The sequence below is a fragment of the Papilio machaon genome, chromosome 13, assembly GCF_912999745.1.
Source record: "Papilio machaon chromosome 13, ilPapMach1.1, whole genome shotgun sequence".
NCBI lineage: Eukaryota > Metazoa > Arthropoda > Insecta > Lepidoptera > Papilionidae > Papilio > Papilio machaon.
In genome coordinates this window covers 936,630-1,164,940 of record NC_059998.1, presented here as the reverse complement: position 1 = coordinate 1,164,940, position 228,311 = coordinate 936,630, and the positions used below count along the sequence as shown (strand labels likewise).

At 34.1% G+C, this 228,311-nt stretch overlaps 11 protein-coding genes and 1 long non-coding RNA gene across 26 annotated transcripts; 6 read left to right on the top strand and 6 right to left on the bottom strand.

Annotated features, from left to right (window-relative positions):
* Positions 1 to 429: 429 nt before the first annotated feature.
* Positions 430 to 14,697, bottom strand: LOC106712249 (palmitoyltransferase ZDHHC8). The gene is made up of 9 exons (XM_045680467.1): positions 14,518 to 14,697; positions 13,538 to 13,656; positions 10,220 to 10,377; positions 9,730 to 9,899; positions 9,267 to 9,461; positions 8,579 to 8,759; positions 6,702 to 6,895; positions 6,034 to 6,186; positions 430 to 1,492 (listed from the first exon to the last, which is right to left on the bottom strand). Exons 1-9 carry the CDS (start codon positions 14,607 to 14,609, stop codon positions 1,042 to 1,044), a joined length of 1,713 nt encoding a protein of 570 aa, XP_045536423.1. The 5' UTR covers positions 14,610 to 14,697; the 3' UTR covers positions 430 to 1,041.
* A 1,562-nt stretch (positions 14,698 to 16,259) lies between these two features.
* LOC106712170 (SWI/SNF-related matrix-associated actin-dependent regulator of chromatin subfamily A containing DEAD/H box 1 homolog) lies at positions 16,260 to 28,208 on the top strand. The gene is made up of 15 exons (XM_045680523.1): positions 16,260 to 16,540; positions 17,501 to 17,703; positions 17,916 to 18,226; positions 18,409 to 18,577; positions 19,108 to 19,292; positions 19,742 to 19,935; positions 20,448 to 20,583; positions 21,359 to 21,494; positions 21,826 to 21,963; positions 22,339 to 22,584; positions 24,303 to 24,530; positions 24,630 to 24,841; positions 25,157 to 25,312; positions 25,597 to 25,727; positions 27,572 to 28,208. The coding sequence occupies exons 1-15, from the start codon at positions 16,420 to 16,422 to the stop codon at positions 27,646 to 27,648; spliced, it is 2,643 nt and encodes an 880-aa protein (XP_045536479.1). The 5' UTR covers positions 16,260 to 16,419; the 3' UTR covers positions 27,649 to 28,208.
* Positions 28,209 to 31,201: 2,993 nt separating this feature from the next.
* LOC123721570 lies at positions 31,202 to 38,140 on the top strand. The gene is made up of 3 exons (XR_006756263.1): positions 31,202 to 31,378; positions 36,244 to 36,317; positions 38,011 to 38,140. It is a non-coding gene; the product is annotated as an uncharacterized LOC123721570 (long non-coding RNA).
* Positions 38,141 to 38,544: 404 nt separating this feature from the next.
* LOC106712362 lies at positions 38,545 to 51,773 on the top strand. 5 transcript variants are annotated; one of them, XM_014504893.2, is made up of 8 exons: positions 38,545 to 38,875; positions 41,160 to 41,241; positions 42,808 to 42,973; positions 48,509 to 48,665; positions 49,199 to 49,454; positions 49,865 to 50,055; positions 50,722 to 50,919; positions 51,345 to 51,773. In XM_014504893.2, the coding sequence occupies exons 1-8, from the start codon at positions 38,750 to 38,752 to the stop codon at positions 51,564 to 51,566; spliced, it is 1,398 nt and encodes a 465-aa protein (XP_014360379.2). In that variant the 5' UTR covers positions 38,545 to 38,749; the 3' UTR covers positions 51,567 to 51,773. The 5 variants fall into 5 exon arrangements, with proteins under 5 accessions (XP_014360379.2, XP_014360371.2, XP_014360394.2 ...); XM_014504885.2 differs by having other exon boundaries at positions 42,796 to 42,973; XM_014504908.2 differs by lacking the exons at positions 38,545 to 38,875; positions 41,160 to 41,241 and adding an exon at positions 41,700 to 41,950 and having other exon boundaries at positions 42,796 to 42,973.
* Positions 51,774 to 54,795: 3,022 nt separating this feature from the next.
* Positions 54,796 to 114,820, top strand: LOC106719288 (formin-like protein). Its single transcript, XM_045680485.1, has 17 exons — positions 54,796 to 55,137; positions 100,488 to 100,658; positions 104,651 to 104,730; positions 104,844 to 104,983; positions 105,224 to 105,456; positions 105,587 to 105,835; positions 106,172 to 106,315; positions 106,428 to 106,544; positions 106,611 to 106,739; positions 106,815 to 106,926; positions 107,011 to 107,363; positions 107,868 to 108,090; positions 108,294 to 108,866; positions 109,407 to 109,582; positions 110,210 to 110,311; positions 110,412 to 110,516; positions 114,117 to 114,820. Exons 1-17 carry the CDS (start codon positions 54,943 to 54,945, stop codon positions 114,327 to 114,329), a joined length of 3,315 nt encoding a protein of 1,104 aa, XP_045536441.1. The 5' UTR covers positions 54,796 to 54,942; the 3' UTR covers positions 114,330 to 114,820.
* A 9,334-nt stretch (positions 114,821 to 124,154) lies between these two features.
* LOC106719307 (GATOR complex protein NPRL2) lies at positions 124,155 to 139,105 on the bottom strand. Its single transcript, XM_014513618.2, has 8 exons — positions 138,680 to 139,105; positions 138,272 to 138,428; positions 137,825 to 137,951; positions 130,983 to 131,119; positions 125,305 to 125,448; positions 125,074 to 125,158; positions 124,730 to 124,899; positions 124,155 to 124,552 (listed from the first exon to the last, which is right to left on the bottom strand). Exons 1-8 carry the CDS (start codon positions 138,877 to 138,879, stop codon positions 124,370 to 124,372), a joined length of 1,203 nt encoding a protein of 400 aa, XP_014369104.1. The 5' UTR covers positions 138,880 to 139,105; the 3' UTR covers positions 124,155 to 124,369.
* Positions 139,106 to 140,900: 1,795 nt separating this feature from the next.
* LOC106719315 (phosphopantothenoylcysteine decarboxylase) lies at positions 140,901 to 141,920 on the top strand. Its single transcript, XM_014513629.2, has 3 exons — positions 140,901 to 141,136; positions 141,217 to 141,420; positions 141,583 to 141,920. The coding sequence occupies exons 1-3, from the start codon at positions 141,017 to 141,019 to the stop codon at positions 141,856 to 141,858; spliced, it is 600 nt and encodes a 199-aa protein (XP_014369115.2). The 5' UTR covers positions 140,901 to 141,016; the 3' UTR covers positions 141,859 to 141,920.
* A 5,682-nt stretch (positions 141,921 to 147,602) lies between these two features.
* LOC106719338 lies at positions 147,603 to 157,991 on the bottom strand. 4 transcript variants are annotated; one of them, XM_014513666.2, is made up of 8 exons: positions 157,319 to 157,991; positions 154,531 to 154,862; positions 153,423 to 154,271; positions 151,349 to 151,711; positions 150,836 to 150,943; positions 149,544 to 149,630; positions 148,357 to 148,593; positions 147,603 to 147,754 (listed from the first exon to the last, which is right to left on the bottom strand). In XM_014513666.2, the coding sequence occupies exons 1-8, from the start codon at positions 157,575 to 157,577 to the stop codon at positions 147,713 to 147,715; spliced, it is 2,277 nt and encodes a 758-aa protein (XP_014369152.2). In that variant the 5' UTR covers positions 157,578 to 157,991; the 3' UTR covers positions 147,603 to 147,712. The 4 variants fall into 4 exon arrangements, with proteins under 4 accessions (XP_014369152.2, XP_014369153.2, XP_014369154.2 ...); XM_014513667.2 differs by having other exon boundaries at positions 150,836 to 150,940; XM_014513668.2 differs by lacking the exon at positions 150,836 to 150,943 and having other exon boundaries at positions 147,604 to 147,754.
* Positions 157,992 to 158,428: 437 nt separating this feature from the next.
* Positions 158,429 to 169,116, top strand: LOC106719328 (cyclin-dependent kinase 12). Of its 5 annotated transcripts, none has more exons than XM_045680474.1 (18): positions 158,429 to 158,741; positions 159,051 to 159,188; positions 159,462 to 159,867; positions 160,196 to 160,353; positions 160,738 to 160,864; positions 162,115 to 162,231; positions 162,539 to 162,659; positions 162,778 to 162,909; positions 163,022 to 163,225; positions 163,656 to 163,859; positions 163,970 to 164,087; positions 164,204 to 164,322; positions 165,026 to 165,145; positions 165,691 to 165,918; positions 166,498 to 166,694; positions 167,222 to 167,426; positions 167,980 to 168,248; positions 168,377 to 169,116. In XM_045680474.1, exons 2-18 carry the CDS (start codon positions 159,101 to 159,103, stop codon positions 168,633 to 168,635), a joined length of 3,072 nt encoding a protein of 1,023 aa, XP_045536430.1. In that variant the 5' UTR covers positions 158,429 to 158,741; positions 159,051 to 159,100; the 3' UTR covers positions 168,636 to 169,116. The 5 variants fall into 5 exon arrangements, with proteins under 5 accessions (XP_045536430.1, XP_045536429.1, XP_045536428.1 ...); XM_045680473.1 differs by having other exon boundaries at positions 159,459 to 159,867; XM_045680472.1 differs by having other exon boundaries at positions 159,051 to 159,224.
* A 6,061-nt stretch (positions 169,117 to 175,177) lies between these two features.
* Positions 175,178 to 216,894, bottom strand: LOC106719329 (unconventional myosin IC). Of its 3 annotated transcripts, XM_014513650.2 has the most exons (20): positions 216,681 to 216,894; positions 185,007 to 185,160; positions 184,483 to 184,598; positions 183,251 to 183,321; positions 182,571 to 182,962; positions 182,051 to 182,263; positions 180,797 to 181,059; positions 180,506 to 180,675; positions 180,265 to 180,419; positions 179,713 to 179,853; positions 179,399 to 179,540; positions 178,850 to 178,967; positions 178,656 to 178,769; positions 178,325 to 178,566; positions 177,593 to 177,862; positions 177,380 to 177,507; positions 176,515 to 176,733; positions 176,170 to 176,270; positions 175,528 to 175,630; positions 175,178 to 175,212 (listed from the first exon to the last, which is right to left on the bottom strand). In XM_014513650.2, exons 1-20 carry the CDS (start codon positions 216,782 to 216,784, stop codon positions 175,198 to 175,200), a joined length of 3,231 nt encoding a protein of 1,076 aa, XP_014369136.2. In that variant the 5' UTR covers positions 216,785 to 216,894; the 3' UTR covers positions 175,178 to 175,197. The 3 variants fall into 3 exon arrangements, with proteins under 3 accessions (XP_014369136.2, XP_014369138.2, XP_014369137.2); XM_014513652.2 differs by lacking the exons at positions 175,178 to 175,212; positions 175,528 to 175,630; positions 176,170 to 176,270; positions 176,515 to 176,733; positions 216,681 to 216,894 and adding an exon at positions 209,702 to 209,824 and having other exon boundaries at positions 177,293 to 177,507; XM_014513651.2 differs by lacking the exons at positions 175,178 to 175,212; positions 175,528 to 175,630; positions 176,170 to 176,270; positions 176,515 to 176,733; positions 216,681 to 216,894 and adding an exon at positions 186,169 to 186,280 and having other exon boundaries at positions 177,293 to 177,507.
* A 1,299-nt stretch (positions 216,895 to 218,193) lies between these two features.
* LOC106719314 (glycine-rich RNA-binding protein RZ1B) lies at positions 218,194 to 223,108 on the bottom strand. Of its 2 annotated transcripts, none has more exons than XM_014513627.2 (5): positions 222,889 to 223,108; positions 220,242 to 220,987; positions 219,465 to 219,593; positions 219,158 to 219,343; positions 218,194 to 218,619 (listed from the first exon to the last, which is right to left on the bottom strand). In XM_014513627.2, exons 1-5 carry the CDS (start codon positions 222,907 to 222,909, stop codon positions 218,424 to 218,426), a joined length of 1,278 nt encoding a protein of 425 aa, XP_014369113.2. In that variant the 5' UTR covers positions 222,910 to 223,108; the 3' UTR covers positions 218,194 to 218,423. The 2 variants fall into 2 exon arrangements, with proteins under 2 accessions (XP_014369113.2, XP_014369114.2); XM_014513628.2 differs by having other exon boundaries at positions 219,465 to 219,587.
* A 2,235-nt stretch (positions 223,109 to 225,343) lies between these two features.
* LOC106719289 (sugar transporter ERD6-like 9) lies at positions 225,344 to 227,702 on the bottom strand. Its single transcript, XM_045680669.1, has 5 exons — positions 227,625 to 227,702; positions 227,103 to 227,241; positions 225,975 to 226,611; positions 225,526 to 225,683; positions 225,344 to 225,459 (listed from the first exon to the last, which is right to left on the bottom strand). Exons 1-5 carry the CDS (start codon positions 227,700 to 227,702, stop codon positions 225,344 to 225,346), a joined length of 1,128 nt encoding a protein of 375 aa, XP_045536625.1.
* Positions 227,703 to 228,311: the final 609 nt, after the last annotated feature.

The following is a 228,311-nucleotide window of genomic DNA, read 5'->3' as shown; positions in this document are numbered from 1 at the left end:
TTCTATAGACAAACTTAATGTTCTTATTTTCACAATAACAAAATCAAATTGATGCCATAAAAAATGTCAAATTAATGTCAAAATTTATATCTATTTAGTCAACAATAATATAATAAATGCTTTTTGGTGATTAGGGACTTAAATGCTTTATAGATAAATGAAATCTTTGTCAAAAGAGAAATTATATGGAATTAGGGACTTTGTAAACAATTTAGGAACTGAAATGCAATCAATTTTTAATCTACCCTCCATCTACTGAATATTTGGCACTTTGTCATTGGTTTAATGTTTTTCTACTTCTTCACTTTTTTACATAGTAGTAATAGTATTTCCAAAGTGTTTTTTTTATAATTATCAAAAAGTAGACAAACAAGTATGATGTTACTAATTTTATTCAAATATGTAGGTATCATATTATGTCTTTTTTTGAGATATATTCAAAATGTTCACCCTATACACGTATGCGATGTAACAAGAAGTAGAAAAAACATACCAAAGCAACCTCTGCACTTGCAGTCAAATTCCAGCTAAAAGAAAATTGAGGCATTTTCACCAGTCAATTCCGCGATAACATAGTCCGACGCATTCTTAACACTCTTATATATTTAACTCATTCAACATCTTTGAGGTGCTATTATATACTTACATTATACTTGTTAGTTGAGACATCTTGTCCTTAGTCAAAGACTATAAGCATTTCAAAACATTAAATTTTACATATGTAGAGATGTATTTTAAACAAATCCTATGCTACAAGGAAACCTTCAAGTTTTATATAAATAAAAATGCTTATACTCACGCACTCTGATCGTTAACACGCATTCACAACAAACTGCGGTGATTATATTTACAGTCGAATCCACAAAGTATCAACGAATACGTATTTACTCACAAATATACATACATATAAAAGTTTTAATTACTCGTATTGAACACTAATAACACATTAAGGATGTCATCACTCTCGCATTCGAGTCGTTCATAGTTTCTAATCCACCGACGGCGGCGGCGACTCGGGGTTGTGCGTTGTGAACGCCGTCCTCAGACGGAGATCTCGTAGTTGCAGTCGTAAACGGAGGCGCGGTCGGGCGGCTCCGCGGGCGGCGCGCGCTCCAGCTGGTCCTGCACTTCAAGCGCACGCACGAACGACAGAGGCCGCGCGGGCCGTGGGGGGTGAGGGTGCGCGGGCGCAGCGGGGGTGCGCCGCCTGGCCAGCGGCGAGGGGTGCGGCGGGTGCGCGGGGTGCGGCGGGTGCACGGGGTGCGGCGGGACGTGCGCGGGATGCGCGGGGTGCGCGGGGTGCTGCGGGCGCTCGGCCCACGTGTAGCCGCGCTGCGGCGAGGCGGCCAGCTCGCGGATGTCGTCGGCAGTGGGGCGATGCGCGGGCGGCTCGGCGCGCAGCAGCTCGCCCTCGGAGAGGAAGCGGCGCTGCGGGGAGCCGCGGGGCGCGAAGTCTGCGCGCCGCGGCTGGGTCGGCGTGCCCGGGTTGGACCTGTGCGCGGCGCTCACGTCAGGGGTTTAAACGCGCGAGCTCGTCCGAGCGCGGGCTGCCGTTATCGTACGGCCTACGGACAGAAGGAGACGGGAGCTGCGGGCGCGACGCCGCTGCAGCGTTCAGAACGCGCCCACCTTTACCGATTGTAAATTCGCCTACCGATTGTTACGCGGTGTTAGGTGACTGTTGTGTCGGTCACTTTGTCCAGCTAGAGTCGTTAATGCCAACACTTTAAACATGAAGCTAACAGCTATAACCAAATCTAAACATGAAACAAATACAACTATGTCGAGAAAAGTGTCTGTAGAATTATTAAGGGAGCCCAAAAAAGCTTCTAGATCCTAGCTTTACAATTAAACTAGCTACTGAAAGCAAAGATCCGTACTATATAGATATCGGTCATGAAATGCCGCAGCGAGCAGTGGGCGGCAGCAGTGGCGGTTCTGAACGCGGGACGGGCGCGGCCGCAGTAGCGGGGTACATGCAACGCTACATGCTCATTGCAATACAACACACATACATTATCATACACTATACTACTTCAAACTCATACAACCTATATCCTGATGAACACATCTAATATTATTATTCCTACTCATTTAAAATACAAAATATACATATTTATTAGTACTAAATTCCATAAATACAATTCAAATAAAGTAACAATTTACATAAATATTTACATAAATGTCTATTGAAAATAAATTATAAATAAAACATATTCATACTAAACTAAAACAATTTTTTATTAAAACCAGGTCTAGGGTTTTCAGAGAGTTTTGCCTATCCATAAATTATATAGGAATCCAAAAGCTCACTTTTGTAAATATAATTCGATTAGCTTCAACTCTATACAAATAATGTCTATAACAATTCTCAATATAATATATAAAGATTTTCACATATTTAAATTTCAAATCAGTCGTCGCTAAAGATACTATTATGAAGGTTTATATGCTGTTAAAATATTTATGCATTTAATATGACTATTATATACAAAGTGTTCCAAAATGGAAATAAAGCAGTGATTTTTTCATTATATAATATATAATACATTAATGCTATGTAAAATCTAGTACATAAAATTCATATAACTAAAAAAAAAAAAATTTTAAAATTAATTTTGCAACTAAAAATATTAGAATAAACATAAATACTGCGTTGTATTTACTTTGTTATAAGAAAAATAATTGTTAATTTTTTTCTTCCTGCAAAATAATACCACTACTTCAAGCAGTTCAAAAGACACACGACAAAAAATATTAGTAGTGGATTTTTTTTTAATACATTAACTTTTATTTTGTTTTCAATGTCTAAACTTGGATTGTTATTTGTGTAAAACACTCCTGTAAAGTAAACTAGATGGTTTCAAAAAAAAAATCCTGAACTAGAATAAAATATATATATGATAGCATAGCAGAGACACACACAAACAAACATATCGTAGTTACCGTCGACACGTGGGCTGTATGCGTTAGGTCCACCTGCCGCGAGCCGAGTGCCGCGTGCAGTGAGCGGGTAAACTTTCACTTTATAACATCCCATCTCCCAGTAACAATCACCACAAATATAAGTATTGCAAATACAAATCATAATAGACGGATGGATGGATGGATGGATTTTTTTTATGTGAAAAGGTAGCAAACGGTCACCTGAATTTGCCGAAATAGTGAAGCGAACGTTGCCCATAGACATCCGCAAATGCAGATGCGTTGCCTACCTTTAATCAACGGAGAAGGGGACGCACAGAAAGAGGATATTTCCCCTACCTCTGCATCCTCTCCTGCGCTAAATCCACCTCCCCTTCCCATCCTATCCTTTCCTTATAAGAAAAGGGGTGGGAAGGGAATTAGGACTAAAATTAGGCTTTTTGGATGTTTGTTTAAAGGTGTAAACTTCTGTGTCGGGTCATCTAATCTTTATGAAATTTGGCATATATGTAGATCATAGTCTGTAACATATAGGCTACTTTTTATGTTTTTTTTTAATTCCGCGCAGACGGAGTCACGGTCGATAGCTAGTTTATATACTCTACTATACAGTCGAAGCGTCGCTTGGAGCGAGAAAGCTATACAAGCGTGACTCATTGAGTCAAAACGAACGAACTCCAGAAGCGAGAAATTCGGGATTAGAGATATCTCTATAAATGAGAAAAATATCGTGGTACTTTGGACTCTCGCTTATCTAAGTTTGATTTTAAGCAACAAGATCTTAATGAATATAGTATTATTAGGCTTATTTAATAATTACTTTTGGAGATTCTTAGATATTAAATGATGTAGTTGGCAATACTTATACTGATGGTTGAATTACTGCATCCAAAGTCGGTCAGAATTGTTAGAATACCGAAAATGGAAAATATTAAGTAAAGGCTTAAAATATACTGAAGCTGATTAATGTTTCTGTATAGATATAGATCTTTCATAATATGATAATGATAGTCCGACATAGAATGCAGTTTGAATATATGTATATTAAGTATTGAAGTGTTAGAAAATAACAAAAAAAGTTAAAATGTGATACATTTTTGCCTAATAAAAACTTAAATTCCAATAGTTATCATTGTTCAAACACCTCAAAGTAATAAAGTTTGTTCACACATTTTCAAGGTCATTCCATTCGTATAATCTGTATTTTTTTTTTATCTATCTTTACATTATGTATATTCTAATTAAAAAAAATGAGTAATTATAATTTATAACAAATCTATCTAAACAATTTTTTCCTTTATAAGACTGTAACCACAGACTTATTAAAACAGACATGTTTTTTCATCAATTTAAACACACAAATTTTCCAAAATAAATCCATAGACAAGAAATGACATTTTCTGTCAATGTATAAATATAATTAATCATTTTCATTGAATTAGAAAGAGACATAAGTATTTATTCATTTGTATATTTTCAGGCAATTCTTTGTGAATTATAGAAAATATATATATTTTTATATCAAAAGGTGGCAAACGAGCAAACGGTCACTTGGATTCGCAGAAATAGCGAGACAACCGTTGCCTATAGACATCCAGATGTAGATGCATTGCCTACCTTTAATCGACAGAGGAAGGGACGCAAAGAAAGAGGACATTTCTTCTTCCTATGCGTCCCCTCTTCAACTTCCCATTCTTTCCTAATAAGAAAAGGGTGTGAAGGGAAATAAGACTAAAATAAGGCCATGGAAATTATAACCATGAAAAGTGAACAAACCCTTATAAAAAAAACCCGTAATCATTTTTTTATTTGTAAATATAACAAGATAAACTTACAAAATATATTTTTTTAATTTTTCACTATAATTTCAAATGAGTATGGATTTTGTATCAATTATTATAATCGATATATCGAGTCGAGTTATATCTATTATATGATTAAAATGACTGTTATATACCCAAATAAAAAAAAATCCACAAGACATATGAGGCAAACTATTATACATGCAAATAAAAAACTAACATATATTAACATATATATAAGCAATGCAGTAGTGGATAGGAGTCATGTTATTATGAGGTAGGAATAGACCACAATGTATATATATAAATACCTATAAATAATATTCTTCTATGTACACCAATATTTCCAATGTCTTCCAGTAACATAAGCATATCAATGGCTTCTACGAATAAGGGCTAATGTGCAAATTGACAATTTTACAGGAGAGACTCTTAAAGTTTCAACCAGAAAAGCCGCGTAGGTTATTTTACTTTAGTAAAAAAAAAAAAATTGTAAATGTGTATTTATGTTTAAGTGCATGTTTTTAACTAAATTAATAGGTAACTTTTGACATAAAAAAGTAAAAATTATCAATTTGTTACTTTGGCCCTTATACATAGGACCCATCGATGTTGTGTAAAATTTTGATTGTAAGAATGGTTTGAACACTGTACGATACAAGTTCAAATGGATAATGCACATTGAACGAATGCTGACAACAAATTTGACAACACAAAAGAGTAAATTTCTTATCCTACTAATATTATAAATGCGAATGTTTAGATGGATGGATGTTTGAAGATATCTCCGTAACGGTTCAATACATTTTGATGAAATTTGACATAGATGTAGAACATATTTTGGAAGAACACCTAGGCTGACAGAGTCGCCGGCACCAGCTAGTCTCTAAATAAATTCAATTAAAATAATTTTGTTCGAAAATTTAATTTTAATGTCAATACTTCATTTACATTGTTTTTTTATGGTTCATACACTTTTTTATCTGTGGTCATAAATATATCATCAATAAACCAATTAATGTTAAATCCAATTATCTTTAGAATATCACCAATGTCCACCTTCTTGATACTTTATATATAGTCAAACAAGGATATCTGAACCTGTGAGAGGCGCTGCTATCGCAATTTATTCTGTCAGAATATATATAAAACCTACTTGGACATATTTTGACATATGTTGTAACATTTTTTGACATTAACAAAGGGGCGCTAGTGTGCTGTAATTTAGTTTTATTTATTGAATTCAGCATTCGTTCAAGTGTATGTAGCGAGATGTGTGATGTAGAGCAGTAGTATAAAGGTATACCTTCGAACAGGGCTGCTGACTGCGAGGGGTGTGGGCACACCGAGCGCCTTGATGCGCTGCTGCATAGTGGGCGAGGGTCGCGCACCATTCGCGCCCGTCTCGTACCGCATCGGCTCCATCACCACCCGATAGCCCGACGTCGTCGTCCCGTGACTGAAAATTTTACCACTAATCACTCACTTAAATGAACAATAAACTGCACTAAAACTTTAATTAATCGCTAAAAGAGATCCTAAAGGTAGATTTTTCATACTGAGACAACAGTCTATCTCATAGACAACCAAGGGTGAAAACAAAAGAAGGAACAAGACGAAGATTCATCAGATTGAGTCTCGAAAGTCCCATGTTCTCTTCCCTATCCTCTTCTCTTACAAAAGGATCGATTATTTATGATGCCTATTTGTTTGATTCCAAAGTAAAAATTAATATAAAACAAAATTATTTAGTTCATCGCAAATTTTACTAACATTATAAATGCGAATGTTTGTACGTATATATGGACTGATGTTTTTAGAAGATATCTGCAAAACTGCTCAACGGATCTCGACAAAATTTGACATACATTAGAACATAGTCTGAAAGAACATATAGGCTTCTAATTAAGTTTTTTAAATCCACGCGGACATATTCACCAGCGATCGTTATATGAAAATAAATAAGGTATATACCCAGTGTTCCTGGGTAGTGGACTGAGGCGTGGGTAGTGGTGAGGGCGTGGTTGTCTTTCGGGCGGCGGGAACAGATTAGCGGCTGAACCACGGCGCTGCAATGGCGGCGGCGTCGGCTCGCAATCCGCACTCTGCGACGCTCCCGGACCCTCCAGTTCACCCTCGTGCTCGTGCTCCTCGCGTCCAGGCGACAGCTTCACAATACCACATACATTACGTGCACCGTACAACATCACCGCAACCAATCATGAACAAACACAGCAATGGATGTTGTTACACTTCGTGACCGCTTGAAGTTGGCATTGTAGTGTGTTCGGTACTAGTTCAAGTGTTGACAACAAACAAAGAAAGCAATGGAAATGTTTAATTGTGGCTCTTAATTTTTTTTTTGTTTTATTCGAAGATATTTCTTATCGAATAAATTATATTTGGCTTTTATCCTTTTTATAGTCTCTTATGCTTCTGATCTGTTACTATATTCTGTATATGTATGCTTGAAACAAAACTATTTAATTACTAATTTGAGAATAAATGAAATAATAATAAATTTGTCAGAGATAAATTCAGTATAAACTATAAGTTATTAGGTTTATTAAAATTGTCACTAAAACACAATATAGAAACCCGTAGAAGTGGCAAAAGCTAAAAGTTAATGTTTTATTTAATTCAAATGTAAAATGTTAGACAAAACTAAACTATACTATAACATAGAGAAGTAACAAAATACGAGTAAAGCTGCAAAATAGTGTTTTATATCATCATCAAATCAACTCAAATTTATACAAATGTTAGTTTAAGACATTACAAATGTATGGCAAATCAGAAATATTTCACATAAGTTATACAAATTAGCATTTGATTTATCACAGAAATATTCTGTCCGAATATACCAATGCAAATGCTCTTTTTTTATTTTTAAATTAATTAAGAAAATTAATATTTTCTAATATCTTTTTCCTCAATAATTATTATCTCTAATTTAAATTTAGAATGTTATTTTTTTTATTTCATGTGAAATATTTACCGTCATTTTTAAAAATGGAAAATTATTAATTAATTTATTATCTAGTCTAATATTTTTACCTCCACCTATGTATTTAACATTAAATATAACATTAGAGAGCCAGACATATTCATGTCTTCAATTCACATAATAATAAAAATATTTCAAGTGTCCGTGCAAAAATATAACTTATGCTGTGAATTGAAGGTATGTTATTGTTTGCTCTACAAGCATGATAACTAAATGATTCCTCTATAGATACAGATTTATGTCTTCAAGCAATTTTGAACTCTAATGAAGCTGTGTATTTGTTTGAAACTAATCTAATGATAGTTAAAACAAAGATTTAAGAAAGTTTATTTATAAAACACTGAGATAATTTTTTCATTTATGTTAAGAAAAAATTTATGAAACCTTACTATTTTTTAGTAGTTTGAGGTAAACTGAACATTTAATTGCTAAAGCTGAAGAGGTTTCTGACATAAAGTAAAAAACTAATAGTCATTTCGTAAAAAAAAATATATTGAATAATAATCATAAAAATTGAAATTTGAAAAATTTTGGATAAATTTTCACAACATTAAGATACAGAGAAATAGTTAGTAAAATAAATAAATATTTATAAACGAAGGCAAGGTCATTGCACTGAGCGAATATCACAAGAATACTCCAAAATATAGTTACTACTAACTATATTACGTTAATTATCATTACTCATAATAAAGATTCAAGTAAAGTTTGATCATTATGAATACGAATATAACTAGAAATAAAAACTATGACATACAAAATTTTCAATCATAACTAAATGGTCCTTCGAGCAGGATCCGCTCAGCGCAATTTTAGTGCGCGTTAGCAAGCGTCTGGCTCTCACCTTGTTGTAATGTGCGTGCGCGCCGACGGCCCGGTGCGCACTGCCGTTGTCCGCCGTGTACGTCTTTACCTGATGCGTGTCGGTCGCTATTGTCGAGATAGCGGACGCTGATTGGCCCACGATACCAGGATCGCGACGCTTCTTGCCGCCCTTGTAGATATACTTCGATGGGCGGACCAGACTGGAATTATTACAAATTGAAATTAAACAACTTATTAGTACTTGTTTAATATTAAAGCAGGTAGTGGCAGTGAATAAATAAGAGTAACTTATTATAATAATTGTTTAATATGGCACCATTACATCGTTACAAAGGTTACAAAGTCACACAACAGTCCGCCATAATTAAGAAAAAGGAAGAGGAACATAGATTAAAAAAATATCAAAGATTGTTAATATTGTTCATCAACATTTAATATGTGATAGATATAATTAATGTAAAGAAATTATATTCCAGTAAAGGACAATAAATTTGTCTGGGTCTAACCGGTATTTTTTACTGGACCAGGCCTAGGCCCACCAGCGACTGTAGTGCCTCTAATGATGATGATGTTGAACTATTGTTTTATTCACACATTTTTCTCCAAAAAAACAACTTCTTTTACCTTCTCATCTCACTTTTATCTTTAATCGTAAATGTTTTACCAAATATAAGATATTTTTCTGTAACATGTATGGTTGGAATTACCTAGGATATTGTGGTCCGAACTGCGCATAACAACAGTTGTACCAGCAGCCCTTGGAGAAAGGGTTGTAGCCGCCGGTGAACTTGCCTGTCACCTGTTCGTTGGTGGTACGACCACGTGACACCAGCACCATGTGGAACCCCGTCAAACCGAAGATGGGAATAGCTAACAGAACTATTATACCCATTATCACCATACTGATAACATGCAGTTAAGTTATAATTACATCAAAATATATTCCAATTTAAGACAGAATTCCTAAAATAAAACTCCTTAATTTATGTCACTTATTTAAAATTTTCATAGCTATATATTTTAAAATAACTAACAAATAGAAAGCAAATTATTCATCTTTTATGTGTAGAGAATTTAATTTTTAACTTAACTTTAGTACCAACTAATGTTTCTTACAAATATACTACTTACGATATAATGCATTTTAAAGAGATTTAAAAAAAAGGATACGAGACGATAGGCTCAACCTGCGTGAGGTTCTTGTTATACATAACGAAGTACAGGCTGAAGCCGAATATGCTGAGCATATGTATCGAGAGCGAGATTAGAAAGAAAAAGAAGAATCGATAATTCCGTCGACCGATGCAGTTGTTCACCCACGGACAATGGTGATCGAATGTCTGGAACAATATCCATTCATTACTTTAAACATTCAGTGTCTACTCGCCTGGCCACTGACTAGCGAATCTACTAATAATACAAAAAAATCGTTAAGCCTTTTAGGCTCATAATTTTAAACTCTGTTTCCACTAAATTTATACCTTGTATTCCTTAACTAATACAAGAGTAACGTTCCTCTTCTGTTTTTTCGGATTTCAACGGGTAATTTATAAGCTGAAAGACATAACCTGTGATGTTAACAGAAGATAGTACATAATATAAGCTAAGCAAATGCCTATTCGCCCTACGATGTAATGAATTCAATAGTAATATAGCCGACCTCTATGCAGTGGTTGCAGACGGAGCAATGAGAACACCGCGGCGGGCGGTAGAACTTGCAGGTGACGCACCACTTCATGCGCACTGTGATGCCGTTTATCTCCACGCTGCGGTACAGAGGCGCACGGAAGTCATCCTCGCGGTCCTCGTCAGGTGGAGCTGCCGCAATACAATACGACCACATTGTGAATTAACTTATCAATTACAGTTCATTAGAATACAATACAACGAAGGACCTTTTCGGGATGTTTTGTTAAGTGCTGACAATATGTATTACAAAGAAAACTTTAATATTGAACTTATCGAATGTACTTTATAAAGTACAGTGACATATAAAAGTCGATTTCAAAGTCTACATCAGATATCGACATAAGTGATCGACTGTACCACGTTGAGTTAAAACGACTCAATTAATATCCCATATTTACGGTGAAATAAAAAAAACTTTAACTTCGCCTTAACAAGGTTAAAAGTATACTCTATAAAAAAATATATTATTAATAGTATAAAAAACGGAGAACGTAAAACAAAGATGCACATTACTATTATTATGTTTTAAGATAGTGTAAATTTGAATTGGTAACCTTCAAGTTCACATGTCGGTAGCCTTGCCACTGAACTGTGTCACCACTTGAATGTAATAGCATTAACATTAAGTTGATTAAGCAAAGGACGCTAAATGTCAACATAATCAACAATAGTAATTCAAACTATAATATGTATCTTTTATTGTCCTTATAACATTGTCTATATTAAAGTGTTTGACAATCTACAATTCTCTTTTACTTTGTATCTTTTGTACACACCCAATATCTGATTTTGGAATATTTGTTTGTGACTAACTCATTTCACTTTATAAGTAAAAAATCAAAGCCATCACAAACTAGTGCTGTAAGATGTTACATAAATAAAAAAATTAAATGAGTAAAAAAAATCTTACTATTAAAACACCAATTATTTTAACTAGGGACAAGAAAAAAATAAAAGAACTAGCCATTATTCTTGTGTGTCAGTTTGTAAATGAACTTAGTTCAATACTAGTTGCCGCCCGCGACTCCGTCCGGCAGAATTAAAAAAAAAGTAGTAAGTAGCCTATGTGTTCTTCCAAACTATGATCTACATCTATGACAATTTTCATCGAGATATGTTTAGCCGTTCCGGAGATACCTTCAAACAAACATCCATCCATCCATCCAAACAATCCACTATTTACCTAGGGTCTAGACTAATTACAAATGAGTACCATTCACAATCAATCAATGACATATACATATTAAAATGTATGCTAAACACAAAACATAATATACATGGTGTTGCAATTTATCACAGTCTATTATCATTCAGCAAATATATCAGCTTTATCTTGTATATTTTTGGTAATACTTGATAGGGATTAATGAGAATGTATATATAAATATATTTATCTACAAATTTGTTTTCATATGTTTATATCATTATATCTTGTATCAGGATAAGAAGTAAGTTGTTTTGTATCATAAAAACTAAATATAAAGGAACAAGAATCATTTCTGATTAGATTCAGATATACTCAAATACCAATGAATATAAATTAAAAAATATACGTACATAGTTGCTGTCACCCGCTACTTAAAAATTAAAACGCTATGCGTTCTTGCAGACTAAGTTCTACATCTAATGTCATCAATATTCTTTGTACCGTTTCAGAGATACCTTCTAAAAAACATTAATCCATCTAAACTTTCGTATTTATAATATTAGTGATTTAAAGAATCAACATCTTCTTCTTACTGGTACTAACCAAAGATATATATTTTTATCTATTTATATCTATTCTATCTATTTACTCTACTCTTCTATATACTCTATTTACTTTACTATATTCTATTTTATCTACATATTTAGATATATAACAATAGTTGTCAAATGTTTTGGTGGGTCAGAACATCGTACGAGTCGCTGTGCAAAACACAATGTTAGGTACAGCGGGAGTTAAGGCATATTGGTAGCGCACAGCGCGAAGATGAGCTTAAACCATCAAGGCATTTGAAAAGACGTACACCCAACTAAAGATGAAAAGCGAGAGGTGACGTGATAGAAACAGACAAAGAGAGTTTATTTTCATATAAAAAATATACAGCTCACAATAGGAATAGCCGGAACAAAAAAACACAATGATCATTCATTAAGGAGCTATTAGCACTAACCAGTCTAAGCATTAGTATTAGTAATTAACTGTATTAATGCTTTTTTATTTCTCAAACTGTACAAAATGGTATCCAATTAGAGAAATGTTCATAACAAATTAAGTTATTGACAATGTTGGTACAGTCAGTGTCATAATTTAATAGACATTAATAAATTTTGCTACTTTAACCAAAGAGATTCAAATAGAGTGGACATTATAAGCAATTTTCTTTATTATTCAAAGCATAATTGCACATAATTGTCACTAATACTGTCACAAGTATCAATCTCAGTAACCAAAAGTTTACCAACATAACTCTACTAATAAGTTTTGTATAGTGTATAGTTTGTAATGTCCTGTCTATTGATATATGTATGTAATGTCTACATTTCACAGATTAAATGCCACTATAAATTTTCACATAAAGTAATGTCAAAGCGAGTTGGTATAACCAATGTAAGGATTATAACAAGTTTATCAATTATATTTAACACATTTAAATATAAAATTTCCATATAAATAGTTATGCTTATATAATTAAGCACTTTGGTAAATAAATAAGTATATATGCAATAGAGTAATTGATTATTTGCAATACAAAGTCTATAGTCTTTGTTTTTCCTGGAATGTCTATAAAAGATTTAATAGAATGGCATCAGGACTTAAAAACCACAAGATTCATTTGCATATATTATTCACTGCGTTCACCAATATGTCTACTGCACAACCAAGATATATCTACAGATATATAAGAACTTTAGTATTATACCAGAATTACGATTACAACTTATAATTATCATTATTACAAACAGGATTTCCAATGTCAAATAACATCATAGTTCAACCTCCAAAGGTCTAACAATGAGTTTCATTGCTAATTAAGTATTACTCTATTTTATAAGCTTCATTCTAAAACAATCATTTTACTAATAACATAAATACAAATGTTTGGATGGATGGATGGATGCATGGTTGTTTGTTTGAAGGTATCTCCAGAATGGTGCATTGGATCTTAATGAAATTTGGCGTAGATATAGATCATAGTCTAAAAGAACACATACATTACTTATCATGATTGTTTTAATTCCGCGCAGACGGAGTCGCAGGTGACAGCTAATATTATTATAATAATATGTTAATGGTATAACAGACCTTTTGGTATCACCCCCGGGTCCATGAAAGTGGCCAGTGTAAAATTGGCCAAAACAAAAAAGGTTATGACACCTTGGTATGCAGGTACCCATGGGTGTCGGTGGAGATAATACTGGCATCTGTAATACAAATTAAAAACAAAACATCATATTTCTGTTGACTTTACATGATTACATTAAATAATAAATTCTAAAGCTAAATTCTTTTTTTTATCTCAACCCATAATATTGTTTCTTGGTATTAATATTAAATTTTTAAGGATAACAAATATATAAATTTAATTGGTAATGGAGCTTTTATAGAATGTATAAAAATTAAATATCATGACTAATCATGGGTTTCTGAGACCAAAATCTACGTTAAAACATATTGTTATGTCTGTTTTGTCAAAGATCCTTTTCCTTATCATCAAGGCTCTATGGGAATGTTTGTTTATTGAATATAGAATATTTACAATATTGATTTAGGTCAGTTACAATAGCAGAATTTTAAATTATCAATACCATTGATGACCACAATAACTTTTAGACTTTTTAATGATTAAAAGTAGGAATTTACTTTAATATATTACTTCACCTTCTTGTTTTGATGTTGATTATTCATGACTTTGTGCTTTTAATGTTGAATTACTCTTGCTATCAAAAAAAATATTTATATATTCTTGTTCATTCTTATGCTGACAATTAGCTTTGTTTATATCAATTTGGTCACCGACAACACAAATACGGCTACAGCAAAGAAATGTATTGAACGAGAATTTTAAGCAGCTAAATGTAAATAAATGTCTTGCTTTGGAATGACTCGTCAATGGCAGCGCAGAGGGCGCAACAAAGGTACACAATGAGGTGAAAAAACCGTTTGCTATAGCAAATAGGGCAAAGGTAAAAATAGGATATTAATAGAAACAATTCTATAATCTTATGTGAAAGTTGCCAACCCTATGTGTAAATTCGTATTCAATCGACATGTTGTATACTTACGGAAAATAAAAAAACAGAGAAGTCGTTCCCAAAAGCAGTGTCCAGGCGAATGTCGCGGGGATATATCTGGTCTTGAGGTCGCATTTGGGCATATTGTGTCAATTTTTATTCTCTAAAAGCAAATTATCTCGATTTTATTCGCCACAGACCAACATGGCCGCGCCTATTAGTATGACAGACAGAAACTGTGTGGCAACAATAATGACTTTGACAGATTCTAATTATACTTTTTCGTTTTTTTACCTATAGGCAACATTGTGAAAAACCTATACATACAGCATACACCTACATTTATTACATTTATTTAATGAGACCTAAAAAAATATAAGGATTATAGCGCGATATTTTAATATTGTAAAACAATAATTTTAGTCTCCACATTAACTGCTCTAGTGAGTAATCGTTAACACCTGGTAGTCCACAGAACCATAGCCATAGTGCATCAGTAACTTAGCTGATCAACATCTCCCCTTTCCCCAGCACCAACATCCGCTACCTCTTGGCAATGTAACTTTGTTGTTTTTTTACGTTATAGATACTGACACCTTGATCCCCATCAGGTGCGGTGAATAAAGACTTAAAAGATAAGTATAGTTAGATAAAATAAAATTAATAAATATATAAATAAACAGTGGTACAATACCACGACCTCATAGAAGACAAGCGTGCGGTGAAAGTAATCCCGCGTTGCATCTAATGGGTGTGTGTTTCGGAAGCCTAATTTTAGTTCTCTTTCCTTCCTTATAACATGGGAACAGAAAGTTTATTTGATGAAAGAAAGGAAATATTTCCTTTCTGTGCATCTCATGCTCTGTCGATTCAAGGTAGACTACGCAACTGCAATTGCGGATCTAAGGGCAGCGGTCGCTTCGCTCTTTCGGCGAATACAGGTCGTTTGCTCGTTTGCCACCTAATAATAAAAAATGTATATAAATACAAAAACAACGATTCATTTATGTGCGTGATCTGTGTAACTTTTGCTAGCAACATCGACTGCAGCTGTTTGCTGAAGTGACAAGTCAAGTTGCAAAAGCATGCTTCAGCTTCAGCCTGTCACATCCTGCTGTTCAAGACAGAATGAATAGAGGTATTTTTTCTGTCTACGTTACGAGTATACATTCCTTTTTTATTTTGAAATTTGTTATATTGTAAAATGTAAGACGATTTCCAAATAATATCATCAAGGTTTAAGAACACACCTAAAAATAGCGAAATAATATGAGTTTAACTAATTTTTCTAATTTATAGTTACAATTTTTTTTATCTCATGTTCATTTTAGACAATGTTTTACAGTTAAAAAACATTAGTGATTTTAGTATCTGAATTTAAGAGTTCGTTAGTATTCTTTCTAAATTATTAGTTTTTGAGAGAGTTGTATTTTAAAAGAGTTACTTGGAAATAGTCGATGTTGTTTATTAGTTTGGAGAAATATCCGTTATACTAATAATAAAATATTGTTATCCCTATTTAACACTTTCACAATATTTCAATTTTATATGACTGCATACGAGTAAGACTAATAAGCGTTTAAGTCTTTAAAGTTATTTATATGTAAAGGTGATAAAATAACATTAAATTACATTAAAATTGTACTCAAGTAAAAAAAAAAGGAATATAATGCCTTAAAAATGTTTAAATTCAAATTTTGCTTAATAGCTTAAGTAGAATTAAGTACGATTAAAGTATCTTTCATTGGTTGTAGCTTCAAATGTCATTTTTATTCGATTGTCATTGGTTCAATTTTGCCTTGCAGTCTCGCGGATAAAAATGGCCGCTCTGTTGTCTTCATGCTTGTATTTGATGATATGACACTACATTATCGTAAGTTTTTTGTCGTAATCAGCAAAAGCTAGAAGAAACTCTGTCTTATATCTTGTATTGACTTAAAAATAGAAGTCGAAATGTCTGAAAGTACTAGCCCTAGTGTGTTAAGTTATCTAAGACAGTATAGGTTTCAAAGGAAACCTAACGCTCCAGGGTCTAGCGGTACAGTGACCATAGCAGGACCATCATCAAACTCTCGTGAGTAATTATATTTTGTCAGTAATAAAAACATTAGTTGCGGGATTTTTGTGCTATTACGCTGTCACGATTATTGGCCACGTTTTTAACACGCTTCGAGGTTTTATTTTTTTCTAACGTGTAGTAATAAATACTGAAAATTGTCTTAATTTTGAGGCGTTTTAATCGTAACGTGATCGTATTATTGCCTATCAATGTAGTATTTTCAATCTCAATAAAAGTTATGGGAACGTAGTAAACCACGTGAAATTCGGAAGAAACTTAGTAGAACTTTACGTTTCATGATTTCCAATTGAAAAATGACTTAAAACATGAATCAGCTCCGCAATAAACAGAAATAAAATTCAGTTAGATAAAAACGGCTTTTTATTTCTATGGCTTAACTACTATCTATTTCTAGTATTTTTACTTTAGAATAAGTGATACATCAAGACATCATAGATCATATAAAATTGTAATTTTTATTTTAAATTTGTGTCTATTTCTGTTATACTACAGCGTTCTTCACATAATTATGAAACTATTTACTCATCTTAACTCCTTTTTGCCAACACTGCAATCTAACTATTGATGTTAAAGTGTCTTATTTTCCCAATTTTTTATTTTCATTATTAACATATCAATTCATCATATAAGTCAAATATTGTCTCTTTCTGAATTTCATAATGTCTTATAGATTGGATTTGGTCTTATTCAATTGTAATATAATAGTTGGTTAACAATCGTGTAATATTACACAATAAAAATTCACTCTGAAAATGCTGCAAGCTTTTCTTCCTATAAAAAAGAAATATGCTCTTATTTGAAAGATCTTCTTGGCTATCTTTTAGTAAGGGATAAAAATTGTGCAAAAGTAATATAAAAAAATATGTGAAGTCAAAATATACAGTCTACCAGACAATACAATATACATAAAAAGCACAAGTAAATAAAAGTTTAAGGTTAATTATATTTTTTCAGAATCACTTATAAGAATGCCAGCTCCTGTGGCCAATAGGAATGGGCCAATTGTTTACAAACGTATAAGGATCCTGGACTCAGATTCTGATGACTCCGCATCACCAGCTAAAAAGCCTGCCACCAGTCAAGTGGAGCTCACCACAGCTGTTAAGGAGAGGAGGTTTAGGAATATGCTGGAAATGTTTCCGGAGATAAGTCCCATGGTAGGTTAAATATAAATATTTAGATTTGAAATTAAAAGGCAATCAATTAGTTTAAATATCAAAGTGATCTAAAATAAATACACAATTTAAAAAAAATATGTAGAACAAAGAATCCAAATAGTTGTCTGTCTTATATTCAAGTTTCTTCAATATAGTATTATCTATACTTTGAAAAGAAAGAATTTTATTTATACTTGTTTTATATTCCTCAGTTAATAAAGAATACATTAGTGAAAAAAGGCTGGAATGAAGAACGTACAAGAGATGAGCTGTTAAAATATGATCCAGAAACTGATGACAAGGGCACATCATCCAATTTTATAAGTCCACGGCCGAGTTTTTCTGGCAGTATATCTCGACCAAATGGTAATATGGGTATTGTGAGAGTGACTAGTGGTGGACCCATTACCATAGTTAAGAAAGCACTGGCTTCTAAAGGCGGGAGAGCCAGGCGAGGCAGTAGTGGCAGTGAGGATGAAGACTATGGAGTCAGGAAAGGGAAGGACGACAAAGTATATGACAGGTAAACAAATATAATGCACAATTTTTCCTATTGCATATTCGTAACTGGCTATAATACTGCTTCACAATAAAGACTAGACAAAAGTGACACTTGTTAATATTAGTAATTAATAATAATCAAAATTAAACTTTTGGAGATAGAACTCCATCTATTTTGTTAATTTTAAAAACAAATCATTTTAGCGATGACTCTGACAATGAAGTGACGGATGACTTAGTGGGTGACAAACGTAAAGTGTTTGAATTCCTGAACACGAGTAACATGAATGAGCTGTCATTGTTGAGCGGCTGTTCACAGAAGAAAGCTGAAGCTATTATAGGATTAAGGCCATTCAAAGGATGGTTAGATATGGTAAGATATGATTGTTTTAGAATTCCATACTCTGAATTGTTAGTCCCTAAATGTACAATAATATGGGAAAACTTCTAATCTAATGCTAATCTATCTATAACTATGCCTTTTCCCAATTATTTGGGGTTGGCCTTCCTTGTCCTAATTCTCCAGACAGCACGATTCCAGGAGTCTTGTTCGTCAAGGTGAATTTCTTTTAGATCCTTTTGGATCCTCGTCAGTCAAATGGTCGATGGTCTTCCGCGATTTCGCGTCGTCGTGGGCAAGTTTAAGGCCAGCTTGCCCATGTCATCTTTGGGTCGTCTCTGAACATGACCATAGCAACGCAAACGTCTCTCTTTTAATTTTTCAGAAACGAGAGCTACTTTAAAACTTCCTCTTACATATTCGTTTCTTATCTTATCCATTAGGGTGACACCCGCTGACCAGCGTAACTAATCTAATGCTAATATACATCTGTAATTTATGTAAGATTTAAGAGTATTTTTGAACCAGCAAGAGTGATCACAAATTATCTATCACAATTTCAGGTAGAAAAATTCAATAGTAACAAATTACTGAGTACAGAGTTATTAAATTCCACTCAAGAATTATTAAGTACTAGAAATAATATCCAACGCCTTATGAAGAAGTGTGTGGGCTTGGCGCAGCAACTGGAGGCTGCGGTGGCTGCTGGGGCCGGAAGACTCAAGCAACCTAGTATTTTGGACCCTAGGTATAGAATTTTACCTTTTACACTTTTGTCCATCTTAAATACCAAATAAAGCTTTTTTTTTTGTTTTTATGCTTATGTATTTTAATAGTATATTAGCAGATAATAAATATTAGTCTCATCCATCACTATCGAGGTGGTAAAGAATAACAGTACCACTGAAGTATATGGGGATCAGTAACTACAGCGACAAGAGCGTAAAGTTTTATATTCACAATGTTTTCTTACTCATTTTTATTTTTGGTGTATTTTTAGAAGTAATTTTGAATTATTTAGTTTATATTATATTTAATTTTATGAAATTCCTCTCGTGTTCTCATGATCTAATTTCTGAAACAAATTTCTTTGGTATTTTAATATTTTTGTAGGAGTGTTTAAAATTTTCAAAAAGGATTTTGAACTTGTTCTAAAGTAATTATTAATTTATCAACTAAATTAAACTAATATTTCAGTTTAAAACTGGCTCCATACCAGTTGGTGGGTCTGAACTGGTTAGCGGTACTTCACAAGCAAGGCGTGTCTGGTATACTTGCGGATGAGATGGGACTGGGCAAGACTGTGCAGGTGATAGCGTTCCTCGCACATCTCAAGGAGACTGGTCAAGCGCGCGGTACACATTTAATTGTGGTACCAGCATCTACATTAGGTTAGTTATAATTTTATATTGATCTTTTTGAAATAATTTACACTTATAAATAATCATATTAGTTTGTCCCTATATGTGTTCCTTAACGATTGGATAGATTTTTATGAACCTTGATTTTTTATAAGGCAACATTTGGCTTGCATTATGAAATTGTTTGGATGATTAAGTTGGAGGCCTAATTTTAGTCCTCTTTCCTTTCCTACCCTTTTCTTATTAGATAAGGATGGGAAGGGATGAGGTTTGATGGAGGAGGAGATGCATAGGAAGGTTAAATATTATCTTTTTGTGCGTCTCCTCCTTCGTTGTTTGGTGGTAGGCAACGCATCTGCAATTGTGAATGTCTATGGGCAGCGGTCGCTTCGCCATTTCGGCGAATTCATGTGGCCGCTTGCTCGTTTGCCACCTTGTAATATTAAAAAAAAGTTTTATTGTCTCTGTTACGTAAGAGTGGGGTGATAATTTTTCTCATACAAGTATTTAAGAAATGGTAATAGTAAGGTGAACATTTGTAGACAATTGGAGTGGAGAGCTGGCTCGCTGGTGTCCGTCATTGCGCGTCAGCAAATACTATGGCAACCCTGAGGAGCGCCGTCAGATGCGTGTCGAGTACGCACGGGGACTGGATAACATTGACGTTGTACTTACCACGTAAGTTTTAACAGCAATTTTCAGATTTATTTAGAACTAGCTGTTGCCGACGACTCTGTCTGCGCGGAATTAAAAAAAAACGTAATAAGTGGCCTATGTGTTCTTCCAATCTATGTTCTACATCTGTGCCAAATTTCATAAAGATCTGTTTCGCCGTTCTGGAGATACATTCCATCCATCTAAACATTCGCATTTATAATATTAGTGAGATTTATTTTGAGATTTTATCAATAATTTCAAACATCTTATGATGTTTGCTACTAATGTAATTAAATAAATTATTAATTCCTATAACACTTTAAATATGTACATTTTACATAGTTATACTTAGTTTCACCTAATCCGATATTTGTTATCAAATCTTGCAAATTAATTTTGATCCGGTTCCTGATTACTAAATGAGCTGATATTTTACATACATGTGTATATTAAAGTGCTGATCTGGAATGTTCCATTGATCCATTGCCCAATGAAAAGATACAACCTTATGAGTTCTTGTTTGAATTTATTTTGATAAATAATTTTTCAATGAATTATTAACCGAGGCAGGCTGAAAACCAGCTCCACAAGGCTATGCCTTGCGGTACACGCTGAGCCTGCCATTGTTGTCATATTTATTTTTCTGTTACTAATGCCTAAAATATTGTATTCCTTATGATGACACTAAAGAAGTTTTGTTTTTATTTTATTTTAACAAGAGTATAATCAAAGCTTGTTTTTAATTTTTTTTCTATAAAGTTTTCTATCTTTTCTATATTTATTTAACAATTTCTAGATATACAATGGTGAGCAGTTGTCCTGAAGAGCGAAAGATGTTTAGAATCACATCGATGCATTATGTCATATACGACGAAGCTCATATGTTAAAGAATATGTCTACGCAAAGATATGACAATTTATTAAGAATTAAGGTAAGATAACTTAACCGGACAGGACCGAAATCACATATAATGTCAGAAGTTTGCGTTTGAAGGAAAACATCGTGATGCAAACTGCACATATCGGTGAAGAAATTCAAAGATATGTGTCAAGTCAACTTGCAATGGGCCGGATAGTTGACTATGGCCTATTCATCCCTGACTTGTGTAGGCTCTAAGCCGCTTGGTGGAGACATGCTACATAGTTGTTAATAAATAAAAAAAATCACATGTCATCATCATCACCAACAGACTATTTCTGCCCACTGCTGGGCATAGACCTTAACACATATGTGTCATAATATAATATGTTTTATGCTTGCAGTCCAAGCACCGTTTGCTGCTGACGGGCACACCGCTGCAGAACAATCTTCTGGAGCTGATGTCACTGCTGTGCTTCGTCATGCCGCATATGTTCTCTGGCAAGACTGATGACCTCAAGAGCTTGTTCCAGAAGAATGCGGTAAGTTTGTTTTATTATTTCCTCTGCCACTTTGATTAAACACATATATAAAATATATTTTAGTTTTTAATCCATCTTAATATCTATGAAAAAATGGTAATAATTACGTCTTGATGTCTGATGATGAACTCAAAAACGGCTAAATCGATTTGACTGAAAATTGGTGAGCTTAGAACCAGGAAACGGACATAGGATAATTTTTACCCCGTTTTCTATTTTTTTTATTCCGCGCTGACGGAGTCGCGGGTAAAATCTTATATAAAAAGATTTTTATCTCATTTGTTCAAAGATAAAGTGGAATTACAACATGTTTTTATACTAGTGTAAACCCACAATTATGTAAGAAATGCAATAAATATTTTTTATTAATTACAGAAAGTGAAAACAGCAAAGAAAACGAATGGAACAACTAATCCAGAAGATGATGTGCCTGCATTCGAAGAGAGTCAGATAACGCAGGCTAAGAGGATAATGAAGCCGTTTGTGCTGCGCAGACTGAAGAGAGATGTGTTGCAGGATCTTCCCAAGAAGACCAACCACACGGAGCTCTGTCCCCTGTCCGGCAGGCAGGAGATGCTATATAAGAATCTCATCGCTGCATTCTCTGCTAAGGATGGCACTGTGAGTATCTTTATAATTTTTCATGTAATGTAGATGTTTAAAACTTAGTTAAAATAGTTACGAGATCTCCTTAAGTTCTTAACTGAGCCTTTTTGTTGAAAAGAATGGCTTGTTTGCTTTACTTACATTTTTTTGACATGTAATTTACGGATTTATTCTTATGTAGTTATTTTGTTTCAATTAAAATACAAAAGAAGTGTAAAAAGACAAATATAGTATTAAAGATATGTTCAGAGCTGGGCATTAACTCGTTAATCCGTTAATCGTTAATTAACGAAGTTAACATTTTGATTAACTGATTAACTTTTAAGTTAACTTCAAAAAGTGTTAACGCTTTTGTTAACTTCCGTTAAACTCAACTTCCCTTAATAAAAGTCCGTTAATCGTTAAATTTGGAGAAATTTGAAACTTGGAGACGTGGTGTCATTTTGTTTAAATTACGCGCCACGCCACACTCGTAAGTTCAGCTATGGTGAACGAACGAATTAATAATTGATATATGTGAAGTTCGCGTGCAAGTGTGATGCATCAGAGCGTCCGGGAAAGACGTGACCAACATAAAAAGAAGGTTCGAAATAGTATATTTCATTACGAGTATATAAAAGCAAGAGTATGTAATAGCCCACATTCCGAACGCTCTTCGTCCCTGCAATACGCCACTTTTTGAGCCACTGTATTAAAACACTTTTTACTCGTGCTTTTTCTTTAGCTTTTCCAAACTCGTGCGTTCTCTTTCCCAACTGTCAAAATAATGTCATTAAAAAGAAAAAAACAACCAAGAAGTTTTTACAAAAAAAAATCATTGAAGTTTTTATGATTCATGCAAATATTTCTAAAAAAGAAGCTGCTAATTTGTTACAATATCAGATTTAATGATTTGATTCAATGAATTAGGTTAGGTGTCATTTTATTTAATCTCATTAAATTTCATTTTCATTTCATATTAATAAAAATAATCTACTGAAGACTTGGCCGTTTGGGCATAGTTCCCTTTGCCTACCCAGAATGGGTGAAGAAAACAAAAAAAATCTCTGTTTGTATTCTTTTACGGTTACCGCCATTTTTGAAACATTTTAGTTAGTTGAGTTTATTGTGTTTTTATTATTCTTTTAAATTGTTTCATTTTTCGCAACTATATTAAAAATAGTTGCTTAGTACACGTGCGGAACTGTCATTACAACTTATTCCAACTGTCAACCCTCACCTTCGGCTGCGCCTCGGCTCGGGTAGACATTTGTCGGAACTCTTTGCAATGACAGGCTTTCCGCACTCGTAATGAAATATACTACAATGCATTCATACTTGTCTCTAATACTAATGTGTTATAGAATGTATAGTCAAATTACTATTTGAAAAAGTGTCGCCACAATAAGTGTGAAATTAGTATGTACAATTTTGGTATGGTTAACTGTTAACGATTAACTTTAACTTGCGTTAAATTTTCGAAAATTTAACGCCTTAACGATTAACGAAGTTAATTTTTTAATTAACGTATTAACGATTAACGAAGTTAACTTTTCGATTAACTGTGCCCACCTGTGGATATGTTTCTGTCTTCAATTCGGTATTAGCTTAGAAAAAAAAATAGTATTCCATAATTATAGTCTAGTAACTCGTCAGCAGATCCTTTGCTACTCCAAATGTCCATAATCAGTTCTTAATACTTGTTTTCCGTCTTGTCTTATAAAAAAAATTGTTCAATATTGTTTAAATTATAGATCCATGCAACCACAGAGCAGAGTGGTCTATCAATGATGATGGATATGCGTAAGCTGGCTAATCATCCGCTGTTGCTGCGCTACCACTACACTGAGCCAGTGCTTAGGAAGATCGCAGCTCGCCTCGTCAGGGAACATGGCTACAAAGAGAAGAACGAACAGTATGCCTATGAAGACCTGCTTTGTATGTCAGACTTTCAGATACATCAGTTAACCTTGCTATACCCTGTAAGTATTTTACTAAGATTATATAAAAAAAAAACAATGTTTAAGTAATTGATTGAATATTTAGAGATATTGAATGTCGTTTTTTTAAATCTTTTTTAGAGTATAAGATCTCACTCTGTCCCTGACCATCTTATCTTGGACTCTGGCAAGTTTCAAAAGTTGGACGAAATGTTGCCGCGGCTGCAGGCGGAGGGTCATCGCGTGCTGGTGTTCAGCCAGTTCACTATGATGCTGGACATCCTGGAACCCTACCTCAAGCTGCGTCGATACCGGTATTTGCGACTAGATGGCAGCACCGCTGTCACTGATAGGTACTATTATAAAATTCAGATTTAGTAGTAAGTTTGAATGGCACTGTATTTTTATTAAATACATTGTAATTTACTTTTGATTATCCTCATCTATAAAAGGTTATTTTTATGTAATACTAGCTTTTACCCGCGACTCCGTCCGCGCGGAATAAAAAAAATAGAAAACGGGGTAAAAATTATCCTATGTCCGTTTCCTGGTTCTAAGCTACCTGCCCACCAATTTTTAGTCAAATCGATTCAGCTGTTCTTGAGTTATAAATAGTGTAACTAACACGACTTTCTTTTATATATATAGATTATTTTTGTACTTTATAGACAAGAGTTAATAGACCAGTACAACGCTGAGGATATCTTCGTGTTCCTGTTGTCGACGCGCGCAGGAGGGCTGGGCATCAATCTCACAGCTGCGGATACAGTCATCATACACGACATCGACTTCAACCCATACAACGACAAGCAGGCGGAGGACAGGTAACAAGTCACACATTAGCATGCAACCTGGAGAAAGATTCCATTTATCTTATATAATAAAGATATCATCAATAATAAAGATTTTCATTTCATTTCATTTTCATTTCAGTTTCATTTCATTTCATTTTTATTTCATTTTCATTTCATTTTCATTTTCATTTCATTTTCTTTTCATTTCTATTTCATTTGTTTTACATATGTAGAATTACATCGAATAAAATAAAAAGAATTGAAAAAAGACAATAAACCATATTTTTAAATCTTTTTTCTGTTGTTTATTTCAGATGTCATAGGATGGGTCAAACGAGGCCCGTCACGATATACAGGTTGCTGAGCTCCGGTACTATAGAGGAAGGAATATATCAAGTGGCGCAGGAGAAGTTAAACTTGGAGAAACACGTTACAGGCGCTGACGGTACGAGAAAAAAATCAATCAAATTTCATATCACTTTGAACTCTTGAATTTCTAATCGTTATTTAAAATAACAGTATCTAAATTTAACAGTGGTAGCACAGGTGGGCACAGTTAATCGAAAAGTTAACTTCGTTAATCGTTAATTCGTTAATTAAAAAATTAACTTCGTTAATCGTTAAAGCGTTAAATTCTCGAAATTTTAACGCAAGTTAAAGTTAATCGTTAACAGTTAACCATACCAAAATTATACATACTAATTTTACACTTATGTGGCGACACTTGTTTAAAATAGTAATTTGACTACATATTCTATAACACATTAGTATTAGAGACAAGTATGAATGCATTATAGTATATTTCATTACGAGTGCGGAAAGCCTGTCATCGCAAAGAGTTCTGACAAATGTCTACAAGTTGACAGTTGGAACAAGTTGTAATGACAGTTTCTCACGTGTACTAAACAACTATTTTTGATACCGTTGCGAAAAATGAAGCAATTTAATAGAATAATAAAAACACAATAAACTCAACTAACCAAAATGTTTGGAAAATGGCGCCAACCGTAAAAGAATACAAACTGAGATTTTTTTTCTTTTCTTCACCCATTCTGGGTAGGCAAAGGGAACTATGCCCAAACAACCAAGTCTTCAGTAGATTATTATTATTGATATGAAATGAAAATTAAATTTAATGAGATGAAATAAAATGAAACCTAACCTAATTCATTGAATGAAATCATTAAATTTGATATTGTAACAAATTAGGAGCTTCTTTTTAGAAATATTTGCATGAATCATAAAAACTTCAATGATTTTTTTTTTGTAAAAACTTCGTGGTTGGTTTTTCTTTATAGCAAACATTATTTTGACAGTTGTGAAAGAGAACGCACGAGTTTGAAAAAGCTAAAGAAAAAGCACGAGTAAAAAAAGTTTTTTAATACAGTTTCACAAAAAGTGGCGTATTGCAGGGACGAAAAGCGTTCGGAATGTGGGCTATTACATACTCGTGCTTTTATATACTCGTAATGAAATATACTATTTCGAACTTTCTTTTCATTTTGTCCTGTTGGTCCCGTCTTTCCCGGGACGCTCTGATACATCACACTTGCACGCGAACTTCACATGTATCAATTATCATCTCGTTCGTTCACCATTCGAGTAGCTGACAGTCGCCCAACATAGCTGAACTTACGAGCGTGGCGTGGTGCGTAATTTAAACAAAATGACAGCACGTCTCCAAGTTTCAAATTTCTCCAAATTTAACGATTAACGGACTTTTATTAACGGAAGTTGAGTTTAACGGAAGTTAACAAAAGCGTTAACACTTTTTGAAGTTAACTTAAAAGTTAATCCGTTAAGCAAAATGTTAACTTCGTTAATTAACGATTAACGGATTAACGAGTTAATGCCCAGCTCTGAGTGGTAGACGCCGGCAACAACATCAGTTGCACGAATTGGTCGGCTCGCCCGGTGAAATACCACGACCACACAGAAGATAGGCGTGAAGTGGAAGTAATTCCAAGTACAGTCTGATAAGTGTGGTGCCGGAGGCCTAATTTTAGTCCTCTTCCCCTTCCCACCCTTTTCTTGAAAGGATGGGAAGGAGAGGTGGATTTGATGGAGGAGGAGATGCATATGAAGGTTAAATATTCTCTTTTTGCGCGTCTCCTCCTTCGTCGATTGAGGATAGGCAACGCATCTGCAATTGCGACTGTCTATGGACAGCGGACGCTTCGCCATTTCGGCGAATTCATGTGGCCGCTTGCTTGTTTGCCACCTTGTAATATAAAAAAAAATCTACACTAAGCGACTGACTTAGCTTTACGCAATGAAAATATTTTTCAGAAAACGATGCGGCGGAACAGAAGAATGTGGTGCGACTCTTGTCAGTCGCGCTCGGCCTCACTTCACCCAACAAATGATTGTTGGCCAAACTTGATGCTGACGTCATCGTCATCGATTAATACACCAATGAACAAAACTTGCAAAAATGTGACCAACATACAAAAGTGGCCAAATATAGTTATAATGTGGCCAATATTTGCACAAATGTTACTAACATTTGTTTAAATGTGACCAACATTTGTATAACTGTTGCAAATGTTTGCCCAAATGTTGAAGTACTCGGTAGTGACCAATGTTTGCCCAATAGTGACTTGTGCAATTAAAATATACAGTGCATTTGTGATGATTATGTGAAACCGGACGCAGTGTTCACGTAAGTGATATTTGTCTCACCTTTTGTCCAACTATGGGTTTCGACTGAGGTGACACTTGTTGACATATGTTGTCTCCGTTTATTGAAAGATAATGTAAGAGATGACAATATGTAATACAAATCTCACTGCAGTCAAACACATTTGGTACAACTTGTTAGTGTTATTAAATATAATTGTATATTTGTGTTAATTTTAAGATACAGTAAAACTGATGTGTGAAATCAAATTTGATATATTTAATTAGATGAGTTGTATAGAATTAGAAACAGCTTTGCATCTTTGTAAATACGAAAAATATTTTCAGGTCAATTCATTTGGAAAGATAATACAATAGAAAAATAGCTTAGAGTAATTTCATTTTCATACAAAATATAGTGATATGAAAAGTGTTACTAACAAATACCTATATATATGTAGGTAGAAATTGTTAGTTTCCAGTATAGTTGTTTTCAAATATCTAGGCTGTGTAGTGCCCTTCTACATTCTGCCACTACCCAACATACCAAATATTATGTTCTGCGCAATTTGTGCGAAGTTAAGATTTATCAAGATATCTGAAAACATTTATAGGTACCATCAACTTACTTGCCTCCTTCTTCTGTAACAATGTATTAAACGTAAACTGGCTTAGATCAATAATTTATTTTTAATTTATTAAAAACTGATTCCTAACTACCTCATTTCAGTATTTATAAAAAACCAGTTTTCGTTTTGAAATGTCTCCTTGATAGTAAATACTAAATTAAATTAACAGAATTTGTATAAAATTAGTATTGTTTTAAATCTATACAACTCAAATGTAATAAATGCAGGATAGAAAAATTTGTTAACACATTCAGTGTTCTATTTGCCTCAAATTCACTTTAATACGAAAAATTGTGACATGCAATGTGTTAATTGTGTAATTTAAATGTATCAGGAAAAAATGAAAAATGTATAAAAATTAATGTTTAAAGTTATCAAAGTTGCACTTTTGTTTGATAATAAAGTTATTTTTTCACTTAAATTCCTCATAGATTAAGTAATTATAAGAACTTAATTACTCAGCCCAACGTTTAGGGTATATAATATGCAGGTCTTGGCTTCAATCTTATACTGTTTTGATGAAAAAATTTTTCTGTGCTTCAAGCATAATTAATTCAGTACATATTTATTATTACTATTAATATAAAGTAAGAACCTTTTTTATTATCGCTTCTCGATCAAATTTTATCCATAGATTATGAATGCCGTGACGTTTATTAATTACATATTGTTTTTCTTTGCCAGAAAATAGAAACAAAGTGTCAGGTTAGTCGAAAAAAAAGGGTAAATTTTTCCAAAGTAACCTTAAGACATTTGTACACAAGGCGATAGAAAATTTAGAAACTTATTTTCTGTCGTTCCAACTAACGCGATATTGTCATAGAGGTTTATACACAGGCACGCGTTGTCAACATTTCTGTCAACGTCAAAGGCAATCGCAGGCTGTATGGCTTAGTTCCTTTGCCTGCTCTCGTGAGCGAATAGTAAAAACAACAAAGCCAATCGCTCGATCATCTGCGATTTTCAAGATGGCGGAGCAAATCTATAACAGCTGACGTAGCTATACCTGTACTGATTGAATAGATGATTCGCGTTTAGGTTTCCTTTTCTAAAAACATAGTTAAAAGAAATTTGTGAAAAAAAAATATTTTGAACGTACTCTATTGTGACGCTATATACGATATTTAAACCATATAAGAGATTGTACAAACCAGATCTATGTATTTTGTATTAAAAGTTGACTAAATAAATATCACCAAAGTGACAAAGCTGAAAGTGATTTTAATAATTATTAGTTCATTTTGTATTAAGTTATTTATTTTTTTATTGTGCTCGTTTTAAGTAGTTAATTTGGATGTTTGTTTTCGTTTAGAAACATTCCGTTGTGGGATTATTTTGAAATTTTAATTTTAAGTAGACATGCATTTAAGTCAAATAAAACGTTGTAAATATAAGAAAAAACATTTAATTTTATACATAAATAAAAAAAATATCATTTTTTAACCATTACAGGTGATTTCTAGAAAAATAAAAGTTGAAAAATAATCAAATACGTATGTCACATATAAAAATATCCGATTACCGATTTTCATCTAAGCTGAATGAAAGAGCCAGTCACTTGCAAAATTATAAATTTGTCCCGTTTTGTAGGTTCGCTAGTCGGAGTGACTGTGGCGCGAGATATAATAAAAATAAAAAGGTAATGTATTAACTAAATGTAACATACAATCAACCCGCCAGTGTGGTCGACTATACCCTACTGACCCCTAACTTATGGTAGGCTCTGAACCTCTCAGTGGAGACATCTACAACTTGACAACGACGAATTGTATGTATGTATGTATATTGAAGTACTAACCGTGCTCTAAAACAGGAGACCCGAGTCCGATTACGCAACGAAACAGAGATGAATGTCCGTAAAACCATCATTTTATTTATACTAAATGTATTTATTTTTCTATAGTTTATAATCTACCGACGTCTCAGTTCCAATATTGACCTCGGTTTTCCCAGTGCAAGTGGAAAGGAGATGGTTAGACGGTTCTAAACAATATGAAGACATAATGAGATAACAATTTGATTTGTTTTAATGCCTAAGCAATGGTATACATGCACGAAAAACGTGGTGATAATTGCACTTTCAGTAGTGTTTATTCGACTATTTAGAACTAATTGTATCCCTTGATAAAGTATAAATTTAATAAAAATTTACCTAAGAACTGAAAGTGTTAGTGTAGTTATCCCAAATGTAATGCAATTAACACAATCTATGAAGCGTATATTATGAAGACAGCGGCAGCGAGCTCTCGCCGCGTGGAAAGCGAGCACCGTGCAGTGCGCTACGTCGATGTAGAGCAAACATTGATTCATACATTCAATGGAGCGAGACGTTTTCCAACTGCTGTTGTGCCGCAGCCCGCCGCGCCGCTCCTCGCACCTCGCTACACTGTTTTACACAACCAATGTACAATTTGCAAATGTTGAAACAAAAATTCGACATTAATAATGGTTGTATTTTATAGACATTACTCATGTCTAGTCGCGTAGTAAAAAATAAAAACACAAGAACCGTGCAGTGAAACAGAAAATTTAAACATCGTTTGTATGTTTCAATGCGGGATAAGAAGCAGTGCTATTCTTTCAAGTATAGAATCGAGCGTTGGTTTACATGTGCCAATATTGGTTCAGACAGTTCATGCTGCTGAAGACACGGTGCTCCGAGTGTGTCTACGCTGAGGACGGTCGGCGCGCGTGTGTGCGCGCGCGCAGCGTCAGTCGGCACACCGCCCGGGCGGGCGCCACACGACCGGACTCTGCGCTAGCGAAAGGCGACGCGATCAATATAATTTCAGTGAAATATACCGCGGATACGCCAACCAACGTTTTGGAAACGCCAGCGCACGATCTGGTGAGTAAAGATAGTTTATAACGCCACTACATCAAGAAACGCTCATGATATTCCGTAAGCCGCTTCTATATATAGTGCGCACATATTTTCGGCCGCTGCATCGAGGGAGAGGTTATGCGTTTAACGCGTTTCCCTCGACTAGTTACAATTTTTCACGACGGATCCACTTTTGTACTAAAATGATTTACGTGGCGTAGTTTCAGCAGTATTGTTGCAGGAAAAATGACCGAATGAACGAAACGAAAGTAAGACCGGGAGCGGGTTTTATTCGGACGCGCCTACACAACTAACGCGGATCTCTATTGACTAATTGCTTCGAGGCTGTACAAAATAGAATTTGTTATCTGTAGAGACGGTTTCAGACTTCACCTAGACGTCTATTGTGGCCTAAATACTTCAGCGTCTTAGCATTTACATTACATATGTACGGATATAAATTCTTTAAGCAGCGCTAAAAAGAAAATCCATTTACGCACGTGTATACGACTTCCAAGACATCTATTTTTGCATTTCTACTATTTCTACAATAATGATTGAAAACATTTTGTTAAAGAATAATGTGTAACGCAACACAATCATGTTGCTATTATAACAAAATCTATTACGTATATTATCCAAAATTCAAAAGACACTGTGAAGACGCAAATCTTTTATGCAGCAATTGGTCATTAATCTTACTTCTTGCTAATCTTGCTTCTTTCTTACTGGATGGATGGATGTTTGTTCGAAGGTATCTCTTGAACGGCTCAACGGATCTTGATGAAATTTGACACAGATGTAGAACATAGTCTGGAAGAACACATAGGCTACTTATTAAGTTTTTTTTATAATCCGAGCTGACGAAGAGACAGCTAGTTTTCTATAATTAAGCCTCACTTATCGTATTTTACGAGGTGAATGCGATTTTTACGGGATTATCGTAAAATAATATCCTTAGTTTTAGGAATCGTACTTTGATCGACGAGTTGCAAGCTGTTCATAGTTACAAATAATGCATAACAGTTAAATAGTTTTTTCAAGTCATAATTAACCCATCATAAACACATCATTCGTTCCGCGAGTTGATTTTAAACAAATTATAATAGTTTATAGACAAACGATCTCTCATTTTATTACGCGTTTACATTATGCTTGCTTTACCACTAATGTTACGTTTGAAGGAACTTTTATTTGTAAAGGTAACGTAATTGTCAAGAAGCAATGTTGGTTTTGTTGGGCAACGAGTGCTACCTAACGAATGGATACGGGCCATTGAGTAAGGTCACTAACCCTTTAAACTGAGCCCGCGAACGCCAGACAGAGTTACAGCAATCGCGTGTTGTGAATCTGTGCTGAATTACCTGCCCGCGCTGCCCGCCATTACGTTTTATAATGTCTATAAAATATGTTTTTCGTCAAATAATTACTATTGTTTTCTGATTTTTTGTTGAATTTGACATTGTTTTGATTATTTAAACGTGTTACTAACCAGCAAAAATAAAATACAATCTTATAACCTTGTACCCATACAACAGCAGTGCTTACATGTATGCCACATACAAAACAATAATTCGATTTTTGCTACTCTTTAGATAAATCCTACCACTTTAACAATGAGGCAGGTCAGAATCCTAACTTAGTATGGTTGAAATATCAAGGACTATTTTAACTGGTTTTCAGGGTTAGCTTATTTCTAGTTAACGTATTTGAATGTTATCGGAGGCCTATTGTAATGTCATGTGATAGGTACTTTAATTAGAATAAATGTTGACTCAAATCAGACAGGTTTATACCTTTTCTGTTTCTCAGAGCGAAGTTAAGAACTTGTAGAGAAGACATGAACTTATAGCTTTAAAAAAGAGACTTTTCACCTTGTTTCCTAACCAGCCTCCTGATGTTAATACTGTTTTCTCTTAATAAATTCAACAATTATAAACATGTTAGTTAAAATTATGTTTTATAACAATGGATAGAGACACAATAACACATTAGAAAGTAGCGGCCTGTCCCAGGAAACTTGCTTACCGCTACATTTGAACAAACATAATATTGAAGCTACTAGAAATGTTTTGGTAGATTTATCATAACTAGGTTATTTGCAACTTCTTGTTCTACCGAAATCAACAGCCGTATTCTCGCTTGTTACCTTCTACTATAAAAAGAAACGTATGTTTTGTAATATGTATAAAAATATGAAATCGAAACTAAATTAGTCATCGGTTCAACCATTCAGTTCTTTAATTATTTATTATTTTAAAATTAATATTGTAGCGATTGTTTATCCTGTTAGTCAGGATATAATCCATTACTGTCTTTGGTTTAACAGCTACACTAAGTTGAAGCTAACACGCGCAATGGATAGTTAAATATAATAATTTACATAACAATCTAACGCGCGGGCGTTCGTGTTGGCGGCAAAAAAGGCGCGAAATGCGACGGCCATGACAACAATGCAATACACCTGTGGACTTGCATGCGGTATTGACCAAGCTAAAGACATATTTATTGAAGTACAACAGATCATATCGACGCCCCCACCGAATAACCCCGTAATAGGAAAAATCAAATTTTTCAGGAGATGCAAAAAACCGTATTTAATAACTTCATCAATAATTATTGAATAAACAATTGAACAAGAATCTTTTAGATACCAAAACAAAGCTAATTTTTTACCTAATTAATTTCTTAATTTTTTTAATAACTAATTTCATTCCTGTATTCCGGACGTATTCTATGCTATGAAGGAAAAATGATAATACCAGAAATAAAAATAAATCTGTTTCAATAATGACTTTTTATCTCCGTAATTAACATTAAGAAAAATATAAAAAAAAATCACGTGTAATAGGACCTTTCGATGCCGAATTCGACGGAAAAGTAAGAACCCGGTAAGAGTGCATTACAGGATTATTCGATGGGGGCGTTGATATGTCAATCTCTGAACTCAGGAAACTTCCTTGATATTTTACAAAAAGTTAGTAAACTAAAAGAAAACTGATTTTAAAGCACTAAGATGAAAAGGGTCACTAATTTATTTTATTACTATTGTCGTATTTCGAAAAACGATCTTAACGGTATTGTTTTCTTCACTTCAGTTAGAGTATATTTAAAATTGTTCTTCACCTATAAAATGTTATCAAAAATTATTTAAGTTATGTAATACAGAAAGGAGTATTTTATCCGAACAAAGCATCGCATCATTATCACATGACAGAGCTTCTGCTAATAAATTGCACACGACAACAATCTATGCAAATTATGCTTTTTGATTAATGCATTAAAAAGGCTTAGCAAAAAGGTATGTAATTGATAGAGGATTTTTTTGCAGCAGCAAATGATATTTAAATTCTTGTCGGTTTCATTTGAATAGTAAAAAATTTCCATAAATAAATATCTCTATCATAAACAAACATTATTTAAAATCTACAGAAGAACAACATCCTGTCACGAACGTACTTATTTCAATCGAATATTGTATTTAAAATCGAAATTATAATAAAAAAAAACAAAGACATAAGGCTCGTGCGCGACGACCTAGAACCTCAGACTCCATGTGTACACAGATGCAAACTGTGCTAAAACCTGCCACACAGAAATCTACTTTATTCTAATGAATAAAAGTTGAAATTTACTTGTAGTATTAGAAGTTTATGTTACGATATGTGCCGAATTGCGCAAGCGACGGTCGGCGGTGTAAACACGGTGATGTCAGCGGGTGACTCGCGCCTCATTTTATCCGGCGTGTCGAGATCCGATCGGCGATGCGGTTCATGGTTCAGTGCAATAGGTGTGTTCGTTCCGTCCTTAAAATTTGACTTTAGGGAGTGTTAATCTAAGCACTAAAGTGTGCCTCGGGGTTTTGAATAATATATATGCCATAACATAGACACAACTAAACAACAGTTAGGCGAATCGTAAGTATAAAAATATCCCATTGTTGTGAAAAACAAAAGGCCGACAACGACGACAAAGCACCGCACTTTGCATAACATAATAAGAACTGATTTTATAGTAGTTAACTATTTTTTTTTCAAAATTAAATAAATTGAAGACACAAAAATATTGAACTTCTACTTTAGCGTTACTGAAAGTGTGTTTATTACGTATCTATAAAAAGTTAGGTTGCGAACTAAACGAGCGACGCGAAAAAGGACTTACAAATAAATCTGCTTTTGATATTCTAGGGCCAAGAAAAGTCAAACCTAAAAATCCAATATGGTTCCGTAGCCAAAACAAATTTGAGAACTGCTGTTCTAAGTAAATAAAATGTCTCGGACTTTACAATCACTTGATACAATCCTTCATTATTTAACAAAAACGAATAATGGAATAACGGAAAATTTAAAATAAGTTATTGAAAAGCAGAGATCTCATTTCATGCGACAACTGAATGCTCGTACTAGCTGTTGCGGCTCTCGCGTGCATCCACAGACTACCGTTATACTGAAGTAGACAAAGCAACATTGTTACACTTTAAAGATAATCCAATATGGAAATAGATTTGATTTTTCATTGTAAATCAACAAATTTAAAGTTGTCTGACTTTATTCTGTTCCGACTAGACTGTTCTGAATAATTCATATCACCATATTTGAGTTAAGATTGATAGCAGCTCATGGAATGGGTTTGGATTAAAACGTAATGTAAATTAAACTAAATGTGTGGACAGAATAACCGTTCGTGCGGAAATATTTTTATTAAAATCTTGGATCAGTCTTTACGACAATTAGTATCCATTCAATCCGAAAACAGAAAGTATCCGAACAAAAGAATCTCTCGAAAAAGTTTAATAATTTGGTTCCTTTGATGTACATATACAACTAAAATAAACTTGGTATATTTTATAGTTGGTTTGATCGTGTTTTAATATAAATAAATGTCCACAGTGAATCAAATACGAGCAAAGTGAACGAGTACCGAGTGCAGACCACGACGACGGCCGGCGCACAACGAGCGAGCGGTGAGTCATCATCATCACTACATACCACTGCCACAACACGACGCGCCTATCTGTATGCCATTGAATAACTGTGAAATTCGACACATTACAAACGGACTAGACGCTTAAACTGTCAGCAAATTAGATACTGGATCATAGACTTTTGACTTGTGACGACACTATCCTAATCTTTTTTTCCAACTTCATACCGCATCACTAACTGAATTCGACATTTCAGTCCACACTATAAAGTAAACTAAACTGTAAACTTGCGAAGTTCTTAATCATTGGATTGTATCCATCCAGTCCTATGAAAAGCGGATATTTTTTTGCTATTTCCATCGAACCTAGATACACAGTCTGGGATAAGATACAATGCATTTCTGCTGACAAATTCTTGAACTTCGCACCTAACAACGTTATTAATAGATTCACGCTGTGACACTGAGAGCACACCCGGTCATAACTAGGGTTGTCCCCTTCTTAGATTCGTCTGAACTCTCCGCGTTTTCATGGAGCATATTCGAGTTTAAAACATCGATGTCTTTGTAATTTTTCCTGGCGTCAACCAAAGAGTTCACAGTTCATTTTTCTTTGTGCTGCGCTTATCGCTGCCAGTGTCCGCGTCAAGTGAATGTTGTCAGCCCTAATCATACTTTATAAAGGCGTGCCGTTGAATTAAATGCACCGCTGTCCGTTGACTCTACAAGAACTTTACATTAGTGCCACTAATATAGCTTCTGGGAATCAACTCTTGCAGCTAAATCTAGCCTGGATTTAGACAAATTTACCTGAGCAGTTGAACCATAACAGACTCCGTCAAAATTCGCTAACAACCTCGATTTTAGTTTTATTATCACGCACAACTTCCATAGTATCCATCTGTGTTGTATTTATTCTTCTAACTTGTACGAATTTTTACCACGGCTAAAACAATGAACTATGTAATAGGTCAAGAGCTATATGAAATTTAGTTCATGAACTTTATAGCTAAGAAATTCCGTTTGACAAATGCACTGGTTTTATGACAACTAGTAAATGATTTAATGAACGAATAAGCATAATAAATAAAATGTATCCGCGAATGTAATATCAAATATCCAGGGATAATATAGCAGTTTTTACATTGATTTACGTAACTGACTTATGAACTTTCTGTTTATATGTTACACAGTACATTAACTTTAAACCTGTATTGACGGCTTCACTTGTTTCATTTTTTATTCCAATGCAATGATATCGCGAACCGGTTTAAGAGTAATGCTGGGTTCGCAACACAAACGCATGACCTTGGACGCCTGAAAAACGTATAACAATAGTTGGTTGGTAAAGAAATTTTCCTATGTAAATGTTTTAACTTAATTCAATGAATTTAATGATTGTTTTTGTAATTTAATAATTGAACTCGGTTGATGAATTTATTGACTCAAATAAACAATTAATATAGAAGTAAACAGACATCAATATTATAGATTAAGTTTTCAGTTTAAATAGTGCCAAAGATTGCAACATGTGGTGATTGAAATGATATTATTATAAAATCAATCGGTGCTTAAGACTGTCTGTATTTATATTAATCTGAATAAATCATCTATTTTAATAAAGTAGCACCGACAATTACAGAAATCCGACTGACCGACTGATAAATTTTCCCGCGCATGTATACGTTCCATTATAAATGTATATTGAATCTTAATAAATATTTTTGTTACAGATTAGAGTTCCGAGAACTCTCCGAATACGAATCGAGTCTGGCGCCGAAGAAGCCGCTGCTTCTTTGCCCCTCGAAATATTGTTAATAATCGCTCTGTGACTGTCAGGCACCAAAAAAACCTGCACCGCTCTTAATAAGTCGTATTAAAAAAAACGAAAAAAAAACTCGAAAAAAAGTCGTCCAGAAATCCCTCTATCAGTGGCCACGACAGATGGGGTTTCCTTGTTTTAAGATTTATATATGCATATATAAATTGGAGTGTTGATCTCTAATTTTACGTCACAATAAATATAATTGTGATTTACTTTTTTATTTTAATATTAAAGCTTCGGATCAATATAGCGCACGCTTTAGAACGTGTATGTTGCCCGCTTTAAACACTTTTTAATTTAATTTGTAAATATAAATGAAAATATTTAACAAAAACATATTGACATTGTTTAAACGTAACTGTAATACTAGTCATTCATCTAGTGTGTATTTATTTTATTAATAATCTTTCATAATTCATAGAATAAATTATTATAATAAATTATATTATATAAAACGAGCCTTGTAGAAAAATAATCATTGTAAATTACTAAAAATTATTAACTGAGCGCGTATCAACCAAAGTAAAAGTGAAAGCGTTAAAGAACGCATTGTCCGTGCGTCATCTGTCAAAAAAGGCGCGAACAGTTAGAAAAGGCGGGAACTGTCAAAGATTTAAAAAGCTAGAGCGACAATAGTGTTAGTGAAAATGCAAGCCCAAATGGGAGAGCTGCAGCGTAGCTACAGGATGCAGGACTTCACGTCACCCGGCGTCATCATGCGCGAGCGCAGCTTCATACGCCCGCAATCACATCACAATATGCATCACAACCAGGTAATTACTTAATATTTATTTTAGTATTAAGTACAAGGAAACATGTTCAATTAGAATAACTCTACAAATGGTAGAGTAGATATAAGAGTACATAAAATTTATAGTCAAACTTTACGTGTGTGTTGAACTGTATATATACGTAAAAGTAAAAGTATTATAGTTTTATATAAACTGAACAGCATAAAATTTGGCTCCTTGTTAACTTTGATAATTAAATTAAATCGAGACACAAAAACTTAAATCTCAAAGAATTAAAGTTAGGTCTCTTATTAAAATGCGTTTTGACATTACAACAAGCATGTAGGAGGTGTTATGCGCAATATTACGCCTACGTTAATATCTAATAAAACTTGATTACCTTAATGTTGTCCTTAATCTAAATCAACATTAGAAAAATATAATTTCTCAAGTATAGGATGATATATCAAATTGATAATAGTAAGCTAGGCTCTACCATTTCGGGTGATTCTACCCTTTCCTTTAAACGAGGTTTAGGCTAAGCGCCATCTGCGTCCGGCCACCTCAAGCCCGGTGAAACTGTAAATGCCTCTTCAAGGCAAACAGTGACTACTCAGTCACAAAAAAAATACCCTTTCCTCTAAATAAATATTCTCGCATTTGCAAGTTGTTACTTAAACTGTAGTAATAAATCATGCAGATATTACATTTAATGTAATTTTATCATTTGTATATGAACCGAATAATTATATTATTGTTACAGCATACGACACTATATACGACACTACATTATAAGTTGACAAGTTATTCTACTAAGGCAAAAGTTACGTCATAAAATAGTGGGCGTTTTATTCTAAGTCGTTTGTTTCAATGTCATAAGAAGCAACATAACCTTTCGCAGTAACCGCAAGAAACTGTTTAATTATATGCATTAGAATTATATACTTACAAGCTGTCGCCCGCGACTCTATCTGCGTGGAATTAAAAAAAACTTAATTAGTACCATACGTTTTCTTCTAGACTATCCATGCAGGCGTACAAGAGATATACCTTCAAACAAACGTCCATCCATATATCCCAACATTCGCGTTTATAATATTAGTAAGATGTCAAAATGAATGACAATGTATGTTTGTAGTGCATCGACAATACAACAGTAACTTAGTTAAAAATGTATTGAACCAAGTCAGAACTAGATAAAATCATCTATGAACGAAAGTAATACTGCAATGTTTACCTACGTAATGCATTAACACGTTCCCTGCGCTATCATTTTCAAAGAACTTTCAGCTGGTGCTTTGGAGACCTAAAAGATCTCAAAACTAACCTACCCTTTGGTGCGTTTGAGACCTAATCAGTCACCTTAAGATACAGTTTTGAAAATAATTTATATCTTCCAAAAAACCAATGACATATATTTCGAAGTTTTTGTGGGTGAATTATTTATTTATTAATTAGGAAGCAAATATCTATATTTGTCTTGCTCGTACTTAAAGAACTTTACACGTGAGACTATCCCGCAAGGAGTGAAACAACACGCGATCTGATAGATCTCGTAATGCAACGAACGTGTTAAATTGAATATAATACTCAGTTATGAGTAAGATCTTCTTCAGCATTATATTAGGCGATGAGTCTGACAACAGTCATCTTGTATAACGTCCGTCCGCGAAAATAAACCGTGATAATTCCTCAAATTGAATCATTCTTAGAAAACTACGCGATAAACGCTGCAAAAATATGACGTTCAAATTGTGGGCGCCATCACTGTTTGATCAGTGCAACATCATTTGGTAACTATAATCTTACGAATGTTTCTTCTTACTAATATTATAAATCTGAATATTTAAATGGATGGATGGATGTTTATTTGAAGGTATCTCCAGAACGGCTCAACGGGTATTGATGAAAGTTGACACAGAGGTAGAACAAAGTCTAGAAGAACACATAGGTTACTTATTACGTTTTCTTAATTCCGCGCGAACGGAGTGGCAGGCGATAGCTAGTAAGACATAATCTGAGTCATTTTTGTATTATTATTTCTGAAATCTTAAATTTGATTCTTTAAACACTTCGATGAACATACATTGTTGGACATAGCTCATAATTTCCTGAAAATTTTAATGTACATAATTATGTGCAGATTTTCTGATCCTGTTCTTATCCCATTCACACACACACGCAAATCACAAAGCCATAATGTGAATATTATGAAGACACAATGTTTGTAAAACAATTACTTTCAATAAAACGATAGGAAGTATGTTAATAACAAACGGTTTCATTACACTTATATTAATATAAACTTACAATTGTCTTGTTACAGTTTCCGAATAATGGGAAACGGCGCAGCATGATCCTGACCAATGCAAAGGGAAAGCCTACTCTTGAAATCTACAGACCCCCCGGTTAGTCACTTATTGGAGTACTATAACCTTACTAGCGAATGTTACATTAATATCCTATATCCTAAAATTCCTTACATTAATTGCTAAAACTACTAAAATAATTTTTAAAAGTTTTAACACGTAACCTAAAAAAATTAAACTTTTGACAAAGAATATAATAGAAACTTTTTAATGCTTTTAAATGATATCAAAATAGGCAAAAGCAACTCGTGAAAATCGTACTGGATTCAAAGGGAATTGAGAGCATTAAATTTAACCTTAAATCTTTTTTAAATATGACATCAATTTATGATTAAATAAAATGTAAAATAAAATTTAATGAAAATAAGCCGATGAATGAATTTTAGTTTTAGAAATTATATATTTTTTTTACTTTTCGCCGTGAAATATGTCCGTGGGTTGTATTTGCTGGCAACCATCGCCAAATAAAATTGGCGCCAAAATTAAAAATAAACAAAACATCAAATTTGGAACGCGCCGCCGACAGTCCGATGTTTGTGTCAGTGCTGCGCGAATGTGGACGCTTCTGTTTGTTTTGATGTGTACGAGAAATAAGAAATGTCGAGGTGTATAGTGAAACAGTCGCTGGCACAGCCGTTGGCACAGCCTCTGTCGGAGTTGGCAGTGCCCCCTGCGGCGCCCTCCGTCTCCCCCGTAACGGTTCCCGCCGCCGCTGTTTCCGCGGATGTTCCTCATGTCGTCACTGAAAGTTCAGGTTTTTTGGTCTTCTTTGTTTCTGACTTAGGTAGCTTTAGTATTATAATTATAATGTACTCGTTCATTCAAAACTTTAAGACATCGTATCGAATATAAATGTCGTTTATAACTAATTTTTAAAGGTTGCCATACTGTTTTTGTAAAAAAGTAAATGAGAAAAAGTGTAAATTATAAGACATTGTAGATATATCATTGTGTTATTATTTATTTTATGATTTACAGTAGAAATTAAAAATAATATAGAAATGAACACGTGAAACTACTAAACCGCTTGCGAAGCGTTACAATTAATTAGCCAGTAGACTCACTGTAAATCTTTATGAAAGTTTGTGCATTTGACCGAATCGCAGCGCTACGGTGCTCTGCCGGGCTCCGGCGGCTTTTACCTTTTTGATAGGATTTCTTTTATTTAAACAATTTTGATTGAAACATCTTTACAGAAAGAACTGAAAATAATCAATTAAAATCAATAAATTCTAACAATAGGACGTCTATAATTTAGTATCGTAACAATTTAATCCATACAATTGTAGGTATAAGACTAAAAAAAATTCTGTTGACATATTTAAATATATTTAGCAAAAATTTTGATAATTCAATATTGACGTGTATTTATTTATTTATGTATCTACTTTATTTTACCTAACATTTAAACAATCTTAGTTCTAAGTCGCTGTTGAACTTGTAATCTTTCAAACACTTTTCAAATCTATAAAATACAATTATATCTTCGCACTCATTAGCAATCTTTTCCCTGGTACACTCCTTTCATTGCTCACACGCCCACAACCCTCTGTCCTATCACCTCTTCTCTTGACGACCACCGTTGACCGCCAGGCGTCCGCACAGACGGCGTGGCGGCGACTGCAGCTGGTACGACAGCGGGCACTATGCCTGGTACCACGGCCGGTACGACCAGCTCTGGTACGACGGGCACTACAACCACGCCCACCAACAAGCTGAATGTTCACGCGAAGGAGTTTACTATGGCCAAGCCTGTTGACCTGCATAATAGGTGAGTTGAAGTCATCTTATTATATAGGACTAATGAATAGATTGGAGTGATATCATTCAGCGGCTAAAATAACGCAAAGTAAGCATTGTGTCTATAGGGTTTAACAAGTAGATTAATAATTTGTATTAGACATTTACCACGTCTTAGACATTGCCAACATCGTCTGAAAAATAAGCCATAGCTAATATCGACTTACAAGTCTTAATATGACTTACAGAAATGTCACACATTATCGTTTATAGGTGGGCCATTTGACACTTCATCAAAATCCAACAACGTAACCTTGTGAAGGCGGGCATAAAATATGAATTATTTTTTTTTTGAAGTTAGAATTGCACTATTGCTAACCTTTTTTCAAATTCAGATTACATATAGATTGTAATTATGTCACTAACTTTGTTACAATGTTGCATACAGATTCACAGGAACAAAAGAAAAAATCTAACGAAAAACATGGATATTTCATAACTGACTATATTTAAAGTCCGAATTGATTTTAAGCAGATCTCATTATGAAGCTAAAATTGACAGATATCATATGTGGCATATTTACTTGTCTCAACTATAGTTACGTTCTTAACAGCCTGATAATTTTCATTTATTTATTTTCTGTTGGATTAAAAAGGTGTTGTGAATTGATCAAGAGCCTATAGTAAGTATATAAGTAAACAACCGTTGTATACTTCAACACAAACACGGTGTAGGAGGTTTTGAAACTACGCAGATCTTCGTAGTTCGACAAAACTGTATCAGAGTATGATTTCATTACGCAGTAAAGTATATTTTAGTATAGTGTTTGTGAGCTCAATGAGGGAAGTACGGCTTGTGGCTTTTGTTTATTTTTAGACACATTCATGAGTGCCGGCAACTTTTCTTTACCTCTCGTAGGTGATGAATGAATTGTTTTTCAGGTTAACTTTGGTTAACTTATCCATTGTACGTCACTGTTCTATAATGCATTTTATTACCTAGGCAGTATGCAATTTGTCTATATCTGTTCTACTACTACATCTACTTTAATAGATTCCAATATTATCAAATATAAAAATTAGACTTGAACGCATACAATATTATTCTTCTGAGATGTAGACATACATATTTGAAAACTGATTCGCTTACAAAGACTGCTTTTGTTCTTTCCAAAATAAACAAAACATCTTGTGAATAACAACCAAAATTAACTTTTAGCGACGTTCCGCGTTTCGTTTACGAGCTGCTTTTCACGATTGACCTTGCGATGCAGATTGTATTAGATGCGGGGGGCTGCGGCGCTGGCCCGCTGGCACGCCACCAATGCAGACTGAACGGAGAATTGCCGAGACGTCATGTGTAGTGTAATTTGTATGATTGTTATCATTTAGTCGCCGGGTGTGGTGACGCGAGCACGCCCAACTTGCGCCGAAAGCGGCCTCTTATTCGCGCCACGGCTGCCATTGCTGCGCACGCGCATTACGCGCACGCGCTTCGATACGCGCGCTCCCGAACCGAAACCCGGCCGATGTCAAGACGAACGCGATCGAACGAAGCGAAAGTTGTACCTTATGACCGAGTGCGACTGCAATCATACATTTTCTCCATGCAATGCTTTTTGTGTAGAGAACTACGTGTAGCTTAATTACTTGGCTCGCAACGAATTCTATTTATAAAATGTTGATGCTATGAGCTGAAACGGAACGTAAATACAACAGATTGCCAAGTTTGTAGAGGGATTTTCTAAACGTATGCTGCGATACAGTTTGATGCCGGCTTTACAGTAAACAGTGCTGTATCTAAATACAAGATAAACATTGTTAATTATTACGACGTGGTTCTTGTGAAGACTCTGTGTCGTAGTTGATGAATGCAGTGGTTTATTTGTAAGGATGGTTCGAGGAAGATTCTCCACTTCTGATGTGTGAGTAAATAGAATATGATTAACACAAGGATTAATTTTTTTATCGTGTTTCGTTTTGGGCGGGACCTTAGTTACATATTAAGCAGTTTCCGTCACTATGAATGGAAACATAGTATTTGATGGGTCACTTCCTTTGCATAATAATGTATTATTTACCGACTAGTTAACTATCTATATATATAAAAGAAAGTTGTGTTAGTTACACCATTTATAACTCAAGAACGGCTAAATCGATTTGACTGAAAATTGGTGGGCAGGTAGCTTAGAACCAGGAATAGGACATAGGATAATTTTTACCCCGTTTTCTATTTTTTTTATTTATTCCGCGCGGACGGAGTCGCGGGAAAAAGCTAGTTTTAATTAAATACTTTGTCGTCATTAATATTTTTGGTTGCAATAAAGCGGGATAGCTAATCGTCCATGAACTATTACGAATTTAAACTTATGAACATACTAACTGTCGCCCGCGACTCCGTCCGTGCGGAATTAAAAAAAAATTTCATTAGTAGCCTATGAGTTCTTCCAGACTTCATTTCAGCAAGATCCGTAGAGCTCTTCTGGTGATACCTTCAAACATCCATCCATCCAAACATTTGCATTTATAATATTAGTAAAATAGATTTGAAATCCAATCTGATAAAATCTTAAAGTATACACCATATTTGTTATAAATAATTTTAGGTCACTGTTTTACTTTGTAATTTAAAACCACTTCAATCAATTACTACGTTTTGATGGCGTGGTAACTGATCCTTGGGTTATAAAATACTACAATCTTAATTACAGATCAAATGCGCGGTATTTATCTAACTAGTTACTTTAATAACTTCACAATCTATAACTTATAGAACAAACGTACATAACTATAAATAACAATATTGTGATTGTGATTTTAGCTTATTTTCCTAAGAGGCACGAAAGTCCATCTCTTTGATATGCTCTTTATGTTTTCAGATATACTGTCAATGTTTATTTGATGCAAGGACCGTGCATTTTTGAAGTAATTTTTCTAAAATTCTCAAATGAGATCTACAGCAATGTAACAATCATAGAAACATCAGAAAGCATTCTTATTGCAGATGTAGTCTTAAACAAATTCAAGGGCCTTACGAGTCTTCAAATATAATTCTGATTTCCGGAGGTTTTCATATTAAATCAATCAGATTATGCTTTTCGTGTACAAAATTGCAGAGAAAAGTTTTTTTTACCATATTTGCGAAAAAAAATTCTTCTCGTAAAGGTAATATTAACATTAAGTAGCTCAAACGGCGGTCCTTGAACCTTCGCAGCACTTTACTCATCCACTGAATGAACCATTATGTTTCTGGAGGAAGTCTTCAATTTCTCTTATCGTATACTTGCCGTCTTGGCGTCATACCCTGGAATTTAGCTTAAAGAATTATTAGCACCGACTTTTTTAAGAGGTCCTAATCCCCAGTATCATATGTAGTATTAGTCTTATTAAACCTTTATTCTTCATCTTGAAATGCCTAGAGGTCAGCTATAATTTTGGCTATTTGTGATTTCGAAATTACAGCGTGGAATAGAGATTGTGTATCTAGTTTTGGTACAAACTATTACTGATTTATGTTTTCTAGCCAATATATTAGGTTTCTTCCTTGTATCTGCCCCTGTATTATAACTTTGAACAGTTCATTCCTCTATAGCAGAATATTCCTGACTTAGTAGATCCAATAATCGTAGTACTGGCCAGTTTCCGCAGTAGTCTGCAGTGAGTCAGAATTGTTACGTGGACGCCGCACCACGCGTCAGTAATACGAACACTTCGTATGTATTGGGTTTCTCATGCTACATGGTCCTTGAACAAGTCTCCCCGCACCTCTGCAAACTGCGCGTGCGCGTGATTATATATAGTTTTAATGATTGATAGACACTATCATTTTATGTTATTCATTTCCTTGTAGCAAGTTTAAAAGTACTTTTTAGAACATTTCCGATCGATTCCGTTCAACGCTGACGCCAATCGGCCTACTGAACAATCAGCCCAACAATCAAAATTATTTCAAACATAAGATCGCATCGTAAATTGGTAGAGAAAAAACTTTTGTGTAAAGATTTAATTTACTTATTACAATTATGGCCGATGACAAGTTGAGCAACTCCCTTAATTTAGAACCTTAAATTCACATAAATAAACGATTTAAAAAAAACTGTAGTTTTAACGATAATGCCTTTCTAGTCTGAGATTAACGTAATTGTAATATTATAAGATTTTAAAGTCATTAACCTAAACCACAAGATGTAATATATTGGTCTTAATACATTGCTTTAATTTTCTGAATATAAATAAATAGATTAACTACATTGATACAATTTTAGCTTTGCTATAACTTTAAGTACAAAATATTGAGTCATCGGCGTCAGCAATTGTCTTTTAAAATGAAGGTCACTTCGTTTGGAATTGATAAAGACCATTGACTTCGTTGTCGCCCATCATGATGTAATTTACCGATTTATAGCAAATCCTCTCCGTAAAGTTATCATGATTGAAACATGTTTATTTAGGTTTTGAATAAATTTTTAAATGAAGTTTTCTTACATTTTATTGCGTCGCTAATTTTAAATTTGTTTTAATTTAATAGTCACAATTCTGATTATATTTTATTTAGTGTTCCTGAACGCATTAACATATTCGGGTCACGGTGAACATTCGAAAGTTGGGTCAAGGAATAAAGTTCAAAAATAAAATGGAAAGTATGTATATGTCAATTTTATTCGTATCTCAAAATAAGCAAGACCACAAATCAAAGTTGATTATCCTTATTTAACCTTTCTCTGTGATGTATGTTGTGGACAAAGGCAGAGGGCCGGCGGCAGGACATGACCACTTGCCCCCGTTCCTGGCCCACGTCACATAGCGACACGTCGGCCTCACTAGCCAATAAATGTGCATAACACCCCACACAACAATTATTACTTGCAAACAGATCATTGTTATGATTGCATAAGATAAGGCTCCATAACATGTATGATACGTGTTTTAATGTAGTTGAAGTGGATTTAAGATTATAAAATGTGTACAGATTTTCATTTTGGTATATGAAAATCTGTAAATTGTTCTCGTTGATTAACATTTACATAAAATTTAAGTGTTTCCTTTAGTATGTCACCGACCAATTTGCAATTTCGCAACATAAACCTGATAAACGAGTATTTAAATTACATACTGATATTATTTCAATTGCATCCGATTCGCTACTTATAATTTAAATGAGGATCGAAAACAATTGACCAATGCAAGTATAATTCATCATTGAAGTGACGCTTCCGATAGATCGAGCGCTGAATTCGATTGCCGCACGAACCACCATGCCCAAATGTGGACGAACAATATGTGAGCGGCATAAGACAATGTCTTGTCAAACTTTATATGTGTGTGTTTAAAGGATAAAGGAAAGGATTTCGATTTTTTACTGACGTCACCGATCTATAATACATAATAGCATAACCTTTGTTGTGTGCGGTCCGACTTATGCAAAATATATCAGTAAAGAAAACGGACTAGTTTAATCAGGTGTTTGATTGCCGTAAGCGCTAATTACTTACTCTTAATTACTATGTGTAAAAGACATCGTATTTTGTAATGTAACAATGTTACAATGTGTCTATGTTGTTTGCAGGTCAGCGATGAGTGTGGGCTACGCGGGCGTGGGCGTGGGGCTCCAGCACTCGCGGTCAGCGGTGCTGCATGCACAAGTACCCCCGCACTACCGACCCGTGTTGCCGTCGCATGGGCTGCTCAACACTACGTCCAGCGGCAATGTGCCACACGCCACGGTCTGTATGAACACTACACAACACAATAAACACAACACGCACAGCAAATCACACGCGTAACACCATCACAGTAACACATAACACCAACGTAACCGTCGATGCAATTTCTTGCGGTATATGTCGTCGTGGTTCATACGCATGTTTTTATGTATGTGACTGACGCAATACAGCATCTTGAGTCCAATAAATCTTTAATTTATATTAAACTGCCTAAACATGATCTTTGATCGTTGGAATACAAATTGTGTGTTAATATTTCCATTATTGGATATATTTTATAATCTGAAAATCTGTATCCACTTCGGCATTGTCATGTGAACAATGAAATAATGAAAAGCATGTTTTGTTTACAAATGAAAATGCAAAATTCTTGAAACTTTTAGCTTTACATTAGTACTTAAATATAGAATTTTGTTTTGATACAACAAAATTTATTTGTTTTGATCTCTACTTAAATGTTACAAATGATGTAATGTTGTTTTAGAATCTAAGCTATATGTTTTGTTACAAGTTTGACATGTGGACGTGTGCAGGTGGGTCCTCGCGTACACTTCAAGCTGCAGCCGCAGCAGCTGGACAAGAAGAAGTCTCCGCCGTCGTCGTTGAGCAACGGTAACGGCAAGAGCGTGCGGCCGCAGTCGTTCACTCCGGGCCTGAAGCGCTCCAAGTCTCTGACGTCGGCCGACACGTTGGCCAGCGGCATGGCGGCGCTCGGCCTGGCCGCTGACGCCGGGGACCTCGGCACCTTCCCCCCGGACATACAGGAGTGCATCGACAAGGCGCTCGATGGTCAGACAACCTCATTTATATTGTACAACTTTTCAGAATATACTCGTTTACAGTATTACCAAAAAAAAAAACTTTTTTTGTATTCTGGTTCTGGTCTTTTCGATATGCAGTGTGAGATGATTTGAGGACAGTCCGCTAAATCCGCTAACGTACTAATAAATGTTATTCTATGCATATTATTAATAAAATTTGAGTATGTTGATAACGAAAAACTAATTTTTAGAAATTTTGTCTATATGTCTGTCCATAACTCTGCATTTGTTCCGGGTAACTTCAGAAAGGCTTGGATCGATTTTGACAGAACTTTGAAGGGAGAGCTACTCTTTATTTTTATTTTTTAAACTTTGCACCGACGAAGTGGCGGGTGACCGCTAGTACACAATGTTTAATGTCGGCGGTGTCGTGGTCAGATCCGAACTCAGTGGCGGCGCGCACTCTGATGGAGGCGGTGGGTCACCTGGTGTCGCGCGCGGTGGAGTCCCCGCGGTACGCGCTGCCCGCCGCCCGCCGCTGCATCGCCGTCGTCGAGCGCGAGCACACCGAGACCTTCCTCGAGTCCCTGCTCAACACCTGCCAGCAGTGCTACCACGACCGCGACAAGGTAACAGACACCCTTACACATACACATACCCCACACCCACCCTCATTAAAGTTTTGTATATTTACGCTATCGGCAATCTTAGTCTTTGTCTAAATTAGCCTTGTTCTTTAAACCTGGACAAGTCACCACATCATTGATTAGGGCCTTATCATTAAAAGCGTAGTGTTTCAAATACATTTTAGTTTAAATATACGTCAACCATTTTATATCGTGACTCTAGCGCCCGGCGCGGATTTTTGACGATTTGATTTGAGAAATGCGTTCTTTACAAAAACAATAAATTAAATTATTAAATTAAATCAACAAATTTAAATTAAATTTCTTGATCCCACAGTCAAATTATTTTATATAATTTTGTGGGACATAGTTCTATTTTAGGTTTTTTTTATTGTATTGTAAATAAATAAATAAATAAATAAATAATATAAATAATAATGAAAAACGCTTACAGAAAGCAATGTGGTGATAAATATTTACGGTAAAACAAATCACTTTGGCGTCAACAATATCAATCAGCGGCGGTCAAAGGGTTAAAACAGTTTCTAACAGTATTTTTTGGAGTACTACAGTATGTTCGCCTTTTACTGGACCAATGTCAGATCTGATACATTAATTGTTGGTGTATAAACGAATGAATACAATGAGAGGCATCTGCGTGTGTTGCAGCTGCTGGGCGCGGTGGTGGGGGGAGGGCGGCCACGTCTCATGGCCTTCCTGTCGTTCCTGCTGGAGATGTACTGCCAGCTGCGGCGGCGCGCCATACACCGGCGCGGCGCCAGCGCACAGCCCGGCCAGGTGCTGCTCACGCTCATCTGCAAGTGCTGCGAGGACTGCATCCGCCAGCCCGTGCCCTCGCCCAGCGATGTTAGTGACAACACACGATACTGTTATACTTTGCTTTCATCTGACTTCAATAAAAGAATCTGAACTTTTGAAAATAATAGTAGAGTAGTGCAATATTTTATTTCCTTTCTTTAACAAATAAGTAAAGACAATTTTAATCCGCTCTTTATTGTAAACTAGCTTTTACCCCCGATTCCGTCCGCGCGGAATAAAAAAAAAATGCACAAGATAAAAAAGTTTTTCAATCAAAGTTAATCAATTTTTAGCTAATTCAGTTCGACCGATCTTTAGTTATAAATAGTGTAACTAACACAACTTTCTTTTATATATATAGATTTTTCATCGATTTGATAAAGCAAAAGTTATTAGTGATGATTTATCCCTAGTTTATTAGGAACCGCATATTATTTGGTTTCGATTCTAATCAGTGCTTATGGTGTTTTCAGACGGAGAACTTGTTCTTTGTGCTGACATACATCGGCCGAGATCTGGAGTCTCAGCTGCCGGGTGACCTGGAGCGGCTGCTGACGGCGGTGCGCGACGCCTTCCTCAACACTGCCGCCGCGCCCTGCATCCGCCGCACCCTGCTGCAGCTCATCGAGCTGCACGCCTCGCGCTGGCAGCTGCCTGGCTGCGCCGTGCTCTACTACTACCCCTCCTCCAAGTAGACCTCCTAATACAACGAACCCCCCCACATGGTAAGCTCCTCATAGTAAGTCCCCTATGGTAAGCCCCTCACAGTAAACCCCCTATGGTAAGCCACTCATAGTAAGCCCCCCGTGTTAAGTCCCTCTTTATTCTTTTCCACGACTATCTGTCCCGACATCTGCAATTTATAAGATAGACGTCTATGGCTTGTTGTGGTCATTTGTGTATATTTCACGTGACCACTTTCTCTAGACCTCGTCTAACTTTTAAAAGAATTGAATATTCAAAATTTTAGTTTCAGGATTGATTTAAATAATAAACGATAAATTTATGAATGTTATTTGTAGTGACAACATTAATATTTTATTTTGATGTAAAATAATGTTAGTCTGTAAAATTGAATAGATCATGTACAATATGATTGTTCATTGAAATGTTGTATGAAATACATATCTAACTGCTAGCAGTAATACATTTTGTATATGGAAATATTTGAAATTAAAAATAATTTCAAATCATCACAATTTTTAAAGAACTGTATAAGTTAAAAAAAGCAAGAGTCATAAAATCTTTTAAGAAAATTTAGGTCCAAATCTATTAAAATAATTTGTACAGTGAGTGTTGCATGTTGTAAAAATTACTAAATGAAATTATTGACCACTATGGTAATGTAAAATATTTTTATTCTGGCAACATTCGCAACTTTGACATAATACAACGTTTTTGATCATGTTTAAGTGATTTAAAACTAAACATTTTACGTTGTTCTTAACTAATCCATGAATAATATTAGTAAGTTAAGTTTCTATTAAATCTGAGCAGATCATTTGGTGCATGTTAAGAAAATAATTTCAACCATACAAATATATTATGAAATTGTTTTCATCAAAATAGAAATTGCTGTAAATTAAATACCGCTATAGTTAAAGTTTCTGAACTTTTTTATACTTTTCTAGAGGTTTCGAGGATGATAGTTGATGCGCGTTTAGGTTATGTTAATTTAGTTTACAAAGGTTACAAGCATTTCTTTTCAGTTTTTGTTCTGTTGTGATGTCGGTAGTGTCTAGTTGATATGTCGTTAATAAGTAAGGACGTATTAAGAAACTTGGTAAAATAAACTCATTTAGAGTGCCTTTATGAAGTACATTTTTCATTTGAAGCGTTGAAGCTAGCCTGTAATTGTGTGACTACAATTTATAATTAACACGTTTATTGGATGTAGTTAATTATAGCTGCAAAGTTAAAGCAAAATATCAGAACTAGTGCATGATCATTGTTTGACACACTGATTTCTATGGATGGATAGGTTATTTGCAAAAGGTCTTGCAATTCTTGTATATTAGTTCGTATCCTCACCACCGCTATCAACCGCAACCGATAGAGCCAAAATGACCAAAATGAAATAGGCACAAAATACTACTATACATAGCCGGTCCATGTATAGATGTCAGTGATTTTAATTCGGACTCAATGAAAGCTTGTTTTGTAGCTTGTTAGTAGGCAGCCAGTTAGAGAAGTACTATAATGAAAATGTATTTAATTTTATCTAGTATAAGGTGCGTTATTGTAGTTTTACGAGCGGATTTTTGCCTCGAAAGTATTAAACGGTACGTGTAAAATAAGTAGCTGTGGACAAATCAACGATGTACATTACTGTACGATCTTCGCATAGTACTTGGTGCATTGTATCCTTTGTCGGTTCTAACTTAGTCTTTTCTCATCACGGTAGCATAGGGCTAACACTTAGTCTTTAGCTTTCCCATTTTGGGGAATTTTTATCTCAAACGCTTAATACTTTGCTTTTTATATATTTTTGCAAATGGCAACATTCGTTTTGCGGCAAAATTCTATAGATTAATAAAATTTTACTTTTGTAAGATGAAATTAAAACATGTTATTAGTTATCAAATATTGTCTATTTTTAGTTTTAAGTTTTGTTCAGAGATTCTTACATAAAAATATTTATATGAATGTAATGATTGACTGATTCGTATGCAGTAATATGTCGTCTTTTGCTTGTGATATTTTAAGTTAGGTTTTTAGTTTCTGATTTTCTCTGTCCCAACCAAAGACTGTTTTGATGTGGAGAATTCATTTACTTAAATGATTAACAAAACAATTCTATAGTTGTTGAAGCCGGACCAAATTGTTTCTAATATTTCTCTGCTCACTCCACGGACAGAGCTGCGTATGGTTAAGAAATTTTCATTAACCTAGTTGTAGAATGTTGTGTGATCAATATAATATGAAATAATAAAGCTATATATTTAAGAAATTGTAGACGTATGTAAAAAAAAAATATTTAAAAGACCATAAGCTTTTCGTTATTTCACTTTGATAGCTGTATAAGGTTATGGTATGTTTGTAAAAAAAGTTAAAAAAAAAAAACAAAAAAAAACGGTGCTAACACGAGTATTGGTGTATTGTATTATTCCTTTAAATGCCACGGGCAATAACATGTTCTTGTTACCGCTGTATTTCTCTACCTACACATAAAGCCAATAATAAATAAATTGTATGCATAATAGTGTTTTATTTATCTCGCCCTTTATTCTCTATCATTCCATTTTATCAGATTTTATTGTGCTAACCGTGGGTTTCTGAGACCGAAACCCAAGGGAAAAGACCTAAATTCCTATAGACGTAGCAATTATGGCTCCCGTGTGCCAAGGTTTATGACAGATACTTTGTTAGTAATAGGAAATGTGGAAAAACATAACTTTTAATCTGACCAAATAATATTTCACGTAGAATAACGTCCGTAACCCAAAAGAGCGAGCAGAGATTACGGATTTCCGTCTGGCTTAATCCTGGCACATCGTTCTCCTCTTCGTTGGTTTCAGTAATCCTTTGTCTTTTGTTAGTACTCATTTTCAAATATCTAGCTAGCTATTAACTTCGCGCGAGTCGCTGCGCAAAAAATAATTTTATAGGTGTAGTGTAGCGGAGCGTTTCGGGTGCGGGGGAAGAGACTGCACAGCGTGCAGATGTCCTTTGCTGCCAACATATATGAAAAGAATAAATTATTATATAAAATAAATAATTAAATTAAATATATTAAATTATTATTGTGTTTTATCACTAATTATTTTCTAAACTAGATTTTTTTAACTATGATATTCATATTTATTTTTATGATGTTTCCGAACGACATCATTTTGATTGGCTCGCATGAAGCTGTCAGTTCGCTGTCAGGTTTAAATCCAGAATGCAGCAAATGGCGCTCTCGCAAACTTCACTTCTGTACGAGCCTTCGCGGTCGTGTCTTGTCTCGCTTGCGCGTTTTTCCTTCCGTTCGTTTACATTTTTCGGTTTGAGTTAAGCTTGTTCCGCCTAATGTGACTTTTTGTAAATGAAACTGTGATTTTGTGATGCCCTGTGATATAAAATGACCTGATGGAGTACGTGTTTGGTGGTTGTTTAAGTGATCAGTGTAAAATGGGTTTAATTACTTCGAGGGAGCCGACAATGCTGGACGGACCAGTTGCGTCTACGAAGAGTAACCATGTACGGCAGCCATCAACAAGGAACCGTACAAAACCTCCCATGCCCGACCGTGATGAGCTGGAGAACCGCTTCATTAAAGTTCTGGTGAGTGAACAATTACCGCCGGCATTTTTGTTTACAAACACTGCAATTTTTGTTTACGGTTTTCACTTATTTTGAGAGGAGTAACGCCCATTGACTTTAAAATGTTGTTAAAGCTTAAATTATTTTTTTTAACGCAATGAAATAAATGGAAAAGTAAAGAAATGTTTTGCAGTAATAAATGAATCATTTTCTACCATATTTTTTCTTCGTAAAGTCGATAATAGGCGCTGTAACAAAGGATATCTGGTTCGAAATTTTTGGTTGGATATCATAGGGTGGGGTAAAAAAAGTACATCTTTACGATTAGAATGGAAATTCGTAACTGAGATACATATAAAATTTAATTCTAAATAAATAAAAAACTAGTAAAAATGCTTTAATCTATGAATAGGTTCGAAAAAAGTTTTGTGAAATAAACCTGATAAACTACAATATCCACATTGTGTTTTTTCATATTTATTGTTTTATTAATCATCCAAATTGACATTATCACATCAAATTTGACATGACATGGTTATGCATCCCTTTCCTATTGCAACATACTTCCTAGTTATCAGACTTCTATGTAAGTAGCAATGTTCTTGCACATTTCATTGATAAGAGAAACAAATGTTTCATATCCTGTTATACTATCTATTCATATGTGCTGCCCGATTGTGTGAGCTGTTTCTCAATTTTAAATTATGACAGGAAGATATTGCATTTCTTGGTAACTGTCTTGTAATTCTTTCAGACTATGTTCAACATCCATGCTAAATTTCATTGAGAGCCCTTCTAACAAACATCTATTCATCCATCCATACATTTAAACTTTTGCAATTATAATATTAGTAAGATATGTCAGTATTGTTATTAAAAATAACAATATGTTTTAGGACACAGGCAGGATTCAAATACTATATTTGGATATTTTCTCCAGGCATTCTGACATACTGTATAAATAAAGTCTATATAAGAAAAGTTATTGAAGAAAACAAGTTACATTGATGCAAATTATTCAGGTATATAATGCTAAATTTTGTTGATTTAAAAAGGTTTGTCCTATGGATTAGTAAGCAAACTTCTTGGTTTCTATTGTTGAAACACTATAAATTACATTTACATCTCTAATTTGCTATCAAAAAGCTGATAAACATATTCAACTAGTTTTTGACAAACAAATAATGTTAAATACAACTTTATTATACTAAGTGCTTAATAACATGTAATACAATTTAACATGAAAATTTAAAGTAACTTGTACCCAAATGCTACTGTATAATGAATAATGAGGTAGTAATTGCTGATAACATTGTGTAGTGGCTATTTTTAAAATATTATGTTATTGTTCACTTTGTGTTCTTTTAAGCTATTACAAAGTATAATGAGAAAATAATATCTGAAATTTGTATATTGTTCTGTTATGTAAAAAAAATCTATATATATAAAAGAAAGTTGTGTTAGCTACACTCGGTCGAACTGATTACACTGAAAATTAATGGGGAGGTATCTAAGTACTAGGAGACAGACATAGCAACTTTTTTATCTTGTGTGTATTTTTTTTATTCCGCGCAGACGAAGTCGCGGGTAAAAGCTAGTATATATATAATATTTACACTAATCAAAACATATTAGTCATAACAATAACTACTTTTTTAGACGTGTGTTTCTCATCAGATAAATTATTAAAATGTAAATTTATTCAAAGATGTTTGGTTTTATAATATACTAGTTATCACTCACTGTATTCGCGTGGAATTAAAAAAAGCTTTATTAATAGCCTTTGTTCTTGACTACGTTCTACATCTATGTCAAAATTCATCAAGATCTGTTGAACCATTCTGGTGATACCTTAAAACAAACAGATCCATCCATCCATCTAAACATTCGCATTTATAATATTAGTAAGATTTATATGACTCAGTAATCAGACTATTTTATAGACACTGTTTATGTTTACTTCAATTCTAAGATTCAAGTTGTAATGAGTCATGTTTATTTGCTTGTTTATATTGTCTACATCTATAAAAATGTCGATAATTACTCATAATGGCGCCGTAACATCCATATATAGTGTGAATAATTGTGCAACATTTTTTTTATTGTTTACACCACCAGTGTTTGATAATTACTATTGGATTTTCTTTTATGTTATTAGCATCTTTGATATTTATGTGCAGTGAAATTAAATATGTTTCAAAATTAAAACTAAACTTTTCAACAATAAAATATGTAAAAGTATCAAAATTAAATAACAAAAATATATAGTCTTATTAGATTATCATTCAGAACCTTTCATATCAATTAATTTTTATATTTTCTGTTTCCGTATTATTAATGTTTTGTCATTTATTATGTTTACTACATATTATTAACTGTCGCCCGCGACTCCGTCAATGCGGAGTTAAAAACAAACTTAATTAGTAGCCTATGTGTTCTTCCAGATTATGTTCTACATCTGTGCCAAATTTCATTAAGATCCGTTGACCCGTTTTGGAGATACTTTCAAACAAACATCCATCCATCCATCTAAACCTAGGGATTCCCAAAGGGGTCGATATCGACCTCCTGGGGTCGATATTGAACTTAAAGCATTGCTAATTCTCACTCAGTCTTCTTCTATTGAACTAAGTCAGAATGAATAATAATAATAATTGATCTTAAGTAGGTAATTTTGCCATGGGGGTCTGTGGTAACAGTTTATTTTGGAAAAGGGGGTCACTTGTTTAAAATAGTTTGGGGATCCCTGATCTAAACATTCACATTTATAATATTAGTAAGATATGCCTCCATACAAAATCATGACATAGTGATAATTTAAGGATATAAGACCACATACCAACAGATAAAATACCCACACAATCCTCTTCTGATAGTGAATAATTTTTAAACATGATAGTGATGCTAATGTGGACAGTGTTTGCGACACCAGAGGAAATGCAGCATTACCCCATGTTATGCATATTTTACTACAGTACAGTCTTTACTTATTATATAAAAAAAATAAGTTTATTGTTTTTCCCCTCATGGCAGGGGACTTGTGTGCAAACTAGCGTAATATCCCTGTGTGATGACTCACGTCCCAGGTAAATTATCATAAAATAATGTTCAGTCTTTTTCTTGTATTATACAAAGTATCTTATTACCATAAATAGTCTATCAAAATTTTCCTCCTAAGCAATACTTATGAATACATAACAAATACGTAAGTGTTTAAATTAAACATGGGTTATAGTTGGGAAAACAGGAAAACTGACATCTCGTCAAGGTCGTGGGTTTAATGAGTAAATTGCTGTGTGCGACCGTCCGTGCGTCACCGCCCAGCGATCCGGCCTCTTGCGATAGGGTCAATATAGGGTCCTTGACTCAAATAAATAAATTTGGACAATTATTTAACGAGTAGCTAAAAACGAGAGAGACATCGGCCCATGCAACGTACAGAATTACATCTTTCATGAGCCCTCTTAATACATCTATATATATAAAAGAAAGTCGTGTTAGTTACACTATTTATAACTCAAGAACGGCTGAATCGATTTGACTGAAAATTGGTGGGCAGGTAGCTAAGAACCAGGAAACGGACATAGGATAATTTTTACCCCGTTTTCTATTTTTTTTTTTATTATTCCGCGCGGACGGAGTCGCGGGAAAAAGCTAGTATAATATGTTTTCGTTGGATATTTGACTTTATTAATATGCCCAAGCCGTCCGCGCGGAATAAAAAATAGAAAACGGGGTAGAAATTATCCTATGTCCTATTCCTGGTTCTAAGCTACGTGCCCACCAATTTTCAGTCAAATCGATTCAGCCGTTCTTGAGTTATAAATGGTGTAACTAACACAACTTTCTTTTATATATATAGATAGATTTACCTAGTAAAATTAAAAACATTCAAGCTTGAATAAATACATAAATCTTAGAAGAATTACCTTCTAGTTAAGTGATAAAAGTTAGTCATTCGTTTTTACATTCTTTATGTAAACTCAAAGTGTAAAGTCATGTACGGTGTATACCATACAAAAATTGTGTTACCAAGTTATTTAGCTTCCCCTTCGGTGCGAGACACTCGCGCTTCAAACTTCGTTACATTATCATAAATGACTGTTATTTTATACGAAACTTAGGTACAGTTACAACCAGTAAAGCTATTATAAAGTATAGTCGGTTAAAAAGTATTAAAAAATTTTATGTAGTGAAAAGAATCTGTTCTGCAAATTATTGTCCTGTATTATTAGATCTTATAGAAATGCTAGTAGCTATTTTGTTTTGTTACATTTTTGTGGTGTAAATTGATAATATTGTTTTCGAAATTGCTATTTCTGTGGTCCTCCTTGAGCTTAAAAATATTTTTTTTTTTTACTATAATTTATTTTCTCCCAATCCATCTTTTTACAAGCTTCGTGTTTTTTTACAGATTTACTGCAGAATCTAATGATTATGTCGTATTTTGTAAGGGACTCTGGATAATAGCTTGGTTATGCAGCTCTACAGGTACAGCAGTCTGGCCACTTCCCACTGCGACTGCATCAGGCCTATTTAATTTCCCGTAATATTGCGCCACGCGTTGCTCCACAGGTTTTATATTAATCTCGAGACTAGTATGACACGATAGGGTGACCAAGTTATCACCCAGATGTAAGAAACTTTTCGATGAAAAATGCAAGACTGAAAACTTTTCTACCATAATAATAAGGATTCCTTCTTTACGATCGTATAATCCTTTAGAGATCTTATTAAGTTAAAAAAAAAATCAGGTTCTAAAAACTATGTCAAGTGATTTTTTCATTTATTCACTTAATTTGTGTTAATTCTAAAAAAATATGGAGACAGGGACGTACGCCATTAAATTTAGATTTTTTGGCTGATTATTAACTGCTTAAGTGACTAGATGCAAGATCAAAGTAAAAATTTCTGATAATAAAACTTTTATGGACCGTCTTTGACTGTGGGCGATGTGTGTACACCGTGTGGTCGCAGAGCACCCACTGGCCGCGGCTGCATTCCTCCACACCTATGCGGCTCGAATGCGCCGCGACCGATCGATCGCACGAGTCGCCCCCGCCGGCCTGCTATCAACAATCTATTTTATTTTATATTATAACATCATGATTACAAACATAGTGCACGTAGTAAAGAATTCAGCAGTGGTAAACTTGAAGAGTCAAAAGGTTCTTTAAACATGATCAGGATCTTGTAAGCAGTCTGTCGGGAAGTAAAACAAACTGCAGTCGCAGTACATCGCAGTAACTTGAATCAAAATCAAATGAACGCTTCTGCTCTAAATTCTTTCTGATTGCTATTCCGGTGATAACTTAAACGATAAAAGATTTTGGAAATAATTATTATTTGTACTTTTCACCTATTGTCTTGACAAGTTTTGACAATTTTACAAGCGATATCGGTAATTAAATGTGTCGAAACTAAAAGCTAAATTATAAAAAAGGTATTTTCAATCATCTACACTTTATACTCGTATGTAACGCTATTGTTGACAAAAAAAGCGACCGTTACAAGTTATTGAACGGTAATAGACATTACAAGATCTAGTTAGCGATAGTCACACAGCTGATTGGTTTAAGTACGCTGTGAGCCGTGTGTGCTAAAGTGCCGTTCCGTTACTGCTTTTTGTGTAATTTGTAACTTTTTGCTCGGATACGAGGCATGCCTTTTAAGTTTTGTCGTTTGAAGAAAAAAACACAACTAGAATCTTATAGTACTTTTTATTGTTTTAAAAGGTATTCACCACGTAGCTTAATACACTTTTCCATTCGCTGAATCCAGTTATTATAACATTTATTCCACTCTAAAGTGGGGGTGTTGAAAATGGCTCACTTGAAAGCGTCGACTGCTTCTTCACCGGGCTGGAACCTTTGACCACGAAGACTTTTCTTAATTTTAGGAAATGTAAAGAAATCGTTAGGGCTTAGGTCAGGATTGTATGGAGGATGGTCAAGAATTTCTACTTTTTCCTGCTTCAAATACTCAATCGTTTGACGAGCGCTGTGTGAGCTTGCGTTGTCGTGGTGCAGGATAATGCGTCGCTTTTTTAGATTTTCGCATTTCGGCGATGACTTGTGGTAAACAAACTATGGTATACCACTCTGCATTTACCGTTCTACGATCTTCAAGTGCAATAGTCGCAACATGGCCTTTTTTTCCAACGAAGGTGGCCCACCATCTTCTTTAAAGTGCTTCGCGAACGAACAACTTTAGTCGGCTTTGGCTTGTCTTGAAAGACCCAGATTGTAGATTGTTGTTTGGAATCAGGATCGTAGGCATAGATCCAAGATTCGTCACCACTGATGATGTCGTAGACGTGGTTTGACTCTCCTCGGTCCAACCTTTGCAGAGTTTTCTTACACCATCTGATGCGGGCCGCCATGTGATCGTCTGAAAGCAGATGCGGTATCCAACGGCAAACTAGCTTTCTGACACCAAGCGCTTGATGCAAGATCTTCTGAATGGTTGTCCCTGAGATGCCTTATAGAACCTCTATCTTTCGATACGTCACATGTCGATATTCGAGAATTAGTTGTCTCACAGCAATGATGTTATCTTCGGTGAAGTCGGATTTTGGACGTCCTTCGCGAGATTTTTCACTAAGACTAGTATGTCCACGCTGGAATTCTAAATACCAGCGTTCGACAGTCCGCAGACATGGGGCTTCATCACTGAACACAGATGTTAGCTCTTCAAAACACTGAAGCCGTGTCAGGCGTCTTTTAAAGTTGTAGAAAATTATTGCACGAAACGTTTCCTTAGAAAGATTCATTTTCATAAGTTACCTGGCAGATTCAAATCGACGCTGTGACTAAACAATAGCATTAATCTTAATACTTTCAACTGTTTTAAGATTCAAAATGTAAACACACTCGAATATAAAACAGTTCAAAATTCAAAATTGCCGGGAAATATTGAAACGACAGAACTTAAAAGGCATGCCTTGTACGTCACGTAAAAGTATTTTAATGAGAGTTTTATTGATAAGTACAAAGTATTTGTTTTGATTTAGAGGAATCCTTTTGATCAAAACCTTTTTGTATACCTTTTATGAGTTTCTAAGCTGTTTTCTAAGGAACATAATAATTACTTCTGCACTAGAGATAATCGGGAGATAGGTCTATAAAGTTTCTATGAAATATTAGCTGTCTCTAGCGACTCCGTCCGTGCAGCATTAAAATATAAAATTTTTAGCTTATGTGTTCTAGGCAATGTTCTACATCTATTTAAAATTTCATCGTGATCCATGCAGCCGTTTTGAAGATACCTTTTAACAAACATTCATCCATACAAACATTCAAATTTATAATATTAGTATGATTTTATCATTAATGTTACTTCATGCTAACGCAATAGATTTCTTCCGTTGTATGTGCGTGCATTGAACATTAGAGTGGGCGAAGTATACTTCTTTAATTATTGACTATCAGCCACAAGGCTATTTGTAATTGACCAGTTTTTGTGCAGGAAATATGCAAATTAATTAAAATATAGATTGTTTATACCATTTACTGTTTAGTACTACCTAATGTTACGCGTTGGTTGTATAAATTTGATTATTTTATTTGTAAGGAATAAATCAGCGCAAATGATACACGATAATAAGTAAATGCCTATTAGAAGTATAACGAAAAAGAATACATCTTTTTTTTATACTAGTGTACAGCGACCATCGACTATTTATTCTCCCTTTATCATCCTGGGATGAGGGGGTGGCTGAAAACCAGCTCGACACTGTATCCTGACCGGTGTTGGCAAAGCTGAGCCACCCACTTTTGCCTTGACTGAATATTGTAAATCTTTGTGTTTTAAAATTTTGTTAATTTCAATGGCAATAAAAAGTTTATTGGAAGGAAGTTCCTTATCGCGCGTTGTGAAAGGGGGCTAGACGGAAAAAATTCTTACGAAAAGTTGTCACGACACTTTTTGCTATAGTAAGTATGTTAACGACGAATGAGCGCTACTTCACCATGGCAACGACGTGACAATATATAACGAAAATTCATAGAAATAAAATGTACTTCTTGTGAAGACTTCAGTTTTTTATTCATAGAATAAACATTGGTTCCTTCACTAATTAATCGAAAGGAACTTCGTTCCATCCGGGTGTCCCTTGACACCTCTCAAGTTTTTTTATTATTATTATCTTTAACCTTCTCTTTGAACATTTATAAATAGTAAAACATTTTGTATTCCTAAAAATAGATTATAAATGCTACAAACGTGATATTTATATGGCGCAGAAGTTCCGTATTAATGCTCCTGGTGACAGTTAATTAGCGGATTAGTTCAGACTGGTTGCTCAGTAAGTATAAGTAATTTACTAGTCAGGTAGACATTGTTAATGTGGCGTAAGAAATCGCCGTGTAATTGAGAATCTTGTCGCTTGAAATTTATTTCTTCTAATTAATGTTGGTAGGCATAGCGGCATTTTAGTGTTGTCTCGTTATAAAATATTGTAAACTTCTTTCAATACTATTGCAATTTTTTTCTACCTATACTAAAGTGTGTTAACAAATGTCAAAGAACTTTGTTGCTAAAATTTCTAGCCAATGAATTTACTGTTTTTTTACTGTTGGTGCTTTTTATATACTTTATAACATCACCCATAAAATTACTGAATAAAAAAGCATCTATTTTTGCCGTATAAAGTAACAAATGGATAAATTACATTTACAATGTTCTTTGTACGTCTTGGAAAAAATGACACTAGACTGTGAAGATTTTCCCACAGCAATTAAGTAGTGAATCTGATCTGAGTAGAACGGTAAGTAACACTGGCCGGAGTCAGTCGGCGTGACGGCCTGGGTCGTGCGAAGGTTATGTTCTAGGCCATTCTTAATATCCTACATAATTGCACACTGCTTACGGAAACATTAATATGCTATATTCAACGAAGACGAGCAAGGCTGTTCTTATAGTGAAAGGAATTTGGATAGCCTTCTTGAATGGTTTAGGTAATCAAAGAAATATCAATTCGCCATCTCTTTGTTGTAGTTTTATGATTGCTAAATCATCATCATCATCTCCTTGACCTTGTCCCACTTACGTAGGGTTGGTGCACCAGATTTCCGTCCGTTCCGTCATCTCCATTGTCACCCCCTTCTTGATCATGTCACCTTTCACGCAATCCATCCATCTTTACCTAGGCCTACCTCTACCGTTGTTTTATGATTGCTAAATATTTATACCTAATTTCACGTTGATTACAGTCTTTTTACAGACTATTAAAAAGTAAAAAAAACCTTAGAAGTGTGAAGTATTAGAATTGTTTACACAATCGCATTGAATACTTCAAAATAACAGTATTGTCATGGCAAGTATCACTATGTCAATTTCTGTAACATCGACATTGTCCGATGAAATTTGTAGACGATGTTAAATCTCCATTAGTCTACAATCACTTTGTAATTGCATTAAATTCACATTTCCCACAAGACGGCTTTCAGCGTACCATGCAAAATAATATTATTATAGACCTCGATCAGTTCCCGCTACCATGTGTTATTGATGAGCTCTTGATGCGTCCACACGGTTACCGACAAGCGGAAATGCATTTGCTTTTTCCTTTCATCTTGACCGACAATACGTCTTTGATGTTTGTACTTTGCGAGCAATCATTCTAGATGTATGAATGTAACAGTAAGTTTTAAAGTTAATTTCCAATCGAATCACTTGTATAAAACATATTCGTAACCTTCTTAATCTTAAAAAAAAAGAAAGATAACAATTTGTTTTAATACAAGTATTTTTGGTAGTGGAATTTCACGGTTACACTTTATTATGGTGACTTCTAAAGAATCTCTGTTATTTGAAAAAAAAATCGTTACGCAGTATTATGCAGCGTAAATATAATAAATTAAGTTGCTTTTGATGGTAATCGAGAAGCGTGACGGTGAGAAATGTTGTCCGTGTTGATCAAAAGCGATGTGATCCGCTTTGATGGAGGAATTACGAAGAGCGACCGATTACATGCATTGTAGTTACGCAAACTACGAAATATAATTGTCTATTAAAATATTATTACATGTCGGTAGATGAATGGATTATTGAGATGTTTTACCGTTGACAAAAAAAGTCAACGGTATAGTTTAAAAAAAATGAGGAGGTAAACATGTTTGTCTCTGACAGTACTTGTAAGTAACATTATTTCCGAGTACTATGTCATAGAATTTTATTTAACTATAAGTCGTCATCGTTAAAACACAAGCTGTTACATTGTACACAATTTTATTTCTTAATTAATATTATGTGCAATTTAACATTGATAGAATTTTCATTTCGAATGTACATCCATCACAAACAACATAAATAAGCGGTAATAATGTGTACATATGTACACGGTGTCATGACGTTAAAAGTTTTTTATACCGTACAATAAGTTGTTCGTTTAAGACGGGTCGTTGACTTGTCCGCATGTTCGGATATGATTAGGGGGACCCAGATGACCGTATGATTTGGTTACGGCTGATTGGGGCCCCTTTGATTGGTTATGTACGTAACGGGTTCGATTTTAGGCTGATTGTTATTGTGTTTGTTAAAGTGATTTGCGGCAAAGGTCTAATGCTAGTTGAACATTGTTCAATTTAACTACGTAGATGTTTTGTATGTTTACTTATGTAAGCGTTATCTAATAAAACAAACTTACCTAAGTAAATGTGGTATCACTTAAAGATTTTTTGTTTTGTTTGCGTAAAGAAAATTGGGAAAGTTGTATAATTTATAATGTCATTTCTTTACTAACTTGACTGATAATAACGAATTATTTTATCTTTTCAAGTATTTAGCATCTTAAACAATCGTCAAATCTTTATGATAAGATATGCTCAATAACTTTGTTAGAAAAAGTTAAAAGTCAAAGGCATTAGTCATTGTTAAAAAGTAGTTAGCTTATGCAATAATAGCACAGCATTTTCCCCGTGAAAGTTGAACCGACAACGTGGTTATGGGTAGTTAGGCGGAAGGGCGCAGGGGAAGGGCGCAGGGGAAGGGGCTGTTAGCAGTCACGACTTTTCATGCTTCGTGCATAATTGTGTCATTTTTTTGCACTAAATGTCACCTAAATTTCTTAGCGAGTTATAAATGTCTTGGGTGTAATTTCACTAGCGGATGAATACAATAACAAAACCCTAACAGTTACATACGTCTGTGGGATTGACACAAATCGATATTTACATAATATCAGACTATATTGACTTGGCAGGAATTTTAATAGCCAATCAGTAATTCTTGCAAGTTTCTTTAAGATTTTCAAGCGCCATCTACCATACCGCATTTAGTTTGTAATATACCAAACAAAAGTAGTCCGTACACAGTTTGTTGTCTATTTTGATCCGTACTAAGCAGCAGCGCACAATGAGCCGCTACACGATTACAGGACCAGCTGACTGACGGAATGACGTCACCCGCACATGTGCTGCCCATGCCCAGCCCCGATACAATCTTAAGACCTTTACACACTATCGAACTGACCGAGGGCATAAATATAACCTGGATATTTCTTGACATAAATAAATTAATACACATTTGACATAAAATTTAACACTTGGACATTGAAACTAAAACCGACAGACATTATACTAGAAGTATCGCTAAAAGAATGAGAGGAGACTTCTCGGAAAAGTTTTAGTTAGAGGTAATCAGTGTGTCGTCACCTTTACTGCTGCTTCCTCCCATTCTTGCATCGCGGCGTGCGTTATGCAGTCAAACTCCAAAGCTCAAAGCATTCCCAGCGAACAAGCCCGCTTGTTATCTTGTATTCACAACGCGTTCCAATGCTTTTTCAACTTCTATATTCTCATCGTGTTTCAGATTGCGATCGCGCTATTAATCCTTGGGTTATTTTGCAAAGAAAAAAAAAGAGCAATTTACAATCTGGTTACATAAAACTTTTTTTTAAAAATAAATATAGTGATATTTTAGCTTGTTTGAAAAAGTTTAGTCGTGAAAGTTTTCTATTTTTTTTCTTGTTAAGTAAAGCTCCACCTAAATAAAATTAATACGAGTCGAATTTATATTACGATAAGTATATATTTCAGGATCCATACCTTATATATTTAACCCATAAATTTAATAAGTTTCAGCTTAAACTATTTTCAAATATGTAAAATCGATACTTAAATTTAAGAACAACATGCAAGTACATTTGTTACATGTAAAAAGGATAAAAATATGTCAGCATTTGTTGAACACTTGTGAGTGCAAGTGGCGGGTAGGGATTCATGATCGACTTTCTTGCACGTCCTCGAAAGTAGAGTAGGTACATACACTGCTGGCATTTGTACTCTCGTCGCCAAGTTGCTGTAAATGGACATCGTGACCACTGCCACCGCTGACGCTCCTTATATGGACGATTGCAAAAAACAGACGTCCTTCGTACGCGTTGGTAAACATACGAAACTCGATTCAAAAGCTTTAATTGATCAATTTAAATACTTTATTTCTGGACTTACAACATAATACCGTGAGTTTTCATTACCAAAAGAAAAAAAAAAAGTTTTTTTTCATAGAGAGTGAGAGGAAATTTAGATATTGATAATTGTGTCTTTTAAACGTCATTATTATTCTGTCTGTATGTCATTTTATTGTGATCGAGAGACGCCGAAAATTTAAAAATCCTAAGATCTTTGCTTACTTCTTTTTGACGTGTTTCAACTCTCTTTGTAAACAAAATGTATGTATGTAATTTAAAGAGCTTATCAGCGATCTCGACCGTACATGGCTTCAGTAATTGTAAACAATAGCCGCAGGCGGTCTGTCCGAGATCTAAAGCTATTTATCACAAGTAAAAGCTTGCAGCATGTTGTTATTAGAATTATAGTTACACTAGCCGTCTCCCGCGACTCCGTCTGCGCGGCATTAAAAAACGTAATAAGTAGCCACCGACGCTCACGACGACTTCTTACAGTTAGGGAAAACATCGCGATGCAACCTGCACATATCAGAGAAGAAATTCAAAGATATGTGTGAAGTCAACCAACCCGCTCTATAGCCTAGTCACCCCTAACTTGGAGTAGGCTCCGAGCTCCTCAGTGGTGACGTATAGTCAGCTGATGATGAATGAATTATGAATACATTATTATTACGTTTTATTTATTTACGCTAATCTCAGTAGTCTAGGATTTGTTTTAAGCGTATAATTTCCATATAATTATGATTTAATTTATATGTATCATTTCAAAGCAGCTAGGGTGACCCATCGTGTCATTATAATGCTGTGACACGCCATTGTAAAACAGAAATGTGTTTATACAAAGTCCGTATGTTCAGTCTTATGTGATATGAATGTATATTTATTAGTGATGCAACGGAAGTGTCTTAGCGGAACCAGAAACGGAAACAGATGTCAAAAATAAATTTTAGCAGAAACGGAAACGGAAGCGGATGCGGAAACAGAAGTGTAAATAATATGAAAAAAAACATATTTACAAATATTTTTTCTTTTGGTAAAAACAGTTTGTATTCGTTTTTAATTTATTAAGGCATTTGATATCGGTGTCCTTTAGCCTTCAATGTATGTATTTTTACTGTGCTGCAATAAGTTAAAATACGTGTTGATAAACGGAGGCTTTTAAATATTAAAACCATTTTACAAATATATTTCTTTATTAATATAACATTCACTGCTGACCACTCGGATCCGAGTGGATCTATTAGTAGCGGCGCCTCCCCCTCGGATCCGAGCGAGGGGCCCGTTCACTTTGTAGTAGTAGTAAGCCGCCGGCGTTTGAAGCGAAACGAAAAAGAGTATTAGTTTCATTCTTACAGTGTTATAGTGATTAGTACCACGTTCGTACGGAGGCAAACATACAAATATCTTGTATCACATGAAGCTAAGTCTGAACTTTGTTATGTATGTATATTTTTTAAATATATGTATGTCCTGTATGTGTGTGTATGTATTGGTGTGTGTGTATACGTGTGTGTGTATGAAATGTTACAAGATCTTGAACCATGAAGATAAAAGCTTGTTTTGATTAGTATCCTTACATGTTTTACTCAATATTCTGGAATTTGATGAAAAACTTGACTTTGTCAAAATCTTGTAACATATTAGTACACAGAAATGGGATCGTGGAACAAATATCTACATATTAGTGAACTAAACCATTGCCATCCCTAGCGCTCAAAATGATGGTCCCTAGTGCTCAAATGCAATAAAGGTGTTTTTTTTATTTAAATAATTATAATAACATTATTAATTTATCTATATGTTCAAACATTCCCAGATACTAAAATAAAAATTCACCATAAAAAGTTTTGGCTCCCAGCTGTTACCTTTTTTATTTTGTAAACAGTGAATGTGTTAAGTATCAAATACCGCAAATCTACATTAGAAAAAGATATAATATAATTATTAGGCGTCGGTGGCTCGTGGCACTTGACTTGCAATCTGCAGGGGCTGGGTTCGAATCCCGCCATGTACCAATGTGTTTTTCGATTTACATATGTACATTTATCCGACGTTCTTACGGTGAAGGAAAACATAGTGATGCTGCCTGCACATATCTGAGAAAAAATAAAATGATATGTGTGTAGTCAACCCGCTCTGGGCCAGCGTGGTTGACTATGGCCTAGTCACCCCTAATTTGGGGTAGGCTCCGAGCCCCTCAGTGGGGATGTATAGTGAGCTGATGATGATATATTACATGGTTATCACTTATTCAAAAGTACATTTAATAACTCGTAAGTATGAAATAGTCACATTTTGCCAGTTGTCAAATTTTATATGGACAACAACTAGACAGTTTACTCCAGCAAGAGAAACTGATTGTTTCAAACAGCAGCAGAAAATATTACGCGCTTAAATTCACAAAAAAAGTACGTGAACAAACAAATGCGACAAGTGCCGAAAGGCCGCGCACGGACTGCGCGTCTCGCGCCGCGCATTTGGATTTCTCAGCCGTCGTAAAGTTCCGTTTTATCTCCGTTATAAAAGTTGCGGAAACAGAAACAGAAACAGATGTTGAAAAGCATGCGGAACTTCCGCACTTGCGGAAACGGAAACAGACATCCGTTGCATCACTAATATTTATACTTACGTGGGTCGTACCACTTACCGTGGGTTTTTAAAACCGAAATCTCTGTATAAAACATAACAATGTGTTTTAAAAGAGGTATTTGGTCTGAGAAACCAACTGTTAGTGCCAGAAGGAAGATCACAGTTTGATTATTACGGTATGTTTTACTGTTTTCTTTAGTAAAATGTCATCACACTATCGTGGTATTTTAATAGATCGGTCAGAGGTCGTTGTGACACTGGATATCTTAACTGATTGAACAGTCATTTGTTTATTGTAAGTAAAAGAGGTGATTAAACTTTAGATGTTGATTTTGTGGTCAGTTTACAGAATTGATTGGCCATTCTATCCTTCTTCTATGTTCTTTTAACATCGCTCAGAACTGCTGTGACCTTCACGCAATGTTAAGTTAGCAAGTTTGCCGTTGACTTTTTTTTTTGATATTCTAAAAATATACTAACTTTGTCAATTTTTCATGATTTTTTTTAAGTTAATTCAAAAAGGGTCGACAGTTAGGGCCCGGTCATATTTCCTTATCAATAGCTCTGGTCCCCGCGCACGCTTCCTTGCATTAAATTACCATAACTTAATACATGTTTGTTTATTCAAGCCCCTCATTACTTCCGCTGGGACCCTAATAAAGTGAAATTATTTAAATAAATTAGGGTAAACCTTTAAACCGACGGCTTGCAAAAGACCGAATAATTGTAATTATGTACATTATTGTACATAAGCTAGATTGATTTTACTAAAACCTAACGAAAGCCACACATGACATAAACAAAGGGAAGTACATACACAATGTAGACGATTTTTGGCTGCTTTGTTCAAAATTTTTCAAAATGTACTATTTTTTTGTTTGTTTTAACTCTCCATTATTTTCAAATGTACGCATTTTTGTTCGATCGTTGTAGCGATGGTGAATAAAGTCCATTGTGTACGGGTGATTACAACAATATTAGCTTTCCAATTGCAACACGCTGCTATTGTGGTGGACGAGTGTAGCGTGACGGTAGCCGCCGATGTGTCACGTGGATCAGCCATCGTGCGAGACGATGATCTGTCATGCTGGACATCTGCGTGATAGTCCATAGGTATAGACCGATCTAGGAGTTACGTCACTAGAATAACTGACAGAAGTTGGGATATCTTACTAATTCTTACTAATATTATAAACTAGCTTTTACCCGCGACTCCGTCAGCGTGGAATAAAAAATAGAAAACGGAGTAAAAATTATCCTATGTCCGTTTCCTGGTTCTAAGCTACCTGCACACCGATTTTCAGTCAAATCGATTCAGCCGTTCTTGAGTTATAAATGGTGTAACTAACACAACTTTCTTTTATATATATAGATATATATACTAGCTTTTACCTGCGACTCCGTCCGCCCGGAATAAAAAATAGAAAACGGGGTAAAAATTATCCTATGTCCGTTTCCTGGTTCTAAGCTACCTGCCCACCAATTTTCAGTCAAATCGATTCAGCCGTTCTTGAGTTATAAATAGTGTAACTAACACGACTTTCTTTTATATATATAGATAGATGGGAATGTTTGTCACAGATGTAGAACATAGTCTGAAAGAACACATATATTACGTTTCTTTTTTTAATTCCGCGCGGAACGAGTCGCGGGTGACAGCTAGTGGTGAATAAAGTTAGATTACTTTCTGCTTTTAATTTTAGAACAGTGTTTGACTCTTATATTCTTTTGTTTATTAGTAAATATGTAGTTGTAGTTATTAGTTTTCCTTACGAGATACGTCATTGCAAGCTATCAATGAGTGAACATTATCTATTATTTACTCGTATTGTTCTACGAAACCGTAGTATTTCTGTTGAACATTATCAGTATTATTAAATTTATGAATCATTGGTAATGAAATAAGAAAGGAAATGTATGTGATTAGTAATGAAATTGTTAAAATTTCTCAGTGGTAGATCCCGTAACAACAATTTTTGTTGGGTGCACCAATGGGCCGGGTCGACCGGTAAAATATCACGACCAAACAGAAGACAGACGTGAAGTGGAAGCAATTCCGCGTTTCGTCTGATGAGTGTGGTGCCGGAAGCCTAATTTTAGTCCACGTTCCTTTCCCACCATAATCCATAATTGAAAAAGTAACGATGTTATTTTTCAACGATGTTTCGATCACACGATGTCTAAGTGGTGTTTAATTCGACGTTTGTTTCATTACTCAAAGCACTTTTGTTTGTGAGTGTATCTGTATGATGTACATCTGGTTTTTGGCATGCAAATGTCAATCATACAGCAATGCTTCGCTAAACAGACGCATTGCAACACATTGCCACTGATTGCCTCTAAGCAGGATGTGGTTACGCTAGTGCGGGATTAATGCGACAAAGTTCTATATGTTGCATCGTTCACTGCAGATAGAACTCTGTACAAGTTAAGTTAAATTAGATCAATCTGGATTTCCCATTGAAGTTATTTGTTTGTAATGTAATAATTTTCATTAGAGTAACCACACGATGATTAAGGTGAATTATAATTACAATTTTATAAAACAATGAGAATTTAAGAATAGAGAATTTGTCTGTATTTATAAGACAGTAGCTGTCGCCCGAGACTCCGTCTATGACTATGTTCTACATCTGTGCCAAATTTCATTTAAATCCGTTCAGCCGTTCCGAAGATACCTTCAAACAAACATCCATTCATCCATCCATCCATCTAAACATTCGCATTTATAATATTAGTAAGATGATTGGCAAGAAACAAATGAAGTAAGTCCTTTGTAAAATTGAGTTTAAGAAGAAAAATGGTTGTAGTTAAAGTAACGACGATAATTCTTAGTCATTTCGTCTACTCTGATTATTGTTGATATTTTATTTCACTTGGTTTTTGTACAGCAATGTACTTGTGACCACGTAATCGATCTGTCTACGGTGGACGACTGATATAGCGCCGGTTCTTATTGCAGACAATGCGGTCGTCCATTAAATGCCCTCTTGACTCACATGCTTGATTCACAACCAGGGAGGAGTAGTCTAATTCCTCACCATATATTACTAGAGGGGGAGGGGAGGTCAAAAAGTTGCCAAATAAACATCACATGGTTAATGGTCGACCCCTAAGTATCTACACAATTTCCTAAGATATGCTAATTCACGTGACGATGACGTAACAAAAACAAAAGCCTTTGTCTAAAATAGTTAAACATTATTTTTTTATTGTGTCCCGTTGTTCGAATAGATTCCCGGAAGAGGAAAGGAAGTGCGCCGTGACGCGACTGCCTATACGCCTTGCTTGTACAGCTGCCACGGTGTTGCCAAGTTTAATGTGAAAACAACAGGGGGAGCCACGCGGCGACTTCTGGGACATACAATAAGAATAGTTAATATAACCTTCTTGGTTTAATTACTGAAACAATGAGGCTGCCAGTACTTGATTTTTTTTTCTAAAATTTGTATTATAAATATTTGCCGTAGTTCAAGTGATTTATATTATGTTGAACAGCTTGCTTTATCACGTCCATTGAATATAGGGCAATAAAATCTACTTCACCGCATTACTTACGATGACACGATATGAAATTATTAATATTAAACAGAAATAAGTGTGTCACAAGGTTATATGATTCAAGCCACAAGGAACATTAGCTGTCACAATGGTATTTAACGTGACAGCTAATATTCCTTGATTTGCGATATTCATTAACTTCAGTACAATATTTAAAACGAAATTAAAAACAATTGAGTAAATGGTTTTAAAATATTGCTTACTAGCTGTCGCCCGCGACTCCGTCCGCGCGGAATTAAAAAACGTAATAAGTAGTCTGTTTGTTCTTCCAGACTATGTTCTACAATGTGCCTAATTTCGTTAAGATCCGTTGAGCCGTTTCGGAGATACCTTCAAACATCCAACCATCCATCTATACATTCCCATTTATAATTTACATTAGTATGATTTAAATATATTAATTTGCCATTGCTTATTACTATGACCGCAGTATTGTAGTGGCGGCTGGTCATGATATTTTTAAGTTTAAACGTGCCCTATACCACATTGTGCGTGAACAATACAGGTGTTTTCTTTTATTATTATCGCATGTTCCAATGAACAGCTCTATTAATAAACTCTCTGTATTCTTCTGAGATGGGCTATGATAACTTTTTTTCTTGCTTTGAGATGTTAGGAATAGAAAGATAAGTGAGAAATATTTTGTTAACAGAAAAAATCTTTTAAGAGATGACATTGGTGAGTTTTTTTTAGAAAAAATGATTGTTATGATTTACTTAAAAAATTGTGTTTTCTGCAAATTGAATTGCCCGCTCTAGCTTGGAACGATACACAACTTTAATACATACGTACCTATACTAGTAAATCTTGATTAGGTGCATATTCGTAAATTGGCAAATTGTCAGCTGAGTTTTCCTCGGCTAAAGGCATTCGGTGCGTGTTACATGGCATTATACTCGAGCACGCCTCCTCACTCAGGACGGTACTTAAACACAGCCTTCTGTACGAGATAATCTCACACGTTGCTGACTCTACGTGTCCTAAAGTACTTAGTGTAAACGTAACCATACTGTTTTTCAAACGATCAGATGATTATGTTTTTGAAATCTGCAAATTTTTCGTTTAAATGCAAAATTTCAAAATGCTTCTGGTATAATACTTTTTCCTTAACTACTACTCTTAAAAGCTACTCTTTTATTATAATTTCACTTTGTCTCACGAATTTTCACAAAATGATTGTTAAAATGAAATATCGTTAACGCCGCCATGGTTTTAATTTGATGTTCCTCTGTATTTAATTTCGGAATTATTGAGATAAAAATAAATTATATCTTAAATTAAAAATTATAAATGTGATTCTTATTTTATAAGATTTTTTGACTTTACAAATATATTATTTTATTCATGGATGCAACTAAAGTACCAACATCCTGCACATGTTGATAATGAGAAAAAAGTCAGTGCAGTGGTGCTTTGGATTCCCTGTTTGCATGCGTTAATGACTTTCTTTTATTTAAATCCATGGACAAGGGTACAAAAAAAAAGAAATTCTCGTACGTGAAATAGGATACACTCTGTAGATTACGCTCCTTGTATAGCGAACGTAATAAAATCATGAATTGATTATAAATTTGTCGCCGTATTAACGTAGTGAGATTGATAACAATATAGTAAACTGTATATTATTTTTTAAATATATGTACAATAATATGAGACTAAAGAATACACAAAACACCATTCAGCTAACAACGTGCTCCCTCATTACCTTGTATGTCTACGACTGTGAAATAAAAAACCAAATATAACATCTATATTAATAAAATAGGAATGTCTGTATGTACATCATATTTCGTACACATGATGTTTTTGCGCTGCTGAAAACGAAAAACCCACTTCTTAGAATATTTGTATGACTGTCTGTCTGCAAGGTCGCGTTTGTTCCGGGTAATCTCCGGAATGGCTGGACCAATTTTGATGGGACTTGGACAAGAAGGTAGCTGATGTACGTGGACATGTTATAGGATACATCTTTCTTTAATTCTGCGCTGACAAAGTCTCGGGCGACCGTATGGTATATACAATGAAACAACTAACCAAAACCACTGTCGTTACCAGTTTAACCGATAAATTGCGTTCCGAATACAGAAGTTGCAAAAAGCTAAAATCAGGCCAATTTATAAATAAACCTTGACACTTTGCAATTAAGACCTTATAAGTGATGCTGTTGTAGCGAGCTTATCGTTTTCGCGAGCTTAAATTGCACGAACCTTTGATAAACCGACGTGTATGTGTGTCAGATAAGTTACGCATTTTATGTTCGCGACTGTATCTTGGTTATGCCTGTTACATACGAGCGCTGAACAGTGATGCAGAGCAGAAGACAGTATGGTAATGCCATAGTTTTAAAATCGTCCTGTCCTGGCGTTTGCGTTCAAACAATAGAAGTACTGCACTGTTTACTGCTCTATTTCATCCATTTTCCCTTGTGTGAAACAGGCATTATGGCCGCTGATTTGCGTTGTATTGGTGAGATATACTCGAGCTTTATTGTTCTGACTGTACTTCAAGGCTTAGTGGCTTTTATTGTGTTATTTTACGACTGTATTTAAGTTTTATATCAGCTATGAAGTATTGTGGACTTAATTATTATGGATTAAAAATTTCCATACTTTAAAAATGTCGTAAATTTGTTGTTTCAACACAAGAAATTTGCCTAGTTATTGTGTTGATTAGATATTCGTGTCTATGCTACGATTATAAATATATTACATTACCATTTACCGAAGCATGCTATAAAAATACATTTTAACATTCTCCTGATTAGCTTTTAGCCAAGGATTCATAGCAATTAAATCAGCCAATTTTTAAGCATCCCTACTTTCATTTATATGCACCGTTATAACGCATAAAAGACGTGTTACTTCGTGGTGGGTATGAACAAAATCAATTAAGTACATATTAAAAATAAATATATACCACTAACGATATTTGGGATTATGTGGCGGCTTGAAACAGAAGCCTCTGAAAGGTGGCCAGTTTTTTTAAACAGACCCGGACAGTTTTGGTCTTTTGGAGTTTAAAGATTTTTTTCAATTTTTGTTCATACGACTGTTGTCTTGAATTAAGGTCGACTTAGCGATTGTAATACAGGGCTTATCGTCTGTAATTCTATTACCCAGCTTGTAACGCACGTTTAATGCAACGAAACAATGTTTTATACATTGAAAAATTCTACGTAATATTAACGTAGAAAAATCTGTAACGAATTTTCAATTATTGTGCACAAAACACATTTTGAAATTTGAAAAAACAACATTATTATCATCAATACGAAAGTAAGATTTTATTGATTAATACTTTAAGATGATCGTTAGTTGTCCATCATCTGTCCTAATCAATGGTGTCCCTATGTTTTGGCGTCTCGATTGAAACCGCTTTGCCATTTAGGTCCGGCGGTGACCCAGTTGCTCGCACAACGTGAATTTATTATGTCGATGCTTTTATTCCTTTGTTTGTATAGACGTGGCGCCGCTCGCCGCTCGTCGATGCACGTTTGATTTATTTATCACTGTATCTTTTGTAGTTCATGTTGTGATCATGGAACTTGTCATTTCGATGCATTTGTTATATATATGAGTATCAACTACTTAATCTGTGTGAAATATAGAAAATGCTTTGTTAAAATGTCTTGCTCGTACCTTGTCTGATGTATCCTTTATTTTTACAAGTATTAATTTCTTTCCTTAAAGTTTAAAAAGAGTACGAGATGTCTTTACTGTATTTATTTATTATTAGAGTCTTTAATTAAGTCTGCATCATAGACATTATGTATTTGAATAAAGCACGTATTTCTCTTCTTCTCTAACATCTTTCTGTACGAAAAATTCCATATAATTTTACATTTCGTAACTGCCATGCGTAAGACTATATTGTCTGCAAGAAAAAGCTCGGTGTATTCTCGCGTGTGAAGATGCTTTAAAAAGGAAATGTTTTTCCCGTTGTTCGCATGGTTTCCTTACAGTTGATATTGTTTGTGTGCCAGTTTTTGTTTCTTTGAGTAGCATCCTCTCATCATGAATAGCTTTATGGCATACATTTTTTTAAGTAATATTTTATTTTCTTTTAAAGTCGAATGGAATATGTATTTTGACAATTTTCAATCAAAGAAATTTTAATCTTTGTAGAAATAATTTACAAAAGAATAAAATCATTATAGTATTTAGATTTTTTTATTTTTCAATATTAATATATGTAATAGTTTATAGAATAGCGTGTTGTAACAATATTTTAGTTTGGTATCGTGGGCTCGGTGCCTCGAGGTATCCCGCCCATAGCGGCGCGCCTCGTAGTTATTAATGATAGTTCAAGAGGGCCACTATATGTGCCATTCGGCTGCACTATGAGGACTACGAGTCACGCCCGATTGACCCTAGCACCACCCTTCTTACTGCTTATTACAGTTTCATGTGGAGTTAACTTTAAATTACACAAAATGTTAATATCGCCATTCGTGATCCTTGTTTCCTATCTTTCGTTTTCCTTAGTCCTTGTTTCGTACTATGACGAAAGATTTACGCTAGAAGTTATAATATTAGGATATCCAATTATGTATGTACAACATGGCTAAGATAATTTTTAAGATATTCGTAAAATTGAGTTTTTAAACCAGTTAAAGTAAAACAAATTACTTACTAGATTATCCGTTATTATGTAATTCTTCTAAAGGTTGGTTGATTTTCTCACTCTCCGAAATAAACTATATTCTTAATGACATGCAGAATGTTTGTCTTGCTTAAACGCCACAAAATTCCACAGATATAGGCGTTTGTTCAATCCATTGAATACGGTCGACATTTAAAACAAACAAAAAGGCGAACAAGTTGATGAGCTCGTTTTTTTAAACAGTTCCCTGGCGTCATAAAAAATAGAGAAGTGTAAAAGCGACGGGGCGGCGGCGGCGGTGGAGCGGCGTGGCGGTGCAGTCGCTCTGAAAGCTCGGTTTTCAGCTGCACCCACTGCACAGGGCGACGACCTCGCCACGGCTTCATAATATTGACAGCGTTTTAAATAATAAGATATCGCGATTTGCATACTAATACTACTCTAGTACTAAGAACTATGTTATTTCTATTTTCTTTAGGTTTTTATTAAGTCACGAAGAGCAGAAACTTTAGTATGCGAAATCTACACCAAAAGCACATAGCGATTCTGAGTGCGGCAATTAGTCTTTCAAAATCAGCTATAAATTCTTAACTTAATTACTAGACGTTTACAGAAGTGTTGGTCTCTATCATTCTAGACAAATCTAAAACTACCCACTTAAGATCTTTCGTGCGTGGCTATGTTGTGAAGAATAAATAAAAGGGGGTTCGCTTCCTGCTTGTCACTTGTAACTCCAGCGACTCAGACAGACTTTAGGAATCAATTGTTTCTGTGGGACTTTAAAGTGAAAGCCATTTAGGGTTTGTGAGGAGACGAAAGAGGAGGGTCAAAGGAGAGCAAATTGGTTGTTGCAAACGGATTTATTATTGTATTAATTATTTTATGATTATTAATTTTTATTAACTTGATGACCTTTTAGTGACTCTTTGCAATTTGCCATTAATGCTTCTGGGCTTTAGACATTTTTAAGAATCGAATGAGACGACCTTCGACTACATCATTATCTGTCACCTGCCAGTATTCTTGTTTTTACGATAAACCTTAAAACTCAATTTTACATCGTTCAGTACTTGTCGAATTAACATAAAAAGTTACATTGCTGTACATAAAGCAGTAATAAAATTTCGTCCTTATTCCAATTGGAATAAGTTCTATAATACATTTTAGGATTCAACTAAATCGAGTGTCGTAACTTTCGTAATGAATGCATGAGCATGGACAATCTACCAAGCATACTTATAAATATATGCATAAATATCAGCCCGTTTCATCTGTGTGCTTTTTTAATTTATTTATATAAATGTTTATTTAGAAAATAAATTTCATTAATGTCTCATGTGGTTAGTGGTGTCTTGTCAAGTACCAACATTTTACTCAAACTGCTGCAACAGTTAAATCGGAACAAAACATGGTTACTTGCTGTTTCTCTTTAGAATCCTCCTTTTTTTATATTGAAAAAGTTAGCGCTTGACCACGATCCCACCCGATAAGGTGATGATGTGGTCTAAAGATGAGAAATGGATTTCAGCCATATGTCTGAACGTCCGATAGTAGAATGGTGATGGTGGAATTATATCGTGTAATTCCTGCGCACACTCCCCAAAATGCAGCCTGTAAAACACCGAGAGACTAGCCACTCTACGCCTGTGCTCAATCCCTTCTATCATAAAGATGTAGGTAGTATGGAAACAAATGAAAGAAACCAAAAACATAACACGGCAAAAACATGTAAACATGCTCAAAAATGTGTGGTATACAAAATCAATACAATAGTAAACGAGTTTGTAGCGCTTATGTTTGTGTAAACACGTGTGTATCGGTCGGTGTGCGGCAGCGTATTGGCGGCTAGTTCCGGTGCGTGTTGTCCTCTACATACGTCATGTCCAGTCCAGGCAGGCCGATGGCGCGCGCGTCGTATTGTTTGTAACACCGTCGGATGCAGAATACGTGACTCAATAATATCTTTGATGTTAAACCAATTTTCAGTTGTTATTGTGTACTTTTGATTTAATAACAATTTTCCTACAATTTCGCTTGTTTATGAATAGTGTAATAAGAAATTAGTTTTTTGGGATCACTCATTATACGGGAATAATTGGAACATGATTCTTCAGAAAAGTTCACTATAAGGTATTAGACACTGAATTTTGTTCTTTGATTTTTCTCATTTCCCTCTGATTAATTCGTCCATTTTATATTTCTGTCACTTAATTACACAAATAAACCTTGCAATTTATTTGACAAGAATAGATTTAAAATAATAAGGAAATTATAGTACATGAAATGTAAATAAGACATTTCTTTATCCAAAATACGTTGAATGAACTCGTTTTGAGTACGATGTTCAGAAATATACAAGTTGACTGCTTAAGATTCCAAAGAACGAGAAATAAACAGAGCATAGAGAGTTTAAAGGCATATGCTAAAAGATGCGAAAGTATTTTGTAAGCCTCGGCGGCTTATCGTTTTTTTCTTAGTCTACCGTCATTCTTTTAGCTTTTCACGCTCGAGAGAATTTATTCTCGCATTTTAAGAATAAAAATGATAAAGGAACTTCGTTGGCTGTGTATTTTCACTAGGTTGCTTACGACTTATTATTTTGCAATAATGAAATACTTGTTCTGCCACCCTTATGTAGTAGGAATTGAAGATAGATTTATAAAATCTTTATTTACTTAATGTATCTTATGTATATATGTTGTATATAGCTATATACAACAACTTTTAAAGTAAGTGTATATAATTGTTTAGATAACACATTTTACAGCAACAAAGTTGCAGGTATTTTTAAATTTTGCATATACGAGTGCAACTAAGTTAACTACTAAGTACTTCGTGACGATAACGACTTGAGCAAGTTAAATGTATGTTACTTAACTGGCAATAATTACTTATAAATAATTAAACACCAGCAACCACGTTCGGTGTAAAACACGTTGCTGACACAACCAACATTGTTGATATTTTTATGCTTATTTTATACGATTCTGTAGTTAATTAAAATAACTGCGGTACCAAAAGTAAGTAAGAAATGGCTTGGTTTAATATATTCTTGAACTTGGGTACATTCTTAAATTAAGGGAACCGGGAACTCTTCTGATGAAACCCGTTGTCTCCTGTACTATGCTACCATATTCGAAGGTAATATCGAATAGTATTCAAGCAATTCAAATTCAAATTCATTTATTACATATTTTTACAAAAATCATACAATTTTCACAAAAATATATACCATGCAGAAACACATAGATTTATCATAAGTCAACCACACAAAAATTCCTCTACGCTATAGATACCACTTCCAAGCAATAAATTATACAATCCCCGTTTAAATTGTCTGGCATTTAACATCTTCAGGTCATTTGGTACCTTGTTATAAATTTGTATACACATAAACAAACAGCTATTAGTATATTTAGTAAGTCTAGGATTATCTTGTAGTACTAATCTAAAATGGTCACGCCGGTTGCGAACAGTAAATAATTCTTTATGCTTCCGTACAAACATACATATCTCATAAATATAAAGTGCTGGCAGTGGTAGTAAACCTAGGTTTTTGAACGCGGGTCGGCACGAATCTTGTGGGTGCAGACCACACATCGCTCTAATACATTTTTTTTGTGCTACAAATGCTCTATTTCGATCAGTGCTGTTTCCCCACATTATTAATCCATACCGCAATATTGACGCAACATATGCATGATAACACATGAGAGCTGTTTTTATGTTTGTTATATTTTTTATTTGTTTTAGCGCATAAACGAACTTATTCATTTTTATAGCTACATCATTAACGTGTAACTTCCAATTTATATCTTCATCTATGGTTACTCCTAATAATTTTGTATGCGTAACTGCTTTTACTTTTGGTATATTTAGTTTAAAATTATGTTTATTGTTATTACTTTTATTAAATTGTATATATACAGATTTACTAAGATTAATTTTTAGATTATTATTGTCAAGCCATTTTATTAAATTATCTATTGTCATATTTATATTAGTCTCGTGGTCCTTTATTGTGTCGTGTTTTTTATTAGAAGTTACTATAATTGAAATGTCATCGGCAAACAATACACATTTGTGATTAGTAATATTTATAATGTCATTTATATATAAAAGAAACAAAATAGGGCCAAGTACGCTTCCCTGTGGGACGCCACATTTATTATGTCTATATCTAGATGAGTACGGTACAAGGTCCCTGTTTCCATTTATTTTCGTGATAATAACTTTTTGTTGCCTATTGCTAAGATAAGAGGATATCCACTGGAGAGGGGGTCCTCTAACACCAACTTTTTCTAATTTTTGTAGTAAAAAATCATGTGACACTAGGTCAAACGCTTCAATTCAAATAAAGTGTGCAGGCTAATCTTTGATTGTGACTTTCGCACTCAGACTTGTTTAACGGTCATTATAGTAGTCCCTATGTGTTAATTTCTCATTCTAAATACACACTAAGGTAGACCACTTAAGGAGTGAAACAATAATACTAATAAAAGATTTATGTTAAGCATTTTTTGTTGGTCTTCCTCCAGAATGTGAGCCATAATGTCATTGTGGACTAGTTAACATAAAATTTATTGCAATAATGGTTTCATTACTGGCGAGCGTGATCCGAGTCCAAAGAACTAAATTCTAGACTCCGATGTAGTCAGTAATTTGGCGCATTGCTTTTTAGCTCAATTGTTTTATAACCTACTTTGTTCATGCGACATACGTACTGTATAAGTACATATAATAATGTGTATTGTGCAATTGTTCAAACATCCGGTTGATGTGGGCTATAAATTATAATTTTGAGGCCTGTTTTTTTATACTAAATGAAATCATGGAACATTTGAATCAAATTCGTTCAACTACCTGATATTATGTACGGCTAGTAGACTATGTTATGACATCCGAACTGTGGACAATGCTAGTTAGACCGATAATCTTGGCACGTGGATCGATTATTGGGTTCTGTTGAAAAAGTTAACAACAATGCAATCTGCAACCTTAGTAGTTGTGCTGCATTGTCTGTATTATAGTTGAAATATGAAGCTAATAATACATTTGGCAGCACCAGTGTCTGCGCTGTTTACTCTTTGATAGTTATAAACAGTAATAGAATCTGCAGACTAGAGCTAGTTATGATATGGTAGGTGATAGAAAATGCTGTGCACGTGGGCGAGGTGTGCGGCATCAATCGGCTCGTTATGTCCATACGGGGCGGGCTGGTCGACACTACGGACGACGAACCTCACCCACGTAGCAATGACAAAGCTCATCTTTTAGGTGACAGTAACCGCTACATTTTTACAACTGTACAATTTTGGATGTTAATGAATTAAAGAAATAATTTGTGGTCAAATTCTAAAGTATCAAAACTAATCGCAGTTGTACTACAAACAGACTAAAAATCTGTCAAATGTTCTCCAACTAAATTGGTAGTTTTATCTATAATCTATACATGTTAATAAAATTGAAGGTTCTGTATGTAATATCCAGAAAAAAAATCATATTTCATGTCATATCATAGTCAGTCATATCATTATATTTGCGTTCCTAATAACAAAAAAAGTATATGTTGTTCTTACATATGGTAAGCAGTTTGGAGTAGACAAAGCATTAAATAAACTATCGATTGGGGCATCGAACCCGCGACCCGCATGTCTCCCGCGCTTCCGCTATTTGTGCCTACTCAGCAGCGCGTCACATTACTGTTACTGAACTAATGGACAAATGTACGTATGAAACATATCGTTGTCCTTGTTATTCTCTTTGAAACTGCAGAGTCAACAATACAAACACACACACATATATGATAAAATGTTATAAACGTTAATATCGACCGATTCGCAGATTCAAATTTCGTTCAATCATCAGATAATTAAATACATTAATAAATATTTAAGGTAAATATGATCGATTTAACTGTCTTTGGTAACACGCAATAAAAATAGTATGTAATGTTTTGTTCATTACTTTTTATTATTTTCTACGCGTTTACAAAAAAATAGTGTGCTTAGACACTGAATAATGTGCGAAGAATATAGAGTAACATTTATTTGCGTACATTTAAGGCTATTTTGTACGAAATTTGCGTGCAAAAGACCAACTTAAGTCCACGTTTCACGCAATATACTCTTCCACATAAAGGTGTGATAAATTGCCGGTGTTTTTTTATTCTACACACAAGGCCGACAATTTGCATACACTGCGACACCCAAAAAACCGCATCGTGAAGTCATAACGGACGTCCTCAGCACGTATTGTTGTCTGACGGTGATTTGTGACTTGCGCGCAATTGCATTTTACCTTAAACCATTATTCCGCACTCAGGGAATCGGTCAATAAACTATACTAAGGGAGACTTAATGACTCTTAGAGCAGATAGAGTGGCAGCAATGTATTACTTACAGATTGTTTGTAGATAGAACGACGAACTGATAAAAGATGCGGGAGCAAATAAAACACTACCGCATTGAAGTAACAAGCGAATTGGGGGCCTAGCACGAATATTTGTGACAATCGCCATTTGGACAATATTGACGATGACGATACGAAGGCGATTGTTACAAATTCATACTAGGCCCACTGACAACTTTAGACTGACGTGACTCAATTCATTACAAACACAATTCGCGTGCTCGCCGAGCATTAGACGAGGCTACATCTCATTGCTTTTTTTATTTGTTAGAGGGTTACAATGAGATGGGGATTTTATTACTATGATATAAAGTTTTTACTCATAACTTCTGCTAATTATGTTAAGGTGTGCCTTGAAATTGTAGTACTATTTTTACAACACGTACATTTAATTTCGGGGTAATCTAGACTATTTCATTAAACGAATCTGGTGGTTTTTACACATATAGTTTTGTGTAAATAACTACTAGCAATTGCCTCTTGCAATAGGTTGCGGGAAGCACAGTACCGATCATCGCGGTGATCTTTAAAGGAGGTCTATACCCAGCAATGGTCGTCACATGGCTGAAAAGAAGAAAAATTGCTCCTTTAAAACAACATATCAAATAACTGTCTAGTCAATTCTCAAAAGCTCATTTATCTCACTTGCGTATTCATTGTCAATACAAAGTACATTAGTAATCATTTTCATACACAATACGTTAGTATTATATTGGTATAGTCTCAATGACCCGATGTTCGGATGACCCCGTGTCGCCCACCGGCGTCGTCATGCTATCCTGCTAGCAAGCGCTGGTGGGTAGTGAATGATTAAACCAGGTCATATAGCGACTCTAGTGGGTTTACGACAATATTCCTACGAACAAATAGTAGAATGATGGAAAAACACTGTGTTTTTTATTTGTATTGTAAAATACACAGTGTTATATTAAGTATGAAAATGTTCACGTTAAATTGTTACCTAAACTCACGTTACTTCATCAAAGGAATCGTCGATTTTTTTTGTGTAGTCATAAGTTCTTTGTAGGTTATCTACCCAGTAAACTTAGATCTTGGCGTAGCAACATTAGTACAACCGGTGAACTGTTATCTCATTTGCTTAATAATAATAATAAATAATTTTCTACAAATTAGCAAAAACAGACAATAATTTGTAGACATAAAATGAGCTATATTAATGTCACCAGATGAGTCAACTTGCACGGCGCCGCTTGCACTTCACGCTCCGCCAATAACTTGCACAATAATCTCGTCGGCTAATTGCCGCGCGAGATAATTGCAGTGTTTGCCTTTCTTGCCACTACTAAGAATGCGACACTAACTAGAATACAGTCGAGGCAAGTCGAGAAGAATATGTATTGAAAATATAAGGATATTTGTACGTCATTTATTATTCAACACGTTCAGTGTCAGTATGTCTGGTGAGTTCACTTTCTTACAAAATTAATATTTATAAGGGTCGTAATAGATATTTTGTAATAAGTTAATCACCTGACCTGACCTAGGTTCAGATCAATAACAATAAAGCTACTGAATCGTTTGATTTAGCGTTAAAGCGTTGCATCGTTACGATCTTGCATTGCTATGACGTCACTTCAGTCACGCAAAGGCACAGATAAAAAAGAAGTTAAACAATTTCACAGAGTCGCCGGCACGCGATCGTTTAATGTTAATAACTGTGTGATGACATCGACCATCTTAGACTGATTATATTGAATTTCGCAACACTGACACAGCTTTCACTTAGTTCTTGGTGTGCACAGGACATATTTTAGTTTAGCTAGGTTAGGCTATCTGGTTTAGTTTATGTTCGGAATAGCTTAGCCAACTCGCATCATGCTACATACAACAGCCTTATGCTAACTAGCATTATTTTAAGTATGCGAACTACAAAAGCTCAGGCTAAGATGCTAGTTGTTTTTAGAAGGTAGAGCTAGTGACTGTACAATTTATGGCTAATTTATAAAAAACCATAGACTACGTGATCTTAGGATTTAACATCTTCAAACATTTGGTTCTCAACAAAAATCCTGTAGCTTATTTTGATATATCCACTTTTTTGTCAAAAATATAGGTTACTTTAGACCACCTGATTTCTACCTGGCCAGTTGCGGTTGAACGATGATTGATGTAGGTGAAGGTCGAGGCTCGAGTTGTTTTTATTCCAACCAGCGCTGTGACTCACATAGTAATTATGTTAAAAAAAAACATAATCACCGGAGCAGGTTTTTATGGTGTTAATTTCTCACCATGCTGAGATTTCTTGAATTGACCTTCAGGGATAAAAAATGAGAATACAAACAACGCAGATGAAACATTTTAAACGATTTATCATTTCGTGAATCTTTTTTGTGATTCGGGAGATTTATTTGAAATTGAATCAAATATCAATTCATGAATTGAATTGATATTTGATTGAAAGATTGAAAGATTTGAATAGTTGAGGGTTTATTCAATTCCTAACCAAAACTGAAAGATATTATCGTTCAGATCTTGTTATCGCTCTCTCTCTCTCTCTCTCTCTCTCTCTCTCTCTCTCTCTCTCTCTCTCTCTCTCTCTCTCTCGCGGCTCTCGTCAACCATTGTAATATTGACTTTAGAGTTTCATCTCAGACTTGTCCTGATTATAACATGGTCGCCCTATCCTGTCCCTTTATCGTATGAGGGCCCGTTGACTCAGTCGAAGGTCGTAGTCTATTTTCGAACTCGGAGATTGTGTACATTCAACTCGCGTGACTCAGGGTTATTCTTAATGTGTAATATTATCGTAAAGTCAATAAATAGACAACTATTTAGTGACTATTGTAGTCATTTTAGAAGAAATTATAGATATGATATTGTATGGTTCAATTTTAAACTTGATATTATTTTACGTTGAGCGTGTATTGCGTAAACAATGTTAATAAAGTTTAAGAGTTTGCTTTTTTTTTGGGGGTGGAAATCTTCAAAAGATACCCTGCCTTCTGGGGGAAAGGCAGGGTTATGTGAGATTTGACTCACTAAAACCCCCTCGGTGGTCATCCTCAAGTGCAACTGGTGAGAGTCCCGGGACTTTCTAGGTCCTGTTTTACTAACTTTGGGTTGCTGAGGTCAAAATCGTTGTTTAAAACATATTGTTATCTCAATTTTGTCTAAGATATGTATGACTATATATTTTATACAGAGATTTTGCTCTCAGAAATCCATGGTAAACAAAAAATAAACCAACAGAGATGTTAACGGTGGTATATTTATTGACTAAGTTAAAATGCATCTTTCTGATATGAAAGTGTGAAAGTAAATACGATGATAGCTTCCGTAGTGACGCATCAAACTTGCAGTTGGTTCCCAAGTTACCGTTAGTTCTCTCTTTAAATATTTAACTTGCTTTGAATTTGCTTAAACCGTCTTAAACAATTTTTACGCTGCCGTTTATAGTTGTAGTTTTTACAGCTATTTTAGACCCAGATGCTGTACTTTCAATTACCTTGATAGTTAAATTAATTTAAACGGAATAATCTAAGATAATAGAGATGGGATGGATGGATGGTAAAGATATCTCCAGAACTGCTTAACGATTCTCGATGAAAGGCATATAGATATAGAACATATTCTATGTGTCTACTAGTTAAGTTTTGTTTTTTAATTCTTTGCGAGTAAATTGGTGGGCAAAGGTTATATTACTAAAGTTACTTTAAGGATTGACCTTTTAAGTAATCGAAGCTTTTTTGGTTTTCAGCTTTGTGATCATATTTACGAAATGTAAACCTCACAAATAAGGAGCTTTTATTGTTATTGTAACTTGAATAACATAAATGTCACAGCAAATGTAAAAAACCTTCACAATACAGTTAATTAAATAGCGTTAACCGCCCAAGTGGTGTTATCATGTCGAGTTCATGGCCACAGCTGATAAGCAGTGATAAGCGCAATGAATGCGGTTAAAGCGTACATTTATGTTAAAGCTTTAGGTTATGGCTATTTACTGGTGGATCAAACTTGATATCGGCACGTAATCAATTATTTACTTTGCGCTCTATGTAACTATTTACTACTTATTTTAACACAGGCCTTCACCTCCTCAAAGGCCGGTGAAGCATCTTCTTTATCTCTGGTATTGCAGATGTCCATGGGCGTCGTTGAACACCTCGATGTTTCCGCTGCTCGTTTTCCCCTTATCCTATAAAAAATAGTTTCCTTATTGTGTTTGTCTTCTAACTGTAGTTAGTTGAAATTGTCTTCTAGTAATTCGGATGATTGATAAATAGGTAACCTATTATAAAAAACTAAATAAAGACAAGCGGGTCTACACAATGTAACATTCGATTATCGCTGTTTGTTAGTAGAATCGACAAAATGTGTCAAAATGTATTGAAAAAATACGAAAGTTATTCTCACTTCCTTAGATTTTTGACTTTTCGATTAACTACTTCGCTTATCGAATGTTTCTTTGTCTAGCCCCCCGTCTTACTTATTATAGAATTTAATTTATAACATTCGGACAAAATCGCCAACGACAGTTGGTTTACAAAAGTTGTGACAAGTTGTGTCAACCTAGTGTATAGCACGTGTCATTGTGCGGTGTCGTGTGACGGAGCCAACCCATACCTTGTTATCATTCCAAGCGCGTTCTCTTACATCGTTGTTGACTTGTGATTCATTGTCCTGTTGTGAATTGTCGTCGAAGTAGGTTCGATCAGATTAAACTTCCATTGCAACTCCTTTTAGCACTACTATAATACTGGTAAACTCTGAATTTTATTTTCCGTCATCGTACAACCACGCTGCGTCTCGTGAACTCTACAGGTTTATCTGGATCACATTGGGAACTGTTAAAATTATTTTATCTCATTTTTTTAAAGAAACGAAGATGGAAATAATTTTTTAGGATTATTAGACCAGTAGATAATCAGCGGAAGAAATTATTAAATATAGGTTACTTTCTTAAAAATATAATCCGAGATCACAGTCACGTTAATATCGGATCGGAAGTGTGTCTATTTTGATCATACCCGAAATAGATGTTCGATATGTGTCAAACGAAAATAAACTCGATTGCCTTATGTTAAGGTTAATTTTATTTTACATACAATTACGATAAACGTAGTATAGAATAGCTTTGGTAATAAATATTACGAAGCAAACTAAAATTTAACGATTTAATTAATAAAACCTATACATAATTATAATAGTTATTAATATGGTACGTAATTAAATTCCTTTTAATACATAGAATAATTTCACGATGTTACATTTAGAGACAAGATTAATTTGAAGTTGAATTTTGAAACGTACAATCGCATATCTCCAATAAAATTTTGGTCACCGTAGTGTATCAATTTAGCTTTATTCCGATTGTGGTAGAGTTAACGATTTCACAAATTGTAGAATATTTTTTAAAACGAACCGCATGGAATTCAAATCGGCGACCGTTAGCGCTGCAGCCACTGACACAAGATATACTATCTGTATTCCTCACGAACTCGGTATAAATCAATGTTAACATATAAAATGGAAGGGTACTGGACAGTCAGTCAGATTGATTGATGCCCGCGCATGTAGCAATGAATATATGTTATTTGTGACTATATTGGCAATTATGTTGCGAGATGAAGATGTATGTTATGTGGTTTGCATATTTATATGTTACCATGGAATTCTGCAGAAATAGTGAGTTCATCATCGCCTTGCCCTTTTCTCTACTTAGGGTGTATATTTCTTAATAAAAATCTAATATATAAAATTCTCGTGTCGCAGTGTTTGTGGTTAAACTCCTCCGAAACGGCTTGACCGATTCTCATGAAATTTTGTGAGTATATTGAGTAGGTCTGAGAATCGGCCAACATCTATTTTTCATACCCCTATTAAGTTTTTTTTAACTGCGCGCGGACGGAGTCGCGGGCGACAGCTAGTTTCTTAATAAAAATGTGCGGAGTTTTTATATCTACTTTCTTTGAAGTACAGTCAAAACCTGAACTACGAGTAGTCGTAAAGCTATAGGCAGTTGTTTTCGTTTGATAGTTGTTCCTTTTCGTACTTCAAGCAAGTTCATGGTTCGACAAAACTATTAATGGACTCCATTCACTCGATACTAAAAATAAATCGCCAGCCGTGAGTCAATGGGCACGGGCCCGCCGCGGTTGTTCGCTTGTATAATTTTTACGGCGCCTCTAATTCTGTATTTTATAGCATAACTCTTGTTTATACTCGTTTAGTAAACATTAACCAATTATGTCTGCGCATATGAAAAATATTTACACCTTAATTCATAATGTTTATATAACAAATATAACATTTATTGCAAACATTACGATCGTAGTAGTGCTTACAACGCGTGCTGTAATAACGTACGCAATTAAACTGATTTCTTAATCTTACTAATATTATAAATGCGAATGTTTTGATGGATGGATGTTTGAAGATATCTCCGGAACGGCTCAACGGATCTTGATGATATTTGGCACAGATGTAGAACATAGTTTCGTAGAACACATAGGCTATTAAGTTTTTTTTATTATACCGCGCAGACAGACTCACGGGCATAATACAGCGTAGACAGAGTCACGGGCAAAAGCTAGTTTGCTTACAAAAGCAACAGCATACAAATACATGTACGGTTTTATGCAAGTTGTATTATATATTAGGCTAATTTTTGTAGAAGACAGCTGATATAGCAGGTAAAGAACACTACTATACTCTTTGTACATAATGGAAAATATCGCAAGTTAACAATGAGACGATTACTTGAATTACATTCTGATTAACTGTTGTTCGCTAGAATGACATCGTTCGCTGTGTGAGGTCGCTGCACCACGTCGTCCAGCGATCGTCCAAAGTCATTCCATCTCCGGCGATGCGGTGCACACGTCGTAAAGTCTTCAGCGACGTCGTAAACCAACGTATTAGGAAGTGAACACCAGGGACCTCACTCGCAGACCGCACGCATAGGGCTGACAACTTCCAATAAACCTGAATACTTGTGATGAATATAAAAAGGGATACAGAGTTGTCAACCCTAGACTCTTAGGTGGATGATCTGTTTTTTTCAACACGTCAGTAAGGACTGGATGTTTCACGCTGACTACTCAGACCCGAAGGATCGATGTCAAATTCTATGAAGTGGTAGCCCTATGCACGCAACATTTACGTTCTTACTGCGAAGCTATTAAATAATGGCAAAAACAAATTACCCTTTTCATGAGCACAAACTTCTACATATCACATTGCTAAAACTGCATAATCTAATACATAAAATTCTCGTGTCACAGTTTTCGTCACCGTACTCCTCCGAAACGGCTTGACCAATTCTCATGAAATTTTGTGAGCATATTCAGTAGGTCTGAGAATCGGCCAACATCTATTTTTAATTTTTTTTTAACTGCGCGCGGACGGAGTCGCGGGCGACAGCTAGTTGACTATAAAATTGGATACAAGTGTTACCGCCTTACTCAAAATTATTAATTGGTAACTAAGGAAGACCTTAGTGTAGGTTTAGTATGAAAAAATTACAATAAGGAAATGTTTTAATAGCAGAAGCAATTACTTAAGAAGTGAGTTATTTTGTAATACAGTATTCATGAGGCAAATGGGCCGTATCGATCTAAAACGTTCCCCGAGTAACTCGATAGAGGTTGGAAAAATTATACGTTGTTTTGAACTAAACATTCTTATATTTTTTAATAAATAAAGATTTTAGTTTCATTTAGAAAAAAATTAGGTAACCTATTCTATTATCATGGCAAAACAACACGAGAATTGGTTTTAGTAGTTAATTTAAAATCTCGAAAATTCCCTGACAACTACATTAAATATATAAATAGAAATACTGAGAATTCTAAGAAGAGTGTCCTCTTCTCGAGTCAGCTATAAATAGTTGAAATTAGTTTTTACTTGAAGGCGTTACGCTGCGTAGATTTTATACTTAGTGGTATTTTGGGAGGAAGAAAGAATAGCCACAATTTTATCGTATTTGTCGTATATCAATTGGAATTAATAAACAACTGTGGGCCTAGGACGACTATTTGCGCCAAGTGCCTTTATCTTCAATTATGTCTAAACTTGCTGTCGCCCGCGACTCCGTCCGCGCGCAGTTAAAAAAATAAATGGGGGGGTATGAAAAGTAGATGTTGGCCGATTCTCAGACCTACTGAATATGCTCACAAAATTTCATGAGAATCGGTCAAGCCGTTTCGGAGGAGTACAGGAACGAAAACTGTGACACGAGAATTTTATATATTAGATTTATAAATCGTGTTATTTTATTTTAATTTCGGACTCTGCAATATAAATAGATTTGACCGAATTTAATAAAAAATTACAATAAAAAAGCAATGTAATAAATTTAGTATCGACATCGAGCCGCGGGCGACTGTTAGGGGTTAAACGATTTATTGATACAACTTTTGCTTGTTTGCTTTGATACGATCATTTGCATATTATAGATAGACTCGATTGGTCCAATTATAGTGATGTATAACAGTGGAAGATTTTATTTAACTGTGGCAATTTTATTCTAAAGATTTACTGTTGGTTTCTGAGACCAAAATCTCTATATAAAACATATCGTTACCCCGGACATCTTTGACATAACATAAATAACAATGTGTATTTATTAATATTTGAAGAAAAGAGCGTAGATGTGTATGTTTGTAGCGCGTAAATTCTGAAACTAGAAATACGAACAGTTCTTTCGCAATTAAAATGAGTGCATTCAATTCTGATTTAAAAAATAATTTTATATAATATCGCTGGCTTTACCTTTACGATTCATAAATTTTTTTTAATCCATACAGAGGCCATGAGAGTTAAAGAGCGGCTTTAGTTTTGAACCCACTCAACTTCTGACAGCACAATCCTGCTTCAAAATAGATTCTTCGCTTTGAAACTTTCATCCAATAACATTCCGGCTAAAAGCGATGTCGGTGGCACCGCTATTTATAGATTTTTTTATTATTTACACTCTGAAACGCAATGAAAAGTGTTTTCATACCATGTCCTATGTTTTATTCCGTTTTGTGTTGCTTTTTTTTAATAATATTTCATGATTTTTGTCAAATCTTGCTACTTTCAGTTACTTTATCTATGTCAATATAATCAAATATTGAATATAACCCAAAGGTACTTGTTTAATAAACTCGTAAATTTTTTATAATTATAATGTACTTTAATATATGCAGTGGGTTCACGAATCTTGACTCCCGCGGTGTCACGACGTAGCTGTAGGCGGTGCGAAGAAAGGCTCGGGGTCACTGGTGACCCCGCTATCGTAGTCACCATCAGACCTCGCCGCATTGTTCCCCTCTATTAGCCATGCATGGGGAGAAAGTTAGTAGGTACATTACACTGAGACCTTTTCCTTACTTGATAATTTCACAAACAAACGAAATTAGGGTTAACTTCGTAATAATTTTTTTTACATATTGATATCAATAATGAAGAAGGAATTAAACAATTAAATTATTCAATACGTGAACACACTAGTGCTTAATGTCTTTGATAACACTGGTTTTCCCTTAGCTTTGCCAATAATTTAGTCATTTCCAAGGCTTAAATAATTTCTCATTCTTTGACCTGGATCATTCCTGCCATCTGTTTTAAAATACCTCGGAGGATTCAGGTTTTTTGATAATGAAATTTGATGTTTCCCAGATCATATTAAATTAATTTTGCTTAAATGAGCGAAATGTGACTGTTATTTGTGATCCGCATTGGTCGGGAGAGTTTGACCGTTATGAATTATGAGGTGACAACATTCCGTGAATAATTAGTTGCGCTACTTTCTAATTATCTCTATGTCAGACCGTTAACTATCTCTATTATGTATCACCAATATATCATCCAAGTAGAGGCGACAAAGTTGTAATTGCATATAGAAGTAGACTCTACTTATCATGACTACATCAAATGCTTTGTACAATTTGATTAGGAAAATTATGATGAAGTTTAAAATTCATTGAATGAATGAATAAATGTTTCAGTGAATGAATATTTGACCGCTTATATTTTTTACTTCCCGTATTTCTTAGTAGAAATGCTTTATCAAATGTTACCATGACTCTGATAGTTGCGCAAATGACTGTTTATCTTGTGAAAGGTTTTATTTTATGAACTTTGCCCTAAATGAACTATGATTACATTATGATGCTATTGCGTAAAATAACATGATATTACTATATATAGATATGTTTATTTCCTTAGAGAATACTAGCTGTCGCCCGCAATTCCGTCCGCGCGCAATTAAAAAAACTAAGTAGCCTATGTGTTCTTCTAGACTATGTTCTACATCTTTACCAAATTTAATTAAGATCCATTGAGTCGTTACGGAGATACCTTCAAACAAACATCCATCCATCTAAACATTCGCATTTATAATATTAGTAAGATTTAACTTTGAAGCTCCCGTCTAAATATTTTCTATTTTTTGTGTATTCAAAGTTTATCTTTATCAATTGCCGATGTTCATGGTTAACGGTCACTTCGTGAATTTAGGTGGTTGCTTTGTCGTTTGCCACATAAAGTTAGTTTTTAATTTTTCCAATCTGAAATTGTTATGAAATCCGAAATTGTTATGAAAATTTTCATAAATAAAACACTTTTCTTTTTTTAACACTTTTTGAGAGGAAGAAAAAAAAACTTGCTCTCACGTGTTAATTTGTTTAGCGTAAAGATAAGAGCACACACAGTTCATTCATAAAAATAGGTTATCTATACATGAATAAGATAGAATGTAATTCGTTGGTCCGTATCATTTACTACACAGCTGTATAACACATATAATATGGCGAACGGAAGCGCTGCGTATCCAAAACCAAGTTGTCAAGCGCTAACTTTGTCAATATAAAAAAAAAAAACAGCATCTTAAGATCTAGGAGTAGCTACTCTGTGAACGAATTTATAATTATATATATTAAGATTTATACATAACTTATTTTTATTCTATGCCTAAAAATAGTATTACTGGCTCAAATGATGTTTTCAGAATTATTGAAATTAAATACTTTGAAACTTTTTATGGTATTTTTAAGTGATATGTAACTACCATTGACCTGAACATCCGCAACAATCTCAAGATTTATAGGTCCGTTAACACACTTAGTAAAGTGATTGAGAATTTGTAGAGGAATAGATATCATTATTGTATGTTGACATATATTTTAATTCAGAATTATATATTATTATTTCCACGATAAAATAGTGTTTAAGTTGAAGAAGTTTTAAATACTTGCTTTCATTGATTCCATCTGAAAGTGTGCGATCGCTCTTGTATCAATACGTGAACGCTCAAATTTAATGTTTGCATTTAGCGTACGCGCAGGTCATTCACCTTAAACATGCACTGATTTTTACATAACGCAAGTAAGGTGCAAGTAATGAACATATTATGACATATCTACTACATTTAATAAAGTTTACTTAAAGTTACTTTTTACTTTACTTAAAGTTGTGTATGTGAATTTTAATATTTTTTTTTTATTTGGCCATTTACAGTAGCTACATAGAGCTGTTGAATTTTTTTTTAGTATAGGAACTATACGGTACGGTACGGTAGGCGTCAATCACTATTTGAGGTTTGTCAAACACATACCACTGTTCCAGCAGTTCGTTTATGTAACGCCTTTAGTGTATAACTTGCACCCACTAAACATCGGAGCGCGTGGGATCGCACCGACCGCTGCGTCATAATTGATCGACCGATCACCGCTCATCTATGTTAATGCGCCTCTTACTATTAGGTCCTTACATATGAAATTGGCGTTTTTTGTTCTGGCCACTTTAATCACGAATTTCTCCTCTTTGGTAAGGAATTTCAAATTCAAATTTGTACAGCTATAGACTCATGTATTTGTGGTTCGATGACCGTCATTCATTTGTTTTTTTTCTTCTGTTTTTTTCTGTTTGTGTCACTCATTTTACAAAATGGAAAACTTAAAATATCGCATTATTTACGAGTACGAGTTCCGCCGTGGCACTAGTGCTGCGGAAACGACTCGAAGGGTGAATAATGTGTATGGCGGTCGTGTTGCAAAAGAAAACACAGTTCGTTTTTGGTTCCAACGTTTTCGTTCTGGAAATTTCGATCTGCAGAACAAGCCCCGTGGACGGCCTGAGACTCAAGTTGATAATGAAGAGTTGAAGGCTATTGTGGAAGCGGATCTATCGCAAACCACGTCCGAGTTAGCTGCAGGCTGCGATGTTAGTGATAAAACTGTTTTAATTCACTTGAAGCAAATTGGGAAGATTAAAAAGCTTGAAAGGTGGGTACCTCACGAATTGACTGAAGCAAACCGGCAAACGCGCGTCGACTGTTGCGTTACATTACTAAACCGGCACAATAATGAAGGTATTTTAAACCGAATCATTACCTGTGATGAAAAATGGGTTCTTTACGATAATCGGAAGCGCTCAGCGCAATGGTTGGATCCTGGCCAGCCAGCGAAATCCTGCCCCAAGCGAAAATTAACCCCAAAAAAGTTAATTGTAAGCGTTTGGTGGACTAGTGCCGGTATTGTTCATTACAGTTTTCTCAAATCTGGCCAGACTATTACGGCTGATGTCTATTGTCAGCAATTGCAAACCATGATGGAAAAGCTAGCGGCTAAACAACCTAGGCTGGTCAATCGCTCCACGCCGCTACTGCTTTACGACAACGCTAGACCACACACTGCGCAACAGACGGCTACTAAATTAGAAGAGCTTCAATTGGAAAGTCTAAGACATCCTCCGTACTCCCCGGACCTTGCTCCAACAGATTACCATTTTTTTCGAAATTTGGATAACTTCTTGCAAGGGAAAAAATTCAACTCCGATGGGTCAGTCCAAATCGCCTTCAAAGATTTTATTGATTCCCGTCCGACTGGTTTTTTTAGCAAAGGGATCAATGAACTACCTATGAGATGGCAAAAGTGCATAGAAAATAATGGTTCATACTTTGATTAATTAAATATATTATATTAAAAAATATTCGACTTTTTGTTCCTCCCATACAAAACTCCAATTTCATATGTAAGGACCTAATATTTTCGACTTCTAACCTCGCTTGCTCAACTAATATAACACTTACTGTTTAGGTAATAACAACTATAGTTTATAGCCAACAATTTAGCATACATTTTGTATACAAATTAATCTCGCTACGTTATATTATAAGCAATTAATTATCGCCTCTCTATCGTCTCTGTAAGTATTGAACCGTCAGCTAATTTGATAGCACTTATCTATATATTATGTTTTTTTATTAGGCATTTATATTATAAATGCAATTAACATAGTTATACGTACAATCAAACTAGTTATTCGTTCACAGTGTGCGGTCTTTTGATTGGATGCGAACATTTCTCGTTGTAATTACAGGTACCTGTTTGACAAGGCTACTTTAATCATAGATTATAGACTGAACGTGGGTTTCTGAGACCAAAATATCTATATAAAACATCACCGTCTATGTCATTATCTTTGACAAAACAAATAACAATATGTTTTATGTTAGTCAGAAACCCACTGTAAGCAATCAATTCATAATAGTATAGAAAAAAACTTGAGAGGTGTCAAGGGACACCCGGATGGAACGAAGTTCCCTTTCGATTAATTAGTGAAGGAACCAATGTTTATTCTATGAATAAAAAACTTAAGTCTTCACAAGAAGTTCATTTTATTTCTATGAATTTTCGTTATATATTGTCACGTCGTTGCCATGGTGAAGTAGCGCTCATTCGTCGTTAACATACTTACTATAGCAAAAAGTGTCGTGACAACTTTTCGTAAGAATTTTTTCCGTCTAGCCCCCTTTCACAACGCGCGATAAGGAACTTCGTTCCAAAAATGTTTTTTTTTTATTACATTTAAAATGGGTAACATATTATTTAAGCGCATTCCCATGTCTTCATTAAAAGTAAATAATGCTGTGTGTGTGTAATTGTGTCTTGAAGAACATGCTGTATATTTTCTATAATACGAGTGCTCGATCCTTTTCAAAGGATAAGCTATCGGCCTCGTTACGTCCTTTGGACGGATGCCAGTTCACAGGACAATGCCTCAAGGAGAGTGCGGCTTCTAATGTTACGTCGACTTCGAATAAATTTTACATTAATGTTTTTTTTAATTAAGTTTCTAATCCTTTTATGCGACAAAAACTAAATTATTAGATCACATTCGCACGGACGCTTTTTAACTACGGCGACGAACGCTTTAAAATCACTCTTGTTCCGTTCGCTTAGCGCTCAAAATGCAACAACTGCGCGATAAAAAAACGTCACGTTTTGTAAGCGTTGCCGTATGAACAGATGCAATTGGAAATGTATATTGTTATATTGCATATTTTTAACGCGCGTTAGAAAAGCGCTCGTACGAGTAGAGCTCTTACGATATGAAAAAAATGATCGCACCATTTTTTTTATGTCTCAAATGTGTTTTGAACACAACGGTTACCATCTCTTCGTATTTAAATCGACGTCAAAAATGGATTATATAAAAAATAATATGTTGTGAATTGTTGAAACCATCACAATATAAATGACATTTGGCATGAAAAATCTATGTTAATGGTCTTCTAAAAGATCAATTAACAACTGTGATTTCAGCAGTTATTGCATGTATAATTTGTAAGGAACGTGCGTATAATTATAGAGCAGCTTGGTAACCCTAGGTGCATCGGATTGGTTTCCCGTTAGCGGTACGCTGCCGTGGCGTGTGGCGACCTCTCTCGGGAACTGGTTCACTGCCGATCTTCGTTCAGATATGCGTGTTACTTCTCCACGTAGACTAATAAAAACAACAAAAACTCGATGTTTGTTAGTTGTACCATCTGTAGAATTGTTTTATCTGTGGATATATAAACAACTCTAGCTAATTTGTTTAAGGTTCGCATGTCTCGCAAAACCCACGTTGATTTCATCATGTGTGGGATTATGATTTATTATACATACTTGATTGAATGCTTTTATATATGTATATAGAATATACACAAAAGAATATCGTTTCACATTTGTAAAGGAATAAAAAGTCCATAGTCGAATTCAATGGAAATGAGAAATTATAACAAACCTATCTAAACAATTTTACCTTTGTAAGGCTGTAACCACAGACCTTTTAAAGACAGACACGATTGTGTTATTAATTTAAACACAATTGTTCTAAAATAAATTCATAGACAATAAATGACATTGACAGCTAGTGAAATGTGTAAATATAATTTCTCATTTCGTTTATTCGTTTATAGACCAAAGTTCTCATTCTGTCAAACTCAATCAACCAAAAGTAGTTCTAATATGTGAAGTCTCTATCTGGTAGTAAAGTTAGTTACGTATGAAACTAATCCATACATACATGACTAACCGTGGGTTTCTGAGACCAAAAATTCGGTTTAAAACATATTGTTTAATCTGTCTTGTCAAAGATGATGACAGGGGTTGCGTTTAATACAGAGTTTTTGGTCTCAGAAACCCACGGTAAGTTTGGTGTAAACAGTAGGATATTAAGATAGATATTTCAATATGCTAAGCTAGTAACGGTATATTTTGTCTTAGAACTGTAGATCATTAATTCATTGGACAGACTATTTCACGATGCAGTTTCACAATGCACTCACGTTCAAAACAACATCCTAGTATGATTTATTATTATTATTATCCCAATCGACGATCTGAGACTAGAGAGACTATCAACTTCGTAGACGTACAACAACTGGCTGTAGAGCATAATCGGGAAGAAAACATAGGCTACTTATTATGTTTTTATTAATCTGTACGGATGGAGACGCGGGCAACTGCTAGTGAATCTTAATTTTCTACAATGTTCATTGACATTATTTTTTTCTTTCCAGGCGTCTATGGATCTACCTCCGGATAAAGCGAAGCTGCTGCGTAATTATGACCTGGAGAAGAAGTGGGAGATCATCTGTGATCAGGACATGGTGCAGGCGAAGGATTCACCAGCGCACTACCTTAACAAACTTCGCACGTACCTCGACCCTAAGGCATCCAGAAGTCATAGGGTAAGTAGCTTATCAGAGAGAATTTACTTCGGCTTAGAGCGCGGCTCATTTTAGATTGAATACATGTAAGATCATCATAGGTCTGTTGTTATTGAAGGCCTGTAAGTAGTTTTAAATGAGTTCAAACCTACTTATTCTTTCTTAAAGAACAGGTGTACCTTGATAAATAGTCAGTACTAATCGTAAAGCCGGGTAGTTGCAATAACTATATGAACTCGATGAGACGTAAATAATCGAACAAACGTGCTACATTCGCGGAGACCATCGACCACCTCGTCGCCGTGGGAGCGCGGTCGGTATCTGTGGAGGGCTCATTGAACATATCGGATTACCTTGCACACGCTTGTTCGCCCCAACCGTGCGTATGTGATAATTATACGATAGTATGCCTCAATAAATTCGCTGACAAATATAGTCAGTAGATACAGAAGTTTGTACAGTTAAGGACAATTATTTCCTACCCTATTCGGTGAAAGATTCGACGCTGACAAAGTTAATAAATCGAAATTGTCATGGTCACAGTAGCTCAGTGTGAACTGGGAAATTTAATTCTATGACGGTAAATACGTTGCATAAATGTTTTATACCTGGTTTTAATTGGGTAAGGAAATATATTCAGGAAAATAGGTGTCAGCCCTGATCTGTTAGACACGGCATAAACATTGCTGTCAAGCAATGCAACTAGCACTCGTTAGTTAGAACTACACAATGGTTGTAATACATTCTCATTCAAGATAACACTCGTAGGTTCGAAATCGTGAATATTTAGCAATTGACAGCCCACAGATGTTTGCGAAACTGTAAATAATAATGCCTTCACGTTGATACATAATTCTGTATGTTGAAATGATATGCGTCAAATTATTTGTTCAATTAATAAACTTATTTATTAAAGTACACTTAAAAATAATTTGAAATTATTAAAAAAGTTTCACCATAATTCATGATAAAGTTACTGCTGCAAATTAGTGTCTTTTCTGAATTTAAATATCTTAGTATAGTATACCAAAAAACTGCTGTGACACTGCAATCCTATACGTATAGGGTACACCATTACAACTCAGGGTGGGCATAGCTAGCCCACTATTATGTTAGGTTCCGCTACCCGAACAATGGTCGATATATCACGATACTATATCTAGATTGCGTTGCCATATTGCCTATTTACAGCAAAGTTTATTGTGTGTTTTGTTGTCTGGTTGCTCTTTTATCACTAGGAAAAAGTCACGTGATATTTTTAACACTATCTTTTCATTTGTTATATGACGCTTTTACGATCCTCTAGTATCTAGACATTGGTCTTCATTGTAGTATTGTGTAGCTTGTATATATTTTTTTTATTTTGCAAGATGGTGTTAACTACAGTTATAACCTCTAGGGTTTGACTATAGGTTATACGTAAAATAAAGCAAAACCTTACGTCTGAGACCTGCATAGACAACAAAGTGTATTCGAGTGCAGTGACTAGTGTGCAGACTGAAACCAACTCGCTTCAAACAATGTGCAATAAGTTGGCTGCGGCATTTACGGCGCCGCGTCGTGTCGGTTTACATAGAGTACGTGTCTTGTTGTGTTGTGGTTGATCACATTGATATCTGTTGTTGTACTTTCTGTTGTTGTGTTGAAGTACTGATGACTGTTTTGTTTTGTTTCTTCATGTTTAGATGTCTATATCACAAAGCTTGACTTTTATCTTATTCAATGAGAGATATAATGACAAGTCAAACTTTTTAATTATTGACTTGATGAGTTGATTAATCGTATTAGATTGTGAATAGTGAGTTGATCGTAAACTGCTAATTATCTTACGGTGTTACTCACATGAGAGCATGAGTCACCGTATTATTCATGAGACATGCCGTGACTAGGCTGCGTCATATGGCCGAATAGAATATTGAATATACCAGCTCAGTGGAAGATGTTCCTGGTTTTAAAAACAAAAGATGATAAGTTCGAATACCTAAAAAATTACTATTGGATGGGTATGCAAGGGATGCAAAGGAAGATGTATTCAGACAGGTGCACGAATTAATTTCACATGCTAGTAACACGCACCCCACAGACGGAGCTCTTTAAGATAATAATGCTTAGGTTTGTGCGGCGAGGGAGCGACGCAAGTGGCTGGAAGTAACTGACCCCAGCTCATCTGGCCCCGGGCTGATGAAGCAACAAGGGATTGGTTCTGAAATAGTTGCGAACAAACCACTCCAATTAGTTGTCTAACACTTGACTTGATAGATAGTTGGGATGATGGTTGCTTATAAGTTACCTGTCGGGATGTAACGATAAAAAAACGTAAACATGTACAAACGAAACGAGTGATTTTAAAAAGTTCGTCGCTCGAGAGCCGACAATGTCGAGTTTTAACGCGGCGTTAAAAAAGCGCCCCTGCGTATGAGGGCTTTTAGAAGATATATCTGTATATAAAGGAACCTTATGTTCCGTTTTACTGTTTAGAATAATCAAGTGAGTAGTGGTTCTAACGTATTATGACAGTGACCCATATAGGTCGTTGGTAACACGTACGGGTCGCGACGTGCAGCGCGCTTAGAGGTCGGGCGATCGCCGGCGCCTCAATTACCTCTGACTCAGATGCTTAATACGTGTTGTGCTTAATTTGTTGTGCAGCGCAATGAGAATATATTGGCGGTGTTATACACTTGATGGGATATGAAAATTTTATAAAATACTAGCTGTCGCCCGCGACTCCGTCCGCGCGCAGTTAAAAAAAAAAATGGGGGGGTGGTGGTTATGAAAAATAGATGTTAGCCGATTCTCAGACCTACTGAATATGCTCACAAAATTTGATGAAAATCGGTCAAGCCGTTTCGGAGGAGTACGGGAACGAAAACTGTGACACGAGAATTTTATATATTAGATGTAGATATTGGATAAGGTAATTAAAAGATGACAATAGTAGTTAGGTAGTGTTAGAATTGTTAACAATGACAAGAAAACAACATACTATCGATGTCTAGAAACTACAGATGTTTCTAGAATGTTCTTTTTAAAATTATTATCCGCTAGCAGTTGCCTGCGACTTCGTCCGCGCGGCATTAAAAAATGTAGTGATAAATATAGCCCATGTCACTCGTGGATAGTGTAGTGTAGCCTTCCAACAGTGAAAGAATTTTTGAAATCGAATCAGTTGTTTTGGAGCCTATTTAATGCAAACAATCAAGTCTGTCTTCTTTATAATATTAGTATAGAGGAACGTTTTCTTATTGCTTTAAGTCTGTGATCTACACCGTGTCCGGAACGTGGTGGGCGTAGTGATTGTGAAAGCAAAGTGTGGAATGCCGCGTAACTTATAAGGACATGGCTCTAACAAACGCTAGGGAAATCTCGTCTGATAGTACTACGGCGCTTAGTCGTGACCTAGGCCATGCTAGCTAATGTGCGCTATGCTACTCGCATCTATATTACCATGGGTTTCCACTGCCTAAACCAACAAGTACATATTGAATTGCAGTAAACTTCACCTGCATTCTAGACTAATTTTACCGTTTGCAGTCTACGGCTCTAGTATTTTTAGTGATTAAAAAATTATTAACTTGATACAGTGATTCGTGAACTTACATTTGAAGGCAATCGACAAATATAAACTACTTACAATATTGTGCACCTGCTTATGAGGCCAATTTACTGCCAGTACTTATTATGTAAAGAAAACACAGCTTGCGAATTGCTCTACCAATCTTCATTGTATTTTAAATAATAACCGGAAAGTTTTTTCATTCAATAATTTGAATTTCCCAAATCGTATTCTTACCCTAACAGACTGTATAATCAAAGCCGCTGCCAATCAAAGAACTGACAACGGCGTGGGTAAAATCGCGTGAGATGTTTAAACAATCAGGCAAAGTAAAATGCAAAATCGAGAGTCAGGTGCATTTATTTTAGCAAAAGAAAAAAGAAAAAAAACTCTAGTCTCTCTTACTTATCCTTTTTCTTAATGGCCAGTATATAATTTAAGTTTTTTTTTATTCCAGAAGAGAAAAATGGTCGGCGATTCAACATCCACTCAGGTGCTAAGGGACTTGGAGATCTCATTACGGACCAATCACATAGAGTGAGTACTTATTTAACGAAATAATTGAAAAATTTTCTATTAGAGTTTTAAATTTTTGTAGAATACTTCCAGTAGTAATATTTTGATGACAATGTTTGTATGTTGTATGTCAGATGGGTGCGTGAATTCCTAAACGAGCAGAACCAGGGCCTAGACGTGCTGATCGACTACCTCAGCTTTAGGCTGAGCATGATGCGGCACGAGCAGCGCGTCGCTCTCGCCCGCAGTCAGTCTACTGACGGCATCAATCAAGGTATACACCACAAAACATACTTTAATATTTTTTGTAACCAAACTAAGCTCTAAGCTTTAGCTAGGATATGGTTCAAGACAATAGTCCACTGGATTTGAACCAACGACCACGTGATATGTACCCTTAACTATTATGCTGTTGGCATTTCGGTATTGTATATCGATACTTATAGGATAGGTTAGGTTAGCTATAAAGGAAGTTCTGAAATATTAAGAAACAAAGTGATTTGTTTGTCATCAGCGAACACAACGACATCGGAGTGCAGCGGTCCGACGGAGGTGGGCGGGGCTTTGGGCGGCGGGTTGAACGGCACGTGGGTGCGGCGCGCGCGCTCCGCTGATGGCGAGGGGGAGCGCGCCAGCCCGGCCGCCGCGCGCCGCCGCACGCGACACGCAGCACGACTCAACATGGGCGCCTCCACAGACGATATACATGTCTGCATCATGTGCATGCGCGCCATCATGAACAACAAGGTACCGAGGACATTTCATTTACAAGGCACTCTCTGCCGATTGGTTTAAGATTTTATGAAGAATGTATGAACTAGTCCATAAAAAGCCTCCTTCTAAATGATAATTCAATAGTTTTTGTTTTTTTTATCAGTACGGGTTCAACATGGTGATCCAGCACCGCGAGGCGATCAACAGCATAGCACTGTCGCTGGTGCACCAGTCGTTGCGCACCAAGGCGCTGGTGTTGGAACTGCTGGCCGCCATCTGTCTTGTGAAGGGTGGCCACCAGATCATCCTCGGCGCCTTCGACAACTTCAAGGAAGTTGTCGGCGAGCCGCGCCGCTTCCACACCCTCATGGAGTACTTTATGAACTACGACACGTTTCATATCGAGTTTATGGTGAGTTACATTCTAAATGCTTCATCATCATCATCATCATCATCAACAGCATTTATCTGCCCACTGCTGGGCATAGGCCTTTCCCAATGCCTTCCACAGTACGCGGTCCTCCGCCTTTCGCATCCAACAACTTCCCCCAAATGCTTCGAAATGTCTATATTTGCTCGTTTGACTCATGTACGTTAAACCAACATTACTTATTTCTATTCCATTTGAGTAAACAATTACTCTTTTGTATGTGAATCACTCGTAAATTGATGAAATATTAATATAAAGTGTCGATATTTAAAATTGCTTTAACGAGAATTAGAGAAAGTTTTTGTTTGCTGCATGCAGGTGGCGTGTATGCAATTCGTGAACATAATCGTGCACTCTGTGGAGGATATGAACTTCCGCGTGCACCTGCAGTACGAGTTCACCGCGCTCAAGCTGGACGACTACCTCGAGCGCCTGCGCTTCTGCGAGAGCGAGGACTTGCAGGTAATATGTCGCTAGATGGCGTTGTAATTAAAAATCTTTGTAGTTTCACATTTTTTCCGCCGAATTTTTCAATTTGTCAAATCTGATGTATCTTGTTTGTTATGTTGATCAGGTACAGATATCTGCGTATCTGGACAACGTGTTCGACGTGGCGGCGCTGATGGAGGACAGCGAGACCAAAACCGCGGCGCTCGAGAAGGTTAACGAACTCGAAGACGAACTGGGACATGTGAGTTACCTTCTTTCCACTATTTCTCAATCTTTGGTCTCTATTATAGTGTTTGAATATTCACAGGCGCATGAGAGGCTGGCAACACTGGAGCGGGACGCCATCGCGAAGCTGGCGACACTGGAGGCCGAGCTGGCACAAGTGCGACAAGAAAGGGACCAGCTGGCGGAGGCTCGGCGACAAGTCGTCGAAGAGGTAAAGTTTTATTTAAGTGGTTTATTTTATAGTATTTTAAATAAAATATTCAATGTTTGTAATATTGTATTACAGGTATCGACGCTGCGGCGAGCACAGCAGGACTCCCGCAACCGGCAGTCCATGTTGGAGTCCAAAGTTCAAGAGCTGGAGACTCTCACCAAATCCTTGCCACGGGGCGCCTCCAGTAAGTTGTCTGTCTGTCTGTAAGGACGCATGTCTGTCATATGTATTTAACGTTGTTGTTTAAAATGTTCATTTTTACTTACAGTGGGTGCGATATCACACGCGCTCTGCAACGGTACAACCAACGGCCACTCCCCCTCGCCACCGCCGCCCCCGCTCACCAATGGCGATGTGAGCGGCCGCGCCCCCTCCCCCACCCCCTGCGCCGCACCCCCACCTCCCGCGCCCGCAGCACCCCTCCCGCCGCCTCCACCTCCCGCACCCCCGGCCCCACCGGCACCCCCTGCGGTGCCCCCCGCGCCTCCCGCACCCCCCGCACCGCCCGCGCCCGGCCTCATGCCAGCACCACATCACACCGACGCCATGACCATCAAGAGGAAAGTCGAGACCAAGTATAAACTGCCCACACTCAATTGGATCGCGCTGAAACCCAATCAGGTGGGTTAGGAGATAAATTTGCTGATACGTATGAATTTACTTGTATTTTCATTATAATATATTGTTAGATGACAACCACACTCAATAGCACCGAACATATAAAAAGACTGTCAAATCAACATCGGCGCCATTTGCTTCTCGGACGTCGGAGAGTGCACATGAGTCTCTGCTGTGTCATAAATATTTTCCCTTTTTGTCTATCTTTTATGATTGTTAAATTTACATACTTATTAGTTCAATAGTAATAAATCTAAGAGATTCGTTGTAAAGGAATGACGACATTTCTGAACGTTCTTTAATAAAAAGAGGAACTGTCAACTGTCATTTTGTCAATTGTGAAAAAATAAAATATGGTTGGTGAAAAAATGTTTTAAATGTCTTTTCTTTTGTTCTGAAAAAACAACGGGTTTCTTCAATATAATCAATAATTCAATATACGTTTTTGTATTTTTTTAAATTAAACCACTTCTGATTCCTAAAAATATGATATCTTTGTATGTATAGGTCCGCGGCACGATATTCAACGAGCTGGACGAGGAGCGACCTCGGCGACGTATCAACTTTGCGGAGTTTGAGCAGCGCTTCCGACTGGGCGGTGCGGGGGGTGTGGGGGGCGGGGCCGCGCACGCGCTCGCTGACACAGACACACTCGCCTCCTTCCCCAGCAAGCGATTCCGCAAACCTGACACAGTCTCACTGCTCGAGCACACGCGACTTCGGAACATCGGTCAGTTTAAACACGCTACTAATATTTTCTCGATATCAAATATTATGGCGGCTCACAACTTCAACCATGTTAGCTTGCGGCATACGGGGGGAGGAGCTTTGTGCAGTCCGCACATGACCTTGAGCCGACAAGATATTTGATAAGAGTTATACAAGTATGTACTATGATAAAATTTAAGAACATTTTTTAAATACCTTTTACAGCGATATCGAGGAGAAAACTTGACACTCCAGTAGAAAAAGTAATCGCGGCCATTAACAATCTAGATCTTAAACAATTACCGTTAGAGAGCGTCGAGATCCTCCAGAGGATGGTGCCAACAGAAGCAGAACAGAAAGCGTACAAAGAATACGTAGCGGAGAAGAAGAACATCAACCAATTAACGGAAGAAGATAAATTCCTAATGCAGCTGACGAAAGTAGAAAGGATATCAGCGAAGTTATCTATCATGAACTACATGGGGAACTTCTTCGACAATATACATCTGATAACTCCTCAAATCCACGCGATCATATCCGGTTCATCATCAGTTAAATCGTCACAGAAGTTGAGGAATGTTCTGGAAATAATTCTAGCGTTTGGTAACTACTTGAACAGTAGCAAGCGCGGGCCTGCTTATGGGTTCAAGTTGCAGTCACTTGACACTCTCATGGATACGAAGTCGACGGATAAACGAGTTTCGTTGTTACATTATATTGTAGCCACAATACGACAGAACTTCCCCGAATTGCTCAACTTTGATGCTGAACTACTGTACATTGACAAAGCGGCACAAGGTGAGTCGTTAAATCTTACTAGTATTATAAATGCGAATGATTAGATGTATGGATGTTTGTTAGAAGGTATCTCCAAAATGCCTCAACAGATCTTGATGAAATTGGAGATTGATGTAGAACATATTATGGATACTTCTGTTTTTTTAATTCAACGCGAACGGAGTCGCGGGCTACAGTTATTATTGAATATAAACGATGATAAGAAAAGTTATTTGCCTAATTGTTAGTGAAATAGTAGATATCAGAAAAGACAAACTGCATTTTGTGTTATAATATGAGGAAGTAGAATGGCTAATTTTTCTTATATTCGTTAATTTTATGTATTAACTAGCTGTCGCCCGCGATTCCGTCCGCGCGCAGTTAAAAAAAAAAACTAAATGGGAGGGTATGAAAAATAGATGTTGGCCGATTCTCAGACCTACTGAATATGCTCACAAAATTTCATGAGAATCGGTCAAGCCGTTTCGGAGGAGTACGGTGACGAAAACTGTGACACGAGAATTTTATATATATAAGATGTATGTTGTGAAATTTACTCAGTGTCCCTGGAGAATGTAAGCGCGGACGTGTGCGAGCTGGAGCGCGGTATGGAGGCGGCGCGACGCGAATCGGAGTCGCGAGCGCACTCGCATGCGCACGCGCATGTGTTGCGCGACTTCATCGCCAACGCCAGCGACAAGCTGCGACGACTCCGAGCTGAGACTAAACACGCACAGGTCATACACACTTAATGTTATTCTACTATTTAATTTAACAATGATAGACGTCAGCAACAATAACAATTGTTGTACGAATGGCGACCCATTGAAATATCACGACCAAACAGAAGACAGGCCTGAAGTTTTTGTACCGGAAGTCTAATTTTAGTCCTCTTTCTCCTTAGTGAATTTGGCGGAAGAGGGGACACATAGGAAGGAGAAATATCCTCTTCCTGTGCGTCCCATTCCGCGAAGTAATTCCGCGTTTCGTTTGATAAGGGTTGTGCCAGAGACCTAATTTTAGTCTTCTTTCCCTTACAACCCTTTCCTTATAAGGAAAATATGAGAAGGTGGAGAAGATTTTATGGAGTAAGTGACACATAGGAAGGAAAAATATCTGTGCGTCTCTTACTCTGTAGATCAACGTAGGCTACGCTAATTCAGATTGCCACTTGCTCGTTTGCCATTTATTTTTTTTATATTTTTTGTCGCATGTTTTATGAGTGATACAATATTTGAATAATATTAAAGCTTGAAAATTCTGTCTGTATTCTGCAGTTGACGGAATATTATAGTGTTTATTTTTTATTAACTTCTTGCTATAGGAATAATAATAGGTAATTGGACAATGATAATATCGTACAGGACTCGTTCGCGATGTGCGTTGAGTACTTTGGCGAGGCTCCGCGCAGTTGTGATGCCAATGCGTTCTTCTCACTGCTCGTCCGCTTCACCAGAGCGTTTAAGGTAACACTCATACATAATTGACCTTGAAAATATCTCCGATCACATGTTATTTTTTCATAAATAAAACATATAGAATAACACGCTGTCTCATTTTTTACAGCAAGCGGACGCTGAAAACGAGCAAAGACGCAGGCTGGAGTTAGCGGCGCAGCAGGCGGACAACGTCGACCCCAACAAGGCCAAGGTCGTACAGAAGAAGCAGCAGGTGCGTTGTAAATACAACCATATTACAGTACTAATAAGATATAAAATCAAATGACAAATTTATAACAAATTTTATGACTTATGTTCAATCTAATATCGACTTTATTGTAAAGGAATAAGGTACAAAATTGATGTATCATAAAACATATATTATTTTGCTTTATAATGCCTCTTAGTAAAGCCTCATTGGTCAATGGAGTCTGAGTTGTTTAATTGAGAGTTCCCGTTGAAATACTTGCACGAAAACGGAGATAATTAAATGTTTTTATACAGGTTTACGACAATGGAAACTGTACATTTGCATATTTAGTACATTGTAGTTATTTTATTTAAAATGCCATAATAAGAATCTTTTAGTTATAAATAAATATGAAAATATTTTTCAATTATATTTTTTTAGCTCCATTTGTATTTTATATCATTTGTAATTTTATTATACCTTGAAGTACTTTAATATTGATTATTTATCTATTTTAATAGTCTTTATAAATATCTTTGATACACTTCAAGGTATATTTTGTATATAAATTTGTATATAACTTAATGAAGGCTAGGCTTACATTATTATGTCTCACTCTAATTATTTATTATCTACATTTTTTTGTCTGTTGAATCATAGAAATTGCATAATATTAATTTGCTTTTCATGCGTACACGTTCCATAGACAATATTATTATTATTAAACACTAGTTGTCGTCCGCGACTCCGTCGGCACGGAATTAAGAAAAAACTATGTCGACGCCCCCACCGAATAACCCCGTAATAGGAAAAATCAAATTTTTCAGGAGAAGCCAAAAACCATATTTCTTTAATAACTTCATCAATAATTATTGTACAAGAATCTTTTAGATACAAAAACAAAGCTAATTTTTATAGCTACATTGTATTTAATTTTCATTCATGTATTCCGGCCGTATTCTGTGCTATGAAGGAACTCAAGAACGGCTGAATCGATTTGACTGAAAATTGGTGGGCAAGTAGCTTAGAACCAGGAAACGGACCTAGGATAATTTTTACTCCGTTTTCTATTTTTTATTCCGCGCGGACGGAGTCGCAGGTGAAAGCTAGTAGTAGTATGAATGGAAATTTTTAACTCGATCTTATATTATTTACTCACTATTTAGCACTCATTAGCTTGGCTTAATTTTTGCAGTTTTTTTTTTACATTTGTATATAGTTTGTCATCTCACGTAGTTTGAGTTTACTTACTTAACGTTAAGTATTTATATGTGTCGTATATTTTGTATTGCATTTAACATCAAGATGTGGGAATGTATTCATTTTCGTAAATCATAACTTAACATTTTGTCTCCACACTCATACAAAAACATATTGTACTTTCTTTGGAATGGAGCAGTTGGTTCAGGCGTTAAGTACTTGTAATTTATAGGTCCTGGGTTCGAATCCTACCATATACAAATGTGATTTTCATATGTACATTTATCCGACGTTCTTAAGATGAAGGACACATATCTGAGAAGAAATTCAAAGATATGAAGTCAACCTGCACTTTGCCAGCGTTGTTGACTATGTCCTAGTCACCCCTAACTTAGGGTAGGCTCCGAGCCCCTCATTGGGGACGTATAGAGAGTTGAATATATCAGAAAAAAAGTGAAATAATAATATCAATAATTTAAATCCAATATAAATATTAGGTCACTATGCTATCGTTTAGATTCTGCTGTCATCGAATTAAGGCATCATTCATATACATTTGTAGATCACATTAATAATATTTTTTCATATTATAAATGCTTCAATATTCATAATTCATTAAAATAATTTTAATTAATTTCGATGAAATTCAACAGAATTTAATTTCTGATTTATTGTAATAACTTTAAGGAGCCGCCATGATGGGGCGTACTCCGACCGGCGCTGATGTAAGCCTAGCCTGACATTTTACGTAGACACAGTATTTGTCAGTGTTGTCGTATTATATGTTACATTGTAATTTAGTCGTGTTATAATTTCTTTTGTTAATTTATTAATTTGGTGATGGCATCAGAAGATTTGTCTGTGGTCCACATGACAACATTTTTAAAGGGATTTCCAAATTAAAATCTAAATATTTCAAAGAAACACTGTAAAAATTCGTAAACTTAACCGTAAAATAAACCAAAATTAATTATTTATTCAGCCTTTGATGAAAATGTGTTATACGGAAAGTTACCGTAATAATAAGTTATGTTTGTTTCTTTTATAATTTTTGGTTTTGATTTGGAACATTGTATTTAACTAAATATTAGTAGTCATTTAGTTGTATATAAAACAAGTAAACCTGTATTTAAACAATGTTGCCATGTAGACTATCATAGACAGGGTGATGGTAACACCAGATAATTTCTCCCAGAGGTTTAACTACGCGGCGGTCAGCGCTGGCCTATTGCAGCAACACTTGTCTCAGTTGAGGCACAGTCTAGACCCAGTTTAGATCCGGTCTAGAATACTAGGACTGTAACGCGTCTAGGAGTAAGTCGACGTCCGATAGCACAGGGGCCTAAACGTTGCGTGTGTCTGTCTCACTACTAACATGACTGTGTGTTCGTTTGTTTGTATGAATGGTATAATTTGCCATTTAATTTGGTGTATGTAAAAAAAATTCTATTAGATTTTATAAGAAATCGGATTGACTAACATTTGAAAATTGATAGGCTTTTTTCATTAAAAATATTATTTAAAAACCCATAGATCTATCTATAGGTTTAAATTCAATGTTATTTTAAAAGAAATAACAATGAAAAAGTATTTAAAATACTTTAAATATTTTTGACATATGACTTAAAAATGTAAAAAATATGGTATCTTAAATAATGAGAGGTTATTAAGTCGCACTTTGAGCATGTTTTGTCTGTAAAGGGACGAGTGAACGTACAGCTTTGTAAAACACGCATTTCTAAGCATGGGACACACGTCGAACAATAAACTATTTCGGCACAAATTTATCAACTAACTACTGTTTTAATATGTGTGTCTTTAGGTGTACTTAGTTTTTAAGAATTTATCCAATTAGTGCTTTAATGTTTTTGATCTGTATGTACATCCCAACACTAGTGCAAAAACATTATCATTACTTTGGTGATCGAAGAATAAACACATAGAACAATATATTTTTGATATTATGATTGGGTATAGCACAAAATAATATAAGAGATCTCAGGTATTTTAGGTGCGTTGTTGTTACATTATGTCCGGCTCGGAGGACCTTTTTATATTGTGATATTATTTATTTTATAATTACACTATATATGTTAGGATTTATGTATGAATTATGGTTTGTGTTACGCATGGCATGTATGTTGAACTGCGTCGCATGTCACTTTTTTAAAGATTTACCTTTTACCTGCTTCTTTAGAAATTGCAGCTAAATTAATTTATTAAACACAGCTTATTTATTTAGTAGCCTATATTTTTATCTTTTTTTTATTACTAAATTTTATGTAATTTTCATTGGTCTGTAAAATATTATTTAATTACAGTATTAACACAAAATAATTATAATCAGTTTTAGAATAAATCAGTTCTAAACACTGTAATTCATTTTTAAGATTAATTAAAAAAAAAAAAACAGGAAATAACTCGCTTTTTATTCCGATACAGGAGGCTGTGATCAACGAGTTAAAAACGAAATCCCAAAGCGTCGGTGAAAAGAAACTATTACATCAAGACGAGGTATACAATGGTGCGTTGGAGGACATATTGCATGGACTGCGCAGTGAGCCATACAGACGAGCTGATGCAGTACGACGCTCACACAGAAGACGTATCAACTCACACCGACTGTCCAAAGGTCTGGAGGAGCTGGACGTATGATATTCACCTCCGTCTGCGCCTGAAAATCCAGTGCGCAGAGCTGTCCTGGCCATCAATGCGAGCGGAGGCTTCCCTGATAAGAGGAAGCGTCGCAAAGACTTGGAAATGGTGCACAACAAGCACGCCATAACCATTTATAATATAGAAGATGATGTCACCGATCTCCCCAAGGTCAAACCTTCCACGTACAAGGTCGCGCCAGTAGACCGGGAGGTGGAGGACAGGTGTGAGCTGCTCAAGTCCACCTATGACGTCATCTCCAAGTATACCAGAGCAATGTTCGATAAACAGAATGAGACCGTCGTCTGATTACTTCGCCTTTCTTACTGTCTGCGGGTACTACACTTATCTAGACCTAAATCTATATTTGATCTTTCAAATTGATTAGAATATTTTTATTTAAGTTACATTTAAAGAAAATAGATTAAAAATGTTAATTGGAGATTTATTATAGAGTTCAGCAAATATTATACAAATTTTAGAACGTTTGAACCGACATTTTTTGTATTTAAATATATATATGTCACATACACAAAGTATGTTTTAAATTTATAATTTTCTGTATATAATTTTATTGAGGTATTTGTAACTTACGTAAGTATTATAGATGTTATAATTTTAGTAGTTAATATTAGTTTTGGTAGATTTTTTAATTTATATGGCAACACTATGGTAATTTGTAAATACATTTGAGGTTATGTGTAGTACCCGTAGAATAAATAATTTTGCCTAAATAACGTTCCATGCTAACAACGAGACACGATATTTTTCTACGGTAAATATACATTTTTTTTTTGTTACAAGTATACAAGATTTTTGTAGCTTTTAGCACTTTATACAACGCGGTAACCGATTTTGATATGCTCGCTTTAGCACGAGGATTTTTTTTTTACTGGCAATAAAATTATATCCCCCGCTAGATGGCCTTAACGCACATTTTTAAACACAATTTTTCTAATAATTATTAAAAAAATTTATAACACATAATATTTAAATTATAAGGGGTGTTCTTTATACATGTATTTTCTAAAGAAATGTACCGATAAATTAGTATAATTAACCGTTGTATGGAAGCTGTTTGTATGACGTTGTATGAAAGCGGAGCATTTAAATGTAGCATTTTGTACCTACCGATATTGTGATAGTAAAAATATACCAGTTTGTAATTTTTTTTTTAATACCTGGCAACATTAGCCTATCTGTCATCTGAACGGCCAAAAGGACTAGTATCCAGGCCGGAAAATATTTAAATAAAATATCTGAATTATTTTTAAGTATTGAACATGACATTTTATTATAATTTTTTTAAATTCCATAGATTAAGTTTGATGAAGAAAATAATCTTTTTTTTTTTATTATGATTATTTAATTTAATGTGAAGTTTATAATAATTTTTATGATGATTTATGTTCGTAATCTCAATATTTTATTTGTAAATATATAATTTACGGGAATTCTTGTGTTTTTTGGACACGTGTAATGTAAATATTGTATTTTTTTATATTGATACTATGTATTCACTCAAGATACTTGAGTTAGGTATATATTTATGTGGCGTAGTGCTTGATGTTTCTTTTTTAAAATAATTATTTTTTATTTAAGCAAAGGGAAAGTAATATATTTCATATAACTTTTAGTATGAAGTTGGGCACACACTAATATGGTTTGAACACAGTTGATGTTGCCTATTTTTATAGTCTTTTTACCCTTCTCACCCTTTTCCTTTAAGGAAGGGAAGGGGAAGTTAGATTTGAAGATCGATAGGACACAAAGGAAGGGAAATTTTCTGTGCATCCCCTCCCCTGTCGGCTAAAGGTAGGCAACGCATCTGCAATGGTCGATGTCTATGGGCAACTAGCTCGTTTGTCACCTTATGATATTAAAAATATTAAAACTACATACAAATATCATCTTCGCCTTGTTATTTTTTTTTAGCCGACTTCAAAAAGAAGGAGGTTATCAATTCGACTGTATTTTTTTTTCTTTCATAAAGACTTTTGTTACCATGATTTAATAAAATAAAAAAAAATATATTTTTTATTTCTGTCTTATTTTTTCCGTAACCTGTTTAGTGTGTGGTCACCTTTATGTTTGTTTAGGGGTGCTCATTCGCACATTTATCGATATTTTTTTTTATTTGGTAAGATTGTTGTGTCGTGAATGAGAAAGTTTGAAGTAGTGTAGACAGGGTTCGATGCACAAAATAATTTGGTAAATATAATTCCGATTTTTTTTTAAACACTCTCGATTAAAGTTACACTTTAAAAAGGTTAGTTATCTCACAATTGTCGATATCGATATGAAACATCACTAGATTTTATTTTTAAATTCCTGTAAAAAATATATTTTTACAGAATTGACACATATTTTTTTATAACAAGCTATAATATTGTGTTCCAAAAAGTAAAATATATAAAAACAAACATACAAACTAATTGAAAAAAATTCTGAAGTCGGTTAAAAATATACGAAAAATTTAAATTTGTTTGGTAAATTTGAAATTCAATTTTCCTAAGCTATTTTGTAAATCAATATTGACAATTGTGGGAAGTTCGTTTAAGTTTATTAGAAGTCTAATAGTTGGTGTTTTGGTGTAATGTTCGCGGTGCGTTTGTGAGATTTTATAGTTTGGTTCATTGTGTACGCTAGAATTAGTGACAGTATTCAGTGATGCAATAAATTACTTGTGTAATTTAATGTCTTTTTATTTTATACTAGCTATCGCCTGTGACTGTGTACGCGCGAAATTAAAAATAAATTTTATAAGTGGGCTGTGTTCTTGCAGACTATGTTCTACACGTGTACCAAATTTCATTGAGATCCTTTGAGCCGTTCTTCAAACAAACAAACATCCATCCGTCCATCTAAACCAGTGTTTCCCAAAGTGGGCGATAACGAGCCTTGGGGGCGTTTGAAACCTAGGGGGGGCGATAAGGGGCCCAAAAAATGGGGGGCATTGAAATTAAGTAATGAAATTGTGGTTTTTAAGTTTCAGGGCTGAATAAAAATTAGGGGGCTCTGAAATATAATTGATTTTCAAAGGGGGCGGTGAAAGAAATAAGTTTGACAATCACTGTTCTAAACATTCGCATTTATAATATTAGTATGATTATTCGAATCTACACCATCGATACAAATCGCCATCAGCGTCAAAATGTCGAAAATGAAATAGGCACAAAATACAGCGTCTTATAGCCAGTCCATTTACAGAGGTCAGTGTCGTTAAATCTTAACATCAACCGTTTAGTATCACTGTTAAAATACTTACATTGAATTTTTTTCCCAAATTTATTGAAAAAAAAAAACTGCCGAATAAACAAAGAAACATTTGTAGTATTATTAACCACATAGTAACCGGACAGTATTTAATTTTATGTAAATAACACAAAACTTCACTTCAATAGGACGGGTTAAAGTTTGCAGAAAGCGATACAAAAACAAACACTAGTTTTGTATTAGATGATTTATTGTGTGGACAAACAACTTTACCGTTTGCCAAATTTGACGAGTAAATGCTATTCCACTTTCGCTGAGGCACTCCTCTTGTTGATCCAATGTTACCCTTCTATGGGTATGTCTAACTTGATATACTTTTCAAAACAAGAAATATTTATAGGTAACAGAAAAAACTCAAATTTTAGATCAATTTTTCTGGAGTACATAACATTATATCACATAATATAATTAAGATATTCTCAAAGACATCTCACCTAACTACAGATAAGTTTTTAATAACACATTTTATATTCTATTATATAAATTACATATTAACTACTGTTTTAAGTTATTGATGCAAAAACAAACATCGTCAATATCTTATTATTGTGATAAAGTTATCGCAGTACAAAGGACAATGGAGGTCGATATCATGCGCTGTGCCTATCTCCGAACAATACGATACATTTCGTAGTTCATTATTGATATAGGAATTTAATAATAATATTATTATGAAGCAAACGGATTTGCTTACAGTTCATCTCACACACAGTGGCTCTGCGGGTGGGTTATAGTAACGCAAATAGTATTCCAGATAAATTAATTTTCATCACATAAAATAGTTTGCTAACACTTATTTCACAATACTTGTTTCTAATAATTATCTATATATATAAAAGAAAGTTGTGTTAGTTACACTATTTATAACTCAAGAACGGCTGAATCGATTTGACTGAAAATTGGTGGGCAGGTAGCTTAGAACCAGGAAACGGACATAGGATAATTTTTACCCCGTTTTCTATTTTTTATTCCGCGCGGACGAAGTCGAGGGTAAAAGCTAGTTTACAATAGTTGTGTTGTCAAATATTTAAAAACAAAATATATGCAAACGGTAGCTCCAAGGCCTCGACATCAGCAACCATTTCTAATTATTGAATCCAATCACGATCTTGCCGTAAGTCACGGAACAAATTTATTACACGGACCATATATCAAAATATTTGAAAAAATCCGACAGTGAATTGAAACTCGGCCTTCATACATAATATTTTTTAAACAAGTAGACACAAAATTATTGATAGTTTAGTAGAGACTTCCCTATCTATAAAAATTGTCTATGTAAAATGTTTAACTTATCAAAAATACTCGAATATCAAAACAGATGCTTGAATCGTACTTTAAATTAAGCAGTTGTATAGCGTTATAAATATAATTGGTCAGTTAATTGCTGCGTGACCTATATAGATTTAATTCAGACGAGTGTTGCTTCCTGCTGCCGTAGTTTTAAATAGACGACGCGTGATGCAACACCTTACGACTAACATCTCGCAGCAAGTGACGACTGATACCATAATGTTAGTTGTTGAAACAAAACTAAGAAAAATGATTCAAAGAAAAAAGGCTAACTAAGTTACAGATAAAATTAGGATATGTTGCAAAATAAACATAAGAATGTTATGTTACGATGTCATCTCAGATATGTTCAAAGTAGATATCGCCCACGACTCTTCCTAGCGGAATTTAAAAAAAATCTTAATAAGTAGCCTATGTGTTCTTCCAGACTATGTTCTACATCTGTACCAAATTTCATCAAGATCTGTTGAGCCGTTCAGGAGATACCATCTAATAAACATCCATCCATTTAAACTTTCACATTTTTAATATTACGAAAATGTACAATCACGAATAAAGTATGATCAATATTCATACTTAATAACCTAAAAAAACCAATTTCAAACAAAATACACTCAAAAGTAACATAAAAAAACAATTTCAAACAAAATGCACTCAAAAGTAACCTAAAAAAAAACAATTTCAAACAAAATGCATTCAAAAGTAACATAAAAAAACAATTTCAAACAAAATTCACTAAAAAGAAACAAAATAATGTCATGAAAACTCTCTAAACTCTAGTAGTTGCTCTCGTTGCGCTCTCTAATAGTAGGGGCTCAGTTTTCCGCAACTCCACGACAAGCGCGTATTTTGCGTGTCTCTAAACTCTAAAGAAAGTTCTCTTCTTTCTTGTAACATGTCTATATTGTATAATTATTGTTATTCCGCAGTCGGTGTCGGCCGAAGTAAATAGATGACATTTTATATTTGAGATGTATTAGACATACTTACGTTTATGTCCCTACTTAGGCCGAAACCGACTCCAAAATAACAATAATTATACAATATAGACATGTTACAAGAAAGAAGAGAACTTTCTTTAGAGTTTAGAGACACGCAAAATACGCGCTTGTCGTGGAGTTGCGGAAAACTGAGCCCCTACTATTAGAGAGCGCAACGAGAGCAACTACTAGAGTTTAGAGAGTTTTCATGACATTATTTTGTTTCTTTTTAGTGAATTTTGTTTGAAATTGTTTTTTTATGTTACTTTTGAATGCATTTTGTTTGAAATTGTTTTTTTTTAGGTTACTTTTGAGTGCATTTTGTTTGAAATTGTTTTTTTATGTTACTTTTGAGTGTATTTTGTTTGAAATTGGTTTTTTTAGGTTACTTTTCAGTGCATTTTGTTTGAGATTGTTTTTTTTTGAAGTCGGCTATTTTTTTTTCTTAAAATTTTTGTTTTATTTCACAATTTTTAGTGAATTTGAAGTTCAATTACAAATTTCGTTAATACGTATAAAGACATAAATAAGACAAATAAAGAAAAGGACTTTCCTATTTGATATGTGTGTATTTCAATTCAAAAACTAATTTAGAATGCAGCAGATAACCACTTATCCTTTAAACAATGAAATAATTATCAAAATCGGTATACAAATTGAAAATTACCGAACTAATACATCGTAGCGTACCTTTAATTTTGTCCAGCCGCGCGCCGCACTAGCATTTTTCGAATGCGCGTAGTTTTTAATTATTTAATATCTCCCAAACTATTGATCAGAATTACATAGTTTAAAGGCTAACGTAATCTGCATTTAATACTCTTGCCATAAAACATATTTATTTGGATAAGGATTCATATCGAATATTATATAATAGCGCCGTAAGCTTACGGCGCTGTTTTTCGTGTCCATTTTAATCGAAGTTTGTTCACAATAACATGGTTTTTGTGAGACATCCATAGATGATAGATATATGCCACCGAAGACTTTTATTTAGCAAATTTAAGGATCTATAATTACTCCAGATATCATTTTTATGTAAGTCATATAGTTTGACCTACGTAAGTCCAGAAAGCAAAATTGTGCTTTTCATGTAGCATTTTTCGTTTCCGCGTAATTTTATTCTTACGATATCTCCTAAACTATTAGACAGAATGATATAGTTTCAATTGCAAATATAATCTACATTAAATTCTCTTGATAATGAACATGTTTATTTACATAAGGGTTAATACTGAACTCGAATAATAGCGTCGGAAATAGGGCATGAATTTAATTGATGTTTCTGAAGAAAAAAATGGTTATTGTGAGAAAACTATAAAAGATAGATATATGCTATCGCTGACTTTTATTTAGCACATTTAAAGAGCTACAATTCGCCATACATCATTTTTATGTAGGTCCTATAGTTTAGCCTACGTAAGCGCTGAAAGCAAAAATGTCCCTAATCTTCGCAACAAATTTTGAAGCTATATTCAAAATCTACTAGTCTTCTAGTTATTTAAAAAAAAAAACAAAAAAATGGGACCCACCTGCAAGCACTTCCTTTCGATTAAAATATTTTTCATCAAAATCGGACCACCAGGGGCGGAGTATCGCGGTAACACACATAAAAAAAAAAAAAATACAGACGAATTGATAACCTCCTTCTTTTTGAAGTCGGCTAAAAAGGATGACAGGCGATGAATAAATATGAGAAAGCAAAATGTATTTTCAGTTTGCGGATAATTTGTTACTTTGAATTAGTATGTACTTTTTTTTAAATCAAACTAGCTTTTACCCGCGACTCCGTCCGCGCGGAATAAAAGGAAATGCACACAAGATAAAAAAGTTCCTATGTCCGTCTCCTAGTTCTAAGCTACCTCCCCATCAATTTTCAGTTAAATCAGTTCGACCGATCTTGAGTTATAAATAGTGTAACTAACACGACTTTCTTTTATATATATAAGATAGCAGGCATGTTCGTCGATGTTTCACTCGTAGAATACATGACTAATACTAAACGGCCATCAACCTATAAGATCGTATAATTTAATACGGAGCAAAACAAATGGATACTAAATTTTTCAATCAAATTTGGCTCCGCTATAAATACCAGATAACGGTCGACCCTTTGCAACGTGATAAAAAATACGAGGTACTTCGATGACCTTATTTGATGGTAGCAACGACTCGCTTCGTGATTTTGAGGGGCCCTTTACAATAAGTGACCTTACAACGCATTGAAGTACCGACAAACATTGATATAAGCTGTTGTACTTGAAGATCTCTCTTATAGCCATTGCTTGAATATGAGACGCATTTTTTTTAAATAATGAATAAACTAGACCCTAATCAAGTACACTCATGATCTGATGTTAAGTGGTAATGTGGTTAAGAGTACATAATTTTCGACACTGGTAACATTGTATACATTAAAAAGAGGTGAATTGTAGGTTCCTTTTGAATCAATTTATTTTGATATTTTTGTAAGAATAAACATTTTGTTTTTTTAAATAAAAAGAAAGTTTTTAAATCACTATTTTAATGAGTCACTTAAATACAAAATAACATTATATAAAACACATCTAACAACAAAGTTTTTTTTATAAAATATTTTAAAATCATGCACATTTATACAAATCAAACAAAAAATATTATGCTTTAAATTTAAATTTTAGATCTAAAAAAAAATCTTAAATCATTTTTATAGACGAAAACAAATTGCAGTACAAAAAAAGAAAAAGTTGCCATTATTTAGTCAAGTCAAATTAAAATAAAAAGAATATACGAAATTATTTTAATATTTTATAGTAAAAACAAAATAATTAAAATAAAAAGAATATAAGAAATTATTTTAATATTTTATAGTAAAAACAAAATAAAAAAACCAGAAAAGTATATAAACATTACATAATTGACGAGTGTAACAATATAAAATTTACATACATTAGAAAAACTATATATCTCCAATATTCACATTAATTACTTGAAATAGTCAAAAGTCTTGTTAGCGAGATACTCAAAAAGGCTAGACTAGATAGACAAAATAATAATTAAACTTTTATACTCAACCATTTCTTGCTTAATGTTGCATTAACATGACTAGCAAAATTGAAACACAATAAAATTTATTTCTGTAGATAAATCCGACTAGATATATTTACAAAACGTAAAATTGCAAAATAAAAATACATAAATTATATATACAGTCAAAACCGTTTATGGCGACATCGTTTAGAACAACATACCGGTTAAATTGACCAAAATCAAAGGTCCTGGCTGAATGTTACAACTATCGGTTTTTACGACTCAATATGAGTAGTCCCTTCGATGTCGTTATAACAGATTTTGACTGTATATACATATACATAAAGTATATATACATACATATATAAATAAATTCAGTGATTTATATAAATACATATATTTTAAAATTTCTTTGCTAAGTTGTACGATAAATAAAGATCCAGATAAGAAAATGTTAAATCATTTATACTTTTTTATTTACAAGTATACATTGTATAAATTACCATGAATGTATACATTTACAACTATTAATATAATATATTAATTTTCGGTGGGACGATCATACGACTGAGATAATGCGTTCGTAAACAAGTTCATAAACTTATATAAAAAAAGCACCTCTATATATGTAAATATTATAAAAAAAACTAATTTAAAACACTTTTTATTATAAATCCTAAAAACATAATTCAAATAAAATATTGTAATATTAATAAAATTGAGCATAGACAAGACATAGGTGAAAAAAAACTAATTTTCACTTATTTAAATTTAACACGTCAAATGTGGATAAGCGAGAGTTTAAGGGATAACGATATTATTATTGCTTCTAAAGGTTTTTTACTAACTGGAGTTTCTCTCGCTTATAAAAGTTTCTTGCTTATTCAGTTTTGACTGTATTTCCAATATGATATATAGAATTCATTAATGATAATAGAAAATTTAAAATGTAAAAAAAATATGAAAAACTGTTATAAAAATAGACTTTAAATCAACAATTTCTAGCTTTCTAAACGTACAGAGAGAACACAACTCTTATAAATTACTGCTTTTATTTGAAGTTTGTAAATTGTTCATTATTTATGTAAACAATTTAGGCGATAAAGTTACAACGATCTTTAAAAAAAATTACCATTTGTTTAAATAAATACAAATAATTACATTATTTACTTTTAGCACCTTCGAGATTTTTTTTACCTATTTACAACCAGTATATTAAATATGTACGTAAAATACAACATTTTTATAAACTCTAATATATTCCGCATTTTTTTTTAAATTGCTCTATTAACAAATAAGACAAACTTATCTGTTCAAGTGAGTTAAAGTATACTTGACAGTTATAGTCCACTAAGGACGGAAGGAATTTTGTGGCACCTTTGACATTGACAGGTTCTATTATATTATATTTTCACCGTCGTTCACCGGACCAGCTAAATTTGTCGTATTACAATTTAGCTGAATATTAGACAACATGTTATGTCATTTAACGATAAAGACGACATTACTGTCCCTCTCTAACTGCTCCTCGAGCTGCGTGACAGAGAGACCGCCGTGACAGCACAGCTCGTCCAAACACACCAGCCCGTTGTACGTCCGCACCAAGTTCTGATTGTGGTCGGACCTCACTGATGCCGTGTCCACGTTGTTCAGCGTTATTGGATACTAAAATGTTACAGTGGTCAATAACTGTATCAAGTACCCTAAGATTTTTTTAAGATCTAAATTGACGAGCAGCGGGTCTTACAGCAAACAGTGCCTATTATTATTAAAGTCAGATATTTATGAGTTATTCTGCAATTTTCTACAATACTATTATGTAAGTAGGTGTAATGTACCAACCTTGTAAACTCTCCGTATAAGACCTTCCAGTACACCGAAGAGCACAAGCTTGCGCTCATTGATGGCGAGATCCTGCGGTCGGAGTCGGCGACACAAGTCGCGTACCGTGCTACCGTGTGACATGCCCGCGTACATCACGAATAGGTCGTTCACTTTCGGCAGCTGACGCGCTAAAAATCATCACCATCATATAACTACGAAAACAGTAGACCAGATCGGAACACATACATATGTACAAGCTGCAATTTCCATCGACTCATTTGCGATTGCTAAACCAAATAGTGGTTCCACGCGAGTAGTCGCTTTATGGAAATAGGTCTTATTGGTACGGTAGGAGTACTTACGGGATCTCGCGCAGAACTCAATGCACTGCCGCTGCAGGCCCGCACACCTCGTCAACTGACGCAACTTTGGAGTCACGCTGTACACCTGACATAAGGAAGATATTGACAATCTTAGCGGGAAAGCATATAAATCAACTGTGAAATTCAAGGCGAATAGAAATTGTATAAACGAAATTATCGATAGGAACACTACCGTTATTACATTTAAAAATTATGTCAGTGGTAACTTACCGCACAGTACTGGAAGATAGGCACCAGGGTGATGACGCCGTAGTATACGAGGTTCTGTACGCAGGCGCGCACCAAGCTCACCTCCACATCAGTCAACGCAGCGATCTTAGATACGTGGTTAAACCCATCGATGTACGGCAGGATCTGGACCAAAATGTAGTACCCAACAAATCAACTTATTTAGTAACCAAATAAGTAGTACCTGGCAACATCACAACATAAGGCTCTTCGTACACAACATAATTCGTCGAAAACATATATTGTTTGGTTGAGTCGCAAGAATAGCGTTGCGCGCTTTCCGTACACACAACGTTGAATCGTCGAGGCATATCATCTATTTAGGCAGTACATGTATATGTATAGCGACTACATGTAAACTTCAAAATTGCAGTGACTTTCTTGACTTGACCTCCGGACGTTCTTGACAAATATGTTGCGAGCGATTGTCTTTGGTGATGTCAAATATAAATATGTGTACCTCTCCGACATTGTATTGAGTAAGTCGCTTAGCGACTAAAATATCCGGGTTTCGAAGATTTACGTATCCTCGTGTACGAAGGGCCTAATAGTCACCGCTTTTAAGTTGGCACGCCAGGCACTAGAGTTCCCTTTTTGCCGACGTGCCAAATAGAAAATAACACAACAAACTCTGAACAAACAATAAGGCAGAGTGTATAAATCTAGCACATTTACATATAAGCCAATTTTAAATCCAAAGATTTAACTGTTTTTAGTTGATATTGGTACCTTTTTGGCCTTAGTTGTCGTAACCTCCGTTATTATATGAGAATAAGTGAAGGCGCGCCTCAGAGCCTCGTGTTTACGGCAACATGACTTCCTTATCAGTGATATGTTAACGTTATACAAAAACAAAGACTCTACAATTACTATATGATATATGTATAAAACCTTTTAATATATTCTTGTTTAAAAAAAATGCGTATTATAAATAGATTTTGCGTTAAGCAAACCACTTTATTTGGAATTGAACTTAACAAATTGTGCAAATGGTCTTTTTATATTGCTATAAAGTGAAACAATAAATGAAATGCATTGCATTGCATACACCAACGTTTTATCTAGACGGTAAATTACAAATGAAATCTTATCTTGATGCAAAAAGGTTCAAAATTGTATGATGAAGTTTGAAGATGAACAAATTTTTGGTGCAATGGTGCATTGAATCGACCGTTACACGGCCCGTTCCAACCGGCTCCTAAAGGGCCCACTCTAAATATCTATACAGTTATTTGTCTAGTACATACTTCGTATTACAGTTACGTTGATTTAGTTTTGCTACTTGAACATTTTTAATTCTGCTACATATTACGTAAATAAATAAATAATACACTTTACATACATAGACCTGCAGCACATTGCCGCGAAAGCGAATAGAAGCAGTTCCTCTGTTGTTCATGGGTATCGTTGATCACCTCAGTGTTCTCTCCGCTCGTTTAATCCTTTCTCTTATAAAAAATGCAAGCCTAGATTCCAAAGCTCGCTGGATAGTTTCGGTTCCGTTTCGCTGTTACAGTGTGCCTCAAGCTTTATTATGTAAACGACTCTATTTTAGTATCAACAACACGCAGTAACCGCGCGTGCTAACTCAACGGCTCTTAATGAAATTAGACGTGACTAACTAAACGTGCTAAACTGACATATCATTGATTTGCTGGTTTTATACTAAAAGCGCATAGCAACATTTTTTTAATGTTGGTACTCAGCAGTAGGTAACGAAACTTGTTCTCAAGTTATTTGTCGTTTATTGCATTTTAATGTAAATACTAAAAACAAGAAACTTTAAATGGTTATATCTGTCAGAAAGTGTGGGCGTGGGCTTGGCGCGTTCATTGCATTTATTTTGTAACTTCGATTTTTTTTATTTCCCAGCTTAGTTAAGGTTCTTAGGTTCATTTTTAACTAACAACATATATATTTATGACTACAGGATATTTTTCCAGTTACAGTCACGCGCTGGATTTGATCGCTGGATTGGAATAATGTAAACTGGAAAATATGTAAATAACCTAAACTCATTTACACTACTTCTAGACGTAACACGTGTAAGTATTTTAACCCCTTTTTAAAAGTATGAGAGGGGAGATTTACTATTTAAATCTAACAACCAGTTTAAATTCCTTTCCATGTTTTACTTTGATTGAATAACATGTTGAAAGTATTACTCGGCTAGAGCCGCGGTCTGTTGCGGCACACATCGGAGCCAGCAATCGTCGGTTAAGGAGTTAATTTCATTCATCCTAATAGCTCTATTTACGGATATTACAGGCGTAAGCTACAAGCGAAAGCGGACTAAAGTTTATTCCAATTTTTTCTGGGAAAACACTGCATTTTGTTTACCACAGATAAAATATTATTGAATATTAACAAGATGACGATATATTTAGTATAAAAGCGCAATAAAAACGGTTAAAAAACTGTTGACAATGTTACTAAAACTGATAAAGTTATTGTATTTAGTATAAAAGCGCAATAAAAACGGTTAAAAAACTGTTGACAATGTTACTAAAACTGATAAAGTTATTGTGACACAAAAAATATATGACCTAATATGACATTAACAATGCAACTTTTGTTCGATGATTCGCTTGACCGTTGTAATATGACGACCACGCAGGAGACAGGCGTGAAGTAGAAGTAATTCGGCATTTCGTCTGATGAGTGTTCGTACCGGAGGCCAAGTATTATTCATCCGCTATCTCTTATAATTTGGGCCATACGTTTACAACTCACAAACTCGGTAGCCGGTAAACAGAGGCGCTAGACCCAAGGCCTGTCTCTTACACTACATACAAATGCTCACGCCAAACGCAAAGTCGACTTGATAAAATTTTAGCTTTATCAACGTGTATTTATGATATCTATTTATGATTCAAACATCATATTGTAATGAGATCTATCACATCACGCTTATTCAATGACGTCATTAATATAAAAAATATTGAGCTGTACAATGTAAAGAATGGAACGAAAATTCATACCAAATACGTACCTACTTTGTATATAAACATTAGGTATAATTAATAGATGATGAAATTGCGATACCTGTTTCATACAAATAACAAATATTTTATTTTTCTCCAGTCGTTTAAGAGTCCAAACTGTTTTCCGTTTATTTTTGCTATTTCATTATAAATTAATAAAATATCAAAAACAGCTTAATAAAATGTATAACATGATGAAAATAACCGGTTATTAAAAGCGTAAATAACAATTATTTACATCGGCAACGGGTTCGAGCGCGACGTGATGACCTTCGTGCTAAACTGTAAACACGATTTGCATTCATATCCACTATTAACGTGTTAAATATTTGCGGGGTTCTAAACATTTTACATTACAATATTTACATCAAACTTATTACGATTAGTCTGTTTAAAAATGGACTATCCAAATAAATTTAAACACACCTCTGACATAGGAGAAAATCGTCAGAATTTCTATAATGGAGGAGTAAATCGCTCGTCAAAAATTTGATTATTCATTCACGGAACTTTTCGTACATCATTTGACAACGTGATTAAATTTTTGCCATGATTTTTAACGATTTATGTGATGAAAATAAAAAAAAAACAACGTTTATTGATATGCGTGTTACGTTAAATTGCTACATCGGTTATACGGAAAATATAGACATTCGAAAAAAAATGTTTAGAATCTCTGCAAGCGTGAGTGTTAAGTTACCAAGTGCGGTTAAACAAAGCGAGCGGAAAGTGAACACCGCAAGATAACTGTTAACAAAATATATGTTTGCTATCGAACAAAATGTTTATGTAATCTTTATATCTATTGTGGTAAGGTATAATTTACTACAACACTATCTGGTGCAGAGATTTAAATTGTATTGCATAATTAATATAATAACATTATCAAGTGGAAAGGGAAGCATTAAAAAGCTAATGGTATATGCGATACAGAGACTAGTAGGGGAGCCCACGAGGCCAAATGGGGATTTACTCGAGCATCGTAGAGACCTATTGGGATGCAAAGCTTAGATGATAAGAAGAAAAAAATGTTATATGATATATACCTTAACATCGGTGGGGGAAGCGGCTATAGATTTTTATAAATGTAAAAAAAAAAAAATTAATCGAGCGCGTCAGATTTTCTAAGGAAGTGTTAAGTGCACCAAAAAAAAGCTCTCATTCACTAATGTGACGATTTCGATGGGACGCAAACTAGCGGTCATTTTTATAATGTGCAAAAAATTCGCCATTTTGAAATACTCAAGCGCGTCAGATTAAGATATATATGGTTTATCTTTATGTTCTAAACGTACTGTCTCATAATCTGACGATTATCTAGAGGGATTCAACTGATCTGACAAAAAAATATTAGAAAAACGGTTCGGCCTTATACATGGGCCTCATGTTTTGTGGAGGTACTTAACCGGGTACAAAGTATCCCCCTGTATATTAATCTGCCGTGCTTTAGGAAATCCCGAAATCCCCGCTTGGGCTCCCCTACTATACTGAACTTTGATTTTTTTTAGGTCTTTACATTTTTTATCTATTTTATATCTATAAATTTTTACCGATGTTTTGGAAAGGAAAAATTATGTTTTTTAATTGTTATTAGGTAAAAATCCGCCCACCACATCTTACTAATATTATAAATGCGAATATTTAGATGGATGTTTGTTTTAAGGTATCTTCGGAACGGTTTTACAGATCATGATGAAATTTGGCACAGTTGTAGAACATAGTCAAAAAAAATACATAGGCTACTTTTTAAGTTTTTTTTTAATTCCGCGCGGAAGGAGTCGCCGGTAACAGCTAGTTTAAAAAATATTTTTTATTTAATTCTAATCTTGTTAACATCATCGCTACTAGTTTCGAATCTGAGACTACAGTTACCAACAATAATTATTCCGATCAGATTAGCATTTATTTAAATTCATATAATATTTGCATTAAATAATGGAATAATGAGTTTACCAGTGTATTAATGTTTTATTTATTTTTATTATCTCATATTTAAATTCAAATTATATTGTTATTATATCGATAATGGACCATGTATGACGCAAATGTAGATTATTTAAGTAAGTATTTTTTATGTACTGTTAAAAGTCGCTTCGGTATTTCAGTGAATTCAGTTATCCTGTATATAAAATTTTAAAATTAAATACTATATGTATATAATACACAATTATTTCCTTAATAAAACAAGTCGGAGCAATGATCTGGTGATAGCTTTATTGACGCAAGTGTTCTCGCGAGTGACTCCGTTCTATTTGTGTTCAGTTGAAATCTAGACATTGTCGCAACGGAAAACAACCTAACTATTGTTTTATTTCTTACTTTCTTATTATTTCACTTCGATATTTGTGTAATTCTCACTCACACAATGTCATCTTGTATTTTATACTCTTATTAACATTTAGACTAGTAAAAGAGAAGAATTACACAAAGAGAAACTCTTCTCGTGGTTATCATCATCAGCTCACTATACGTCCCCACTGAGGGGCTCGGAGCCCACCCTAAGTTAAGAGGTGACTGGGCCATAGTCAACCACGCTGACCAATTACGGGTTGGTTGACTTCACACATATTGAATTTCTTCTCAGATATGTGCAAGTTGCTACTCGCGGTTAGAAAAAAAAATCTATTTTCGTAGTGCGAGGTAATCCGTCGGATAGGACGATGTGTGTGCACTTACCTGGTTGGTGGTCAAGTCCCACTGGTCTGCGACGAATGACTGCCGGCTGTATAGGAACACGGGCACCTGGTGGTCCTTCACTGGTGCCGGGTCGCTGTTCACCCGCACCACTGTCAGGTGGGTCGTTGTCGTGCCAACTGACAATAACAGGTACAGTCAGGATCGGATACTTTTTAACGGCACTAGGTTATTAATCAAAGTTGAATGGCCGACGTGTTTCTTTTGTATTGTTGAATTAACATTCCAAAAGCTATAATAAAAATAATATACGTGCAAACAAAATGTGTACATAAACAAGCAAAGTGACATCTTGGAGCACGTTCAAATTAACACGCGTCAGAGTTAATCACGTCAACGATAACCCGATAGCGGGCTATCGGCGGCTCGCCTCGATTGTCTGAATATCATTTTACTAGAGATGGGAAAAATATTGTGGGAATTAATTGGAAATTTTTGTTTTAATTTTTTTTTTTAATATTGGAACGCATATAATCATAACTTTGTAATTGTCATCTGATATCTATAATAGTGTCATACCGATAAAAAAATATATATATCTGGAATTTTTATTAGAACAGTCACAGTATAACCCCTAAGTCAAAAGGTACTGACTCGACTAACATACGTAAAAAACAATTTTTATCTCTCTTTTTCAGAGTTAATGAAAGGGATGTATTTCAGTACTTGTGTTTCAGAGTTTAAAATGGCGATAGGTACATCACTACGTATATATATAAATAGAAATTTAATAATTGTGGCAGTGACGCCCCCGTGTTTCTGCATAATGAATCTTCATAATAGCACCATTAAATAAAAATAAAAAATAGATTTCTACTAAAAAATAATGGTGTCTCAAACTTTCTGTACCGTAGGTACTGACTAAACGTTTGGTTTCTGAGACCGAAATCTCCGTATAAAAAATATTGTTATTTATGTTATATTAAAGACAATGATATGGATGGACCGATGACCTGGTCAAGGTTGCGGGAGTGCACTGGATGCGGGCGACACAGGACCGGGCATTGTGGCAATTGATGGGGGAGGCCTATGTTTAGCAGAGGACGAAATCAGGCTGATTGTGATGATTAGGATGATGATGATGATGATAGAAATGACGATCTGTTTTAAAAGAAGATTTTGGTCTCAGAAACCAACGGTAATACGTATTTTTTATCGTTTGTCGTTCGAACGTTTGAGACCCATGCTACAGTAGATTTGTGCCTTCAAAAAAAAGTTACTAAGAATTTAATTTTTGTGTTTTTTTTTTTGTCTTTGGCATTGCAACGCATTCCGACTTCAGTTAGTTGCAATAAAATGAATAAAACCGCATTTAAGTTGCAAGGTTAATGAACCAAAAACGAAATTACAAACCAGTTTTAATAAGGGAATACAGAACTATAAAATAGTTATAAAATGAACGTTAACAGTAGCAATTTGTATTTGCAATTAACCTTAGGTTTCTGAGACCAAAATATTCGTTTATAACATCATTTTATCTCGTTTTGCCGGAGATGACGATAAGTTTTAAATTTTAATACCGAGATTTTGGTCTCAAAAACCAACGGTAAGTCAATTTAAATCTAACGTGCGACTGATTTTTATTAAAGACTAGCTTTTACCCGCGACACCGTCCGCGCGGAATAAAAAAAATGCACACAAGATAAAAAAAGTTCCTATGTCCGTCTCCTAGTTCTAAGCTATCTCCCCATCAATTTTCAGCTAAATCAGTTCGACCGATCTTGAGTTATAAAAAGTGTAACTAACACGACTTTCTTTTATATATATAGATATATAAGATTGTTATGCGAAAGTTTAGATGAATGAATGAAAGATATCTCCAGAACGGCTCAACGGATCTCGATGAAATTTGGCATAGATGTAGAACATAGTCCGGTAGGCTACTAATTAAGTTATTTTTTTAATTCCGCGCAGACGGAGTCGAGGGCTACGGCCAGTTTGTAATAAATTAATTATATGAAATAAAATCTTTAATTAATATTATTGGCAGATTAGATCGTAAGAAAATATCTTAATATTCCTTTTATCTCTCATTTAATCATTATTAATTTATATCGTATTTAATAAAAAAAAACATTCAAAACATATTTAGTAAAGCATCATAGTAAAATATGGTTTAGGGTACAATTTATATCATGCAAAGCGTTTCTCCTACACGTGATCATACACGTTGTCAGTCTTAATTACGATACGTCGTGTTAGTTACACTATTTATAACTCAAGATCGGTCGAAATGATTTAGCTGAAAATTGATGAGGAGGTAGCTTAGAACTAGGAGACGGACATAGGAACTTTTTTATCTTGTGTGCATTTTTTTTTATTCCACGCGGACGAAGTCGCGGGTAAAAGCTAGTTTAAAATAAAATATGCATTTTAGTTTTACCCTACTGAATTGAGAAGGTAATTATTGAAGAAATGTTTCATTAGTGAGAAGGCAAGGTTACATTATCTCGGAAAAAACTCCTACTATCGTCATATGTTTTGGCCATAAATGAAAACATGTCGTACACGTGTACGATGCATAACATATATTACAACATGTCCGGTTGTCCCACCCATTATCGTATATCAGCGGTGATACTCGTGGCATCCAATGTCTAAAATTAAACGTAAACACGTTGGTATTTAGTACATTATCTTTATTTAGCACAGGGAAGCTTAAACTTTTTTAAATTATGGTTAATTAAAAAAATGGGACCCATCTGCAAGCACTTCCTTTCGATTAAAATAATTTTTATTTAAATCCGTCCACCAGGGGTGGAGTTTCGCGGTAACACACATAAAAAAAAATACAGTCGAATTGATAAAGTCCTTCTTTTTAAAGTCGGCTAATAAAACGACGTTGCCCTTTATTGCATATTTCGTTCTCTCAGTACCTATCATTGGTAGTAGTGATGCTATTGGACTAAAAGAACAATAAAGCTGATGAGGAGGCTACGTTACGTTTACGCAATTTAAGATTAATATTATAAATGCGATTGTTGGGATAGATGGATGTTTTTTAGAAGATATCACCAGAAATGCTTAACGGATCTCGGTGAAATTTGGCATAGATATAGAACGCAGTCTAGAAAAACACAATTCTGCGCGGATAGAGTCGTGTTCGACAGCTAGTTTTTAATATATATAAATTGGTGCCTTGTTTATCAAATATCTCACGAACGATAAATACCTAATCTATTCAATTCAACGAGATATTATTTCAATAATTATAATAAACAACAAGTTCTTTCTACCCACATCTTCTGTATAATATTAATATTTATAACATTGAACAAGTTTAAATCATTTAATATCGTTTTTAATAAAAACTGTTTACGATTTTCGAAAGAACGACGATAATCTATCTACCTATATATATAAAAGAAAGTCGTGTTAGTTACACTATTTATAACTCAAGAACGGCTGAATCGATTTGACTGAAAATTGATGGGCAGGTAGCTTAGAACCAGGAAACGGACATAGGACAATTTTTACTCCGTTTTCTATTTTTTATTCCGCGCGGACGGAGTTGCGGGTAAAAGCTAGTATAGAATAACAAAACTATATTCGTTAGTTTCATTAGATATTATGTTACTTACCGTGAGTTTCTGAGATTAAAATCTCCGTTAAAAAGATATGAAATGACAGGATGAGAATATGTTTTATAGAGAGAATAAGAGAGGTCTCAGAAACCTTCATTTAAGCGTATATCAATTGAAACTAGTTTACACCAGTTTTTGATAACATTACATAAGCAAGCGAGAGCACCAGGTAACAATATGTGTAAATTTTTACAACACACGCCTACTCCATATCATCCTAGTCTATACACAAAGGTCAATGTCAAATAGACTTTATTATTACAAACGTATGAGTTATTTTTGAATGTTGATCGTCTTTCTTAAGTGATTCTACCTAGCAACTGCGTCGCGCACAGCTAGCAATAGAATAAATCTCTATTAAATTTATATTATTTTCTATTCAAATATTCCTAGTCTGTTTATGAAATTGTTTTTAACGGGTTTATTGACCTGAATAAATTGTTTTTGTATATCGACGCTGGAAAGCGTAAACGCTGTAACCCCGAAAGTATGAACTTTACAGGAGAGCCAAAAAATCATAACTCGTGAGCTGATACGTCTACAAGCATGCGGTATTTAACAATGTTGTGTAGTTTGTGCTAACCTATAATAAAATCATTATCGTTTGATAATGGTTAAAATTATTAACGTGTGAAAAACATATTCGCGATTTCAAGGGTTACAGCGTTTATGCTTTACAGCGTCGATATGTTGATTTTGTGTATGCAAATTAAAATAGATTATCATCACTCTTATGTTATCTGTTATAATTATACTTTATGTTGTCTGTGGTCAATAAATAAACTTCACTTGCTCCCGCGCCACTCTTGCTTAAACAACGTGTTTTATTTAATAGTATGTAGTAGTATGTAATAATGTTACCTAAACATTTGTTACGTCCAAAAATGGTGTACAAAATTTGGTATCAAACTTGATATTTTTTTTTTTTTGCGTAGGATCAACAGGACAAGACTGGTCGAAGTATTTTTTTCGCAGTGTTCGGGCAACATTCATTGAACGTTGGCAACTCTACATATAATCTACGTTTGTTTTTTTTTTTTTGCTATCAATAAATATTTCCAGTCAGTTATTCGCTTTTGATCAAATACAAATGCTTATATGAAGATAGAAAGGTTATTTGTTCATTGAAGTTGATTATAAGCGAAAACTTTTTCGTTTACCTTTTAAAAAACACTTTGAACTAATAGTAAAATAGTAGTAGAGAAGTATTGAAAACTAAAATTTTTCATCACTTATACGTAAGTGCGTTTGGCATTGGTCCCAAAAGAGTTCATCAACGTCTACGAAACGTATATTATAGTTTCGTAATTACGATTTGTACCTAAAAATAAGTTAGTTTTGTGACTATCAAGTCAATATAAAACAGAAAGTAAGTAAAAAAAAATTTTAAGTATCCAAGGGCCAAGTCATTGGGCTATTTTCACATGGACTATGTTACTAATCTATATATAAAAAAGAAAGTCGTGTTAGTTACACTATTTATAACTCAAGATCGGTCGAACTGATTTAGCTGAAAATGGATGGGGAGGTAGCTTAGAACTAGGAGACGGACATAGGAACTTTTTTATCTTGTGTGCATTTTTTTTATTCCGCGCGGACGGAGTCGAGGGTAAAAGCTAGTTTAATATAAATACAATGGTTTAATATTCAATACAATAATTACTTAATTTCAAAACATATTAGCTTATTATATTTATTCCTGACATATAATTTTAAAGTAATTAAAATCGTTTTTCTATTTATATGTTTAACGACCTATGTTTATAATCTGAAATATTTATCTTATCTGTTTACCCTGATTAGGTTATTATAGTCTTTAATTATAATCCTACTGAGTTCAAGCTTAAAGTAACGCCTCGTTACACAGCCGCGTTGATTTATGGGTTCCACTTCACACACGAATGAACAGTAAACAGTTATAGAGTACATTTTTACCTAGAAAATCTCTTATGTACACAAATGTGTTCACATTTAAATATTAATTCACATTTAAATATTAAAATAATGTTTCTTGACTGTTTCTTCATATTCTTGCCAGAAGGATATTTTTCAACGATATGACAATAAGTGTAAAAACTATTTTTTCTGCCGTGTATTTTATAACGACTTCAATGTCATAGTTGAAGCCTATTTAGACTGTTTTGATTCTAATTAAAGGACGAAAACAATATATTTTTGGCGACCATAGATAATAAGAGAGAGAATTAAAAAACATAAGTTGTCGATAGTCATTAATCTTGCTGAGTTACAGTCGGTGTCGTGTGGCGCATAGTTTATGCAAAGTGTTGGCGTCGTATTGTTTAAAACAATTGACCACCAGTACTTATAAAGATCTAGATACACGTGCCGTAATTGAATACTTATTATTATACTAGCTTTTGCCCGTGACTCCGCCCCCGCGGAATTAAAGAAAAAAACGTAATAAGTAGCCTATGTGTTCTTTCAGACTTTGTTCGCATTTATAATATTAGTAAGATTCATTATAAAATACGTAATAATGTTTGAATATTAGCCTAAGCAATATTATTTTAATTTTTTTTAATAGAATAAAAACCATTCACCGCTTTGCACGCACTTTGGACTTACCGTTGGTTTCCAAGACTATAAAACTCTGTATAAAACATATCTTCATCCCTGTAATTGTCTTTGACAAAACAGAGTTGACAGTCTTAGAAACCCACAGTTAAAGGCTATTCATATCATTGCTTATAACAGAAACTTATAAATCTTTTAACAAAATGAGATCGTAAAACCAGCACCATATAAACGTTTAATGACATTAAAAGATGTCACACATTTTTAATTTTACGACATTGTTTTCGTATCCGGGCTTTTATAGTTGTTTTCTGAGACCAAAATCTCTGTATTAATCATATTGTCATCCTTGTCATTGTCTTTGAAAAAAACAGAGATAGCATATTTTAAACGGGGATTATAATCTTAGAAATCCACGATTAATAACAACAGATATCCGAGTGTTTGGTCTATTTTAGATGTTTTTCTCTTGTGCAAATTAGGTTAACAATTTAGAACACATTCATCGAGAGGCGAGTTGAAGGGATTCGATTTTGTCATTATGACGCCATAACTATAAAAAATCGAAAAAAATAAATTTATCGTAAGATTATTTTCCTATTTTATAGCTATGACGTCACAAAACGTCGCAGGTTTATGCACATTTTATTTAAGACGTATTGCATGAATTCCTTTAAATGTGTAGTGCAAAAAAAAATATGTCACCTGTCAATGTGCACATTCTCCTACAGTTGATGTCCTGCATGACCTGCTTCATAAGACAACCCAAGTCTTTTGCGTCGCCGGACATTGACTGCTTGGAGAGCCATTCTGTTTCCAACTCCATTGACAACTAAAAAAAGAAAAAAATCCTAATTTACAAATGTAAAAAAACACAATATGCTAAGGAATTCTTGGATTATTTCTATATAAATTATATAGAAACAATATTTATCTAAATCTAGGAATGAACAGTAGTTTAAATGCAAATTAATTTGACTGGGTTTTATTTATTCCCTTTAAAAAAATGTAGTATAAAACTTCATTATGGGTACAAAGTATTTTTTAGACATCTGAATTAATAATTTGAAGAAATTTAGACATTTATAAATAATTTTCATTGTATAATTAGTTGGAATATATATTAATATAATATAGTAATATGATACATACCAGATATTCAGTAAGTTTTTTCACTAAAGGTTCTAGATGTACAGTTCTTGCCCAAGCATCACATACAAAGCATAAATTGAAATAAAATGCATTTCTTGCATATTTCTTGTTATCTATTCTCACAGGAAATCCCAGTATTTTAGAGCCAAGTAGAGTGCTGTTGAAAGAAAATATCTACTGCATTAAAAAGTTTTTAATTATAAGGAATTTAATTTTACTAAACTAGTATGTTTTTCATACAAATTAAAAATATGTTATTCAAATTCATTCCGTTAATACAATTATATTTTCAATGTTTATAAACAATTAAACGCGCGAACAGTATAAAAGTTAAAACATTGACTATAAATTTCATAAGAAATAAAAACAATAATTTCAGTGAAGTAATATAAGTAATTCTCAACTTACACAGTAAGTGTGCATCTCTGTAATTGCACTTTTGGTATAATATAGTGACTAACAGTATCGAAAATATCCTTAGAAATATAGTTCTCTGGTACTTGACAAGTAATTTTGGGGCCTGCAGTGTGATGGAATTCACATAGAAATATACAACGAATAGGTCCTTCCTGCCCACAGCCCTCGTAATATTTTGCGTTTGCATCCATTATCAACAAACTGGATTTTTGTAGCAATACGACACTAATTCACATTTCTAATTATTTAAACAAATTGACACTATACTGGTTAGATATAACACATAGTTAAATTTAATTTATCATAAAACTTATATCACTATCACGATATCGTAAGAGTCGAAGTATTGTTACACAAACGATTAATCTTAACACGTACGCGGCGCATGATCAACTGAAAATTTTAGAAACTTGAATTTATTTTTATTTCCCTGATATGCGAACCGAAATGACAATGGTTTGGAATGTTGGTATCAGGGTCCGCCAACTTCGAACGAAAAACAAGAAACTTCACACAGAGACAATTTTGTTGTTGTGTTAACTGGGTTCCATAATATGAACGAGATAGAGCATATATCTATGCCGTTTTCGCTCGCGATAGTCCAAGCTATACTTGCCATATAAAAAAATATTTCATCCTTTTATTATTATAATAAAGTATTTATAATTAAAAATAAGAAAACATGATTTAAAAAAAATCCTATTATTAATTGTCTTATTTCTTACATTTGTATTTATAAATCAAGATATACGATCACTTGTTATCTTATATCTACATCGCAAAAAAATGTAGTAATGGCAATTTTAAATCATAACCGTTAAAAAAATAAGTTTTCAAATTTGTTTCAAAACGTGTTCTCGTATGGTTCCGAAATCTTTGATATTGCATTGTATTTTTGAACTAATAACGCGAGTGTTTAAGTTTTGAGATATTGACTCTGATAAGTGAAATATTGACCTCATTATTATTTTATCGTCGTAATTGTGAAGACGATTCGTTTGTACTTGCAAATAATCTAGAGGCATTTTTGATAGCCGGCGATAGCCAAATAGAACAGACGTCAGATGACATAGAATGGCAATTTGATCCACATCAAGATCAATTTGAAGATATTATTGGTGAAGCAGTTCATACCATTGATAGTGGTACGTCAGAGGCCCAGGCTTGTGCATATGTGTGTGGATTTATGGTCAAAAAACGAAATATAAATTGTAATAATTTTAAGGAATTGTTTTTATCATCAGACCTTAAATCCATACACATTTTTACACAATTTAAAGATTATGCTGAAAGCTTAAATTACGCCAGTAAAAAATTTATTCAATGTGTGGAGATAAGTGCTTCAATAATTAATAATGAACTTGAATCAAATGGATACAAAAAATATATAGTTAAAAATTTAAAATCCATCCTTACATGCATGGTGGATTTCAGCTTTTTACTTAATTGTGACAGACATTATAATGAAAATTGTGATTTCATAATAAAATCAATAATTTTTATATCTTTAAAGCGATTCTTAATTAAAAAAAATCGGGAACTAAATTTAATTAAATAAATGATGTTAAATTACTCTGTTTCATTTCATTATTCCTTTAACTAATTTAAGTTAATAACTTTTACTAACACAACACTATATTGGAAATAATGATTATTTCATTTTAAAATTATTCTTTCTTTAAAAAAATCTTACATTTACCAAATTATCAAAATAATCATAATTTCCAATATAAATTTTTAACTATAAATAAATTAAAATACTAAACGTATATTCAAAATTCCCGCGTTTTATTTTTTCATATGGGCGACCATTATGGCGCTAGTAGTATAAGCGTATAGACCAAAGTTATAATACTATAGTATGTAACATGTCATTCTTCTCTCTATAGAGAGTATTATATTCTTTGGTTGGTATATGTAAAAAATACAGAAGTTTTATCGTTCTGAAACAAGTAGTGTGATGAAGTTTGAAAATAAAAGGTGTGTATTTCTTAATTAAGTACATATTTCTAGTTTAATGAATAATTTAACAAAAAAGAACCAAAGAGAATTATTTCCTGCGAACGAATTTTAAATAGTGTTTTTTTAAAGATCCTTTATTCTCTAGGTTTTAATCCAGATTTTATGTCACTGATTTTGAACGAAAACTTAGCTTCAAACTGTCAGTTGCAGTCAGCTGTCAGGCTGTCTGTCACTGTCAATGATAATTTGATGAAAACGACAACTGATAACAGTGAAACTCCTTGGAAATTGAATTGAATTGATAACAGTTAAAGCAATTTGGTATCAAAACATTATTCATTATATTCTTATTAAAGTGTATTTAAGATGGATAAAAAGAAATTTAAGTTACTTGTTGGTGCTACGGGAAGCGTCGCAGCTCTAAAAATACCAATTTTGATCGACTCCTTACTAGAATTAAATAATAAACAGCAATACATATTTGAGGTTATATTTACAAACAAAAATAGTTGTGTGTAAAACGCTTTTAGTTATTAGAAAGTGAATTATTCCAATCATTTAATTAGATCTATGTTGTTGTAACAGAGCATGCGAAACATTTCTTCGAAACATCAAAATTACCCGCTGTTGTAAAAATTTGCGATGATGCTGTAGAATGGATCAGTTGGAAAAATAGAGGCGATCCTGTGGTTCATATAGAGCTTGGAAAATGGGCTGACATGATGATCATTGCACCATTGGATGCTAACACTCTGGCTAAAATGGCTCAGGTAAGAATTAATTTCACTTAAAAATAATAAGGTAATAATTAGATCGCAAAAAAAATTACATATGAGTTTACTTAAAACTAGTTAACACTGTAACTCAGAATATGTGATCCTTCCTCCTTTTAAATGAAATAATTAATTTGCTAAATTCATATAATATTACAGGGTCTATGTGACAATCTACTCACCTGCACCACTAGAGCTTGGGATATGAATAAACCATTGCTGTTCTGTCCCGCTATGAACACTAGAATGTGGGAGCATCCTGTGACATGTAAACACATTCAAACATTGAAGGAGTGGGGCCATGAGGAAATACCACCAATTAAGAAACAGCTGATATGTGGAGACACTGGAATTGGTGCTATGGCAGAAGTTACAACTATTGTGGATAGAATAAAAAGTATTGCTGATGATAAAGTATTCAATACAAGCAAATGAAGGACACAAACTTATTTAATATAACCCATCACCAGCAACACTGTCCACGCACAGATAAAAAAAAAATAGGGATTTGAAAAATAGATAGTAGCTGATTCTCAGACCTACTTAATATGCATAAAAATTGGTTAAACAATTCCAGGGGAGTATGGTAACAAACATTGTGACACAAGAATTTTTAAAATACAATTGTATGTTGTTGGAATCATTATTTATTGTTTTTTTTTTTCATTATTTATTGTTAATTTGTTATTTTTCATTCACTTTACTTTAAATCAAGATAATAATGAACTTCTATAATTTTGATGAACCCTAGTTATGTGGAACAAAATAGCTAACATATTTCAAATATCAAATTTTAACAAAAAAATATTAGTGTAACTTGATGTAACATTGTTGCTAAGCCAATTATCAAGTAGGTGATATCAGTAGACGGAAAAAAAAAGTTTATTGACCCTTGGATATATATAATGCCCTAAATATGGACATTATCATAATATTGACATGCAACTTACCTTATCATGGAATGTCTTGACATAAAAATAGTTCAAACAACGATAAAAATTTCATATCGCCAAACTGTCTGAGCTTATCCTCATGTTGATACCACGCGTATTATGCCTATTCGTAAAAAAATCATGTATTTTTAATTGTGAAAAATTGTGCAAAACTACAGATCTTCGAACAATACTCTTTCTCAGATTTATGCAATAATCCTAATTATCGTTAATCATCCTCAGTTCATCTATGAGAAGCGGGAAGCTATGAAAGTAGCAATAAAAGTAATTTAACGCAGAAACATCGTAATAAACAAATAAATAAGCTATTTATAAAACAGATTTTAGGTAGTAAATAACCCACGACATTGTTACGAGAATATTTCTTGCATTCGAATGTTAACATATTAACAGCTTTGTTTTGTTAATAAAGCTATTATTCATACTTGTACGATTACAACATAATCTTAAGGTTCATTATAGACATAATTCGAAATCTTACGAACAACGCCCGATAGTTGAGCGAGACAAGCGTATGAGAAATACTGCTCTGAAGCTTTACTGTCAAATTATTAACGGATCCGCTTTAATTTTGTCGTCCAATAAGTACCCAAAGTGTGATTGTTTCTTGTAGTTACATAATGCTATAGTATATATAGCCCGCTACACGTGGCAGTAGTTTGCACGTAAGTGTTTATTTATGTCGTATGAAATAAATCTCGTTGCCACGTGGCGTACCGTGTCAAAACAATCTACATCAAGAATATTACAACCGTCCGCCTGCAAGAGATTATCAACATTTTTATTACGTTTATGACCAACATATAGATTTTAAGACATCTGTAAAATTTTATCTTGCGCTGTATCTGGTTTACCTTGACACGTGATTATCATAATAATGTGATATAATAATGCTATTTTATAGCAAGTGTCAATTGACAAGTCTCATACTTACCTACTTTATGAATCTAAATTGTTTTTGAATGTGTAATACCACCATAATATACATAAATATTCGTCACGAAGCAGATATTGCAAACATAATTATGTAAAGTACCCTCTTATTTACACGTGCTGTTTCAAGTAAGTCGCAAACAATTAATTACTTATGACTGTCATTTTTCGTAATGTTTTTTATCGCACGTGTTTATTACATTTAAAAATTTATTCCATACAACACTATTATAGCTTGATAATATTAATCAAACGTTTCATTATCCTTACTCATAATAATAATGATTTGACAAACACGATAAAATTTATTAGAAAACTTTATCGATGATTACTGACACAATTATCCGATCAATTTTAACGTATAATTTCGTGGAAATTTCGAACAACAATACGGGCGTATTTTTCTATTGAATAGAAAGTGGTCAATTTAACGATGGTAATTATGAAAAATATTTACCTTTTAGTACCCGCAGTTGAGATATTATGAATTATAAAATCTTGAAATTTTTGAATATTCTCGAAAACGAAAACAGAAAACTAAAGCATTTCCATTTCATATAAACATAAATTGTTAACTCCAAATCGGTGGTTTTTATTTAAACCTAAACAAAATAAACTGGATTACTATAATATCTATTTTTATGAGCATCAAATTACTAGTCTAAACTATTAAATTATTTAAAACTAGCTTTTACCCGCGACTCCGTCCGCGCGGAATAAAAAATAGAAAACGGGATAAAAATTATCCTATGTCCTTTTCCTGTAGATTATATATATAGATTTTAGTAGCTAGTATTATTTCGCGCCCCCCACCCCCTCAAGACGCGCCCTAAGAGGTAATTAATGCTAGTCCCACTCACACTGATGAAGGGCCCCCGATTGACTCGAAATTAGTCGGTACCGAAACCGGACATATTTACGTGAGTGTTTTAGTCTAGCCTAGTATAAAACAATCAGCTGATTACTCAAAGCAATAGGGTTAGGAAAAAAAAACATACAATATTTCCAAGACAGTACTGATTTATTACGTTCTTATATAAACATCATATAAGTTACAAAATACATAAACAGGTAAATAGGTAACAAAACACTTGACTAGCGTTTCAGAAATAATGTACAGCTTGCAACGGATTCAAAGCTCTGATGTTACATTCACGCGCTGGTTTCGGCCTTCATACATCTAAATAAATAATAACGCCTTTAAAAAAAGGCATCCAAAGAACTTGCCAGTAAGCAAATTTATCTAAAAAAAAAGTGTAAAAATAGTTTTAGCAAAAGACCGAAACGAAAGCATCACTATATCGCAAGATATAAAAATATTGTTCTTTTCTATAAGGCAACACTGACCGGTATTGCCACCTGTAAAATATACACTTGTATTTAGTATTGGCTTGCGTAAAAAAATCTTGTTCATTTGGCACGATACTTGTAGAAAATAGAACGCCTTTTTTATACTTATTAATTATTTTTATGATTGTAAAAAATAAATAGTTGTGATTGATTTATATATAGTTAAATTTTTTACTCAACCACGTAACTAAAGGTAACGTTGGTGTAAACGAGTTGTGTATTTCGAGAAATATAAAACAAATACAGTTTTTTTTTATAATACATATAAATCATATTTTTTTAATGTGGCTACACTTTTAAATCTACAAATAGTAGGGTATATTTACAAAAAAAAAGTTACAGTAGCTGAGTAATTTATACTGTGAGTGTTAACTGTCAAAAACAAGTATACCATATAGACTGGACTGTTTTTTTTTTTAAAAAAAAGAGATTTTTTTGTACATATGTTTTTGCAGATTACAGATTTTTATTTCAAAAAACTGATTTCGGTTTGATGTCTTAACAATTTTACATTATGCTATTTTCACATACTTACAGATTTACGAATATGCATCTAACATTTAACTTAAGTTACAAGCTTTTTACACACACACAGTCCTAAATAAAGTGGGTAGTACATAAATTATAAACCGTTTGATACGAACTGTATAAATTAATAGGATATATCAATTCCAATCAAACGGATTTGAAATACAATGTCTTCATTTAACTGTATTATTTGAAATATTGTGTTTGAGATTTATGTTTGCCATTTGGCCTAAGAAATGTCCACCAAACTTTCCAACAATAGCTGATTTTGTATCGTTTTAAAGACAATTCACACAATTTATATACATTCATAAATAATATAAATGGTATATATTCTATTATTTTCCTTGCCATTTAACACACATTACATTTTCCAAGATTAAGGAATGACCTAATATATAAGGCGCTAGGAATACTTTTGGGAATTAAATACAATATCAACATATAATTCGACTTATTCTGAACATAAATCATATTTTTATAATAATTAGCTTAACCTTATACTAATATTATATTCATGTTAAAAAACATGCTTATATTCCAACACTTTTATTAGGCTGGACACTTGAATTAAGTATCTTGTTTAAATGTACCCATTATTTTTATATGTTCAGATTAGACGATAATACTGTGATTTTATATTTATATTTACATTCCATGTTTGTGATTCAACTTTCGAGATATTTGTATTGAAATGTCATCCCACTCATTGTCTTTGAGAAGAACAGAGACAACAATACATAGTTATGATTGTACATAAATAGCCGCGTACCCACCTAGCGCACAGCTCGCGCGGCAACCTCGCGAGCCAAATGCCTCGGCTGGTGTGGATGTGCCTCGGCCTGCCTCGGGCGCGCGTTTGCTCGACCGAGCACGGCTCGGCTCCGAGCCATCTGTTGTCGGTAAACTTGAAGCGCTCAAAGGTGCCTCAGTGAGCGCTGTGTGTTAGGTGGGGACGGTTATGTTCTTCTTGTTGTGACTGTTGTGACTGACTTGTTGTGTTATGTTTGTCTTCTTTAATTTTGATATCATGGGCAGTCAGGAGGAGTCCATTCGCTTAATACAATGCGCTTTGGGACCCCAAAGATCCAAAAAATTTAAACAAAAATCAGCTAGGAAAATAGCTGCAGCTGAAAAAACATGACTGTCCATTACGAATACTCGCGGACTTATGATGGCTCAGCCTGCCTCGCGAGGCGACCACGTGTAAATTGAACAAAACTACTGAGGCTGCCGCGCGAGCCTGTGCGCTAAGTGGGTACGCGGCTAATACCAGTCCATTTACAGTTACATACATACCGTACAGTACCGGTACATTATAATTAACAGTACCGTTCCTTTTAAGACGATATAGAAAATATAATAAATAGTTCAGTCATATAATAGAATCGATATTATACATATATATTAATGATAAATTTATTGTATTTCATAATTGTACCCAATAAATAATATTAAATTTGTATGCAATGAACCAAAATATACAAAAGAAGTAGGAAATTAAAAAAATTGTGTTTAAATTATGTTCGTAGTGTACAATCAACCTTATGATGTTATTGGAATATATAGAGCCTAGATATATTGGTGTTTTCATAAGATGATAGTTTATTATATTAAATTATGCACAACGATTTATTTTATTTTCAATGTTACCATTTAAAGATGTGCATAACGTACATAAACGGGCATAATTTTTTTTTCTAAATAACCTACAGGTTCATTTAATTTTTAGGAAAATATATATATAGCTACCAATATTACAAATGTGCAAAAATTTCTCTCATTTCATTGATTTTTTATAAAAATAAAAATATTATGTTAACAATTTTTTTTTAAAGAAATTAATATTTTGCAAAAAATAATATGAGCACAAGAAAATAAACATTTCATATATCATTTAAAATAGTGATTTTACATTTCCCAATTAAATTTTATAAAAAAAAAAAAAATTATGTACCATAAAGTAATTTTATCCCAATTCCGTGTATATTTTTCACAAAGTCTTTAATAGTTCAAGTCCTAGTAATAATTTTGACATCTATACATTCTAACCACGAACACATAAGTCCTAAAACTTGACTTATTTTAAAGGAAACATGGAATATAATGAATCGTTGATATTCACACAAATCCATTCTTTGTCCAAAACTTAACATACTAACTGTGGGTTTCTAAAACCAAAACCTCTGTATAAGATATATTGTTATCCGTCATTATCTTAAACAAAACTGCGATAACAATATTTTAAATCGGGAATTTTCAGAAACCCACAGTAAAACATCTTCAGAAGCACAGACATATCCATTTCAATAAATAATCTGTGCGTAAATAAATCACCATTGATTGCATTTTTTTTCCATACCATTAACTAGGTATATATTTTTTGTCCAAAAAAGAGATTCAATCTTTCCGATAACAGAATAGATATATACGATGTAACTTAACTAATTATATTAAATAAGGCAATGAAATTGTTAAGAGCGGTCGTGTGAGTGCACTTACGTTTCATCACCATTTTCTGAATCTCAGCCAGAACACATTTCTGAGTGATCATCCCACGCCGCCACCTGTAAGTGCAAATTTGAACCTTAAGCAACTATTAATAAGTCCCTTTTTTCTCTTACGTATTACGTACGATCATGTCAAGTATCTATACAAATGTATTAATAAACTAGCTGTCGCCCGCGACTCCGTCCGCGCGCAGTTAAAAAAAAAGACTAAATGGGGGGGGGGTTATGAAAAATAGATGTTGGCCGATTCTCAGACCTACTGAATATGCTCACAAAATTTCATGAGAATCGGTCAAGCCGTTTCGGAGGAGTACGGGAACGAAAACTGTGACACGAGAATTTTATATATTAGATTAATTGGTTAAATTTGTATAAATAAGATCAAAATGTAACTTTTTTTCTCCAATAACTTTCTTTTAACAGTCAGAACCTTGTATTATTAACCATAAATATATGCGTTTCAAAAAGCGAGGGTTAAAAAAGTAATATTAATTGACATACATCTACACTTCTTTGTTGTGGCTTCGCTACTTTAGATTAAAATAGGGCTGAAATTAGAAGCGAGTCCATACAAAAGGCAACCAAAGTTGTAAAGAAAGCGTAATTTCTTAGTAAAAATTATATCTTAACGTGAAATTAGATCTATCTGTATAGCTTACCTGACAATCCCGACTGCAGTACCACTGGTTGGCACATCCGGCGCACACAAACTGAGCATCACGACGCCGGCAACCCTGGCACAGTGGAGCACCAGCCTCCGCCGCGCCATCACCACCCTCACCCTCCGCCGCCTCACCCTCACCAGCCCCACCCTCGTCGATCACCAGTCGCCCGGAGCCCGAGCCCGCAGGGGAGCCCCCACCAGAGCACTCCGATGCTGGACTCTCCTCATCGTCCTGGTAAACAAATATAAAACTTACCACTCTGTCTATATTTCTTCATCTCGGTAAGCTTATTTAAAACTAGCTTTTACCCGCGACTCCGTCCGCCCGGAATAAAAAAAATGCACGCAAGATAAAAAAAAAAAGTTTCTATGTCCGTCTCCTAGTTCTAAGCTACCTCTTCATCAATTTTCAGCTAAATCAGTTCGACCGATCTTGAGTTATAAATAGTGTAACTAACACAACTTTCTTTTATATATATATAAATAAAAGAAAGTCGTATACTATTTATAACTCAAGATAGCGGGATAGGGAGATAGCTTAACTAAGAGACGGAAGTCGCGGGTAAAAGCTAGTATATATATATAGATTATTAGGATTATTTTAAGTAGGTTCATCAACATAAATTACTAAGTTAAATAAAAAATAAATAAGTCACATCACGCAATTTTTTTCTAAAAAAATTATGTACATAAAGTTATATTAGTTGTATATAATTTTTGCCAAATGTAAAACATTATTGCCATCTATTTTCAAAAAGCCAGAGATAGATGTTTCTGTTTCGGCAGTGAAAACTCATAAAATTTATAGTGACAAGTCGCCTCAGTTGATTCTAGTCCTAGTTAGTTATAATAATAATAATAAAGCCATTTATTTCCATACAGATAAAACAAAATTAAAAAATGAAATAAAATGTACAAAGTAACTTACTTCTATTTGCAATTTTTTACAATTCCTTAATTTAATTTTTTTTTTTTTTTTTATATCTTACTATTATTATAGATGCGAATGTTAAGATGGATGGGTAGATATTTATTTGAAGGTATTTCCAGAACGGCTCAACAGATCTTGATGAAATTTGGCATGGCAGAACATAGTCGGGAAGAACACATAGGCTACTTATAAAGTATTTTTGAATACCACGCGGACAGATTCGCGGACGACAGTTAGTCATATATACTAACCAGCTGCACCACTTCCTCGGTCTTCTCGGGCTGGGGCTCGGGAGGAGGTGTGGGTTGCACCGGAGTTATAGTGATCTCACCGCAGTTCTGAAAACATTGTACAAACTCATTACATATTAATTAATACATATTAACTATAATAAACTTACAATATGTCTAACATAAAAATTATTTTATGTTATTCAGACCGTCATAGGAAATTTACGGCTTCGTACAATGTTTAAACTGATAGAATATTTTTCTTTAATTAGTTCCAAGGCTAATGTAAAGTTTATTTACTTAGTAAAGACATTTTTTTAGCAAATTATAGATAAAATAGCTAAATAGATATATATTAACAGAGAATCAGACATGTTTAAAGCTTAAAATGTATGCACATAGCACTGTCAAAACCATGCATAAAGATAAAAGAAAGGAAAGCAAGTGCATGCAAAAGAAAAACGATGGAAGAACTTTCTAGAAACTGCAACTAGAATAATATTGAATCAGAGATATTAATGTCGTAATTATTTATAAAAAATGTATATGTAATCTATTTGTAAATTAAGTGTACATTTGTACATTTATTAACGAGTTATGTGCAAGAATAGAAAATAGTTTGCGACTACCCTACAAGTTGGTAAACCGTTGAACTGTCAATTTCTTAGTTTTGTGGGTAGTTTTGTAAATTTATGTTAATATATGGTAAATTATGGTGGTTGAGAACCAAGTTACTAGTTGTTGTAATTCCTCAGAGTAACTACATTGAAAAATACATGGAAAGAAAGTAAATACAGTTAATTAAGTAAAAGTTAATTTAGTCTTGGAACTATTTTTTCATAAAACCAACTAGTGAAATTAAATTATAAAATGAGAATATAAAATTTGCTTTAATTTTATGAGCACATGACATTATCTTCTTATTATTATAACGAAGGCGAATAATTATGAGTGTAAAACATGAAGTGGCATTATCACTTAATGAGCATTGCCATTTTCTGTTTTTTTTTTTTCTTAAAAAATTTGCACTCAAACGTACTCTTATGCTTTGCTTTGTAAATAGTTGAAGCATGCAACTGGCTCTATTTGAAAAAACTTATACAATCTATGACCAACATGTTTGACTCATGCCGTCTACTCTTTGATCAATTGTGACATTTTGTTTGTTTTATCCAGCGCTAGATGGCGCTAAAACTATTTACAAAGCTGCGATTTTTTTTGTCAAATTCTTAAAGCTAAATTTTGAATTTGGAATGATCGAGGCCAATTAGCACACCAATTCGGGTCTTATTTCGTACACATTAAGGTTGTACCTTGGCCTGACCGAAAGTTGGCAACGTTGGCGCGCTCTGTTTCCTTTCCGGCGACGTGAGCAGTTTAGCCAACGTCGGGGAGAAACTCTGAGACGCAGGGGACGCCTGCTGGAAGTTTGGCAACACCCATTCAAGCTAATTCAAAACGTTTTGTAACGATCTGTGACACAAATGAAATAGAGATGGACAATGCATTATATTTCTGCTAATAGAATCTAGAATTTTCTTTGATAGATATACGTTAAGCAAATAACTTAGCGGTAATTTTACCTTGACACAGCCTACAAATTTCTATTAAAACGTAATGGAATCGAAGGCGTAATATAAAAAACTGTATCAGCAATGTCCATCCCTTAAACTCATAAGGAAATGTTTTTCAGTGTCTTCAAATTAAGTGATTAACACCCAACTTGAAGACACTTTAAATGGCTAAGTAAAGAAAATCTAAATCTAAGTGTTGCTAACTGATTAAAAAATTCTTACCTAGTAAAATAATTGCCATATTAAAATTACCTTTGTCAATATCCCGTGTAATAAGGAACTTTGAGATTGCGAGGTCTCCTGACTGGTTGTGACTGGCAACAATGATATCTCCGGATAGGGCGGAGGTGGAGGTAGCCGGGGACTGGGCGAGGCCAGCCGCTCCACTTGCTTAGGAATGTGCGGCTCTTCATGACTTCTATCCTGTCTCCGTCTCCCATCAGGTCTCACATGGTGCTCCGGTCTACTGGGCATGTCCATTGGCCTGGTTGGCATAAGGTTAGGGTTTGTTTGCTGCATGTTAGCGAATTGAACGAGTACGTCCTTAAACGAGACACCGTTGGGAAGTCCGCCCGCTTGAATTTGCTGTAGTCTCTCCAGCATCGCTTTTTGGTTCTGAAACATTATTACGTAAATAATTAATTTACTTTACCAAAACAACTTGTAGACTCAGAACTAGTATACAATTCAGGACACAGCATTAATATGTTGGTTTTTAATCCTTACACAGTAATATATTAGTTTAAGATTTCCGTGTGGCGGTATTATACTGTAAATATGAGGTGAAAAAAAAAACGAAATTAGCATCAATGTTCGCTATACCATTTATCCAATTTTTAACATAAGTATACCTTAAATTAGAAATTACAAATATACCTTCCCCTGTAACGAATATTATAGCATACACAAATTGCTGCACTATGAAGTGGCTCCGCGCCCTACATATCTAGATTCGAATTGATCAAGCGCTCGGTAGCAACGACCTCACAACGGCCGTCGCAGATTCGAGTCAAGGATACGTTATTAATTCGACATCGCGAGCCGCCAAGGTCGATACGAAGGTGTTTGTGCACTCGTTCGGCATTTGGCACCCGATTCTATAGAACTTCGTGCCAGAGAAAGCAGAGGCGAGAGGTAACTACGAACGAGGACGGTACAAATGCAAAGCAAAATGTACGATTTTACCATATTAATTTAAATTGCATAACATTAACATATTTTGATAAAAACTCTTAAGACTTACCGTTGGTTCCGAGACTAAAATTTCTGTATAAAACATACCGTCATCCCTGTCATTATCTTTGACATAACAAAGATAGCAATATGTTTTAAACGGGGATTTTACTCTCAAAAACCCACAGTAAGTAACTATTCAAAACTCTCGCTTTATTACAAATAATCGTAACAATTAAAGCAAAAAGCTAGGATAATATCTACTGATAATTTCGAGCTTGTTATATGTAGACATAAAGTACTTATTATAGATTCGGTATTTATACGAACTTAAGACGCTTCAATGACCCAGAAAGTAATAATAAACGCGTATAATACTTTTAAAGCAAAAATGATCGAAGCTGTTTTGGTACTACTAGCTGAGGGTTTCGACACCTACCCTTAGTTAGGGGTGACTAGGTCATAATCAACCACGATGGCGGGTTGGTTGACTTCACACATATCTTTGAATTTATGTTGCTTTTCACCATAAGAACCTCGGATAAATGTACATATATAAATCGATAAACGAGACGGGATTCGAACCCAAGACCTTCAGACAAGTCAAGTACTTAACCTCTGAGCCACCGACGCTCTCGGTAGCAAACAGTAGTATGACAAAAAATATGTTTTTTTAAAGAGCCTAATATGCGTAGCATACATTATATATGTACGGTGGAGTTGCAACGAAAATAATCATAAATTCGACAGTTTAAGCTTCGATTTTAAAGAAAAAACAATAGAAGTATTACGCACAGTATGTAGAGGCTCGGCCTCGGTTTAAAAGGTCACGGGTTCAAGTCCTTACTGTATTATTGGTTGTCTATTTATAAAGCCACGAATAAAATTAACTTATTAAAAATACATTGTTATTATTTTATTTACCTTAATAATGTAAAAGTGTGGTCAGTTAAATTATGTTGCCATTACATTTAATTATAAAAAATGTTAAATAATGCGTTTTCAAGAATAAAAAAATGTCTTTCCATATATTGCTCCATAATAAATGTTTTAAATAAGTTACAATTGAAAAAAAAATCCTTTAAAGAAAGAAAGAAAAAAAGAAAAATAGTCGAAAGTTGACGAAAAACGAATAAATAGAAAAGCAACTTACCATATCCAAATTGTTGAAAAGCATATTAAGATTATTAAAATTATTTAAGTTATCAATTTTAGGTGCAATCGGTCTCGGTGGATTCATCATGTTCGGATTCAATATTGACTTCATCCGTCTTCCGCGTCTCGGCGTTACTTCTGGATTCCTCTGTCTATAATCAGCTATTATCGACTTGACGTCTTTAGTTGGACCCTGTCGACCCATCGGCATACCGAAACTGTTCATTTGGCCGTTCATATCTCTAGAGAAACCGGGTATAGGGCCAGGTAACATTAAAGGTTGATGGAATACTGGCTTAGGCATAGATTGCATGTGTGCAGCTTTATCGTACGGCGGTGGCAACCCTGACATGTGGTTAAAATGCGTCGTGACTGGCAACACTGGCGGCTGTAGGATAGGGTTGACCATCGTAGAATTCGGCTGTTTGATCGCCAACCCTGAGATTTCATCGCTCTTGTCTATGGCCAGGTTTTTAGCTTGATTTAAATAATCGAAGGGATCCGTCCTCTCCGAACCGTTTACGTCTGCCGATTTCTCGAAGGATAGAACTTGTTTGCGTCTTAGAAGTCGTAATAGAATTTCTTCTTTGACCTTCTTAAGGTGCAATATGTTATTCCATTCGTGTTCTTTCTTTTGAGCGAGTTCTCTTAGCGTTTGTATTTCTGAGAGCAGTTGTTCTGTATGCCTCTGAATTTCATCGACGTTGTTTTTGGTGGCGGTCTGAATGTAATCACTGATCATGACATCGTGCTGAGGGAAAGTCTTCTCGACTTCCTGGCAGAGCTTCTTTAGCGGTGATTCTGTGTCAACGTCTTCGCTAATTCGTCGTTTTGTTGATTGCTCCTCCTGAAATATAAGGAACGTATTAAGTTGCGTCTAAATTTGGCGAATGCAGCATTCGCGAGCAGCTGGGTAGCTGCGCATTCGTAGAAGGAAAAAGAATTGACTTTGTGACTACAAAAATTATCTTGTTAATTTACAAATAATTTTGTATATCCCTTAATAGTGAGGTCGAAGTAAGACCCTATTATATTGTAATATATTGTAAGTTAATTGAAAAACAATACTTTTAATAATTCATTAACATCACCAACATAACGATTACCTTAATAACATCGCCGTTAAAAGATTGCGTATTGATTTTTGATTCGGTTTTCTCTGTCTTTTCACTAGTCTGCACCACTTCAGTCATTGCCACATCAGTGTCAGTCTCCTGTGTTTTCACTTCCTCGGGCTCTGCCGCAGGAGTTTCCTTAACCGGACTCGGTTCCTTAACTTTCGGGACCTCAACAGACTGCTTCGTTTCCTGAGGCAGTTCGCGGGACTCCGACACAGTGTTATCAGGAGTTTGGTCAGGTTTTAAACTAATCGCGACATCATCTGACACATTTTTTTCCTCTATCACAGTTATAGGTGCTTCATCTTTCAGCAATACTTCTGGAATATTCGTAAAATTTTACCATCGCAAGAATTTCTCTTGAAGTAATTAAATTTCATATTCTAATTGGATAAATATTGCTTATTTAATTACATATCTAGTAAAATGCATACAAAAACACTTCGCCTGGTTTTAATTGATACTCGTCAACCACAAAAATAATAAAAATTCAGAGAAGTTGCATGTCTTTTCGTGTAAAACATTTAAAACTTCTAACCTTGGCAATACCGATATGACATAGAGTCCGACCTTTTCTCTCATGGTCTGTCTCTACTTCAACTACGAAAGACCTTTCGCTATGACCAGAACAATGCGGCTCAGTTCAAGGGCAAAAGAAAACCTTTGTTTCGATATGACACATAATTTCAACGCCAAGAGTAAGAACTGGTCTATTCTGGTATAATTTTAGCAAATATCTGTTTCTTTATTACTGATTTAATTACGTAATTTCTTATTGCCTAACCGTCTTAGATCGTACTTGTAATGTCTTGATCTTTGTACTACCTACTTGACCTAATACATTTTAACACTCCACATTAATTCTAAAAAATTGCCGTGGCATTAAACATATTACGTTACAAGGTAAACAAGATAATCTAGACCGAGAGAGGACTTCATTAAAAATTTGAACTGTATGTACTTCCGTATACCTAGATATAAGATGTTGATTCTAAGTCGATACTTACGAACGTACTGTTCAAACGGCTCTTCGTGTGCACGCAAATGCATTTTACGGAAGTGCAACACGTGGCCCACTTACACAGAGTGCAGTTAGTCCGCTCTCGTATACAATAAGTTAAGCCGGCGTAATTATACTTTACTCGAACATACCCGTGATGGAAACAATATAACCATGCTTTTCGAAAGAAATTAACTGACACTTCTTTTTTCGTTGTTTAAAACATCATGGATACTAAAATACAACTCATCAAATATTATTATAATTTATGCGAAATTGTAGAAGCTCAAAAGACGTAACATAAAAATTACACAGAAAATAGAGCACTTAATTGTTGGCAACTGCATTGAGGTTTATATTGAGTTACAAACATTTCGTAAGTGCACTGAGACAGAAAAAGTGGAAAAAAGTTGACCAAAGATCTGTGGAATAATGGTAACTATTGCCCTCTACTACTAGTATGTTTTGAAGCAAAATATTTACTTTCAACAAAATATTGGAACCTACAGATAACCATCTTGGAACACTAATCAATGTGCTTCTGAGTCATACATCATTAGATACAAAATGAGAATGAGATATAAAAGTTATGAAGAAAATTGACAATTTTATTTGCTTAGATTACTTGATATATCACTATACACATTTATGATATGCAACTTTTTTTTATTCATTCAATGTATTTTTTAAATTGGTCCAGTATTATGTGGTTTATACAAGTATTATGGAATAACAATAATACCTCTCATACCCATGACCTCTCTGGATAAGGTTCTGGTAGACATAAATTTGGAAATTTAGCATGGAAAACAAAACAAAAACATAATGTATTTCACCCCTCCAATGAAAAGAGATCTTACATAAAGATCCCATACAAGATGTAACTCTTTTGAGCCAAGGGAAAGATTTGGTATTAAAAACAAACAAAACATTTTATTAAAAATCATTAATAATTACACAGGATAATGGTTTGCACATGTAAATGTTTGTTTTTCTTTACCATTAAGATTGTTGGCCACCTTGACCATTTTGATAAGTTACACATCTTGAAATGGTAGATGTGGCTAATGGGATCACTTTCAAACCAAAAAGACACTTAAGGACTGATTAGAAAACTATTTATTCCAACTTAAACATTTCAAGTTTAATTCAGATGATACAAGATCATTATAAAATATGTATATAAAGGTTAAACAGTTATTTTAGATTACTAGACATGTTACTTCTTTGAGAATTTTAACGGAATTAATTTATTGTGACATAATTCAATCTAATCAAAATAAAACTAATATTCCTAATTTAAAGTAATTTAAATATACTACATAAAAAGCCAAGTAGGTCAGAGTTATCAAAGGAGTATATATATTCTGAGATTACCAATCAACAACACATAGGAAGTGAATGCATGGACACCATACTTAATCGACTATATTACACTCAAGACTCTCCTAAACCACAATTGTCTGAAATTTGATCAGTTAATACCTTAAACACCCAAAGAAACAACAAACAAGACAAGTTAAAGAAAACTATCTCATTAATAGCAAGGTTACACAAGTTTTGATCAGTCTTAAGGCTAGTCTAGTTACCTCACTCACCAGACAAAGTAAGCACTAAATTCTAACAACTATGCCAATGCAATTTTAGTCAGTTGTCTGAACTACTCCAAGAAACTTATAGTAATTATAGGAATTTTTAATATTTAAAATGTGTTTAAATATTCATAATGAGCATTTATCAATATAATGTTTAATACATGGATATTTCAAACAATACCTTTAATAGTCTCCGGTTGCACAGTTAAAATTTCATCATTAGGGCTCTCACTTATATTATCTTCTTTGGCATTGTCATCACAGCTTTCCTTCTTCTCCTCTACATCATTATCTACTTCATTCAAGGGATCCTTAGCCGAACCCACATCCGTATCCTCTATGGATAATGGATCGACGTCATTGTCGACACTCTCTGGCGCTGGAGAAATCCCCGATATATCCTTCGGAGATTCTGTTATTTTAACGCCTATATCATTCATGTTTATTTACATATTTTCGTCACAAAGTCACAGTGTCAGCATGCCGTATGTAGGTTCAATGACTTTCCCACCAACATAACCATAGTATTACACTTGATTAAGTCCCTATGTATCACTTTGTCATATGTTTTACATAAAACTCCACTCACATTATTAAACACAGTTAGGTTTTGATTATTTATTGTAATACTTCCATAAAATAATTTCACGATGCGCAACCAACAGAAGCCGTGAACTTAAGGGTTGGATTGGAACGACTTACTTGGTTACTTTAAAAAATATTTCACGATTTCTATAAAGTATAGAAACAGACTTTAGAAAATTTATTAGGATAATTAACTAAGATTAAACTATAGTTAATTTATTATATATTCGAAAAAAATAAAGCCTAATGCGAAGGACGCAAAGTAAATTGCACGCAATGTACAGATAAAAAATCTAGTAATGCTAAATTTTAAATGGCAGGCAGGGGTACCAACCAAAGGCAAAGAGTAGTAAGTATAGTAGTGAAGTGCACCGGTGAAATGAAATACATTAATTTCTATGCAATACAATACAATATTACAGTAGTTTATCGTCGATAGTTTGCCATTTATCCTGAAGTATGATTTTATTATTATTTGATACTGATAATATTTTTCTTAAAGTAATACTCTTAACTTCTTTCAAATTTCATGATAAAATCTTTTGGTCAAATAGAATAATTCAGTCACACAGTGACCGCAACTATAATAATATTTTAATGATCAATATCTTAATAATAACAATTTGACACGGTTTAACAAGCGATAATAATATTCATATTTTGGATTTATTATTAATAGGTAGTTGTCAACACTGGTCAACACTTGGCCAACACTATAGCACAGTGCGATGATGAAATGAAATGAAAAAGCAAATGGCTGACTAGAAATTGATTCGACGTCTTCGACGTTCTCGAATTCACAACAAAAATAATCCTATTTAATTGCATGAATTATGCGCTATTTATGATCATGACTAGCAAAATAAGATTACTAAAGCTACAATAAATCCAAATAACTGTATATTACTTGCCTATATTCAGTCAAAGATACTAAATAAGACACCTTATCTAAGCATTATAGAAATTTGCAAATACAAATTACAGTGATTGGGGTGATCGCACGTCCGTTTTTTCTTAAGGTAAGTTGTTTTTATTTATATTCTGGAAATAATATTGATTAAAATCATAATATCTATCATTTGTGCTATAAAAATATGTAAAACTCCATTTTTTGCCAGTGTGATTAATTTATAGACAGCGCAAATTTTAAGGCTTTTAAAATTTCCTTATAGCTAAAAGTTTCGCTCGTGTAACTTGAATAACTTGCAATCGCGCGGCCATTATCACTGCTAATATTTTTTCCGTCTGTTATTCCGATTCCGACCGCTGGTTGAAATTGAACATTTTAATCCAGTTTATAATAACTGTATTGTTTACTGTTGTTTCAGTTGTAATGTGAAGAGGCGCAACATCCTGAGGGTCTCCGCCCTACCTGATCATGGAAAGGAGCTATGATAAGCGACATAGCAAGCATCATAAGGAGAAGCACAAGAAGAGAGATCACAAAAAGTACAGAAGACACAGTGGTACTCATGAACAATCATATGCTACAGTAAATTCTAGTAAGCCCCTTGTAGAATACTCTGATGTTAGTTCAGAAGACTTGTCAGCCCCCGAGGCAGGAGAAATAGAGAGTGAGGCGAGTTCAATAGGCCGGCACATTGCTGATGATCTTGACCGTACAAGAAAATCGCACCCAGTGCGTACATTTCTTGACAACAAGACAATCTCTGTCTCTACAACTTCAAGCCGCCGCACTATTGAAGAGTATCCTCTGACCCGTGATTCTTCCTCAGCAGCATCAAGGAGCCGACGGGGCCTGGAATATGTCGAGGCAGAGCCAGACTTCAGTGACACCTGTTATAAAAAAAAGAAAGAGAAGCGTAAAAAGGACAAAAAGAAACGTAAGAAGAAGTCAAAACACCGGTCAAGGTCAGCCAGTCTGGAGAGTGTGTCGCATGATGATGATGTACATATAGAGCCACGGCCAGTGAGCCCTAAGAGGTATCAGCAAGTGCCTATAAGTGAATGGGAGAAGGCCTCGTCTCCTCTTCAGAATGGGTCGTGTTCACCCATCTCTACGACTACACCGCCTATGAGGAGCAGACATGATGACTCTCCCCAAATGAGAATTGCAATGCATAGAGAGATGCCAATCCATACAGTGATGTACTCACCTCGCAGGGAAAGGTCTCCTGTTATAAGGTAAGATATGAATTTAAAAACAATCTAGGTATTTAATGCTACATTATATAATACTAAATTTTGTGTTCTATTTGAACACAATTGATATGATATGATTCAATGTTTGTTATATAACAATTGTGTTCTTATGTTTACTGAATTACATTACAATTTAAATAAGTCTATATGATTATAAGTTGGATACTATTTACAAGTTTTAAGATGGTTGTATTCTTTAAATAGTTTTTATTTAAATTTGTATTATTATATTTTTTAGACTAAGAGATATTACGGAGGTTTTTATATATATTAATTTCATACTGATAAAAAATGTGATTATCTTGTACAGTAGGCGGAGGCAGAAGTCTATGACACCACACACACCATCCATGCCGCCATACCATGAAACTGTCACCATAGACTCTGACAGTGAGCAGGTCTATGATAGAGTGAGGAGGGACTACTGGATGGACCACAGAGTGCAATCACCTATTATGGTTATATCAGGTATTATTAGACTTACTTCAAAATATGGAATTTAAAACACTTTAGTGGTCAATGTAACAGTACTACAGTAGAATTATAAACTGTACTTCTAGGATTTCGTTTTTTTTTTTTTGTTATATGGTGACAAAACTTAGTTTTAATTAAGGTACCCAATGATGAAAAAAATGTTGGGAGGGGGGGCCGTTAGCTGAGTACAAGGAATGTTAGCAAGGTGATGCCTGTGCTCTGTATATATGCAGCGTAACTTTCTTGCATTCAGTTACGGAGTTGCCCTGTGACATATTGATTATGAGAGCTGAGGGTACAATTTACTCTGCTATAGGACACCCTTATGAGTGCATAGTTGGACAGTTTTGTCTTAACCTTTTGAGTGCTTCTCGTCAGATTCTCCAACTCACGAGCCACGTATGCGGGAGTATAGTCCCCGACGTAGCCACCGTCGCAAGAGCCCCCGGCGACGACACAGGAGCAGGGAACGGGAAAGACATCGTGAAGCCCGCGCTCATCATAGGTATTTATCTATGTTAAATGGTACAATAACAAATTCAATAATTTATTTTGGTTTGAACTCTATAATGGTTTGGTAATATTTGAAATTACCAGCACTTGTGGTTTCACGCTATTTTCGCTAACTGCGATATTTATTATTTTGGCTAAATTAATTATTTAAACAGAATGTATGTTTTGTGCTATGGTTAGCTAACACCAGCATAATTTTTTCACTAAGAACTCAATACAATATTGAGTTTTATGATCTTAATACTTTGTTGTCTGGTCACGAGTTAACTCGTGTTTTTATGGCCGAACGTTGCTGACCGGTCACGCATCTCTGTTGTTTTCTCTGTTGGCAACCATACAGTGCAAGTGTTAGTCAGTATAACACAAGCTGATTCTCTCGCTTATAAGACCAGCCAAATCTTTTGTTGTAAAAATATTTAATAAATAAAAAAAAAATTAAAAAAACGATGATGGAACGTAATGAAGAATCTTTCAATGAATTATGCGCGGACTCTTTATTTTCAGTAAAATTGCCAGTCAACAATGTGTTAACACTTTTTAATGCTTTCAAAGCATCTGTTTAATAAACCCATTATGTTAAATAATTACTTTTGTGATTGTCACTAATAATGTTACAAGTGCTATATCTCCTGGTCTAATTCCATGTCTGCTCTTGGTCTGTCTAACGAAATGAATAGCGAAAACGTCGTCAAGTGAGTGACAACACTTGTAGCAGTGTAGATGATCTTATGTGTATTTTTGTATAAAAAAACAGATTAAGATAAATGTAAAGTTGCATGCTGAGATAATTATGTGAAAAGCAGATTATTTATGATTTAACAAACTTGTGTTAGTGGATAGTTGTATGCGTGGTTATGCATATTTTATAGATTTCTATTTTGCATGTCTAACATATCACAGCTTCTAAATCATAAATTTATCCAAGCATGTTTGTTGTTCAGGTGCTTTTCATACAGGTTTAAGCAAATAATTCGAGTTCTAAATACTTATTTTTATAAGTTTAGGCAAATATGCTTTCAATAATATAATTTTATATATTGTTAATGTAGTTATCAAACTATTTTAATGTATGATACATTTTTTATTATTTTTCACTTATAGTAAATCCTGATAAGCATTAATAATAAACAAAGCTACTAATTCGTAAAAAAAAATCATGGAGTCCTTGCCCTTGAGATGCCTATTGCTTTAAATATATTCGTACTTTAAATATAAATGTATTAACAATGCACATATAACTAGATCACACAGCCGCAGTTCAATGAAGCGACGTCGCTCAGTGTCACGAAGCCGGCGGCGCTCCTCATCTCCGCCACGACACCGGCCTCGGCACAGCGAGACAACCAAGGAGAGGCACAGGTAGACTATTATATTTTCTCACATAAATATACTTGAAACGCCTATACACATAAAAAAAAAAAACAATTTCATGACCCACCATAAATCCATCTTATTCTAAGACCTAAGTGACTAGTCTTGCAAATCTGGCCATATTATAACTATTTTCTGTCTGTCGACTCTCCCACTAGTTGGAAATTAGACCTCTCCAAATTAATTCTACAAATATTTTCTAGCATCTGTACACGTCTATGTCTACTATATGTTATTTATAATAGTTATATTGTGTACATATATGTTAAATTAATATTGTATGTTTATTTTTCAGAGTTAAACATGAATCACCAAGTCCACCATCGGCACTACAAAGGAGAATTGATTTTAAAGAGAAGATTAGCGATACAAGCTTGTTTGCGGAACTTGTTAAAGATAAACACAAAAGAGCAAAGGTTAGCAATAATATTATAAAGTTTTTAACAAGTAAAATAGAAACAACAATTGCTTCCCATATCATATAAGCAACAAATTATTACTGAAATTTATGAAAACATTTCCCTCTTTTTTTAGAAGCTTCAAGAAATCTTGAGCCAAAAGGAGGAGGAATCTCAAGGCGCGATTTCTTCAAATACTTCTATAAATAATCCAGAAATTATGACCATTGATGAACTTTCTAATGCCACAGCGGATAGTTCAACTCAGGTAAATTACTCACAAAAAAATATCCCACTTAGTACAAATTTCTTGTATTAGTTTCCTTTATTTAACAAGATATTCTTGCAACTTTATTATGTTACTATTTATATATCTATAGGTTTCAAAAGAAGAGGGTGAGAAAGAGCCGGCGACGGAGGTGGTTGACATTCCGATGCCCACACCCACGGGCAGCGAGGACAATCCCACGCCCACGGCTACGGCCACGGCCACGCCCAACCCGCTGCAGCCACCGCCGGAGTTCGACACCTTCGAACACAAGGCCACTGCTAATGGAGAGACAACTGATAGTGTTGAATCTGATGTATGTTTTGTTTGCCTAGTTTACTCATCATCATCATCATTAACCTGCCCTTATCCCTATGGAGGGTCGGCACAGTATGTACTACTCTTCCATACATCTCTATCAGCCACCATATCTGAATTTACCCGCTTACGCATATCCTCTTTCACACAATCCATCCATACTTTCTTTGGTCTTCCTCTACCTTTATAGCCATCCACATTCAATCTCATTACTTTTTTGTTTATATGAACATCATCCCTCCGCATAACATGTCCAAACCATGCTAACCTAGATCTTAGTTTTCCTAGTTTTCCTATTTTACTATGGTAGTTCGAATTATTTATTAGAAGAGAGTATTGTAAAATGGCAACTAATGATATTAATCAAATAAAATATGATAATGTTTTCCCAACAATGGATGTATCAATGTAATTGTATTTGTCGACAGCAAAAAACCCAAACCCCTCCACCACTACCGCCACCGCCGCCAAGCAGTGCGCCGCCACCGGTGTCTGGCACGGCCAGTCTACCCCCGCTACCTAAAGTGGGTGGCAGTGTAGTAGACGGGGTATACCTGCAGAACAGCCAGCCTGCGCCAACTGCGCATAAACCTAAGAGCCTCACCAAGTTGCCCATGCCCCCCAACACACAGGTATTAACCTTTTTAATCTGCCCTTTTAAGCCTTTATTTTTTCTTCTAAGTAAACAATGGTAATAAAGTCCAAAGTTAGTGTATTTAATGTTTTTTTTTGTTATTTTCAGGTGGAAGATCTGAAGACGTTAGCTAATGAGAGTCCTTTAAGTACACCATCCCCCAGCCCCATTAAGAAGCCAGACAAGCCAAAGAGAACCGGCATCATGAATCTTCCCATGCCACCTTGTAAGCAAAAAACATTTAAACTAGAAGACTGTTTCCTCTGTTGAAACCTACATGTTGCCTTTCAGCCTCTCTGTTTAATCTGAGATAACGAGATATTTTTGTATGTTGTGTTCCAGTGGTGCCGGATTCAGAGGAACTAAGCGCAGATGAACTGGACGGGTCTACGCCTCCGCCAGCCTCGCGTCGCGACCAGTACTCGCACGTATTTAGTGCACGTAACAAACGGGACCCCAATGTATGTACAATACATTGCACACAGTATTGTTGCACACCAATAATATTCTGTATAATATACGACCCGCCCCGGCTTCGCACGGGTGCAATGCAAAATATACCTACTACAGAATGTCCTTATACACAACGTTCACAGCGTTCACATTAGAAACCTTTAAATTTATCAGTGTTTCTCTACTATATTATGCATTTATTATACATACAAACCTTCCTTAAGAATCACTCTATCTATTAAAAAAAAACCGCGTCAAAATCCGTTGCGTAGTTTTAAAGATCTAAGCATACATACGGACATACAGCGAAAGCGACTTTGTTTTATACTATGTATTGATTGTTACATAGCCTAGATAGAATAACATAGCTTGGATAGATAAATTTACTTTTGACCATATTTGAAATGAATTTTATTTATAGTCAGAGTAGCAATTACTCTATTTTATTTATATTATTACTAGCTGTCGCTCGTGACTTCGTCCGCACTGAATTTAAAAAAAAACCTAATAAGTAGCCTATGTTCTACTTTTGTACCAAATTTCATCAAGATCTGTTCAGCCGTTCCCGAGATACCTTCAAACAAACATCCATCCATCCAAACATTCGCATTTATAATATTAGTAAGAAAGATATGCACAAAAATTGCGCTTATTCTAAAAATTAGGTTATCAACTGAGGTTTTAAAATTTGTTCATAATTTTCTTCCACAGTCTGGTTCGAAGTTAAAAAGGCCGAGAATATTGAAGAGACGGGGCTCCAAAGTAGTGCCGGTTGCGACGCCGACCTATCATGCCAAAGATTGGGGAGAGAAGTGTGTTGATGGCTTCCAGGTATACATTTTTATAAAGTTTCCAAATTTAGTTTAAGTCTTATTCCAGTGAAGTTAGAAATATTGTTTTTTTTTATATCATAAGGTGGCAAACAAGCAAACGGCCTGGATTCGCCGCAATAGCGAGGCGACCATTGCCCATAGTCATCCGCAAATGCAGATGCATTGCCTACCTTTAATCAACGGAGAAGGGGATGCACAGAGAGAGAATATTTCTCCTTCCTATGCTTCCCCTCTTCCGCCAAATCCATTTCCCCTTCCCATCCTTTCCTTTTAAGAAAGGATGGGACGGGAAAGAGGACTAAAATTAGGCCTCCGGTACCACACTCATCAGACGAAACGCGGAATTGCTTCCACTTGACGCCTGTCTTCTGTAAGGTCGTGGTATTTCACCGGGCGAGCCGGCCAATTCGTGCACCCAACAAATATTGTTGTTGCGGGATCTACCACTGTTAGATTACTTTAAGCTTGCTATTTTTTTTTATTTTATCTCTATACATATAAATTCTATTTGTATGGATTAAAAAATCTTGTTTATTTCTGCAGGTCATAACTCAAATAGGTGAAGGGACTTATGGTCAAGTTTACAAAGCTCGGGATAAAAACACTGGCCAGCTGGTGGCACTCAAGAAGGTACGGCTGGAGAATGAGAAGGAAGGCTTCCCCATCACTGCGGTGCGAGAGATCAAGATCCTCAGGCAGTTGAATCATAAGAACATTGTCAATCTACGGGAAATTGTCACTGATAAACAGGATGCTTTGGACTTTAGAAAAGTAAGTTATTAGTTCATTTTATTCATGTAATCGACTCATAAAGAAGGATTTTTCATGTAGTACTAATATTTGCCCGTGACTTTGTCTACGCGGAATTAAGAAAATCTAGTAAATATAATTAAATTTTTCAAATTGGTTCCATACTTTCAGAGCCTATTCAATGCAAACAAACAAACAATTGTTCAATTAAACTTTTCTTTATTTTATTATTAGTATATATGTCTAAAAAAAAAAAGCCTAGATGAATTTTGCAAAGTGAGTTACTATTTGTTTTTTTTTATTGTTATTTTTTCCATAATAGTGTTCTATATTAATAACTATTTGTAAATGGTAGACCTTTTTGTAAAAAATTATTTGGATGTGTTTTCGGCAACGCATCTGCGGTTCCTCTGGTATTGCAGATGTCCATGAGCGTTAATGAACACCTTGGTGTTACCACTGCTTGTTTGCCCTCTTATCTTATAAAAAAAAGATAAGTTTGGTATTCCCAAAAAGATATGAAAACATAGTGAGAGCTTAAATTTGTTTTCAAATTTATGTGGTCTAAAGTTAACAATATTGTTTGTTTTATTTGTAAAGGATAAAGGTTCATTCTACCTGGTGTTTGAGTACATGGACCATGACCTAATGGGTCTGCTGGAGTCCAAGATGGTGGACTTTACGGAGTCGCACAACGCGTCTATAATGCGACAGCTACTTGATGGGCTGGCGTACTGTCATCGCAAGAACTTCCTACATAGAGATATCAAGTGCAGTAATATCTTGATGAATAATAAGTGAGTGTGCAAGTATGTCTCATTATATCTGCATTATTCAAGGCTTTATCATTATATTGTATTGCAGTGACTCAATTTGTTTGATAAGGAAAGTTCAAATTATTTACATTTAAAAGTCTATGTTCTAGGTATAAATTACTTGATTTGTTTTATTTAGTACTAGCTTTTACCCGCGACTCAGTCTGCGCGGAATAAAAAAAAAAGCTCACAAGATAAAAAAAAAAACGTTCCTATGTTCTCCTTGTTCTAAGCTGCCTCCCCATCAATTTTCAGCTAAATTAGTTCGACTGATTTTCAGTTATAAATAGTGTAACTAACACGACTTTCTTTTATATATATAGATGTTTTAGACCTCATTCAAAGTAATTTAATGGCTGTTAAATCGACCCTTAGTGCATATTTAGTAAGAATTCTTCTTATTAGAGCAAACTGAATGAGGTAGTGAGTAATCAATTGCCTACAGTCTATAGGAATTATATGATGCAATAACAGTTAGTATGTAAAAAAAATTGTGATTTGATTTTCAGAGGGGAGGTGAAGCTGGGTGACTTTGGTCTAGCCCGGCTGTGGTCTGCTGAGGACAAGCAGCGGCCGTACACCAATAAGGTGATAACACTGTGGTACAGGCCGCCGGAGCTGCTGCTGGGTGAGGAGCGCTACGGGCCCGCCGTTGATGTCTGGTCCATGGGCTGTATACTTGGAGAATTGTTCCTCAAACATCCATTATTCCAGGTACAAAGAAATACTGGGTAGAGTAGTGTGATTTTATACTGTTTATTTTCCTTGAAGCTAAAGAAATGCTTATGATGCGATGTGATAGAAATAAAAAGTGTATTAACCATAGGTTTCAGAGACCGAAATCCCCGTTTTAAAGCATATTGTTATCTCTCTTTCTTCAAATGATAGGTTTTATATAGAGATTTTAGTCTCAAAAACCCACTGTAAGTGTTGTTAATTTACTAATTGACATTTCTGAGCTATTGTGAGTGAAGTCACAATATCAACTGTATTCCATGTGTTCACGCTTGAACTTCGCGCCACGGCGGAGCGCGATAGTTGCATGTCGTGAACACAGCAGCGGATGCGCGAGCTGCGAGCGGCTCGCGCAAAACTTAACTTCGTTCAGCTACTCTCCAAAAAAGCGCTTGGCGCACGTAATTAATAATTTTGTTTGCTCAACTTATTGTAATCTTTTTATAATCCTTAATATATTTTTTATAAACAAAGTTTAGAGTCTCACTTAATCTCCAACACCATGCTAACATTTATTTAATAATATTTCCAGGCCAGTGTAGAAATGATGCAGTTAGAGATGATATCTCGCGTGTGTGGTACACCAGTACCAGGTGTATGGCCTAATGTGGTCAACCTGCCACTATGGCACACGTTGAGACCAAAGAGGTTCCATAAACGCTGTGTGCGGGAGCAGTTTGCCTTCATGCCCGGACCAGCGCTTAATCTGCTTGATCGCATGCTGGAGTTAGACCCGGAGAAGAGGATCACTGCTGAGGAAGCTCTTAAAAGTCCGTGGTTGAAGAATGTGGTGCCGGAACAGTGAGTTCTGATGATTATTGTTATTACTTTAAGCTTAAATGAATTGAAAATAGACATTAATACAGAAAGGAATGACGTAAACAGCACAATAATTTTTTTCTTATATATGTTTTTTTTTTTACTTCCAGAATGCCAGCTCCAGAGTTACCAACATGGCAAGATTGTCACGAGTTGTGGTCAAAGCAGCGAAGGCGACAGCAAAGGGAACAAGACCAGACCAAACCAAAGTCTTACGGGTTCTCGTCCAACGATTGCGACAAAGACCCTAATTTCAAGCAGAATGAAAACTCAAACCAATCGGATTCCGGCTTCAGAAGTGAATCATATAAAATGGAGAGTGGTTTTAAATCGGAGTCAGGGCAAGAGACTGTGGGACAAGTTAAATAGTATATGGAGTATTTCTATGGTTATTATGGATAACCATAGATTTGTGCCTTGTGCTTTAGTGAGTGATACTAAGTGCTAGTGACACAGTTTTAGTGAATCACATTTCCATTCCTAGGATCAGTTTGCTATCTTCTATTCCGGGAAGATTTGCTAATAGCTTGAAGCCATCTCAAGACTTCAGGGTTGCCAGCTGTGAAAATGAATTCAAGAAGGTAATGAAGAAGTGAAAATAATAAGTAAATTATAGTATTGTAATGTTATTTATCAAATTATACTCTGTGATAGGAATTTTTAAGGGCGAGATATATATCATAATTTTTACATCACAGACTATATTAAACATCTTGTAATTACCCAAAATAAGTGAGAGTTTAAATATCTATTGTCCAAGGAATCCTGGATATAAATAAGCTAACAATGGCAATACTTACAACTTCTACAACTTATTCCTATTAGGGATTTTATTACTGTGAACTTTTTTTTTTAAATAAATAGACTTGTATATTCAAGAGAAATTTAATTTATTAAATCTGAAAGTAATAAATATTAAATCATTTAACTGCATAATGCTGGATATTTTTCACATAAGTTTCCCAATAAAATAATCTTAATCTTTCATAAAGTTAACAATAATATTTTTTGATTATTTGTTTTAATTTTTTTTTTTATTGAAATATCTAGATGCACAAGATGGTTTTATTGTGTATTACTCATGTACTGATTTATCATATTTTTCCCTTTTAAACTAAAATTTACTTCCAGTTTAAAAATCTTTATTTATTTTAACGATAACAACATATAACTATAGATGAAGTGTTTAAGAACAGTTTGTCTAAGCTCTAATCAAGAGTTGTTTTGCGGAACATCCCTTTATATTGCAAACTGACAACTTGAAAACATTGAGTTTTTCACCTCACTTGTGCTTTTAATTAGGTTAGGTATCTATAGGTCTTAAATCTATGTCACCATAACCCTTAACCTATCCTTTAAAACCAACTGACATCCCTATATTAAATGATACCTGAACAAACTGAGAATAAAGAAAGACCAAGGAAGCTGATGAAGTGGTAATGAGTCACCATGAATACGCTTTCGCCAATTAAACGTGTTAATACATCTGTGCGTTTTATTTATTGGACATAACATCTTTGTGTTGATAGACAGACATCTAGAACAGATCTAGCCAAAAATGGTCATAATTATAGACAACATGACTAACTAAGAAGAAATCGGGGACAAGCAATCTTTAGTCAGTTTACAGAAAAGCATTGTTGAGATGTGTAAATTATGTTTACAGAAATATCAAGTTATTTTTTTTAATGTTTCATAATGATTTAAAATACTTTGTTGTCACAAGATTTTAGAGATTTTTCAAAATAAGGATAAGAGAATATATTGATTTTTCATTTTAAACATAAGCTTAATTTAAAATAATTGATTTTACACACATTTTATTGTTAACTGAAAGAAAAGAAAAATTTTTATGATTGTCGTAACTGGATATTGTAGCTAGTAAATATTTTTTCATCTCAATGTTTGTTCTGCTCTTATCTACACCTTACAGTATATAGAGTATTTAACTTGAGATAAATGATCCTTTAATTATATGTCTGTGAATTGATCTATTTTATTACGAACTAGCTTTTACCCGCGACTCCGTCCGCGCGGAATAAAAAAATAGAAAACGGGGTAAAAATTATCCTATGTCCGTTTCCTGGTTCTAAGCTACCTGCCCACCAATTTTCAGTCAAATCGATTCAGCCGTTCTTGAGTTATAAATAGTGTAACTAACACTTTCTTTTATATATATAGATTATGAGATTGGATTTATTTTCATCAGTTGTAGTAATTCTTCCATGTTGAGATTTATGAATGCTTAAATACCATTTTGCCAGAATGAGGTGAATTAAACTATGTTATGTTTAGTGATGCAACGGAAGTGTCTTACCGGAACCAGAAACGGAAACAGATGTCAAAAATAAATTTTAGCAGAAACGGAAACGGAAACGGATGCGGAAACAGAAGTGTAAATAATGATAAAAAACATATTTACAAAAATATTTTTTCGGTAAAAACAGTTTGTATTCGTTTTTAATTTATTAAGGCATTGGATATCGGTGTCCTTTAGCCTTCAATGTATGTATTTTTACTATGTGTTAAAATACGCGTTTTTTTTATTTATTTTCAGGAAACAAAATTACACTATTTACAAATTAAAGTTCGCCAAACCACTCGTGTTAACAAAAGACAAATATATTTCTAACTATATAATGATGATGATATATTATCACTTATTCAAAAGTACATTTAATAACTCGTAAGTATGAAATAGTCACATTTTGCCAGTTGTCAAATTTTATATGGACAACAACTAGACAGTTTACTCCAGCAAGAGAAACTGATTGTTTCAAACAGCAGCAGAAAATATTACGCGCTTAAATTCACAAAATAGTACGTAAACAAACAAATGCGACAAGTGCCGAAAGACCGCGCACGGACTGCCCGTCTCGCGCCGCGCATTTGGATCTCTCAGCCGTCGTAAAGTTCCGTTTTATTTCCGTTATAAAAGTTGCGGAAACAGAAGCAGAAACGGATGTTGAAAAGCACGCGGAACTTCCGCACTTGCGGAAACGGAAACAGACATCCGTTGCATCACTAGTTATGTTATAAAAACTGTTTGTTTACCAACATGTCTCAGTCAAATTTTAAATTAAAATTAAACCATTCCAATTTAGTAAGTGTATAACGGAATTTATTGGTGTGGTTACATATTTAGTATACAGTCTTAAATACCTGTAACTATATAAATTGTACAGAGTGATTTGAGTTAATCTCTATATGTAGATAGTTAAGTATATTTGTATATGAAATAAAAATATATAAAAGATAATTATTTTTAATATAATAATGGTGTCAAGTTTGCTAAAGATTGCCAAGTTTAAAATAATAAAGACTCTTTTGTGGCCTTTAACAAAATATGTATGATAAAATGTACTCAATGTTTATTTTTAATTCAGTTAAAATATATTAATTGTTAATTATCAATTTGGCAATAAACTGAATTCAAGTTTTAATTTGTTTGTACATATAATGGGTATGGTTACATTTTAGTTTATTAGTTCTGTTTTGTAATATGTAGATTTTTTTAGGAGTATATTTAAGTGGAATGCGGATATTGTACACTTTTATTTATTTGTAAAAATTATGTGATCATTAAAAAGCAAAATTATCATTATTAAGGAAATTTTGGCAATATTGTTTTGTTAGTGACACTTTTGCAGATGCAATTTTAGGTCCAAACTATTTTACTAGTCTTTGATTAAGTTTTTATTTAGTATCTACTATGAAGGCATTACATGTTACACTTCACTTCATTCATAATAAAAATAACCTTCCGGGTCGTTTCCCACTCATGTGGGGTCAGTACGCAAGGTTTTATAAACCTTAAAGTTTTGGTTTAAGTTTTTACAGCCGCCTGCCAACTCTACTTGGGAGGAATATTTTAAAATTGAATATAATTTAAACTAAATAAGAATAATTGTCTTTAAAGTTAATACATAATTGTGACAATATCTTCATTCCACTGACTCCAATTAAAGAGATCCGTAATATTTAAGTTAGCATAATAAATCGGATCTACCAAACTATTTGGCATTTAATATGTTATAGTGTAATTATATGTTGTAAGTAAATAATGTGTATATTCAACTTTTAGCAATATCAGCAGCATCACATTGTGTTTGTATATAACTTGAAGTAGTACATAAGTTTGTACACAAATGTTGCAATAGTAAAACTGTTCAAACATGTATTGATGTGGATATATTTAATGGATTGGATTATTGTTAAGTAAATTAGTTTAAGAAATGAGCCAAAAGGCTTGTTTCCAAAGCTTGAAAGCCTAAGATTTATGTATTATCTGCTCAAAATTATTTATGCCTTGTATTTTTTCTCTCAGATCTTCCATTATTCTGTTTTAAACTAATTTAGTTTCTTGAACCGAATGCATTGGTCAATTTGTAATAAACTGGCTCCGTGTTTATTGTGAGCAGTGGAAGTTACTTTAGATTCGGTATTTGTACATTCCAACAGCAGTTGAAATGTAAAACATTGATTTTTCAACTTTTAAAGTGTCGCAAGTAGCGGCACAAGCCAACCCCGTGGTGACATTTCTGATGTGTTGGGATTGTAATAATTGGTCAATTTTTTTGTGTATTAATTTCTAAATAGTACTAGTAATATATTCCATCACCAATAAAACCAATTTTATGCAATAGTATTTGCTAAACCAAAGTTAATTTCTGCTTCCCTTATCAGAATTGTAGCGAAATGAGCATAATTAGGAAACATGGCCGCTGCCGCTGGACAGTTGTATTAAATAGTGATAAAAGGGCGGTGTTGCCATGGTAACAAATAATCCGGAGTTTAGGGGACTTTGTGATAGTGAATTTTAAACATTTAGATAAAATATGTATGAAATATTAAGTAAGTTGTTTTGAACATTTATTATGTTGGTGAATTGGGTGAATAATTTTATTTATTAAATCAAAACGACCGTGGAAAGTTACTGGGAACTATTTCAACTGGAATGAAATTTTTAATAAAGCTGGAATTTTTTTAGGTGATATGTTAACTTCGTTCCAGTTCCTATACTCTGATGTCCATGTTTGAACACGTCTGCGTTGATTTTATAAAGGCGTTGTGTTGTTTTATAGAAGACTGAGTGCCGCGAGTGTCGCCATAACTCTGGATTGTTATAATTTAAAATGAATTGTAAAAATGTACCTAACTTTTCTATAAATAATTAAATAGCAATTATTATGATGTGTGACTTTTATTATCCCTTTTTTTATTAAACTAGTCGTCATCGACTCATAGTTCCCACTGAGGATCGCGGAACATACTTAAGTTAGAGGTGAGCCTTAGTCAAACTGACCCCTAGTTCAAAGGTTGACTTCACACATATCTTAGAATATTTCTCCGTATGTTAAATTTGTATTAAGATGTTCTGCAATAATTAATTGCTTGTTATGCTTATAGCATAGGCTTTAACTTCAATGAACTTGAAAACGTTTAGCAAAATATTCAAAAGCTTTATTTTTTATGTGAAATAAAAACAACAATTTAATAAAATGCGTTTATTAATAAAATGAAGGAACTAGCTTACATCTATGTTAAGGCACATGTTAGCCTGCTTATTGACCGGTTCAAATATAATTTGGATTTTACCGTTGATTTATTCTTGAAACACTTGCAAGAACATCAAGATTCTTGAAAAAACTGAGGAGACTATGTTTCTGTAATAGTGCTTCGGCAGTGGAAATGCACGTTGAGTACACACTGAATAGAAGCAGACTGAGTCAAATAAGATGACTAGAATTTTATATGACCTTAGTCTTGAAATACACGATGAAATTAATTTAATCGCTTTATATAATAGAAGTTGATATTAAATTTTTGTTATCTTTTAAATATGAAGAGGAATTATGAAGTATAATTAGTGTTAAAAAATTGTGAATTTATTTTCATTTTATAATCTACAAAATGGCCGTCATCGCCGTCACTAGGCACCGTTGATTCAGCTTACAAAATACAAATTGTACAACGTGAAATGTAACATTTTATTTAACTATAATATATTATTAGAAGTTTATAGTTCACTTTAAGTTGTGTTTTCACTAGCGGAACTAGTACAGATGTTTCTGCAGTGAAAGCCCACCGTATCCGTAAATGGCGTAACATAGATAAGTACTTTGTACGAAATATAATATTTTATCTATAATCTTATAATTAATTCTAATGAATTACGAATCATGAATTATTTTTATGTGTATAAATAATTTTCTGTTTTTTTCTATGAATGTATGGATTGTATGAAAAAAGGAAAGTAATAACATCTTAGAAGTCTTACGAAAATAAAAATAAATATTATGTAAACTAAAATAATACAAATATTTAAAAATTCAAATTATTATTTTTCAGTAAAAAAAATTAACAAAACTAACGAAATAAAAAAATGTTACAAAAATTGAAAAATTTTCGTAAATACTAATTATATATTATTTTATTAAATTTTAACATAATATTTTTGTGTGATAATTATTTTTTAATAAAATAACATAAAAATATAAAATAATTGATTGAATAATTTAACAAAAATGGGCATACTTTGGGCCATTGGACCCAATTGTTATTATTTCCCTTTGGGACCGAACGATCGTATGAAAACACACAAAAATGTATAATTTGTTTATAATACAGTCAAAACCGTTTATGGCGACATCGTTTAGAACAACGTACCGGTTAAATTGACCAAAATCAAAGGTCCTGGCTGAATGTTATATACATATCTTTCCTATTAATACCTGTCACCGGTTGTTACAACTATCGGTTTTTACGACTCAATATGAGTAGTCCCTTCGATGTCGTTATAACAGATTTTGACTGTAGTTATAAAATTTGTTTATATTAGTTATAAATAACAGTTACCGTTAATTTTCATTATAACTAGTGTTGGTCGATGTTAGGTACGTATTTTTTGTAATACTGAGCTGGTAGTATTTCAAGGTGTTGCAACCTGAAATAAGTAATAAAATAAATGCTTATTTAAAATAATGACCTTCAATTTATATTAAACTAAATTTTTTGGCGGATTTTATTGGAAATTAAAGACGACGACGATTTGGAACGACATTGATTTGAAAGATCCATGGCCTTTTTCAGATGCTAAAAAAAATTAAAAGATTCTTGTAATCTGTCAAATATAACACATAGACAGTTAATTTGTGAATTCATGAAATAAGCTATGGTTTTTTTTTTCGTTTTACTATAAAAATAAATTTAAAAAGCCTTTCTTATTAAATTAAAAAATAAAAAACGTCAAAATACATACTACGAGCAGGTTGCCACTTTTGGCGCGTTGTATGGCGGGCTGCGGCCCGTTTGTCACCTCAATGGTGCCACCTTGCTTACCATTCACCAGGTTATGGGCGATGCTGGCACAAAAAATTAACAACTAGTATAATATTTGATTAATTATTCATTATGTAGTAGCTGTTATATAAATATTGTGAAAGTAATTGAACATAAAAATAAGAAACTAATATCAACGTAATCTCTAAGTTATTAGCCGACTTCAAAAAGAAGGAGGTTATCAATTCGACTGATTTTTTTTTTATGTGTGTTACTGCGAATCTCCGCCCCTGGTGGTCCGATTTTGATAAAAATTATTTTAATCGAAAGGAAGTGCTTGCAGATGGGTCCCATTTTTTTTTATTATTGCATATGTCTTCGTCCATTCTAAGTACTTACAAAGCATCTAAAACTCGTAACTCCTGTGATTTTTCACCTTCACACCTTTGTGTTTATTTCATTAGAGAGCATGCAAATTGTTAACACTCATTACAAATGCAACAAATTTAAATATTGCCTCGTAAATACTAGCCGTTAAAATTTAACTATGTTCTAAATTATAGCTGTAAATAATTATTAATCTGTGTCGTTTTGGAATTAGTTGTAAAAGTTGATATCTTACGTTCTGGTGTCCACGATTTCAATAAGTTCAGGCTTTTTTGTGTAGTCAGTGACGATGGTGAGTGCCTCTATCAGGTGCGTCACTGAGATGATCAGGTCGCCCTGGAAATGTTGAAGATGCGATATGAGAGAGGCTTTATTTAATAAGCTTGGTACCAGAGGCCTTATTTTAGTCATCTTTCCCTACCCAACCTTTTCTTATTAGGAAAGGATGGAAAGGAGAAGTGGATTTGACGGAGGCATCCCTTCCTGTGTCGATTTAAAGGTAATGCATCTGTATTTGCAAATGTCTATAAACAGCGGTCGCTTCGCTTATGATATATATAAAAAAGCTGGTCAATCTGACCTTATCTTTCTTGAGTTCCTGCGGTATCTTGATGAGTGCGAGCTGGTCGGTCTCGTTGGTGACGACAACTCTTAGCTTGTCGAGAGGCAGTCGGTGCTTCAGTTTGTATGTCTTACGTCCCGCCGCGTCCACTACATATAGCGCACGTTGTGACGCGAGCAGACCTCGCTCGCGCGGCTTGTATCCGCGACGGTCGTACTTCACCGCCTCACATGAATACTGAATTAAGTTAACTCTTGTTAATTACTTTTTATAAAAATATATGTTAGGAGATGGAGAGCAAAATGTACGGAGATAAATATTATCACATATAGATATTGTATAATAAATAATTTTATTTTTTAATCATCATCTGCCTGGCCTTTTCCCACTCATGTGGGGTCTGCAAAGTTTTATACACCTTAAAGTTTTAGCTTAAGTTTTTACAGCCGCCTGACTGTCGCCAACCCTACTTGGGAGAGGAATATCTTAAAATTAAATATAATTTAAACTAAACAATTACACCTAAATAATTCAAAATTACTTCTAAAAAACATAAAAAATAAAAATGAGTAAGAAAATATTATAAATATAAAAATATTAAACTTTTTTTAATTTTTTTTAAATATTATAAATATAAAAATATTAAACTTTTGTCGCTAGTAATTAGTTATCACCATATATTTCAGTTGTAATTTCCATTTTTAATGAAAACTAATTATGCGACATTTCTGATATTGTTAGCATCAAATATATTTGAAAATAATCAATTGATTTGCTAAAACTAACTATTGCTGAAAGTTCCTAATTAGGTCGCATACTTTATAAAGCTTGTTTTGCTTTTTTTTAAACAGTATATTTGGAAGTATGACATCGAAGTACTAACGATGAGTTGTTCCCCAGTAGGCCAGGAGGGGGAGGCCATGAAGGTGTCGCGCAGCACGCGGTGCTCCCCTGTCAGTCTGTCCGTCACAAAGCGCTCGCCTATACTGCTCGGGTAACTGTTCTTCTTTCCTGAAAAGTTTTACAAATAAAGCACAATATTTCAAATTATGGCTTAATGTAAAAAAAATTAAAGATTTAAAGAGAAAATCGTCACCTTTAAATATACTCTCCGCAAGTATCTTAAGCTCGAACTGCTTCTTGTCCTCTGGTGAGAGCGCGAGCCTGTACTTGCGCGCGAGCCAGGCGCGGTGCAGACGCTGGAGCTCGGCGGAGGCTTGCCGGCAGGTGGCGGGGCAGGCGGGCCAGCTCAGGTCCAGCAGCCGGTGCGGCAGCTGCGTGCTCAGCCGCTTCAGCCAGTGCACCTTCGCGATGCCGAGGAAACGACGGTTCTCCGGCGTCTCCGGACCATTGCGGGTGATGAAACCTGGACGAGGACTAGTTAGTATGTCGTCGCCTCTTTACATTCTTTATGAAGTTCTGATACGGAACATAAATTGATTTTTGATTTACGATATAGACTACAGAATATCAGATGAGTTCTTTTTTTATTAAGAAATCATTAGCTGTCATCATCATCAGCTCACTATACATCCCCACAGAGGGGCTCGGAGCCTACCCTAAGTTAGGTGCGACTAGGACATAGTCAACCATAGCATAGTGCGGGTTGACTTCACACATATCATTGAATTTCTTCACAGATATGTGCATCATCACGATGTTTTCCTTCACCGTAAGAACATCGGATAAATGTACATATGTAAACCGAAAATCGAAAAACACATTGGTACATGGCGGGATATTCGAGCTTAGGATCTGCAGATTGCAAGTCAAGGGCTTAACTCCTGAGCTCTTTGTAAGCTTTCCTTCCATCCTTCATTCACTGTACCTTTGATAAATGATCGGATGACTTGTGCAGCTTTGCGGCGGCGCTCCTTGAGACGCTGTGCGAGGAAACGACGCACCCACTTCTGTATGACGATGGCGGCTTCTCTCATGCGCAAGTACTGCTTCCTCTGCCAGTAGCCGCGCCATCGGCTCTGAATAATAGTCGCGATGTCGTTCTTCTTCAACTGGTACGCGTCTTCTGTATCGAAGAGCGTCTTCGGGAATCGAATAAATATCTTGGTGCTAGAAAATAATTAATTTATGGACCTCAAATTCCTAAAGCCTATAAATGGGGACACAAAATAGCTGAAGATAATAAAATAGTAACTGACTTGCCCATGCGGTACTCTTCCTTCTCGTATTTGAGCACGCTGACGAGGCATTGCACGCCATCGCGAGCCTCACCTCGATAGTTCGGCCATGTTTCTGAACTCAAGCACTTGTACCTTAAAATAAATTAATTATAAAACATCAGAGAACAATGTTACTTACATAAATATAAATTTGAGTAAACAATAAGTATTACCTCTCTAAGAAAGCTTCATAAGTCCTACGATATGCGAAACCAGCGCGACGTACTCGCAAGTTCTCCATCAGACCGAGATACTTAACTTGATGAGATACCAACTTGTCGTCGAATTGCACTGAAAATAATATCTTTTATTACCTTTAACAGAACATATTTACTATAACAATTTGACCTTAACTTCGATTTAGAAGACGTCACATAATTATCGACAGACATGAAATTTCTAAATTCATGTTATAACTGAAATCTTAGCAAATAAATTATTGCAGCAAACAAATTATTGGTAGAACTCAATCAGAACTTAATCATGTGCCAACAATATATAAAATTCTCTTGTCACAGTTTTCGTCACCGTACTCCTCCGAAACGGCTTGACCGATTCTCATGAAATTTTGTGAGCATATTCAGTAGGTATGAGAATCGGCCAACATCTATTTTTCATTTTTTAACTGCGCGCGGACGGAGTCGCGGGCGACAGCTAGTCAATGTATATAACGAGAAGGTACAACAAAATAAAATAGATAAAGAATTGTAATGTGGACTGACTGGGCATCTTGAAGTCGTTAGGTTTGATGCAGCGGATGTAGGAGGGCTCCTTGCTGCTTAGAATCTTGATGAGGTCATTGAGAGAGTTCTTGAACTGAGTGATCGCTGTCTCCGGACGTTTCTTGCTCATTAACTTTGAATCCTGTAAAGAAAATAACTATTAGAAACGCTGTCGACTTAAACTCAGAAGTTTCGAAAATCTTTTTGCAGATTAAGTGGATGAAACCAACACTAAGAAAGTGTCTAAACAAATTTCCTTTTCGAGGTTCGGTACCCTAAAAATGAATATCAAAGTATTTTTATGGTGTGTTGACCTTGAAACATGTGCCAACGATGGTGTTATCACTGCGTGCCATGAGCGCCTGCATGTCGCGGAACAGCAAGTCGTTGTTCTTCTCAAGGAACGTGTTCACATTGTACGTCACATCGCCAGCGTAATGCACAAGACAGAACTCCTAACAAAAACAATACAATACAATGTTAAATTATTATATTACTATGATTAGATGAAAATACTGAAGATTTTATTAGAAATAGTATGGAAGAAATGAGGGTTGAGTATTATGAAGCTATAAAAAAATGTAACTGTAGAATTGAAAATTAACAAATAATTAATTAAAGGCGTTGTCAACTTATAAAAACAAAATGAAACTAGTATTAGACGAAAAAATATAGATGACAAGATGTTATCTGATGTTGGTCAAACCATAATTAACAATCTTTAGATAGAATACAGACACAATACACTTTTTAGATAGAATACACACTACAATACAATTTTTAGATAGACAGATAGAAGTAAAAATTCAGTTTACCTATATATGAAGAAAAATAAAATTAGTATACAATAAAGGGAAATTACTCACATCTCTGCCCATTAGCTTCTGTGTCTTGGAGTCGAGATTGCGATGCGACTTGAAGTGCTTGTGTCCCTCCAAATGCTGCGTCAACTTGTCCAGGAAGCTGGCGTCTGTCGCATCTCCCGGCCGCAGACACTCATCGTCCAGGATTGATATTATACCTGTTAGATAAATCATGGCAGTTTAGAAGATTGGTACAATATTATTAACCTCATTGTGGCTAACAAGATATTGTTATTCAGCCGACCTTTGTGCCTGGCTTCTATGAGGTCACAGATGACGATATTATTGAAGTAGTCGACGGGCTCCCACTCGATGCCCTCGCGCAGGTACTCCTCCTGCTCCTGACGCAATGTCAGTTGGATGAACAGCTGCTGCAGCTTCTCGTTGCAGAAGTTAATGCAGAACTGCTCGAAACTATGGACCATATGATAGACAACACCAATAGTAAGTTCCTAGATTCTTGGAATCTTTCTTTCAATAATTTTAAGCTAAAATTTAATTACTGCAAAGTTGAAATTAGATAAGCAAGTCTCACCTATTCTTCGGGAAGATCTCGAATCCGTAGATATCCAAGATTCCAATTACAGAAGCTCTGGGATCTTTCTCCTTAGGGGCGAGAGAAGCGTTAAGTCTGGAGACAAGCCAGCTGAAGAGTTTGTCATATATGGCCTTTGCTAACGCGTCCCGCGCGTACTGCGCCTGCTCCATGTCTAGAGGAGTGTTGACGACGTCGCCTCTAGCGTCTATTGTACGACTTGTTAGACTTTCCCGGAGCTTCAGTGGGTCCACTTTTAGAAGCTGAAAGGAAACGTTATGGATATCTTTTGTATGAATTTTAATGTCGACCTCTATAGATTGGTGAACAGTGGTAGATCCCGCAACAACAATATTTGTTGGTTGCACGAATTGGCCGGCTCGCCCGGTGCAATACCACGACCACACAGAAGACAGGCGTGAAGTGGAAGCAATTCCTCGTTTCGTCTGATGAGTGTGGTACCGGAGGGCTAATTTTAGTTATTCTTTCCCTTCCCACCCTTTTCTTATTAGGAAAGGATGGGAAGGGGAAGTGGATTTAGCGGAAGAGGGGAAGCCCCTTCTCCGTTGATTAAAGGTAGGCAACGCATCTGCAACATACGTCTATGGGCAACGGTCGCCTCGTTATTGCGGTGAATTCAGGTGGCCGTTTGCTCGTTTGCCAGCTTTTGATATAAAAAAAAAATCAGGTATGACTGTTGAGATTCGGTTAAAAAATACGAAGTTATACTTTCTCATAATACAAGTAATAGATGAGCTGCATGTACATATATCAGACCGTCTGACCGACCGATGACTATAGTCTTAGATTGATATACCGTACAATAGAGATTAAGTACGAAGTATCAATACAATGTAGTGTCCGGAGGAAGTAGTACAAATGTTTATAAATGAAAGTATGCAGAACAATGCGCTTACAAGAGAACCTTGCCCTAATGCTTATTTAAATAACTTCATTCAACGATCTATTATATCCTGACAATCTGATTAAATAAAGTGGTAGTTGAAAAATGAGACCATGCTATAGCTTAGTGGGAAAGCGTCGGAATTGCAATTCGAAGGTGATTTCCATTTCACGCATTTAATTTATCTCTTTGTAAAATGTCGTAACAATAATTGAGAACAAATTCGGAAGCAATTGAAAGTATGATGTTGAATATTTGCCAAAGAATGTTAAACAAAATTTAACTTCGTAGTTTTTATTGGGACCACTTTTTTTGGTACAAAAGCTGGACAGAATATAAAGAAATCTTACATCAGCAACGTTCCCACTGTTGGCATCATGTGACAATATCTCTGCGTATCCCTTGTCGTTTTGCACGAACTTCACGTTGCCGAGGTGCAGGACGCTGGCCACTATTTGGAACATCTCGCGCTGCTCCGCCTCACCTATCTCTATCACCTTCATTGCCTCCTGTACCACGCGGAACTGCTCCGCGTCACTCGCCTTTTGGCTCACCGATGATTGCTGTGGAATTGTGGTAACTTAATTACCATCGTTTTAGACGAAATTGAATCAAGGAAATGTTATTAGTTGAATCTTTATGGACAGATCTTTTACTAGAAAAAATTCTACAATGAAAATTTGTAGACTCGATAGATAGTCTATTGTTGACAAAAAACCTGATATTATTTAACACGAAAACAAGATTCAATTTAGTCAAAAAATTTCTCTCCATCCCATTAGGCTACAGAAATTGAAGCTAAGAAAAGGAACTATCTAATAATCGAATAAATTATAAAAAATTATCTACCTATATAACTTGATAACTCACCATGTCTGTCGTATACTTGTAAGCTTCAGGTCGTCCTTGCAGCTTCAATTGCCTCAGCAAATCTTGGCTTGCACCAGCCAACAGTTGATAGAAAATATGGAAGTTCCTTTCGCCGGACATTTGGCTTACGACTCTAGACTTTTCTAGAAGATAGTTCAAGATATGACCTCCTTCTGGCGCACCTTCGAAATTGAATTGTATATCCATATATTTGCCGAAGCGACTTGAATTATCGTTCCGATGTGTTTTGGCGTTTCCGAATGCTTCGAGTAACGGGTTACTTTGCAGCAGCTTGTCTTTAACAGTTTCAACATTGCGAAGATGGTTTGTTCTTGAAGCGATGTATTCTAGAACCTTCTTTGAAGCTTCGGTTTTTCCTGATCCCGATTCACCTAAATACTTTTTGTTACTAATTATTAGATGTTTTTGTACAATGATGTTTAAATACGATTGTGGCACATATATTTTTTGCACAAGAAGCAACTAAGACAAGGTTGAAATAAAAAAATAGTCAATCTCCTAGTACTCATGAAAAGTACATATAGAATGTAGACACTTCGTACCATAATTATAAAAAAATTTAACTTTAATTAAAGCTTGTGTTAAATACTTAAAATTATATTGAATTCAATAAATTGATATTTGTTCAGCTGTGAATTGATGTCTCAAGGTTGGCTTACCTGAAATCAGGATGCATTGTTCTCGGTGTTCGTAAACTAATGATCGGTAGGCATTGTCCGCAATTGCAAATCTACGAACCACAAATTATAATTTAACGCTAATTAAAGTTTTAACGTGTCGTATATGAGTTAGATTAGTTACATTATCTTACTTTACACTTTATTTATTTATCTAATAATTCACCAAGTGAATTGTTTTTATATATATTATAACTTTTCGAACTTTTCACGTAACCAGTTAATAAATAATAGGAATTACCCGAGTTCTTACTCTTACATTTGTACCTTATTAAAAAATTCAAACTTTTGTGAGACTTACGTACATTTGTACAGTGTCGGCACCGACTCGAACTACCGAACACCGAAACTAGTCGGTGCCGACACCGGACATATATATGTACATTATGTACATTTTAGGTGTTAGTATAATTCATAGTAATATTTAGTAACAACGATAACACGTTGATATCGTTATTGATGTCGATAAACACTTGTATCAAATATTTTATCTAATGCATTATATTAAAGTACGTACGAACGCTGGTTTGTTGACAATTTTATTAAATTTAAAAGAATGAAGTTACATTTTATAAGTTGTCTACTCTTTACCAATATGTAGAGTATGACCCAAGTTTTTAATTAAGTAAAGATATTTAATATTTGTTATTGCCTGTTACAGTAAGATGCGTTTAATTATTTTCTGTGTGAACAGAAACAGTTGAGTAGGGCAATTTTGAATTCAACTATTACCCTACTAAATATTTATTGATGAAATTATGAATCTACCAACTTAATCTGAAATAGTTTTGATCCGATCGATATAATAGTATACCTAATTTTATCATAACAATATCTCTAACGTTAGTCGATGAAATTCTTCTAGCAGCTGTCTGTTATTGGACGTCGTTAATACCTTTATCAGCTTGTTTATAGCACATGTCCGTTCGCACGTTTTACAATCTCATATCTAAGGTTACAAACGAAATATTCAACGAGGTATATTAATGTTGACACATACCATACTAATTCCTAAGATAAAGTATAATGAACAAACATAAGTCCACAAACTTGTGGACTTCTTATTGTAGTGATGTTTTTTTTTATGTAAATATATATAACTTTTTAATCTTTGATAAATACAGAATTTAAAATTACGTATTTTAATCTTTGATTTAAATTACTCGTTCGTTTTTTAAATTAAAGTAAAGTCATTGATGTAATTATGTACTTACACATGAGGCGGAGCTTCGAAGAAAGCTTTTTTATAGTAAAGCTTCGCCTTCTCCTCAGTATAGATGGGAAGATTCTTGTAAGGGTTGACGGAGATCAACACGTTACCGATGTAAGTCTATCAAAGTACAGTGTTACAACATAAATAAATTATATGAAAAATTGTACCTATAAACTTAGGACTAGGGATTGTAAAACTAATGTTGGATTAAAATCCAAACAGAATAAATTATATTTAAAACTATGACTTCTAATACAAAGACAGACAGCACGTCAGTGGAGTTGAAGAGATTTAAGGAGAAGTCTTTGGCCTACCCACGCCAGGAGAGAAAGAGAGGGCAGCATGGCGCCGCCCAAAAAAAAAAAAACAAAAGCAGACTAGGAAAAAATCGTACGCGAAGTCATAATACTTAAGTAACTTTAACGAAGCGTGGGAAAGATCTATTAAGAAATACATTACACAGAGGCTTATAACTATCTTAGTTAACGTAATATTATCAAGGTGTGAAAGTACTCGTATACATACATATATGATGTTCTCGTTGAACCGCTTACGCAGGTTGTCTATGAAGGCGGCTTCGGAGCGGTAGTCCTCGAGCAGCACGAAGTCTTGCACGCCCACGCGTTCGCGGTGCTGCAGCGCGTGCTCCATCACGCCCTGCGACACCGGACGGAGCAGGCTGGTACAAGGACAAAGTCAAGGTCAATCTAAGAAACGTCAAAGTAAAAAAAAATGCTGTGTAATCCAACAGCTTACAATGTTAGAACAGTTGGACTCGTGAATGTCCCCAGCCGATGATTTATGCTAGGTCTAGGATGGGCGTCGGAGGTAACACATGCGTAATCTTTATTTAGGTGTAGTGGTTTTTGTAAGTTTTTGCGTACAATTTTCAATATATTTTGTTCTTATTGTTTGATAAATCGTGGGAATATCAATCTGGCAAATGATAAGCAAACAGTAACGTTCGTGGAATTCTTAATTCTTACAACATTAGTTATTATCAGAACATACTGGCCGGTTCAATATCCCTCTGTTGAACTATGAATCATTATGTTTAATCGACAGCAAAACATCTTGAAGCCGGTTTTATAACGGTCCCCATAGCAATATATCTTCTTGGGATGTAATAATAATTATGATAGCATTATAATGGTTATTCTATAACTAGTTGTCGCGACTCTGTCCGTATGGAATAAAAAAAAAACTTTATAAGTAGCTTATTTGTTCTACCAGACTATGTTCTACATCTGTGCCAAATTTCATCAAGATCCGTTATGATATTCCGGAGATACCTTTAAACAAACATCCATACAAACATTCGCGTTTATAATATTAGTAAGATAGTTACTGTCTACAGAGTATGTACGTAAGTAGTATGTAATATTCATACCTATCTTTTCTAGTAATTTAAGTAAATTAGACAGTTATAATAATCCTTTCTTTAACTTCTACTTTTGACTTGATTTTGCCCACAGAAATTAAATCTCATAGGTACTCTAGGAATATCGTTTATTTTCAATAATACTGTTTTTAAAAATTATCCACATTTTATTTGTATAAGAGAATGAACATCAATCATATTTAATCGCCGCTAAGCGTGTTCCTTAATGATCACTCAATAATTCTGAGTGGGGAGGTAAGTATAAGTCGGTTAGTTTCAAAAATATATCATGCAAATATTGCTCACCGCAACTTTATAATACGATACAAGAGTCCCTGACAATCTTCAGCTTCACTAAACCCCATTCTGAACACGAGCACAGATCACTTCAATATGAGATCCATTTGTGAACTGACAGAATAATATAAATAACTACTAACGACTTCGCTGGGATGAGAGATAAGGTGCGGATGTTGTACGGATATCAAAACTTTAGCCGGTATGAAATGTTAACAATTTGCGCGGGAATTTGATAACGCAATGACATTGACAGTTCTTTTGTTTTTAAATTTCACTCAGAAGGGTAATGTTTTTTGCGCTATGATTGTGAGTTTGTATTTAGTAGTTAATTCGACGATAGACCCGAATTTGAAGAGTGAGTCGATGCCTATTCTCCCTCTGAGGTAAACATTGTTTTTTTTTTAAATTAGATTAGAGTCAAAGATATATGTAGTCAATCTTAAAAAGGAATGGACATTTTTAGGGCTAACAATTGACAATTCACGGTTCCTTAAAGTGAGTACATTAAAAACTTTTTGGAGCAATATTTTTAAATACTCGTATATCGTACTCTATACCAAGTGGCCAGTGACGAGTTTAAAAACCAGGTGCTTTAATACAAGTGAATAATAATTACAACGACCTTACTTCGCGTAGGGGAAGCAAATACTATGGTATAATATAGATACGAAGTATATAAACAAATGGACTGGTATAACATAACGGTCACATTACTTGGTGGTCACATGGGTGACTCAAGGACTTTATTTGTATAATGCAAATTGTAGGACCATAGGGTCCCTAAAGATGATTAAGGACAGACACTGGCTCACCACTACCACACTGGAGCGCAGGCGCACGTCCGCTTCGTACCGCGTTCGTCACTCAACTACCCAGAGACAGCCGTCCCTTCCAGTGTGGTACATGAGACAGTGAATTGTATCTATTCCATAGACACAAACACTACATCCCTTCCTTGTTAACAAGTTTTATTTTATTATTATTTTCAACTCAATCAACATCTTATATATATATTTTTTACTGTAATTATAAATTAATAATTTCCAACCAGATTGTTTCATTCATTAATGTTTGATGTATCTTCATTTAAATTTCCATTACATTTCCATTCCTCTTCCACTCTTTTTAGATGTGTAACGTTCATTCTTAGTATTTGTCCAGTTTCTTCATTCCTTACCGTGACATGTAGTTTTTCCGACTACATGAGGCGTAGAGATAAATGTACTTGCAAGTTTGTTTGTCCTATCTAATTCTTTAACATAAATTTCGAGTCCTCTGGGGCAACCTCAATTCCAATTGAATGGAATTCTCTGTAGTCAGCAATAGAAGTGTTCCAATTTAATGGTAACCTAAGTGTTTCCAATTTAATGGTAACCGAAGTGTTTCCAATTTAATGGTAACCGAAGTGTTTCCAATTTAATGGTAACCGAAGTGTTTCCAATTTAATGGTAACCGAAGTGTTTCCAATTTAATGGTAACCGAAGTGTTTCCAATTTAATGGTAACCGAAGTGTTTCCAATTTAATGGTAACCTAAGTGTTTCCAATTTAATGGTAACCGAAGTGTTTCCAATTTAATGGTAACCGAAGTGTTTCCAATTTAATGGTAACCGAAGTGTTTCCAATTTAATGGTAACCTAAGTGTTTCCAATTTAATGGTAACCGAAGTGTTTCCAATTTAATGGTAACCGAAGTGTTTCCAATTTAATGGTAACCGAAGTGTTTCCAATTTAATGGTAACCGAAGTGTTTCCAATTTAATGGTAACCTAACTGTTTCCAATTTAATGGTAACCTAACTGTTTCCAATTTAATGGTAACCTAACTGTTTCCAATTAAATGGTAATCTAAGTGTTTCCAATTTAATGGTAATCTAAGTGTTTCCAATTTAATGGTAATCTAAGTGTTTCCAATTTAATGGTTACCTAACTGTTTCCAATTTAATGGTAATCTAAGTGTTTCCAATTCAATGGTAATCTAAGTGTTTCCAATTTAATGGTAATCTAAGTGTTTCCAATTTAATGGTAACCTAACTGTTTCCAATTTAATGGTAATCTAAGTGTTTCCAATTAAATGGTAACCTAACTGTTTCCAATTAAATGGTAATCTAAGTGTTTCCAATTTAATGGTTACCTAACTGTTTCCAATTTAATAGTAATCTAAGTGTTTCCAATTTAATGGTAACCTAAGTGTTTCCAATTTAATGGTAACCTAACTGTTTCCAATTTAATGGTAACCTAACTGTTTCCAATTTAATAGTAATCTAAGTGTTTCCAATTTAATGGTAACCTAAGTGTTTCCAATTTAATGGTAACCTAAGTGTTTCCAATTTAATGGTAACCTAAGTGTTTCCAATTTAATGGTAACCTCAATTCCAATTGAATGGAATTCTCTGTGTTCATTGACACTGTATTAATCCAATTTAATGTATTCACATCTACTGAAAATCATTACCACCAATTTAATTTTTTGATTACCGAACTCCAACTAATGAACTTTATAACAAACAAAATTACTTAATGTCACTCAAATGTTTAAATTTAGGACTTGTACTCTCATAATGAACATAACAAATAAAAACATTAAGTCTAACATTAAACTCGAAAAAAGAGATAACAAACATAACTGACGTAACAAACACAAATTACTCGTAAATCTATTACTCCGCGAACTATCTATGGAATAAAACTATTTCGTTCGAAGGCCTTCAAATGTTTAACAACTGTCAGACGAGATAAAGAATTGTAACAATATTAATGCTTTCAAAAATAAACTTAAATCATAATCATCGCTGAACTGTAATAATCTCTCAATATTTTCTACATATATAACTTTGTCATTTCTGTCAAGTTAGATTCTCTTCTATAGTTGTGTTAAGGTTTATTTTGCTTTATATTCATCCTGTATTCTGTATCTATATTACGTATTAACCCGCAAGCCTGTATGATATACATATTTATTTTTCGGGTATATCAATAATTGTTCAGCATAGTTTAATAACATTTAAAAACTTCACAAAACATTTGTTTATAGCAAACGCTTTAAACTTACACCTTCCTTACAACGCACAGAAAAACTATAACTATTACTTTAAATAAATGCAATTACTCATAACTATTTTTTTAAATAAAATTACGAGCACGGATTTTCAGAAGTTGTTTACGCACGGCGGTACGGTTCCGAACATATCTACTCCTTTTTTTTTTTTTTTTTTTTTCATTGTAAGTGAAGCATTGTGTTTTTTTTTTTTTTTAAATAAAGATCTTTAAACCTAAACCTAATGGTAGTCATAAAAATTAATTAAATTAAAAGAAATTTACATCATCTGATTAAATGATGTACTCATCGAACAACGCCATCAGAAGTCATGTCGTCATAACAAGAACAATGTTTACATTTCCGTGCATGTGACTGTACAACCAACTTAATGGATATCTGCAATAATTAACAACTGATATAGGAGAACGGTAGGTCTTGTTGCTAACAAACATTTTACGTATAATTTAGATATATTTTGTAGTACAGAAAATACAAAACAAAACAACAAAAGTGTGAGTCATTGTCACTATCAGTGGCTGCAATGAACTCCCCCTCGAAGATATACTATGATCGCCATGAATAGTACGAAGAAAAGTATATAGATTAACCTTAAATTAAGTTGAAATCTAATTTTTTTTTCTCATTATTTTGCATAATAATATGCATTATTATGCATAAATTTCATATAAACCAAACGGCCATGCCAATAAAGTATTTACTATTTAATCACGATAATTATGTGTTAGTCAAATGCACACTTAGCTAATCCATTTCCTTTTCTTTTTGAATTGCAGTTGTTGCTTTACTAAGTATCAATGTTATCATAAGTCATAAGATCATTGGTTTTTGTATGTATCAATTCACTAATCACTCAGCGTTCCGGCCGACGCCATGATGTATTATCAAGCCGGCGTATCAACAACACTCAAGCTTAATGTCAAAATAAAATATTGAATTAAATAATTGAAAAATTTTGTATGTTGAAACAAACCCGAATAATAATAATATCATGTAGCATCGAATCTTATCCCTATTCTTTCGTTTAAAGAAAAGTTCTGAAGGGGTCTTTCCTGTTACTGAGTGAGGAGTAGAGTTATACATCATAAAATACTAATATAATGTTTCTCTTATATTCGTGTCTCTTTTTTCGCTTGCACTTATTCTAAGGCACTTTAAGATATCCCTATTTTGAAGCTCGACTTCCCCATTCATTTGCGGCCAATATGGAACAGTACTAAAAGTTTAATGTTGCAATCTTCACAAAAAGTTTTAAACTCTTCATTTACAAACTGCTGGCTCATTTACAATCTGCAGTGATTGAATGTGGATAACCCAGTCGACTAAAGAGTTCCTTCAGGATGTTAATAATTTGTGAACCTGTTATGGTCCTGGTCACAGGTGGGCACAGTTAATCAAAAGTTAACTTCGTTAATCGTTAAGTCGTTAAATAAAAATATAAGTTCGTTAATCGTTAAAGCCTTTAATCGATGAAAATTTAACGCAAGTTAAAGTTGACAGTTAAAGTTAATTTTTGTTAATATTATAAGGGACAATCAGGCAAATGGCCATATGAATAATCTCCGAATCGCATGGACCGATTTTGTCGAGACTATCAATAGAACCTAGGCTATATTTTTTCCGCGCTTACGAAATCACGGACGAACGCTAAACCTATCTATAGTTTAGTTATATTTTAAATTCAAATAAAACTTAGACGATTGGGCCGATGTACTACTGCCTGTACAATACACATGACAGCGTGCACTAGTTACACACACTTGTATACTACGCTGACAATGATGGACAAATTACCTTTTCAGTCATTTTTTTTATCGACATTCCGACGTCACGGAATTAGAGTTAACTAAATTTAGACAATACAAATTTTCTATTAAACTGTGAGACCTGGTAATATTCAAAAGAAAATAATCAAACTTTTGTGCAGTATTTACATGTATCTGTTACTATTTTGCACCCGGATATTCATTTGCTCATACTCCAACAATTGAACATTTAATTTTACGTATAATTTGGTAATATATATATTTTTTGCTAAGGACCCACGAACAGACTTTAGTATTAACTACTTTTTTATTTATTAACATAGGTTTATCAATAACACTTCTTAACATCAGAGGGAACTTATTGTAACATTGATAAATAAACTATATAACCAATCCAGTGATACATCTCAACGCATCAAACTATACAACTGAGATGCCATCGATAACTTCTAGCATCTAATGATATATCGTCGGATCTAATGTTATATGTTAAATAAAGTTAAATTGCTCTCAGTGTACAGAGTGTACGTCACATGACCACGACATGACGAAAAGAACCGATTGCGGGTGATGTCTTCTATCTTTCTTATCACCTATAAAATCGTTATAGTCAATTAGTAAGAATATGTTTTGACTTATTTTCAACGACATTCTATTAATTTTAAAACAATCTTTCGATATACGCAAAAATCATAATTACACTAACACAATTATTCTATCTCTTTCTTCATTTTTTCTCGTTTTAGCGTATACTTTTTTTTGTTGTAAACAAACAAATTATCTTCGCTATTGTAATAATGTACGTCTCTTTTTAGCAGTCGTTGCAATATCAGCTGCTTCCTACTGAAAATGTTCGATTTAAATCTAAAATCTAAAATACCTTCAATTTAATAAAAGTTCTTTTGTTTTTACTAATGCTTCTTATTTAAAAGAAGTCCGAGACACATTAAATTCAATCTAATGAATTTCATTTTGTACAATGTAATAAAATAGTTTAGAATATCTCTAATGTAATAGAAATCCAAATTATAAATGTATACTTTTCAATACTATTTTACCTTACCTTATTAGGTTTACCTATTTACGCATTCATATATCCAATTTAATGGATATCCAAAATAGACGAAGATATATCACCAATTTAATGGAAATCCAGAGCACTACATATCTGTATTATCTATATATATAAAAGAAAGTCGTATCAGTCACACCATTTATAACTCAAGAACGGCTGAATCGATCTTACTGAAAATTGGTGGGCAGGCAGCTCAGAACCAGGAAACGGACATAGGATAATCTTTACCCCGTTCTCTATCTTTCCACTCCGCGCGGACAAAGTCGCGGGTAAAAGCTAGTTTTAGTTAAAATGATAGCCGATTTTCAAAATACGGCCTGTACCTGTAATTTTACGTGAAATACTTAGTTGCAGTTAATAGATAATAGACCCATATTTCGTATAACACTGTCTTAGATCCTAGAACGGTTCGTTGAAGAAGATTCACAAATACCTTTGCCAGAAATATAATTATTTCTGAACAAAATAAATATGTCAGTTGATACTTATTGTTTTAATTTGATGTGTTGCATTTGATGTGTCTCGTTACAGAGAATATTTGATGACCAAATAGTGAGTAGATTAATATAACAGATTTAAAACATCTTTACAAATAAATCAGGCCACCCGTTGACCCCGCCTTTTATTGACGTTTCTTACACTTATGAAGATTGATATTGTAAGTACTCGAAGGTATAATAATTTACAATAATTTCAATCGCTTTTTTTACAATTAATTTTTTAAAGTTAGCTGTAATAATTTGTAAATATTATTGACAATTAATATTTTTGTGAACTAAACTTTAATAGACAAATATTCCTACTCATCATAATAAATAGATAACGACGGCGGAAGTGATATCGCATGCTTGCAATAAATCATCATTACTATTTTACACGTATACAACTTATAAAATCGGATAATACTGTAAACTAATGTTCCCCATATCATATTGTCATCTTTCTTCTATTATGAAATCTGTAATAATTGTACTCTACTTTTAGGCATAAAATTAAATATCTTGATTGAAATGTTTCAATTTACACACAAGTATTTTATTACTTAGGGCACAAAATACGGACATAGTTACCAATTTTCTATTTTGTTGTTTTTTTTTTTTTTTTTTTTCACCTCGTCGCCATTTGTAGGACCATAGGGTCCCTAAAGATGATTAAGGACAGACACTGGCTCACCACTACCACACTGGAGCGCAGGCGCACGTCCGCTTCGTACCGCGTTCGTCACTCAACTACCCAGAGACAGCCGTCCCTTCCAGTGTGGTACATGAGACAGTGAATTGTATCTATTCCATAGACACAAACACTACACAAATTATGGAACTTTATCCTGAAATAATAGCTCTCATAGTCAGTAAGTCTTGTACTAATATCCACAATTTTTATTAGGCTTGTATTTTTATTTAAAAAAAATTAACTTACAAAACGCGAATTAAAAACATAACTTGAATATGTGCCTATGTGTTCTTCCAGATTATTTTCTAGAGATAACTTCAAAAAAACAAATATACATCCATCTATACATGCGAATTTATAATATAAGTGAAATTAAAAAACTGTACTTACAATTAAAAACCAACAATTTAACGTCACTTTAACAATCAAAATTGTCGCCAGGTATAATTCTTTATAACTTTAAAATTACCAGAATACCATAAAATTACTGATTTATTAATAAATCCTGACTTCATCACGTCCACAGAACTAAAAGCAATATTTGTCTGTTACCGCGCGAATGCTTCCTGCACAACATAATGACGTTGCAATTAAAATATAATAAACACATACTAATTGTTTATGATGATTAGACGACCAACTTAAACGCATCGTTAACTTAATTTATAAAGTTAACCAAATAAACAATACAACATTATATCTATTTAATACTAACAAATGAGTTAATTTAGTTTCTAAGTTACTGCTCTTGCATACACATAAATCTTGATTCACTGAAATAAAGCTCAATTTTATTTGTAATAAAAATCTGGTCTGTATGAGCGGAATCTTTCACACAAACCAACCATAGGTACTTTTTTCGGTCGTCCTCTTTGTAGCCATCTTTATAAGTTTTCAATAACAAATGAGTTCAAAATAGAGAACTGTTACATCTTACTAATAATTTAAATGCGAATGTTTGGATGGATGGATGGATGGATGGACGTTTGTTAGAATTAGAATGTATCTCCAGAACGGCTCAATGAATCTCAATGAAATTTGGCATAGATGTAGAACGTATTCTGAAAGAATGAAGAACATAGGCTATTAAGTTTTTTTAGAGTTTAGTTTAGTTAGCGGATGAAGTCGCGGACGACTGCTCGTATAAATTTTGTTAATCGTTAATTGAAGTTTCCTATATATCAATTAAAAAATGTGTTACATTTATTGGGGCACAATGTTATCAGCGAGAGAAGTATTTTTGTTTAGTTACGTTAGCTTGCGTATCTAATTGGATTTGTTTCGTTGTACAAAGGCAAGAGTCGAAGACCGCGCAGCTCTCGGAACATTGATTAAAATAAACATGTAATTTTTGATTAGAGGTTATGTTGTAATGTATATTGAAATGGATGAAAAAACGTACTATTTTCGGTAGATAGAAAAATAAAATTAAAATTCACTACAATAAAAACTAAGTAAATATAATATCTACACTAATACAACAAAGAGAAAACATTTGGATTGTTTCTACGTATGTAACGAGTAACGAATAAACTCAAACTATAAGAGCGACGTCAAAACCTCTTTCAAAATTAAAATGTAACCTATGTGAAGTAAAGACGAGCCGCTAGTCACTTAAATAATATATGACTCATTTTTACAAATATTATAACCTCAAAACACATGTCTGTCGAAGCTAAATATGAGTCAGAATGTGAGGGTTATTTTAGTGAGGCACTAAAACAAACGTGACCTGCAAACACACGATCATTTTTAACCACATAAATAACCATAATAAATTTTATACCAAGTTTATACTAAAGTAGCCTTAGAAACAATTGCAAATCACGTGAAATACTTTTTGAATACAGATAAAAAAAACGAATCAATTATTCGTTCGTTTTTTAAATGGCGGTCAAGGTGAAGGCGATTAGTTTTTTTAAAGTAATAAACTAAGGTAACCATAAAACATTGACCTCGATTAATTGAGAAGAGTAATACGTGAGACGAATGCCATTTGGTTTTTAAATAAAAAAAAATCGTGTTGTTACTTATTTTTGGATCAAAAGAATATAAGTCGTTACAATTATATTCGTAATTAATTTGTGTAAATATCATAATATCAAAATAATTAAGATATCTAAGCGATAAAATAAAATGTATAATTTGTATAAGCATTAACATAATTTATATTGAAATAAAGACAAATTATTAAAGGAACGTAAGGCAAATATATACTGTCACAGTCAAATGCACGCAGAGTTAGGAAAATTACAGACCTCTTGTGTTGTGACAACTAGTATAGTCTACTCAAGTTGCTTTCTTAACTTCATTCTGTCACTTTTAAATTCGATAAGACTGTGAAAGTTTAAAATTATAAAACAACGTTTATATCTATCTAATTGTCCGTTGGACTTTTAATTGCTAAAGTCAAAATTCAAATGCTCAAATGACAACGAAGGCCTTCGCTATTGGCTGACAATTATCAAAACAACTATTCATCTTTGTTGCTATTGGTTTGTTTTGTTCCTTTTTCGTAAAACAATATTATTCCATTTATTCACCCCCTAAGTGTAATGGTGTGAAAATATATAGCCTAAAGCGTGTCATAAGGATAGGGGTTTTAATTACAAAAATAATTATTCAAAAATATGCCGTGATTGCTACGATAATGCCTTATAAAGAAGCGTGTGTTTAAGTTTTATAATATTAGTTTGCAATGATGTTTAGTGGCTCCAAGAAGTATTGCAAACTTAGATGCAAAATTGTCGTGATATTTATAAAAATGCCATGGCTCAGCAAATGCCGCACTGACATTAAGTAGACCTACACCGCTCATATTTTATAAGAAATACCGTTTTTACAAAAGAGCCTAAATATAACAAAGGGATAATTTTCCCTCTCGAATTTTTTTGAAGCGTACTATTACATCTTCCGACCTTAATCCTTACCTGCTTTAGGTTCTTTTATCTTAGAAAAAAAACTACTTGAACCTACTCTGATAATACAGTTGCAGGTATGTTTTATGCAGGACAAAAATAGTAATTATTTAAAAAAGGAATGGAGAGAATATGCCCAAAAAAAAATTCTAGGTGTTATTTTTACCAAAAAAAAAAAACATATCGTTGTCATAGGTTAGGCCCCGAATTGAGCTATACCGGCCTCATTATGACTAAAGGATACATTCATCAGGATATCCCCTACATGGTCCCGCTATAGTACTTGCAGTACCATGACATCACCAGTTGCATCGACATTGGCACAATGCCCTGAATTATGCAAGCGCTAAATAACAACTTCCTATAGCAAAACATTCATAAATATTTCATATTAATTTTGTTGCTGTTCAGAAGACAGATGGATTGCAAAACAGCTGTCACGTGAGTGGGATGTCAGACTTTGGTTTTGATTTTGTTTTGTTTTTTATGCACAAACCCTAGATCAATATTAAGAAACTAATTTTTTAGGCTGTTAATTTCGTATAAATAAATATGACTTTCATAGTTTGTAAAAATTTTACCCTCAAGAGTGCAAAATAACAAAAGGGAATAGGGGATGAAAGTTTGTATTGGAATATGTAAGGTTTATGTGAATGTTTTGTTGTAATTTTAAGAAAAAAATATCAGCTTAAATAATTAAAATGCTACCCGAAGACAATATTTCACGCGGACGAAGTCGACGGCACAGCTAGTAGTACATACATAAAAAAATGTCGTGTCTTTTTATAAAAAGCCAGTTTGTATTGTCACGTAAATATTTGTCATAGTTCCGCTTGGATCGTTTAACCTCTGACTCAGAAACCGTTCGATGAACAAGCAGCTTAGTATATATATATGTGTCTATTCAGGTATTAAAATGGCTTTAACTGTGTGGCTTTGTGCCAAATATTAGTTGATCAACATACTGTATATACATATATACTGTCTACTGTCGTACTGTATATACCTTTATTTCAATTAAGAATAATAAATCGTGTCAAAGTAAAAGGTAAAAGAGAAAAAAAAACAATTATGTTTGCCAAACTAAGTATTCATTAGTCAAACAACGACATTAACAAATGAACCGTAACTTCCAAAGAAAATTGACAAAAACAATAGACAACCATTACAAAGATCTGGACGATTATAAACCTTAATCCTTTGCATTAAGTTCTATAATACTTCTACTTTACAACGAAGTACGGCTTACGAAACATTTGATAAATCGTTCAGAAGACGACACGGTCTTTTGTTTTTTAATAATAGAAATACATCTATTGTCACTTAATTATTAAAAAGACTAAAGTTAGGAAAAAAAACAAATAAAAAACAAATATTGTAAGATTTAAATAAAGGAACTTGAGAATCGATAAATTATTACTGTCGTCTACGCTGCAGTGGTAAAAAAGTAAAACCAATTTTAAGTAACCTTCGAAAGAAGTGTGTAACGAAAGCAAACGCTTATTAACATATATTTTATCGTTTATTTACGTGACCCAATTCTCGAACAGCGTTATAAATATAGAATCAAATCGTACAAAATGCAATTTTTATGCCACCAAATGACAGTTGAAGGCAAAATCTTAATCGTCTGTAAAATTAGCCCGTGTTTCCGCTGTTCAAAGTTAGCTTGTTAATTAGTAAAATCATAAATAAAATCACTTATTTTGACTGGAACAATATCTTGAATATAACAAAGATTTTAATATAAGTAATTTGTTTTTCTGTCTTCACTTAATATGTTTACCAACACAGATAACAAATATTCTTAGTCTATGGTTTACAAAGACAAGGCAAAGTCAATGGAAAGTCGTTTATAAAAGGCAAGGACAATTGTAACGTACAGCCATCTTAAATGTAACGCGATCCTCATATTAACAAGGAAATTATGCTTTAAACTTGAGAATTAGCAATTTTATGAAGGTGTAGAGAAATCCTTCGCGTCTACTGTGCAATAAATATGTTAATCTTAGCTGATTACCATTAAATAAATAAATTAAAAAAACTCTTAACATTTTTATTGTCCAATTCTTTTTTCGATTCGAAAGATTTTCGATAAAAGATCAGTTCTAATTTTGTAAGAATTGCAACAGAACGCCTATGACTGCATAAAAAATAGGTTATTATTATAACAGTGAGTTTGCAGTTTTTTTTTTTTATCAAAGATAATGCGAGAGATGAGATGTTTTATTGCAAATGTTTTTGCAGTGGAAACTTTCATGAAACTCGTTTTATCTACGTTTTCTTCGTCGATCTGTCATCATTAGGTCATATAATGAAATAGGCTTATGATAAGTTTTATGTGAATATGCTTTGCTAATTTGGTTCTTGAAATTATAAATGAAATAATATATAAATAAATAATATCAAATGACTACAATCTTACGCAATTAAAGAGTCATCAGTCATATTTATTTATAATATTAACGGTCGCCAACGAGTAAAAGAAAATGCCCTAAGTTACTCCCGCGCTACCTTCCAGTCCAAGTCTCATTCAAATCAGCCCAGCCGTTTGGAATTACCCGAAACAAGCTATGATTTGCGGACAGACGGACAAAAATTTTAAAAAATTGTTTTTTTTTTTTATAAGCAACGCAAAGCAAATACATCTGCAGCAAAAGATGAATTTTTTGCATTTTTCGATATGGCAGACACTCTAATTTTATTAATATGAGATGAATGACTTATCGATGTCGTAAGCGTCAATTTAAACGCCTACGCTCTCTACCTCACCTCTGCATGACCGCATGCGGATTTATGTACATAAAAAAAAGTTTTGAATCTTTACGAACCTCAATCTAGCGTTCTGTTTGTGAATCAATATTAACTATTCAATTTAACTGTAGTCTATTATTATTATTGTTTTCTTTCCTTTCTTTTTAGTTACTGTAGTTGTGAACAACGATGTTGGGTACATAATTAGATTGTATCTGTTATATTTATATTATAAAATATAGATATATACCTATTATGGAGTCGTTAGTTGTTCCAAATAAATAAATAAAAACTATATAACAGAACTGAAATTGAACAAATTTGAGATGTGTAACTACATAAATGATTTGTTTTAATAAACAATCATTCTAGATTATCCTAAAATACAGTTTTAAATGTGGCACGCACATGTATCAAATCGCTATGTTATTTTTTTTTCACAAATGGCAACATCCAGACTTTTAAACACACATAAAATTACGAAGATTTCATATTTTCTACTCCGAATAAAGATCGTTTATAGTCGTTAGAGATACAAAAATATTAATAGTAAATTCCGCCATCTTTAACTTTGCATTAAAAAGCCAATGACCTTTAAGAGTCTAGATGCAAAAATAAACATGGCCACCTCCTATGGGAACAATAAACACCCACTCTATACAGTACCAATACACTACACACAGCTAAACAAAAACATTAATTGGCAAATTATTTGCCTAACGCTAAGTTAACTAAATTAATATTGCTATTTATACAAATATAAAAGCTAATTCTTCCTAAATAATGGATTGCTGATGCTTATGATGTACCAACGTTCTTCATGCTGTAAATCCAGGATGTTTGACAGTTATTCCCGCCATTTTTGGACGCGCCATGTCCTTCATTTGTCGCGAACATGACAAGGACCGAATTTTAATGAGGCGTAAGGCCGAAATACCTTCTTAAAGACACAAGCTGTATTACAAAGTACGTACTAGTTTAAAATTGGAAAACCGCAAAATTTATAGTACTCGAATTTTATTGGTTAACTAAGTCTTTATGGGTTGAAGTTTCAGTAAATTAGTTCGAAATTTATTACAGTTGACACTATTTCCTAGAAAGGCTAGGCTAAGTAAAGAATGGGTGAAAGTAAACACCCGTAGTTAGGTACTCGGAAGATCATTGTTAGTAACGCCTCCCGACTTCAAATGGTATTGTTTCTTGTCACAGTACAAAGGCTTGGCACATAGATTATCTACGAATTAACTGTCTTTGTTGATAAGTAACTTCCGTAATTAGAAGAAATTAAGGAAGTGGGTTGAAAACTTATTTGTTAAATCAGTCTGTACTAATATTATAGCCCAATTTAATTTGTGTGTAGTGTCTTGAAATTTCTGTATTAATTGCAAATGGGCTCTCATTTCTCAATTATTAAGTTAATTATATGATTCACAAGAAACATGTTTTATTTCATATAAAATTACATTTGCTAGAAATCAAATAAAAATACAGTGTAAACTCTTTATAACGTTATCCTTTATAACAATAAACTCCTTGTAACGTTGAAGTGAGCCCAACTTGGTTGGTTTGCGTTAAAACCCATATATTGAAACACTCTTTATAGCGATACGCCATTCTCTATTACGAAAAAATATGTTCATATCTCTAGACAGTAAAAATTTATTATCGGTATTATTGCTTATGTTATGTTATCTTGTTAATTTGATTGTTTTTTTGTTCACTCCACATAACGATAACTCTCAATAACGACAAAAAATTTTCAGTCCCTTGATTCAGCTTGAGTTTCGTTATAAAGAGTTTACACTGTATGTACTCATATCAATTTCAGCTGAAGTAAACATTTTTGCGTTGTATGCAATAAACAAATGACATAAGCTCACTTTCTAAAGTAACGGTATCTTTTAACGCGTCAGAAAACATCGGCCCCTTTATGTCACAAGCGATTATATCCAGTGTCCGCAGTATTTCTGTGTACGCAACAAAAGGATCAAGTGACTAAAGCAGTCGACAGATCCAATAGCTCGGATGAAAAGAGATGTGTCGCGTCTGTAGTTAATATTACTCCGTGGAGAAGTCTCTGCAATATGTGTTTAATTTTAATATTTGCATGTAGTAGACTATTTGCTTATAACATAGTTAGTGCTTCTTCTTCTTCTTGAGGTGCCTCTTCGACTAGCGAAGGTTGGCGGTCAGTTCTCCATGTTTTTGTTTATCTCTTGCGAGGCGAAACAGTTGGGTGGCACTCGCAATTCCTGTCCATTATTAAGTGTTTAGAATTGGATAAATTAAAAAGAATAAATTGCATTTAAGCTTCTTAAAAATGTCTTGAAGAAATTTATAAGAACTTATTTTTAACAAAATCCTTTCACTTATTTTAACAACGGTTCAATTAAATTACTTAAATAAGTGTGTCATCGATACTTTGTAAAATATTCGATCGAAGTTACCTAATATTTTAAGGTATAATATCTCCAAAAATGATTGCTATGCGCGGTCTGGAATTCGAAATCGAAATTTTCGAAAATTAAAGTGGATCACTCTTCCAATTTCGTATAATTATCGCATTCTTGTTGCGATGCGCATACCTTAAGTTACCTTAATTTAAAATTACTGATTCATATGTAGCGTACTGCTGCCAACTTTACGTCAGATACACTTTATGACATTTACATAATACTAGTACAGTAGGACTCAAAATTAGCGCTGGCATACTACTGGCATAATGTAAACACTAACTGTCGCCAGTGAGCCTATAGAGTCCACGCTAGGTCAGCGCGACTGTATTACTATAGTATAGTAAGCAGAATATAAACCAAGCATCAGTCCTTATAGATTCAATGAAGAATCGATACGAACATATTAAAAATATGATTTTAACGTAGGAATCATTCACAGGTTTGCTATTTTCGCAGAGGTTTATAATATTATTGATCCAATACGACATTAAGACGTTCTTGCTAGACAGGATAGTTATCGCTGAGTCACAATAGAAAAACGTGAGCGCCCAAATCAAATCGATTTGGTAACACGATTAGATAAAATCGATCTTGCAATCGAATGGAAAATTTTGGTTTTTTAATTAAACGTTTGGACATTGCTAGTAGTTGAAGAAGTGCTACTAAAAGATTAAAAATGTTAGCAAATGACAATCTTCACATTAAATAATTGGAATAGAATCTTAAATTAAACATTTAACCTTAATGCAGGAAGAATTGCTTTTGTAATTAAATATATTTGCAATGGAATGTCTTGCTAAGAAAAAGAAAAAAAACATAAAAAAAGGAAAGTATAACAAGTTAGAGTGTGTAAGACCGTAAAGAGCTCTTAGTTTAGATAGGACATATCGTATTTATTCAGACAAGATTACTCGATACCCGTTATTCATAATCTTCTAGCAATGAAAACTACGCAATCTGACAGATTAGCAGATTATAGTGGATAATGCATATGAAGGTTGTACATGAGCCTTTAAATAAAATACTATCGATTAAAATAATAGTAAATTTCCACATAGCAACAGAATAAAACTTTATTGATACAGCCTCAAGGATCGCGTTGAAAATACTCCTTTAACTTTGGCCAGTTATACGGTCCATCTTGTTAAATACCTCTGTATTACAGAGGAGACATAGAGTCACAGACAAATCTCACGACATCTAGTACGATATTCGAGTAGAATAGAATCAAGAAGAGAGTTAGCAACCTTCAGAAATAAGGTAACAGATAACATATTCTCTGGTCATTTGAATACCATCAGGTGAACGTCCTTCTCATGTTATCAAATAAAAATTCCCTGCGAAAACAAAAAACAGGAAGCAAAGTCAATAAAGCGTTCAGCCACAAATGTCAGCGGCGTCAAGGAACCGTCATAAAACGCGGCCCCGCAATAACAATACCTTATTAGGTGCAAGGTAGTATGATGCATATTCCACTCATTTCTTATCTAAATATGACGCTATATTTGTCATCATTTATGTTACTCGTAACACAATCTTTACGAAATTATTTTCATGATTTTGACAGCCCTATTAAGTTATAAGGTCAGATAACGTCGTGACGTTGCGTCTTCTGCATTGTATTGACTTTTACGTGGTATTTAGTTTTACAATTTTTTACTTAGTAATAAACATTGACAACCCTATTCAAGTATTTTATGTTTTTACTAGAATACAATGGGCCAATTTTGTTCTGTACTATGACAAAGACTTACACCTTGATATGTATAATTGCATTACAAAGTTTTAATAAATAACGCATCGTACGATACCTTCTTTATAAAAACAAGTCCGTGCAAGCTTCTATTTAAAGTCCCCTCACAAACATTTAGTTAAACTTGTTCCGTTCACGTTTGATAGGGTGACCAAACTTGACGCAATATTAGGATATTATTTCATGTTTGTAATTTTTTTTCTTATTTTATAATATTCGTTTACAGGGTACGTTTAAGACTAGAAAGTAATATTCTTTTGCAGACGCCAATGAACTGACATTAGACTGCAATGTTAACAAACATCATAGCATCTAACTATTAGTGTTAATTTCAGCTAACAACTTACATAAAATCTTTAAATTTTACACGTGTTTTCATGTTAAGTCTCTTCCTCTTTCTATCTTTACTCGATTGTGGCAACCCTAATGAACGCATTTCTCAAGACGTTGGAATAATTATTCCCAAATAGAAACGGTGCCAATGAGCTTCCAATTGCTACTTACGTACGTGCTCTTTCAAACTTTGAGTAACACATATTGAGTTAACTACAATTACTATGAGATACTAAAGTAAATGAGCAGCTTGACGTTTATATGCTCAAAGTTATAAATTATTGAAGGAAAACAAAATATTGCAAAACAACAATAAGAGCAGAACAAAATAGAATTTGTATTTCAAAGTGAATAGGTACATTTTTATCAAGAGCATTGCGTTAATTCTAGTTAACCATTTATTAGCTTTAATTGAATTAAAGAAAAAAGTATAATATTTAGATATTTTGAAATCTTATAAGAGAAACTCTATCAAAAGTTAACGTGTACTAAACAAAAACTTTAATTGAGGGAATGTGCATACAATTGAAAGATTTCCAATTTACAAAGATGTGTTTGTTGCGTTTTTAATGACAATTAGAACATTTCGGAGTTTTTAACAACATTTTAGGGTAAGCAATAACTAGGACTAGTTACAAAGGGCGCGGTCGGGAGGTGCGGCGCGACCCACATAGCCTGTGACGACATCTAGGCATGGCATCAAATGTTTCACATTATATTGTTATACAAGAGTACAGTGAACTCCATTATAAACAACACGATTAGGTGCAACTTCAATGCAATAACATGATTTATGCATTTTATTAGATTTCATTGCATCAACACGTTGTTAATTTATATGTCCAATTTATTTCTAACTGGCTGTTGTTCGCGACTTTTTGAGTGTGAAAAAAGTAGCCTAAGTTACTTCCCCAAACATCAGCTACCTTCTCGTGAAAGTCCTGTCAAAATTGGTCAAGACGTTTCGGAGATTACCCTGAACAAACGCGGACGTACAGACAAGTAAAGAGAAAAAATTAAGAAATTAGGTTTTCGTTATATGTAACATAGTTATGAAAACGAAACATTCAGATGGACACTCCAATTCTATTAACTATATAGATCTGCATTAAGCTAAAGAAAAAAAAATCACGTTTTTCAATTTTCGCAATTTAATACTTTGTTTTTGACTATTATTTGTGGTTCAACGTCACATTGCCAGCTGTGTAAATATAATAGCATGAATAAGGTATATTTGGTGTAAATAATATAATATTATAAATGCGAATGTTTAGATGAAAGTATGGATGGATGTTTGTTTGAAGGTATCTTCAGAGCGGCTCAACGGATCTTGATGAAATTTGGCACGGTTGTAGACCATAGTCTGGAAGAACACATAAGTTACTTACTAATTTTTTTTAATCCAGCGCAGACGGAGTTGCGGCGGACAGCTAGTTTATAATATTAGTAAGATGTAGTAAATTATATTAGACTATTAAGCTGCATATACGTAACGTTACAATAACTAGAAAGGAAATGAGCTATGCAAAAACTCATAACACACCGCCATTAAATACGTACCCACGCTGCATTGCAACAGGACGAATGTTTACAGAAGTTCACACAAAACAAAGGAGGGAAAATTGCGATAGCAAAAATGCGCATATTTTCCCATCGCCTATTCTATTGATTAATGCATTAAGTAACTTATATACGGATATAACAATATATAAGTAAATGGTTGTAATTGTAGAATATTTTTATTTTTATTTTCATAAACCTTACATTTATGCTATGCAGCCTTTCACTCGGAAGATATTTTTGGTTATCAAAGGAAAACAATTACTTCTACTAATATTTTCCAGATTAGCAACTGTTTTTTTTAACTCATTGTCAATTTTTCCTATTTCGTCCTCGACTCCCACGTATGTGTATATCACGTCCGCTTAGCTATCTCTGACGTCACTGGCCTACTATATTCTCCGGATAAAATATTTCAAATATTAAGCGCTTTGTTATAAGTTGATAGCTCATTTGATATACGTATTAACTTCAGATCGTATTAAAACAAAAACTTTAGAACGACAAATGTCCCCGTAACCTCTCCAGTCAATGCCATAAGTTTCTTTACGTTTTGGAGCTGTCTAGTATAATCTTACCTAAGTTGTCTTGTCTTTTTATATTAAGTTACATATTTTCTATTAGTACTAATGGCGACAATATTGCATCTCTCATCGGGTGAGATAAGATTGTCGCAGAATTACAATTTTAAGAGCATTTCTGAGGTCTTTACTTCTGAAGTTTAAGAGAAGAGTTCCTCGACTCGTTGCTATGGTATGCTGTTAGCTCTGTTTTCTCAAAGTTAATGACAGGGATGACGATACAGAGATTTTTATCTCAGAAATCAACGGTAAGTTTGACTGATCCAACGCTAGTTTATGTATCCAGGAAAAATCTTTCAATTGAACTATCAAGAAGTATTAAATAGGACAAATGCCTTATCGTTACTGATTAGAGTCATATACCTGTGACTCAGACATACAAGGCCCCATTCATAATCATACATTCCATTTAAACTTCTAATACATTATTTAATTATTGATAAACATAATACGATGACCTTTTTAGAGGTCAATTCACATATTTTGTTTCAAATACTGGCCATATTTAATAAAATAAAAAAACGAATAAAACATAGAATAATGCGTGAAATTTTTGTTAAAAAAATACCTCACTGCTTTTTTTTAATAATTACACAAGATTCATATTAATATTTATAAACGTGAATTGATAAAATTGTTACGTAATACACATTTAATGCTCTAAATCTCAAGAAAAACGAGTCTTCAAAGTGAATTTAGAGCATGAAATTAATTGATGTTCGTAAATAATTATACTAAATTAGTTTCAGGATTATTCTGATTATTACATAATACATGACAATTATATATTTTTTTAGAGTTGATTAGTAAATAAAAATAATGCAATCGCGATGTTATTCATGAGAAAGCAAAAACGACTTATTACTTAATCTATTGGATCTTATAATAAACTAGCTTTTACCCGCGACTCCGTCCGCGCGGAATAAAAAATAGAAAACGGGGTAAAAATTATCCTATGTCCGTTTCCTGGTTTTAAGCTTCCTGCCCACCAATTTTCAGTCAAATCGATTCAACCGTTCTTGAGTTATAAATAGTGTAACTAACACAACTTTCTTTTATATATATAGATAATAGACTAAAAACTAGTTGTTGCCCGCAACTTCGTCCGCAGATTATGGAATTAAAAAAAAAAAACTAGTGATATAGCCTATAGCACCCAGAGATAATGTAGCTTTCAACATTGAAATAGGTTTAGTACTTTTGGAACCTATTCAATGCAAACAAACATACAAATCTTTCCTTTTTATAATATAATTGGTATTAGTATAGATGCATTAACACATCTATTTAGATTGCATAATTATTATTACAGAAATTATTTTAAAAACATTATTAGAAAAATAAATATTAAGTAATAGGAAGCACGTGTGAACGCAGTAATGTTTTGATTTAAGCAATATTTCTATTTATCCTTTATTTTTTTTTATTTAATATTGCTTAACTTAAACACGAATTAAATTTATGTATTAACGAAATAAGTAAATAATGAAACAAGTTCGAGAACCAAAAGGTTTGAATCTCGGTCCGTTGTTTTGACGGAAATATTTCAAATTAAGCAGTCTGTAAAAAAAATATTCTAAATAATTGAATCTATATTTTATAGAATTATTATTAAAAACCTACCGATCGAAGGTTTTGAACTTCTGAACAATTTTTGCTCTTAGTCACTAAAACTTTATACCTAGTTGAACTCTGGTTAGACTCTAGTTAATTAAATTATCTCCGTCTAGCTCTCCCAGTATTGTATAAGTAAGAAAGAGAATGAGTTAATAATGTATTTAAAAATACAGTTTGCCCATTATAACATAACTTAGTTAATAATCTTAAGAGAATTAAATTCCTTGGACATATTATCCTGTTATTACAAAGTTATGCGTCACAACAATAAATATTTGAATTGTCGATGACATCAGCTTTACGGCTGCCATATTGGTATGTGTCGATACTTGATGTCAAAGTGCCGTCTAGACATAATTTCACAACTATGACGCTATGAATAATTAAAATTTCTTTCTTACTTCCTTTTAGACAACATTCCTGGTCATTGTACACTCAGAGTATCATTATAGGTATCACTGAGGGGCTCGGAGCTTACCCTAAGTTAGGGGGGTGACTAGGTCATAGTCAACCACGGTGATCCAGTGCGGGTTGGGTGACTTCATACATATCTTAAAATTTCTTTCGTATAAATGGTGTAGGTTGCTTCACGATATTTTCCTTCAGTGTAAGAACGTCATATAAATAGGCTATCGAAAATCACATTGGTACATGGCGGGATTCGAACCCAGGACCTGTAGATTACAAGTCAAATGCTTAAACCCTGAGCCACCGACGCTCAGAGTAGAAGTGATAATTAAGAGATATTTATTATAGACGAGCTTTTACCCGCGACTTCGTTCGCGCGGAATTAAAAAATCAAGATTAAAATATCCTATATTACTCTGTTTTAATATAGTTTTCTAATGTCAAAAGAATTTTCGAAATCGGTCTAGTAGTTTTTGAGTTTATTAGTTACATACAAACACTTTTATTTTGAGGACTTCGCGGTCGCCTCTCGTCTCAGTCCTCAAAACACTCGCCCTGAAGATGAACCTCGACGGGTCCGAAGCTAGTCGCTGCCGTCACCGGACGATTTAACGTGATTTAAGCCGTTCTTAATTAATTAATTATTATTTCTCACGAAAGTTTAAACAATTAAATTATAAAATATGATAAATAGTTAGTTACCGTTCAAGATATAAATAAATATTAATTTAAAAAAATCAATCAACAAAATTAAATGCATCAGTTCTGCAACTTTTACAAATCAAGTGAATGTATAACCTTAACATTTCGCTAAAACGAATAAATGTAAAAAATATAAATATAAGTCTTTCTTGATTTATTTGACATTTTCTAAAGAAGTTAATATTAAAATTGTACAGTAATTTTTTTATGATTCGGGGTCATTTTATCTTTTTCTGCTATAATCCTTTAAAGACATTAATCTTCTTAATGTTATTCGAAAGATCTTCTACTTTTACATTCTTAAGTCGAATAACTGTACTGTGAATAACAACTCTATGTATTTAAAAAGAATGGAATAGCAATATTCCTGAACAAGTTTTACAACAGTGGAAACACACCGCAAGAGTTCAAACTATTGATAATTAAATTTTAGTATAATAAATTTATAAACAAATATAGTTATAGCCTGGAAATAATTATGGTCTTAATTAAAAATAAAAGTACATAGTCGAAAACGTATGTATAAAATTGTCCTGGTTCATGCAAAAAGTTTGGTGTCCCTATTCTTCTAGTTTTATGTATTTCAGTTAACGCAAGCCGTTATTTTGCATGCACGCATCTGTAAGCTGAATACGGAGAGGAAAACGAATGAAATGTTATCGTATTACTCAGGAATTTGCGCCATTAAACTTGACGTCTTAATATAGTCTAAAAATAAAATCTAGCTCTAGTATAATTAACTTACTTTTGATAGGTTTCTATTATGTTAAATCTTAAAATTCACAAATGTTGTACGCGTATAATTTATCGTAAAACAAGGTTGAGTTGAGGTTATTAAAAATTTATTTACATTAAATATATTAAGTGGTCTTTAAAATTTTTACTTGGGAAATAATACATCTTGGATTCACCCCCCTTATAGAAAAGAGACCATTGATAAATATAATAAGTATCGATTATAATCGATGTTTATTTTAAAAATAATCTAAGCCTGTTACTACTTGATAACTAAGTATCACTTAGGATTTGGGATCAGCACTGCTGTGAAATTAATCATGCATATTACAAATCCGGAGCATAACGAATTTAAATTAGTTTTAAGCCATATTTATTTTCGGACCTTAAATAGTTAATGATAAGTTAACGTATCTACACGGTAAGTAAATGTTTATTCTATTTAAGTGTATCAAAAACAATTAATCTCCTTTATTTCATTAACAAATTCATATTAAAAACGATACGGTCGTAAATTCAGAATGAAATGGCATTTATCTTCCGATGTATGAAGAATAAAAGAAAGAATCTTAAACGAGTTTTAAAAAGCCTAAAGTCAACGACCGTATACGACTTCGGGCAATATTTGCGTACAAAAACCTCGTTGTCAACTCACCTTGATCACCAAAACTCGATTAAAACATATCCAACAATGCACACAACACTCGATGCATCACGGCACCAAAAAAAATAATTTAAAACGGCACCAACTTTGACCGGTCCAAAAATATTTTATGAAATAAAATTTAACCCTTCTTTATATCTGGTATTACGTTCAATGCACTTTTATATTTAAATGAAATTAAAAAAAGCAACTGTCAATTATTTAAAAAAAAGTTTTGTAAAAAGAGTTTCGTTAAGGGTGCGTTCAGGTTCGCGGCAGTGACATGAAGTTTGGGCTATAGTTGGCGGCAAACTGGCGCTGACGGCTCCGTCGTGCGCGGGACCGGTCAAGTGAGAGCTCGCATTGTGTCATCGTTTAAGGCAACACCACACTACGATGCTAACACACCTGGTGAAGGTTATGGTGAATCTCCACTGTATAACACCTGTATTTGAATGTTGCCATCCCTCTCGTTATCTTTAAAAATAACCGTAATAACAATAGAGTTCGTATTCTAATGTCACATTATCTGACGGACGGTTATAGAATTGACTAATCTCAAATCCTTCTGTCTCAATCTTTTCAATTCGGATTCACATTCTTGCGTATTTAGATAATTTTAAGCCGTATATAACTTTTTCTAAATGTTTTAAATCGTGTTCGAATCTTCTTTTGAAACACATTTATATCCTTAGTTCATGGCACTCTGGTGTATTCACACCTTAACAGTTCAGTGTTTTCCGTCTACACATTGCGGGGTATAAAGAAGCACATTGTTTTAGATATAATGCAATTTCTAGCGTCGTGACCTTTCACTTTTTAGAGGTCACGTGTTCTTGGACACATAACGGCTTTATAGGACGTTTAACATTTGATTTTAGTTCATGTATTTAAATTCAATCAGATTGTTAAAAATGTTAAATCTATTCACTAACTAATAAAAATAGTTAAATTAGATTAATATGTATAATTTAACTCATATAAAAAAAGATCAGTTATTATATCAATAATTGGGTCTGTAAAGTAATTTATTATTTTTACAAAGACATATAGCCAAATATTGCAATACAATATTCTATGAAGAGAGCCTTGTCTTAGGGTTGCATAAGCTCTAAGAAAACTATGTTTTATATATTAGATGGTGCTTAACTATACATTATTTAAGTAGCACTCAAATACAGTCGAACCTGCCCGTTCGGCAAGAAGATAGCATAAAGTTCTCTTAATGTTAACATTATTCAAGATCTGATATCAGAAATGATAACCAAAAAATCAACATAAAGTTAACATAAAGTTAACATAAAGCTCTCTTATGAGCCATCTAGCGCCATCTTTTAGAGATCATTAAAAATATATCAGAAAGATAACATTTTCTAGAGATCATAAAGTTAACGTTTTTATGTTAAAATTAAGAGGCTAGTGTAAAATTAAAATCGACATGGTAAATAGGTTTAATTATTGTTTATTTGATAACACAATGAATAATAACGATATGACATACCAATATAAATAATCTTATTATTAAAATTATAAATACTTTTACGGCTCAAGTAATGATATAGGAGTTTTAAATGTTGGTGGTTGTTGCTGATCCTTTTGGCTCACGTACGTGGCAATTGGCATTGGTATATTATTTATTCCGCTATCTGAAAATAAAGTGTTTTATTAATAAGGAACAAAATAATTATATATAATTGAACAACTTTATTTGTTACATACCCTCATTATCAGAAGAACTTGACGATATTATCCTCTTTCTACTTTTAGTTTCTTACTTTGTGTTTCTTACGTTGTGTTGAATCCTAAAAAAATATCAAATTAGAAATTGAAAATATTCATTAAATTTTAGCGCATTCTAAATTTTATCAGACACTTTTACAAAGACGATGCTGATAAGTTTTTTTTTTATTATGTATGAATTAAATGAACAAAATTGTATACAAATGTTTAAAGTTAGAAATATTTTAAAAAGTAAAATATTTAAACTGCATTTAATTAAAATAGCGACGAGCATCGTCTTACAACAATTTTAAATAATTTAATTAGTTATAAAATATAAAAAAATGTGTTTATAACCTATATTCATACTTACAAGTTTATTTGTTCGGCAATTAAATTCTTGATAACTAACTGAATAATAAGAATCACAAATACTATTAATTATAGTTTCAACCAGTATGTTAAGTCAAAAATAATACGTTTATGTTGTAATAATTGAATAAAACCACTTAGCAATGCCGAACGAATTACGATGCAATTCACGCTTGTCAACAATCACTCTTTAATGGATGAGTGAGAGGTCCGTATAGAACAAAATGGCCGCTGTTGTCGCGAAAAGTACTAACAATTCAATTTTTCGTATATTTCAATTTCGAATTATTTTTGAATTGAACACCAAATTTATTTTTGAAAAAGTAACTAGAATTGTTTTTTAAAAATGATTATTAAGGAAATTCAATAAATCTGAAATTTTTTTAAAGTTTTATTAACAAAAAAATATGATCTCGAAAAGTCATCATTTAGTTATCATTGAGATTGCTTTAAAATGACATCGGCAAAAAGTTATCGAAAAGACAACATTTTGCTGAGCTCTAAAAGTCAACATGTTTCAGACAACATTATGTCATCTTTCTGACTTTTATGCCGAACGGGTGGATAAGCGAGAGTCCAAGGTGCCGCGCTATTTACTCTAGTTTCTCGCTTATCAGGACCGTAGATAAATAATCTCTGCCCCACAAATGCGATTTTTGACTGGATTTGAATTCTGATTGTAGTAGTAGGTAAATAAATATTTTTTTTACGTTCATCTTAAAAAATACGATCCGAAAAATCACAGTCAATGTGTAATGGCTTCGGAATCAGGTCAAAAATTATAATAATTACATCTTAACGTATAACAATTAGTGAACGGACAAACCATAGTCGCAATGGCTTCTAGCTTAGCCGTTGTAAAGATAATCCGATTATCGGATCTGGGCCATTGGTGATTCACCTTGTTTTTCGTTTGCTAAGCCATCATTATTTTGACAATATTAATATTCGTTTTGTTTTCTAAAAATATACCACAAAAGACATGTAAAGAGAATGGAACAAGATACTGGTGGTTCTATTCGATTAGAATCCGAATTAAAAAGTCTGTTGTTTAAATCTTATATATATAATAATGTTATATATTATTTGCGCGTTTTATCTACATATATAAAAATGAATCCCTATATCCCTTGATCACGCCATCACGCGTAAACGGCTGGACCGTTTTCATTTTTTTTTGTTGTGTTATAGTCAGGAGAAGGTTCTTATGAAAGCAAAAATTTAAAAAATGTAGATGGATGGATGGATGGATGGATAATGATGTTTTTAAAGGTATCTCCAGAAAAGCTTAATGTATCTTAATAAATCATAGTCTGGAAGAACATATAGGCTACATATTAAGTTTTCCGTGCAGACGAAGCCGCGGGCGACAAAAAGTCTAAGTTAAAAATGGTATATTCGTATATTAATAATCGGATTAAAAAAAATATTGGATATCCAACGAGTGTAGACATATTTATGTACATATGTAATGTAAATAACATGCGGTCAGTTGTATCAATTCGCGCAACCGATGTTCAATTAAAATAAATTGAATGTATGGGTATTGTCGTTCATGTTACCGTAAACTAGATTTTTCGTTTATTTCGGAACTTACTAAACTAAATTTTCAAGCACAATTTTTTTGTCAGAACGTGGAAGTTATATATCAGTTTAACTTAGATGGATAAAATTATAGCAGTTGCTTGTAACCTTTTTTTTACTTCTTTATGTGTAAAAAAGCTAGTTTCGTCATCTATGCTTTATTTAACTCTCTGAAGTCTAGAAGGAAGAATATAACACCTAAGAAGCCTGTAAAATCTAGTCTAATCGTGGATTTCTTAGACCAAAATCTCTATTTAAAACATATCGACATTATCTGTCATTATCTTGGACAAAACAGAGATAATAATATTATTTAAACAGCGACTTTGGTTTCAAAAACCCACGGTAAGAAATTTTACTGTTATGCCGAAGCGATACAATGCCTCATCTTACCTCTACTAACTACAGGTAGTTAGTTAGTTAGTAGTAGGGGCTCAGTTTTCCGCAACTCAACAAGCGCGTATTTTGCGTGAAGGCAGGCTGTAGGTTACTCCAGCCAGCCCAGCTCGCCAGAGAACCCCAGCAGTCCCTTAAAGCTGCTGGTGATCTCTGGCGGCGACCTCGGCGGACCGAGGTATATGACTATAACCACAGGTAAATGACTTTCAAACCTCATCCTTTAAAACCTAACAAAGGGCCAAAACCATAGCCGTATAAAAAGATAAAGGACCCTCATAACGCGATACGTATGGGCACTAAAATTTAATTATTTAATGGTAGTAATTATTCTTTAAAGGAGTGGTATTTTTGTGTGTAGACAAAATATTACATTTTGTTTTTAATTACGAAACGGTATTATTACGTGATGCCATCGAAATAAGAGTATTACAAACTTTTTCGTACTAAAACAATCGGCTCGAATTACATGACATATCATGCCTTCTAATATTAAGTAAATATTTTTTTCTTCTGAATCAGCTGGGAATAAAGACAATGATAAGAAATTGAATAATTGGTTTTAATTTATTTGGCTCCAAAGAGTTCTTATACGCACGGCAACTTATGAGCAAGGAATCAAACATGTCTGGTTATAGCATTTATTATACAGACTTGTATATTAGCTGTGAGTTTCCATTGTCTTTACACTTGTATAAACACATTACCATTCCATTGAACAATATTTTTTTGGAAAAGTTTTTCGACAATGTAAAACGACAATTAAAGTAAAATTTGTGTTATTTTTAAAATAAGTACACAATTACTTTTGATTAGTTTATGATTGAATATTTTTATTATTTCACATAAACATATATAATTATATCAGTAAAGATATCAACAAATTACAATGATAAATTCATTGGATAAAATATGTACTTACTTGTAAAAAAATCTTACTAATATTATAAATGCTAATGTTTGGATGGATGGATAGATGTTTGTTTGAAGGTATCTCCGGAACGGCACTAAGTATCTTGATGAAATGTGGCATAGATGTAGAGCATAGTCTAGAAGAACACATAGGCTAATTATATTTTTTTTAATTCCGATCAGACGGAGTCGCGGGCGACAGCTAGTTCCTTCAGTAAGTACAATATGATTCAACTATATGGTGGCTGTATAATGCGATAGTAAACAATGTACTTATTTATGTGATAAGAAACTTGTAAAGGTTCCATTTAACTCTTCATGTGTAAGATTTGTCGTCACCTAAAACACGTCCACACTACAGGCTTCGAGATTACCCAAAATTAGAGTACAGTTACTTTAATCTACTACTTGTCCAATGCATATTACGTGGGTAAGGATGCAGCACACAACAGACAAGTCATGTTGTCTTATCTTTAGTTTCTGAGATCAAAATTCCTGTATGAAACATATGACTATCTTTGTTTTATTAAAGACTAGTTTTTACCCGCGACTCCGTCCGCGCGGAATAAAAAATTGAAAACGGGGTAAAAATTATACTATGTCCGTTTCCTGGTTCTAAGCTACCTGCCCACCAATTTTCAGTCAAATCGATTCAGCCGTTCTTGAGTTATAAATAGTGTAACTAACACGATTTTCTTTTATATATATATAGATAACTAGCTTTTACCCTCGACTCCGTCCGCGCGGAATAAAAAATAGAAAACGGGGTAAAAATTATCCTATGTCCGTTTCCTGGTTATAAGCTACCTGCCCACCAATTTTCAGTCAAATCGATTCAGCCGTTCTTGAGTTATAAATAGTGTAACTAACACGACTTTCTTTTATATATATAGATAATGAGAGGGATGACGATATGTTTTATGCAGTGACTTTGATCTCAGAAAACAACGATTTGTATACCATTATTCATTGTAATTATATTTTATTTCCAAGCCACATAAACTCACAAAAATATCCATATATATAAAAAAGGATTAGATTTAGTCATATTGTTGGAATTACTGATTTCCTATCCTATGTAACTTTGTTACAATTTGCTTATCTTTACTATCTTAGTATCAGAACAGTACTTCAAAGTAAATATTCGATAAATTGCAGTTTACGTAAACGATATATGATATCATTCTAAAGTTTTATGACTGCGTGATAAAAATATATGTGTTTCTGTTATAAGTCGGCTAAATATTAATCAATTGTCAATGACAGAATATTCAATAATTAACACGCTATCATTTCCTTCTTCGTGGTATTTAAATCTATCTATTAATTCTTATTAATGAAGGAATTAGTTACCTATTATGTCGAGCAAAACACTATCCTTAAAGTTAAACTGTCTCACATAACTCTGTTAACTCCCTACCTCCCAAGTAGGGTTGCGAGGTCGCCAAACCTACTAGCCGGACAGACCAACCAGTTTGGCCGGACATTTGGGAAGAAAGGTCGGACACCCTATAATATTTAGGATTTTTTCTCAGTATTAATAGGTACACTCTCGTTTGGGAAATGTCCGGCTTTATCCGGACGCCTGGCAACGCTACTCCCAAGGCATGGTAAAAAGGGAAGTAGAAATTTCGCCCAAGACTCTAGTAGAGTTAAAATCGTTTCTGTCTAAGTATCAAGGTGTGTTAGACAAATGTATAATAATCACATAAACAAAAAAGTAATGAGATTGAATGTGGATGGCTATAAAGGTAGAGGAAGACCAAAGAAAGTAAGGATTGTGTCAAAGAGGACATGCGTAAGAAAGGGATGAATTCAGATATGAAAGCTGATAGAAATGTATGGAGGAGTAGTACATACTGTGCCGACCCTCCATAGGGATAAGAACAGGTTGATGATGAGTGTTAGATAAAGGTGTAAAACACAAATAAAAAATTCAACTAAAATTGTATGTAAATTCCTTCACACTCAAAAATGAATAATAATTATAGTAACAAAAAAAACTCACTTCTTGGCCGGCACTTCAAGTGATGTTCCAACATCGCCGTTGGTAACACTGACGTCATTTTCCGAAGAATTTTCTCGCACTTGCACAGAATCTTGTTCCGTCATTTTAATATTCCACACAACACAGAATAACCGGACAGTATTAAATTACTTTTTTTTTTTAAATAATTATAAAGCTGTAAGACATACAAGGACTTGATAGCAAGTGGACATAAATGCTGGCTATCAGAAAATAATCATGTAATCGTTTTTATCACATCGTTAATTGTTCGATTAGTTACGAGCTCTTGTCTTTGATATAATTGGCCGACATATTTGATTAGGCTGCGGTACACTTTTATTTAATTTAACTTTTTTTTAATGTGCACCTTAGATCTAGCCGTCTTTTCAACACCGTTAGATTTCAGTGCTCAAACCATCCATAAAAAAATGTTTTATAAGTTATTTTTTTTTTCAGTGAGCATGAGATGACATCGACGCTGGAAAGCGTAAACGCTGTAACCCCGAAAGTATGAACTTTACAGGAGAGCCAAAAAATCATAACTCGTGAGCTGATACGTCTACAAGCATGCGGTATTTAGCAATGTTGTGTAGTTTGTACTAACCTATAATAAAATCATTATCGTTTGATAATGGTTGAAATTATTAACGTGTGAAAAACATATTCGCGATTTCAAGGGTCACAGCGTTTATGCTTTCCAGCGTCGACATGTTTATAATCAGTGAAAACACACGTGAAGCAAAAATTGTTATAACATTGAAAAAATTTGGAGGGGAATGGATTATTACATCATATCACGGTTACGGGAAAAGACTTGTAATTTAATATTAGGTTCTAATTTCATATTTTAGCAGTGAAAATCCTGTATTTATCATTAATTTTTCAAGTTTTTATTATTGTCTTTCAAGTTTTTCAGCTATCCTTAATTTATCGATGACTCAGCGTTCATGTGTTGTCATAAAGTTCTTTCCCGCCATCTGTTATTTACATTTTAGACTAAATAAAACTTTGTATTTCAAGATTTGAACACTAGATGGAGCGGTAACTGTTTATGGATAAGAACTCAAAATATTTCTTTGAAATTGGTAGGGTGCTGGTACATTTTTAGTTCATCTTTTTTTGGCATAATTTTGGTCATAATTAATGTCGATAGATGGCATGATTTACAAGCTATCGGAATTTGACACTTATTAGATTCATATCTGACTGAGTGGCTCTCAAATTCTTTTTTAAACCAATAATACCTTAAATAAATATAAATTAATAATAAATTAGTGACATGGTTGTAAAGTCGCAGATCTCATCAAGCCATAGTTAAATAAAAGCATAGACGAGCATAAAATTAATAGTAAGTAATTCTTTTTTGTGACTCTTTTATACTTTTTTGGGAGCCTTGGTTTCTGAACTGCTGTTACAATAAAATGTCTTTATTACGCCTATGAATAAAATGCCATTAGTTATATTTTCGTTTTTATTTAAATTATATTAATTATGATTACAACCAGAGGCATCTGAACCATATGAGCGCCTGAGTGCGAAAATTAGTTTGGCGTCCATTAACCTGGTACATTCTACGTATACATTCGCTGGCGCTCCCAGGACTCAGCGCTTGAGTTAAACGGCTCTTATTACAACTAAAATTAAATTAAAAGCTAAAGAATATTATTTTAAAAAGCGTTAGATAGGTAGACTTTATTACTTAGGCATACTCATATACAACAAAGATTCAAGCTATTCAAAAATCTAAGATGGCGGCTTAGTGGTGTTGTCATCTGGTTTAGCTGTCACTATATTATCGCCTTCTCGCTCGTACAAGTAGCTCGTGGCTAGCGTTGTGCTGCTCACACCGTAACTATTGGGCTGGAAACCGTTTTGTTGTCCGTAGACTGGTTGACCGTATCTGCTATCAGGGTTGCTGTTGTCTAATTGACTGACGCCGCTGAAATGAAGAGGTTATGTTCTTTAACTTGCTAACTCTATCGAATTTACATAGGTACTGTTGAAACTTAATCACATTTTTTGTCATTAATACAAAATACGTTTTTTTAGCTTTATAAAAAGGAAGTCTTACTGCATCTTATCAAGAATTATCTGGATAGTACATATATTGCCTACGTAATTCTTCTTCAATGAGTAGTCTTAATGTTTATTTGCAAATACTTTTAATATTATTACTAAAAAGTTTTAATAATTTCTAATAAGATTGTATTATATTGTAAACTAGCTTTTACCCGCGACTCCGTCCGCGCGGAATAAAAAATAGAAAACGGGGTAAAAATGATCCTATGTCCGTTTCCTGGTTCTAAGCTACCTGCCCACCAATTTTCAGTCAAATCGATCCGGCCGTTCTTGAGTTATAAATTGTGTAACTAACACGACTTTCTTTTATATATATAGATATATACAATGCGTTTCAAATATTAATGAACATGATCCTATGCTATATTGTGACGTAAATAAATAAATTCGTTTGTAACCTTTGATCTCTATAAGGTCTTCTTTCTCCGACGCTTTGCCATCCACTGGATTGTCCATAAGAGCTGACGTCTTGTCGGTACCCTCCAGTTTGACCATAGCCAAAAGAGCCGCGGTAGTCCAGTGCGGGGTCTCTGTAACCGCTCGAATATCCAACACCCTGCCAACCGCTGGAACTGGATTGTGGTCTGAAATGGTATTAAACCAATTAAGATGCAATTTGTATAGTTAGGTCTTTGTATGTATTGTGTCTTATTTCTTTATCTTTATTGAACGCTATGGTCTTTATTCATAAAAAAAAAATCAGACCTAGAGTATTCAGGTCGTCCCCAGTATTGGGACTGGGCGTTGTCAGGCCTGCCTGATGCGAAGTAGTACCCTCGGCCGCCGGCATCCCATCCCGACTGGCCGCGGTAAGTCTCGTCCCACGGCCTGAAACTGACCCCAAGTTAACATATTTATATAGGTATTTTTCATTTTGATATCTTTAAATGCCACTACAGTTCTTATTGAGGTCCCCATATCCGGTATTGGTGATTGCCCTAAAATCCGCTGCTTTGGACCTTTTTTGGTGACAACGACTTTTTCTTTAAAAGTTTAATTATATTTGTTCAGTGTTTCTTTTAAACCCGGTTTGATTGATCGTAATAAGTTTAATTTGAAAAATAATCACAATGCTTTATTATTATTACGTTATTGTAAAAGAGAGAGAAACAACTAATATCAGATTTATGAGTTATTTATAATCTGTGAGTATTTACATGGATGGAAAATGGGCAGACAACGGTGAAAATGTTAGGTTATATTTGCAACGGTTTGCCATTACATGGTCGTTGAATACATGTGACAATGGCGAATTAGGCGAAAGCGTGGATTTTCTGTATTATTCGAACTTTGTATCATTATTAGCTTTGTTCAGTGACATGATTCAATAGTAACGGTTTATTTGTTATTACAGTAAATGAACTGTGAGGTCATTGAACATTATTTTGTATAGAGTATCTTCTTTTTTATAGGTACACAAGTTATAGACGATTAATAATTATATTTTAACAAAAATGATGATCATAACGTAAGTATACATACCTATCGTGTGGTCCCCTTCCTACACTTGGTCCATACCCTCCATACGCATCATATGCACCTCCTCTGTCGTAACGATCGTCGTAATAAGGTCTCCTGTACCCATTGTAGGCATACCCGTCATATCTACCTCCATACCCATCATCAAATCGATCGGAGTAAGGATTATACCTGTCATATGGTCTTCGTTCTCTGTACGGATCATCGTAGTACGGTCTCTCATGCCTATACGGGTCTCTTAAAAATCTGTCGTAATAGTCAGGTCTATATCTATCTCTGTCTTCGTGTCTATGTCTATCCCTGTTACCTTTCCTGCCGCTACTCGGTCTATCTTTGTCGTCGTGTGGTCTTTTCTTGTCTGTATCATTCTCATCTTCAGTGCCGTTCTTATGTCCGTTCTTTCTATCGTTGCTATAGCTTCTGTCATCGTCGTCATAATCTTTTTGATCGTGCCGGTTGCCAGATGTCGGTCGGTTTGATCTTCTGTCATCGTCGTATCTATCTCTTCCCCTGTCATAATCATCTCTATCATCATTTCTGTCATCATAACGGTCATCACATCTTCCACATCTGCTGTCATAGTCCAGTCTGTCATACAAGGGACGTCTCGCTCCGTATCTTTCGTAGTAGCTTCTCTCTTGACGTTGCAATGTTGCGCTTTCAGTTGGAGTTAAGATTGCAGATAAGATGCTACCATCTGCTATAGTTTTTTGAAACTGTGTTGAGATCAACAGAATAGATGAAAGTATCTGTAATAAAAATGTTTTTTTTTTGTTGAATTGTGACCCAATTATAAATTTAAGTTATCGCTTATTTATTGATATGCAAGTAATTTAGACAAAAAAAAACGATTAGTATCTACAAGATTAGTTCTGATGTATGTTGATTTTATATAAATAAGTCAACTTTCGTGAGACATTATCACTGACTTATATAGAAACGGATAAAACACTCACGTATATGTATCCGGTGTCGTCACCGACTAGTTTCGAGCCCTTCGGGGGCCCTTCATCAGAGAGCAACGGGCCGCGTCCGCGAAATAATACCGGTCCCACTCACCCTGATGAAGGGCCCCCGAAGGGCTCGAAACTAGTCGGTGACGACACCGGATATATATACGTGAGTGTTTTAGCCGTTTCTATATAAGTTAAATAGCGATGTATATAACAATGTAAATTGATGTTAGAAGTTATTTACAATTACAGTTGAAACGCTTAACAATTATTCCGTTATCACTGTATGAAGATCGGTCAATAGCGTTTACAGTTTTTGTTGCATAATTACAATACGACTTAGCATTGCTTCCTGCTGGTTTTTTGTCTGAAGCGTCATTAAAATATGTTCCGGGTTTATGTATGTTGCACTGAAGTTTATTTACTTAATAACAGAATATAAAACAAGTTCATACAATATATTTTAATAGATCCATCTAAAATGGACGGTGTCCTACGCCACCTTGGCTCAATCTCTAGTTTTAAACTCCTATAAATTGATCCACCCTTCAAACTTTGACCTTCTAGTCAAGATTTAATGTACTACATATTTCTTTGTGTTCTAGCCTATCCTCATAATTCAAACAACCGAATAATATTGTAATTCTAGTTGCACAATTCAATTTCTGGTGGAACTTTTTCTTATCAGGTGTTTAACCGGCCATTCAAAATCAGTTAAGCGAGAACAACTGTAGTATGGTCCGGCTCCTGATTTTGGCCTATTTTGCTTTAACATTGTGACATCATTCTATTGTTTTCGGCGGACGTTATATGTACTGTACTTAGATGGTAATAATTGCACTCGTTTTATATATGAACTTGGTTTCAATGTCACTTATTATTTTTTTGCTTTAAATTTGAATCAGGAAATTATTGTTTTATATATGTTATGTGAGCGCATATTAAGCACACTAAAGCGCTAACAGCTAACATACTTAGATTTTTTGAAAACTCGTGAACATTTTTTACATCTAAAACCGCTACATATTTAGCATAGTCTAAGAGCCAACTTAGTATTATTTTATAAAGAATTAAAGTATACAAGCTACAAACATTTATTTAATTCAAATGAATGTTGAATATGTACGTAAAATTTTTCGGTATTGTGAAACGAATTGTATTCAAATTGTAACAAAAGAGCGGTACAATTAAAAATATAATTTGCCTACACGGATTACAACCTTGAATCTTACGCAACTGTCCCATAACCTTTTGTGATGTACGATTAGTAACGAATTATATGACTGTAATGACCCGAATGTGGGAATACCTACAAAAAAGGTTTCAGGGCTTTGAAAGAACTAGTTATTAACCGATAGCATCTTTAGCTCTCTAAAAGTATAGTTTTACGACGTATAATAATTTGTATATTAATATTGAAGTTATTTTTGTTTTAAGATTTTCATAGCAAAACTTCTTAAGCAATTGATTGCTATTTCAATTTAAATAAAAAGCCCTTCTATGACAAACATGAAACATGTTTACAAGTATTTCTAATATAGAAAATTGTTGAAGTCCTTATATAATTATAAAGGAACTATTCTCAGCAAAATTACGTCTAGAAAAATGTTTTCCATTTTTTTTAATTAGGTAGTATTTAAGTCAAATATTAACTTTTAATGGTTACTGTACTAAAATATTAATTTTAAATCTCTTACCAAAATAATTATTTGTTCCATCTTTATTGTGTCCCAGCTTAACGACCCGCAAAGTTCATTCTCCGCAGTCAATACCACTGGCCGTTAAACTTGTTTAAAAAAAAAAACGAAAAAAAAATTCTCACATATCCCAGTACAGTTTATTCACATACGCTATTCTAAATTTAAAAATGGAATCAAACTTTTTTTTTTATTTATACCAATGTACACTGCATGGAAGCATTCGGTCAACTGGTCGATCTCGATTCACTCGCATGGTTTATAATAATTACGATAGTTGCTTTTTTGTTTGTTCGTACGTCTGGCTGGGACGAGGCCCTATGGTTGCTTTTGAAGGTTACACGCATTACGCGTAGCTTTAGTTTCAATATACTACTGACTTTGTTAATAAATTACGCAATAATTTCAGTGCAAAATATTCGGCAAGTAAAAATCGATTCCTAGACCTTTTCTAGTGAAGGTTGTAAATGAAAAATTTGCCCATTTGATGTAAATTTAAAATTACATCTATTAATATTAAAAAAATAGAATAGCACGTATTTATATTTACGTTGTTTTATATATACATAGTTATTCAGCTTAAAAACATATTAATATTTTTTTCCATATCGATTTATTAACCTATTATCTATTTAATACATTTTATATAAAAAAAAAAATCAAAATATATTATATAAAAATAGTATATCACCGACTGCGGAATCCCATGACTCAAGCAACCAGCGATGAGGGCTACAGAGACAGACACCTCCTCGCTATGCGTGCGGTTTCTAAAATAACTGTCTTTTGTTAGGCCCTTAATATAACTGTTTAGCGAGAGCTTCTTAAGATGTTGGTCGAAGCTCTTCGCTATTAGTCCATTCACAGATACGACTATCGGAATAATGGTAGTCGATTTCATACGCCACATGACGGTAACCTCGTGAGCCATGTCTAAGTATTTTAGCAATTTCTCGTTTTCAGCTTTCACGAGATTCTCGTCATGAGGAATAGTGACATCGACTATCATTACATAACTCTCAGACAGGTCTATTATTACTATATCGGGTCTATTAGCAGTAATAGTTCTATCCGTAATAATAGATCGATCCCAGTAGAGCGTGATATTTTCCAGAACAGGTGAAGGTTGGTATTGGTAATATGGTACCTCAGTATCCACAAGAGCATATTTAAGGGCAAGTTGCTGATGGATAATCTTGGCCACTTGGTTGTGTCTATGCAAGTATGCACCGTCCACAACTCGAAAACAACCGGAAACGAATTTATTATTATTATTAAATCAATATTATTATTAAAAATAACAACTCTGGGTCTGTATCGTATAGGCCTATAGAAACGTTAATACGACCCAAATTCAACTAAAACATGTCCGATCATCGGAGCGGAACCGACACGTCATTCTGTGCTTTATAACCACCGGACCATAGGCGACAATTTTATCTACCCTATGTTGAAGTCCCACCTCACTTGTATTCAAAAGAGAAAAAAATGTACTCGAAACAAATTCACAATCGTATAGTTTTTTTTTAAACTATGTTAAAATTTGTATTATCTGTGGGCCTAGCACGAATATTTGTGACAATCACCTTCCCATCATCATCGTTAATTATTTATTTTAGAATAAGTATGAGATTTTTACTTTACGCCCGATATTACGCTGCCTACATTTTATACAATTTTTTCGATGACGATACAAAGGCGATTGACACAAATATTAGTGCTAGGCTCACAGAAGTCAAACAAACTAGTTACGGATGATTTTCTTAATTTGTGTGTATCAAATATTTCTGTATTTATCCGTGACTTTATAAGGTATTAAATTAATTATCTAATATCTTATATTTTTCCGATCGTTCCGGAGACAGTTTTGTAACCTCAAAATACATCCTTTGGAAGTAGACGCCATTAGTGTAACAAAGTGCGCGTAATTCCGCTATAATATGTGGTTGTAAACGGATGACATATGCCAGAACCTGCCAGTATTGCTAGCGTACGAGTATTACAACATCTGTTAGTGGTATGAGGTGCTTAAAGGGATGCCTTTCATTAAAGGAAATAACATATTAAATATCTTTGTTTTTTAAATAAAGTAGAATAAGATTAGTACTATTTGGTAGGAATAGGATGAGATGATTATCGGTTAATTCTTATAAAAGAAAACAGCAAAATATTAACGCTATTATAATTTTTAACTCATATAAAAGATTGTTATAAGCTATAAGAAATGTAACATTTCCTTGCATAGAAATGTCTTTATTTCACACCAAATTATATTCCTTATTAATAGTAGGTTAACACTTACCGTGGGTTTTTGAGACCAAAATCTCAGTATGAAACATTCTTCCCTGTCATTATCTGTGACAAAACAGAGATAACAATATGTTTTATAAGCAGATTCTGGTCTCAAAAACCCACAGTTATTAAAATTTAATTAACTTAATTTTCATTGCAAACTTTATTTATTAGTTTGCTTTGCAATAAACAATTCAGTTTCATCGATAGATGGCGTTGGTGCTCTAGATTTTTCTTCAAAGTCCTGTTCAATTTGCTGCAACGTTTTATCTTTAGTTTCTGGCAGATATAAATACAAAAGATACGTACAAATACCCGTTACAATTCCGTACATTAGAAACGTACCGTGAAATCCTAAATTCTTGAAGAGCTTAGGCGCATTCTTTAATAATATAGCATTATAAGTTTCGAACAATAATATCGCTACAAGGAACATAGAAGTCTTATGTTTTAAGGGAATCACCTCTCCGTATACAGATGTAGTCATGATCATAGGACCGCAACTGATCGCAATCGAAAAACAAGTAAGTAATATTATAGAGAATATGTTATTTTCAACTACAATCAACAATTTCACCAGGTACAAATAAAGCGATGTTAGAAATAGAAAAACTACACCTATTGCTGAAAAGCTAATATACATTGTACGTCTATTGAGTATCCTCGATAGTAAACAACCAATAAAAATTCCAAGGATTGTTACACCGTCCAATATCAGCATTATTAGATACGCAGTGTTCTCGTTGTTTGTTATTTTTTTCGTAATTTCCAACACGTATATACTACAAACTAACTTCCCAGAGAAATGGTACTGAGTTACAGCCAGTATTATTAAGAAAAGAGGTTTGTAAAACTCTTTCGACGTATACTGCGAGTAGTAAAAGGATTTTCGTTTCTCAGCGCGAATATTCAAATAGTCTGTCTGTCTTTTTATCAATATTGCTAAATCACGTTCAGATTCCACGCCACAGCCGTGCAGCCAGCGATAGGATGCTTTGCACTCTTCAAAACGTCCCTTACTTGCCAACCAGTGTGGTGATTCAGGCCAGAAGAACGCAGTTAACGAGTAAAAGCAGACAATCATTCCCAAGATTGGTATATTTCTCCAATGGAAGAATGTCCCGATGATGTTAGCAATCCAAATGCCCCAGAAGAAGCTACTGGATTTAAAACATAGAAAAATTCCCCGATACTTTGGTATTGTATACTCTGATAAAATAATAACGCAGACAGTTAAGCAACAAGAAAGAAAACAGCCTTCCATTATCTCTGCTACTAGTATCTGTTTGGCGTTTGAACTTAATGACATGAATAGAAAGACGAGAAATATAGTGAAGACACTGATAATGACTGGCCATCTACGTCCGAAGTATTGTGTGAACAAAAGTGTTATTACCACCCAAGGCAGAGTGCATGTACCGAAGACTGAATCTGTAAATTATAAAAATATATTTTATCTTTTGCTAGCTTCTACACTCACGCCTCTGCCTTCGTAAAAAGAATCGTAAAAAGAAGAGTCACTCCTTTCCCTTCTTTTAATGTTACTGATCTGATCAATCTCTTTTCCTAGGCTATATCAACACTGCTTTTTACACTTTAACATTACAAATTTGTTCGTCACTCTTTTTTATATCTTGCATCAAATCCTGATGCCCCATCTATCCGCTTGCATTTCGCAATTCCATCTACATAAACGGCTTATTTATATAAACTTTTTCTTACTATCTTACTTATATTATAATTGCGAGTGTTTAGATGGATGGATGTTTGTTCAAAGGTGTCTGCGAAACGGCTAAACGGATCTTGATGAAATTTGACACATATGTAGAACATAGTCTGGAAGAACAGATAGGCTACTTATGAAGTTTTAAATTCCGCGTGGATGGAGTCGCGGGAAAAGCTGGTATTGGATAAAAACTTACATAACCAAGACGCTGTCTCATCGTCGACAGCGTCAGTTGAGTTTGCGTCTCGCCGCAGCTGCGGGATGAGCACGGTCGGTGTACCCATACACATGCCCCCCAAGAACAACATGTTCCACACACCAACACTGATGAATAACTGTTACATACAAATATAAGATAATGTTCAACACAAAAGACAATCATCTCTCTTTTTTCCTGCGGGTATTCACTCCTTCTTTACTCATATCTACATTGAACACAGAAGTTGTGGAGTAGATTTCGTTTCTTTTATTTCGTTACAACATTCTTTTATACTTCTTTCTCTTCTTCTTTGTATATATATCTACTTCTATTTATAGCTTTTCTTGTATATGAAAATATTGTAATCGATATTTTTACACGTTTTTTTATGTCATTAAATTGCAATATTGCTCTTTCTTTAATCATCCTTTTAAAATGTTCAAATACCATATTTAATTACAATTGAATAATATTTGAACATTTTTGATGAGCCTGAATATAATTTTTCACAAAACTTACCTGTTTCAAAAATAATTTCGATGGTAACCATTTCTTTTCTTGTCCATCTACATTGTGCAAACGTTCGTTAAAATCCATTATTTATTTGTGATCTGTATTTAAAATCGATCATTTAATTTTATTTGTACGAACTGAAATGTAGATTTTCATTTAATATATGATTTATTTCCCAAATAAACAATAAAACCTTATAATTTTACTTCAAATGTAAAGGTTAAATACGTGTGAATAGTTTGATGTCTACATTAACAATTAAATACTATCGCACATTTAGAATTACAATTAATGTACGCACTTTTTACCACACAAGTTATACTCATATGCAAATAAAAAAAATGTATTTACATTTAGATGTGTTTTATATCACAAATGGTATAGTAATTATAGCTTGCTAGTGAATTATCAACTATGACAAAAATTCTTAAATATTAACCCGCGACTCCGTGCGGAATAAAAAAAATGCACACAAGATAAAAAAGTTCCTATATCCGTCTCCTAGTTCTAAGCTATCTCTTCATCTTCAGCTAAATCAGTTCGACCGATCTTGAGTTATAATTAGTGTAACTAACACGACTTTCTTTTATATATATAGATTGATACAATATATGAGAAATTGCGAACATTTGAAATTGCGCGAACGGCAAAATATGACACGTATGTACTTAGATCATACATTTATTTTTTACT

What these genes read in the sequence shown, in the direction of transcription:
- LOC106712249 (XM_045680467.1), bottom strand. Translation starts at nt 14,609, where the DNA reads ATGCCCAAATGCGACCTCAAGACCAGATATATCCCCGCGACATTCGCC. An exon ending in CAGGTTGAGCCTATCGTCTC is followed by an intron (nt 9,462 to 9,729) that starts GTATCCTTTTTT and finishes GCATGTTATCAG; the next exon opens with TATGGTGATAATGGGTATAA. An exon ending in GTCAGCAGCCCTGTTCGAAG is followed by an intron (nt 1,493 to 6,033) that starts GTATACCTTTAT and finishes CGCCGCGCACAG; the next exon opens with GTCCAACCCGGGCACGCCGA.
- LOC106712170 (XM_045680523.1), top strand. Translation starts at nt 16,420, where the DNA reads ATGTCTGAAAGTACTAGCCCTAGTGTGTTAAGTTATCTAAGACAGTAT. An exon ending in GCTTGTTCCAGAAGAATGCG is followed by an intron (nt 21,964 to 22,338) that starts GTAAGTTTGTTT and finishes TATTAATTACAG; the next exon opens with AAAGTGAAAACAGCAAAGAA. An exon ending in AGTTAACCTTGCTATACCCT is followed by an intron (nt 24,531 to 24,629) that starts GTAAGTATTTTA and finishes AATCTTTTTTAG; the next exon opens with AGTATAAGATCTCACTCTGT.
- LOC106712362 (XM_014504885.2), top strand. Translation starts at nt 38,750, where the DNA reads ATGCAAGCCCAAATGGGAGAGCTGCAGCGTAGCTACAGGATGCAGGAC. An exon ending in TGAAATCTACAGACCCCCCG is followed by an intron (nt 41,242 to 42,795) that starts GTTAGTCACTTA and finishes GTTGACCGCCAG; the next exon opens with GCGTCCGCACAGACGGCGTG. An exon ending in CATCGACAAGGCGCTCGATG is followed by an intron (nt 49,455 to 49,864) that starts GTCAGACAACCT and finishes TGTCGTGGTCAG; the next exon opens with ATCCGAACTCAGTGGCGGCG.
- LOC106719288 (XM_045680485.1), top strand. Translation starts at nt 54,943, where the DNA reads ATGGAGTACGTGTTTGGTGGTTGTTTAAGTGATCAGTGTAAAATGGGT. An exon ending in GCGCCATCATGAACAACAAG is followed by an intron (nt 105,457 to 105,586) that starts GTACCGAGGACA and finishes TTTTTTTATCAG; the next exon opens with TACGGGTTCAACATGGTGAT. An exon ending in CATTGACAAAGCGGCACAAG is followed by an intron (nt 108,867 to 109,406) that starts GTGAGTCGTTAA and finishes AAATTTACTCAG; the next exon opens with TGTCCCTGGAGAATGTAAGC.
- LOC106719307 (XM_014513618.2), bottom strand. Translation starts at nt 138,879, where the DNA reads ATGGATGCAAACGCAAAATATTACGAGGGCTGTGGGCAGGAAGGACCT. An exon ending in GAGAATGTGCACATTGACAG is followed by an intron (nt 131,120 to 137,824) that starts GTGACATATTTT and finishes TGTTATTGTCAG; the next exon opens with TTGGCACGACAACGACCCAC. An exon ending in CTATCTTCCAGTACTGTGCG is followed by an intron (nt 125,159 to 125,304) that starts GTAAGTTACCAC and finishes TCCTTATGTCAG; the next exon opens with GTGTACAGCGTGACTCCAAA.
- LOC106719315 (XM_014513629.2), top strand. Translation starts at nt 141,017, where the DNA reads ATGGATAAAAAGAAATTTAAGTTACTTGTTGGTGCTACGGGAAGCGTC. An exon ending in AACAGCAATACATATTTGAG is followed by an intron (nt 141,137 to 141,216) that starts GTTATATTTACA and finishes TCATTTAATTAG; the next exon opens with ATCTATGTTGTTGTAACAGA. An exon ending in CTCTGGCTAAAATGGCTCAG is followed by an intron (nt 141,421 to 141,582) that starts GTAAGAATTAAT and finishes ATAATATTACAG; the next exon opens with GGTCTATGTGACAATCTACT.
- LOC106719338 (XM_014513666.2), bottom strand. Translation starts at nt 157,577, where the DNA reads ATGAATGATATAGGCGTTAAAATAACAGAATCTCCGAAGGATATATCG. An exon ending in TTTTCAACAATTTGGATATG is followed by an intron (nt 151,712 to 153,422) that starts GTAAGTTGCTTT and finishes ATAATGTTTCAG; the next exon opens with AACCAAAAAGCGATGCTGGA. An exon ending in ACTGCAGTCGGGATTGTCAG is followed by an intron (nt 147,755 to 148,356) that starts GTAAGCTATACA and finishes TTGCACTTACAG; the next exon opens with GTGGCGGCGTGGGATGATCA.
- LOC106719328 (XM_045680470.1), top strand. Translation starts at nt 159,101, where the DNA reads ATGGAAAGGAGCTATGATAAGCGACATAGCAAGCATCATAAGGAGAAG. An exon ending in ATAAACACAAAAGAGCAAAG is followed by an intron (nt 162,660 to 162,777) that starts GTTAGCAATAAT and finishes CTCTTTTTTTAG; the next exon opens with AAGCTTCAAGAAATCTTGAG. An exon ending in GTAACAAACGGGACCCCAAT is followed by an intron (nt 164,323 to 165,025) that starts GTATGTACAATA and finishes TTTCTTCCACAG; the next exon opens with TCTGGTTCGAAGTTAAAAAG.
- LOC106719329 (XM_014513650.2), bottom strand. Translation starts at nt 216,784, where the DNA reads ATGACGGAACAAGATTCTGTGCAAGTGCGAGAAAATTCTTCGGAAAAT. An exon ending in GAGATCTTCCCGAAGAATAG is followed by an intron (nt 180,676 to 180,796) that starts GTGAGACTTGCT and finishes TATGGTCCATAG; the next exon opens with TTTCGAGCAGTTCTGCATTA. An exon ending in TCGTTGGCACATGTTTCAAG is followed by an intron (nt 179,541 to 179,712) that starts GTCAACACACCA and finishes TTTTCTTTACAG; the next exon opens with GATTCAAAGTTAATGAGCAA.
- LOC106719314 (XM_014513627.2), bottom strand. Translation starts at nt 222,909, where the DNA reads ATGGAACAAATAATTATTTTG. An exon ending in GGAAGGGGACCACACGATAG is followed by an intron (nt 219,594 to 220,241) that starts GTATGTATACTT and finishes ACTTGGGGTCAG; the next exon opens with TTTCAGGCCGTGGGACGAGA. An exon ending in GGACGACCTGAATACTCTAG is followed by an intron (nt 219,344 to 219,464) that starts GTCTGATTTTTT and finishes ATACCATTTCAG; the next exon opens with ACCACAATCCAGTTCCAGCG.
- LOC106719289 (XM_045680669.1), bottom strand. Translation starts at nt 227,702, where the DNA reads ATGGATTTTAACGAACGTTTGCACAATGTAGATGGACAAGAAAAGAAA. An exon ending in TGAGACAGCGTCTTGGTTAT is followed by an intron (nt 226,612 to 227,102) that starts GTAAGTTTTTAT and finishes TATAATTTACAG; the next exon opens with ATTCAGTCTTCGGTACATGC. An exon ending in CAAGAATTTAGGATTTCACG is followed by an intron (nt 225,460 to 225,525) that starts GTACGTTTCTAA and finishes TATATCTGCCAG; the next exon opens with AAACTAAAGATAAAACGTTG.